Below are 288,358 nucleotides of genomic sequence, written 5' to 3'. Positions count from 1 at the left end.
TATTTCTGTAGGAGAGTGAGTCGAATCCAACTCTAATTCCATTGATAACCCGTCAGGATATTAAGATCTTTCTTTGGACACTATTCCTGGCCCAGAAAGGTACCAAGATCTTTTAGCTCTTCCTGGAGCCCGGATACCCAGTCTGGGCTCTCTGCCTGAGAAACCCGAACAACAGGAAATAGACTGGGTTATACACTGAGCATTTACCTGGAAACATACATCCTATATTCCCTCAGCAACCTGACTTCCATCTGAAGAGAATAGTTTTAGGTGCCTGAGTGGTTAGCCCAGAGACCAAGAACTTCCTTTACTGAGGACACACCCTGATTATCCCAGCGCACAGCGTTTCCATCTCAAAACCCCTGCAAAATGTACCAGCCCCAGTTGTGTCTTGGCCTTAGACCTTCATCCCATTCCTCACCCTTAGTGTGGAGAGGTTAGGAGGAGAATCAATTCACTGTAGAGTAGGGATGACCTATATATGGCACTGTTACCCCACTCCCATCCTTGCCCATGACAGACACTATTAATCAATCACTTGTCCTTTACTTCTGAGCCCATATGTGTCCTCAAAATCCTTCTGCATAGGGGTGTCTGGGTGGCTCAGTGGGTTAAGCCTCTGCCTTCGGCTCAGGTCATGATCTCAGGGTCCTGGGATCGAGCCCTACATCGGGCTCTCTGCTCAGCGGGGAGTCTGCTTCCGCCTTTCTCTCTCTGCCTGCCTCTATGCCTATTGTGATCTCTTCCTGTCAAATAAATAAATAAAATCTTAAAAAAAATCCTTATGCACAGTAATTGATAAGAGCTCAAATCTGAGATGAAGCACATTTTCCATCCTTGTTCTAGAAATTATGGTGTGCTGGGGCTCCTGGGGGAAGCTCAGTCAGTTGAGCACCTGACTCTTGGTTTTGGCTCAGGTCATGATCTCATGGGCTGTGGGATCCAGCCTGCATAGGGCTCTGTGCTCAGAAGGGAGTCTGCTTGAAGATTCTCTCCCTCTGCCCCTCCCCCATCCTTGCATGCACTTGCTCTCTCTCTCTAAAACAAATAAATAAATCTTTGGAGATTATAATGTTACTACAGTTCTGAGGAAGGAAAGGTTGCTTCGTTCATTCATTTAATTTATTGGATATTTATTGAGCATTTACTCTATGCCAGGCTCTGTGCTCTGCAGAGAGATTTCGAAAGTGCCACGAGAAGACAGACTAGGGGCAATCAAACTGACTCTGGGGTTGGGGGGGGTGTCAGAGGAGACCTCATAGGAATGGAAATTTTCAAGGAAGTAAAGAAACTGGATAAATTTGGAAGCAGGTTAGGCTAAAGCAGAACAGACAGTGAGAACAATTTAAGTCGAGACATAGATGTACAACAGCTACGGAGAAGTTTTGATGATTAAAGTAAAGCATATCAAATAGCAATGACAGGAAATGAATTTTTATGTGTATTTCTCAGAACCATGCAATGGAGACTGTGGTTTGTGGACCAGCGGCACCAACATCACCTGGGAGCTTGTTGAAAAACGCAGATTTTCAGGTCCCATCCCAGGCCCACCAAATCAGACACTCCAAGGAAGAAACCAAGGGATATAGGATTTAATAAACCTTCCAGGGGATTCTGATGCACACAGGAGATCCAGAAGCATGCTCCAAAATAATGATTGATGCTACTACTAATCATTGAGCTCACCTCTGTGTCCCATGGGGACAGTCACCATCCCAGTGGGGTCCAGCATTTCCCCCACAGCACTCAGCATCACTTCCTCCCACTCTATCTGACTCTGTGGATGCTAGTGCCACCTGGGGTTTCAGACTCTACACTTCAGTTTGACTTGGGTCCCCTCCCCCACACCATCTGACACATTCCATCTGCCCTCATGTCCTGGGAGCTTGGTAGTCTGAATAATAACCTGAATCCACTCAATATGGATAAAATGAGATGAGATGACAGTGGGCATTGTGAAGGAGGTCATGCCCATCTCTCCAACCAGATGGACCTTTTTTCCTCAACCCTCACTGGGCGAGGACAGAGAGCCCAGGCTCTAAGCTGGCCTGGCCAGGCTCACAGGCTGACTTCTCCTCTCTCTCACTGTGTGACTTTGACTGGGCTGTTTAAGATCTCTGTGCCTCAGTTCCCTCAGCTATAAAATAGAGACAATGATGGTATTTATCTCATAGGGTTGTTTTGGGGATAAATGAGTTTATACAGGTAAAGGACTTCCAACAGGGCCTGACTCCATTTTATAGTAATAATAGTTATTAAATTATTTAAAATTATAATAAATCAAATTGTTAAATCATTTAAAATTGAATTAAATCCTTATTAAAAGGAATAATGTGCTATGGTGAGTGCTGTGAAATGTGTGAACCTGGCAATTCACAGACCTGTACCCCTGGGGCTAATAATACATTATATGTTAATTAAAAAAATTTTTAAAAGAACAAAAACAGTAAATACATAGGTAAATGCACACTGACTAAATTAAAATACTAATAATGTATACTAGATTTATATGTAGAATTAAATGCATGGCAATGATAATTTATAAATTGAAGTGGGGTAAATGAAAGTGTGTTAAATTCCTTGCATTATTTGAGAAGAAAACAAAGTATTGGTCTTTTTAAAATCAACTTTATTATGAAATGTAGTGCACATATAGAAAATCCATAAAATATAAATGCATAGTTTAAAAGAAACAAAGGAATAATAAAAGTTAGTACAATTAAAGATTATTTAAAATATTATTTGAAATTAAAATCATTGAAATAATATTTTTAAATACTAAAAGTATTATTACTAGTAGTATAGACATTACATCATTCACCTATTGCCACAGTCTCCTGTCCTCCAGTCTCTCTTTCCTGAACTTGGTCTTATAACCTGGCCCACTGGACATTGTGAACATGGCAGCCTCGTGTTGAACAGGTCGTTCGCTTCCTCAAAAGTCTGCACAGACTCCTCCGCAATGACTTTGATACCTTCCCCTTTGATGGTAAAATAATGGAACCCTTTGCTTCTAATGGACTCTTACAGATAATAGCGGATCTGCTTTGACTAAAATCAGGGGTTTGGAATGCCCTTCCAGCTTCTCCCTTTGCCTTTCCTTGCCTACCAAGAGACATCCGCATGAAACTCTGGGATCTGAGGAGGGCAGCACAGAAACATTCGGCTTTTGAAATGCAGGCAGGAATCAGATGACCCATTTGCTTCAGGAGGACAATCTCCCTCCCAGGAAGGCAAGCCACCATGTCCAATCACACCTCACAGTTTACTGAGCCTGCATACCTGGTCCATCCACCGGGATGTGGGGCCTGAATTTCTCCCCCTAAGTCTGGCCTCACTCTGCTATGTATGTGTCTTCCCGGTCAGTCCCGTCCCCAAGGGACTGTTCCTTCCTCTTGACCCTGGTCTCCCTCTGCTTGTCAGACACCCTCCCGCAGGCAGGGAACAACAGACCCTGGGGAGCTCTGAGAACAGAGGCGCCTAGCAGAAGCTATTTCCAACCCAGAATGTTCTGGCCAGCTGCCCAGGCTTTGTTCCGATTTCTGATGTTCTTTAGAATCTTCTCATTACATCACTGAAAGAAGCACAATTAAGTATACTCTTTTCCTTACTTTTTAATAACTTCTATGGTGTTTTCTGATTATAAATGTAACATATGGCCAACATGATGGAAAAAATTTGTAAAATACAAAAAAAATTTTTTTAAGTAAAGAAAGATAAACTTGAATAAGTAGTTTTGAGAAACAGTGTTTTAAGAAGAATTACTGCATGTTGGGGAAAGGAGGGATGGTTGGTGGAATGATGACTCTGAGAAGATTCCATACCCTAATCCCTGGGGCTGTGAATATACTAAGATCCCACACCAGTGACTACATTACCCTACATGCCTGGCAAAAGGGATTTGGCAGATGTCATTGTAATTGTATTCACTTCCTAGGGCTGTGTAACAAAGTCCCACAAACTGGGCCACTTAGGACAATAGAAAAGACCTAAATCAAGGTGTTGGCAGGGCCATGCACTCCTTTCCTAGCTTCCGGTTGTTACCAGCAGTCCTTGGCATCCCTTGGCTCAGAGTTCCATCACTCCGGCCACCGCCTCTGTCAACACCTGGCCATCTTCCCTCTGTGTTCACACAGCCTTCTCCTCTCTGGGTTTCATTGTCTCTGGATCTATTTTTATTAAGACACCAGTTATATTGGATTAAAGGTCCACTTTACTCTTCATCTAACCTCATCTTGAGTATACCTGCCATGACCCTACTTCCAAATAAGGTCATATTCACAGGTACCTGGGGTTAGAGCTTCAAAACATCTTTTGGGGGAGACACAGTTCAACCCACAACAGTGTTACTGGTGAGTTGATCTTAAAATAAGGATATTTTTCTGGTTTATCAGGGTAGGCTCAATGCAATCACATGCACCCTTGCAGGCAGAGAACTTTCTCCTGCCAGAGTCAGTGAGATGTACCAGGGGAAGACAGAGAGATCCCAAGCTTGAGAAGGATTCCACATGCCATCGCTGGTTCCGGGATGTAAGGAGCCATGTGCAAGGAGCAAAGAGAAGCTTCCAGGAGCTGAGCATGGCGCCTGATTGACACCAGGGAAGAAATGGGGACCTCGTTCCTACAACCACGAGAAACTGGACTCAGGCAACACCGTAAGTGGGCTTGGAGGTATATGGTCCCGCAGAGCCTCCAGAAGGGAACACAGCCCTGCCAGCACCTTGATTTCAGTCTTGGGGGACCTGGAGCAGAGGAACTGGCTGGGCTCCACTGTGCTTAGTTTATGATCCATGGAAACTGAGAGATGATAAATGGGGTTAAGAAACATTTATGGTAATTTGTCAAACAACAATAAGAAAGGAGAATTTTAAAATAACTCTAGGCTTCTGTCTTAAGCACCTGGGTGGGTGCAGCAGTCTTTACCTTGGTGAGGAAAATCTGAGAGAAGCAGGTGATTTGGGGCAGAGCATCAAGTGTAGCTCACTCACGAGACCTAGGAGAAAGCTCTGTGAAGACAGCAGGTTCACAGCTGGACTCATGAGCCCAGGATTTAGCCCAGATTGGGTGTAGAGTTACAAAAGTAGGAGCCATGGCTTGGAGACTATATTCTCAGTGTTCACTGTGATCACTGGGAAGAAGGGAAGACAGAGATCCCAGACGGAGCCTGAGAAACGTCCCACCCTGGCTTAGGGGAGGGGCGAAGGGAAGAAGGGGAACCAATAAAGAAACTGGACAACATGGCATCACAGAAGGGAGAGGTCAGTGCGGTGCATGCTATGAAACATCTAGTAAAATGTGGCCTCAAAAAAACCCTTTTCAGTTTCTTATACAATAAATATACATTCACCATAATACTGAACAACCCCATTCTACCCAGAGAAATGAAAGCCTATGCTCACTGAGACACCTATATATAAATGCTTACAGAGGCTTTCTTTGTAATCATCCAAACCTGGAAACAACTCAAATGTCCTTCAATGGGCTAATGAACAAACCAAGGTCCATCCATACAATGGACCACTACTCAGTCCTTAAGAGGGAAGGGCTACAGATACACACAACAGCCTGGATCCAAAGGCCGTGAGCTGGATGATTCCATTTATGCAACATTCTCCAAAAGACAAACTCCAAAAGACAAACAGGTACAGAAAGCAGATCAGTTGTCACCAGGGACGGAGAGAAAGAATGATTACAAAGGGGTACCATGAAGGAATTTGGGGGTGATGGTGGAACCATCTTATATGTTGACTGTTGTGGTGATGGTTACAGGACTCTGTGCATGTGTCCAAACTGAGCTGTACACTCCGACATGTAAATTAATTTAACCTTAATTTTGGGGGTAAAGGGAAACATTAATTTAAAAAATACTATGAATCTAGCCATGCAGAAGTCAGTGGTGACTCTCAGAGGAGATGTTTGTGGGGACAACAGGCCTGGAAGGCAGCCAGAAGAGGCACATGAGGGACTAGGGGGTGAGGGGTTGAAGAAGTAGAGACAAAGAGCACAGACCCCTGGATGTCAAAGAGAGGAGGAGGAAGGGCAGAAGCTGGCAGGAGACCGCAGGCTGAGGAAGGGGCATTTCTCATCCTCAGGTGCTGAGGGTTGAGTTGACCGTAGCCTTTGGCTCACGACCCACTTTCATCTTCAGTTTGTGCCTGGCCCGTCTCTGTCATTTCCCTTTAGTCTCTGATGCCCACAGGCTCCCATGGTAATGTGTCTGATTCATGCTTGAATATGTATGTATGCATCTGTAATATATGAAATGTTCCCCTACTTGTATTTGTGCTTTTCATTTACATAACTGGCATTATGCAACTGGCCTCCTTCTGTTTCTCTTCTTTCACTCATCACACTTTAAAAAAATCTGTTCTTTCTCGTCATTCTATAGCACTGGCTCATTGTTCTGGAAGCTGAGTATTCCTCAATGAGTGTCCACTGCTCTGCACCCTCCATTCTTCCAGTGATGGGCTTGAGGTTGTCTCCAGATGCTCTGATGGACATCTCTGTGCATGTTCCCGCAGGGTTGTGGGACAATTTACTTGTCATATGTCCCCAAGAATGAGATGGCTGGGTCAGAGTGTACTAATCCTCGGTCCTAACTACCAGTCTCTTCCTCTGATGATTCCACCCATCTACACAGCCACCAACAAGACAAGGACCAGGTTTCCACATGGGTTCATGGGTAGATGGAATCATTTCTTCCTCCACTCTTCAAGTTCCTACAGAGAAAGGCAATTTCTACTCTTCTCCCCAGGAGAGAAATGCACTTAAGACTCCTTCTCCTCACTCCGCCTTTCATTCCCAGGAGGAGTGGCTTGTGGGGTTGATAGATATATGAGCAAACACAGCATCTCTGTGAGGTCTGCAACTCCTCAGTGTTTTCTCTCTTGGGCCCCCACCCAGGAGTTGGGTGTCTGGGACTCTTTTAAGTAAAAGAGCCAGCTCCGCCCCAGGCAGTGGGAGACATACAGCTCTGGAGGGAATGTAGTATTAGGAAACTCAGTGGGTCCAATTTTCATCCTCAAGTGTAACTGCAATAATTAAATTGATATTTTTATTTCTCTTTGTTTGAACCCTGTGGTCATCTCCAAATCAATATCAAACTCAGGGATATATGGGGGAAAGGGTATGATTTCCTATTACCTTAAATCCTTAACCCATTGGTGCGTGGGTCTGAACCTTGAGAAATGGGTGCAAGAGCAAACATTTGGGGTTTAAGTGATTGAGCCTCAAGCTCATCTTAAAACAAAATCTCACAATCCTTAGACTTTAGCAAACATATTAAAAAATATGTATCCCATAACTATGACATTCATTACTGACTCTGCTTCGCCCTTCCAATATGGGGGACTAGGAATCAATGCAAGTCTTAGATAAACCTGAGTCTGAAAAGGACAGGAGCAGGGGGAAAATTGAGGAAGAAGGCATTCATGTCTGCCAAACACTGCTCACTCTATATGTGGAGTAGAAGGACAGGGATCCAGTTAAGAAACATGTCAAAATGCTAAAACTTTCCCAAGACTGTCTGATAAAAGGTGGAGGGAGACGAATCCTGGAGAATCACATAACTGTTGCAGCACAGTGAAGAGCCAAGTGGCAGGAGAGAGATTTGTAGCTGCCACCCATGTGTCACACATTCAAGGCTCCAGGGAACATCAGACGACAGTGTTGGTCCCTACCAGGTCCCTGGAAGCTCAGGACTCAAAGTACCTCCTACAGCTCCAGGTCTGGAATCTCACAGGAAGCTATTCCAGCTGAAGCAAACATGGGGGAAAGGGGGCATCCATCCCTTGAGACGGATTTCATGGGCTTGAGAAATTTAATATGGCCACTCACGAGAGGTGGTGGAGGTTCTGTCTCTAAACAGAGTCTTTACTGAGTTCATCTTTAAATGTCAGGATTATAAAATTCAAAGGGGATGTAGAAATGAAGACATCCTCTACTTACAAGATGTTAAGAGGAATACCTTGAATGACACCAGTGACAAGCTATGTCCATTCCATATATTTAAAACTTTTGCTAAAAAATTTAAGCATCTGAAAAGCCACCCCATGATGGTGAAAGGAGTCTGTACAATGAAATGGACTTTTCCCCACTGGTCTGAGGCTGGGTGACCTAGAAGCAGAGCCTGAGGCAAGGATTTTGATGAAGGTACTTAATTTAGAAGATGATCCCAGGAAACACCAGGAAGAGATGAAAAAGTGGAAGTGGGGAAGGGAAGAAAATCAATAGAGGGGTGCTGCTAGGGGTACCTGAGACTCAATCCTGCTGGGAACCCTCTGAGGGACTGGTCGTGTCCACTCAGGCAGTGAGGAAGCTGGAGTGCTTACCCGTCAACCCCTACTGCCCATCATTTCATTAAGGGCACTACTTCTGGGGGTTCAGTTCACTAGCATTTCTGGACAGCCTTATATGAGGTCTGAGCACACTACCACAACCAGAGAAAGCCCTTGGCCAGAGAGTCTCAGGGGCTTGCAAGAGGAAGCCAGCCACATCCTTGTCACCATGAGTGGGAAGAGGATGCAGGAGGGGTACCAAATACATTTGGAAAATAGTGTGCTCTAGTTAGCCTCAAGAAGTTAGAAAATTTCTCCCAGCTGAGTGATAGTTCCACAACACCAGACAGTGTGTAGCCGGGGGCTGGCATCATGATGAAGCTGGAACCAACCAAGATTTTTTTTCCCTCTACCCTCCCTCAGATACTGCTGAATTGAGTTTCAGCAGGTGGCCATGTGTATTTGGATTCATGGAAATAATGGGCTCTCCTTGTGATAACTGCATTTGGGTCATTTCCCCCTCGTATTTCTGAATCTCATGAGTAGGAGTTCATGCTATGATGGTCCCTTGTGTCCTCTTAATTTCCTTTGCCATAAAATGTGAGCCCTAGACTTTGGGATCCATGAATCAGCTTGGATATCCTGAAGGAATTGCAGTGAAAGACATCCAAATGATGGCAGGAGAGGAACTTAGAAACTATCCAGGCACATGAGTGAGACCTTCCAGTTGAGGCTACAGAGTTGACATTGACAAGGGTGATCTGGGATTTTAATGTTTGTGAAGTTCTTCCCAGGTTTTATTTCTAATATCTTAGGTTTCTGTTTATAAGCAGGTGTTTGAGTAATGGAAAGTTTGAATTGAATCCTATTATTCAAGTTTAGGTGAGTCTTCTATCACCTCCATTATAGAAACAGAGCTTTTAAAATCTATCATTTGAGCTCATTTGCTGACCTCGCTGAGCCCTTGGTACACCGAGGCATCACCTGAACTAGGAACACAGAGGGAGAGGACTGTCAGCATGGGATGTAGGTCTTAGAGTTGATTTGGTTAATGTACTGTGCTGACGCATTTCAGAGCCTTTAGGGAAAGAGCTAAATTGCCCACCCTTGTGTTTTAGAAGATTTAAAGATTCTTTTGATGTCAGGACACAACACAATGACACTCAGAGGGATGAAAGGCAGAACTCTTTGTTGCTTACAGCTCTGAATAAAAGAAGGCTGCCAGGCAGAGCCACACACACACAGACACAGACACTTCCCTCAAGCCCAGGTAACAGCCAGCCTGAGGGGAGGGGGCAGCCTGTGCCCAGCAAGCAGTGTGGGGGTTAGCTCAGTCACTGGGGCTCTCAGTGGGTTGGCTAATTTGAATAATTTGCTGGGCTCCAGGGCATAGGCACTGTCCTTCCCGGTCTGGGACCTTGGGGTTCTGGGCACTTGGGGCACTTGGGGCTGATAACATCCTGCCTCGAGTGTGAAAGCCTGATGAAGGAAGAGGTTGGGAGTGTGGGCTTAATTGGGTGCTCAAAACAGGGGAACGGACCAGCCCCCAGCCAGGGCTTCAAGGCTGGTTCAGAACAGCATACACAAAGATACAAACAAACAACTTCCATTATTCCTGGTCTCAGGATGATGAAAAAATAGCGGCTGGTGCTGGGGAGTGGCCACAGGACTGTGGCCTCAAGGGCTCCCTGATTGGCCACCCAGTTCCTCCCCTGAGGAATGACCACACCCATAGGGGAATGATCGTAAGTTTAGACCCAGTGTCAGTGGACAAAACTTGGGTATGACAGAGAGCACCATCATCCCGCCGCTTTCCTGCCTTTGCACCAGGTTGTGTCCTCAAGTTTGTGAAGAGACCAGCCGGTTCTTGGGAAAGGTCAGAGGTAGGGTTACAGATAGGGTGGAGCCCTCATGATGGGAAGAGTGCCCTCGGAGAAAAAGAAAGGAAAGAGCTCTCTCTCTCTGTTTCTGTCTCTCTGTCTCTGTCTCTCATGGAGGGATACAACAAAAGCCAGCTATCAGCAAGCCAGAAAGTGGGCTCTCACCTGACACTGGATCCGATAGCACCTTGATCTTGGACTTCTCAGCCTCCAGAACTGGAAAAGTAAATGTCTGTTGTTTAAGACGCTCGGTCTCTGGCATTTTCATTATAGCAGGGCTAAAGCCCTGACGGATGGCACCCTGAGATTTCCCTTTGAATGCTCACTCCATCTCAACCACATCCCTTTCTTCAAAGTGTGGTCCATTCTCCAGCTCCCCGCACGTCCTCATCCTCACCACATCACTGGAAGCTCCCTCCTCCATGCTCTCTCTGCTAACTGCACTGTCTGTCCACCTCCATACCTCACAGATCTTCAGGGGGAGAATGTTGTCTGTATTCTGCTTGGATCTCCAGGGCCTGGCATTGTGTGCGACCCTTATTAGGTGGTCAGTAAATGAGGGAGTGGTTACTCTGCCTGCAACAGAAAGCAAAGGGCGAACTTGACTCACAGGTGTTGGAATAGATGCATTTACTTGGCGTGCCCAATGTAATTACAGGTCTCGGGTGATTTAAAGGCTGTTTCTGCAGGAGCCAATAAGTCTTTGATGAAGGCCTTGTCATCTGGCATAATCACCCAGCTTGTCTTTGGCTGTTTAAATGCACTAGGTTACACCATCTGAGACTCTGGGATTTCAACCAGTGATGCTGCACAACCAAGGAACACTAGGGCACGAAGCTAGAGGGGACAAGGCCCACTCTGGCGCCCTGGCAAAGGCTCTTATGGGAGCGAGGGTCTGCGGAACTATGGAAAACTCAGGGACCAGAGAGTGAAGAATGTGGCAATTTGCATTAATTGCCCCAATTCTTACCCTTCCTTGTATCCATGTCATTTGCCATGTGACTTAATGAGTGTATTTTCCCAGCTCTAGAATTTGGATTTGGCCAGGGTACCTTCCTTGGCCAAGAGAAAGATGAGTGAGTCAAGTCTAGTCCTCCAGCAGCCTTATCTGCTTCTTTTTGTTCTCTGGTACCTTTGCTGTCACCAAGAGAATGAGACTAGACCCCTGCTTCTGGGAAGAGGATGAGAGAGAGGCATGAGCAGTAAGCCCTTCCCGTGAAATGCCACTAAGATTTTATGATTTTCATTATCCAGCATCCTGGTGGCTCTGGCTTAGACCATTACCCAGAGCAATCAAAAACACAGCGGAGTCAGAGGGCAAAGGCAGAATGATGTCAAAGAGGGTTGACAAATGCCATCATCAAGAAGCCCAGTGCAGGGCGCCTGGGTGGCTCAGTGGGTTAAGCCACTGCCTTCAGCTCAGGTCATGATCTCAGGGTCCTGGGATCGAGTCCCGCATCGGGCGCTCTGCTCAGCAGGGAGCCTGCTTCCCTCTCTCTCTCTCTCTGCCTGCCTCTCCATCTACTTGTGATCTCTCTCTGTCAAATGAATAAATAAAATCTTCAAAAAAAAAAAAAAGAAGAAGAAGAAGAAGCCCAGTGCGCGCTCAGACCAGTGCACTAGGAGTGGAGAAGCTAGGGGAGAGGACAGGCTTCAGGGCAACACCCTCCAGGACAAGAGACCAGGAGTAGAAGCCTGAGGAATTTTTCCTTCAGCAGCTTGTGCTGTCTGTCTGGAGCTTGTTCTGTTCGGTGCCTGAAAGTAGAAGGCCAGGCATCACCCACCCACACTCCTATCACTCCACATTCAGGCTCTGCATAGCTGCTTGGTGGGGAGCAGGAGCTGGGTCCCAGCTGCAGATTTCCTGCAAGGTCTCTGGGTGCTCCAAGGCAGTCACTGCTCCTGTCCAAACTTCTGTGTCCACAAAACAACAAGCAAGACATTGCAAGAATGTCCATATCTCTCAGGATGGGCTAGGTTATGCAGAAATCACATCCCCCTCCACCCCGCCAAATTTCAATAGCTTTCAACACAAACCAAAAAAGTTTGAGGTTTATTGGTGATGTCCTCACTGAGGACCCAGGGTGAAGTCCTCACGAGAACCCAGGGCGACAGAGCAGTCAGTATCTAATTGTTGTCAGTCACCGAGGCAGAGGGAAAAGAACAGGCAAGACACACACAAGCTCTTGCTGCTTCTGCCTGGAAGGGACAAGATTCCACTCACTTTTCATGGGCCAAGGCATGTCCATGACCAGCTTAATTTCAAACGGGCAGGGAGATGCAATTTTATCCTGTGTCTGGAAGGAAAAGGACACGGAACATTTGCAAATAGCCTTGATGATGACTATGCTCTCCATCCAGCTGGATACTTTTAATGTCTTAAAATATTAAATATAGCCTTCTTCCAGCCACAATCATCATAACTGTCCCATTGTCTACTAATCCTATAATATGCTTCTCAGTTATGTGTGTGTAATCCAGACATTGACTGGGGTCACTTGTCTTTGAGATTTAAACTACATCTGGCGGGCACCTGGGTGGCTCAGTCAGTTAAGTCTCTGACTCTTGATTTTGGCTCAGGTCATGATGTCAGGGTCGTGGGATCAAGCCCGGCATCCAGCTCCATGCTAAGCAGGGAGACTGCTTGTCCCTCTCCCTCTCCCTCTCTCTGTTTGCTCTCTCTCTCTCCTTCTCTCTCACACACATTCTCAAGTAAATAAATGAATTAATAAATAAATTAAATATTTTAAAAATATATAAATGGCTAAATCTCCATCTTCCTGTGGGAAGTCCAATATTGTGCTGCAAGCACCCTGTGAATTCGCAGGGGTCATCACCAGGACCCCCTCCAGTAAGTTTTGTCCCCACGTCTCTGTTACCTGCAGTGGTTTTTTTCTCCTCCCTGCTCCATTCTGACATGAAGAAAAAAAAAATTTTAAAGCCCCCTTTTCCTTGATTTTTCCTGAATTCATTCACACCAAGCATCTCTGTACAGAACAGATTTTGCTGAAGGTTTGCACGGGGAGAAGGATTACATCAGAGAACATATATGACCTAAAACTGGGGATCAGGCATTCCTGTTCTCCTGAGTCTTTGGGTCACCCGGCTGCTGGGAAGTTCTCTCTGTGCTTTGCTTTGCAGGTGAAACTCTTTGCCATTGGGTATATCCCCTCTCTTGCTAGTTTCTACCCACTCTTTATTATGAACAGTAATGTAATTCTATTGGGCCTCTTTTTGGCCCCGGGGATATGTTACATAGAGACACTCAGTTGTCTGCTAAACAAAGCACATCTACTGTGGCTCAGAAGACCTGGCAGAGGCTCTGAAATTCCAGTCCCCACCAGCCCCTGGTCCCCTCCATAAGAAGGGAGCAGTATAGAGATTTATGTACCCACAGACACAGTCATCGCTGCCTTCCCCTTGCTACATCCCTTAAAAGGCAGAAGTTGCTTAAGTCCGTTTTGGTTTTAAATAACTCTCTCTCTCTCTCTCGTTCTTTCTCTCTCTCTTTCTGTTAAATCCAGACTCACTTGTATTTGTGAAGGGCTTATATGTGAATGCTAGGTCATGAGACCCGCCACCTGCCCACGGGGACGGTACTAGGCTTCTCTTCATTTTACACATGAGAAAACTGAGACCTGGGAAGACAAGCTGTTGCCTGAGTCTCCCACTCAGACCCCACGTGCAGCGCAACCTGGGCTATAGAACAAATCTCCCTTTCTGCTCGATCAAGGTGCATCTCTGACTTCACGCCCTTTACAAGAAAGGTCTCTGCTTAGAAGAATTCAAGAGAAGCTGTAAAAATTACCTGAAGGAGTGTTTCCTGCCATCGTTTGCCTTTTATCTTCATCTTGAAATACGTTTTTAAGCCAGCAAGGGGGATAGACGCCCCCACATCTGCACTTCGTGAGGGGGAGCAGAGAAATGGAGAAGGGCTTGTATCTGAGCCCACAGAGCGTAGGGCAATGCCCAGAGAAATAAGGCTTCCAGATGTCCATGGGACTGTGGAGCACCGCGGGGCCCCCTGAGGAGTGTCCGGGGAGAGGTGAGTGGGGCTGAGGCCAGGGGAAGGGGGTGCAGTGAACTCTTCAGAGTCCTTTCAAAGAGAGCTTACCAAGTTTTATCCATCCATATAGGGCAGTTCATAAATATTCCCTTACATTTTCCTTTCGTTCCCTAGAAACTTCTGCCCCATCTTACTGCAAAGTGTGATGGTTCCTCAGTTTGTGCATGCTAAGGGCAATTCGTTGGCCTGACTGTGGAGGGACGATTCCTTCCACTGGACTTTATTATATACATTGAAAAATGCTCAAATATCCCCATTTCACAGATGGGGAAACAGAATCCCCATGAAGTAAAGGACTCACCTCAGATCTCCCAATTCCTGGGTAACCATGGTGAGACTGGTCCCCACAACATCTGCCTTCCGGTCCTGAAATGCTCCGGGACCCCAAGCCTGCCAGGATGTGGCAACCAACAGCAACTCCAGTAGACATCACCGTCAGAACCAGGCACCTGGAGCCCCAATGTCTCTGGCAGAGTCTCATTAATGAGGGTAAGATTATGATTCCCTTAAGGGTATCTGGGACTGGCAACAACTTTACCACAAAATAACATTATTCCTTACTTATTTGAGAGAGCATAACATTTCCCATTGTGAACCAGTGGTGTTGTAGTTTCTGAAGGATTGTTTTGCAGATAATTTATATAGGGAAAATTCCTGGTCTGGAGATGTATCCACGCTACCAGGATGCCCTAATAAATTATACTGGATCTGAAAATACCATGTGTTTTCCTTACCACATTTACTTTCCAAGTTCTGCATTTTCTAAGAACATAAAAGAATGTACTTCAGAAAAAGCCGGATACTAAAGAAAGGGCAAAAGTTCCAAGATGATAACACCCTTGCAGTTTCAAAGGGGCTCGTGCTAGTGGTGACCATGGAGAAGTGGCTTTAAACACTCTCATTTTCAAAGTGTCTCCTTCCTGGTCAGCTCAGCCCTGGTCCAGCCTCCCTGCTGTGCAGGAAGCAGAAGGTTCAAGATTTCCAGCTGTGCTGTGAATGGGAGAGCAAATACACAGTGCTGGGGGGTGCAGCAACTCACTGTGGGGGTTCTGCTTCCCAGTCTTTGCTGGAGATCGCCACAGATCTCTGGCCAACCCTTCTTCCTCTTTGCTTTCCTTGCCTCCATTACCATCCTGAAGTGTAATGGGGAAAGCTCTGAAGATCTGGGTTCAAGTGTTGCCTCTCTCACCAACTGCTGAGGGATCTGGGGCACTTTGCTCCCTTTGAGACTCAACTTCCTCATGTGTACAGTGAAGACAATGGAACCAAAGCCAGGAATAGAGGAGAAAAATATGGGTTCATCTTCATAATGAGAGAACATTCCCAGTTTACTAATTATATATTAAGTCTATGATTTTTTTAAATTTTTAAATTTTTTATAAACATATATTTTTATCCCCAGGGGTACAGGTCTGTGAATCGCCAGGTTTACACACTTCACAGCACTCACCAAAGCACATACCCTCCCCAATGTCCATAACCCCACCCCCCTTCTCTCAACCCCCCTCCCCCCAGCAACCCTCAGTTTGTTTCGTGAGATTAAGAGTCACTTATGGTTTGTCTCCCTCCCAATCCCATCTTGTTTCATTGATTCTTCTCCTACCCACTTAAGCCCCCATGTTGCATCACCACTTCCTCATATCAGGGAGATCATATGATAGTTGTCTTTCTCTGCTGGACTTATTTCGCTAAGCATGATACGCTCTAGTTCCATCCATGTTGTCGCAAATGGCAAGATTTCGTTTCTTTTGATGGCTGCATAGTATTCCATTGTGTATATATACCACATCTTCTTTATCCATTCATCTGTTGATGGACATATAGGTTCTTTCCATAGTTTGGCTATTGTGGACATTGCTGCTATAAACATTCAGGTGCATGTGCCCCTTTGTATCACCACGTTTGTATCTTTAGGGTAAATACCCAGTAGTGCAATTGCTGGGTCATAGGGCAGTTCTATTTTCAACATTTTGAGGAACCTCCATGCTGTTTTCCAGAGTGGTTGCACCAGCTTGCATTCCCACCAACAGTGTAGGAGGGTTCCCCTTTTTCCACATCCTCGCCAGCATCTGTCATTTCCTGACTTATTAATTTTAGCCATTCTGACTGGTGTGAGGTGATATCTCATTGTGGTTTTGATTTGTATTTCCCTGATGCCGATATGGAGCACTTTTCCACGTGTCTGTTGTCCATCTAGATGTCTTCTTTGCAGAAATGTCTGTTCATGTCCTCTGCCCATTTCTTGATTGGATTATTTGTTCTTTGGGTGTTGAGTTTGCTAAGTTCTTTATAGATTTTGGACACTAGTCCTTTATCTGATATGTCGTTTGCAAATATCTTCTCCCATTCTGTCAGTTGTCTTTTGATTTTGTTAACTGTTTCCTTTACTGTGCAAAAGCTTTTGATCTTGATGAAATCCCAATAATTCATTTTTGCCCTTGCTTCCCTTGCCTTTGGCGATGTTCCTAGAAAGATGCTGCTGCGGCTGAGGTCGAAGAGGTTGCTGCCTGTGTTCTCCTCAAGGATTTTGATGGATTCCTTTCTCACATTGAGGTCATCCATTTTGAGTCTATTTTTGTGTGTGGTGTAAGGAAATGGTCCAATTTCATTTTTCTGCATGTGGCTGTCCAATTTTCCCAGCACCATTTATTGAAGAGGCTGTCTTTTTTCCATTGGACATTCTTTCCTGCTTTGTCGAAGATTAGTTGACCATAGAGTTGAGGGTCTATTAAGGCATTGGCCTCCTAAGTCTATGATTTTTGATACTGTACTGAAAATGTTATTTTTAATTCATCAAATCTTACCAGTTTTCCATTTCGGGTTTCTGAATGTGGCGACTGCTCAGAAAAGCTCTTTCCTACCCAAGGATTATTAAATGGTCAGCCATTTGTGTCTACACAATATTTTGTGTAATGATTCAAAATACCAACATTTATTATATACTAAATTCTGTGTCTGGATGTCCTAATCTATTTCATGTATCTACCTTTTTTGTCCTACCACTTTCTTATCGTTAACTTGGCTTTAAAATATCTTAATATCTAACAGGAAAAATCTCTTTATATCCATTTTCTCTTAAAAACTGAATGTTCTCGGGGTGCCTGAGTGGCTCAGTCTGTTAAGCATCTGACTCTTGATCTCAGCTCAGGTCTTGATCTCAGGGTTGTGAGTTCAAGCGTCACGTTGTGAGCATGGAGCCCAGTTAAAAAAAAAAAAAGTGGTTAGTCTCATACAGTGACTATTAGTAACAGTTTCTCAGAATAATATCTTACTAGTATTTTTTCCTTTTAAAAAACAGTATGTGTTTTTTAAGGTTTCAATAACAGTGAAAATATTCAGGGGATAACAGCTTGAGAAATTGTGCTGGCCTCACCTTCCTTTGAAAAATCTTTAGAAATGAGAAAAAAGATATTTTTGAAAGAATAAATCCATGGAAATACCAGGGAACAAGGAGTACTAGGTGGACAAGAAATTATGAGGCATACCTGAATGATATAAAAGACAGATGGAATTGGGTTGAAAGAGGAAACCACAGTCCGAAATGTGTTCAGAGAAACTTGCTTCAAAAGGTAGGAGTATCCTATAGATGATCCAAGCTAAGAGTCAACACATGAAATGAGCAGATCGAAGACACACCAAGAGGAAAATTCTATGGGGATCACCTCCATCTTCTTCATGTCCCTTTCCCTCTCCCTCTCCATGGTATAGTGGCACTGAGTGCCCAGTGCTTTGACTTACAAAGCTGGTGATTCCCAAAAGGAGCAGGGAGCCACCAAGCCCAGGAAATAGTCCATCACGATTGGTAATATATCCACCCCTTCTCCTACCAGAGGCAAGCTGCCAATGACACATGTACCCTTGACAAAGAGACTAACAGAAAAAAACAAATAAATATACAACAAGAGTAATCAAACATTTGAATCATATTTAACCAAATTCACCACCATTCACAAAAGGAACCCAGCTCAAAAAAGAAGAACACAGCACCTAGGGAAACTGAACTCATGTGGCAAGGAGAGGCATCAGAAACATCTATCCACCAAAAACATGCTCTCTGATAAAAAAAAAAAAAAATTAGGGATCTTGGAAATGAAAAATATATTAAGTAAAAAAAATAAATTGGAGAATAGGAAGGTCATAGCCAAAGAGCACATTAGTGACCTGGGAGAAAGAGCCAATGTGCCTTCTGGTAAAGATACCAAACTGACTACAGGCAAGAATCACCTGTACTACTTGAATACACGGACATGCTATGGACAAAGTGTGACGTTTAAACATTTATTGCTCATCTCAAAGGTTAAAATGAGAAAACTTCCAGGTATCAAAAATGAAGAGAGAACCTATGGTCACAGCAATGAGTGAAATTTGATGCACACTCTCCCTCTGAGAATCAAGAATCAAGGATAGGGAGTAAGATGGGGATTTATGATAAGGTGCATTTGGGATTTGAGTCACAGGTCCTGTGCATCACAAGGAGCCAGGAAAATAATTATCTATCCCATGAATGAGGACAGAAAGTCCTTGCCTACTTATCCTTCCCAAGCCATATGATGAAATAGAAATATTCTCTAGCGAGTGACCAGAACAGGGATTTGTGCCAAGCTTGGGCCTGATTCCCATGCTCCTGGCCATGGTGGGGGGCGGGCGGTGGATAATAAACATTCAATGTTTACCATTAAAAGACACGGTTCTAATGACTCATTCCTTGAAGAAAAATTCAATGCGAAAGTCATAAAATATTTAGGATGAATAAGTGTGAAAGAAGGCAAAATTTACGGAATTCATCATAAATGATATTGAAGGAGAGTGCATATATTCGACGGAGCTTCTAGACAGATTCTCTATGATATTTATCTGTTATCTTTATCAAAGAGTAAAAAGATAGGTCTTTTTTCCTTTCCGTTTGGGGACATATCTTTGACATTAAATTCCCGGCTCATTTATGTATTTATTTATTTTATTTTGCCAATTACCTATTTAATTTCCAAGAGATTCTTTCCAGTTCTCTGATTGTTCCATTTTATAGCAACCTATACTTCCCTTATGGATGCCATGTCTTGTTAGACACATCTGTTAATTGTAGGGAGGTTTTACATTTTGTTCACATTTTTTCATTTTGTTACATTTTTTCATTTTGTTCACTGTATTATTTGTTTCCTTGGGAGTCTGTTACCAATGCAAATACATTTTCTCAATCTCCTACAATTTGCCAGACACAGCTCGTACCCCTCTAGGGAAGAAAGCAAAGAGTCACCACTGCCCCTGGGGACAGCTTATGTTCTACTTGAGGGAGACAGAAAATAAACTTATAAACAAATAAATAAGATAATTCCAGGTATTGATAACTGTTAGAGGAAATAAACGCAAAAACTAGCTCAGAACCTATAACTCCAACAGGGCTTGGTCAAAAGGCATGGGGAGTAACCATCCAGGACAGAGCACAGAGAAATAAACAGATGGAGATAGATAAGAGAGGTTGGACATAAACATGATGGATTAAGAAGCTGCTACATATATCAATTAAGAGTTCCTTTACTTTTCCATACAAATGTTAGAATAATCTTGTCTGTGTATAGGGAAAAAAATCTTGCTGAAATTTTGATAGAGATTGTGTTAAACCGATCTATCAATTTTGAAAGAATTTACGTCTTGACTATGTTAATTCTCCTTATCCATGAACATGAAATATTTCTCCACTTACTTAGATTTTCTTTGACTTCCTTCATGTTTCGTGATTTTCAAAATCAGTCTTCTGTATGTTTTGTCAGATTTAAGCTTAATTTAATTGTTCTTTATTTTGAGCAATTGCAAATGGAATGACATTTAAAATTTTTGTTTTCCATATAGTCATTGTGAGGATACAGAAATGAAATTGATTTGGGGGTGTTGATCTTAAATCTTGCAATATTGCCAAATTTACTTATTAGTTGTTAGAGGTCTTTGGAGATTTGGGGGGGTTAGTATTTATTTAGGCCATCATGTCATCTGTAAAGAGAAGTAGTTGTATCTTTTTTTCTGATATTTATTCCCTTTATTTTCTGTCTTTATTGCAGTGGTTTAAAATTCCAGGACTATGTTAAATAGCAATAGTTGATGTCTTTTGCCAGATTGGGAGATTTTCAGCCATCATTTCTTTGGAAACTTTTCCAGCCCCACTCTGTGCCTCTTCCCTTCTGGGGCTGCTATGACACGACATCATATCTTTTATTAGAGTCCCACTTATCCTTGAGACTCTGTTCATTACTGTCAGTCTACTCTCTGTTGTTTATTTTGGGTAATTACTCTTGTTCTATCTTTAATTGCATTAATTCTTTCCACTGGTGTTTGGGTTCTTCTGTTATGCCTAACTACTAAGTTTTTTCATTTCAGTGATTGTAAATTTCAGTTGTAAAGTTTCCACTTTGTTTTTCTTCGTTTTCTATATCTTTGCTGAAAATTACTACTTTTTTTTTCATTTGTTTCAAGCATGTTCATGATTGCTCATGAAGCATTTTTATGATGACAAATATAAGGTAATTCTATCTAAGCATCAGTGCCATTTCAGTTGGTATCTGTTGATGGACTTTTCTCATTCAGTTTGAGATATTTTTAGTTCCTAGTATGATATATATTATTTAATGATTGATCCTGGACATTTTGGATACTATTTTTTGAGACTGGGTCTTATTTAAATCTCATGTTTTAGCAGATCTCTGATGAAACAGCTATGGTGGGTGAATGGGGTGCCATCTCCTTACTTGCAGTTTGGTTTAGAAATCCAGGCTTTCCAGTCAGCCTCCAATGACACCCAGGTGGGAAGATATACCTCATAAATACATGGTGAGGATGGTAGTCTGGGCTGTCCACATGGTCTCTGCAGACTTTGGTGGAGGGAGGGGGATCTTCATTAGCAACACCAGTCCTAAGCAGTGGTGAAAGTCCTGACTTCCTACTATGTCTCTCTTGACACCACACTAGAGGGGAGGGGCAGGAGTGCCCCAATATTGCCAGGTAGAGAGGGTCCCCATGTGATATCGATTGGCAATGTGGAGGGGAGAGGTTGCTAACCTAAAGTCTATGGTCCCCATTTGACCTTCTCCAAAACTACATGGTAATCACCTGACCAATAGTGACACCAAAACAACTGGAGCATCTTATAACAACCTTCCAAGGATACAATGGTAGGGACTTCTCTGGCAATGATGGAGGTGGGGATATAGCTTTTCCTGTGGGGTTTGGCAGAAGTAGGGTTGTCACTGTCTAAGTTCTCTGTCTTCTTAGACTGCCTCTTTAGCTAGAGAAAGCAAACTTTTCTTGGGGGCTTTATTGGTCCCTATTGGTGTTTCCAGGAGCCAGCTTCTCCATTATCCAGCCTGGGGTATAATTAGGCAAAATGAAAACATGAAGAACTCAACACCCAGTCATTCCCTGGGTCCTCTAGTCCCTACTTGGTCTGCCTTCTTATTCTTCTTATATTTGTTTTATACATGATGTCCAGGAATTTAATTGTACTTAGGGGTAGAGAATGGGGAAAAATATATCTGTTCCATCTTCCCAGAAGTACAAGATCCTAGTCTAAATTTTAGCAAGCAAAATCTTGTTATATGCTATCTAAAAGATATACCCAAAACAAAAAGGCACTTAAGAGTTAAGCTCAAAGAGATTTAGAAATCTATATCAAGCAAGTAGTAGCCAAAATAATCAATATCAAATAAAATACAATTTATAGTGGAAATTATTAAAAGATAGGGATAATATCACATAATGATAATAAAAGAAATTCCAGGGACACCTGGGAGGCTCAATGGTTGAAAGTCTGCCTTCAGCTTGGGTCATGATCCCAGGATCCTGGGATCCAGTTCCACATCCAGCAACCCCCTCAGCAAGGAGACTGCTTCTCCCTCTGCCTGCCGCACCCCCCGTTTGTACGCTTGCATACTCGCTCGCTCTCTCTCCCTCTCTCTTTCACTCTCTCTCTGGTAAATAAATAAATAAAATCTTTAAGGAAGTATAATAACAACTACCAATATCTAAGGATACTGACTTGAAAAACAGAAAAGTTGACAGAATTTCACAACAAAAACTGACAAATCCACATTCAGAGATGCCACTAATAAACGCTTTGCTTTAAAAAACTGATAGATTGAGCATACCAAAAAAAATTTAGAATAAGCAGTTGACACAATGAAAACACTTGGTTAATGCATATTTAGAACGCTGCATCCAAATTTAGTGCTTTTCCCTTCCTTTTAATCACACATGGAACATGTGCTTAAGAAGCAAGCATTGCCCACATGCCCAGGAATCTCAGCCAATTTTAAAGAGTGGGTAGCAGACATTATCAATTTATCTGATCAAAATACAATGAATATAGCAATCAGCAACCAACACACCCTTCAAAAAAAAAAAGAAAAGAAAAGAAAGAAAGGAAATTCTTTGTATTTAGACACTAGAAGACACAGTTTTAAATGGCTCATTGCTTGACAGAAAACCACCATGATAATCACACAATATTTAGGAGTAAATGACAGAAGGAGAAAGCAAATCTGTGGGGAGGAGCAATGAAACTCCTGGATTAATTCTCTGTGGTGTTTAATTGTCTTTTTTATCAGAGGGTGAAGCAATATGTCTTCTGTCTCTCTCTTCTGGGAAATTTCCAGACATGATCTTCTAGTTTCATGTTTGTTTGTTTGTACTTTACCAATCACAAATTGAACATCCAGAAATCCTTTTTTAGTTGTTGTTGTTGTCCCCTAATTTTTCCATTTAAATAGCAGCTTATTCTCATTTTATAGTTGCAACATCTTATTAAGTGTATCTATTAATATTAATTTAAGTGCTGGGGGGCATGGTGTTTTACATTGTTTCATTGGCTGAATTACTTTGTTCCCCAGGAGTCTCTTATGTTTGCTTTCCTAGGTTTCTGTTTTCATACAGTTAGCTTTCTTCATATGTGTCATAGCTTGGTTATTTCCAAAAGCAGATCTTGAGAGAAGGCTTGAGTGCAAGTAGTTCATCTGTTAACTGAGCTGATTCCAGTTTTTAGCTATTACAAATACAGCTGTGACAAACACGTGAATAGTGGATTTTGTAAGAACATAAATTTTCATTCTTAGGGATACATTCCTGAGTGCAACTGCTGAGTTCTATAGTAACTGTATGCATAATTCTATAAAGGAACTGTCACATGGTTTTGGAAGTAGCTAAAACACTTTGCATTCCCACCAGCAATGCATGAGTGATCGAATTTTTTGCATCCTGACCAGCGTTTGGTTTTGGTACTGGTTTTTTATTTTAGCCTCTCTGATAGATGTGTACATAGCAGTGGTGGTTTTAACTTGCATTTCCCTGACAGCTAAAGATGTTGGACATCTCTTCATGTGCTTGTTTGCCATCCAAACATCCTCTTTAGAGAATTTGTTTTTCACGTTTGTTGTTCATTTTCTAATTGAACGGTTTGATTTTTACTACTAAGTTTTGCTAGTTTTTTCCCTCCATATATTCTCCATACTATTCCTTTGTCAGATGGGTGGTGTGCAAATATTCTCTCCCAAACCCTTTTCATCCTCTTCACATGAGCTTTCACAGAACAAAAAATTTTGACAGCCTATGTTTTGTTTTTATCTTTCTAAAAGAATCAAATGTTATTTAATATTTTGGGAGTTAGCTTTTTCTGCTTAATATTTCTACAGTCATCAAACTATAGCCATATTACCTTTATGTTGACAGCTATATGATACATTATTGTGTGAATATGCCACAGTTTGTTTGTCCAGTCCCTAGGGATGGGCATTTGGATTGTTACCAGGCTTTGGTTGCATGAACAATGATGTTATGGACATCTGATATGTACTTTCTTCCGTATATATGAAAGAACTCCTATTGGCTTGTGCCTATGAATGGAATGGTTCATCTGTAGAAAGGATTCAACCTAGGGATGGGGCTCAGCAACCCTGTCATCTATGGCTGTGTGTACCTTACACCCAAGCCTTTTTCATCTTTCTTGTGCCTCTACTATTGACACCTTCGTCATCTCTGTTTTTTCAATATTTTTTTTATTTTCTTACTAGTGAAAACTGAAGACATTTGGGAGACTAACAGATGGTGATAAAATGTCTGTTATCTTCTGTTGCCATCATTTAATAAAAGAAACCAAGCATTAGGAAGGCTCTAACCTCAGAATGAAGGACAACTCTTTCCAAGAAAAGACAGTTGGTACCTACACTCATTTTTAAAAATGAAGATATTTTCATTATTTGAAAACAGAAAAAAATACATACATTTTTAATTTTAATTTTATACAATTAAAATTTTAATTTTATAATTTTATACTACCTAAGATACAATTTTTTCCTTGATGGAAGTGGGCCAGTGTATGGCAATATATTGAGCAATAGAAAACATACTAGTGATTGAATTTCCAACTTCTTTGGTTATATAGTTTTTAGCTCAATCATTGTCAAAATGGAGTTCCAAACAGAAAACAATGAAAAAGATGGAATCAATATTCAAAGTCACCTGTGATGGTTAATTTTATGTGTGAACTTGCCTGGGCCACCAGCTGCCTAGATACTCACTCAAGCATCAATTATTCTGGGTAAGTCTGTGAGGGTGTTATTGGATGAGTTTAACATTTGAATTGGTAGACTGAATAAAGTAGATTGCCCTCCCTCATATGGGTGGGCCTCACTTAACCAACTGAAGGCTCGAATGTAATAAAAATTCTGACCGCCCCCTCCCCTCCCGCCCTGAGTAACAGGACCTCCTCTTGCTTGATGGTTTGAGCTCAAACATCAGTCTTTTGCTGCCTTTGGGTTTGAACTGAAATATTAGCTCTTCCTGGGTCTTGACACTTAGCTGCCATAATTTTCTGATCTGATGCCTACAAATAAATACGTAAATGTGTACATATATAACTTGTATGTATATATAATGATGTATGTGTGTATATATATTTATTATGAAGAATAAATTTAATTTATTATCAAGAATCACATGATTATAGAGGCTGAGAGTTTCAAGATTGGCAGTCAGAGAACCAAGAGAGCTGATGGTGTAAATTCCAGTCTGAAATATAGAGAGATATGTAGATATCCTTTTGGTTCTGTTTCTCTGAAAAACCTTGGCTAATATACCATCTTAAGCATCTCACTCAATTTGAACATTTTAGGTGCTCTCAAGAAACAGGGAACACTAACCCTGTGGTCCTCCTGCCCTTCTTTCCCCAGCAGGCTTGGGAACTGAGAATGAGGGGACAAGGCTGATATTCCACTGAAGAGGCTACCAGGAAGATCTTTATGCCCCCCCACTCCCCACCAGTCCATGGGGTCTGTGAGGCTGGGGTCCTGTCTGCATGATGAAAAGTGCTCAGGAATAGCTCCAAGAGGGAGCTGGGGGCCTCTAAAAGCAGAAGGATATTTGGAACTCATTGCTCCATTTGCTGAAGCCTGCTAAGTGACTGCCTCCAAATCATTAGTAATAAGAACATAAGCTTCTGGGGTCCCTGGGTGGCTCAGTCGGTCAAGCACCCAACTCTTGATTTCAGCTCAGGTCATGATCTCAGGGTCGAGAGATGGAGCCCTGCATTGTCGGACTCTATGTGGAGCCTGCTTAGGATTCCTCACCCCCACTCATGCATCCACATGCGCATGCTCTCTTTCAAATAAATAAATGCATCTCTTTTTTAAAAAGCACATAAGCTTCCTTCCATTACGACTTGGTGTAAATACACAGCCATAAGTGGAGATATACCTCTGTCTACCTCCTCTTCCCACCTGGGTGGAGCTGAGACAGCCTCTGGCAAACCTCTAGCATCCTGCCTTTTACAGATTATTTTCCATATTATTTTTTTTAGAAACTGTTTTCTCAAATAACTCAAATCCTTTCGCCCCATAACAGTCTATAGCACCATTTAGACTAAGTTTTCAAACAGAGCGTTAAAATGGTCTCATAGCAACATTACAAAATTATCTCTCAGATTGCCTGATCATTGTCGTTTTAGTCCAAGGGAAACCAGGGACATCGCCCAGGGACACGGAGGGTGGGCGGCAAGAAGAGAATCTTCAAGGCCTAATTCTTGGCTCACAGTTCTGAATTTGAAATACCTAACCTGGCTGCATTATTTCGGACAAGCTTAGTTCACACTTTCTCAAGTGGTTTTTGCATCCCTTGGTTTAAAAAAAATACCACTAACATTTTTCAGAAGGAGCCCTTGAAACACAAAGCTTCTCAATTCTCCCTTGGTGGGCAGTAATTTTCCTATTCAGTTTGTGCTATGTGGGGAAAAATCATCACAAGTCTATAAATTACCATTTTTAAGTACCAGTACCATGCTGGGTATTAATTGGGGCCCTCTGGACAATGGCTACACCTGGATGCTGGTGGGCGAGGTAAGGACAGCTGTTCTCAGAGTCCCACTCTTGGGCCCCACTTTGCTGGAAGGAGCAGGGGCCAAGGAGCTTGGCACTAGGAAACTACGGGGAATGTGTTCCCAATCTCCATCACTTTTTAATGTTAAAACCATTAGGTACACAAGACTCTGCGTGCTCTCAAAACACTTAGAGAAACCTACATATAAATTAGTGGCTTTCCTCTTATTTCGTAGAAGATACAACAAGCTTCTAAAAGCTAATTTTCTCACTATTATGAAAATAGACTAACATGAATTGCAGAGTCATAGACTCCAGTGACCTTGGAGTCTAGAGAGATGCTAGAACAATGCAGCCAGATGTCAGTCCTTAGGTCCGTTGTCACCTATGGCCAGTACCTTGAGATTTGAACATCTTGAGCCTAAAGTAGCTTGCACTGCCATCATGGTTGCGAACCACGCCAGTTTCTAGAATCCCGGCCATTTGCGTGTGTCTGAACATTCTCTTCAAAAGCTTTTCCTTGAGGAGGGAACAGGGGAAACAAAAGGTAGGAGCAGATGGTGTGTTGAAAGGAGTAGGAATGGTGCATTTTCACAGAGATCAGATGGCAAGCCTGCACTTTTGCTCTAATGGAGGGGTTTTAGGCACGGGAAGTAGATGACTTCAGCACGGAAGGCATGGGGGAGGGGACCCTATTTAACTTCTCCCTAAATTCTCTGAATGAACACCAGTTGCCCACTCTACTTACGCTAGCTCCAAAATGTGGTTGGGAGGAAACAGGTTTTACAGTGTTTCTCAAACATAAGCATGCCCCCAAATCACTGGGAGGGCTTGTGAAAACATAGATTCCTGTAGGACTGGGGTGGGATCTATGATTTGAAGTTCTACAGGGCTCACTGATGCTGCTGGTCCAGGGACTGCCCTCTGAGGAGCCCCAGAATAGGGGGCTTGGACCATTGCTTACCACTAAATAACCGTGGGCTATCTCTGTAGTGGACTCACCATGCTCCCCTCTCTCTTTCTTCCTTCTGCCCTCCCCTGGCTAGAATCTCATATATTCGATTCCAAGCAATTGGAGAAGAAAGAGGAAGTGGGGCGGGGGAGGAGGGGCAGGAAGGCAGGGAGGAAGAAGACACCACCACACTCCTTTCTGGAATGCTGCATCTCATTAGCAGCTTTCACTTCTGGGAGGAGATGGCCGGCTGAGGCCTCTCTACAAAACAACCGAGGTCAGGGGTCATTTCTTCATGGGAAGCTTGTCACTACCAGTGGCTTCTTCCAGAAAGATTAGGTTCTTCACGTTCAAAAATATTTTAAGCCCTCCTAAAAAAAAAAAAAAAAAATCAGAACTGTTGGCAAGACAGAGAAAAGGCAGGATGTTGTCTTGTTTTTAAGAAGTCACCATGTTTTCATCTTAACTAGAGAGCTGGGAAAGAGGAAGCATCCTTCTAGGAAAGTCCTGCAAACAACCAAATAACAAATTGGAGTGTCCCAGGCCTGGGCGGTGAGGAGACTCAGCTCCTGCCCCAGAGAGTGGGGGCCAGTGAGGAGAGAGAATGACTGCCCAGTGAAGAGTGGGTGACTGCAAGGGGCACAGGGCCTGAGTCAGCCTCAAGGAGGTGCAACGGGGTTGGGACGTGTTGTCCAGAGCCACGCTTAAGGACTAAGGCACTTGCTTCCTCAGCTGCCAGGACTGTGACTCTCTCTCATCCCTAGGATTTGGACTCTGGTCCAAGGGGTTACCTCCCCAAAGGTTACATCCCTTCTCAGGGGGCAGCCATTTCTAGGAACTGACCAATGCGGGGCTTCAAAACCTGGATCCCTGTGGTGGTAAATTTTATTAGTTGACTTGGCTGGGTCGTGATGCCCAGATATTGGGTCAAACATTATTCTGAATGTTCCTATGAAGGTGAGGTTTGGGGATGGGTAGAGAGGGATGAGATTAACATTTAAATTGGTGGACTCCCAGTTAGAGGAAAGCACATTGCCCTCCACAATGTGGGTGGGCCTCATCTAATCAGTTGAAAGCTTAGTAGAACAATGACTGACTTTCCCCAAGCAGGAAGGAATTCTGCCAGCAGACTACCTTGGGACTTGAACTGCAACGATTCCCTGAGCCTCCAATCTGCTTGCCTACCCCATCAGATTTTGGACTTGCCAGCTTCCATAATGGGACAAGCCAATTCCTCAAAATCAATCTTTTTCTTTTTCTTTTTTTTCTATCCCCAGCCTGAGGGGCATATTCCACATCCTATTCCGGGATTCTGAAGTTATAGTTATGTCCAAGTGCTCACAGCCCTGGTAGGAGTCACTTCATGTTAAAGCTACATTCTTTCTTCCCGCAGGCAAAGAAAGCGCCAGGTGATCCTTCCAACCTCCTCACAGTGCATCTCAGAGATTGGAGAGACGCATTGTCTCTCACAACTCACATCACTAGCAAGGATCTCTGATTGGCTGGGTTATATGAGAAGTGTTCTGATTGGCCAGCTTCAGCATGGACTCCCACCCCTTGGCTGACATGGATCTTGAGAAGCAGCTGGCTTGGAGGAGGGGCGGTTTCCTGAAGAGAGGACCCAGAGGCAGATGGCATAAGACTATGTAAGCCTTTGTGACCAGAGAAACTGGCCCGTTTTGGAGCAACAGAGCAATTACTTTCTTCCTAATTAGCTCTGGAGTGTGGAATATGGAAGGCTACACTGGTCAGTCTCCCACAGTTGTCCTTTCTCTAGTGTTCTGGCCACAGGTCTGAAGCTGGCTGGGTGAGAGAGCTGAGGACTTTTCTGGCACAGGTCCCAAGGCCTAGATTTGGAGAAAGGAGTGGGAAGGTCTTACTTTGGCTTCAAATCTCATCCAGCTTCTCCAATCTGTTTGATACCAGAGAGTTCTGAATGTGGTGGACTGTCGTATTTCCCAGCCATTGACGATGCTTTGGTTTTCATGTGCGTCATGACCCTTTATCATCTGAACCCAAAACAGAAAGGGGGTGATTCCTGGGGCCCCACCCCCAAATGTTACTAGCTGTAATCATCTGTCTTTACCACCTCCTCCAGAACAGGGCCACCTGACTTGGCTCCCTCTCTGCCCCCAGCCTCTAGAACAGAGCGAGTGTTCAAGTTATGTACATTACCTAATGAACAAGTTTGGCCAGAAATGCATCCTTCGATTTTGTTTTCCTTCTTAATGGTGACACGTTGACAAACATTGGAAGCAGAGCGTTTGGCCCACTGGAAATAAAAGGCATACCTTGCTGCTGCCAGAAATTCTTTGCAAAGTTTCCCTTGCCAGAGAGCCCTGTGTGGGAGTTTTCTGCAAAGCAATAAATAATAACTTACACCCACCCTCCACAGGCACATTTCATTTTATTGGCTAAATATAAACGGGTAACTGCAGGCTTCTTCAGGGAGGCCCACGCTATATCTCTCCACCTTCCCTAGATGGGGTTGTGCCTTTAGGCCACCTGCCTCCTCCCTCCCCAGACGCCCCTGGGGGACCAACCCTCCCTCCGCAGGACTCCTGGGGCCAAAGGAGGTAGAGAACACCAGTCCTTAACACAGAAGAAGGGCTGCATCTCAGAAGATCCCTCAGGGGTGACTCAAATTCCAAGTCCCCAGAAATGAGGCAGAGTGGAAAAGATCATTTTCCATAGAGAAAGCCCTGCTCCTCCATGAAAGGAAAAGCCCTCTGGCTTTGGTGGATGTTCTTCTGTCACGTCCCAAAAAAGACCACTTTCATCTCTTGAGCTTCAACTTTCCAGATTTATTCTCAGGGAAGTTTCCCGTTACCCCCACCCCCCACCCTTTTCCTTCTGTGGAACAGCTCCTGAGTACCCCTAGGCTCATGACCTCAGCACATGATCCTTGGAATCGGTGGAATGTGTGATTCCCCCACCAGACTTGGAGAACATCATGAACAGAAGCCATGTCTTATTTATCTTTAAATCCCCAGAGCCTAATACATAGCAGACCCTCCATAAACATGCTCTAAATGAATCGTGGTTGGTACACACGTACGTGCATAAATGAATACTCTGCCTCCTGTTCTTTATATCCACTCCATTGTGGACTCATCATATCAAGTCTACAAATAGGAATGCTTGTCCCTGTTATAACCCCATGATTTAGAAGGAAGAATTGAGATCAAAGATCTTAAACCACCTGTGTAAGTTCACCCAGTGAGTGAATGACAGAATCAGGATTTGAACCTTGGGGAGTCTCATTCCAAAACCGATCCCTCTTCCCATCCCTCTAGACACCTTCCAGCCCATTGGAAGTTTCATGGCCCCAAACCCTACCCAGGGAACATAACCTTCTCGGAGTATTGTTTTTCTACGGGGTCACCTGAACATCTGCTGGCAAGACTTGAAAGAAGGGAGAAGGAAAAACGATGGGGAGGGGTAACGGATGGGTGACAAGCTGACAAAATCTTCTCAGTTCTCATCAGGCAGCTTTAAAATGCCGATCCTGAGTGAAGCTGAAGAGAGCTGATTATTGAACCACATGCTGCCAATATTACCAGTTATTTTGTTTCCTTCAGTGGTCAGCAGAGGCGCCAGTCTTCTGAAGAAATGAAAACACTCTGGTGGAGGAATGTGGGAATGAGAGAGATTCAAAACACTCTCTCTGATCCAATAAAGTGCATGTTGTAAGAAAAAGAGGATGGAGTAAGCAGCAAAGATGTCTGCATTTTAAAACCACTTAGCTTGGACCCTGCTCACTCTTTAGTCTACATCACTGCCACCTCCAGTTAAAAAAAAAAAAAAGTTTTTATTTGACATACAAGATTTTTTTTTTAAAGTATATTTTACTCTACTTGACAGATGAGCTGATCTTTTCAACATAAAATGAATCGTTTGGCCGTTCCTTTGCATTCTTTGCAAATTGAAATCTCAAGAGCAGGAGCCAAAATTTAGCAGGGTAACGAAAACTAAGGTAGAGGGAACAGGTTCTGACACTCCCTCCTGCACCCGCAGCAGATTTATCTCTAACTGATCGCAGCGCTGAACTCACATGAAGCCCCAGAACCAGGCTGCACACACCTTGCTGTAGGAAGACTCTAAAAATCTGTTAGAATATCGCACCAGACAATCATCCTGCCGTTCCTGGGAGTGAGACACATGTCTACTTAGGAACTAGGGTGCCCGTGTTCTAGCTGCAACTTTCATCTAACGGTTGTGTGACTAGAAGCGAGGACCTTATCTGGCATCGTTGTTTTCATACATAAAACGGAGTTCATAATAGCTGTGCTGAAATTGGTTCGGGGAAGTAGATGGCCCCAAACTTCAAGAATGACAGAAAAATATATACAGTGGGGGGATGAGTCTGTCACATCCCAGAAAAATGAGACTGGGGTCACTTGATTAAAAACATTGACTGGGGGGCGCCTGGGTGGCTCAGTGGGTTAAAGCCTCTGCCTTTAGCTCAGGTCTTGGTCCCAGGGTCCTGGGATCGAGCCCCGCATTGGGCTCTCTGCTCGGCAGGGAGCCTGCCTCCCGGTCTCTCTCTGCCTGCCTCTCTGCCTACTAGTGATCTCTGTCTGTCAAATAAATTAAAAAAAAAATACTAAAAAGATTGACTAGAAAGTTAATGGTAGCAAATCTGGGAAGGAAAGGAGATTGTAAGCAACATCAACCAAAAACACAGGCAGGGCATAAACTCCAGGGCAGTGGAAGTATTAGAGAATTCCAAGTGAAAAATTAATAGACTCAAGGAATGAGCTTGAGTTCTCAGGTGTTTATCAGTGTAATTATTTGGAGGAAGAGGGTGTTTGGGCTTTCTAGGGCTTCCGTAAGTACCACAAATTAGATGACTAAGCCATACAAACTTTGTTTTGCCTCCTGGATCTGGAGGCTAGAAGTTCAAGATCCAAGTATCAGCAAGGTTAATTCCTTCTGAGACCTGTGAGGCAGAATCTGTTCCATGTCTCTGCCCCTGCTTCTTGTAGCTGGGTGGCCATCTTGTCCATTGACTTGCAGAAACATCACCCTGCCTTCATCTTGATGTTCTCCATGTATGCACATGTCCAAACGTCCCCTTTTTAAAAGGACACTAGTCCTATTGGATTAGGGCCCACCCTAATGAACTCATTGTGACTAATTACATCTGCAATGACGCTATTTCCAAGTGAGATCCCATTCTGAGGTTTGAGCTCTAACATATGAATTCTGGATGGACACAATTCAACCCATAACAGGGAAGTGTTGTCAGAGCCACTCAGTAGCTGAGCCCTCCTTCCCTCTCCTGCCTCCAACATCTGGTCACCTATCTTGCACCAGAACAGGACATCACATGGGACAGCCAGAGGAAGCAGAGTCACAGGTGGTTGCTTGCCCCTCAGACAGATGGGGAGTCCCCCCTCCCAGGAAACAATCTTTCAGCAGAACCCACCCAGGAGTGAGTCCTGTCTTCCCTTTAACACAGTCACCAGTGGAAGCCTATTAATCACAAGAAGAATTTTAGAAAATAAAAACCAGCCGTCTAATTATAACAGTAATAATGGATGGACACAAGCAGGGTTTATTCCAAGCATGCAATGATGGTTCAACTATTTGAAATTTGCTAATACAATTACATAACATACGAGGCTGGGAGACAGAGTCTATTAATATCTCAATAAATGCATGTGATTGATTGCATTCCTCTTCCCAGTTTTCCATCCTTCTCTGTATCCACACTTTCTGCCATGTGACTTTGAGTTCCTTTCTCCAGAGGCGGAGTATACATCCCCCTCCCCCACCTTCACTGTTTTGGGGCTTTGCCATGTGACTTGTTTTCACCAATGAGAATGGAGTGGAAGTGGGAGGGTCCCAAGCCTAGCTCCTTTGTGGTATTCTTTGCTTCTGTTCATCCCCTCTTCTACTTCTGCCATCATCATAGAACATTCCCTGGTGGATCACTGGTCCAGGAAGGATTAGAGACATTTGAAACAGTCTGGGTTTAACCTGAAGCTTGTTGCCAAGCCAGTCAAGCTAGTTAGCCAAATCCTAGTCAACCCACAAGTGTGTGAGTACTAATTATTGTGCTAATCCACTGAATATGGGCTGATTGTGGCAATAGTGAACAGATACAATGCAGGAAAGAAAGACTGTTAGTAAAATTCGGCACTGGTCTCTGATCTAAAACAGAACTCCCCACACATAGGCACATAACTGCCTGCAAACTACATTCAACTAATAGCAGGTAAAAAGCTTCCTTAATCTGGAAAATTTAAAAAAAAATTTTTTTTCAAGAAACTTGAAATAAGCCAAATGGTAAAATATTAGAAATGGTCACATAAAAGTCAGGAATAAGACAGAGATGCCACCTTTCAAGGATGTTTTGCAATAATAGGTCTTAGACAAAAAATAAAACAAGAGAAAGATACTGGAAGAAAAGTGAGAAAAATGTTCTTGTTTACAACAATACAGCTGTTCATCTAACAGATATAAATCCAACAAAACCGTTTAGAAAAAACACCAAAGTTCAGTAAATGATCAGACACAAGATCAGTAGATGACATTCAAAAGTTTTCTTCTATATGAACAAAAACCAAGTAGAAAATTAGAAAATATAATGGTTAAAAAAAAAAAAGTATTACATAACAAAAAAAAAAAAGCAGTGATCACTTTTCTCCACAAGGCTCATAGATACATAGACTCAGTATCGATGGCAATGCCTTCCCAGACTGATCGCTACGTTCAGTTCGCTCCCACCCACAGCCCCAGGATTATATTTCCTTTTTAGAGTACCCGACAAGCCGCTTCCAAAACCATTGCAAAGAACAACATGTGTGCAAAATGCCAAAGTAATGAATATACTGGGGAAGGGGGGGAAGGAGTCATACATATCCTAAATCGTATTTAAGAAAAAATTTTTAAAGATTTATTTTATTTATTTTGGAGAGAGAGAGAGAACACAAGCAGGAGGGACAGAGGGAGAGAGAGGGAGACTCTCAAGCCGACTCTGGGCTAGCCCAGGGCCCAATGTAGGGCTCAATCTCACAACCTGAGCTGAATCCAAGTGTCAGATGCTTAACTGACTGCCACACCCAGGCAACGCTAAGAAAAATTTTAGTTCTTGGGGTGCCTGGGTGGCTCAGGGGGTTAAGCCTCTGCCTTCAGCTCAGGTCATGATCTCAGGGTCCTGGGATCGAGCCCCACACCCAGCTCTCTGCTCAGCAGGGAGCCTGCTTCCCCCTCTCCTCTCTCTGCCTGCCTCTCTGCCTACTTGTGATCTCTCTCTCTGTCAAATAAATAAATAAAATCTTAAAAAAAAGAAAGAAAGAAAGAAAGAAAGAAAAATTTTAGTTCTAATGCTACAGTAAAAAAAAAATGAAGATAAAATTAAAACATTTGGGTAAAAATAAGCTTAGCGCATGTATTATGCATAGGTCCATCTTAAAGGACAAGGACTTGCTTCCAATAGAAGGACTATGATCCCTGGAGGAAGGTCTGAGATGCAAGAAGGAATGGAGTAGGAGGAAAGCAAGAAAAATATGTGAGCAAATCTAAGAAGAAACTGATTCAGAAAACAACAATCATATCAATGCCTGAGTTGTATGCCATAGTACTAAATACAGAACTAAAATTCTGGATGTAAATCACAAGTAGAGAGCTAAGTGTCAAAATTAAAGCACTCAAATCTTACTGGAGGGCCCAGAAGGAGAGTGAAATTCTTGATTGGGAATTCGTTGAGTTAAATGTGCATTTAAAATTTCAGTTACAGGGGCGCCTGGGTGGCTCAGTGGGTTAAGCATCTGCCTTCAGCTCAGGTCATGAACTCGGGGTCCTGGGATCAAGCCCCACATCGGGCTCTCTGCTTAGCAGGGAGCCTGCTTCCCCCACCCTTCTCTCTGCCTGCCTCTCTGCTTACTTGTGATCTTTCTCTCTGTGCCAAATAAATAAATGAAATTTTTAAAAAATTTCAGTAACAGATATAAAATAATGGGATAAAGCATATAACTTCAAAACCGAGATGAAAAAACTTCAAGGAGAAGTAAAAACCTCTCCCAACCCAAAAGTTGACAAGAATGAGAAAAAGGAAAAAACAAACAAACAAACCAGAAAAAGTGGAATAAATAAAATGTCCAAAATAAAATGGTCAAAAAAATGCAGTTATACCAAGAATAACAATAAAAGAATATAAAGCAGAAAGTTCTTATTAAAAAATAAAGATGGAATCTTTTCCACTCCAACTACCTATTATTTACACTCCATGTGTAAGGCACAGAAAGACTGGAAGGAAAGGGATAGAAGCAGATACCAGATAAACAGCAACTAAAGAAAGTTAGTGTTGCTTTATTAATACCAAACTCAATAAAGTTCAATGCAGATAATCGTCTTGGAAATAGACAGACTTAGTGTGCATTAATGCAAGAAGAGAAGAATATTCTAAATTTGTATGCCTCTACACCAAAGCTTCAAACTGGGCGTCCTTGTGATGTATTTTTATGACATTAACCAAAAGAGCAACCTTAATAACACAACTCGGTGTGACTTTTCCTCCTTAACACACCCCCGCCTAACCAGGTCCCACTTCCCCGGGAATGTCTCCAAATAAACCACCTGCACCCCAGCGGAGTCGGGCTCTGCTTCAGGGATGCCGGGCAGGCAGAATCCACATTGGTGGGTGTTCCAGGAAATGGCTCCTGATGAGGTAGGACACAGCCCAGAGAAGTTTGCTAGGGACCTGGGAAGGGGAACGAAGGAGATCAGAGCTTGCACCAGAGCCTTGGCCCTGGGAACAGGCCTCAGGCAGCTGGGGAAACAGTCAGAGTTGGAGGATGTTTGGGGAAAAGGCGGGGGAAGGGGGTGCCCAGAAAAGGAGAAGGGCCACAGAGACTGCCCTTGGCATCCTCGCCTCCTGTCAACTCTGGTCTCCCTGAGGCCCTGGCAGAAATTCCACCCCGCTCTCTCTCTGGCTCCCACCCCACCTCGCATTCCAGCAAAAGTTCAGTCTGGTGCAGAAATACAACCCTCACTTTTGGGCCCAGGTATCACCAAATCAGAGGCCTCTTCTGAAAACCTGACGTTGTGTTTCAGTGTGTGGACAAAGACCACTGGAGTCCCTGGGCAGCCAACACAAACGAACAGCGAACTCTCCCAGGCAGAAGACCCAGCCCCCTGTCCCTGCCTTTCTCAAGCAGCCTCCATGTGAGGAAGGTCTTGGGCTCAGAGGAGGATGGCCTCCTGGCCTGGTGCCCTTGGGATCATCACTGACCCTCTCTTGGCCATGATTTCCCAGCTGTGTAGTGGGAATAAGAGGACTCAGTCCCCTCCCTATCCCACAGGGTTTGTTCCTGTGAAGGCACGTGATGGATGCTGGGGTTCGAAGTGAAAGCAAAATGCTCAGTTGGGAACCTCAATATATATCCTGAGGTTCCTTTTTCCCTTCAAAAAACACGGATGGATACTCTCTTGATGTCCCATCGTATGCTTGGCATGGTGGGAAATTCCAATGCCATGGCCACCCAACCAGGAACCTGTAGATGCCCGTCTTTTCACCTTAACAGTTGGCTGGATGCCTGCCTCCCTGATCTGTCCATCCTTTCCTCAAGCTCTCATGGACAACCTTGGCTCTACCATGTCCCTCCCCCAGGACACTGACTTACTTTCTTTCCTATCAGCATCTCTTGCTCTCCTGGCTCCTTCTTACCTCTTATCCCCTCTGTGCCCTCCTCTTTATTACCTGTTTTATGGTGGAAAGCATCATGGAAAAAAGGAAAAATAGAGCAGGAAAGGAGGGCCAGGAATCCTGGGGTAGGGTTGGGGGGAATGCTACAGTAGGAAGGCTAGTCAGGGTATCTACTGGAATTAAAATTGAATTAAATTAAAAAAAATTTTTTAAAGGTAGCCAGCATGGGTCTCCTCAGGAAGATTACATGGAGCAATTAATTGGCATGAGGAATTAACAATGTAGATAATTAAAGAAATGCATCCAGTACAGAGGGACAGTTGTTGCAAAGGCCCTGGGGTACAAGTAGGTTTGGCCTGTTGAGTGAGGAGCAGATTGGCCAGAGTGGAGTGGCCAGAAGAAAGGGGAGCTGAGAGAGATAATGCAGGGTCACATAAAAAGGGGTGGAAATGACCCCGAAGAGGAGGCTTTTGCAGGGTAAGAGGATGATGGCTTGGACCAGGATGATGGCAGTTGAAGAGGAGAGAAGAGGTTGAATCCTGGATAAATTCTCAAGGTAGAACCAGTAGGATTTCTTGGCAGGTAGGGTATGTGAAAGAAGAATCAAGGACTCCATGGTCATCCTTGCACTGAGATTAAATGGTAATATTAAAATATGTCAGGAACAGCAGAGTGAGGAGCCTGGCTAACTCTCTTCACAGAAAAACAATGATTTGAGTGGGGAAATTTTTTTTTTTTAATTTACAGTCTCTAGAATCATCTTAAGGGAATATAGCAAGTGAAGACACATTCATAGAAGAAACCTGCTTAGGGGCGCCTGGGTGGCTCAGTGGGTTAAGCCGCTGCCTTCGGCTCAGGTCGTGATCTCAGGGTCCTGGGATCGGGTCCCACATCGGGCTCTCTGCTCAGCAGGGAGCCTGCTTCCTCCTCTCTCTCTCTGCCTGCCTCTCTGCCTACTTGTGATCTCTCTCTGCCAAATAAATAAATAAAATCTTTAGAAACCTGATTAAATCTCAGGAAGGACAGCAAGAGTGTGTGGTATTTGAGCCATGACCTGCTTCCTCCTCCTTCCCCAGCTCTGTGGGATGGAAACTTCCCTGCAGGTGAGTATGCCCAAGAAGACAGGGACTCCCTTCTCCCTCAGTTCCCAGCCTCAGGCTACAGCTTCACTCCGAGAAGGTTAAGGCTTCCTCCAGCCCCGTGTTCTGCAATCTCTAATCTGGGTGGGTGTAGAGGAAGGAACAGAAGCCCTCTTTTCCCCTAGCAGTCTCTGTAGGGTGGAAGCTCTCCTCCAGGTATGGCAAGCGGAACATCCTGAGGCCCCAAATGTCCTGTCTCAGCTCGTTCACTAGATGGGGGTTCCATGCTTATCGAGGAAACATAAGACGATGAGAAGCTACCACCCCTCTGTGGTCTTCTTGCAGAGCAAGAGTGTGTCACTCCAGGAGAAGAGGGCCATTGTCTTCCTTGGGTAAGAGACAGGCCAGAAGAAGGAAGAGCTCCATGGTACTGCCAGGAGAGGACTGACTTTACTTGGAAGAGAATGTGGAGAATTCCCTGCTCACAGCTGTTGTTGAAAACCAGGAGATCTTGGTGAGAAGAGATTGAGAGTAGACCAGCAACTCCAGCATACAGGTAGCAGCCATTGAAGTGGCAGAGGTACAGAAAGTTGAACAAAATAAGCAGGGTAAAAGACAGCTAAGAAGAACACTCCTAGAGTCCCAGCTGACCCAGGGGGGGATAGGCAGGTGGTGTACCTGCGGGGGTCTGCATGTACTCGGGAGCGATGGAAGCTGGGCATGGGGTCAGACATGCAAACCAGCCCACATCACACACAGATTAATCAACAAAGGGCAGAAGCCTCCCAGCACAGGAGGTCCAGCACACCCTCTGATGAAACCCTGGCCAAAACAATGAGCTCCTTAAACCCTGGGGAACTCCCTGGAGGCCAGGAGTAAACACACACACACACACACACACACACACACACATCCCTTGAAAGTCTTGACAAATGTGTGCAAGGCAAGGCTGTACCCTCTTGGGAGTGATGGAGAAGGACTTCCGAGCTAGCCCCTGGCTTAAGGTGGGCCCACTACACAAAGTCGCTGAGCTGTGAGTGTAATGTCCAAGCTACACACACACACACACACACACACACACACAGTCTAACCAGTTAGAGAACCCTAAGCATAATCTTTGACCACTAAATAGCTTCTGTGGATTCCAAGGTGACCCCTAGGCAGCCAGAAGAACAAATCTGAGCAGGGACATGGATGGCTGCACACATCCAGGGAAATAGACTTCACAAAATTAGTTCAGCCAAGTCACTAAACAAACAAACATCAAGCAAACAACAGTAATAACTGCGAAGGAGGCGGGGTGAGGGGAGGTGGTCAGTAACCAGAGTTGCTACAATGTATTTTAAAATGTACAGAAGCTAGGGACACTAAACAGAAATTTAAATCCATACTGAAAAATAAAAAGCACCAGTAAAGATAATTGTGGAGATAAACCATAAAAGATGGCATGATGGTATATTTCTTCTCTTGTCTTTAGCTGATAGAAAGAGTGATTGTACAAAATAATGAGTTTATAATTGTATTATTGGACCTGTGAAGTATAGAAATGCGATACATTTAAGGGGCGCCTGGGTAGCTCAGTCTGTTAAGCATCTGCCTTCAGCTCTCATCATGATCCCAGGGTCCTGAGATCGGGAGTCCTGCATCCGGGTCCCTGTTCAACAGTCTGTTTTCCCTCTCCCTACTTTCCCTCTGCCCCCCCCCAACTCCTGCACGCTCTTTCTCTCTCTCTCTCAAATAAACAAAAAGTCCTTTTTTAAAAAAAGATTTTATTTATTTATTTGACAGATAGAGATCACAAGTAGGCAGAGAGGCAGGCAGAGAGAGAGAGAGAGAGAGGAGGAAGCACTCTCCCTGCTGAGCAGAGAGCCCCATGAGGGGTTTGATCCCAGGACCCAGGATCATGACCCGAGCCAAAGGCAGAGTCTTTAACCCACTGAGCCACCCAGGCACCCCGATAAACAAAAAGTCTTTAGAAAAAATAGGCATGTAATGTATTTGATAGTAATAGCAAAAAGAAGGCAGCTGGGAGAAAAGACACACTGAAGTAAAGAAATTAATTAAACTAGATGATAACTGGCACCCATAGGAATGAATAAAGAAAACTGGAAATGGAAAATAATAAATTCTGGATATATATTAATTTTCCTTTCTTCTCTTAGCTTCTATAAAAGGCATGCAGTTGCATAAATTAATAATTATAGCAATGTGTTTCTGGGTTTGTAACATATATAGATGTAATATTTTGGCAACAATAGAATAAAAGGAGGAAGGGTTTGGAGTTATACAGGAGAAAAGTTTTGGCATTCATTGGAATTATGCTAGTAAAATCTGAAGAAATCTGATAAGAAAGCTGCATATTGTTAGCCTTAGAGTCATCGCTGTGACAATAACTTCAAAAATAGAATATGAGGTGCCTGGGTGACTCAGTCAGTTAGGTGTCTGACTCTTGATTTCGGCTAGGTCATGAACCTAGGGTCATGAGATTGAGCCCTGTGACGGTCGGGCTCCATGCTGGGTGTGGAGCCTGCTTAAGATCCTCCCTCTCTCCCTCTCCTTCTGTCCCTCGCCACCCCCATCTCCTACCCCTAGGCTTGCAGGCTCTCTCTTTCTAAAAAAGAAAGGAAGGGAGGGAGGGAGAGGAGGAGGAAAGAAGGAAGGGAGGGAGCGAGGAAGAAATTAGAGTTAAACAGTCATTAAAAGAATTAAAATGCTATTCTAGAAAATATCCGCTTACTACAGAAGAAGACAGTAAAGGAAGAACAGAGGAGGACAAAAGAGAATGAGGCATAGCAAAATGCTCATTTGCCGTTGTAAATATAAGCGTGTCAGGAATAACACCAAATGTAAGTGATCCAATCAAAAGGCAGGGATTGTGGAAAAAAGCCAGATCCAAGTACGTACTGGCTCCGAGAGACACACTTTATTTTTTTAATTGCCTCTGTTTACATTTTATACACATAATAAAATGTCATTTTAATGACTTTTTGGTGTACAATTGAGTGGCATTAAATGTATTTACATTATTGGGCAACCATCCATCTCCAAAATATTCTCATCATTTCAAACACAAACTCTTAACCTATTAAATAATGACTCTCCATTCCTCTCTCTTCCCAGCCCCTGGCAACCACCATTCTACTTTCTGTCTCTGTGGATTTCACTACTCCGGGTCCTTCACATAAGGGGAATTACACAGTATTTGTCCTTTGGTCTGGCTTATTTCACTAAGCATAATATTTTCAAGGTTCATCCATGTTGGAGCGTATTATCAGAATTGCTCTCCATTTTATAGCTAAATAATATTCCGTTCCTTGGGGAGAGGGTGGTACTTAGCTATTGATTTACTTATTCCATTTTATTGAGGTATAATGGACAAATAAAATAGTGTATATTGAAAATGCACATGACAACTTGAATTATGTATACCTTATGAAATTATTACCACAGTCTTGTGAATTAACACAGCCATTACCCACTAAAACATAGTTAGGCTTTGTTTTGGTTTTTGTTTTGTTTATATGTTGGTGAGAATCCTTAAGGTCTTCTCTCAGCAAATTTCAAGCACACAGCACAGTATCATTAACTGTAGTCATCATTAACCCTAGTCATCATTAACGTAGTCATCACTAGATCCCCAGAGTTTATCCCTCTTATAACAGAAAGCTTATTCCTTTTAACCAGCATCTCCCCATCTTCCCCAGCCCCTCACCCCTGGTCACCACCTTTCTACTTTCTATTTCTGATTTCAACCTTTTTTTTTTTTTAGATTTTACATATAAATGAGATCCTACAGTATTTGTCTTTGTCACAGTAATTGCACAATGGGGAAAGAACAGTCTTTCTAACAAATAGTACTGAGATCACTGGACTCCACCTGGAGAAAAATGTATTACACAAAAATTAACTTGAATCAAGGTCATAGACCTAGATGAAAGAGCTCAAGTTGTAAAAGTCTTAGAAGAAATCATAACTGTAAACCTTGTGATCTTGGATTATGACTTCATAGGTAAGATGCCAAAACATAAGTAATGTCTGAAAAAAATACATAAATTGGACTACATCAACTCAGTGCTGCAAATAAATGCTGCGCCAACTAAGTGAAAAGATAATCATGGAATGGGAAAAAAATTAGCAAATCATATATTAAGAAAAAATGCCTCGAGAATATATTTTTTAAAACCTCAATACCAAAAACACAACCCAATAAACCATAAAAGATGGTATGATGGTATATTTCTTCTCTTGTCTTTGGCTGATAGAAAGAGTGATTGTATAAAATAATATGTTTATAATTATATTATTGGAACTGCGAAGTATAGAAATGTGATATATTTGAGGGGCGCCCTGGTGGCTCAGTCTGTTAAGCATCTGCCTTCGGCTCTCATCATGATTTGAAGATATATTTGAAGGGTGGAGGATTTGAAGATATATTTCTCCAAAGAAGATATACAAAAGGCCAGTAAGCCCTTGAAAAGATGCTCAACATCATTAGTTGTTAGAGAAATGTGGATCAAAACTATGAGACACCATTTCATACCCATCACCATGGCTACAATCAAAAAGACAGGTAATCACAAGTGTTGGCAAAGATGTGGAGAATTTGGAACCCTTGTGCCTCGCTGGCAGAAATGTTAAATCTTTCAGTCAGGTTGGAAACAGTTTGTCCCTCAAAATGTTGAACACAGGGTTACCATATCCCCCAATAATTCCACTCCAGGTTTATAATCAAGAGCAATGAAAACAAACACCCAACAAAAAATGGTATGTGAATGTTCACAGCAGCATTATTCATAAGAGTCAAAAAGTAGAAAGAACCCAACGACAGACGAATAGGTAAATAAAATATAGTTTAGCCAAACAATGGAATGTTACTCATCAGTAAAAAGAAATAAGTATGGTATATACCATAAAAAAGGATGAACTTTGAGAACACACTGAGTGAAAGAGCCAGTCACAAAATAACACGTTACATGATTCTGTTTATTTAAAATGTCCAGAATAGGAAAGTCTATAGAGCCAGAAAATAAATTAGTGGTTGCCTTGGGCTGGAAGGAGGGTGTGGGGAATTGGGGAGTGGCTGCTAGCAGGCATGGAATGTCTTTCTGAGGTGAGGAATACAATCTAAACTGACATTATATTCGTGGTTACACAGCCCTGTGAAGAAACTAAAATTCACTAAATTGTACACATTAAGTGGGTAATATCTCTAGTGCATGTATTAGATCTCATTAAATATGTTTTTAAATATTCATATGAAGACGCTCCAATAATTTAATGCACAGACACTCCAATAGTAAAATGCTAACCTACAGTGATGCTACAAATTTGAGATTTCTTCAAATATTCAGCCCTGCACCTTACCTGAATTCCAGCCCACAATTCCTCCTGCCTGCAGCTCCCCACCTGGATTCCCTGTCAGCCCCTCAGGCTCACGAATTTCCCTCAAATCTGATCCTCCTCCTAGGTGCCCCTCACTGATGACCGCATTGCCATTTCTGCAGGTTTCGAGACTGAAAATCTCAGTACCACCTCTGACTCCTACAGCTCCCTCATTGGTAAGTCCAGGTGATTTCACTGCTGCCCAGGTTAATCCATGGCTTGCTGCCCCTCCATGTCAGATGCCGCCGCCTGAGTTCAGACCCTCAGTCTTGCCCCTGCATTAAGGATGACCTCTAGATTCTCCCACCCACCTGCACCAATGCCAGGTTAATACCCCTTGGGAAGAACACCAGTCACACCAAAGCTCAGCAGCTCTCAGTGGCTCCCCGTGCTGAGTGAGTCAAGTCCAAACTCCTTCTTCTGGAAATTTGGGGCTTTCTAGGTGTTCTTTCCCCCCAAACTATCTTCATTTGTCCCTAACGATTCCCTTCACAAATATTCTTTATTAAAAATCTCTGCTGTCCTCTTTGAGTGGCATAAACACCCCCCACATCCTTGCCTTTGCCCATGCTGTTCCCCTCCACCTTACACTTCTCCTTGTCTCTGAATGTCCAGATGTCCGGTCAGGCTTCTTCAAGAAGTTCCTCCCTAGAATCCCCTTCTTTTAAACTTCCGTTACATTCTATCACATGCCAGTCATGCTGCAGGTAACGGTTCATCAGATCCTGTAACTCTCTAAGAGCTTTACCTCTTGCATTGCCATCTCTAACCTTCTTCTTAATCGCTTCTTGGCCTTTTGGCTAAGATCAAGTGGAACCTTGTTCTTTACCTCCCTTCTTCTTTCTTCAACATTGCAACAAGTCTTCGCGTGGCATTCTTAAGGGTCTTCTTAGCAGAGAACCAGGCACTAAGGAGGGACTCAGTAAGTATCCATGGACACAAAGCAGGGAGAAGACACAGATAGTGTACTTCCTGGCTTTATGGAACTTATGATCTCAAATGGAAGCTAGACATAAATTATTCCGATGCAAGACAGGATGAGGGAAGTATACGATCCATGTGTCCCCAGGAGCCGTGGAGCCCAAAGGTGATATTTAACGCAACTGAGAGGAACGAGAAGAGGCTAGTTACTGACTGGGGTAAGTGAGATTCTAGTAGGTAGATTTGGGATGGAAAGCAAGAAAGCATCAAACGCCTTTGCAAGAGGTGAACTGGGAAATAGGATTACAGAGAAGGGTGTATGCCCAGCTAAAAGGGGAAAGGGTGCTATATCTGGAGATGATCCTTGAAAATTACGCTGGAAACACATCGTAGAGAGTGATGGACTCGGGGCTAGGGAATTTGGACTTTATCCTGAGGACATTTCATTGAGCAATGAAAGAGCTTGGGGGCTACACGGGGCTGAAAGTCCACTTCATATTAAGCCAATTGAGTCTCCATGAATAATCAGTGGCTGATTCACCTGATTTGTAAATCTGACTATTTAGCTACAGATGCCTTCCAAAAATGGGGGCAGATGGTGATTAATTTTTTTAAAGATTTTATTTATTTATTTGACAGAGAGAGAGATCACAAGTAGACAGAGAGGCAGGCAGAGAGAGAGGGAAGCAGGCTCCCCGCTGAGCAGAGCCCGATTCGGGACTTGATCCCAGGACCCTGAGATCATGACCTGAGCCGAAGACAGTGGCTTAACCCACTGAGCCACCCAGGCACCCAGATGGTGATTAATTTTTAAAGGGACAACAAAGAGTTTAGCTCACTTTTTTCTTTAAAAAAATTGTTAAAAACCTTTATTTTCTTAAAGTATATGTAAGTTAACCAAAGACTCCAGGGTAAGTTTCTGCTTGGATAATGTTTATTTTGGTACCTTGAAAGCTTGGCAGTTGTTTAGAAATTCAATTACAACTCGCCTTTAAACAAAACCACCCCTGGGAATGGTGAGTTTGGGCTGATCTCAATATATTAAGTTGACATTATGAGGCAGTTATGCTGCAGGTTCAGAGGGTTGATTAAATCTCAAAATGAGCGCAGAACAGGCGCCGAGAGCACACACTTTGTTTAATTGGTTCTTTCAATAGGCAAGACAAAGCGGGGGGGGTGGTGCGAACAACAATATAAATGGAGGCAATATTTATTATTGTTTAAAAGGAGGTCTCCTCTGTGTCAGATGGGAAATCTAGCATCAGCTCCCATGGCTTTTCTTCAAGACTGTGGATACCCCCCAAAAAAGCACAAATTGACAGGCAGGGCTAGAAGGAAACTGAGACTCCAAGCCACATGCAAGCCACCGAGAAGATATATATATATCTATATATATATATATATAGATATTTCAACAGGTTTAACCCATGGCAGAGATATCTAGATATTTATTGTTCACCAGTAATAACCCAGTGCTTCTCCTCATTTCCCAACCTCCCTGTTAGTTAGGTGGAGACCAGGTGACGAGTTCTGGACAAGGCGCTGAGAGCGGAAATGGGCTCTGTCACTAGTGAGCTGAAGCATTTTGGAGGCAGGGTCCTCCCTCCAGGCCTTCTTTTCCCCAGTTACAGCTGCCCTGGGTTCTGGGTGAATCATCCGTGATGGCAGAGCATCTGTCAACCTAGACTCCTGAGCGAGAAGTAAAACTTAGTCATGTCAGGCCACCAAGGTATTAGGGTTTGTTTGGACCACAGCATAGCCTATTCTGAATAACCCATGCCCAGTATCCATCCGTTCTGTTATTGGGTCAGATCCCCTAATATTTTTAGCTGGACACGTGGCTACCTGAAACGAAGACTATATTCTCAACCTCCCTGGTGGCTGAGAGGAGCAATATGTTTAAAATGCAGCCAATGGAATGCAAGTGGACATATTGTCTCTTCCTTAGGAAGCAGCAGTAATGGGACGCCTGGAGGCTCAGTGGGTTAAAGCCTCTGCCTTGGGCTCAGGTCATGATCCCAAGGTGCTAGGATCAAGCCCCGCATCAGGCTCTCTGCTCAGCAGGGAGCCTGCTTCCCCACCTCTCTCTCTCTGCCTACTTGTCATCTCTGGCTGTCAAATAACTAAATTTAAAAAAATCTTTAAAAAAAAGCAGCAGCAGTAATATCCCCCTTTCTCTTCTTCTTTGCCTGTTCTTTCACCTGCTACCTGGAATGTAGATGTGGCCATCTTGGACAAGATGCTGCCTTCGAGGCTCCCAAGAGGGGCAGCAACAGTAGAGGAAGCCAGAGTCCCTGAGAGCATGCATCACACCGACTGTGGGCAGCCTGCCCACATTTTCATGTGAGTGAGAAATAAATTTATACATTCTTCAGGCCATTGTTGATTCTAGAAACTTCCATATATTAAGATGTTTGACTATATCACCAAATGATCTTTTTCACTTCTTCTGCAAATGTGTCAGAAATAAGTGGCAAAGAAGGCCAGAACCAGGACCAGGACTGCCCAATGCAGTGGATATTTTAGACAGATCACTTGGGTTGCCTAGGAGAGCTTGACAACTCTTCAAACAAAAAGATCCTGGAAGAACCAGAAGACTGTGACAACACACATATGGTTAGCAACAGAGTCTCTGATTTCCTTACCTAGGAGGTCGAGGCCATAACTGTTAATAACAACTTAGAATCCATTTCTCTTCTTCTTCTTGACCCTGAAGTAAACTCCTGCCAAGAAAAAGCCATTTCCTCTCTCTGATTTGATGTATTTTTATGTTTTTAGGTTTCTTACTTGGAAGATGGACTTCTCCTTCATTTTGATTGCTACTTAATTCCCAAGCTTTCACCCATTCCATACTTCTTCCCTTTGTGGTATGGTACCTTCCACATACTAAAGTCTCAGTGGGTGTGAACTTCCCTTATTCTACTTCCCTCCCATAATTCATGCCTTGATACTGAGAGCCCTGTTCTACTGTGGAATGAAATAACTCTTCTATCCAGTAAGTGTCCACTAGAAGGAAAGTTCCATGAAGGCAAGGATTTTTATCTGTGTATCTCTAGTACCTAGAAAAGTGCCCTGCATATAGTAGGAATTCTATAAATATTTGCTGGATTTAATATCTAATATCTACTCTATTTACCTCACTACCATGCCACTATTTACCTCTGAGTTACATCAGCATATATGTATTCAATGCACAAAAATATCCTGAGTGACCAACTGCCAGAGTCTAGAAAAATAAATAAATATCGAACTTAAATAAACCAACAGGCATCTTTTTTTTAGGGGAAACTTTGTATATAGTATTTAAAGCCATGGCTAAATTAAAATGGGAGTTTATTTTAAACCATAAAGCCTTGAGAATGCCTTTCTACATTTACTAGCTCTACCTAGAATCATGCTGCGATAAAAACCATCTCCCAAATTCAGTGGTGTACAGCATAAAGTATTGAATTCTCATTCCCCCACAGCTGCAAGTTGGCTGATCTAAGGCAGGCTCAGCTGGGCTTGGTTCCAAGCTCCAGGCCAGGTCCAGATTTGCTCTGTGTGTCTCCATATTTTCCATGTCCAGTGGTTACCCAGGGAATGTTCTTCCCATGAGGAAAGGCATTGAGCACAGAAGGAAAGTCCAACTGCTCAGGCACTCTTCTTTGTGCTCTATGTGCTAACATCCCATTGGCCAAAACAAGTCCCATGATCAAGTGGTCAGGGAGTAATTCTGACCCCCCTGAAGCCCTAGCAAGGGGGTGAATGGACAAAATGGGGACTGAAGAGTTGAGATTGATGTATCAAACTTACCACCACACTAAGTTTGATAAATATCTAACATGAAATCTGGTTATTTTTGATGTAAGTACAGCTCTGCTGAATACTATAAATTGTCACAAGAAAGGAAAGTGAAGCACGAAATCCCCAGAACTCAACAGTCCCTAAAGCTGGGAAACATTCCTCTGTTTCTGAATGAACAGCACATGCTGGGTAAAGGTGGTGAAGATGTACTTTGGGTTCACACTCTCTCCCAAGCTTACCATGTTCCAGATCTCTGTCCTAACTCCACCCTTGTCCAAACATTTTAACTCTTCCACCTGGGAAACCTTCCCAGTAGAAGAGTTCTCTAGGCCGGTAATAGTGGTAAATGGCAAGAGAAGTTGAATCAAGAAATTTTATATACTACCTTCATCCTCATTGGGATGATGGTTCCATGCCGCATTAAAAACAAAGTACCTTCAGTGCCAGAAAGAATGGTCATAGAGTTATGGAAGTAGAAGATATCAGAGAGTAGCCAGACTCCCTCTTATAGTATGGGTCCTTTGACATCTGACCCAACGAGTGTTCACCAGCCTTGCTGACTGCTGACTCCCAACTGTGGTCACTGTAGGGTTCCTTAATCTGGGCTCCTCAGACTGAATGTGGACAGAATTTTGGGGATCCCTGAACTTGGTTGGGAAGAAAGTTAACCGATGTTTAACTGAAGTAGGATTTAGTTAATATCATAATGACATTTAGCACTTCTTTCAATTTTGAATGTAAGCTCAAACCTACAGTAGTATTAGCAATAACTCTGCCTTTGTCACCAAATGACATGTTTTTTTTCTTATCACATGATGCTTGTACATATTTTTGTAGATATCTTTAAATAAAGATATTTATGTTTAGCACTACTTCAAAAATGCAGAATTAAATCCACTGCTAGATATGGTTCTTATTTTTTTTTAATTTTTAAAAGATTTTATTTATTTATCTGAGAGAGAGAGAGAGAGAGAGAGAGATCACAAGCAGGGAGGAAGGGTAGAGGGCGAAACAGACTTCCCACTGAGCAAGAAACCCAACCCAGGACTTGATCGCAGGACCCTGGGTCCATGAGCTGAGCCTAAAGGCAACTGTTCAACCACTAAGCCTCCCAGGCCCCCTAGATATGGTTCTTGAATATGTCATACTCCATCGCAAATTTGTTTTTCTTATATTTTGATGACTGTGTTTAAAATCTAAGTATTTTGTTTCATGAATCTAAAGACATTATACTGAAATAGGTATCTTAGCTTCATCAGACTACTACTGAACAAATAAGATTAAGAATTTCTCCCTAAGCGTTCCTTTCACAACTTATGTCTTTAGACCCTCAGGAGATACATCATGGGTTCACCAGGTGCTTATATGCAACAGCAGGAGCTGTGGCCCAAAATATCTTGGACGTATGTCTTCAGTTCAATCCCTTTTATCCATATTTCAAACCCTTCCCCTTTTGATCCCTATGACTGCCCTCTGCTGAAACTCTCCCAACCCTACTCCAGTTTCTTCTTATAGTTTCCAGAAAAACCTGTAAAAATCTCTTCTTCATCATTCTTTTATCTCATCTTTAGTCCCCAACCACAAGGCAAGGTCAAGGCGAGTTTAACTTAGCAATACCTCCGTATTTAATTTTTTAATTTTCCTCTGGATCATGTTACATCTCTTAAGCTGTTGCAGGGAAGTGAATTTCACCCCACTCCCTTGTCTACCAATTCTTACTTTAGAAACTATTGCCTGATACTGATACAAAGTCTTCCTTCCATTAAGGTTGGTCTGTCTTCTTCCCCAGATCCACTGTGAGACAGTTTCCATGACCCTTCCATAAAGTCTTTTCTCCTCTACACCAAGCAGCCATTGACTCCTCAGCCATGGCAAAGATCTGCTTGGTCTCCAGACCTCTCCTCACCCTTGTCCCCTCTACAGGCTGCTGTTGGTGGATGGGGCCCAGATGGCAGAGTGACCCATCAGGCATCTGCCACATGCCACCCAAGTCAAGACTTTGCTCATTTCACTGAGGATACGTCATGTGTGTCTGGGCAGTCAAAGATGGGATTGTTTTATAGATGCTTCATTGATGACCAGTAGGGATGATCCTACTGGTCAACTAACCATTTATTGATTCACTTCACATTTAAGATCTTGTCCAGAATGTCCCTATCTAGACATATTTTTATCACTACCTACTATGGTCTGGATGTTTATGATCTCTTTCCCCAAATTTTATATGTTAAATTCTTAACCCCATGGGGATGGTATTAGAGATGGGGCCCTTGGAAGGTGATTAGGTTCTAAAAGTAGAGTCCAAATGAATAGGATTAGTGCCCTTATAAGAGAGCCCCCAGAAAGATCCCCCACTCCCTTCCACCATGTGAGGACACAGTGGGATGTCAGCAGTCACAACCCATAAGTGGGTCTTCACCTGAACCTTACTGTGTTAACACCCAGATCATGGACTTCCAGACTTCAAAACCATGAGGAACACATTTCTGTTGTTTATAAGGCTTCTAGACTATGGTAATTTGTTAAAGAAGCCTGAACATGCAACCACTCTGGAAAACAGCATGGAGGTTCCTCAAAATGTTGAAAATAGAACTGCCCTATGACCCAGCAATTGCACTACTGGGTATTTACCCTAAAGATACAAACGTAGTGATCCAAAGGGGCACGTGCACCCGAATGTTTATAGCAGCAATGTCCACAATAGCCAAACTATGGAAAGAACCTAGATGTCCATCAACAGATGAATGGATCAAGAAGATGTGGTATATATACACAATGGAATACTATGCAGCCATCAAAAGAAACGAAATCTTGCCATTTGTGACAACATGGATGGAACTAGAACGTATCATGCTTAGCAAAATAAGTCAAGCGGAGAAAGACAACTATCATATGATCTCCCTGATATGAGGAAGTGGTGATGCAACATGGGGGCTTAAGTGGGTAGGAGAAGAATCCATGAAACAAGATGGGATAGGGAGGGAGACAAACCATAAGTGACTCTTAATCTCACGAAACAAACTGTGGGTTGCTGGGGGGAGGGGAGTTGGGAGAAGGGGGTAGGGTTATGGACATTGGGGAGGGTATGTGCTTTTGGGTAAATTGGAAGGGGAGGTGAACCATGAGAGACTATGGACTCTGAAAAACAATCTGAGGGGTTTGAAGTGGCGGGGGGTGGGGTGGGAGGTTGGGGTACTAGGTGGTGGGTATTATAGAGGGCACGGCTTGCATGGAGCACTGGGTGTGGTGAAAAATAATGAATACTGTTTTTCTGAAAAATAAATAAATTGGAAAAAACAAACAAACAAACAAACAGAGGAAAAAAAAAAAAAAAAAGAAGAAGCCTGAACAAACTAAGATACTACCTGTAATGGACCCAGTAGATTCCCCATCAGAACTCACTGTCCCAGCTGCTGAGAGCATTTCTGGCTGATTGCCCTGAACTGTTTTCTCTCCCTGGAAACCATCCTTAGCTGGGAGACAGCTACCTCACCCAAGAGGACAGTCACATGCAACGACTGGTCACTGGGAAGCAATAGAGGCTCAGAACGCTCCTTGTGACATTAGACAACTGTTAAGGACATTTCCAGCTTCAGAGCTCTGCATCGGTCAGCAGAGGCCTCTGTTGAGACTGTGTTGCAACTCAGCTTCTCCCAGTACCTGATCATGCTTCCTTCCTTTCCACAGAGTTTGATACCGGGAGCTCCGGTAGATCATATGCTAACACCTCATCTCGACTTCCGGGTGACCCCAACCTGCAGCACTCCTCCACCCCATTCTAGGGCCCTAACCCCACCAGACCTTAAATATACCACTTTGATCCCCTATTTATTGTCATACCCCCAGTACCTTCTTGGTCTTGGCACAGAGGAGGAATTTAATAAATGTTTAATCAATTAAATTTAATCTGCAAATTTGACCAGCCTGCCAGCAATACCCTCCTCCAAGTCTCTAGTAAGAATTTTGGCAGTCAATAGGCTAGCTGCCGGTGGACCAGACCAAACAACTTGTTACCTAAAGAGCCATCTAGCGATGCTCTCAGGCAGGTGTCTCAGGCCACACAGACAACCACCAGAAGGCCAATAGCAAGAGCCTACTTCCCTGAGGTCCCTGTCACCCCAGATCCCAGGACTCAGTGAGACCAGTTTAGACTAGACAACTGGGCACCGAGCCTAAAGCACCGCTCTTGTCCTGCACAGAGGGATTTCTCTCTGAGGCTGATTCTTAACCTCTGATCTCGTTTGCTTTATCATTAAATCTTCTGGGTTTTAACCATATTATTTTTGAGCCATGTGAATTTGTTATTGTTGTAGGTTTCACATGATCAAATATTGGGTATTTCATATACTCAACCTGAGTATTATCTCAGCTTAATTTTTTATTATAAACATTTATCCTTATTGAATCTAATTTGTCTTAAAATTTGTTTTTTTGTATATTAACTTCACCTTTTTTCATTTTTACAGCTTTATCACTTTGTTCTTTTATTTATTTTTTAATTTTGGCTCAAGTTGCCATTTTATTATTAGCGTATCCTTTTAAATTGGCTTCAGATTACAAGGCCATTTTCTGTCACCATCACAATCAAAGAGCTGAGTTCCTACACGATTTTCCTTAAAACCCTTGAGGACTGCTGGGAATGTGATAATCAGTCTCTCCATTAGGAAAAGACTATGTCTTCTTTCTGCCTGCCCGTGTGAAGTATTGCAATAAAGAAAAAATAAAATATTAATCCATGTGCTTCTGCTCTACTTTAAAGCACTGGTCCTCAACTTAGCTATCCATAAGAACCACTTGAACTTTTTTTTAAATTCCAGTATAGTTAACATACAGTGTTACATTTTTCAGGTGTACAACATAGTGATCCAGCAATTCCATACATCACTCGGTGTTCATCACAATAAGTGTACTTTTAATCCCTTTCACCTATTTTACCCATCCCCCTACTCACCTCCCCTCCGGTACCCACCAGTTTGTTTTCTATAGTTAACAGTCTATTTCTTGGTTTGTTTCTTTTCTCCCCTTTGTTCACTTGTTTTGTTCCTTAATTCCACATATAAGTGAAATCATATGGTATTTGTCTCTCTGACTGACTTATTTCGCTTAGCATTATACTCTCTAGATCCATACATATTGTTGCAAATGGCAAGATTTCATTTTGTCATGGCTGAATAATATCCCATTGGCTATAAATACCACATCTTCTTTGTCCATTTTCTATAAATGGATACTTGGGCTTCCATAATTTGGCTATTGTAAATAATGCTGCAGTAAACATAAGGGTGCCCGTATCCCTTTGAACTAGCGTTTTTGTATTCTTTAGGTAAATACCCAGTACTGCAATTACTAGATCATAAAGTAGTCCTATTTCTAATTTTTTGAGGAAGCTCCAGATCATTTACCATAGTGATTGCACCCATTTGCATTCCCACCAACAGTGCACAAGGGTTCTTTTTTCTCCGCATCCTCACCAATATTCTTTTCTTGTGTTTTTTATTTTAGCCATTCTTTTGGGTGTGAGGAGATATCTTATTGTGGTTTTGATTTGCATTTCCCTGATGATGAGTGATGTTGAACATCTTTTCATGTGTCTGTGGGCCATCTGGATGTCTTCTTTGGGGAAATGTCTATTCATGTCTTTGCCCATTTTTTAATTGGATTGTTTTTTGGGTGTTGAGTTGTATAAGTTCTTTATATATTTTTGGATACTAACCCTTTATCAGATTATGTTATTTGCAAATATCTGCTCCCATTTCAGTAAGTTGCCTTTTAATTTTGTTGATTGTTTCCTTAGCTGAGCAGAAGCTTCTTATTTTGATGCAGTCCCAATATTTTATCTTTGCTTTTGTTTCCTTTCCCTCAGGGGACTTTTCTAGAAAAAAAAAAGTTGTTACGGCTGATGTCAGAGAAGTTACTGCCTATGCTCTCTTCTAGGCTTGTTATGGTTTCAGTTCTCACATTTAAGTCTTTAATTCATTTTGAGTTTATTTTTGTGTACAGTGTAAGAAAGTGGTCCAGTTTCATTCTTGTGCATGAAGCTGTCCAGTTTTCCCAACACCATATGTTGAAGATGAAATTCTTTTTAATAACAACATTCAGCCACTCTCAATTACATGAGAATCTTCGAGTCGAGTCCAGGCAGTAATATTTTTTAAGCTCCCCCAGATAATTCCAATAGTGGTAACTTTGAAAACCACTGGTATATGACTGCTATTCAAAATGTGGTCCATGGACCTGCAGCACCACATCACCTAGAAGCTTATTAAAAATACAGAACCTTAGGCCCCACCGCAAACTTGCTGAACTGAAATGTGCATTATCAAGATCTGTAGGGGACCTGGGTGCATACTGAAGCTTGAGAAGCATTTGTTTAAAACACGCTTTGATGGGGTTTCCATCTTAACCCTTTGTTTTTTGAAAAAATAATCTTTGGTCTGGAGATTTGAGAATTCTGCATCTCAAATATTTGCAAGGTCAATCATCTATATTCTCATCTCGATTCATCCTATCCCAGAGGAGATAGTGATTTGGTTAACTGAAGTATTTCTTTACCAGTTGGACTAAAATATTTCTTTCCCAGTTGGACTAAATTGTTTCTAATTAAAGAGATGGAGAATGTTGAATTTGTCAGAAATTCTCTTGGGGAGAGCATCATGTTTCTTTGGAAGGTCTGCCTGGAGAAGCCTGTTGCAGTGGAACAGAGCAGCCCTGGGCAGGACCGTCAACAGGTGCCAAAACCTGAGTGGAGAAAGAAGAGCACTCGGCTACAATGAGGGGTCAGGGAGAAGGAGACACAGGCAGAGGAGAACTTTCAAGATCAGTGGAAGATGGTACATGATCCCTCAAACCTTCCATAAGGGTGATAAACTTATGGGTGTGGAGGCAATGTGGGGGAAGACTGTGAAAGGTTCTCAGTGTGCCCAGGTTGTAACAAGGAAACAGAGTATAGATTTGATGTTTAGATGCAGAAATTAGGACCAGAAGGACCATGAGGCAGGTGGCGTTCTAAGGTCAACAGAAATCACCCAGAGAATGCTTTGGGCCATCAGAGGCCATGACACTAGGTGGTTGGGTCCAGTTTATTTTGATCTATAGGAGTGGGAAGGCCTTAGCTGAGGAATGGGTTCAATATCTTACTTCCCCCCAGATCGCTGGAGACAGGATAGTTTCCCCCCACTGACAGAGGCTGCCTGGAAACTGTTTTGGAAAAGCAAGCAATTTCTGGCTTCGCACAGAAGCTCCTATCCCCAAAAGGTATTTCCAACCACATTTCTACTTCCAAGAGGGCCCTGAGGACAGCAAGAGCTCTTCCCCATATGACTCCAGGCTTTCTAAAAGTAGGTGCCCAGTTGGCTCTTAAAGTTTGGCTTAGGGGTGGGGGGAGACAGGGCTTCCATCTATGGATAGAATGGCTGTGCCATCCTAACTCCAGCTAGGAGGACCTGAGACTATTTCTTCTCATGGGGAGAAGTTTGGACCATCTCTGCACCATTGTACCCCCTCCAGTCTTTCTCACTCAACCAAACTGATTGCTCCCTTGCTGGTTTGGTAGGAGGAAGGAAGTTTTTCCCCTCCTCCCCTACTCAGTGGGACTCAGGACAAGCCTGGCCTTTATACCCAGCATGCTTGCCTTTAGACTGTTCATATACTGGCCAAAACATGTCCGCAGCAAGCACACTATCCTGGTGCCAAGGGGGTGTTTATAAAAATTGTCCAGATGCTTATTTCTCTCTTCCAGAAATTGCCTTCTGTCTGATCCAGCTTACAGATTTGTGCTAGAATACTGGGTCTTGAAAAACTGTAAAAAAAATTTATCAACGTCCTACCCAGAAGTTTTCCCCTACGACCATCCATTCTTCAAACCACTAAGTACGTTATTCTAAATCGTTGGAGGTGAGGATTTCAATACATAGATATTTCCTTTCTTTACTTTTCTTCTTTTCTTTTTTGCCTCTCTTAATTGTAGTAAAAATACGCCTAACATAAAATTTAGCATTTTTTAAGTGTATGATTCGGTGGCATTAACATTTTATTTCAATGTGGAGTCCATTTGGATGGTTGGCCATCTGCCAAGAATTGCCAGCTTTGAGGCCTCTGTTTAATTTCCAGCCTTATTTTCGCTTGTAGGACAACGACCAGAATGGTGCTCTCTGATGACAAGTTTGTCTTCTAATCTGGCTTGGGCTCCCTGCTATCATGTTGGTGTGTCCAGCCAGACAAGGCTGGCTGGCGGGCCCCCGGGGAAATCTGTGCATCTCAGTGAAGGACTCATTTGTCTTTGATGTGCTCTCTCTCCCTCTCCCTGTCTCCCCCCCTCCCACCTTCGTTTGGGTTCTGCCTTGACCTGTGACTCATAATAAGTGAAGACTTAGCGTGGGCTCCTGTGATTTCTGCTTCCACCTTGATAGGCCTCTGAAGGACATCGTGTTGCTTAAGTAGAGAAGGAAGGTAAGGTATCCCTTGTGGGATGTGGCAGAACACAGAGACAGTTAACTACAAATTCAATGCTCCGGATGCACTGACTGAAAGAGGACATAGAGCCCTGAAACGTAAATCTGAAGAGGGAAATTAGAGTAAAGATGAAGGTGCCAGGATAAGTGAAGTAAGTTTTGTCCTGAAGAAAACAGGGAGCCGTGAAAGGTGTAGGAGTAGTCTCAGTCAGTCTGGGTAGAGAAGAGCTTGTTTATAAGGACTGGCTACAGTCTGAGGTGCAGGCCTCCTGAGTCTAGATTGTACCATTAAAGCTGAAGAGGAGAGACCTAGGGAGTCGGTGGGTGAAACCCAGGAAGGACCAACCCAGAGAAGGTGACTGGTGACTGGGAGTGGGGGAGAAGAGTCTCTAAGGGAGCAAGACTGAGAGAATGGAGGAGCAAGTCACAGAAAGGGACAGCGTGCTGAAGAACGAGCTTGGGCGATGGAGCAGATATCTGTCAGTCCTTGCTCATCTCTCTTCCACAGTCACCTCTCCACAGGGAAGGGCGTGCCTCAGGAACACCTACCATTCACCAACTGTGGGCTTTTCTGACTGTGGGAGCCCACTCAGCCCACACACAGGAATGGTCTCACGGGCTCAGAAGTTAATTTACCGCAGCAGCAACCCTCTATCCATGATGGACAGGAGCGGGGGACAAACAGCCCAGCTCCCTCATCACTCAGGTGGGAAGACACCAAAGTGCACTGTCTCCCAGAATTCTCCAGGAGGACGGAGACCCCGTTGCCCACTTGGGAACTGAGTCAGTGACACACCCTTCATTGGCTGTTTTCCTTCTCCTGTCAGAGTTTCTTTCACCTCCCAAATAAATTATTCACACCCTAGTCCTTGACTCTGCCCTCTTACCAGGGGAGCCTAACCCAAGGGAAGCTACCCTCTGAGCATGTAACCAAAGACCCTAGATATCCTCAAGGTGTGCAACACTGAGCCCTCTCTCCCCTCCACCAGCCCTTTACTGTGGCCTTCCTGGTCTGGTTAACCCAGCTAGGGGAAGAAAGGGGCATGGGGGCTCCACAGTGGCAAAGTACCTGGACCTGTGGCCCACCTCCACAACCACTGCCATAGAGGAATGTAAAGCTGAGAAAGGGCCCTGGAGGCCTGGAGCCCCCTTCACCATTCTCCAGGGAAGACAATATGGATGTGGACATCGAGGGGCTCCCACTGGGGGCAGCCAGCAGATTTCTCTTACTAACCTGGCATGATGCTCAGATTGCTTTGGTTCTCTTCATCAGACTGGAGTCTTGGGGACTCCGCAAGTCACCTGTTCACCGCCTCAGCAGTGCTCCCCACTCCCAAGTCTCAGGCAGCGAAGAAAGAATTTGTTATTTTGATCAGAGAGGAAAAGCTGAGCAATACTGGGGCCTCCCCTGACAGCACTGGGGCTGCCCACTCTCCAGCTGGCCCTGGGGCCGTGAATGGCCAGGTTTAACCCGTTAACTTGCCTTGGTGCCGAGAAAAGAACTGACAGGCTCTCAGGCTGCTCTCCATATCCGCCATTACCGGGAACTGGCACTGACCGGAAAGGAGTGTGCTGAGGGGAGGTCATCTGGATGCAAGTAAGAGATGCCAGACCCGTGAGTGGGAAACAGCCGCTAAGCCCAATCTCAGTCCCTCCCAGGCTGAGTCAGGCCCTGCCACTGGGGGGCTGAGTGGCCATCTGAGCAGTCCTGGGGGCTGCAGACCCTTGGGAGACATTTACCCCTTCCCTCAACGTGGCCCCTGATATTGTGCTTCCCCTCCTCAGCTCCTAACCGGGATGATGTCAGGGAGTCCCCTTGTCCGCCATCATGGAGACGCCCTGGCTGGCACGTTGCCTCTCAGTCCCCTCCCTGCCACTCTCCAGGGGCCACTGGCATGTTCCTGGATCTCCTCCAAGCCCTCCAGGGGCCCGTGGGAGGCTGGAGCAGAGCCGGGCAGGGATATCTCAGGGCCTTTCAGCATAGCTGAGCCTCACCGTTATTTCAACTTTATCATGACCTCTCCCTGTGGTGCAGGCCACTCTCCAAGGAGAGTTCCACCCCCTCCCCCTCCCCCAGGGGGCAGCAACAAGCCCCCATCTTCTCTGGAGTTTCCAAACCTATCCTGTCAGGTCTATACAGCCCCACCCCCAGGATTTTGATCAAGGGGGAAACCAGGGAGTAGATCTGAACTCTTCAGTGTCCCTTCCCCCGCCCATAGCTCCTTTCCCGTTGCCCGTACCAACCCCACCATGGGATGTAACCCGTATGCCCCACACCATGACTTCGAGTGGGACACACTGAACCTTCCCAGTAATGTAAGGGAAACTTTGGGAAATTTAGAAAGCCCTTTCACGTCTCAACAAAGCCCAGCTCTGGCAAGCACAGAATCCTTATCTTCTGTAATTCTTGTACTGAAGAGGCTTCCCCCATGGCTCCTATTGAGTACGAAAGCTAAACACTGACTCCTTTGTCTTCCTCTGGGTTCTGCCTTCGCCTGTGAATCACCATGAGTAGAACTGTCAGCAACAAGGATTGTATCCTTGCATGTGAAGGGTTAACATCAGATGTGGGCCCGCTTAGGAGTGACCTCGACCTCCCTCTTCCCACAGCCTTGTTTCCTGGAACCTCAGAATAAATATGAAACTTTTCGTGTTGGCTTGCAGACCTTGGGCCTACCCGACTCACACGATATGAAAAGCTGATGAGAAGCCGAAGCTGCAGGTTCTGTGTCAAGGTGACCCCCAACCACCTTGGCTCCCACTGTGGCAGCCATACCTACCCCCATGTGACCCAGGAGACCAAAGGAGTTATGAATTTGGGGACGTGCTGGTCATCCTGATACAAAGATCTTAGGTATCCCGTGTCTCCATTTCTCAATCCTTCTATGAAAATAAGTGTATTGGTCAGGGTTTTCCAGAGAAACAGAACCAACAGGATATGTGTAATATAATAGAGATTATGTGTGTACATAATAGAGATTTATTTGAAGGAATTGGCTCATGTGAATGTGGAGGCATGATGCATCCAAAATCTGATGGGGGAAGCTGACAGGCTGGAGACTCCGGGAAGAGTTACAGTTCACTTCCAAAGGCAGCCTGCTGGCAGAATTCCTTCCTGCTCAGCCGAGGTTAGTCATTGTCCTATTAAGGCCTTCGAGTGATTGGATGAAGCTCACCCACATGAAAGGCAATGTGTTTTTCTCAGAAGCCACTGGTTTAAATGTTAATTTCATCCAAAAAAAAAACACCTTCACAGAAACATTCAGAATGTTTGACCAAATATCTGAACTCCAGGGTCCAGCCAAGTTGACACAAAAATTTGAACGTTGTACTCAGTAACCATAGTGACATAAGGCAATTGATTACATCCCATGAATTTGACTCAGTCAACCTCAATTACGACCGTAATCATAACCTATAACGACTAAGGGCCATCACTGTTGGTTTTCTGAGTGCTGGTCTGCTCCAGGGTCCTTGGGAGGCGCACTGACCCAAGAGGGGACTATTTTTTCCCCACCTGACCACTAGCATCTACAGTTGTGCCTGCAACTCTGCAAGCAGATTTTCCCCTACTCCTGCCCCGGCCCTCGTTTTCCTTGTAGACCCCACCTGAAGCCGAGCTTGGGGATGGGCGCCCACTATCGTGCTAACTGCCCAAAAGTCTCCCCTGGCTGACCGGGTTCTTGAAAGGCCCTAAATGAAGGTCCACAGCTCCCTGAGAAGACAAAAAAATCTTCCACTGTGGTTTTAAAATGGAAACCCCTCTCGCGACACACAGCACTTTACAGTTTGCAAAGCACTTCTGCATCTGGTATCAGTTTGAGCCTTCTGAAAGAAGGTGAGAAAAGTCTCAGTTCTGGTCTGAACTGCTGCCTGGGGCAGCCAAAGATGGACCCCACACTAACGCATAGCACTTGCTCACGCGGCCATGGCCATGTGCGAACTCGGGCTGAGGCTCAGAGATGGCAGCCGTGGAGGCCCCCTGTGGCACTCAGACATCCCCTAACCCCAAAGAGAGCCCAGTTTGCCAACGCCGCCCTGAGGACAGAGCAACCGCCCATGACCTGGCACTCATTCAGTCGTTGTGTCCCGAAAGATCAGGATGTCTGGTCTGGCTTACAGCCTTGAGAAATAAACTTAGCTCATGTCATCAAGAAATCTGGGCACAGGGCTGGAAGTTACAGCAGCTTTTCAACCCCCCAGCTGGCAAGACAGTGTCTGGGAGCCCTGGGTTCTCCATCTCTAAGCCCCATCTGAGCCAACTGGACAGAAAAAGGGGTAGCAGGACAAACCTGTGGTTGTGTGTTGTGTGTGTTTGTGTATGTGCAGCTGTGCACAAAAATATATGTATTCGTGAGTGTGAATAAGCATAAGCACATGGATATGTATGTGTATGTAGCAGGTGTGTGTGTGTGAGTGTGTGTGTGTATGTGTGCACATGCATGCCCCATGAGGTCACCTTCAGGCATACCTAAGACTTGAAAACCCAGCTGAAATTACTGCTAAAGAAAGTAGTGGGCGCAGCCCTTGGCAAGGCCCATAGGTCCCAGGGAAGCCTGTGGTCCCTACCTCTGGAGAGCATCTGCCCCATGCGGCAAGTGGATGCACACCAAATACTCAGATTCTAGGACACTGTGGGGACTGTTCTAGTTCAGAACCAGAGTCAAGGCTTCCACGGCCAAGACTATGCATGTGGCCCCAGAGCTGGAGGGATTGGGAGAGACTGTCCTGCCCTCCAGTGGCCTTGGACTACCACTGGGTCAACCCCTGAGACAGCAAACAGAACAGCAATCAGGGGCACCAAAGGGTCCCAACCAGGGGCTACATGAGAGTGGGAACCACCCTTGGAAGGGCTGGCCAGCAGCATCCATAGGCTCAGTGCCACAAGGGCTGCATGTCCAGGGCACAGAGAGCAGCTCACTAAGAGCCCAGCTTCTTGCCACCCCCCTCAGCTTCCCACAACATGGCAGGAAACACCATAAGCCCAGAGGCAGGTCTGTCCCCTGACATCTGTGGGGCGGTGAGATGAGAGGACAAATGGAGGCTTCTGATTGGAGCCCATGCCCTTCTCACACCAGCCCCACACCATGCACGGCTGTTCCTGGTCCTGTGTGGACAACTGAGGCTTTGAGGCCAAACTGTCCATAACCCCGCCTCCCCAGGGGAGCTCACCCACGACCCTGGCTAACCTTGGGAGGACAGACCCCAAGAAGATGCCCACACAGCAGCAGGAGGAGGCCATGTAAATAGGGAATTCCAAAGTCCTGCTTACCGTGAGTGTGACCCAGAAGTAAGGGAGGTGACAGGGTGTCAGGAACTCCTGGTGGGCAGTTGTTCTTGGTGCAGTGCAAGGGAGGAACAAGAAGGTGGCCCTCAAGAAGCACCAGAGGCTCCTGGGCTCACACAGAAGCTGAGTAAGCAGTGGAACAGGAGGCCTGGTCTCCCTATTAGATAGTCAGAGGCTTGCCCCTATCAGCCAATCCTCCTGAGGGAGGGCAGCTGGACCTTCCAGAAAAGGCACCAGGAAGAAAGGGCTTTCATGGTGCGGACTGCACAGACTGCGCAGGTGGCATCTATGCTTCACACAGGACCCCCAGGATGTGAGTCTCTGCAGAGCCACCTGCCCACTGGGCAGCCCTGGCCAAGGCACCTTCGCTCTCGGAGCCCGGTTCCTCATCCGCATAGTGATATGCCTACGAAACAGGATAAATCATAGCACGTGTTCAGCCCACCCAGCATCATGAGGTCTTAAGAAGCTGTGAACTCAGAACCAGCTTCTCCTGCTGTACTCACACCTAGGATGGAGGGACAGATGCTGGATCGGGGAACAGACATCAATAGGCCAGACCCCCCAACCCAATGCCCTCTACCTAGGAACCTGACTTCCAATGGCCCTCTGCCCTGCCAGTCTCCTGGATCCTTACAGTCACAGGGCTTGCCAGCAACTCTGCGGGGAACGAGACTCCCACCCAGGGTGGCCAGAGACCTGTCTCCTGTGAGCCCCCCAGAGAGGCAGGAGGGTTAGCAGGAATCTAGGAGTCCCCTACGGAGGTGGACATTCAATGTTTCCCATATGGTGAGCTTGGAGTTGGAGCAACCACAGTACTAGAAATATTACTCAGCCCTGACAAGGCCCCTTACCCAGAGATGGAGTGAAGGGGCAAGGCTGAACTGGTGAGAGCTGTAAACTTGAAGGTCAGAAGATCTGGGGTCCAGTTCTGACCACCTGGCTCTCAAGTTGTGTGACTTCAAGCTGTAGCAATGGAGGATTCATCTTGGTCAGGTTTCCAGGAAGCAGAGCCTGAGGCAGGGATACTGGTGTATACCAGTTACTGGGTGGAGGGAGGGGTTCTCAGATGAGTGGAAGTCAGGGACTCAGGGGAGGGCAGGGAAGGGAGCTGAGCTGGGCTGTGGTCTGGTCTCAGCTGGAATTTAGCTTCAGCCTGACCCCACAGGGATCTCTGGAGCATGAATAACGCCACAGAGTTGCCCCTCCCAGAGGCAAGGAGCCTGAGCTATTATTTCCCCAAATCAGTAAGTCATTGACCAAAGAATGCCCACCGGTGTGGTCACACTCTCTCACGCGTCTTTCACAGGGCGGCTCCCGTCAGCCAAGACTAGTCTCCCAGAGAATATTCCAGGGGTGAGCTCTCAGTAGCCAATGCCTGCAGCTCTTGGGGGTGGGTTCTGTGGCCTGGACCCCAGGAATATCCACTGTAGAGTTGTAGGAATTCATGAGATGCTTGATATGAGCACAGCAGTGCCCACACACACATGACCCTCAATAAATGTCAGTCACATGGTGTCACAAAATCAGAATCCTAAAATCGGCTGTGCAGTAGAGCTAATGTTCAATATTGCTGATATCAGCAAACACACTCTTCTGGTACCTTTGCTAAGTCCTTTCCCCAACCCACCCCCCTTGCCTAAAGCACCCTATAAGAGGGGCAGGACCTCATGGTTGTGCTCTAAGGTTCCTTCCAACCCTCAAGTTCAGAATTCAAGGTTCTACATGCTTCTGGGTTGAAGACCCTGTTTTAGGACCTCTTACTCTCCTAGATGTTAGCATAACAAGAAATACAATGCAAACTTTCTGATCATATGGGAGGTCTCCGAGAATGACACCCACCCCAACCTACTTGCCCCAAATTACCTACATCCTCACTGGCCACCCATGTTGTCTAATTTCCCAACATTCCAAAGAGTTTCACTCTTTCTGTAAGGCCTTCCCCCTCCATGTTTATTTATATTTCAAATGCCCTTGAGAGGGGCAGTATATTTAGTATGCGATGGCTCAGTGTTTTAAGAAGTAAGTTAGAAGGTGGGATCAGCAGATCCTCCACAACTGGAGGGTTCTGGGAACTAGCTGAGAGGGAATCAAAGAGGAATGGAAGGAACGCAGACAGTGGGGCCCAGGACGGGTGTCTGTGGCAGAATATAAAATGTGGAACATTCTCAGCCCAATTTCCACCACATACACCCAGACCACAGCAGTGCTGCTCTGCTGGACCCCGGACAATACCCTGGCCTCTGCTTCTTCCCTTCTCGCACACCAACACTTACTTCTCCCATGTCCCATCTCCCAGTCACGCAAGGGTCTTCGCTCTCTGCCAGGGACGGAAGGTGAATAAGCAGGTCTTTTAACCCAAGACGTTGCATGACCAGCAGCAAAGGGCAGTAACAGGACCTTGAGCACTGAACTGGGGGTCACGCTGGGACTCTATTCCCTTTCGGCACATGGCCTGGTGGGCCACTGTACTGTTTGTAACCAGGGTCGGTTGCAGAAATTAACGGAAATTTCTCCCCTCCCTGTACTTACACCCTTACAACGTGTGCTCCTCCCATCGAGAGGTGAGGTCTTCCTCCACTCCCAGTATCCAAGTTGACCATGTGACTTGCTCTGACTAATGAGACAAAGGTGATGCCAGCAGTGAGTTGAAAAGGGCTGGGAGGTGGCTTTGCTTCTCCTGCTGTTCTCAGGAAAACTACAGCCACCACCCTGTGAGCAAGCCTAGGCCAGCCTTCTCGAGGAGAAGAGACCAAGGGGTTCCGGCACCCCATCCTTATATCAGCCAGTGGCTAGCCATTCACCAGTCACGTGAGCGAGGCCACCAACCCTCACTGACTGCAGACTCACAAGTAAGTTAAGGGCAACAGAGTGGCCCAGCTGAGCCCAGCCAGAATTAGCAACTCCTAGAGATCATGAACTAGGTACATGGAGTTGTTTTAATCCACTCAATTTGGGGGCATTTTGTCACATGGCAGGAGCTAACTGACACCATAGTGAACTTGTGTGGCCAGAGAAGCAGAGAAACACAGGACTGAGTTCTTGGACCAGGTATACATCTCTTTCTTGGTTGTACCACAGTCTTGGTTGAGTCATCTCACACACACACACACACACACACACACACACAAACACACTCACACCCCAAACCTCAGTTTCCTTATCTTTAAAATGGAGACAGGGTAAATGATCCTCTTAGAGTTGTATTGCCTGTTCTTACATGGTCCCGGGTTACTGCCCATCCTCAACCTTCCGGGTTTCCTGTCCTCCTCACAGAAACTACCCCCCGCTGGCCCTCACCCCCACTGAACCCCAGGGGACTCCTAGAGAATGTGTGACTTCCACCACAGCCTCAGTGTCCACCCTTCATGGCCGATCTAAGAAGGGTCAGAGGGGCTTGGTATCTGGTGGGTGTGAGTGTGGGAACGGTTTCTAAAAATTTATGAAAAGCAAAACACAAGCTTCTCCCCTGGGAAAGTAACAAGGAAACACTCAACTCTGGTTGAAAGAGAAATTTTTGAAGAAGGAAAGTTTATTTAGAGAATAACCAAGCCCCTAAATCAACAAACTGTGGCCTTATCTCTGAGTATGTTGGTCATTCTGATTCTCTCTGCTCTGTTGACCACTCTTGGCCAGGCTGGACCTTGGGGCAGAGCCCTTGGGCCCAAGGTGGCTGAGGAGGCAGGGCCCTGGGGACTGAGCCTTGGGTCCTGCCATGTGCTGAGAGCCACGGGTGGGGAGGACGAGGTGCCAGCATGTGGGATGTTGTGGGCTGCTCTGCCGGCTTTTATTTTTAAATCTCCTTATCATTTCTCTGGAGATTTTTTTTTTTTAAACTGCCTGGGGCTGTGTGCTGAAGGAGGTCCAGGCTGTGTGCCCCTATCATCCTTCTGTGTCCCCAGGGACCTCATCCCACACAACACTGCTCTGTGAAGACGGAGAGATCCTAGGCACTGAGCCTCGTTTTAGTAGGTTTTTAGGACTGGCTGAATGCAGGCGGGACTCTTTTAAGCAAACTTTATCTTTGAAAAGTTCATAGGCTAAAACAGTAGATTCAAGGTAATTATTCCATTTTCTAAATAATCTGTAGTTTGACAAAAAGGACCAGATATTTATCCTCTTTCACGGGATGTAAACAAGAGCATCTTATTTGACACAAGAGACTTTACCAAAACTAAACTACTTTTTGGAGCCTACCTTGGAGTGGAAAACAAGGATCTCAGTGGGAGGCAACATGGAAGGATGGCACCTGCAAGGCACCTGGGGTCCAGCTGTGGCCCCCCTCCAAGGACAAGCGTAGTAAGCTCTGGCAAGGACCTCTGTCTCCAACCTTTTTGCCAATCTTCTCCCCAGTCTACCCTCTCCAAGGCCTGTAGTCTTTCCTGAGACTTGCCATCTTACTGACAGGGAAGAATTCCTCTCTCCTTTGGATCCCCTCAGATGCAAACCCTACGAAGAGGATTCTAGAGCGAGTACTTTACAGGAAAGTGACTCTGGCAAACCCTGTATGGTGAGTGGGGAAGTGACATGGGGAAAGGAAGAGAAAGCAGTCAATGCTGCTTATTATTATTTACACTGAATATGAATATGTCTATATACTATACAAATATTGAAAGCAACAGTCCAATCCCTTTCTATCCCACTTAGATTCATTCTAGAGCACAAGGCAGGAAAGGGTGAGGGGCAGTGAAGGTAGAAATGTCACTTTGGTGCAGGAGAAATATCACTAGACTAGGAGACAAGAGTCCTGGTTCCAGGCCCAGCTGTACCATTGGCTTGTTTTAATTTTCTTTTCGCACCTTGGTGTCCTCATCAGCAAAAAGAACTTATTACATGAGAACCATTTGATCTCTCAATATTCTGCAAACCAAGGGGCAGTTGCAGAGAATGGAAACTACTCGAACTGAATTAAGCAAAAGTGGATTTATTGCAAGAAACTAGATACTTAGAGAACTGTTGGGAGGGCTGAAAGAAACATGACAGTGAAGACAACATGTCTGCAGCTCAGGAGAGGAACACCTTCCCATGCCGCACGCAGAGGAACACAAGACCTCACCAAGGTCTGCCTCTCAATTCCCGTGAAATTAGGGACTCACCATTGGAATGCCCTGCCGAAAATCCCAGCATCTCCATGGACAAAGCCTGCTGGCCAGCAGAACCTATGGAAGCAGCAGAAAATTGGCCTCTGTTTCAATCTCATTCAGAACCCCAGCTTCATGGGAGTCTGGACTTTGATTTTCCAACCCTTCCGTATAAAAAGGGTTCTAGAAGGAAGTTGACGTGGACAGTGAGTCCAGTGCACTCTAACCCTCCCAGGAGCTTAGTGCCAGGCCCCCTGCAACACACCCGAGATTCAAAGAAGTAATGGACACAGTCCTGCCCCTGAAAAGCTTATCGTCCAACTCTGTAGCCTAGAAGTACAATACAATGGGGCTGTTTCCAGTTAGAAGTTGGCATTGAATGATGTGGGGGAAGAGAGGCAGGAAAGGGCCCAAGGCAGGGGGCTGGGCAGTTGCCTCCAGGATGACAAGAAATAGCTCAGAGAGGAAAAGTAGCTCATATCACTCTGGGAGGGTCAGTTAGGAAGAGGGACGATCTAAGGAGAGGTAGCAACAGAAGCAAGAGCACAATGGATGAGTAGGGATTGGAGAAACAGAGCCATGTGGTACGCAGGGCCAAGGCAGGAGGTGCACAGTCTGGGGGTTGGGGTACTAGCTTTGGAGGTGGAGAAAGGCAGACCAAGCAAGGTGTTACAAGCCATGGAGAAGATTTTAGAAAGCATGGGACGCAAGTCAAAGCCCTTCTTCTTTTTCTTCTTCTTCTTCTTCTTCTTTCTTTTCAAGATTTTATTTATTTGAGAGACACAGAGTGAGTGTGAGAGAGAGGCATAGAGAAGGAGCAGAAGGAAGAGCAGAGGGAGACGGAGAAATAGACTCCCCACTGAGCAGGGAGCCTGACACAGGGCTCCATCCAGGGACTCCAGGATCATGACATGAGCCAAAGGCAGATGCTTAACCAAGTGAGCCACCCAGGAGCCCCACCAGTGAAAGATTTTAAGCAGAAAAGAAATAGAGGCATAATAAGCCTGGTATCACGAGCCCTGTAAAGAGAAACCAGAATTCCAGAATTCCAAAAGACCAGACCAGGAGATTCCAGAGTTAGACATACTAAGAGAAGAGGGACAGGAATGAGGAGTGGGCAGCACCATGGGGGAACTGAGGCCATGCGGAACACCTCTGGTCCAAGGGTGGGGTCAGCAAGCATAGCTTGCTTAGCGCCTCATGTCCCTGGGTCAGGGTGAGAGGCCACAGGTCAAAGTCAGTGCCCAGTGCAGTTTCACTAAGCAAGAATACCCTCAGTGACATGTCCCTTCATGGAATCCCTGCCTCATCCAAAATGGATGGAAAGTTCTAGAGGTGAGGAGTGAATTGGGGAAGAGCCTTTCACTACCCAGGAACCTTTGTCCTTCCTTCCCCAAACACTTCTGTGAGGGCACAAGGAGAATGAGTGTTCTCATGGGAAGAGCATCTGAGATGGAGATCGGGTGCACACAATTTAGTGGAGGAGGGATCTCAGGAGAATGAGAATGAGAGAAGCAAATGCAGCAGATGACAGAGCTAAGCAAGGTCATGATCTCAGCTGGAATCCAGCAGGGACTTTGGGCATGAATGGTACCACTGAGCAGACGTACCCTCAGATAAGAGGGCCAAGTCTTTAGTACCAGTTGAAAGTTGCCCTTCCCCAGCAGGGGACATATAACCTCCAAGAGGAGGTAGTTCCCACTCAGTGGAGGGCAGTTCTTGGGAGAAGGAGACCTTGTGAGCCTCTGGCCACCAACACAACAGCTCCACGGCAATGGCAAAATCATTCTCCTTCCTGGCAAAGGAGTCTGGGCAGGACACCAATAGCATCCAGTGTAGGTGAAATGCTCATTTGGTCAAGGTCACTGCACTGGATCCTTTTATCCTCACCAAACATCTCACTTCCAGGAGATTCCCTGTAAAAGTCAAAAGAGCCCAACCTTGAGGCAAACAAGTGAAGAGTAGAACTGGTCCCATGGGCCTCTTTCACAGGGCTGTGTGTATGCCCTGAACCCAACCAGGTCTTCTGGAATACAACTCCTCCCATTTTTCACTTTCTGGCTGAGCCCCGGTCCCAGGAACCTGTGTCTCCCAGCACAGCAGCTGCTTCACAGAGGAGTTCACTCAAGTTGCTCTGTGGTCCCACAGATACTCAGCTTGGCTGCCCCAAGCACTGGGAGAGAAGTTCCTTCCCATTTTTGAGTGTTCTTTTAGATAGTTTTACAGGAACATGGATCTTCTGACTAAGCTACAAAGAAACCATGTGAGCTACTTCTCCAATTCAACATATGCTATAGAGCACTGACTTTCACATTGTCTTAATCATTCAGGTCCTATCAGTAGAAGTCTATTGTCTGTCTCAAGCAGGCTCCTCCTTGCAAATATTCTAAGGAACTTGGAGCCTGAGTCAATTTAAGAGTGTTCATTCTTGCTTCTAAATACCAGAGAGAACTGGGGTCCCACCAATTTGTGGGACTTAATTTCCTGTTATTTGTCAGTGTCCGAGATGGGGCCTTTCCATCCTTGTCCACAGCTGTGGACCTCGCTTGCCCAGATGCAGTAAAGGCCTCATGTTTGGGATCCAAGGCTGAGCCATCTTAGTTTCCAGCCCTGCTCACTCACCAGATGCCAGAGCTGATCACCATGACAGAGGGATCCCAGCTCCACAAACATTGGCCTGAACAAATCTTGCCTCACCAAACCCTTGGTCTTCACACTGAGTCCTTTCCTCAGCTTAGTGAATTTCAATTCTGAAAACGCATTGCTCTTCCCAGCCCCTGGGCTTGGTCCACCACAACAGATTTCCATAACTTTGAATCTCCAGGAACAGACATTGAAATCTTTGTCCTTTTTCTCATGAAAGATCCTGAGACCATTATGCAAATAAGTTCTTCTACCAACCTAGAGCTCTGCATACCAAGGGGAGGCCTTCCCTCAGTTCCGTAAAACAAAAGATTTAGGACAGGTACTCTGTAGTCCTTTCTGTGCTGTTCATCAAATGTTCTGGGTCTTCCCTCTTTCTGGTTCAAAACAGAATTGGATTTCTCTGCCCTCTTGTGATCCAGGTGCAACATGTGATCAGTTCTGGCCAATGAGGTGTAAATATAAGCAACTCATATCACGAGGGCTGGCTACAGAGTTTAGAGGGCCCAGTGCAAAATAAAAATGTAGGGCCCCGATTTTTAAATTACTAAGAATTTCAACATGGAAGGGCACCTGGGTGGCTCAATTGTTTAAGCAGCTGCCTTTGGCCCAGGTCATGATCCGAGGTCCTGGGATCGAGCCCCACATCAGGCTCCCTGCTCAGTGGAGAGTCTGTTTCTCCCTCTCCCTGTGCCTGCTGCTCCCCTACTTGTGCTCTCTCTCTCTCTCTCTCTCTGTCAAATAAATAAATAAATAAAATCTTAAAAAAAAAAAAGAATTTCAAAATGGCAACAGCAGAGCATTAAAACAAGCATGGAGGTTACCTGGGTCACTCAGTTTCTTAAGCATCTGACTCTTAATTTTAGCTCCAGTCATGATCTCAGGGTTGTGAGATCAAGCCCCACATCAGGCTCCACACTCAGCTCGAGGTCTGCTGGAGCTCCATCTCCCTCTGCCCCTCCTCCTCCATTTCTCTCTCTCTCTCTCTTCTCCTCTCTCTCTCTCTCAAAAAATAAATAAATAATAAAAACAAAGCAGGCCTGGAACCATTCTGAGCCCTGAGTCTTATACACAGTTTACACACCCATGAAGCTGGCTTCCCATGCTACTTGTGACTTGGAGCATTTAATTACCTATGTGAAACATTCCAGAGATCTTTCTTTTTCTCCGAAAGAGCAGCAACATTTAAGACTGAGGCTGCTCCAACGAGTTGGATTCCTGACAGCTGTGAGGAACAGAGCTCCCTCCTCCCCAAAACACAATGGACATGTAACATAGCAATCAATAAGCCTTTGCTGTTGGAGTGTTTGTTATGGCAACGTAAGTATCCCATCCTGACTGAGGAATGCCCTAACCCAAGTAGGCTTCTCCTTGCCATATATTTACCTCAGTTACACAGCCACTCATTTACCCTTTCTAAGACCAGAAACATAATTATCTGTCCCATCTTGTCAATCTAGTGAACAGCCAGTTCCTTCACTGAATACAAATCCATATCTGGTTATGGACTGACCACTTGTATCACTTCAGCAGGTAAGCCCTAAATAATTGAAATTCTAGACATTCTAAATACTTTAAAAATCTTTGGACTCTTGTTATACCCCACATTATAAATGCCAACACAAAGGGTCCTAAATAAAATGTTTGAACTCACATACCTGGAAGTACAGATATAGATTAAGTTCTGGCTCCTTTTTGTAGAGATACTCTCAGCTTTGTCCTCCTCTGTGGGCACTTTGTTCTCAGGCTAGCTTCCCAAGGTGGCAAAGTGGTGCCTGCAAGCCACAGGGCAGTGCACTTCTTTGTTCAAAGTAATGGAAAACACCAAGAACCTTTTGTATAACCTTAAAAGCCCTTCTCTTCAGCCTCATTTGACCGGGCTAGGTCATGTGTCTATTACTAGACTAAGAAAGATTGCTAGGGTAAGGTCAAGTGCTGATTGTTTCATTCATCAACATTTATTGAACATCTGTTGAGTGTAGGGCATTACTCTAAGTTCTGTGACTACAGAAGCTTAAATCCATCTTTTGGAAATATATATTAAGAGAGGATGGACTTCCATAAGTGGCTTAGAGCAGTAAGAACCATCCCATTCTCTTCCCATCTCCAGTGGGGCTGAGATGTGCTTTCTTTCTTTTCTTTTTTTTTTTTTAAGATTTTATTTATTTATTTGACAGAGAGAGATCACAAGTAGGCAGAGAGGCAGGCAGAGAGAGAGAGAGGAGGAAGCAGGCTCACCGCTGAGCAGAGAGCCCGACTTGGGGCTCGATCCCAGGACCCTGAGATCATGACCTGAGCCGAAGGCAGAGGCTTTAACCCACGGAGCCACCCAGGAGCCCCTGAGATGTGCTTTCTTGATTGACATGGACTGGGTGAATGGAAGTAGGGGGCAGGTCACCAGCACAATGCTAGGGTTCTGCCAGTGAATGGAGGTAGGAACGGATATTGGGTAGAATACCAACTGTGACTACTCCTTTTTCTGAAAAAGATTTATTTTGTCAAGCATGTTAAGACCTAACTTTGCAGTAAGATGGCCTTTGTGTAAACTGCAAACAGGAATGTCAATAGTGTGAACTCTTTTGCAACATTTTCACAATATGTAAGAAAAGCTATAAAAAATTTGTCTACATGATTTTATATCTAGTGATTCCAAATCCCCAAATTTGCTAAGCAGTTGCCATAACTCTCTCCCAAATCAAAGCCAAATTCCTCTCCTTAACAAGAAGTCACTCTTCACTGTTGAGCTCCCCTCATTTCTGCGAGCCAAGCCCTTAAAACTCTTCCACACTTCCTCCCTTCCTTTTTGCCTTGTCCCTAAATAATCTATTTCTTTCAAGGTTTGGCCATGACACCAACCACAAGACCCAGGGCTCTTGCCCTCCATTTCTAAAGGGACCACTTACTGATCTTATTTACTCCATTATGGAAATAATTCCCACTCATTATAGAAAATATGAAACAATAGAACAGCCAAATAAATAAATATAATCATCCACACCCAGCAAATATTTTGGTCTATATCCTTTCAGTCTTATTTCTGTGTATTTTTATGCAGTTGAAACCATGGTGCATAGGTAATGTTATGTCTTGACTTTTACTCTTATGTAATACTTATGCAATATAACATTCCCCATATTTTTACAGTATCTTTATAAAGATTTTATGGTTTAATGATAATCTGTCCTCAGATAGTCTGTAGTTCATTCAATCTTTCCCTTTCTGTTGAACATTTGATTTGTTTCCAGTTTGTTGCTCCTATAAAGATAATGAGCATTTCATGCAAGAGAGTTTTACCAAATTGTCTCTTTGAAATAGATTCCCAGATATGGAATGACTAAATCATTAGATATAAAATTTTTAGAGTTTTCCCCACATATTGTGAGAATGTTGCAAAAGAGGTCACACTGTTGATATTCCCATTTACAATTTACGTGAAAAGCTGTTTCACTGCATGCATTAGGTTCCTATTGCTGCGGTAACAAATTAGCACACATTTAGGGGCTTAAAGCAACCCAGATCTCTTCCTTTATAGTTCTGGAGGCCAGAAGGTACAAAATCAGGTTGGAAGTTCTTGGGGGAAATCTTTTTCTTTCCCTTTTCCAGCTTTGGGAGGCCGCTGACATTCCTAGGCATATGACCCATTCCTTGAATTACTCCAGTCCCTTGCCCTCCTGCGCACATCTCCTACTTCTCTTTTGTAGACAACTCTCTCTCTGCCTCCCTCTTATCAGGACACCTGTGATGACACTTAAGGTCAATCTGGATAATCCCGGATAATCTCAAAATCCTTAGTTTAATCACATTTACAACACCCACTTTGCCCTAGAAGATAACATTCAAAGATTCCAGGGCTTAGGACATGAATCTCTTTGGAGGTCATTACTCAGCTTAACCATACTACACTCTCACCAACATTGGGTATTCCTGTTTTTCCTTTATCTGGGACTAATTTGATAGGTGGGACATTAAAAGTACCAATGGTGAGTGAATTTGCATTTTATTAATTTAGCCATTTAAATTTCTTCTCTGACTTGTCTGCTCACTCATGTACCTATTGAGGTATTAATATTATGCTTACCAAATTCAAAATTATTTTTACGTATTAAGAATATTAGGGGCACCTCAGTGGCTCAGTTAGTTAAGCATCTGCCTCCAGCTCAAGTCATGGTCCCAGAGTCCTAGGATCAAGCCCCGTGTTGAGCTCCCTGCTTAACGGGGAGCCTGTTTCTCCCTCTCCCTCTGCTGCTCCCCCTTCTTGTGCTCTCACACTCTGTTAAATAAATAAATAAAATCTTTAAAAAAAAATAATCAGCCTTTGGCTTGGTGTGTGTATTGCCAATATTTTAATGTTTGTGTATTTTCAGCAGCTATTTTTATTTTCCTTTTATATCTCTTTTGCAGTTGGTGTGTTGATTTACATAGAGAAAGGTTTTCTCTGTTGGGGGTACAGTTCTCAGTTTCAACAAAGGCACAGAGTTAATTGAACTGCCCTCTCTCTTGATATTGGTGATGCGTATACTCTTCAGCTATTATCTTGATTTTTGTTTAATTATGATGGGGTGGGAACAGGGGGAAATACAGACAGAAAATTTTATGTTATGTAATAAAATTTTTAGCTTTTATCACTTCCTCCAACTTTTTTAACCTTATTAAGTATTCCCCATCTAGAAATACCTTCATGTTTTTATAGTCTTTTTTGTATTATATTTGGTCCTTTAATCCATTGAAATTTATTTTGGTGTATTGTAAGATGAGACTCTAAATTGATTTTTTTCGCCAAGTTGTAAAGCTTTTGTCCTAGCACCATTTATTGAATAATCCATTTCTTCCCTACTGTTTTATGAGTCCTCCCCAGGGAGACATTTAAAGGTACAATTTCAGGAGGCTAAATAAACTCTTACAGTTTTTTTTTTAATGGAATTTTCTTGTTCTAAAACACAAAAGAAACCTATGCTAAGTTAAAGAACATTTATTATTAATTTTTAACGTATCCTGGATTCCCATGCCAAAAATAAATTAAAAGTAGTTGGTTATTCTAAATCATCAGTTTTTCTTCAGCTTTATAGTGGAGTTAAGTGAAAAGTGACAAGTTTAGACAACAAAACTAGAGGTTACCTGAGGGGGTCTCATATAACTTCTGGGTAAAATTTGTAATTGGTGATGGATGGTGTGTGGGCATGCACGTGTGTGTGTGTGTGTGTGTGTGTGTGTTGTTTGCTTAAGCCCTTGGTCCTCAAACCATGATCCCCTAACAAGCAGCATCAGCCTCAACAGACAGCTCTTAGGAAGTTAGGATCTTGGACCCCACCCAAGCTTAACAAATGGGAATGGTAATTTTAACGAGATGCCCGGGTAACCCATGGGCATGGGAAAGTCTAAGAAGCACTGGCTTCAGCATGGCCTTCCTGCTTCAGCTGGCTAGGGCTTCCATTTTGTTATCACATTCTAGCTGCAAAGCAGGGTCTTTAAACCACAGCGAAGAAACAGAGACCCACCCAGGTAACTCCATTCAAGGGAACTGAGAAGCTCCGAGGCAACCCCAGGGACTGAGTTGCGTGGTGCTCCTCTCAACCCAAAGAGGTTCATCACTCTTGTATTCCGCCCACCCCCGCCGTGCGTCTTGCCCTGTCTTCTTTTTCCCCCTAATACATATTGGCAGGTTCTTTCCATAGATTCCTGGTAAAATTCCATAAAGAGATTATCTGATTGTCCTAATTATTCACTTTACTCTATTAAGCTGAACATTCATGCCAAGTTTTCTCATGGCCAGGCTGTGTATTGGGCCCCTTCCTTATCATCAAGGGTGATACAATTTCCTTTAGAAGGGCCCATGGGTGTGGAATGCCTAAGTGTTGTCACACACACTCTTCTCACACTTTAAAGAGGAGAGAGGAGAGCACTGTGGTCCACCACGGCCTGAGACCTGAGCTCTCTGCCCAGAGATGAGCTGAATTTGTTGATACATTCACAGCCTCTCCCAAAAGCACTTTTGTGTGTGATTGGTAGACTTAGCTGCCTCTAGAGTGAGAGGTTGCGGAGTACTCCGGAAACTCAGCAAATGTACTAGCCTACTGGTATTATTTTTGTATCCAAGTACAGCTGAAACGCAATGTTACATTAGTTTCAGGTGTTCAATGTAGTGACTCCACAAGTTTATACATTGTGCTATGTTCACCACCAGGTGTAACTACCACCTGTCTCAATACATTGCTGTTACAATATCATTGACTATATTCTTTGGGCTGTTTCTTTTCTTCCCATGACTTACTCATTCCGTAACTGGGAGACCATAGCTCCTACTGCCCTTGACCCATTTTGCCCAGCCCCCATCCTCTACCCCTCTGGTAATCACCATCTTATCTGTAAATCAAAATCACAGTCTTGTCCACAGCCCATGCATTACTTGATTACTAAAACCACCCAGATATAAACTTTTCATCTACCTCTTTTGCTCTGGTGTTTCTCTCCAGGCCCCAGGCCTTTGGTTCTTAAGCCTAGCCCCTGCACCATCTTGTCTTCTCTCCACATGTAAGTTAATGTCTCAGTTAACTTCCATATCAAGGACACAAAAGTGAGCTTTCCAGGTGGCTGGGGAGGGCAGAAGCTGCTACTTCCAAGGGTTCATCTCAGGCCTAGCCTCTGCTCTCTCCATGCCAGCATTCAGGAGTCCTTTTGGCCAAATAGGACACAATGGCTAGTGACCATTTACTGAGCATCTGCCAAGCTGAGGAAGAGACAGGAGGATATCTAGTCTCCACCTTTGGAGAGTTTACCATCTGCTATGAGGATAAACCAACCTACAGCAGAGAGAAAAGCAATTATAGACAAACAGCAGTTTTTACTTAAAAGTAGTTAGAGAGGAGAGACTGGGAAGTCTGGCCAGAGTGTTTACCCTACCATTACAGTGCACACAAGTGAACTGGCAAAGTCCAGCCCATCCACTAGCTCATTCATTTTGCCCGTTTAGTTCAGCAAACATGTGCTGAGCACTCCATGTCATTTAATCTTCATGATACTGAGAGGCAGATATGATTATTCCCATTCTACAGATAAGGAAACTGAAGCCTGAAGAGGCAAAATGACTTGCCCATGGCTGCACATTGTAACAAACCTCAGCCCAAGTCTCAGCAGGGTGACAACCAGCACAGGGACAGAGGAGCTGGAGGGCCACAGAAACCCCAGTGATCGTGCTGGGTCTCAGACTTAGGGCTGCAGCCTGGATCCCAAGTTTCCACTCTCAGCTCTTGTACCCTTGGCTCTCTATCCAGCTCTGAGACTCAAAATAGCAGGGAAAGAATGCACTCCTGGAAGGAGGTGGGTTAAGAAATCTTGCTGTTGGAAAAATAGAAAGATACTTTCTCTAAATTACTGACCCCTGTACAAGAATTAGAGATGTGATAGACAGGGGCTATTTGTAGAAATCTGAAGTCCAAGTAAAAATGGAGAGAACTTGCTTCTGAGTGCTACCAGCTTGGGGTGGGGGCCCACAAACTCCTTTAGGCTTCCTTGGGGTGGGGGTTGGGCAGAGAGGGACCTGGGGACCCAGCCCGCACAGGTGAGCTTTGGCAGGGATGAGGGTGTCCCCATGCTGAGTCCAGTCCCTTAGCCAAGGACAAAGGGTCTGATGAAAGGCAGAGGCAAGACTGAGCTGTCCTGTAACAAACCTCAGCCCAAGTGTCTTTGGGGGAAGAAATAAACAGGGGCAGAGGAGCCAGAGGGCCATAGAAAGACCTCATGCAGACCCAGAATCATCTTCTCCAGGATTACAAAGTTTCATGAGCTCCTTGCCCCTACACCTCAATCTATCTAAGGGAGAAGAGGTGGGGTGGCTGAGGGTAGAAGCAATTTTATCCCAAAGATCCCAGGCATTAGTTAAAGGAGCTGGCTAAAGTATTATATCATAGTAAGTTCTAGAATGGGAGTAGGGGAGAAATCAGCCCCTTCAATGACTGGTTGAGTGGGGGTTCATATGTGACAACAGCATAGCGATTACAAACAAACCACATCTTCCCAGGTAAGTGAGTTGCTGGGCAGTGTTTTATAAATCTGCCATACCCACAGTGGGATTACATCTAATGCAGAGGTTGGTCTCTAAAGTAAGGTGAAATTATACCCAGTGTTTGTAAATACTGCTAAAAGTCCCTTCAGAGGTCATCATGCTGGCAACCAGCTTAGTCAAACTCTGGACTGGGAAGTCAATTCTACAATTGAGCACTGGGATGAAAAATACACATCTTTAACCCATGCACTTGCTGTCAAGCAGCTGGACCCCAGGAGAGGTCGTGAGGATCTGAAGGTCATTGCAGGCCAACAGAGCAAGTGTTCCCATTGTGAAAGGGGAACGCTGTCATGGGAGACGGAGGAAGTGACATCACAGTCATGGGTGTGATATCCTCATAGAAGATGAGCCCAGAGGTTTCTGGAACTGACACAGCTTTCCCCAGTCTGAGAAGAAAGTATCCTTGCAAGAAAGTTTCTGTTCTTCAGATATTTATAAATAAGTTCAACAGCCATCTGCCTTGACTGCTTTGACCAACCTGCTGCCTGATCAAGAAGGTATGAAACAAGAGGTCCAGCCTACACTTCTCCCAACCCACACATCACAGCTAACTTCCACATCCCTGCTGCAGGGTCTGGGCTCCCTCCAATGCCCATCCCAGCAGTAGATATCGCCTACTCTTCTTCTCCTGGAACTAAGGTGCTGGAGCCCCACATTTGACACTGAAGGAGAAAGGAAAGTCAAAATGTGATTACCACTGTCCACAGATGGAAGAATCATGATCTTCCCCTTCATCAGAGTGTCTGTCTAACAAAGTCTTGCTTCAGGAAGAGTGAATTGTTGAGGGCATCAGGAAAAATGAATCTGATTCCTCAATTCTATCTGTAGGGATTCTAGAAGCAGAAGGGTTTCCATGAAACTATGTAAATATCATAGTGTAACTCAACCCAAAGAAAAATACTGGACTCCCATTAATCTGGGTAGCTAAAGATGAAGGTTTAATTTAAATACAAAAGAGACATGGTCTTGTGCTCTCAGACCAAGCAATGAGTCTTACCATCATCATCTCTGTTATATTATTGCATTATCTCTGTAATCAATTCTACAATTGAGCACTGGGTTCAATCAAAGTTCAGGAGCAACCCTGGAGCTCCACACTTTCTCAAGGTTGAAATTCATTCATTCATCAACAAATATTCTGTGTTTGGCACCAAGATTACAGTATTCAACAACAACAAATTCCTCTACCTCAAGAAGTTTATATACTGATAGAAACAAGAAAATAAATCAATAATTTTAAGTTTATATATAATTACTATATCAGGTGGATGAATAAAACAGAATAAGGCACTAGAGAGTGCCAATAGGGGGTGATATTTTATATGAATGGTCAAAGAAGGTCACTCTGAGTAAAGATTCCAAATAAATGAGGAATGACTCATGGTGAAATCTAATGAAAAACGTTCCAGGCTGAGGGAAGAGCAAATGCAAAAGGCTTGAGTTGTGACCTTCCTTGGCAGGTTCAGAAAACAGCAGGAGGGGAGTTTGGCTGGATCAGAGTGGGCAAAGAATACAATAGAAGTTCAGGTCAAAGTGGCGATGAAGGCCAACCCCTCCCTTGTGTATCATGGAAAGACTCCATATTTTACTCTGCATGAGATGAGGAGCCTTTGGTGGGTTTTGAGCTAAGAGTTTATATACTGATGTGATCTATAATTTCAGAAAGATATATCAGCTACTAGTAAGGAAAACGAGGTTGGCAATCATGAGACATGTGGAAAGGGTATTGGACCGATCAAGAAAAGAGAAAACAGTGGCTCAAGACAGGATGGTGGCAGTGGAGAAGGTAAGAGGTGCTCAGATTTTAGATGTATCATGGAAGTTAAGCCAATAAGTTTTGCCACCACATTGGATTTCAAGTATGAGAGAAAGAGGGGACTCAAAGATAACTTCAAGATCAAACTAGACTTCAGTTTTTTAGATATTCCAGTTTCCAAAGAGCCCTGGAGAAGGTTGGACAGCCCAGCAGACTTTCCACCAGGGAGGAAATAATCAGGACCAAGCTTGAGCCGATGACTTGGGGGCAGCATCCAATGAGAAGCGTCCTCTGGATGGAGGTAGTACTCAAGGAGATATGATCTCTACACAGGGGAGATAGCTGTAAGGTGAGAGACATGATTACTTTCATAATTTTCTGAATCTTCCCTAAAATTGCCAAACTGTTGTGTATGATCAGATTTCTGTGGCTAAGGGATTTGTGTCCAGACTATTGTTGGGAACTTGAAAAAATGGGTAGGAACTTTGGACTGGATTCTCAGGAACCATAAAATTGGGGATTTTTGTCAAATTTAGCCAGATGCCCCCAGAGCAAGGCCCCAAGCCTGCCAACATCAGAGTTCTGAGATATGTTTTTTCCAATGTTTTATCTGGGAGTCTTATCTTCTTACCAAACTGGTAGGTTTCTTGAAGGCAGAGATGACTTTACACTTATTTATACCCTCAGAGACTTACTCAAGCTCTATACAAAACCCTCAAACTGACCCAGATTGCATTAGATTAGCTTGGATTCCATAATGCTCATGGAAATTCTGGCTTAGAGTACAGTTCCTTTATTATCTTCGTTTTGAATCTTCCAAAAGCAGACTCTGAGACAAGGATTGCCATGCAACTGGTTTATTTAGGAGGTGATCTCGGGCAGCCCCAAGAGAAAAGTGGGAAAATTAGACCAGACAGGGAAGGCATCCCATGAAGTGGGCATCAGTGAGCCAGTCACTACAGTGAAAAGCTGAGAGTGAAAAGCTGAGAGCTCACTTCTGCTGGCAAATTTTTAGGGATTATATAGAATACATCTAGGTGTCCCACATAAGGGAGAGGATGCTAGAGTGTTTATTCACCAACTGTCACCTCTCATTAGTTCAGGATTACTCCCAAGACTCCTAAGCCCCAGCATTCCAGCTTGCCCTATACAATTAGATTCCAAAGACTAGGAAACATCCTCAGTCTCAAGCAACTTGTAGCAGAAAGCTTTGGGTGGGAAATGGAATAGTGAGTGGCAAAGGGATAACACGGGCAGGGCATCAGTAGCAATCACAAAACTAATTGTCTTCCTTTTAAGTGATAAAGAAAATGCTGGCTCACAGAAAAACTAAAAATAATTGCTGTATCTACTCTCTCTTTTCCCCCTCTCCCTCTCTCATTCTCTCTCTACATTCTCTTCTCTCCTTGGTGTTGGCTTCCCTCTGAGCATCTCTTCATGTCTTCATGGATCAATGGCAACAAGACCACAAGATCAACTTCAGCCCTAACATCATCTGACATCATCCTCACATCAAGAAATCCCAAAAGAAAGAGTTTTGCCTTCCCAAATCCTTCAACAGTGTCTCACTGGACCAGCCCGAGTCATACCCATGCCTGAGAGGGACCATGGAGATGAAATAAGCTCACTTGAAAGTCCACGATTGTGTGCTTGCCCCAAAGCCTTAGAGGTTGGAGTTAACTCCACAGTAAGAACAAAAATAATGTGAGGAATCAAAGGTCTATAGAGGGTTAGAGGTTTGCTCAAAAATCATACAGACACTGTGGGCAGTCAATATGAGAATGACGGACCACCCAACAGAAAAATGGGTAAAAGTTTTGAACAAGCTTGTTCTGAAAGGGCACTTTACTAGAGAGGATATCCAAATGGTCAATAAACATATAAGTATGAGGTGCCCGATTAGTCATAAGGAAAATGCAAATATAATGTGATATCATTACACATATGTGATATCCATATGTGATATTATTACACAACCATAATGTGATATCATTACACAACCACCAGGATGGTGAAGATGAAAAATGCAAAAAGTATCAAGTATCGGCAAGAATATAGAGCAATTTGAAACCTCATACATTGCTAGTGAAAGCAAGATTGCTGAAAGTATTTTGAAAAACTACTTTGTAATATCTACAATGCTAAGTAGATGCCTACTCTGTGATCCAGCAATCCCACTCCGTGGGGGATGTGCAATGGAAATGCAAACATATATTTATCAAGACACACACAAGAATGCCATAGCAGCTTTATTCATAATAACTAAAAACTGGAAACCATTCATCCATCCATCCAAAGCAGAATGAATAGACCATAGTTTGGTCACAAAATGAAATACTGTACAGCAATAAAAAAGAATGGTCTGTTCTTACACACAATGTAGCTAAATTTCAAATATGTAATGCTGAAAGGAAAAAGAGACACTAAAGAATATGCACTGAATAATTCTATTGCTCTGACGTTCAAGAACTGGCAAAATTATGTTATTAAAAGTCAGGGTAGTGTCTACCCTCGAGGAAGTAGTGGCTGGGAAGAGAGCACCAGGTGGGGATGTTGGAGGTGCTAATCATCTTCCATTTCTCTAACAAAGTGCCAGTTAGATGGGTGAATTCAGTTCATGAAAATTCATCAAGAAGCAGTACACTTTTATTCGCTTTTCAGAATAAATGAGAGTTCAGTTTTTAATTTTATGAAAGATGAAAAATTATCTATCCTGTTAATGAAAGAACTGGAATTAATAAAAACCAAGGCCTTTCTCTCCCAATCAGCAGGTTTTCTACCAAACTAATTCTTCAGCATACCTTCAGGGTCCTTTTTAAACAACCCCAACAAAACTAATTGCTTCTGTGTTGGACTTTATTGGAGAATGGAGTCTCTTGCCTCTCTCATCCTTATCCATGTATGAAGGTAGCTTCCCAGCCTGGCCTGGATCTTTCCTTTGGCAGCTTGTACTACCCTCCTTGATCTGGGTGGGAGGTGGCTGCCAGGATTCCAGCCTCCTTTTTCACCATCTCTCTCTCTCTCCTGGAATTTCCTTGAGCCAAATGTTCTTTGAGTCTTTGGCTGGTCTTGCTGAGCTCTTTCCAAGTCCTGTTTAATTCCTTCAATGGGTAAAAGTGTTCCAGATTCAGGATGAACAGATGGATGCATGAGAAATGAAATTCACATAGTCATGAAGGCCTTTGGCCCTCATTGCCAAGGTCACATTATAGAATATCCTAGAATTCAGGCCACAGGAGATCCCTACCCTGTAGGAGATCTGTGCCTTCAGAGCTCCAGCTTTTGGGGGGAGGGTGCAGCACTCAGGGACCCACTCTCTCTCTGCTGGTCTCCTTGAGCTGATAGCATCTGTTTCTGGAACAATATTTGAAATTGGACTCGTAAGTTAGTCTAATGACAGGGGTGGGAGAAATCAGTCTATGGCAAGTGTGAGGTGTTCTCTGAATCCAGGACTAGAGGGGAGTCTGAGATAGAGTCGGAGGGTCCATCTGTGATCCCAAAGTGTAGGTCATAACCACTAACTCAGGTTTCCCTCAGCGGGGAACAGATCAAGTACTGTGTCAGGACAAAAGTAAGCAGATTCCTTGGCAAAAGGTACCCAAGCAGCCACTCAGACTCAGAAGGAAGATGTGGGTTTCAGCTGGCCAAAATGGCACTTTCTCTCTGTAACCAAACTACTTGGTAGTAAACTTTCCATTCAGAGCACATCTTTTGATAATACTCAGGGTTTGCCAAGCCTCAGGGTCACTCCAACTTCATCAACCTCCCTCCTCTTTAGCAAAGAGCTTACACTTAGAAACCCTGCTTCCCATGCCCACCTGACCCTTCCCTTGACCTCAGACTTCCCTCCAAGTGCAACACCTCAGCTCTACCTGGCCCCGAAAACTCAGTGTCTCCCAGCCCTCATTATAGACACAGTGAACCCCAACAATCCCAGTATGCTTCAGGGACCCTACACCCACTGGTTCTCATGTTGAGGCCCCCCACGTGGTCTAGGTGACCCTGAATGCACAAATTAAGAATTCAAGGGCAAGTTTAATCCGGGGAGAGGTGACAGCTGGAAACACTCATGGGGGAGTTGAGAACTGAAAAAAGAAGAGAAGGCAACTCCAAAAAGGGAGTATGTTACCCAGCAAGTCACCACTGTGGGCTACTCCTGTGAGCAAGGCTGGGAACGAAGCTGGCTGTGTGTAGGTCCGACCTTGAGGGAGCATACAGCACACCCTTCAAAGTCATCTCACCTGGGGATGAGGAAGTTGCCAACTTGTGCTGTGTCCTTCCTGCTCTGTAGCTCATTGTGCATGTGTGTGTATATACATCGCCTCTTCTTGCCCTACACACAGACCATACAAGCTCCCCAGCCAAAAAAAGGAGTCCTGGGGTGGAATGGCAGTGTTCACTGTGCAGAAGGAATGCTGCAGGGATGTAGGCAGGGCACCAAGATCATCCACTACGGTCCCCTTAATCATGTCTCCAGCACCCATCACTCCAGTGTTCATGGAAGACTGCCCAAGGACTTGGCCCCATGCATGGCTGTGCCATGGGGATGGAGAAGAGACTCAAGCCCCATCCTTGGGCAGACAAAGCTCACACCTGACACAAGAGCCAACACTTAACCAGATGGCCAATAGCCACTGGCCTGATGAGTGACCCCCCCCCCCGAACATGCACTGTGAAGAGCAAAGGGAGGAAGAAGACCCGACGAGGACACAACCATAACTGGCCTTGAGTCATGCATAGGAGCTGGGCAGGCAGAAGGAGAGGAGTGGGCTGGCAGGCCCAGAAGGTTTGGAAGGGGGTGGGCAAGGCTGGGAATGAAGGTACAGCTAGCTGTGTATAGTGCTGGCAGGGCAGGCCCAAGACAATTTATTAAATCCATTAGCCAAATGTGCATTAGCTCCCACTGCACACATGGTGTGGAAAGCAGGAATGTAGGTTTGATTGATTATGCATTCTGTTATGGTTATAATTATGTATGGATTGGAGGGTAAAGAATTATCAGGGAGCGCTGGAATGGCAAGAATTCGGGAAGTTAGCTTGGATGGAGTAGTGACAGGGATCCTTGGAAACTGGTTGAGTAGGGAAGTGGCCTGATGAAAGAGTCATTCCCATTGGTGGCCATTCCCCCACTAGGAGGAAATCAAGCAGTTTTCAGTGCCTGTGTATGCCTGGGAGAGGGTCTCCTCCTGTCCTCCGTGAGCTCCCACTCTTGATCTCTTGCAGCTTGGGCCTACAGGTCTACCCGAGCTCACTATCTGGCTATGCAGGGTTCCTCTGAGCACAGAGCATGCAGGAACTGCAGCCTTCCCCCAGTGAAGGGGGGAGTTGGGGGTAGTGCCCCAGCTTCCTCACCTCTCGCCCCTCTCTCGAGGAATAGTCAAGCAAGGCTCTCCAGCAAGACAGAGTTTCCTGAGGGCCCTCACCAACCCATTAATGTGCCCTCCACTGGTGTTTCCTCCCTTCCCTGTCTCACCTCTCCACTCCTCTGAGTGACTCTTGGGACTACCTCCCAAATAACTCCCTTGGATCCAAATTGCTCCTAAGGTTACAACCCATGGCACCAGACAGAGAAAACATGCATGTGGTGCTTACATATGAAAATTGCCTGTGAGTAGAAATGTTTAATAATCTTTCTCCGGATCTGATAGGACTGGTGGGAAATTTAAGAGCGGGTGCATCAGGGTTGAAGGCAGAGAGCTGTGGGGGTTAGTTCAATATTTTCTTTTCTCTTCTTGATGAAGCAACAGTGGTAAAATCAACTCAGAGTTAATCATAAACACCAAATTAAGGGAAGAGCATCTTAAACAGAGCACTTTAATGGTCCAGAACACCAAACCAGACTGCTCATTGAGGCAGAGCGTAAATGCCAGAGGGCAATGCAGCACCTGTCCGGTTCTGTCTGTTCTCAGTCTCCCTTCCTAGCTCTCTAGCACCCATCTCCACTCATGCAGTCACTCAGTTCCCTGGCACAAGACCACGGAAAGAGACCTGGCTAGCGTCCTGTTGAAGGTACCGGCCCTGGCCACTGCCATATCCCATACCCAGCTGCGGGCACCCACCTGCTCTCTGGCCACTAGAGTCTGCTGTGTTGTCTGCACCACAAGGTGGGCATGCCAGATGCCCCAGGGTGGGCTCTCAGCCACAGTTGGAGTTGGTGGATAACTTTGCAGCATCCCCTTGGTTGGGGTAACCTTGAGGCATGTGTTCTACACTGTCTTCCAGGGGTTTCCCATGGAACCGAGCCCCTCTGCCCAAGGTGGAAACAAAACTGAAAATGCCTCCTGGATGGTCTGACTTCCCTTCTCTGTCTCATTTTCCCTCCCTGGCCAGTGTTTCCTGGGATCACCTCCGAAGTAAGGTACTTATACTCACATGCTCACCTGGTGACTACTTCTTGGGGAACCCCACTTAAGGTAAGAGTGGGCAGGTCATCTCTTCCCTCTGAGTCTCTAGTCCAGGGTATAATATCTTCTGTCGTCTCAAATGAGGGTGCATGGGAGAAGATGAGGTTCATTCAATGCTTGAACACAGTAGGAGAACCGTCAACATTCATTTGATGGTGATAAAAGCTAAAAACGTCATACCTATAACTTCTCCATTGCTTTGTACAAGTCAAGCATTTGTTCTTATCATTTGAACTGTATGGCCATCCAGTGAGGTGGGATTTATTATCTCAATTCACAGCTGAAGATGTTGAGGCTCAGAGAGTTTAAGGAACTTGCTCAAGGTCACAAAGGAAGTGATGATGCCAGGATTTAAATTCCACTTGACCCCGAACTCTGTTCTCATACCCCTATGCAAAATTCTCTCCAAATAAAAAAGTATCATCTTTATAGCTAATGTTGGTTGAATATTGAATTTGGGGGCATTACCTTCTTCTACCTTGGAAACTCCCATTCGCCTTCAACATTCAGCTCAGGCTTATTCATCATGGAACTGTTCTCTGTTGCTCTCCTCAGCAAGGCTGGGCTAAATGCTCAGGACCCCCTGGACTCTACCCACATGCCTCAAATCCTATTGTGATTCCCCATTTACTTCACCCCATTTATACTCACCTCCCTGCGCAGTTCTATAAGCTGAAAGCATAGCTTGAAACAGGACATGGTGTCTCCCTCTCGCAAAACGGTTTCAGGAAGGTTCCCAACCACCTGTGTCAAAGGTCTAGGGCTCCTCCAGGTACCACAAAGCATTACCAGTGATAACTCAACAAACAAAGAAATGACTATCATGAGGACACAATACCTCCCTTCACATCTCAGTCAGGAGAAAAAGAGAAAGTATCATTTAGTCAACATGTCCCTTAGCTTTTCTGGGGCTTTGTTTCCTCATCTGGTCTCAGTGACCTCCACAGCCTTTCACCTCTGACAAAGGGTGATTCTAGAGATGTTCTGGTGCCTAATGGGCATCTCAGGGGGAGATAAGGAGTCTAATATCCCCTCTACAGACTTATCCTAAATTCAGGAAGGCAAAGCTCTCAGACAGCCCAAATGACAATATGGGCCAGGTTCCTAACTGATTCAAACCGGGGGAAATTAGAAAAAGGAGTATGAGACAGAGATACCGTTTTGTCTTCCCCTGTGATGAGAATTCCTGTGAATGGTGGGGGAAGGGTGAGTACTGGTAGGGTCTGAGACAATGGGAGTAGGAATAGGACCAGGCCCAGGGTGTGAGATCAACCAAAGTGCCAGGAGGGTAACTTTGGATCAGTACTGTAGAAGGTTCCATCAGGGACAGGGGAGCTGGGGTATTGATAACCCCACAATTGTCAGTTATTAGTTAAGAGCTGCCCCAAGGTATAAATATCCAACTTACTCTTGCAAGGTGGGCTCCAGCACCAGGGAGCCTGGAACTACATTTCTCTGCAATCTAGAGCAGAGAAGGGAGAAGGACAAGAAATGAGTCTGTGAGAAAATGAATGACAGGCGTGCCTGAAGAGTTAGGAGACTCGGTCTTAAGAGTCACAATGCTTGAGATGTTGTTCCCAATTTGTTTCATGTTTTCAAAAGATAACTCAGAGTTACCCAGTAAGTTCTCAGAATTTTCTGAATTTAGAACCTGATTGCCTATGGTTATGAGATTCCAACATAAATGTCACCCTCTGCAACAGGACAGCTGGCTCAGCCAGGTGGTATGCACCCGGGAACATCCAGCCCCAAAATTTTCAGTTCTCTGAAGTCTCAAGGCCTGGCTTCTTGCCACTGGAAAGGGGACCAGGACAAGGTGTTTTGTGTAGAGACACAGCTAAAGAATGTGGCTGATTATTGGGGGGAGGGGCAAGTTAGACTACATTTGCAGTGACAAAAATGTAGGCCTTGCTAAAGCTTTTCTAAAAATTTTAAAAACCAAAGAAACGTCTGGGTTTCCACTGAGGGTTTTTTTTTTTTTTTTTTTTGAGCATCAATCTCCTCCGATGCAAAGCAACCTTGTGTCTCCACACTAAGAGCATGCTGAAAAGAAAAGCTATGGGTAGGAGCTAGGAAGCCAGAGGACCCTGAGCAAACCCTGGAGAGCTTAAAGTCCCTACAGGGAGCAAGGATGAGAGATCTTGCTCACCTGACATACTGGCTGCCCCTAGCAGGCCATGTCTGTCCTGAATCATGTCATGGGATTTGGCCCCACCTGCCAAAGCACCAGCTCTGGAAAGTGATAGCAGGGCACAGGTGAAAGGCAGGGACTCCAGTACTGGATCTCTGATCTTCCCCTCTGCAGGGCCTCCCAAATGATGCCTTCAAGCAAACAGAGACCTACTGCTTTCATTCACTTCTAAACCTTGCTCAACCCGAAGTCCCAAGCCAAATTTAGGGCATTTCCTCCACCTCCCATGATTGGTAGACCCCACTCTCAGTCTTCAGAGGTCCCATAGCTATCAACCCTTCTGCTACACATCCTCATCCAGTCCTGTTCATTGAGAAATGGCCCAGATTTTAAACAGTTCTTCCCTCCTCCCCACCATTAAAATGCAGTGGCCCAGGAGACAAGTGTCCTATAAACTCTGTAACTGGGATGTTTGAGAGTGATAACATCTTGATATGTTCCTCCTTGCCTGGAGAGGAAAGACCTAGGCCAAAGGAAATGATGTGGTAATGGCAAGACTTCAAGCATGTGACAGGCTAATGGGAGAGATTTGGGGGTGAGGAAGGCACTCTGGAATTATCAGTCACCACGGGCAGGGGTTCTAGAATGGAATAGTGTAGGAATTACAGCTCCATTTTTGATCTTCCACAAGCTCTCTAGACCCAGCCCAGATACTCCCTTGGCAACCAGGCATATGGAGCTATAGATGCTGAATCAGAGGGCTCTGCAAGGGAGAGGCGGGCTGGGGACCAGATGTCCAACATCATTGCCAGCTGATCAACTAGTCATTAGGGCAAAAATTCCCTTTCCTCAGTTCTTAGTAACTTTTTATTCAGACTAAAATCAAGTCAAGGCCAGTTGCAAGAATATCTATGACCCTGGAGCAGGCAAGTCCCTGTAAGTGATTAGCCAGAAAAAAAATTATTATCTTCATGTTCGGCTTATAAGCCAAGTGGATGTCAGGGTTCTGAATGCTTCTTCATTCAAGAAAAATAAGGCACAGATAAACTATACCTTGAATCACAAGCCATGATTGTGAGAGGACACCAGAAATCAGGCAATGAAGTTCTCTGGACTGGTTTTGGATGGAGCCTATCAGTGGCCAAATTATTACCCCAGAGGCACTAAGGTCAGGTGTCTCCTACAGCCCCATTACCTCCACTCATCCTGATGGAGTCTCCTTGTACATCATTATCACCTTGGTGAGCCTGACCATTTTTTCCCCTTTACAATGACCAACATCATCACCAATGACATCAGTTATCTCCCTTATTCCACTTAACACTGAAGTTCAACTCAAGGTCACCTCCTCAGGACAACTTTCCCAGCCATGCCTTCAGGCACAATTGGTTATTCCTTCTTCATTGCCCCCAAAATAGCATATTCCTGTTGTGTTGATCTGTGGGTCTGTCTTTCCTATCAGGCTGTGAGCTTTTCAAACCCTGAACTGATTTTCAATCTTTGTTTACCTAAGATCCAGCAAGTACCTGGAATACAGTAGGTTCAAAACATTCATGTATGCAGTAAAAGACTGAGAAGACATTTCAACAACATGGTGCAGAGTTCTGCTTCCAACTTCTACTTTCCCTGTCTACACAGCTCTAAGTGAATCCCCTCCTTCCTCCCTATAGCCCCTGCTAAAGCTGAGCACCTCAGACAAACCATTGTGCTCATCTGTCCTCACTTCTGTATCTTCCCACTCTTGGCAAGTGGTCAGTTCAAGGTATGGTCTGTGTGGGTTACTGGAGAAGAAAGGGCAGTGATAGGAGGTGTCTGAGAATAAAGAGCAACAAGGCTTGATAGAAGACTGGGTATAAAAAATGATGATGAGGGAGAAGCCAGGTGATCAAGAAGGTCACTGCTGCTGACTGACAGGAAAGTCAAAAGGAGAGCTGAGGACGGGCTTGGGGAAGGGGTGAATTCAGTTGAGTACAAGTTGACTTCAGGAGGTCAGCAGCATTCAGTGGGAGATTCTGACAAGTCAATGGAAACACAAGACACTAAGGGAAGTGATAGGGCATGAAGAGCTGAGCATGAAGAATTTGGAGTCCCCCACACGGAGATGAAAATTGAGGGCATACAAGATCATCCATTTGAGAGTTCCAAGGACAAGAGAGAACAAAGATCAAAGGAGAGGAAGAAGTCCAACCAAGACTGGGCTTTGAAAGCACCATCATGTATTGGGGACGGTCTTGGGGATGGGGACCCCATGAATAAGTTGACATAACGGTGCCATATTCAAGCCTAAAGCAAAAGGAAAAATCAGTGATGCTGATCCTGTAATTAATGTTTTAATATTTTATTCATCATAGATTTTGGTATTTTCATTTTTTAAAATATTTCATTAAACTGTTTGATAAGTAAGTAATGAAAAGGCCTTTGAAGCCTGAATCTAAGACAAAAGATGACTAGATGTCGAGCCCATTTACAGAATCCTCATCTGAATAACACCGGACTCAAAATGGGTTCATATATGTTAATCGAAAAAAAGAAGAAGGTTGGGGGAAATTGCTCTGTATCACACATTAATTAAGGCAGAATGATACTGCTGTGGGAAGAGGACAAAACCAACTACAGGAACTAAACAGAGATCCAAGAAAAGACTTGTTCTTAGATATACTTTGGTTTGTTTTTGTTATATTCCTGTCACTTAACTTATTTTACAACTGGAAGTTTGTACCTCTTAGTCCTCTTCCCCTATTTCAGTAACCACCAGGTCGTTCCCTCTATCTATGAGTCTGTTTCTATTTTTTTTTATTCATTTTTTCTGTTTTTAGATTGTGTATGTAAATGAAATAATACTATTTGTCCAAAAAAATGTTAGCTTGAGAGATAGGATCAAATGTAACAGTCCAGGAATATCCTTCTCAAGAAAAGGAGACCTGAGGCAGCTGAGGCCTGTGCCCAGAGCCCAGGCATTGGATCCCACCAGTCAGGATTCAAGTTCTGGCTCTGATGTCTCTTAGGTGTGTGATCTCAAGCAAGTCAATTCCCTTCCCTCAACTTGGCATCCTCACCTGAAAAATACCTTCCTAGCAATGCTATCACAGTGCCTGCCTTAATGGTGATTCCTAAAGAGTTGTCCCCATCCCCCTGGGCACTTAAGATGGTGAGGAGGGAAATGAATTGGCTGGATAGGGAAGGGATGGTAGGGGTGAGGAGTCTGGGGAGGACAAAGAGACAGTGCAGCCAGGAAACCAGGCTCCTCCTCCTCTACAGTCTGACAGATGGACAGAGCCATACAGAATTGGAACACTCCATCTACCATCCACATTTTATATGTTGCATTACACTCTTTTAATATCTGCGACTTCCTTCCATTTGTGTGGGGGTTGGAGAATCAAAACCTTCCCACAAGGCAGGAAAGACCCAATGCTCAGAGTGAGCTGGAGCCTGGCCACTGTCTGACCCAGTCCACTCTCCCACCCCTGTCCTCTGGAAGCATTGTCACAGACCCTTTGATCAGTACCCTCAAGGTGACAATGTACAGCCACTGCAGAGTGGTTCCCAGAGGACGGGGAAGAGGCTGGGCTGGGGAGGGGGCTCTGCCATCATTTCCTTCCCTACCCTCTTTTTTCAGCAGCCTATAACTCCCCGGCATATTTTCCCCTGGTGGAAAATGTCCATGTTTGGTGTCTGCCCAAAGGAGAATCTCTATGGAAAGTTTGAGAAAGATTCCCTCTGGCTGGGAATGTGAAAAAAAAGCCTGTGCTTTTCCCATTTGGAAAAAAAGGAAAGAACATACTTGAGATGTGGTTATTTTTGTCTCCAATTCAGAAGGAACTGACTTGGACAGTGCTCACTTGGCCTGCATTCCCAACACTTTGTTGGTAAAGGCAGATGGACCAAGCCACACGGAGGTGATGCCGACCCCAAAATACTCATGTCTCTTCTGAAGAATCTTTTTTGTTTTACTCTTTTATTAGATGTAGGCTACAGATAATAAAGTGCGCAAATCTTAAGAGTCTTACGTATCCAGCTTGATGAATTTTTATGTAGGTGTATAACCACGTAACCATCGCCCACGCCAAGAGCTCCAACATTTCCAGAAGGCTCCCTCCTGCCACTTTCCAGTCAATACTCACACCCTGAAGTTTACCAATTAGTTTTGCCTCTTCTTAAATCCCATAGAAATGGAATCATACTGTATGTTTGCTTAACATCTCATTTCATTCACTCAACGTAACATCTATGAGATGTGCTCATATGATCACCTATTTATTAGTTTCCTAGGGCAGCTGTAATGAAGTACCAAGGGTCGGGGGCCTTAAACAACAGAAATGTATTTTCTCACAGTTCTGAAGACTGGAAGTCCAAGAGTAAGGTGTTCGCAGGATCAGTTTCATCTGAGGCTTCTCTCCTTGGCTAGTAAACTCCGTTTTCTCCCCGTGTCTCCACATGACCTTCCCCCTGTGCATGTCTGTGTCCTAATTTCATCTTCTTATAAGGACACCAGTCATATTAGATGAAGGGCTGTCCTAATAACCTCACTGTAACTTAACTGCTTCTTTAAAGACCCTGTCTCCAAATAGAGCCACACAAATAAAGTCACACTCCATAGTACTGGAGTATAGGACTTCAATGTGTGGATTTGGGGAGGGGAACACAAGTCGGCCCATAATACATATAATACTGAATGTTTGGGGGAGTTTTCATGGCTGAATTGGATTCCACTGTGTGGCTCTACAACTTGTGTATTCATTGTTTTATCAATAGACATTTGAATTATTTCCAGTTTGGGACTACTGTCAACATTGCGGCCATCACTGTCTCTAGTATGCGTCTTTTAGTGAACATCGGTCCTCATTTCTGATGCGCTCATACCCAGGAGTCTAATTGATGCCTTATAAGGAATGGGGATGAGAAGCTTCCATAGACACCACCAGACGGTTTTCCAGTCCCATTGCACAAACACTCTATGCCTTTGTCAACTCTTATATTATCACACCCTTTTATTTTAGCCTCCTCAAAGAATCTTAAAAATGATCTCAGAGCAAGTTCATCTGCAAAATCTAGGCTCCTGGGAATTGTGGAGAGCACCGACCATATACGCGTATGGATAACTGCGATTTCTTTTGGGCCAAGAACTCTGGTCTTCTGCCTCCACTCCACTCCTGCTCAGGAGTCTTGAGGTTTTTAGTGGGTTGTGTCCCCAGTGGGACTGGCACAGCCTAGGATCTGGGGGAGGCCTAAGGCCAGTGAGTAACTGACCAGGGGAACAGAAGAATGAGAGAAAGTGAAGAGCAAAATGCAGTTGGAAGTATTGCTTCTGGCCACCTGGGGAATGAATGAAGGCTGTGTGTCTATCTCAGAGAGAGCTTCAAAGGAACCCTGTGAGATCATTGTTTCCTCACAGTTTCAGCCAGCTTTCTCTGAAGAGGAAACTCTCAGAGTCCCTCACACCCAGGCCCCACTAGGAGGCTTCTCGAAGCTGACCCTTCAAAACAGTCTTCACCCTGAAGGTCATGGATTCGGGACAGACCTTCTACTCCCCAATTTCCTCCCCCACCTCGCCTGCCCTAGTGCTGGAAATTCCCACAGAGTGCCATTCCCCTGCTTTGCAACGTTCTCTTTCCTGGTGTCTTCAAACCTCCGAAAACTGTCCAGTCAGAGAAAGACAAATGCCATATGACTTCACTCATCTGTGGAATTTAAGCAAAAAAACATATGAGCAAAGGGAAGAGAGAGTGAGAGACCATCAAGAAATGGACTCTCGGGGCACCTGTGTGGCTCAGTGGGTTAAGGCCTCTGCCTTCCGCTCAGGTCATGATCCCAGGGTCCTGGGATCGAGCCCCGCATCGGGCTCTCTGCTCGGCAGGGAGCCTGCTTCTTCCTCTCTCTCTGCCTACTTATGATCTCTGTCTGTCAAATAAATAAATAAAATCTTTTAAAAAAAATTTTTTAAAAAGAAAAAAAGAAACAGACTCTCAACGCTAGAGAGCAAACTAATGGGAGAGGGTGGGGAAGGGGTAAAACAAGTGGTGGGGATTAAGGAACACACTTGTGATGAGCACAGGATGGTGTGTGGAAGTGTTGCATCACTATATTGTACACCTGAAACTAATATAACACCATATGTTAACTAACAGGAATTAAGATTAAACAAACAAACAAAAAACCTCTGAAGACCTAAGACTGTCTAGATCTGAAGGGAACAGGAAGATAACTGTGACTTACCCAGGTCCTCACATGCAAGTCTGGCTCCTCAGAACTAGCAACACAGGGCCTGTTTGGAAAAACATAAAGCAAATCCTTATCTTACTCCTCAGAGCAAAGTAAAAATCCAGTTGAAGCAAATATTTAAGTGTAGAAAAGAAACCATACAAGTATTAAGAGGAAAAAAATTAGTAAATGTACTTATTATCCTAGAGGGCAAAGTCCTTTCTATTTAAGTAAGATAAAAACCCTGAAGCTATTAAGGAAATGATTGATACATATAACTACATAAAAATTAAAATTGCTTGAGGGCTGAAAAATGCCATTAAGAAACCCAAAAGATAAACAGCCAACAGGGGAGTGGGGATAAAACTAGCATCATATTTGTCAAAGGCTCATTTTCTGAAGTCACACAAAAACACTATTTGTATTAATTAGAAAGGGCCTCACAACCCCACAGGAAAAAAAAAATGGAGGAATGGGTGAAAAGAGGAGGTCACAAAGGAAGGAACCCAGATGTCCAGGATACATAAGAAAAAATGCTCCACCTGAATCATAAAGAAGATAATGCAGATTGAGACAGTAAGATGCCTTTTCAAAACTGATTGAGTCAGGAATGCAAACACTGAACAACAGGTATTTGGTGAGAGTTTGGGGAAACAGACGTGCATGGGCACTGTTAGTGGGTGTGTATGTCGATGGAGCCTTTCTGCAGGATGATTTAGAAATACCACCGAATTCCACAGCTCACATAGCATTTGATCCAGCAATTCCACTGTCAGCAATTTAACTTCTGGATACACTTGACAAAAGGGTCCAATATGTATGTTCAAGATGTTCATTACAGCTCTGCTCTGAAGAAGCGAAAACTGGAAACAATCTAGATTTCAACCAAGGGGCAATAAATTGTAGTATATTTATTGTGATGGAATATTATATGCTTGTAAAAAAGAAAACACTTAGGCAGACCTGCGTGTAGATTTAAATAAATCACCAGGCTCTAGTAAGTGAATAATGCAATTAACTGAATAATAAGTGAGGCTTTGTGTAAATAAAAATTCCGAGAGTGTAACAGGAATGTTTTTAGCTACAAATACTTGGCAACATGAGTAAAAGTGGCTTAAACAATAAAGACAGTTCATTATCTCACATAATATGAAATCTGAAGGTTGGGAGTCCAGGGTTGATAACAAAGTCATAAAAGACCAATCTTTCTGCTCCTCCATTCTCTGGCTATCTGATCTCTTGTTGCCACTTGCTTTTGCGAGATGACTGCCTCTGTAATACGTAACCTCCATATTTAAAGCAAGGAGGTAGAAGATTTAACGCTCTTCTCATGCGTGTCTCTTATACTCATTGGCCAGAACGGTGTCACGTGAGACCCCTCCCCAACCCAGTTGCAAGGGTTTCTGGGAAAGTGAGTATCTAGCCGAAAAGGACCCTGTTACCATGATTGCCTTAGCCGACCATGATTTGTCTTTAGAGACTGGGCACATTACCTCCCTAAATTAACTCCAGAGCAGGGATTATTTTGGTAATGCTATTTTATTATATTATATATATATATAACTTATATTTTATTATAATAATAATCAATTATCTTAAGCCTAATTACAAAAAAGTTTTCAATGAGTAGGTGACTACATCATCAAACAAGCTAGATATATGGCTATCTGGTTGGCTTTATTGAGAGCCAAAATAGATGGTAATACATACGTTAGTGACGTCAGATGGGGGCAATTTAGAGCATGGGCCATGACAGAGAATGGAACAATAATTCTCTAAATGGCACTGGGTCTGCTCTAAGCTCCAAGACCACTCCCAGAGGGCTACTGACAGAACCCAAGATATTTAGCAATACCCTGATTGTTTTTGAGATCATAAATTTGATTTCTCTTCCTTCCCGGAGACTGAGGACTCCACGCAGGACCCAGGGAAGATGTTTTGCCTAAGGTGCTGACAGACTGGTGAGTTCTACTTAACCCGAGGTGCTCACTAGCGCCCCTGCTGGAGAAAGAAGTGATCCCACAAAATGCCCTGAAACCCCGCAGGGTCTGGGTTCTTACAAAGCTGTCCCATTTTCTGCCATGTTTCTTCATTTTAATGGTATTCATTTTCCTCACTAGTGGGGGACAAGTGGACCCATAATCTCAAAGGCCCTTTCCAGGTCTTTAAGGCAGCAGTTCTAAACAAATCTTCTCCCTCCACCACAACCTCTATGGGTGTGATAATCAAAGATCCTGGAAGTCCAACAACAGGGACTCAAATCCCAGCTCCCCGCCTTACAAGCTCTGTAAGCCTTAAGCAAGTTATTTAACCCCTCTGAATTCATTTACTCATCTAAAAAAAAATTTTTAAGAAATACTTTGCAGGAAAGGGGTTCACTGGGTTTCTACTCCAGCTAAGCCAGCTGGGGTCCCTTCTAGGGTCCCAAGTGACCCCTATGTTGCCATACCCAATAGGCATTCTTTTGTCCTTATTTTTACTTTTTGCAGCATCTGGTAGTGTCCCTTCCACCCTCCACCCATCCTCCCATCCTTGAAGCTCCTCTATCCCCTTCTGTGAGCCCAGCTTCTCCTGCTTTTCTTCTTCCCCAGTCCATGCTTCTCATTCTCCCTTATGGGATTTTCTTCTCCTCTCAATGCCAATATTTTTAACATAGACAATGATCTACCTCACTCACAGCAAAAGGAATGCAAATTAAAACAATGAGAGATCATTTTTTGCCCATCAGATTAGCAAAACATAAAGAGTTTGGCAACAGTCTGTGGGCCATGATGTAGGGAAATAGGCACTCTTGCACATTGTAGAGATGCAATTGGGGGAAAAAAAACCCTTTGGAGGGCGATTTGGCATAATCAAAATTTTAAATGCATAGGAGGATTTCATCCAGCAATTCCATTTATAAGAATTTGTACTAGAGATAAAATTTACCAGACATCTACCCAGTGCCCATTCTCTCCTTCTTTATAGCAGAACCTGATTTTGTTGGCAGAGCAATGAACCAAACTAAGATATTTCCCAGCCTCCCTTGAGATAGGGATAGTTGCTTGACACAGGTCTGGCCAACGAGATGTAAGAAGAAAAAAAAAATGTTTGGAAGCCTCTAGAAAATTCCCTTAAAAGGATAACAGACTTAGCCAACAACACAACCAACTCCCCATTTGTTGTCTTCTTTCCCACCTCCTGCCTGGAAAGGGGATACAGTGGCAGGATCTGGAGCAGCCACCTTATAACCACAAAAATGAACATGGAGACTTTGCTGTGATACCATTGCACCACTAAACCAATGCCAGCATTTGCCCACCCCAGATTTCTCACAACTTAAGAAAAAAATAAGTCCTTGCATTGCTTAAATCTCTGTTGTTTGAGTTCACTCTTCATGCAGCCAGACTTAATCCCTAAATAATGTTTGTATGTTCCAGGATATTTTTGCTGTATTGTTTATAGAGCAACAGCCTGAAAATTCTCATTTAAAAGGTACTGGTTAATTAAATAATGGAACAGGTCCATGGTGGAATAGTATGCAGCTGTACAAAAGAATGAGATAGCTTTTTAGTACTGATAAGGAATAATTGCCAAGATATTTAGTTAAATTTTAAAAGGAAGATAGAAAGCAAATATGATGTGCATTACAGGCATTACAATTATAAAATTGCATTACAGGCTTAGAATATTTCCAGAATACATTAAGAAACTGGTGGGCCTCCAGAGGTGGGATTGTTAGGGATCCTAACTGGGTTGTTAAGGATCAAGAGGGGAACTCCCCATTCACTGTATACCCTCTTGAACTGTTTGAATGTTCATCATGTGCAGATTTTAATCTTCCCAAAAAGTTAATTAAAATTGTATTGCTTTATCAAACAGGAGAGAGAGAGGGAAGAGGAAAAGCCAATTATTTCCATGACTTATTCTTTTCTCTTCCTTCTTTTTATTGAATGACACACACACACACACACACACCCCAGTCCCTTGGGCTCAACTGCCACACATATGTGAATGGACTCCAACCTCAATTATTCAGCTATGGGCTCTCAGATGAATGCCGTACTTCCTTATTGGACCACCCTTTAGAAATCACCCCACGGAGGCCCCATAGGCACCCAAATTCAGCTTGTCCACACCCACAATGCTGCTCCTGTACCAGTGTTCTCAGTAAAGTGACCAGAGATACACATTCAGTGGCCCTGCCATCTGGGAAAGGAGGAATGTCTCCAAGTCCTGCTTTCCCTGTTCTGTCTCAAATCTATCCCCTCTCCCATCTGGCTTCATTGGTCTCCCTAGAGATGCTGCACTAGTCAGAACTTTCCAAGAGCATAGCCAGATGCCCAAACCCCCTTCTTTGCCCCTCTTTACATGAACCACTCTGTTTACTTCTTGTTCACTGTCTTCCTTCCTGGGCTGGCATTCCCATGAAAAGAGGGACCACGTCTGTGTCTTTCTCTAAAGAATTCCACATATGGATGGCAGGCTCTCACAGCAGTGACTGCATGAGCCAAAAGATGTGGCCAGCATCTCACCCTCCCCTTCCAATCCTGTCCCATCTGTCCATCTTCCCCAGCAGCCCCCAAACCACCCGCTTCTCTCCATCTCTGAAACCATCATCCTAATACCAGTTTTTCCACTGCTCACCACCCCCAGTCATGGCCACACCCTTCAATGGGACTCCCTATGTCCAGCATGACCCCACAGACAGAATTGAGTATATAAATGGCATTGTCATGTCGCCCACCAATAAATAATAATAATAAATAAGTATTGCAAAGCTTTTGTGTTCAGACCCTATTGTAGCTCCTGGACCTCCAAAAGGCCCTCCATCCCTGCATCACACCTCTGAGCCCATCTCCAAGCCTTAGCCTCAGTCACAGGGAACCATTTACACTTCCTTGAAAATGTTAGTGCTTCAAATCTCTGTGCCTGCACACACATTCCTACTTCCACATGGAATACCACCACCACTTCCCACCAACACTCTTTAATTTTTCTTTTAGTTAAGACCTTCAAACTCAAATCAAATGTTACCTCCTCCAGGAAGCCACCCTTGACTACCCAGCCTGATGGAAGGCCCATCCCATCTGGACTGTGAACTGTTGAGAGAGGGGCGGGACCTTGTTTCATTCGACTTTCATCTCCGGTGCCTAAAAAAGTATCTAATGTATGGAAAGCTCTCAATAAATGTTTGTTGGATGATTAAATAAATAAGTGAATGGATCAACGGGTTTTGCTGGAATGAAATGAAGCATGTGTGATTTACCTAATAACCATGCCAGGTACATAGCTGCCAAGCAAATGTAGTTTCCATTCCTTCCTTCCCCTCTCCTGTTGCTCAGTTTTCCCTGGTCTTCCCCAGCCCATGCCATGTACACCAATGGAGTCCCCTTGGCAGGGAGGCCATGCTTGGCCCCGCCTGCTCATGAAGGACACCCATTCGCACCTTGCCTGCTCCATGATTCTGACTACCTTCACTGCTTCACACCTGCCATGTGTGTCCTCCCTTGCCCCAATCCCACCTCCTGGACCCATGGAGTCAGTCTTCAGGGCTCCGTGCAGGCTGCTATGTCTCTGCTCCTTAGTGTCTACTCACAGCCCCTCACTCTACCAGGTTCAGCTGGTGGGAGGCCCTCTGACCACGCTGCCCTCTCCACCCTGCCTTCCCCATTCCCCGGAGTAGGTTCCTCCCTTTCACACTCACTGCGGGGCTCCCCTCGCCCCCGGCTCTCCCCAGCAGAGGCAGCCCCCCTTCTTCCCCTCCAGATTCCAGGGGCCCACTGGGGCCTCTCAGAGTTCACGCTTGCCTCTCGAACCGGGTCTCGCTGCTGGCCCAGACTGCACAGCTGGGAGCTGGATCCTGACAGCCACCAACAGGCCAGAATGGACATCGTTGATTCCCATCATTGCCTCTCTCTAAATCTGAACCGTGACCAAAAGGGAAAAAAAAAAAACAGGAGAGAGATGAAAAACCATAGGAACAGGACGTCCTTTTCAGTTGCCTCCCCAATTCTGTCAGGGGCTTAGTCCAACAGAGGCTTTAATTGGTCAAACTATGTGTTTTTTCACTGAAAGAAAATGCCGTAAATGAAATATGATTCACATTTGGCATGGGTGGCTGGGGGGGAGAGAGACCTCATCTTTGTCAGGCCCTTTTGAAGGAATTTGGGGTGGGGAGGGGTGGGGAGGGCCCAGAACCCCCCAAGGTCCCCAGGGGCAAGGACATGTCCCCAGGGACGCCCTGGAGTCTGTGTCCTCCGTCAGGCCATAGTGGGCCTCGCTTCCCGGCAGGGCGCCCAGCACTGACCTCACACTGGCTGCTGCCTGCACCCTGAGTGTGTGGGAGGGGAGGGGGCTGCAGCCTGAGAGCCTGTGGCCCATGAGCAAAGGAGGCCACAAGGGAGCTACAGGCCCCAAGCAAGTGAGGCACCCAGAGGCTCAGGCAGCGTGCACAGACAGGAACAGCAGCCTCTCCTCTGCCCACACCGCTTCCTTCTCCCCCTTCTCCTATGTCCACACGTGACAGCATCCCATTTACACAATCCCATGAAGACCCAGCAAGATACGGGAGTGGCTTCTCGCCACTGCAAGACAAGAATTCGACCTAAGATATGTGCAAATGACAGAAAAAGGAGTCACTTCAGTGCCAGTCACAAACTCGAGGCCCCCTCCCTCTAGTAAGTTTCAGGAGTCCCAAGGTAACCTCAGCACCTCACCCAAACCCTCCCCAACAGAGGCCTGGAGTTTCGTTAGAGCTCCCTTTGGCCACCTTGAGATTTGCAAAACCTCGAGGAAGGATATAGCAGTTCCCTGGAAGATATCAGTGAACTGATCACAAAGACACAGGAAATCCACCGTGTGTGATGACAGGGATGAAAGGAAGGGGAGAGAGAGGGCAGGGAAGGGGGAAGGAGGAAGGAGAGCTCCAAAGAAGTAGAAGGGTTTGGGGGGAGCTGGGCTGATCAACCCAGCTTCCCGGGTGTCAGTTGCCCAGGATCAGAGTGGAGGGGAGCAGCCAAGAAAGCCTTCCTGGAGCAGGCCAGGTTTACCCTTGACCCCTCACTCACAGCCAGTCTTAGGCCAGTGGGTTGTCTTCTGTTGGCAAGGTCACCTTCTCCAGCTGAGAAGCAACAGGAAGGTCCCCACATGAATTAGGAAGAAAGAAGGAGATGCCCTCAGCAAAGGGGCTGGTACCTCCAAAGGAAGGTCAGCTTCCGGGAAGCAGACATCCCCAAGCTGATTAGCTTGGACCAAGGCAAGAAGAGGGGAGTGCTGTCCCAAGAAGACTCCTGTAAAAACAAGTGCACTTCACCTGAGGAGAGAGAGGACCACACAGGTGTTCTCCCATAAGGAGTTTGTTATATCCGGAGCGAACAGAGCTGGAGCCTAGAAAGGGGGAGGTGGGGCAGGGAATTTCCCTGAGGTTGAGAAGGCTGGAAATAGTGGAGCAAGGGAAAGGAGAAGCCAGAAAATGAAGCCAGGGGAAGTAAGGGGGTGGAAAGAGGAGCAAAAATTGTGCGCGGAGGCCAATGGGAGTGCTATTAGAAAGGTTTACACGGTAGAGCTGGGAGCCCTGAAGGCCAAGTGTGCTCACCTCACAGCTGTGCCTGGCACCAACCCCAGGAGATGAACAGGCAAAGTGCCCTGTGGACTTGTTAACATACCCAGTGTCTTAGGTCCCCTGCAAGTCCTGGGACTCGCTCAGACCTCCTCAGGGCCTGCCCCAAGATGGTGTCCAGTGCCCGGATGTGTGTTTTCCTCCTTGGAATCTGATTCCCTGAGTCCTAACTAGCCCTACTCTCCAAGCAAACATTCTGAAGAGGCCTTGCCCAACCCCTTGCCATGTAGACCCCACCAGGCAGGTTTTTTTTTCTCTTTCTCTCTCTCTTTCTTCCCCCCAACATAGAAAGAGCCCCAGACAAGAGATCCAGGTCTGGTCAGGTCGGGGGGGGTAAGCTGGGCCCCACATCTGGGCCTCCATGTGCTCCATGAGGAAAATGGGAACCATACTCCCAGCCCTGCCTGTGTCCCAGGGCACTTCAGGATGGAACGAGGTAAAGGCACGGGAAAGCTCTTTGGAAATTTTCAAATGTTGTGAAGGTTTATTATGATTATTATTCATGTCTGATTTCACCGCCTCTGTGGAGCCCCGGCTCAAGTTTGTGCCTCCTCGATGCCAAAACAACCAGTCAAATCCATCAAAAAGTCACTCAATTGAGTGGGAAAAAATGCAGGCGTCTCTGGAGCGGGCTATCAAAAAATAAAGCCACCAGCACATCACTGGTGTTTGGGGGGACGTGCAGTGGGTTGTTCTAGGCACTGTTTTTGAGTTTTTCTAAGGCTCTCACCTTCTGTGAACCAAAAAAAAAAAAAAAAAATCAAGTCCCTCATTTGTTTCCCAGGAGTGAGGTTGGCTTCAAGGCGCCAGGCTCAGAGAAGGGGGAAGGCAGACATTTTCACAGGGATGGACATATGTCACCCGTCACCCTTGTCACCCTTAGTCCCAGCAGGTCTTATGCCAGTGGGTTGTCTTTGATTGGTGAGGCCACCTTCTCCAGCTGAGAAGCGACTTTGGAAGGTTCCCCACATGGGTTAGGAAGAACGAAGGAGGTACCTGGATGGTTAGCCAAACTAGCAAAGGCTGAAGGAGCCCTGGACCCAAGCACAGGGGCCGGCACCCAGGAGAAAGAGACCAAGAGTGGGAGTGGTTGGCATCTGGGGGTAGAGAAGATTCTGAGATAAGAGGGTGTTTTGAAATCAGGAATGTCAGCTTCAGAGTGGCACGTAACTCAAGCCGGTCTGTTTTGCTCCGTGTGAGCAGTTCCGCTAAGCATTTTACTGGGACAAAAAGATGGAATCCAGCTTGGCTGTCATCCGTGAGTTTTCTGTAAGGACCCCATTCTCATCAGAAGGTATCTTCTGCTTCTAAAATGGAGTTTCTAGGGGACGCCTGGGTCGCTCAGTTGGTTAAGCGTTAAGTGAGTTGGTTAAGCATGACTCAGGTCATGATCCTGGAGCCCGGGATCGAGCCCTGCATCGGGCTCCCTGATCATCGGGGAGTCTGCTTCTCCCTCTGACCCTCCCCTGCTTCTCATGCTCTTTCTCTCATTCTCTCTCTTTCTCTCTTGAATAAATCAATAAATAACCTTTAAAAAAATAAATAAAATGAAGTTTCTGGATGGAAGGGGAATCCATATGAGTTTAAGACCCAAGTCACATCCTGGAATTACTCCCATCAGTTAACAAGTCCTTCCCAAGCATCTGTGCATTCCCACTCCCTTGCTACAGGCCGGGGGTGGGGGGCGGAGGAGGGGAACAAGAGGAGGGTGTCATGGAGGATGAGATCCACAAGAAAGAAGGGCCATACCGTGGGGTGGTAGGAGTCCAGAGGCAAGTATAAGCTGGAGCTGTCCCCACAAAAGTAGGTCTTGAGATAATATTCAGGAAGGAGATTTGGGGAAATATTTCCAAATATGTATTTCGATCATTTTTAGCATAGTGCCTGAAATGGAACTTGGAAGATGACTAACATAGTAGATGCTGTTGGAGCTCCACCTGCATCCCGTTGGAAACATCCATTTCCAGAACTTCACCTGCCAGCAACTGCAACTCTCTTCCCAGGGGCTCCCATGGGCTGCTGGGAGCATGAGTAGGGGGCAGGCTACAAATGATAGCAAATTAACCCCCAAACCCCGCAGCCACACTGACTGATGGGAACAGGTGTGTAGATACCCCACCTCCCTCACCCCACAGATGGGATAAGCTGAGGTTCTTGTTCTTCACAGTGTCCCAGAGCTCCCAGAGGGATTGAGCCCCAGGTCCCTACAGTGGTGACTGACTTGAGAACTCATCTTTATGGGATGCTTTCCCTTCTCTGTCCCACTTCCCTCTTCCTCAACAAGTGCTTCCCAGGATCACCTCCCTGATAAATTATTTGTACATGAATCCTTACCTCAGAGTCTACTTTTGGGGGAACTCTAATTGAAATTATGCATATATTATTATCACCCTATCAAGTTAAATTTCATAAGTTTTATCCTATTTAATCCTAAGAAAATGGAATTACTCTTTAGATGATGGATTAAGATCCTGAAAGTTAACATAGCCAGCTGAAGATTACATAATGAGTAACTGACACACCTTGGGCTAGGTTTAATATCTGATATGCTGACTCCTGGCCTGGTACGTTCTCCATTACACCCCACCACCATGGTCATTCCCATCTCTAAGTGAACTCTGCACAGTAATGTAGCCCAAGTTCAGGTTGGCAGTGTCCTTACAGGAGAGGGGTGTGGAATGATACATTTTCTAAGACTTTGCATATCTCAGCTGTAAATAATATATTCCTGATACCTCTACATAGGAACAACAACCTAGTGGAGCTAAGAATTTTTGGATCACAATCCTAGAGCCCTGCTGATAAATAATTCCCAAAGTACTGTAGTGGGAATTATCTATGGATATTAGCAGGGGCATAACATTTGTTTTTTATTTAAAGACCCTATTTATTTATTTATTTGAGAGAGAGAGAATGTGCGTGTGAGAGCAGGAGCAGGGCCAGCAGGTAGAGACAGAGAGAGAGGGAGAAGCAGGGTCCCTGCTGAACAAGGAGCCTGATGCGGGAGCTTGATCCCAAGACCCTGAGATCAGGACCTGAGTCGAAGGCAGATGCTTAACCTGAGGCACCCAGGCGCCCCAAGGCATAACATTTGCTATTGGGAAATACAGGTAAACAAAGATAAACCCTTTTTTTTTTTTACTAAATTAGTGGGCTTTGTAAATATATATATATATATATATATATTCCATAGTATTCCCTAAGCATGTGTCTTTCAGAGCATACCCATCACAGTCTCCCACAACAGTGATGGATATAACATCTGCTTAAGAAATGGTTCCCTAGAGGCACCTGGGTGGCACAGCCAGTTAAGCCTCCATATCTTGGTTTTGGCTCAGGTCCTGATCTCAGAATCATGAGATCAAGCCCTGCATCGGGCTCTGCGCTCATCGTGGAATCTGCTTGAGATTCTCACTCCTTCTCCCTCTGCCCCTCCTGCTCTCTCTTACTCTCTAAAATAAGCAAATAAATCTTTAAAATAAAAAAAAGAAAAAATGATTTTCTGACATTTACCCCACTGTCTTTATCAGGGAGAAATCTGAGTCCACACTGAATTACGTTTCTTAATATCCCAAAATATGAAATCTTCACCAGGATACACTGAAATACCAGGTTCTTTATTATTATTCTTTTATTGAAATACATTCAGTTCTTCTTTTTCACTGCAGTTCTCTCACTTTATTTAAATTTTTATAGAAACTGTTTTCCAAAACTACGAGTCACTAAGAAAATTATTCAATAATTAGAAAATTTGATTTATATCGCACGGTCTCTGGCCCCCAAGATTCTCCAACTTTCTTATCTTTTTTTTTTCTCAGAAAGGTACATATTATTTTATTGTATGAAAACACCTACAAATATTTGACACCTTTGAAATTGTCTGTTGGGTTAAAAGAAAAGATACATCTATATTCAGTCTAGTTATATTTTATTGGGCTTTGTGATATTGTCTAATCACAATTCTTTTTTTTTAAGATTTATTTATTTATTTATTTATTTGACAGAGAGAGAGATCACAAGTAGACAGAGAGGCAGGCAGAGAGAGAGAGGGAAGCAGGCTCCCCACCGAGCAGAGAGCCTGATGTGGGGCTCGATCGCAGGACCCTGAGACCATGACCAGAGCTGAAGGCAGCGGCTCTATTATTATTCTTAATAATAGAGAAAGAAATGAGGAGATAGATGACCTCTAATAACAAAATTCTTACTCTTTTTCCTACCACTATGTGAAAACTATTTTCTCTTGCACATTATTATTTAAGGGTGTGCAGTTCGGTTTTTTTGATCTTCATCATTTCTGATCTCAGAAAAGCATCCTATTTGCCTCTAATTCTTTCTTCTGTTCCATTTCTGTGGTGGGCTCTATGCTTTCTCTTCAGAGTTGTCATCTTCTCTCTCATCAAGTTCATCTCTTGACCTATTGCATGGCATTCTAGATTGTCTTTAGTTTGCTGATTCATCACTAATTTTATTTTCTACGATGTCATTTAGGTTCTTTGCCACTTTCAATGCATATTTTGTGCTATTGAGTTCTTGCCTTACTTGAATGAATAATGCATGTATAAGATGCAAAATAGAAAAAGGAAAAGGCAAACCGTGAAAAGTATCTCCCTTCCAACCTTTCCCCTGAGGCATTTCTCTCCACAAAGGTAAACACTGCTACCAATTTCACAGAATCCTTTGAGAAATAATCTACACACACACACACACACACACACACACACCTATCAACATATCTATTTCTTAACATGTTTTTAGTGACCAATCCCTATATTGTTGGGAATAGTAATATGTCTTGACAAATAAGTACATTTCCCAACCTCTTCACACCACGTGTTAACATTTTGACATTTATGGGTGAAAAAAAAAAAGAAGAAGAAGATAAAAAGATACATAGCCCAACTCAAAGTAGCCTATGAGGAAACTGATAGTTTCCTCATAAGTTCAAGGCACGAAACTAAGAGTTTCCAATGACAGCATGGCAACTTCCAGGCTGGTTGATTCAGCAGCTCATATAGTCATCAAAAACCCAGATTCCTGGGGCGCCTGGGTGGCTCGGTGGGTTAAGCCTCTGCCTTCAGCTCAGGTCATGATCTCGGGGACTTGGAATCGAGCCCCACATCGGGCTGTCTGCTCAGTGGGGAGCCTGCTTCCCCCCTCCCTCTCTGCCTACCTCTCTGCCTACTTGGGATCTCTGTCTGTCAAATAAATAAATAAGATCTTTAAAAAAAAAAAAAAAAGAACCCAGATTCCTTCCATCATTTTGTTGTGCCAGCCCCAGCATATCACCTTGCTAATCTGTGTCTTCGTGGTCCCAGGATGGCTGCGGGATTTCCAAACACTGTACCAGAAACAATAACTTCTAGAAGCAGAAGAGTGGTTATCTTTTCCTTGTGTCTTTTATGAAGAACTAGAAAATAATTCCCAGAAGATTCTGGAAGACATCCTCTTGCTCCCATTTAACAGAATTTCATCCCTTGCCAATGCCTAAACCAAACACTGGGTCTAAGAACAGGATTTCCGGGATGGCTTTAACCAATTAGGACCCATTTCCTAAGACTAGGGAAGGAACACGCACAAGGCTTGAAGATAGATAGCTAAACCACCACAAAGCTCTATCAGGAAGAAAGAATGGCAGGGAGGCACAATGAAGGATGGATGTTGGGTGAGCAGTCAACTATATCTACACTGCACATTCTTTTTTATTTTAATATTTTTTATTTATTTAACAGACAGATATCACAAGTAGGCGGAGAGGCAGGCAGAGAGAGAGGGGGAAGCAGGTTCTCTGCTCAGCAGGGAGCCCAATGTGGGGCTCGATCCCAGGACCCTGAGACCATGACCTGAGCTGAAGGCAGAGGCTTAACCCACTGAGCCACCCAGGCGCCCCTACACCACACATTCTTGATCATCTCAGTTAGCGTCTGTCTTCCACCAGCTCCCACATCCCCAGTTCAACAACTTCCTGGGTCTCCTTTTTGGTGATGCAAATAACCACCTCTCCCTGCCCTTCCAAACACACCCAGTGTGTCCTCCCACTCCATAAGAAGCACTCCTGCACTGTGAAACTCCTCTCGGGGCATTCCACTCCCTCCTGCTTAATAAATCTAGCATCCCCTAGAACACTCTTTCCCCAAGGCCCTCTCTAGTAGTTCCCTGTTTCATCTCTAACACCTCCAGCATCTCAGGATTGGGTAATCGCTATGGACTGAAGATGCGTGTTGGCCCACCCCCAAATTCCTATGTTTGAATCCTAATTCTCAATGAGGTGGTATTAGGAGGTGGTAATTAGGTGAGGAAGGTAGAGCCCTCATGAATGGGATTAGCACCCTTAAGAGAAAAAACAAGAGGGAGCTTCCTTCTCCCCCTCTCCTTCCTCTCTAGTAGGAGGATACAACAAGAAGATAACCATCTGCAGACCAGGAAGGGGTCTCTCGGCAGACGCCAGATAGGTCAGCACCTTGACGTTGGGCTTCACAGCCTCCAGAAGTGTGATAAATAAATATTTGTTGTTTCAGCCACCCAGTCTATGGTAATTTGTTATTGTAGCCCAAACTGACAAAGACAGCTATCCTTCTCCTAGTGTTTCCTGACTCTGCTCTCCCCACTAGCTAGCTGAAACTACAGATCCTTTGAGACTCTGGGTCCAATGGTTTTGTCACCCCTCGCTGCTCCCCACTGCTGCCATCCATCTACCTCCTAGTCATTCCTCTCATTTGCTAATAATCATAACACCTATTGACAGCATTCCTTTCATGTATTTCTTGTGAATTTAGCATCCGCATGTCTATCCCCACTCAAAACCCTACTCTTCGTGGTGACACTTCCTCTCCCTTCCTCTTCTTCAACCAACTATTTCTAAGGTCACACTCTGGACCTGGGCATCACACAGGTAATTCTGGACAGCTATCTATTTTTTTAAAAAAAGCTCCTTCCCTGACAATACCCAGGAAAATTCACATATGTGTTAACTTCTTTGTTGGAGCTATCTCACTGCTAGGAATCTATCCCCATAGAGCAAAAATATAACAAAATGTTATACAGCTAGCAAAAATATAACAAGATGTAGGAATAAAGCTAGTCATAAAGCAGCATTATTTGTAACGGTGAAAGACCAGAAATAAGCTAAATATACAATAGGGGCATGGCTAAATGAATTACAGTCTATCTGTACAATGGGGTGCTATGTCCCTATAAAAAGCAACAAGGAAGACCTGTATCTCCAATAAAAAAATGATCTTTGAAATATTTTATGTTTAAAAAAAGAAGAAGAAGAAGAAGGAAGGTACAAGATAATGTGTATTGTTTGCTGTGTGTGTGTAAGAAAGGAAAGAAAGTGTCACTGGTAGTAGTTTGTGTGTGTGTGTGTGTGTGTGTGTGCATGTGTGTGTGTTTATCTGAAAAGAAGGTATCTTAGTTCAGGCTCTTCTAACAAAATCATCCACTGGATGGCTTAAGCAACAAGCATCTATTCTTCACAGTTCTGGAGGCTGGAAAAGTCCAAAGTCAAGGTGCTAGTAGATCCAGCCTGTAGTGAGAACTACTTTCTGGCTTGTAGACAGCTCCCATCTTGCTATGTCCTCACATGGACGGGAGAAGGAGGAAGCAAGATCTCTCCTATCTCTTGTTATGAGGGCACTAATCTCATCATTAGGCCCCTACCTCATGACCTAATTACCTCCAAAAGGCCCGTCTTCAATTATCATCCCATTGCATTCATGTTAACCTATGAATTTTGGAGTAACCAAACATTCCATTCATCACAGAAGGTAAGTCAAAAACTAATCTTTAAAATGGTTAGCAATAAGGGGAAAGAAAGAATTTGAAAGATGGAATGCAATTTTGGAATCATGTAAATGTTTTATATAATTTTTTAAAGATTTTTTATTTATTCATTTGACAGAGAGAGATCACAAGTATGCAGAGAGGCAGGCAGAGAGAGAGGAAGGGAAGCAGGCTCCCTGCCGAGCAGAGAGCCCGATGCGGGACTCGATCCCAGGACCCCGAGATCATGACCTGAGCCGAAGGCAGCGGCCTAACCCACTGAGCCACCCAGGCGCCCTTTTTTTTTTTTTTTAATTCCTCAGAAGTGCTTCTTTTTTTTTTTTTTAAGAGTTTATTTATTTATTTGACAGAGAGAGGTCACAAGTAGGCAGAGAGGCAGGCAGAGAGAGAGGAGGAAGCAGGCTCCCTGCTGAGCAGAGAGCCGGATGCGGGACTCGATCCCAGGACCCTGAGATCATGACCTGAGCCGAAGGCAGCAGCTCAACCCACTGAGCCACCCAGGCGCCCCTTATATAATTTTTTTAAAAGGGGGGCGCCTGAGTAGCTCAGTCAATTAAGCCTCTAACTCTTGATTTCAGCTCAGGTCATTTCAGGGTCATGTGATTTAGCTACCTGTCAGGCTCTGTGCTCAGCAGGGAGTCTGTCTGAGTTTCTTTCTCTCCCTCTGCCACTTCCCCTGCTTGCTCGCTCTCTCTCTCTCTTTCTCTCAAATGAAAGATTAAAAAAAAAAACTTAAAAAAAGAAGTTAATTCAAAAAGAAAGAAAAGCATCTTTAAATGTAAAAAAGAAGCTTCAACAAATGACCTTATTGTATATGAGGTTGGAAGAACAACCATACAGAAAATAAATATTTCCAATGACTTAGAAACCTAGTATTTTGACCATGTGACCCTAGTGAGTGATATTCTAAAGGCAAAATGGACAACAAAGAAATCTTAAACTGCACACAGTAGTCTCGTTGTTGACAATAAAGTTGGAGTATTGGTTTCTTATTGCTCGAGGTAACAAATGACCACAAATTTAGTAGTCTAATACAATACAAATTTCTCACCTTGTAATTGTACCTCTGGACACAATTCCTCTCCTCAATCTGTGAACCTATGAAACCCAAGCAGCAAGTTGTCTGTTCCTAAAGTATAATGCAAAGATAGGCATAAGATAACAATTAGACATTTGGTTCAAAGAAGATGAAAATGGAAGAGGAAAAAAAAAAGAGTCACATGTCCCAAACAATCTCAAAATCCAGCCAAAAAAACTCCATTTGGTTCCATGGTCTGGGAATAATCCTCTCTTGTTTGTGGCCCCACCCTTTGGAGTCATCTTTTATTTATTTTAAGAAAAATAGCACATGTTTGCAGTCTAGTAGTTTTATCAACTTGTTTCTCGCCTGTAGAATTTGGGGGATGGGGGGGTTGGTGCCCAACAGTCTTCTTTCATTTTGTCCTTTCTCTGTACCTTTCAGTCCAAGTTGGCTGTATTTCTGCTGAAATACATTGCAAGAGGCTTGTGGATCTCCTGGGTCTATCTCAGGGATTTGCTCCATTACACAAGACACTCCCCTACCGAAATTTCCTGGATAATCCCATCTCTATTCCCAGCTTCTGCTGAGGCCAGCTGAGGGGTGCATGAGTCACACACCTTCACGGAGCCCCCCGTATGATTGGGGAGTCTGAACAATGGCTCCTCCAAGGCACTCACAACAGGTTGTCCGTCCACACCCTTCAATTTCTTCCCAGACTATGTTTCCTGATGGTGACTCTCCTAATTTTAGCTTCTTTTGCAATCTGGGTAAGCTGAAAATTGCCCAAACTATCAAGCTCTGGTTCCTTTTTGCTTAATCCTTTCTCAACCTAGCTCTTTCCTCTTACATCTCACTATAAGAAGCAAGAAGAAACCATGCCACATATTGAACCCCCTGCTTGGAAATCTTAGCTAAGTATCTAAATGCCCGGGATGCCTGGGCGGCTCAGTTGGTTAAGTTACTGCCTTTGGCTCAGGTCATGATCTCAGGGTCCTGGGATTGAGCCCCACATCAGCTTCCCTGCTCAGCTTGGACCCCGCTTCTCCTTCTTCCTCTGCTGCTCCCCCTGCTTGTACTCTCTGGCTCTCTCTATCCTTCTGCTAAATAAATAAACAAAATCTTTTTTTTTTTAAGGTAAATATCTAAATTCATCACTTACAAGTTTCGCTTTCCACATAACTGCACAACCCAATTCAGTGCTTTCAGCTGATTCCCTTTCCACTAGCTACCAAGAACACGTCTCTCATTTCCATCCGAGCCTTGCCGACAGCTCTTTTAATATCCATGTTTCTATCGGCGGTCTGCTCAGGACGGTTCAGGTACCCTCTGAGATAATTACCCTGCTTCTCACTTCCTTCTGAGTCAGCACTAACAGAGTCAATCACATCCATATTTCTATTAACAACTTATTCAGGGAAATTTACTTTTTTTTCTTTTCTTATCATGCTCTAAAAATTTTCCCAGCTGCCAGCCTTCTTCATCCACATTTTTAGGTATTCGTTTCAGTAGCACTTTGCGTCCAGGCACCAAAATCTGTATGAGCTTCCTAGCACTGCTATAATAAATTATCATGGCCCCAAACGGCAAATTTATTGGCTTACCATTCTAGAGTTTAGAAGTATGACAGGGCTGCTTTCCCTTCTGGAGGTTCTAGCAAAAACCTATTGCCTTGCATTTATTTTCCAGCTTCTAGATGCTTCCCCCATTCCTTGCCTCATGATGCACTTCTGTCTTCAGTGCTAGCAATGGCGAGTCTAATCTTTCTCCTGATTCTACAGTTTGGATTCTTCTGCCTCCCTCCTCATCATTTAAGGACTCTTGGGACTCCCTTGGGCTCACCTGCAAAACCCAAAGTACTCTGCTTGTTTTAAGGTCACCTGACTAGTAAACAAGTCTATCTGCAACCTTAATTTTCTCTTGCCATAAAACATAACACATTCAGTTTCTAGGGATTGGGACATAGACATCTTTGGGGAGTGAGGGATGGATTATTCTGCCTCTCAAAGTCAGTATTGTTATTTTGAAATAGACACACATCTACAGATATAAACACCTACATGTACACACAAAGATAAAACAAATAAGTACTTCTGATAAAGTTATAAGGAATCAAACTGATTTTCAGCATATGATAAAAGAGGTACAAATATAAAGTCTAAGTAAAAACCCTGTGTGGCCAATAAGCATATGAAAAAAAAATGATCAACATCAACATCAGAGAAATGCCAATCAAAACCACAATGAGGTAATCACATTACACCTATTAGGATGGCTACTATTTAAAAGAATGAAAATAGGGGCTCCTGGGTGGCTCAGTCAGTTAAGCGTCTGCCTTCAGCTAAGGTCATGATCTCAGGCTGCTGGGATTGAGGCTCACATCAGGTTCCCTACTCAATGAGCTTCTCCCTCTGCCTCTCTACCCCCGTCATGTGTTCTTGCATTTTCTCTCTCAAATAAATAAATAAAATCTTTTTTAAAAATTTTTAAAAAGAAGGAAATCCTGTCACATGCTAGAACATGGGTGAATCTTGAGAACATGTTAAGTGAAATGAGGACATTATATTAAGTGAAATGAAGCAGTCATTAAAGGACAAATACAGAATGATTCCTCTTATATGCGGTATCTGAAGTAGTCAACTCATAAAAAGTAGAATGGTGGTTACCAGGGTCTGGGGGAAAGGTGAATGGGTAGCTGTGGTCTAATGGTTACAGAGTTTCAAATTTGCAAAGTAAAAAAAGCTCCAGATCTCTGTTTCACAACAACATAAATGTACTTATCACTCCTGAACTATACACTTAAATGGGTAAGATGATCAATTTCATGTTAGGTTCAATAAAGTTTATGTTATCTGTAAATTCTATCACCATAAAAAGAAAGAAAGCAAAAGAATCGAGTTTCTATTCTTTTTCCTTGCAAAGTGTATTTCAGAATAACCCAATAATTGATGGAAGTTCTTTATAGAGGAATCACAGCTCATAAATGCAGAAGGAATGACAGATTTCAAAAAAATCACAATTTCACAACCCCAGAAGAAATAACGAGTGGAGGCCACAAATGACTACATAAATCTTCAAGTGATGTTTGTGGGGAAACTGTAACCAACAGACCAAGCTGACGACTCCTGAATCCATAGTTTATTTTTAACATCCGAAGAATGTGACAACCGGCTATGACACAGTCCCCACTGTGACGCAGTAGGAAGTATACAACACAACCTGTGAAGTACCTAACACAACCTATAATGTACACTTGCTAAAGAAAAAAAGAGAAAAGCACAGAAAACAGAAATGCAGAAAAAGAACATCGAAAAATGCCTAGATGAGTACAGTACAGAGTCGTACAAGGATGGACCACCAGCAAAAATGGCAGAGTAAGGAGCTCTGAAAATTCTCTCCTCTATAAAAGCAGAATCCTCAGAATCAACATTTTTCAGAACTCTGCAAATTCACCTGAGTTTATTATTAACAGAGCATGTATTCAAAGAAAGCCAGCCGAATCTCATTAGGAACAGTGAGCTGTGTGGCCAGGTGACTTGCCCTCGTCCTATCCACCACTCTCCGGCTCCAAATAGTCTTTAAAAAATAACAGTCCGCACTTGCTGTGGAAAGTAGCAGCCTGGCAGACCCCGGAAAGAAAGACCAGGGCTGGAGCCCTTTCAAAGCCACAGTCCTAAAGAATTATCATTATCTGACCTGTCTGGTTAATTTTGGAAGATCCCACTTACCAAGCTATCTCTCTTTGACCTGACTCTGTGCTTTTCCAGGGGAAAGAAAAAGTGAAAAGCTTTTTTTCCCCTGGGGGCACATTGAAAACTATTAAAAGCAAATGTTTAACTTCCACACTACCTAGGGTGATGGATAGCAGTTGGAGCAGTATTAGGTTAACCAAAAAAACATAAAGTGAGACGTTGGGAATGAGATACCCATAGGTACCTGGAAAATCTCTGACATATTCCTGAGGGTCTGGAAGATTCCCTGGGTGTATAAGGCTGGGCAAGAGTTCAGGAAAGTCCTGAGAAGGCCCTAAGCTCTCACCTTTGACTCACTCTAAGGATCTACACACCCAAGTGAAAGCTAAGGAAGGGGTGTCAACGGTCTGGTTGAGTGTTGGAAATGGGCCCCAAGATGTACCCAGAGTCCCCTGGCAAAGACTGTAAGATTCAATATCTCCAGACCAACACTCATCGTCTCCAGACATTTAAAACGCTCTGTCCAATCACTGGTTGACCACTTACCCTAACCACACGGAGACTCCAGTGGCCACACACAATCAAGAATACAGACTTTCCCCAATTTGTTCAGAAAGGTCATTAAGCAAACAACAGCATCTAGGACAAACAGCAACAAAAACCGACATGGGGGATGGGGACAGAATTCAATTTCCAGACCTGCCATATTGTATTATTTTAAAAGTACAGCTTTCAACAAAAACACTATGAGAGGCACAAAGAAATGAGAAAGTTGGACCCATCCATAGGAAAAAAGGTAATCAATAGCAACTACCTTAGAGGAACCCCAGCTAATGAACTTACCAGAAAAGACTTCAAATCCGTGTCTTTAAACAGTGAAATGCTGTTCAGCCATATAAGGAGTGAAGTACTGAAACACACCAAAACACAGATGGACCTTTAAAGTACTATGTGAAGTGAAAGAAGCCAATCCATAATGCCATTTTAATGAAATGTTCAGAATAGGCAAAATCTATAGAGATAAGAAGTAGATGGTGGACACCTCAGTTAGTTATGCATCTGACTCGTCATTTCTGCCCAGGTCATGATCTCAGGGTCCTGGGGACTGAGCCCTGTAGCAGGCTCTGTGTTCAGCAGGGAGTCTGCTTGAGGGTTCTCTCCCTCTGCTCCTCTCCTCTATGTCAAATAAATAAATAAATCTTTAAAAAAGAAAGAAAGAAAAGGGAAGTAAATGAGTGATTGCCCAGGCTGGGGGAGGGTGGGTGCAGGGGAATGGGAGTGACTCTCTATGAGTAGGGGGGTTTTCAAGTCAAAAGAGTGGCCTCTACCTTGGATGGTCAGTGGGTCAGTCATGACAAATGATCCAAGCCCAGAGTGGGGATCCAAGGGTAAACAGAACAGATATGCCCCTGCCCTTAGGCAGCCTCAAGTCTAGTGAAAGAAGCAACCATGAACCGTGTCATCAGCCCGGGGTCGGGTGGGAGCAGTGACAATCCCGCAGGAGCTCCTGACCAAGAGGCCACACAAGGACCAGGCAGTTGGGAGGTCCAGATGCCCAATGGCAGTCTCCCATGGGACAGGAGTAGGGGGTCCCACTATTTCCTCATATGGGTGATGGTTACACAGTGTGTTCACTTCATGAAAATTCAGCAATTACCCACAGTAAGTTCTCTCCCCATACATCATGCTTTAGTAAAAAGTTTCCTGGAAAATTCTCCATTGATTCAAATATTCTGCTGGAATTAAATGTAGACACCTTTCTGCCTCTCTCTGTGTCCCCCCCACTTCCTCTGTGGCTGTCGCTCGTGTCCTCAGTCCTCATTTTCTGTGCTCTAAGCTCACTAGCCTTCATTTGGTGGCAGAAATGCTGTAATTGTCCCAGCCTGAGAATTTTCTACGTGGTTTTCCTTTGCCTGAGGTGCATTCGTCTGTTCCTCACAAACTCAGTATTTCTAAAAATCCAGTCTCAGTCGAAATGGCATCCTCTCAGAGGCACTTGACCTCATTGCTCCATCTAGGTGGCCCAGTGCCCTGCACCGTCCTGACACAGTGCCCTGTGCGTGTTCCTCATTGCACTAGACTCATTGTACTTCCATGTCTTACCACCTGTCTCCCATGGTAGACTACAGTATCCAGGGAAATCCAGGCTGTATCTTACGCAACATTTTACCCCCCTGCCCAGCAAAGGGCCTGATGTATAGTGCACCCTTGTAATAAATATTTGTGAATGAATGAATGGGGAAATGGGAGGCAATGATCAACCCAAGAGTGGAGCCAGGATGTGGCCTTTCAGGCAATGTAGCAAGCCATTCAGTGAGGTTTTGTTGACAAAAGAATTCTTGTGTTTAGTGGCCCCCCATTCAGTCACCCTAGATTAGCAATAACTGGACATCAGGAATTAGAAGTACTCCTAGAGCCAATCTTCCAAGGGGAAGGAAATGCATTAAATTGCCCAATGAAAGGAACAAGGCCCCTGTAATTCCTGCCATCTCTGCACCCCTACCCACCTGGGAAATCTGTGATGTCACAGCGTCTTGATTCTTAACACAATGGCACAGGGGCCGCTCTGGCTTGTCAGAGGATGTGACTGTCATAGCGTCTTTGTGTGTAGGTGTGACAATGCTTTCCCCACACAGCGGGGAGAAACTGCAGGCTGTAATTGCGCCCTGGCCCCCTATTATCAAAACCATACCACTTCCTCCCCAACCTTAGAATATACTCCCCTAAAGGTACCAGGTGCAGCTGGGGAAGATCTCTCAATGCCAAAGGAGATGTGTAAAAAGTAGGAAAAGCTTAAATCAGGGCTGGTCAGAGATAAGGCCAGCATCTCTGGGTCAGCCCCACACTGGTAACCTGCTCTCGGAAGGAAGCCATTGGCCAACCCCATCAGTCTGCCCTGACCGGCCACCTGCCCATAGCCTGCCTAGCCTCAGAGGGACCCTCTGATTCCAGACACATACAGTCTTGCCCTTCAAAGTACATCTGATTTCGTTACCCATACTGTGAACTTGCTGGGGTAAGACACCAATATCTCTTGAGAACCTGAATATACAAATGGACGATGGCCAGACCATAAATGACAATAGAACTCTTACCCACTGTCTGTAACAACCAGTTCAGGAAGCCAAATGCTCAAAGCAGTTCAGGAATTGTTCTCATGACTTCCAGCTTCTTGATTTCATGTACCTGTTTCCCACCCAGGGCCCATCAAATAAAGGCAAATGGGCTCCCCCAGCAATCACACAAGATGCCTGGCTTCTAGTCAGGCTCCCTCCAGGGTCCCCATGCCAACAGCCTCCAATCATGGCACACCTGAAGCCTTCCTTCCTCTCTGTGCTAGAACATCTTCCACTCCCTGCCTGCCTTTAAGTCCCTAACAAAGTAATGGTGGCTGACTCCCTTGCTGTAATAGGGCTTTGAATAAACAGCCTCTGTTTGTTCTCATCTAGGAAGTCTTCGCTTCTGTCCACAGTTCTCCTGGCGGGCCCAAGAAGACACAGCCCAACAAGACACAGTCTGCACTGCACATCCCGCTGCCCCAGCCTTTGGCCAGGGGCATTATTTGCAGACAACATATGAGCCCTCTGTGCCTTGCCACTCATGACTTGTCAAATCCACCCCAGGGTGGTGAGTCAACACTTAGTCTGAGTTACCCCCCGCATGATATTGAGTCCTTAGCTATGTCTTACCAGTTTAGTGCCCAGGTTTTTTGACTGGTTCTCCTTTGTTTGCATTCTTGGTGGAATTGAGCCTTTCCTCTCTTTTGTGCTTCCATTTGGTGCTGTTCTGTCAAAACTCTTTGTCACCAGATGGAGAATCACAGGGCAGAACACAGACAGAGGCCCCCTGTAGGTTGTAGGTCAAGCCAGCCTCATAGACTGGTGAGTCTGTGGTTCTCACTGCACCAGAATCCATTCAGACAAACTGCTGTGGGTGACCAGTAAAGCTGAATGGGGGTCTCCTTCCATCTCAATACCTTGTCCAGAGAGAGTCTGCTCTCTGGTTTTCCACAGGGAGTGCAAACTGTCAGGTCTGCATTTGGAGACAGCCAGCTCTCAGGCTGAGGTCCTACAGACACAAGGTGTCAAAGCATCACATTTCTATAGACCACGGCCAGCTCCCATGGGGTCTCCAAGTCCTCTCCTTCTCAAGGAAAAACTCCTGTCTCTGACTGATTATTCTCATTAGAATCCAAATCCTTGTGCCTGTTTTCCAAACGGCCTAACTTTGCCAAGGATCGTTTGGACTTTCAGTGGCCACTCCAGGGAATGCTTGACTTGCACAAAATTGTTCATTTGAGAGACACCTTTAGAAAACAAAAGGAACAAGAGAGATATTTTTATCAGTGTGCAGAGGTCTCCAAAGTAAATTCTGATTTAAAAATTGCTTCACTGTAAGATTCTTTGGCCAAAGCTAAAGAGCAATTTGAAAACTCAAGTAACAGCCAACTAGACTTGTTGCCCTTAATCTTTCTCCTCCTTGTCCTGCGCTTACTTCCCCAGATGCAGCCCTGCCTCTCCCCCCTTACTCTTCCACGGCCTCCCTCCACAGCCCCAGGGACCTCTCCTCCTCCTCCCCTGTCCAGCCCCTATGCTTTCCCCAAAAGCTCCTAAGATCCTTAAATTCCAGTCACCTCTAAAGATTCATGCCTGCCATGAGCCAGGTATGGAGATAACTGTAGAATTAACTAATTAACCAGAACTGAATGGGTAACTATAATTAAAGATTTCCCTAAACCCAGAGAAAACTAGCAACTATTGGTAGAAGAATGAGAATTCGTTTGGATACATGGGAACCTGGGTCATCTGAGCTGTCACCAATTTCAACCACAAGGGTCAGACCCTCAGGGCTGAACCCTGGTTGACAGGAGCTAATTAAACTGACGTGGTTCTCTCGAACCACAATAAACCTGAGGGTCAAAAACAGGGTCCAAAATAGAGCAAGATCCCCTAAAAACCATCCCTGAAACTTTTCTAATAAAAACCCCCCTGGGTCACAATTCGGTTGTTCAAAGGAAGAAAAGCAAGGCTCTGGGTCCCTGTGGTTTGTGGGGCTGTTTGTGTCTCTGACACTCATCCAGATGTGTGAGTGAAGGTGCTCTGTAGATGTAAAGAACATCAACAATCAGTTGGCTTGAAACAGAGGAGATTACCCGTGATAGGGTGGGTGGGCTTCACCCCATCAGGGGAAGGCCTAAAGAGCACAAACCAGGGTTTCCCAAAGAAGAAAACATTCTGCCTCAAGACTAACATCGAAACCCTCCCTGGGATTCCAGCCTGTGGCCGCCTGCCTACAGATTTCAGACTGAGGCCTGCAACTTCAACCCTTACCTGAATTTGTAGCTTGTGCTACAGATTTGGATTTTCCATCCCCCCTCCCCCACGACCTAGTGGGGAAGATGTCGGCAGGGCCACACTCCTGCCCAAGTCTGGGGGGAGAAGCCATCTTCACCTCTTCCTGTTTCCGGAAGCTGGTAATCTACAGAAGCTGCCTCTGTCTTCACGTCGCTTTCTCCTCTGTGTATGCATGTCCCATCTCCCTCTGGCTCATCCTGATAAGGACATTTATCATTGGGTTTAGGGTCCACCTGGGTAATCCAGAAAGAACTCCTGATCTCAAAGTCCTTACCTTGGTTACATCTGCACAGACTTTTTTTTCTGAAGATGGTGACATTCACAGGTTCCAGGGATTAAGATGTGGACATATCCTTTGGGGATTCATTCAACCCGTCTTGGTGGGACCAGATGATTTCAAATGGGTATTGGCTGAACAAGTCATCGATGTTCCTCTGCAATGTAGGTACCAACCCAGAGCGGCCTTCTGCTGCGATCAGAGAAGTCACTGGGTCCTGCAGTGTCCAGTGACCACCTTCCTTCAAAGGCCTGAAGCCCTAGACAAGAACCCAAACTAAAAACTACAGGAACATGTCGGACACATTCCAACCCTGGGCCCTTTCTAGTCCCTTTTGGAAGCAGGGGCAATACCACTGTAATCCAGCTCCTCCTGGTGCCTCCCAGAAACCCTCTTCCTGGGAGAAAGGTGCCCACTCCTGCCATAAACAGACCAGGCTCCCAGAATGTGTGAAGGTCCTCCTTGTCGCCTCTTGCTAAAGGATGGCACCCATCAGTGCCTCTCAGTGACACTCGGTGTATTCCATCCTTCCTGTCTTCACCTGTTGATACACACGTTCATCCACCAACTGAACGAACCCACTGAGCAAATTCCAGAGCCCAGGCACTCACGGCTGGGCACAAAGACACAAATATGTCACAGTTACTGAAAATCCCAAGAAGGCCGCGATTTCCCGACACTACAGGTAAACAACGAAATTACAAGGCACTGCAGAGGAATAAATCAAAGACAATGCGGGAGCCCAACGAGGGAGGGGAGCGGGATTTTTGTAGGCACTTAATCCCCACGTGGGACAGTGATTACCACCATTTTACATTCATGAGGAAATGGAGGGTCCGAGAATCAATCACTAGCCTACAGAAGAGAGAGAAGGGGAGAATTGGTAGGAACTGGAGGGATAAGACATGAAGAAGACCAAAGTGTCGAAGGCCAGCCTTGCATCCTAATATTTTTCCTGGGACACTTGGGATTTGTTTGTTTGTTTGTTTGTTTCCTCCACCTTCTATTCTCCAGGGAATCATTATCAAGGGAAATCCTCCTTTCTTCACTGCCTTCTCCAGAGAATCTTGGCCCAGGAGAAAGGAAATGGAAAATGGCTTTGGGCCATCTTATTTGTGAGCTGGAAGGTTGACATCCCAGCAGGAGTTGTCTCTGCCTCCCTAAGTGGGATTGGAGTCATGCAACCCTGCCTGGCCTCTCAAGCTGATTATAGGCCACTTCCTCTGAGTTGACTGGCCTATTTTAATTCTGTGTTAGGAAATCTCCCTCATTAGCATTTGCGGCTCTGTTTGAGGGTCAGAGAATTTGTCAGGCTTGCAAAGTTTATCCCTGGAACTTTCTCATCTTCCTTTTCATTCCCACGGAATATCCCTATGGATCGACTTCCTCACTCCTCGCATTACCCAATCTCAGGGGCGGAAGGAGGTAGTAAGCTTGTATGTCTCTTGTACTAGGAGGTACAAAGAAAATGTGATGGAATGAGAAATCGTGATTCTTGGAGTTCGGAGACCCAGATTATAGGAGTAGACTTCTAGGCAAGGAAGGGGAGAGATTCTCACTGGCACTGGGTGGATTCCACTAGAAAGGGATTGCTAATTCTCCTCGAAGGTTAAAGCAATGCTAGCTAGCTGAGTCTCCACTGCCCACTTCAATCTCCTTGTGCATCACCAGAGCTGGAAGAGTTGGGATTGTCACCATCACCAGCTCATCCCCAAATGGTATTTCCAACTCTCATGGGTTTTTTTTAGCAAGCTGTTCTGGAAGCATGGTGCATGGTGCGCCTGGTCAGAAAAGAGTGGCCACATGAACAGCAATCCCTGGGCCTGGGTGGAGTGTTGGCTGGGGTTCAGCCAATCTACCTGCTCTTTTCACAATCCGTCCATGAGACATTGCCTGACTAATGTCCAAATCAAGTCTTGCCAGGGCTCTTCTGTTCTGCAGCATGGACAGGCTGGATGGTCATCAAGTCTGTTCCCTTTTCCTGGGCACTTGGCTGAACCACATCTCCCCCTTGCTTCTAAGTGGACTCGGACAGAGGTGTTGGGTGTGGCTCCTCAAATGTTCACATAATCCCCCACACTCCCTCTCTGTTCATTGGGCAACAGGATGTTGACAATTTAGAAGACGTCTCCAGGATCCTGGAGAATTCCCAGGCTCTGGGGGAAAAGGGGAGCCATGCATTGGAAGGAGCAGGTATCCCGAGTTGCCTCATGATCTTTCCATGAACTCTGACAACCAGGGACATCCACACTGGACGCTGAGTAGAAGAGATTTAAAGTTTCATTGCGCTAAGCTGCTGGCATTGCTTATCACAGCTTTTAACCTACCACAACTAATCTCTGCCCCACTCGGGGAGTTTTCCACGCTAGTGTGTCTTCCGATTTTGTCCAATATCCTGCTTCCCAGCTTATTTCCGCTCCGAAAGAACATAAAAAGAAACAAAAGTCGCTCTCTTAGGAGCAGAAGCAAACACAGCTGCAAAGCTAACAGCCATTCCAAGGGTCTGCAGAGCTGCTCGCCAGTCTCTGAGTGGGATATTGTTCTATTGGCGCCCATCCCCAACCTCTACCATCTCCACTGTGATGGGAGATAAAATCACTAGCCTCCAACTCCATTAATTTTAAGCAAAAACTAGCATAAATTGCCAAATCATAACTGGCTTCAAGTCCCCAGCAGGCCCAGTTGATCAGGCTGGGAGGAAAGATTACCCAGTATCTCCTTACAAATGACATCCTTTCCCCCACATACTCCCTGACCTAGGATCACTGAGAGGCACCATTCCTAAACACCAAGCTCTGCTGTCTTGCGGATGAGAGATGGTAGCCCCAAGCCTTGACCACAGGAAGTAACTCGACTAAATGATACAAGTAGGGGTATCAGGAAGGCTTAGATTGCTTTAATAGTCATTAGCAAGTTCTAGCTCTCTTCCTAATGCTTAGAGACCCTTTCTGCCATTTGAATGTGAGCTCCAGGAGGGACTTTGCTTTATTCAACATCATATATGTGGTTCCAGTGCCCGGAACTGTTACAAGCATATAGCTGTTGTTTAATTTGTGTTGAACAGACAAATAAAGGTTGGTGGGGTGGGAGGGAACTGAGGGCTCTGGTCCCCCCCAAACAGGATACCCATCAGGAACACCTTCTCTGTCCACATTCTGTCCCATTCAGCATTCTATCTTGGCAAGTGACAACCTCCTGCACCATCTTCAGAAGAGGGGAGGAGGTTCCAGATCTCCTCCAACCCCTCATGACTTCTCGAGGGAGCTAAAGTCCAGATTTATCAGCCTAGGAGTTAACTTCTCTGTTGGAGGATGACCTCCTCCTTCTTCTCTATGCTCGCTCTAAAGGGGTCTCATAAAGGAGGGGAGAGAAATGCTAGGGATCCATCTTAAATCAAGACTTGCCACTGGATCGCGAAGAACCTAAAGACCAGCAGGGTCACCAGGGCTCCCCTGCTGTTCATGCCTACTCTCCTGTAGTCAATTCTCAAAGACCCAAGTAAAAGATGGAAGATGGAATGGGGAAACTGAGGGCCTTGGAAGAGCTGTTTCTAAGCTTGGACTCTAAGAGCTTTAGCTTCCGGGCTGGGGAGGCCAGTATAAGGTATTACCCATCTCTCAACATCTGCACCATTTTCCGCTTTTTCTCCAAAGAACATTCCCACCTAGGTCTCTCCAACCTCCTGCCTCGGTCGTCCATGGCCAGTGGGTGCCAAGGCTCTGAGTTCTCCACCTCTTCCCAGACAGCTCTCCAAATGAACCCTCACCTCCCTGGCACAACTCAAGCCTTCCTCATCTAGCATCTACATGGTTCTATTATCTTCCCTGCAATTCCCTTCCCCCTGCTACCCAACATGCCCAACATGGTGCCCTGGTGAGTAATTTTACAGCAAATGAGTGATCTCTTTCTGTCTCTTCCTACCCAGTCCCGCTAGTTAGCAAAAGGGTCCTCAATATTGTTCTATTGGCGCCCATCAAAGCCAACCCTCCACCTGTGTCCCCCATTCAAACCAGCTCCACACACCCCCTGCTCTCTGTCCTCCCTGTCCAAATCCTGGCCTGCCAAGTCCCACGCAGCCAACAAACCCAGTCACTGCTCTCGGGTCTTAACAATGTACTAATTTAATGTTCACATCATTAAATAGACAATACTCTTATCTATTCTTATCCTCCTTTTACAAATGAAGAACTGAGACATGAAGAAGTCAAAGAGCTCCTAGGGTACATAGCCCAGATGTGGAGCCAGACATTCTGCCAACCCCCCACTCTGTAACCATCAGGCCAAGCGCCCTTTCCCACCCTCCAGCACTTCCTCCTTCCCCAGAAGGCTACTTATTTGTGTAACAAGGAAGTTTTATTCCGATATCTGATATGGAGTCAAGTAACAATGCTGAAGTTGGTAGACGTAAACCAGTGGGTGGTGGGCAGGGTCCGAGAGCCATAACCAAATGGATTCTTGTTCCTTTTCCCAACACAGACCAGCAGTGGCACCTGATCCCTCCCCGGGCTCTCCCCACTCCACCGCACTGGACAGAGGTGTTTGAGACCCTCGCCTGGCCTGTGGCCAGAGAGGAGTAAGGAGGTGCAGCAGATCCCCCCAGGCAGTCCCAAGAGGCGACCGCCGCCGTACTGCGCGCTCTGGTCCGCAGTCCGCAGATCCCGGGTGCTTGCTGCTCTCTGGCGGCCGGAGCCGGGAGCCCGGGAGCCCCGGGACCCGAGAATCGCGCCGTCTCCGCTCCGCGCGCCCAAGGGCACCAGCGAGTGACCGAGAGGCTGGGGAAAAGGGCGGGAGGAAGGGGGATGCGGCGGAGGGGAAAGGGAAGAGGCCCGCAAGGGGCGCGGGAAGGGGCGAGTTGCTGACGGCGAGAAGAGAGGGCGGTCGTGGATACCCGCGGCAGGGCAGGGGTGGCTGCCGCGGGGTGGGAGCGGGCGCCAGCGCCGCGACCCCTCCGGACCCCGGAATTGCTGCTTGCCTGACTTGCGCTGCCCTTTCTCCCAGCGCGTGGGGCGCCCCCTCCCTCCGCGCCGGCCGCCCCCTCCTCCTTCCCCGCGCTGCCCCTCCTCCGTCCCGCCCCCCGCGCCCGGTCGAGAGCGCCGCAGTGGCTTTGCCTGCACTGCCCGGCCCCTGAGCCGCCGCTCTGCCCGCTCGCCTGGGCACGCTCAGAGAGCAGCGTGCGTCTCCGGCCCCGGCTCTCCGGTCCGACTCCGCCGCCAGCCTCGGGAGCCCCGGCCGCTGCCCCGGCCGGCCCCGCTCCGCTCGCGGACAGCGGCGCTCGGCGCTACAGGAACTCGGGCAGGACCCCGACGGGACCCGCGCGCCGGGCTGCAGCCGGAGCCCCGCGGCTATGCCCGGGGCCCCTCTCCTGGCCAGCCGCCTGTCCTGCGCCCGGGCCCGGCCCCCGACGGCCGCGCGCTGAGATGACTTTCCGCGACCTCCTGAGCGTCAGTTTCGAGGGACCCCGCCCTGACAGCAGCGCTGGGGGCTCCAGCACGGGCGGCGGCGGGGGCGGCGCGGGCAGCGCGGCAGCCTCGGAGGGCCCAGCGGTGGGCAGCGTGCCGGGAGCCGCGGCGGGCGGCGGCGGCGGCGTGGTGGGAGCGGGCGGCGGCGAGGACAACCAGAGCTCCGCCGGGGAGCCTGGGGGCGCGGGCGCCGGCGGCGAGGTGAACGGCACAGCGGCCGTCGGGGGGCTGGTGGTGAGCGCACAGGGCGTGGGCGTGGGAGTCTTCCTGGCCGCCTTCATCCTCACGGCTGTGGCGGGCAACCTGCTGGTCATCCTCTCGGTGGCTTGCAACCGCCACTTGCAGACAGTCACCAACTATTTTATCGTGAACCTGGCCGTGGCCGACCTGCTGCTGAGCGCCACGGTGCTGCCCTTTTCAGCCACCATGGAGGTCCTGGGCTTCTGGGCCTTCGGCCGGGCCTTCTGCGACGTGTGGGCCGCCGTGGACGTGCTGTGCTGCACCGCCTCCATCCTCAGCCTCTGCACCATCTCAGTGGACCGCTACGTGGGCGTGCGCCACTCGCTCAAATACCCCGCGATCATGACCGAGCGCAAGGCGGCCGCCATCCTGGCCCTGCTCTGGGCCGTGGCCCTCGTGGTGTCCGTGGGGCCCCTGCTGGGCTGGAAAGAGCCCGTGCCCCCTGACGAGCGCTTCTGCGGCATCACGGAGGAGGCAGGCTACGCCGTCTTCTCCTCTGTGTGCTCCTTCTACCTGCCTATGGCCGTCATCGTGGTCATGTACTGCCGCGTGTACGTGGTAGCGCGAAGCACCACGCGCAGCCTCGAGGCGGGCGTCAAGCGAGAGCGCGGCAAGGCCTCTGAGGTGGTGCTGCGCATCCACTGCCGCGGAGCCAGCACGGGGGCTGCTGACGGGACGCACGGCCCGCGCAGCACCAAGGGCCACACCTTCCGCAGCTCCCTATCCGTGCGCCTGCTCAAGTTCTCCCGCGAGAAGAAGGCGGCCAAGACGCTGGCCATCGTCGTGGGCGTCTTCGTGCTCTGCTGGTTCCCCTTCTTCTTCGTCCTACCGCTTGGTGAGTGACCCGTCTCCCACCAGCCCCTTCCTTTGCTCCTTGAGCTTGCAGCTGTGCCTTCCCAGCACCCAGACGGGGATGGCCTTCCCAGGCGGAAGGTGACTCTCCACCTGGGCACACAAGGTTGACTTAGCAACCTCCCTGGTGTCTTGGGCAGGTGTGCTTTGCAAGCTTTGAACTTCTGTCCTTCCCCTCTCAATGGCCATGACAAGCCCAGGGTTTGTTTTCACACTCCCAAACCCCTAAATATAAGAGATCTGTGGCATGTGTGTGGATGTCTGCTCCATAGGATGTGGTCAACAGTGTACATGTTCCTCTAAATACCCCACCCAACACACACACACACACACACACATACACACACCCCACACATTCACAGACACAAATGCCAGCACCCAGTGGTGGGGTCAGAGTGCATGCTGGTGTCCCAAGCCCGTACCTCAGCAGGGACTCGAAGCCACCTGCTTTCTCCAGGAACTCATTCAGTTCCTGGCCAGGAGACCCTCCCTTTCTGGTGTCTGTGAATGCTCTGGGCTCTCACTTCTGAAATCTCTTCTTGTAGGTAGGGAGGGGGCTGTGTGGGATCAGAAGGAAGGGGATAGGGACAAATTATCAAATGCAAAGTTAATATCGTTCATCATTGCTTCTGACATTGACTGAGTCCTTTAGCTCTCTTGAGAACTTTCCTGTTTCTCTCAGCAGCTTCCCTGCAGTCCTGGGAGGTGGGCGGCTGTTCTCAGGGGCTTCGTCCCACCCCCTGAAGGTCCCTCCTGGAAACCTCGGGGCCGGGTCAGCATAGGGAGGAGAAGGGGAGCATCGTCTCTGGGGACATATTTGCCCTGAGTCATTTTTCCCATGGCTGCAACCTCGGCCGGCTCAACCTGGGCCTCCCCTGTCTTGCCCAGGCCTCGCTCCTTCCACACTGTGCAGCGGAGTCAGGAAGGGGACAACGGCTTCCCTCCTCCTCCCCTGCAGGCCCTCTCCACACAGCGACCATGGTGAACTTATATTATAAATTAGAGTGTTACTCTCCGCTAAAACCCCTCCATGCTTTCCAGCTGCCCTGGGAACAAAATCCAGACTCTCCACCATGGCCTGTGAGAGGGTGACCTTCAAATTTATTATTGTCCAAACCAAAACGAGACGTTATGAATATTTATGCTGGGATCCCAGGCACAAACCGGGACAGTGGGGCCAAACCCGAACATGTGCTTCCCCTCCTGGAAGGAGGGCCCCGGGTGATGGCCTCATGGCTTTGCTTCCCTGCCCCTTGCTTGTTGCATGCTTTGGCTTCTCTGACCTCCTTCCGGTTCCTTACCTACATCGAGCTCCTGCTCCTGCACTTCCCTCCATATCACCTGCCCTCCACAACCCCTCCTGGCTAACTTTAGGTCTCCGTTTAAATGTCCCCTCTTCAGAGAGGTCTTCCCTGATGCCTCAGCCTCCTTGTGTCCTTCTCTGGTCTCACTCCCTTGGGGCCCAAGTTTCTCTTTCTTTACTGTCTCCTGCGTGCTGCTTGTTTGGTGTCCCGCCCCTGCACTGGACCCAAAGCTCTTCAAGGACAGGGCCTGGGGTCATTTTCAAATCCACAGTGCTGGCACAGCGCCTGGCATATGAGGAGCAATGTGGCACAACAAGGACCACAGGCTCTGGCACCAGATAGCCTGGGTTCAAATTCCAGCTTTGCTCCGACTGGCTCTGGAATTTTGGGCAAGTTCCCGAACCTCTCTGTGCCTCTGCGTCCTCGTCTAGAAAATCAAGGTCACGGTGATGGTAGCAGGGCCCACCTGGGGACCCACCATGAGAATTCAGGAAGCTGCTGTGTGTAAATCTAACCATTGCTTGTCACGGGCTCCCTGCGAGCTAATGCTTTTGTAGTAGTCACTCTGAGTACATCGCTGACTTGAAAATCAGCCAGCCAGAGGCTGCTGTGAGGGTGTAGGGAGGCATGGACACTAAGCAACACACTTGGGGGCCAAGTAGGCAGGCAAGAGAAAGTCAGTGTGTCCCCACTCCTTTAGAAACCTGCCCCAGATTTAGTACCCTCCCCACAAAGCTCCCCACTCAGGATCCTTTCTCCCACCAACCAACCCCTGCCTTATCCATGCCCACCCATACCCCACCCTGGGTGCCCTCATTCCCCCCTGCCCCCCACTTCACACTGCCCCCCCGTAGGGAATGATGGAGCTGTGTACAGAAGGCCACCTCCCATAATGTTCTTTTTACTTCTTTTAAAATTTCCAGTTACAGAATGAAGCACAGATAACGAGAAAATGCTAGGCCGAGGGTCCCTGTACCCGTAATCACCCATACAGAACAGCTGTTCACATGTTCCCATATTTGCCTCAGATCCCTTTCTCTGTTTCTCTTTACAAAGACATAGAACACAGACAAAAGTAAGTTCCCTCCTGCGGTCCCTTCCTCCTCTGCTCCCTCCCTCCCCAGAGGTAAATTTGGATTCTGTCACCCCATTCATCTCTTTATACTCTTACCGCAAATATCTGTATCCATAGTAATGTATAGTATTGTCTTGTCTGCCTTTAGGATGTGTAGAATTGGCAGTATGCCATGCACACCGTTCTTCAGTTTGCCTTTCTCATGCAACATTACCTCGCTGAGATTTACCTGGGCTGGTTCACTGTAGCAGCAGTACAGTATTCCATTCAAGAATATTCCATGGGGTGTTACGCAGTCTTGTGCTGAGCATTTGATTTTTCATAGTTTTCACTGTTCTGGTCAACACTGCAAAGGGCTCCTACTGTTTTTATTTTTTGTTTTTGGGTTTTTTTGTTGGTGGTGGTGGGGGGGGTGTTTTGAGGTTTAGAGCATGCTCCTCTTCCAGGAAGTCATCCCTAAATTTCCATGGCCTTTGGCTCTTTTTCAATCCCTCCATCTCCGCTGCTCCTCACACTTGGCGTGCCCCCCTCCCCAGCGTATCCTTGTCTCTTCCTTCCTACCAGTCTGGTTTGTGCCCAGCCTCCTGAGCCCCAGAGCAGAGCCCAGGACCACGGGTGGCGCCGAATTGAGTGGAATCTGGCAACAGTGAGCAACCAGGACAGAGGCCAAGCAGGGAGACAGAATATTCCGATCTTGCCTCTGCCATGGTGTGGCTGGGAGGGCGGTGCCTGCAGTGGGGGTGGCAGTGGCTTGAGGGCTGTGCAGAAAGGAGAACCAGCCAGGAGGTCCTGAGACACCCCCAGCACTGGGCACAGGTCTGGGAGAAGGGAAGTTCCTTTGAAGGAGCAGGGACAATTCAGAGCACCAACTCTGGGGAGGAATGTGGAATCCAAGGGGCTGGCATATGCTGGTATGGGAGTGCCAAGATATGCAGGGTGGAGGAGGTTGAAACCTTAGATAAAGGGGACCAAGAAGGGGGTGGTTGCCGAAGCAGGAGCACGGGGACAGAAAGAGGATGAAGGGACAAAGAGAAGAGCGGGGCTAGGGGTAGAGCTTTGGGGAGCACCCACTTTGAAGGAACCAGAAAGAGGTCGAGAAGGGGGCCACCAGAAAGAGTGGCATCTCCCTCCTCCTGGACCCTTGTTCCCAGGCCAGGTGTGATGAGCACCAGAGGTGGAGAGCTTGAGAAAGAGCAGTGTGTGCCAGCCAGGGCTATAGCCCATGGAAATGAAGGCACCTAGTAGGGCCACAACCCAAGGGTTGTCCAACAGACCCAGGGTGCCCCTCCCCGCTTGTCCACACTCAAAACCAAGAAGAAGCATGAGCCACAGCAACAGTCTGTCACCTGTCTGACCCTGAGGCGCCAGTCAACAAGGCCAGGAAGGAAGGTATTGGCTCCTTCCCGGGCACCCAGGGAGCTGTGTGTGGATGCAAGAGGCGTCACTTGCCCTCATGAGGGGGTCCCCACCTGCCTGAGCCATTCACTCCATCAGCGTGCCCACGCCCCCTGGTGTGCCCAGGACAGCCCGGTTATGCCTGCCGAATGGTATGATTACTAGCAATGCTTCCCTTTCACCCTCAAAGGTGTTCCAGGCTGAATGACAGAATATAGGGTCACCAATCCTTGGGGCCTTTGGAGGAGGGGCTCTGGGCAGCCCTTCCCAAGACAGACAGGCAGCCCCTGCTCTCACCTCAGCAAGCTGACGTGGAACTGGGTGCCTTAGAAAATCACAGGATGTCGTGTAAAAGTCCCTTCTGACACCTAGAGGAACCCAATCTTACAGAATGCACATATGGAGAGGGGCAGCAGTTCTGGCCTGCAGACTTCCCTGGGGAAAGGGAGTTTGGTAGGGGTGCGGCAGGTGGGAAGCGCCCCTGATGAAAGCCTCTGCACTTCGTGCGGGAGGTCTCTCACCCCCAGAGGTCTGGGCCAGCCTTTGGGGGCAGAAATCCCTGTGAGCAAGAGGGGAACAGAGAAACTGGGGAGAAACCTTGCCCCAGCAAGTGCTCATCTGCACAAGAGCTCCCTTCCTCTCCCAGGCACCTCCAGACGCATCTTCTCTTGCGGCTGTCATGGCAGTGACACTTCACTGCATCAGGCTCAGGTGCTCCCTTAGCCATCCCCAGAGGTGGACCTGTCCCCTGGAGCACACACACACACAGACATGACAGCCCCCCCCTCATTTATTCCTGGCCTGCACTCCAAGCTCCCTTCCATTGGGCAGGTCACTGAGCCTGATTGGCCTCTGAATGTGCTCGCTCGTGCAAAGTAGCCTCAGAGGCTCACAGCCCATGGCGCCCTCCCAAACATGCCTCAAGGTGGGCAAGCTGTCTGGAGGCTGATGTCAGAAGTCCCGGGACAGCCCAGCTGCTATCCCAGACCCCACATCTAGCCATCTGTGAGCCATACCTGGACATTCTTCCCGGCCGGTCAGGCTCGGCCCTGTGATATCGCCACCCTGCCCACCCCTGGATTTAGTTAGGGGCTCCTTCCTACTCCCCAAATATTCTGTACATGCTTTGATCACAGGACATTGTAATTGCTAGTATTCTTACACATATCACAAAGCGGCAGGACAGAGGAAACTATACACATACGGACTTAGAAAAGTAGGGGGGCCTGTCGCCTGGGAGGCATGAAGTGGAGAGTCCATGGCAAGAGGAGTCCCGAGATGAGACAGGATGCCATTAACAGGTGGAGTAAATAAATTGTGCTGTGTTGTTAAATTTGCTGTACCACTATACAGCTAGGAAAAATAACGCAATGTGGATGGATTTCAGGGACACTATGCTGGACCAGCTGAGCCAGATCTGAAATTAAAAGCACACAATCTACACTATTCTCTGGATACGAAGTTCAGAAACCAGCAAAACTAGTTGATGGTTAAAGTCAGGCTGGTGGGTATACGTATTGGCTGGAAGAGGGAGCAAAGAAACCTTCCGAAGGGTTGAGAATGTTCTAGATCTTGGTCTGGGCAGGGACTACATTAGCATGTGCATATATAAGTCATCAAGCTATACTCTTAAAACTTTATAACTTGACTGTCATAATCCGATGCCTGAATTAGAAAGAGAGAAGGCGGGAGGAGGCAGAAGACAGGCTTTAGCCACGCCGAGGAGTCGGTGTCCAGACTGGCAAACACGCGTGGGCAGCCGGCTAGAGGGGGTCGATTCCTCATGCGTATCTGAGCGTTGGCCAAATGCCAAAGGACTCCTCTGCAAATGTTCCCTGAGGTCACGTGGGGGTCTACAGTCACAGGGGGACTGGTAAGGGATGCTTGGTGGCAGGTCCTCAGCAATGCCATTAAATATCTCCTGGCTCGAAAGCCTGAAAAAAGGGCTGGCATCACATCTCCTAACTGTGCCTTTGTGACACCTGGCACATAGTAGGTGCTCAGTAAACATGTGTAGAAGGCAGAAGTGGTGGATCCCACAGCCTCTTCACATCCCCCCATGCCAAGGGTCTGAGTGGTAAAGCACAGTACGCTCTTTCTTTTTGGTTTTCTTTTATTCGGATAAGAACACTTAACCTGAGTGCTCGCTTCGGCAGCACATATACTAAGAACACTTAACCTGAGATCTACCCTCTTAACAAGTTTTGACATGTACAATGGTACAATGCACTGTGTTAGCTGTAGACACAGTGTTGAATAGTAGAGCTCTGGAATGTATTCATCTTAAGTGAAAGTTCATTTATTTTTTTTTATTTTTTTAAAGATATTATTTATTTATTTGACAGAGGTCACAAATAGGCACAGAGGCAGGCAGAGAGCGAGAGGGAGAAGCAGGCTCCCCGCTGAGCAGAGAAGCCCGGTACGGGGCTCGATTCCAGGACCCTGGAATCATGACCTGAGCCGAAGGCAGAGGCTTTAACCCAGAGCCACCCAGGTGCCCCTGAAACTTCATTTATGCTGATGGATCAGAAGCTCCCTAGTCCCCCTCCCTCCAGCCCCTGCCATTGCTCTCTCTGATTCCAAGGACCCAGCTTCCATAATGTCAACCCAAGCCCAGCCTTGGTGCATCCCAACCTCCACCCACCATCCCAGCACTGAGGATTATTCTGTTTTGTCTTATTTTGTTTTTGAGGGTTATTTTGAAGAACATCCAGAAGCCTTTTCAGTTCATCTATAAATTCTTCAATATACATTTCTAGAACACAAGACGTTTTTTCGAAAAAATAACCACAACCCATTATAACACATAGAAATAGTTGTTTAAGGGCAAATATGGTCTTCGTAGTGTTCAGATGTTGCCAGTCACGTCATAAATGTATCATTTGTTTGACTCAGGATCTGAGAAAGGTGCCTGTGTTGCATGTGGTTGATTTGCTCACTTGGTCTCTTTAATTGGTAAGATTCCCCTCCTCCCACCTTTTCCTTGCAATTTACTTAGTGAAGAAACCAGATCATGTGTCCCGAACAGGTGCCCACAGTCTAGAGTCTGTGTCCCCGTGGGGCCATTCAGTGTGTCCCTCTGGTCCATGTACTTCCTGTGAACCGGCTCGATCAGAGCAAGCTTCAGTGTTTGGGCCAAGAATTCTTCCCTTTTGTGCTGTTACGAGTGGTCAGCGGCCCTGGTACCTGATAAGACGTCTCAGGTTCTGCTCATACTTCTCTTCCCCCAGACCCTACAAGCAGCCATTTCTTCAAAGAGCCTCGGTCCCTTTTAGTGGCAAATGATCATTTAGAGATCACCGTCTGAGCTCTCAGCTGCTCAGTGAGACTGAGTTGGCCCCTGAATTAGCAGACAGAGCTAGTACATTTTATTTTTTTGTAGTAAAAAAAAAAAAAAAAAAAAATACACCACTGACGGGATGTACCTAGGAGCCGCCCCTCCGCCCACATCCCCCCAACAGCAGAAGGACATCCAGGGCCAGACAAATAGTTCTCTGCAAGCCCCACAGAGTTCATGAGTCCTAAGGCAAACACGGGGGCACAGGATTTCTGATCTATTCCCAGTCCATCTTGAGCCAGAGTATCCGTTGATTACCTCTCACCGTGGAAAACTGGCACTGCAAGGAATTCAAGAGAATTGGCTTGACACAGCTGGCCCCATGGTGCCCTCACATCACCCCTTCATGCTCTCACAATCCATCAGAGACCAGGCCCCTAGGGCGGTCACCTCTTCCTGACAGCCTTCCATGATTGTGCCCACTTCAAAATGACCTTATCTCCTACCACTCTCCCCTTCCCCTTCTCTGTTCCAGTGATCCCAACTTCTTGGTTGTCCTCCAACATCTCAGGTTCCCTGTTGCTTCAGGGCCTTTGCACATGCCCTTCCACTGTCTGGCATTCTTTTTCCTCACGTTGATGTGTGGCTCAGTCCCCCCTCGGGGTCTTTAGGTCTCAGCTCAAGTGTGCTTGATTAGAGAGGTTTATTTGACCCTTGACAGTATAGCAAAGAGGTTTGCCGGCAGCAGATGTCCCAGGCTCTCTTGGCAGAGGAACTACTGAGCTTCAGAGTCAGAGCCACTGAGCAAGCAGTTGAGAGAAGGGGAGAGAGAAAGGCAGCATGGGGTGGGGAATTCCTTCTCTCCCAGCCCTACTGGTGAGAAGACACCTGACTATCCAGGAGAATGTGGTATTTCTAACTGCACTCTATCTCTCCGGCCAGAGAGAAAGGCTGCCTGTGAATAGAAAAGTCCCCAGTGATGGAATGGGTGGGAAAGGGGCAGGCTGGGGTGCAGCCTGATATTTCATGGTCGGCTGCAAGTTATGAGCAAGCCTGGCTGTGAATTCTGACATTCTGCCAAGAACAAGTTCCCTTCTGGTGGTGCCAGAAGAAAGCTGTTAATCACACAGCCCGCCCCATGGCTTCACAACTGTCATTCCCCAGCGAGGCTCGGCCAGCTTGGCCGCCTCTAGCCTAACCAGCATCTCAGTAGCATCTCCATCTCCTAGACCTGGACATCTCTGGTCCTTAGGCGTAGAGACTGGCTTGGGGATCATCAAGGCTGCAAACATAAGTCTCACGGGCTGCCTCAGTTTCCCCAACAATGTGTGGGCCTGGTTGGCCCAGACACCATGCCACAGAATGAGCCTACCTGTTGACATAGGAGAGAGGCTCTGCCTTTTGTGGCTAGTGGCTACCCAGCCCCCCTTAACATTAGGTTAGACTCCTGACCGAGGCGCCCCAATGTAGGAAATGGGGGAAAGCAGATGGGAGCAAGACTGATAGGACACTCGCATGAGAGCAAGGCCGAGAAGAGAGAAGCAAGCAGGAGTTGGGTCTGTGCTCATCCCCCACCTGTGTTCTTACTACTCCTCACAGGTGCCTAGAGGTGATCCCTCAGCCTCCGCTGAGGGTCAGGCACCTGTGTTAGAGGCTGGGATGAAAACAGCCATCAGTTTCATTGCTGCCTTCAAGAAACTGATCATCTAGGAGGGTAGATGGAGCAGTAACAAATTTTATTAAAATGCGGGCTTGCATAAAAGAGCAGGTAACCCAGGCTTGATGGGGAGGACGCCAGCCCCAAGGCTCGAGGGCTGGGAAGGACGAAACAGTTGGGGCCAAGCAGAAAGGCAGAAGGAGCCCAGCCCACTGTGGGAGGACCTGCTCGAAGCTTCATCCCTCAGCTTGTGTCCAAATCTGGAGGGGAGCGCAGACAGCACTGGGTTCTAAAAAGCCTTGACTGCAGGGGCACCTGGGTGTCTCAGTGGGCTAAGCCTCTGCCTTTGGCTCAGGTCGTGATCTCAGGGTCCTGGGATCAAGCCCCGCATCGGGCTCTCTGGTCAGCAGGGAGCCTGCTTCCTCCTCTCCCTCTGCCTGTCTCTCTGCCTACTTGTGGTCTCTCTCTCTCTCTCTCTGTCAAATGAATAAATAAAATCTTAAAAAAAAAAAAAACTTGACTGCAACTGCAACACAAGAAAGCTTGGGGTTAGTCCTCAGACCCGCTGGAAGCCACTTGCAGTTTTCAGAGGTTTAAGGAGAGAAACCAATTTTAGAAAAAACCTCCAGCAGCTGTGTGCGGGAGTGGAGAGGCCACAGGACCCTTGGGGGCCATCGCAGCCATGCAAACAAAATGAGATGCCAGGCTAAGCAAAAGCCTCAGGAATGAGGTGAAGGGAAGGACCCTGCTAGAGACAAAATCGAAGGCACCTGGCATTATGGCCAGTTGTACACGGAGAGTAGAGAAGAGGGACTCACTGAGCAAACTCGGCAAGTGTCCAGCACCTACTGTGTGTTCAGTGTGCTCAGGAGGGCTTCAGGGCCATAGGAGTGTAGTGCCAAGCAAAACAGGCACAAGTGCTGCCCTAGGGACTTGGCCGCAGACAGAGATGCTGGACAAAATGAAAACTCAAACAGTATGGGAGGAGGCGGGTAGGTGCCACGGAGAGCAATAGCCCCAGTTGAGGGGGATGGGAAGTGCTGGGGTGGGGGAGGGCAATTCGATTTTACGTGAGAAGCCAGGGAGACCTCACTGCAAAGGTGAGCACACGAGCCTTGTGGATATCTGGGCAAAGAAGATGATGAGGAAAAGCAAGTGCAAAGGCCCTGTGGTGGGAGTATGTCTGGCATATCCAAGAAGTAAAATGGAGGGCAGTATGGCTGGAATAGAGTCAGGGGGTTAGGAAGGGAGGATGGCAGAGGGGTTGGGGGGCCACATGTTGAGCTGTGTAGGTTGTAGGCTTTTACTGGGAGGGGGAAGGGTAGCTCTTAGGGGGTTTTGGAACCTAAGGAGTGACTTGATCCATTTTTTTTAAGATTTTATATATTTATTTTACAGAGAGAGATTACAAGAGGGCAGAGAGGCAGGCAGAGAGAGCCTTTGACCTGAGCCAAAGGCAGAGACTTCAACCCACTGAGCCACCCAGGCGCCCCATCCATTTATATTTTTAAAGAATTGCTCTAGCTGCTGGGTTGAGGATAAAAAGCAGGGTGTACACACGGGGAGGAGGGTAACTATTGAGTTCTGACCTTGCGTCCTTCCTCTCTGTCCTCAGTGACTCCTTTCTGTAACCACTACCCTCATCATTGTTCTGCAAACATGCCAGGGCCACGGCAGGGCCTTTGCACTGGCTATTCTCACTGCCTGAAAAGTTTTTCCCCCCAATGTGTCCACATGCTCTATTCAGCCCTTTCCTCAAATGTGATATCCTCAGCAGGATGTCCTGCTTTCCTGGCCACCTTATCCAAAATCTATCCCACCCCACACAGACACACAAATACACACCTCCTATCTTCTTTCCCTGCTTTACTTCTCCTTATCATATTTAATTATCTGATATGTTTGCATTTTCCTTGTTTATCCCATGTCTTGCCAGCCTTGCCTAGTGAAATGTAAGCTTCATGAGGTCAGGGTAAGTGTGACATGGCAGTAGACACCCAAGTGGAGAGGTCCAGGAGGCAGTTAGACCTGAGTCTGGGGAGAACCGTCCGAGCTGGAGATAGAACTTATGGGCATTATCATCTGAAGTTGGTATTTAAACCCATGAGCTGGGATGAAATCACCAGGAGAATGTGAAGGGAAGAGATTCCAGACTTCAGAGAAGGGCACTCTTCCATTTAGCAGTGGGGATGTGCAGAAGCAGCAGCAGAGGGCATGGCTACAGAGTAGAAAATCCAAGAGTGTAGCACCTTGGGAGATGCGATGGCACCGGGTGAGACGAGAGGAGTCGGTGGGGGAGGGGGTGGATGAGAGCTGTGTTCGCAGGACAGGAGGAGCAGGGCTCTACAGCAGAGCAGCGAAAAGCAGGTGGGGAAGGGAAGTAGGCAGGTGTGGGCAGAAAAGAGAGAGGGGATGAGGTTGTAGCCCGAGACCCAGGGGAGAGGGTACAGCTGGGACAGGGGCACGCTTGAAGGGGACCGATGGATGGAGCGTACCACCACACAAGGAGGCATGCTGACCTTGGGCAGGAGAAACCTCCTTCTTACCAAGGAGGCGAGGTGAGGAAAGCTTGAGCAAGTGCGCAACTTCTTGGCTGCTCTTTCCTCTGTGAAATGGGAAGTGATCGGCGGCTCCGGAAGAGGTGAAAGGGTGGAATAAAGGCTCAAGGAGATGGTGCTGGACTTGGGGAAAGCAGGCTGAGGGTGAGGAGCAAGGTCCCTGGAAGCCCCAGACAGAGCTGAGTTCGGGAACCCTAACATATTCAGGGAGTGGGTAAATCACTCCAGAGTTCAAGTCTGGGTGAATACGTACAGCCCAAATCCAGAAGGATGTGGACATGGGAGGGTTGAAAAGGGAACGTGGGGGGAGTGGTGAGTGACTAGGAGACTCAGCTAAGCAGGGATGATAGGAGAAATCCAAGGGCTGGCAGAAGGTCCAAGTGCAGATAAGAAAGAGAGGACGAGAAGCTGCAGTTGCAGTGGAAAACGGGTTTTAAGTGAAGAAAGGAAATGCTCAGGTTTATCTTTCAAGAGCCGCCCCCCCAGGGGCGTCTGGGTGGCTTAGTTCGTTGGGCATCTGACTCTTGGTTTGGCTCAGGTCATGGTCTCACGGGTGGTGGGATCGTCCCACATCAGCTCCAAGCTCGGCTGCTTGGAGACTTTCTCCCTCTGCCCCCTCTCCCCTCTCTTTCTCTCTCCAAGATAGAGGAGTAAATCTTTAAAAATAAAAATAATAAAAGGATTGTTTTTATAATCCTATAATTAGACCAGGGGGTGGCATAAAGGGGGGAGGGTCCAGGACCAATAGGAGTTGGTGATGGATGGGATGCCGGGTGTGACAGAGAGAGGGGTTGGAATGTATGAAGCGCCAATGATGAGCCAAGTACATGTGGAGAGCTTACCATTTAGAGATGAGATAGGCATGCGGTGCCTGACTGGCTTATCTGGGAGGACCATTTGACTCTTGATCTCAGGGTCATGAGTTCAAGCCCTACATTGGGTATACAGATTACTTAAATAAATAAACATTTTTTTCTTTTAAAAATAAAGTAGACAGGAAAATGATAGTCGCCTGCTATGTTCTTGGCACTTAGATGCGAGAAGATGTGCTATAGGGAAAGTACCCCTAACTGTGGGGTTGGGAAGGGTGGTGTGCAGAGGGCTTCCAGGTGGAGGTGTCGCTGGAGCTAGTGCTAACAGGTGGAAGGAGGCAGTACAATCCGGGAAGAGCAGGAGCAAAAGCATCCAGGCAAGCCTGGGGAGGCCACTGTGGTCAGAGGGCGGCGAGAAGTCAGCGCAGCCATTCAGCTGATGCACAGGAAGATGAAAGACTGCTGAGGGAAGTAGGAGCCATAAGAGAAAGGGGAGCGAGGGTGTGAAGCCCGGAGCCAGAGGAGCGGTGGGAGGCTAAGGGAGGCTGCCCCACACAGGCCTCTGTTTCCAGTGACAGCTGCCAAGTTGAGTTAGCGGGGCTGGGCTTTCTGCTGGCAGGGAAGGCTGTGGGAGAGGGAGCCAGGTCAGGGCAGGAAAGGGGGCTGCCAGGCACTGAGAGACAGAGGCCTTGTCTCAGAGCCCCCAACTGCTCATTGGGGCTTTCCTGTAGCTGGGCTCAGAGGCTGGCACAGGTGGGTGCCAGGCCGCTGGAGAGAGAGGAGAAGGCATATAGGCAAGGTTGGCCTAAGTAACCACAAGTCAGAGGGGTTGGGGGAGCAGAAAGCTGGGAGTGGCCAAAAAGGGGCTTGTCCACTGATGACCCCACGGCTGGGTGGCATTGCAGGGACAATGCCCATGCGCCAAGGGCCCATCCTCAGGGGTCTCGGGGCAGCTCCCCATTTCATCTATGCGTGCCAAGGGCAGGGATGGGTTCACAGCCCTCTTGGAGCCCAGAGGTCTTGGCCAGAGGTTCAAGCTAAGCACATGGAACACCAGATGCTGTCAGTGTCCCCTCCATGCCATCCCCTGGACCTTCAGGCCACATCAGCCAATTTCCATCCAAAAACCTGCCCGCCTCCACCCACACAAACTCTCATCATCCACGCACACAGCAGGCAGGAAGCGTGGGAAATGAACACCTCAGGGAGCAGCACAACCCGTGCCTGATGAATGAGGATGTAGACACCCTGCCTCCCTCACCCACCCTGGTGGGACCACTCTGAGGTTCCTGGACTTCCTGGTGTCCCAGAGCTCCCAGTGGCATTGCACCCCAGTTGCTCACAATGAGCAACTTGCCCTTGAATCCTTGTCTTGGGGTCTGCTTCCAAAGCCCAAAGTAAGGCAAGAAGCTCAGCAGGACAAGGAAGAAAATCTGGGGGCAGGAAGTCTGAGTGTGGATCCCAGGTCTGCAGCAAGCTTCTGCACAGGTTGCTTGAGCATAAAATAGAACAGTGTTTATTATGGCTGAGGGCATCCTCACAATATGCTGTGTCGCCCACAAATCTGAGCAAAAACCACGCCGATAACAGCACTGTTCGGCCGGCTCCGGGCTTGCAGCTGAACGCATAGTCCACTGATTTGTCATCCTGGGCTAAATATAAAAGAACCGTGGCCTGAGTCAGAGTTATTTTCAGCACTGTGTCTTACTTTGCGGCCACCGAGGGATGCTATTCAGAGGGCCACCTTCCTGGGGGCTGAAGTCAACACTGGTGGCCCCCAGGGCCAGGGACAACTGTCTAACTCCGCTCCCAGGGGGAAGTTGCCTCCTCAGCATATGCTGACAGATGCCCCCACCTCCTCCAAACCCACCAGGTCTTGGCTTCTGTTTTTGGCTACTCTCCAGATCCGGGAACTGGTCTCTTCCTGGGGCGGAGCTGTCCTCCCTCAAAAGCCACCCAAGAGGGAGAGGGGAAGTAAAGCAACACTAGTGTTTATTAAGAGCCTGCGAAGTTTCTGCGCCCTGAAATGCGTGAATCTTCACAACGTCCCTTCCAGAGAACTGTTACTGGATTTCGCAGAAAGCGTGAGACTTGCTCAGGGCTGCGTGACTGCGGTCTCAATGGCCTGTGCCTCGTGACGCTGGGCAACTCTCCTTCTGCCACTGCCACCGCCACCGTGGGTCTTGGCACCAAGAATTCTCTATTTGGTAGGAGGTGGGTGATGGGCAAGTGCTCCCAGGTCAGAGAGAGGGTCATGGTGCCTCTGCCCCCTCAATAGGGGACCTGCTTTCATTTCTCTGGGGGCCAAGGGAGGAGAGAGCATGGCCCAAGATTTGTCAAGGCCCCCTGGCCCTGGCCCACTCAGTCTCACGGGCACCTGCAACTTTTGCCCCTGGTGGGATGTCCCTGTCACCGTCCCCTCCCCCGCGGCTGCTGAGGATGTGAGAACGAGAGTGGCTTTGGCTTTCTGCGTCATGCATGCCCTTGCGTTTTGTCGGGTGCCTTTTGAAGACATGACCCCCTCAGGTCAGTGATAGGGATGACAGGGGAGAAGTGGGCAGGGAGGAGGATCTTTCTGACAGAGCTCAGGTCCTAGTGTACGCACCCCTACCTGCCTGGCACTCAGTTCCCTCAAAGCTATCCCTAGAAGCCCTCCCTGACCACATCCCCTGGGATGGCCCCACTGACCTCCGTTCCAACAGCCATGGGCATTGTGTTTACTGAGGCTTAATTCTAGGCTCTTGTCTCTCACCTGCTTGAAAACATCCATGGCTCCCAACTACCCACAAATACATGTGGAAATTCCCAGCACTTCAGGCCCTTTACCATCTATCCCAAATGATGTTGTTCTTGGTGTATCCCACAGGACATTCCCAGGCCCCCAACTTGTATTCCTCTTGCCCACCTGTCCCCTCCTCTGCTGTCTCCCTCTGTCCCTCCTCAACTCACCACACTCCTGTCCATCCTCTGAGAACCCTGGAAGTCCCCCAGGCCTCCATGCTGAGGACTACCATCACCTTATCTTCATTTCCTTGATAGTTTATGCACATGGGTGCTCAGGGAATGCGGCCATGCTTGATGTGAGCCCAGCACAGTGCCTGACATGGGGCACGCCTTGGTCAACATTTAATTCAAAGGCGCTTACCTTTTAGTGCCACAGACAGCCCTGCGCATCTGGCAAAGCTTGGCAGGGGGCCCTTCTCAGGGTTATGCTTTCAAATGCATAAACTAAAATACAAGAAATTGCAAAGAAAACTGATTTGGTCGAACACGTCACAATATTTGTGAATGAAATCTGTGAGTTAGTAAGTCACTTGCTTCTAGGTTAGGGCAGTAAAAGGATCTAGGGGTGCGTTCGGATGTCTGTCATTTCCAAATAGTGAGCAGCGTGGACAGCGTTTCAAAGCATCTGCAACAACTGAATGTGACAGGAAAATATCTGGCAGGAACTGCTCATAGCAGGTCGAATCCTAGGAAACTGCCAATCTTGCACCCGTTTTGAGCTCCAAGAACCGTGATTGCATATGGCTCGGTCTCCTCCTGCACAGGTTTGTTGCCGACACTCGTCTTGAGGGAAATGAACAGTATCGGGTAGAAGTGAGTAAAATGGAAAATGATTTTTCCTCATCCAAGTTCATGGACCCCTCGAATTATATCAGGGACCCCTTGGGAAGAAAGACCTTGAGAGACCCGAGTTCACGACGCCTTAGCGTCAAGGGACTACCTAGGCTTCCCTCTCCCCAAGCCTCTGTCTAACAGGCGTGACTCTGCCCTCCCCTTCCTCAGGCTCCCTGTTCCCGCAGCTGAAGCCGTCAGAGGGCGTCTTCAAGGTCATCTTCTGGCTCGGCTATTTCAACAGCTGTGTGAACCCGCTCATCTACCCTTGCTCCAGCCGCGAGTTCAAGCGCGCCTTCCTCCGCCTGCTGCGCTGCCAGTGCCGGCGTCGCCGGCGCCGCCGTCCCCTCTGGCGCGTCTACGGCCACCACTGGCGGGGCTCGACCGCGGGCCCGCGCCCTGACTTTGCTCCCGGCCCCGACGCCGCGCCCCCTGGGGCCCCGCTGGCCCTCACCGCGCCCTCGGCCCCCGGCTCTCCCGACACGCCGGAGGCGCAGGCTCCCGTCGCCGGTCGTCGAAAGCCGTCCTGCGCCTTCCTCGAGTGGCGGCTGCTCGGGCCGTTCCGGAGACCGACCACCCAGCTGCGTGCCAAGGTCTCCAGCCTGTCGCACAAGATCCGCGCCGGGAGCGCGCGCTCAGAGGCCGCCAGCACCCTGCGGGCGGAGGTGGAGGCGGTGTCCCTGGGAGTCCCCCACGACGTGGCCGAGGGCGCCACCTGCCAGGCCTACGAACTGGCGGACTACAGCAACCTCCGGGAGACTGATATTTAAGGACCCTGAGCGAGGCCGAGGAGTGTGCTGGGGGAGGAGAAAAGGGGCTGCGGGCGGGGGAACGGGTGTAGGGGGCGGTGAGGGAGGCTGGCTTTGTTCAAGAGGCCCCCGGCCGGATCAGGGACCGGACACTGATCAGGGTGGCTGCTCTGGGGCCTCCCCGAGGAACTGAGGCGGGGAAAACGTGAAAAGTTGTGGCACCCTCCTGGACACGGGTGCCTGGAGCTCCTCCTTTTGGAGGAAGGGGCCGCGGGTTCCGGGGGGGCCCTTTGCTCCCAGTCGTTTGAGAAACACTGCCCCATCCATGCCCTGAACCCTGGACAGACAGCCTCAAGTGTGGCAAGGCAGGCCCACCCCTCCTCTTGGGGGAGAAGGGGCGCAAAGGCCCTGCCTGGTTGTCCCCAGTCCTCCCCTAGGGAAAAAGTCAGTGGGACCAGGGCTTCTCAAAGGACATAATTTCTCCTTCCTGCCTGGAGGAATTCAGTGGACCTGATGCCACCATCAATTTCATGGCAGATTGGATGACTGTCCTACAAGCCTGTTGTATTTACCCATGGACCCACTCCCCCTACAGAGGCTCCTCCACTCATACCCCATCACCTGGCCCTGCCCCTCATTATCTCCCAAGGGCCTTACTGTTTACACTCTGTACATAGTGCCTGTGCCCATCACTTCTTGCCGGGATCTGGAGCCATCCAATGGGGAGAGTTTTATTTGTCATTTTGAGACATATTTATTGGTAAGAGTACTTCTATTTTGTCCAAACTGTGCAAACAGTCCCTCTTTAGCTTGTAAACCCATAAAGAACCACCCTTTTTTTTTTTTTTTTTCCTGAACTCCTTCAAATTCTAAAGCCCCACAAGAGGATAGATTGGGTCTGCATTCACCTTTCTAATTTCAACTTAACTCTCTCTTTAACTGATGGCTGCTATCCTCTGGGACTTTCAGCATGACCAAAGGACTCAGGGGTTTTGTTGGCTTTTAAAATTTACATGATTCGTCTTGGGAACCAAATAGTAATCGTAAGCATAAGTTTTTGTTTTTGTCAGTCTCCCCAGATGAAACTGTGATGCCCTGAGGGCCTCCGTGAGGAAGGTGGCCATCAGTTAAATGGGTGGAACGTGAAAAAATATACAAGCCCAAGTAGACAAGTATACATGGTGAGCGAGAGAACACCTACCTAAACCATGCTTGTTGGTTTTGAGTGAAATGTCCAACACTTGCTGCATTCTCAAGAGATTGCAGGTAATTCAGTCTTCAGCTGGATAACATCAACCACATACATACAGTCAGAGTGGGGTTGGTGACTGTGATCCAGTGGAAAGCTGGTTAGGTGATACCCCAGGGTGTCTGGAGTAGGAAGGTTCTAAAACTGGAAGAGCCAGTTGCTGGGGCCAACATGGACCAATATTTTGAACCAGAAGTTTCCATCCTGTACTGAGGAAGTCATCCGTTTGGAAGGTCACCACAATTTTTAGACCTCTCATCCAATTTTATAAGGTAAAAAGATAGCCAAGAGCAGACATTTCCTACTGTGAGTCTGCAGCAGGTTCTAGACTTTCAGGACTTGCATCCCCCCAAGGCACAGGAAGGACAGTTTAAGGCAGATGCTGGGAATATAATGCACACCCCAAAAAAGGGCCCACTTTATAGCACATTGACCACCCTAAAGCTGGGGACACTGAGGGACAATCTTTGCTATCTTCTCACAGAGGTGGGAGCCATCCCTCAAATCAGGGGTCAGCAAAGAGGCTCACCCCCTTGTCGGAGAACTGAACATTGGGCTACTGGGCAGGGGTTCCAGTAGCAGGGGAGGGTCTCTGAGCAGGCGACCGTGGGCTCCTACATGCCAGGGCAGTTGAGCCCACAGGAGGTCAACAGTGCAGACAAGGGAGCAGGTTGGGGAGGGAACATTCATAAGGGGAATTTTAGGGGGTCCTCCTTGCCCTGGATAACCCATAGGTGTGCAGGCAGGTGGGGCCAGCAGCTTGCCCAGTACATCCAGTTGGCACAAGGATTAATCTGCAAAATGTATCTGATGTTCAAGACTCAGCCCCCAACTCCTAGACACAGGGGCCCTCTGCACACAGCTGTCTCCTCCTGTATCCCCACACCAAGCCTCCAGGAGATCAGAGAAAGCTACAGAGCCCCAGAGAGGTGTGCCATGGGGACCCTCGAGGGACCCGGTTATAATCATCAATAAAGCACTGAGTTGGTGACCTTGGTGTCAGGACACGCCAAAGTGTCGTAGAGTGGCCCAGAGCAAAGGAGGGAAAGCAAGAGCCCTTCTGGAGGAGGAATCCTCTTACAAGTGATTTGGGGACATCTGGAAGAAGTACATTCTCCACACTATTTCCTGAGTCCTCGGGCACCCCAGTCCACACATCTGATTAGGGATACTGCCTCCGAGGTACACACAGAAAATGAAGTTGTTGTCTCCAGGAAGTCCTATGAAATGTCAGGCTGACTTGGGAGAGTGGGAAGACTCTCTCAGCGCCCATCAAAATGGGAATAATTGTTCCTTTACAATCTTCAAGGAATGGGGTGAGGCCTTGAGGGAGTTTGTGAGTGGGAAGGGGATGGCCCTGTGAGATGGGACAGGGACAGAATGAGCCTCCAACTACACTGGCATTTGCCTAAGCCCTTTGCCCCTCACCATCCTTAGAAAGCCTCCTTCCTGCTTCCAGCTCCAGGCCCCAGCCCATTCTGCCCACCCTTGTCTTGAGCTGGGCTCTTGCCACCCATCTTGCCTTGCTTCCCACACTCTTTCAGGGACCTCTGTCCCCAGCAGCCCCCAGAGCTGCTTTTGCAAGTCACCTGGGACATCTCATTTCCTCGATCTCCTCCCCTCCGTCTCTGCCACAGTCCATGCTGGTGGCTGCAATGTTCTCCCTGCCCGAGCCACGCCCCTGGGATCTCTTCTGGTCCCCAACCACTCTCTCTTTCTCTCTCTCTGCCCTTATATGTCCCCCAAGGTTTTCCTCTCCCTTTCCTCAACTGTCCACACAATCTTATCCACTCCAAATCATCTCAATGACCACTTGTACATAAATGCCTCCCTAGGGTTTGTCTGTAACTCCAGATGTGCGTTCACCCTCCCCTTGGATGCTTCCCAAGCATCCCAAATTCAAGCCCACTCGCCTCCTGCGAGGCCGTCTTCTCGACTCCATGTGGGCAGGACAAGGCCACTGGTGCTGAGGCCGTAAGCTCCTGGAAGCCCTGAGCCTGCCACCTTCTCCCTTCCTTCATCTTCCCAAGATCTCCCCAGATCCCCTACTCAAAAACAAGCCCCAAGTGTCCCTTGGCCTCACTAGTAGCTCACACAAGATCATCCGGGTCTAGAGGCCACTGATAGAATTCCTACCTCTGTATGGGGAGAGGGATCCCTGTCCCCAGAGCTGCTCAGGGCTGGGTGTGAGTGTTCATTAAATCCTGGATTGATGGAGTTGGCCCACTGACCCTTCCCTGGGACACTGCCCGACTGCCCACCCAATGCTCAACATCACTATCTTTGCAAGACCCTTACCCCCAATGGTGCCACCAGCCCTCACAAGGTTAGAGCCTGTGCCCTCCGCCAGCCAGAGAGCCAGCTGTGCCCAGGACTTCTACGGAACACCTGCTCTTTGTGCCTTCCAGCCCACCCTACCCTCCACCTGGAGCCCCAGCCCAACCCTTAGTCCCTCCTGCTCCAGGCACTGACAGGTCCCGGCAAAAGTTTTGAGACCTCAGTCGCCCTCCCCTCGGTGACCTGTCAGAGCCCCTGCTCCTCCATGCCCTCCTGACCCTGTTTCTATTTCCATCCTGTTACAGCCCCAGGGACTTACATGTTCACCGGCCACTTGGAAAGAATTTCCTTTTTTTTTTTTTTTTCTACTTCTTGTGGCTCTAGAGAAGCACAAAACCAGATGCTCGTCAAGGCTAAACCGGTCCCGCAGGCTCTGCTCAGAGTCGCTCTCTGGGGAGCCCTGCCGACCCAGGTGGTGCCTTCAGGCAGGGGGACTACCCTGGACTCTCCCACCATTTGGAGCTGGCTCTCTGCCCTTCCCCCAGCTACCCCTTAGCAAGAGCAGGGAAACAAAAGGCATGCTGCATTCTCAAATTACTCTGGTCAGGAAGAACGAAGCAAGAATCGCAGGAGGCATTTAGAATCAAGGAGAAATCCAGGAACTGGGGCCACAGCAGCCTGAGCTCGCAGAGCGCGGGGGCCAGAGGGAGGGATATGCTGGAGGCAGCCGGAAGGACCTCCCCCCCCCCCCCCCGACTTCTGCGATGTTCCCTCTAGGGCCCCACCATTCACTGGACTCCGCCATTCCGTGTGTGTTTAGCTCTTTCTGTCCTGCCCAGAACTGAAGAAGGGGTCTCCATTCCCACTCCTGAGAGTGACCCAGACTGGCCCCACTTATCTCTTGAGCCAAGCCACATGGGTCACTGGTCAGCCTATGGACTGGCTAATTAGGAGGCCAAGCCCAATCAGCTTGGGCAGGCAGATGGAGGTGGGTCAGATCACATGGTACAAAACACACCAGCCTGGGGACCAGTGTCCACAGCTGGGAGTGATGCTCCCAGATCGGGCAGGGGCAGACAGCCATGGACAACTCCAGCAAGGGTTGTTCTAGAAGGGTTCAGAATGCAACTACAAGGAATACGGACGTTGATGGACCGCTGCTTAAACCCGGTCATTACTCTTCTCACCTGGTAAGTTACAAGGCGGGAGGTTGCTCGCATTTTCCCTTCCAGGCCTTTGCATTCTAATCTCTGGTGTGTTGACCTGTATACTCTTTGTTGCCTAATGCATGATCAATGTTTCCATAGTCCACATTCTTATTCAAAATGATGAGGGGGAGGGGTGAAGGAGAAAGGTCTGCTTTCATCAAGGTAAGAAAAGCTTTCCCAGAACCCCTCCCTCAGCACACCTCCGCTGGGTCTTGTGGGCCAGACCTACTAGGGACACGGCTAACCTCCAAGGCCAGGCGTTCAACCCACCACCTGATTTTGTACAACCCACAAACTTAAGAATGAATTTTACATTTTTAAATGGTTGGGGTAGGTTCAGGGTGGGCGGGGAGGAAATCCAAAGAATGTCACGATGGGAAAATTACATGGAGGTTTCCTCTTGGTTCACAAAGCCCAAATTTTACTGTCTTGCCCTCTACAGGAAAACTTTGTCAATCCTTGCTTTAGGGCAACAAGGATCACTGCCTTGCATTGGGCACACTGCTATCCTGAACAAAATCAGGATTCTGGCAGTAGGAAGAAAGAAGGAAAGGCTATGGAGCGGGCAGCTCGCAGTGCCTACTCCCTATGCCAGGCAACACATTTTCAGCCTGTATCCTGTTACCTAATCAGCAGCAGCAGAAATGAAGAGTTCCGCCTCTAACTAGGAACCCGACACAAAGGGCTTTTTCTGGAAGCCCTCAGCCCTGAGGACATCTTCCGAGACTGACCAAATGTGTAGGATTTTGAAAGAGACCTGTGAAAAGGAAATGGGGGTAGCAGGAAATATCACCACCGGCTGTGTCTCAGAAGGCTCAAGGAGGTATTATTTGCTCTATGAACTTGTGCCCAGCCAAGGTGTGCAGTCCTTGATAGTACAAGTCTAGAAAATGGGTCTGGTCAGGATTCCAGAGTGACCAGTCTCCTATAAGCAAAGTCAGCCTAACTCACTAGGATGTCAGGCGCAGAAGCCCATGACCAATGTACTAATTTATTTTATTTTATTTATTTATTTGACAGACAGAGATCACAAGTAGACAGACAGGCAGACAGAGAAGGGGGGGGAAGCAGGCTCCTCGCTGAGCAGAAAGCCCGATGCGGGGCTTGATCCCAGGACCCTGGGATGATGACCTGAGCTGAAGGCAGAGGCTTTAACCCACTGAGCCACCCAGGCACCCCAATGTACTAATTTTTAATGGAAATACAGCCTAACTATATATACAAGCCAATATCTTCATGATGACAAATGAACTTGATGGAAAGCCAAACTGCGGTCTGAAAGTCCCTTAGTGAGTTCAGAGGCTGAGCAGAGACATTAATAGGAAGAGGTGTTGATTGAGACCACCGGCATAGGGCTCCATCCCTAGTCCTCATCTTCACCTCCTTGCACATCCTACCTCTGTTCCCATGATATGTCCACTCATCCAAATGACTCCAGCCCCAGTCTTCTGTCATTCTCTACACCTTCAAGTTCACTTTACCTGCCTCCAGTCTCATCTGTCATGGACCCATTTCAGACTGGAATCCTTAGAAACCAATCTTGAGAGCTTTTATGTCTCAGCTCTCAGGGAACAACTTAGAGTCATCCTAAGGCAAGCCTACAAGCATCAAATGCCTGGACCTCTTGCAGATTAGGCAGCTGGTATTCCTCCAACCCCAGAGGTGAACTGCACAGGTGGGGCTCCGGAACCCTCTGATGCCTTTCAACCAGCTAGTCCCTACCAGCCAATAACAAATAATGGTCGCTGAGCAGTGCATGTGTTTGATAATATTTACTGAGCATCTACTTATGTGCCCGGCAGATGGGGAGGCATCAGTGTACAAAAGAATAAAATCTCTACCTCCACAGCGTCCTCATTTCAGAAGAGACAGGAGTGATGGGTGGTAAATGACATTAAAAAAAAAAAAAAAAAAAGACAGTAGATGGTGGCAAGCCAAGGAAACATAACAGGGAAAGGGAACAGAAGTGTTGGGGGTGGGGAGGAGAATGCACTTTGAGGTCAAGTACCCAGGGAGGTCCTCAGGGAGAAGGTGATGTAGGACAAAGGCCTGAAGATGGTAAAGGGGTGAGCCCTGCAGATCTCTGGGAGGCAGAGGGAGGAGCAGCTGCCAAAGTCCCAACTGAGGAGGAGACCTGGTGTGTTTGAAGGTTAGCAAGGAGGACCGAGTAGACAGAGCCTATCAGGCAAAGGAGGGGAGTAGGCACTGAAGATGCGAGCCACAGGAGGTGATGGGGGCCCAAGTACCCAGGGCCATGTAAATCACAGCAGGAACCCGGCTTTCCAGGTGGGACAAAGGGAGTCAGGTGGGGCCTTGAGCAGGCTTGAGCAAAGAAGAGACAGGATCAGACTCAGGGTGAACAGGGTCACTCTGGCTGTGTGTTGGGCTAATAAAGAGAAAGAGGGACTAGAGCAGAAGCAGGAGGCTAGTTAGAGAAGAGAGGTGACTGCAACAGTCCAGGCAAGAGATGGTGGCTTTTGGGCCACTGGCCACGGGGATGGAGAGGAATGGTGAGAAGAGGTAGATAGAGTCCAGGAGATTCTGCAGATGGCGTTTCCACGTGCCATCCCCACACTCAGCATTCCCAGGCTACCATCCAGACCTGCCTGCCTTGTTAGGAGCCCCTAACAACTCAGGAAAGCTTTTTCTTTTTCCTGTCCCTCTTCCGTCACCCCTTATACACAGACATGTCCTAAAGTTCTATTCTTGGTTTTTTTTTTTCTTTTTCTTGTTGCCATCCATGGGAATGCCCATATCCCAAAGCCACATTTCCAACCCCAGCACTACCTCCATACACAAATTCTGTGGTCATCCATACACAAATTTTCTCCTCACTTTACTACTGAAACTCATACACACAGTTGGTGTAACAAAGAATTTTTAAATCAAGAACAGAGACTTCTGACTTAAAACGCCATCCTGTTCAAGCCCTTTATAAGACCCCCTTCCCCCTTAAAACACCACCAAAGACCTAAAAAGAGGACATAAATTCAAAACAGGTCTGAAAAGTAAGGGTATCAGCCAACCACTTTGAAACAGTGGAAATTCCGGGGCTGAGGAAATTCAGCGGAGGAAAAGAGACTCCGGGGCCCTTGCCAGAGATTTCCCTTCTGCAACAGAGGCACCACTGGCTGGTAAGAAAAAACTCTACCTTCTTCACTGCGTATCTCCGTGCTCCCCACTCGTAACCCCAGGAAGAGCCCACCCAATTAGTCCCTGCTCCATGGCCCAAAGACTGCTCTCTGAGTAGCTGAGGACACAGTAACGATGCCCCATCCTCCTGATTCCTGCAGGAACTTTCTACCCTCAGCAAAGACTTCCTGCTCACTGGACTGTCCGGGCTTATGGATCTGGGATCAGAAGACACCGAGAGCAGAACAGGATGGTATAGCTTCTCAGATGTTCCCTTTGATGGAAGAAGGGTGGCCCGTAGCTCTGAATTTTTAGAACAAAGTTCTTCCTCTTTAGCTGAGAACTGGGGAGTTGGGGGTAGATCTTTCCTCAGACTGGTAAAACAGAACTAAAAGAATGCCCATTGGCTCCTGTCGTCATGCCATGTAATATCTCCTCCAGGGAACTGAAATCCTTGGCCCATTCCTGCCAGGCCCCTTGGCAGGACTGAGCCTCCCTTGTACCCTGGGTGGCTTCCCCATCTATGGCCCTATTGCTCGTCCTATCGCCGGTGCCTAGAAATATCCCTCTTGTGGGCTGAGTGACTCCCCCAAAGAGAGACGTTATCAATCAGCTATTGCCACAATAAGGTTGCAAAACAAGCCAGCCCTAAATTCACAGGTTATGAGAGCAAGTGTTTGTTTTTCTTGCTTGTGTGTCTGTCCACAGGGCCTGGGTTTGGTTCCAGACTTCCATGGGCTCCTCCATAACCTCCAGGAAACATCAGCTATCCGGGGCGTGTTCTTCTCATGACAAAGACAAGTACACGAGAAGCAAAACACAGCTGTACAAGAATATTTCAAACTCCTGTTCATATCACATCGGGTCTGTTCACATTCCATTGGCCGAAACAAGTCAGAGGGCCAAGCCTCACATGATTGGGGCAGGAAACGAAACTGCTCCCTGAGGGAAAGGAGAGTGACCGAATATTTGCTGATTAGTCTTCCAATCCATCGCACGTAGCTGGGTTAGGACATCAACCTATGAATGTGTGGGGGACCCAATCTAGCCCACAGTAACCTATTCTGTGGCAGGAGATGCAAGGCCATCTAGAAAAGCCTCGGGTCACGGGGAGAAGGGAAGAACCGAGGTCAGGTCACTTTCATCATCATCTACCACAAGTGGCAACACCAATCTGGTTCTTGCCCTGAGCCAGAACAAAGGCTGGTCCAGACTGGAACACCCCCTCCTCTGGCCTAGAACAGGGACCCCACCTCACCATCCCTAGCCCTGGGTGTCCTGGTCTCTCACTGGGGCCCAGCTCACAGTTTTTGGTGAACTGCAAATGATACCCTGTTGTACACGGGCTTTGAAGAACAGAGAGAGTGATAAAGAGAGACCATGATTTTCTAACCTAAATAGAGTATCATTCAGGCCTAAACACAAGAGGCAGATACTTTCAAGCTTCTTTTAAAACAGTACCTTTTGAAAAAGCCCAGTCAACGTAAACACAATGAAAAAGAACACATCTGAAACAAAGTGGGGGTTGGGGGGGCTATGACTAAAGTCACATAGAAAACTGTGAACAGTTTTTAAGCAGTAAATGTTTAAACCATCATGAAAAGGCCAATTTTCTAGGAAACTATAAATTGCCAAAATTGCATCTCCCCTCAAAAAGTAGAAAATGTTCACAGAAAGTCGACCATAAAAGAAATCAAAACATCCATCAAAAATCTACGTTAAAAAAAAAAAACCATATCCAACTAGTTTTGCAAGTAAGCTCTTTAAAACACCAAGAAACAGGTAATTAACATTCTATACAGACTTCTGCAATGGATATAGTAAAAAGATGCAAAGCTACCCAAATTATTTTAAAAGCCCAAGAGAGGAAGAAGGGAAAAAAAAACCCGGGAAAGCCCAAGACAAAAACCTCTTAGGTCACTTGTGAACATAGATACAAAAGCCTACATAAATATCTGCACGTGAAATCCAGCAACAAATTAAAGTAATACTATATCATGACCAGTGCAATAGATTGTATTATAATTATGAAAACATCTGCTGCCCCAACTTGCTGGGCACTTTTCCACAGGATTATATACCTAGTCACTGACATCAAGCTTAGTCACTGATGGACTCGGACCAAGGAAAAGTGAATAGAAGTAATATATGTCACTCTTGAGTAGAAATGTTAAGATGCTCCAGTATCTGTCTTTTCCGTCTACCATGAGATGCTCCATCAACGTGGGTCCTAGAATTAAGAAGACATGAAATCAATCCTTAGTACCCACATGACATGAGCAATAAATAAACCTCTGCTGTAATTCACTAAGATTTAGGGATTGCTTGTTACCAGAGCAGAATTTAGCTTAAGCTGACTGGTACAACAACGTAAAGACTGTTCCCCACGATACAAGGAAAATATCAGAATGTTAATGTTATTAACACATGAACTGGTAAAAGGAGAAAAACCCTATAATACTCTCCAATAGATACAGAAAAAGCATTTGATAAAATTCAATTTTCATTTATAATAAGACCGTGACGAACTAGATAAAGAAGGGCATTTCTTTGACTTGATGAAAGGTACCCACCAGAAAACAAAAGCAAATAGCATACTTATTAGAAACTTCAGAAGCATTCCCATTAAAGTCAGAAACAAGGCTAGGATCCTCCTATCGTTCCTTTACTCAACATTATATCGGTAGCTCTACTAATGCAGTAAGAAAAGAGAAAAAGAAACAAGTACATTGACAGTAAAGAAATAGGACTATCTAATTTTGCAAGTAATATGATCTTCTACCCACAACATCCAAGCAAAGTAACTGATCAATAATTGAAACGAATAAAAGAGTATGCAGTGTAGCCATGCATCAACCAATATTCAAAAACAAATAGCCCTCCTATTCCCCAACAATAATCATTTGATGACATTTCACATCAGTGGGGAAAGGGTAACTCGTGCAACAGGTGGTTTGGGGATAAGCAGCCGACAATGAGAAACCAGCACAAAGCCACATCCCTGCCTCATACCACAAGTCCATTGAAGATCTAAAGATATAAAAGCTTAAGAATTATTTTTAAAAACACAGAATAGGGGCACCTGGGTGGCTCAGTGGGTTAAGCCACTGCCTTCGGCTTGGGTCATGATCTCAGGGTCCTGGGATCGAGTCCTGCATCGGGCTCTCTGCTCAGCAGGGAGCCTGCTTCCCTTCCTCTCTCTCTGCCTGCCTCTCTGCCTACTTGTGATCTCTCTCTGTCAAATAAATAAATAAAATCTTTAAAAAAATAAAAATAAAAATAAAAACACAGAATACTAGCTTTATGGCTTGGGATAGAAATGCATATTCTTAAAAAGGTTATAAAAAGCACAAAATCGACGGGTCACATGGGTGGCTCAGTCAGTTAAGCATCCGACTCTTGGTTTCAGCTCAGGTCATGATGTCACAGTCATGGGATAGAGCTCCGGGTCAGGCTCTGTGCGGAGTTGTGGAGCCTGCTTGAGATTCTCTCTCTCTCCTCTCCCTCTGCCCCTCCCCTTCTCACTCGCACTCTTTCTGTCTCTCTAAAAACAAAACAAAAAAAGATTGATAAGTTCATTCTTTTGGGAATGTAAAGCTTCTGTATGTGAAAAGACCCCATAAACAATACAGCTGACTAGAAGAAAATATTTGCAATCCATATCATGGACAGAAAGACTATTATCCTAAATATATTTTTATATAAACTCCTATAAATCACTAAGAAAAAGACAATACTAGAAATGTGGGCTAAAGGACAAGACAGACAACACACGGGGGTAGAAAACCTCAAATGTCTAATAATCATAAGAAAAAATATCACTAGTTGGGAAATACAATTAAAGAAAAAAATAAGACACCTGGTTTTACCTAGCTGATGACAAAAAAATAAAAAACATGGGTTTTTCAGTACACTAAATGATGGCAAAATGGCATAAATACAAATGTTCTCATACTCTATTTGTGGGAGTGTAAAATTGGTAAACCTCTTCTCAGGATCATTTGGCAGTGTCTTCCAAAACTGAAAATACTATGCCCTATGACCCAGGGACTTTTACACATGTGCACACAGGGGCATTGTCTCTTGTTATTGCAACATTGTTCATAATAACGAACAACTAGAAACAACAAAATGTCCATCCTTGACAAAGTGAAGTATGGAGTATGGTCATACAATGAAAGGCTATCTATCAGCTAAAAGGAATACATGAGATACATAATTTAAGCAGAGAGTTCTTTTGTTGTGTGAACAAAAGAGCAAATTGAAAGAGAGTATGTACAGGGCAACTCCATTTATCTAAAAATACATGGATATACAAAATATAATTTACATTCACATATTATGGATGTAGAAACAGATTCTTGTATTTTGGTAGGACGAACACCAAATCCTTAAGGGGGCAGGGGGCTCAGAATTAAGGAAATGATCACAGGCAACTCTAGCTTTTTCTATAAAGTTCCTTTACTTTTTAGGAGAATATCTTCACAACTATTTATAATCACTAAAAATTAATTTTTAAAAGCCAGAGGATTTTACACTAATTCTATTATTACCTTCACCAGTCAATAAACTTTTTTTTGCACCCTTATTAAATACTTGGATGCTAATACTTAAATACTTGAGGAATACAAGGATGTAATAATCTCTGTGAACCACCTAAGACACATGGTCACATTATTAGCAAACAAGACAAGTACAGTGAAGAAGCACAGTAAAGACGCAAACTGCAGTGCTGGGGGAATTCAGAAGACAGAAATTGACCAGAAGGGGCAGGAGTTATAGACAAGACAGTAACATCACCAGAAAGCTCCATTAAAGGGGATTACCTGGATACTGAGTCTGAAGGCTTTGGCAACTTGGGAGAAAATCTTGAGAGAAGCAAGAGAGAAATGATACCTTCTTCTAGGGGAACACAGTTCTAAAGACAGAAGATTACTCATCAGAATCACAGAAGCCAGACGAAAAGTGCAGCATTTAAGGGCTCTAAAAACAGAGCTGCCCATCAGAACCCTCCATCCAGTGAAAATACCCTTCGGGAATGAAGGGGATGGGAGGCAGCTAGAATGATGCCTGTGGTGAGGAAGGGATCCCTAAGAATCCATACTTAATAGAGACACAAACAGTTACGTATTAAAATACCCATAGATATATATATGCACATGGTTAGTGTATACATAGCTGTCAGCTGAGAGTGCCTAGAAGCAGAGACATCTCCATGGCAACAAGCACACTGAATACCCAAACCTTGGTTTCTAACACCATCCTCTATCAAAAGGAGCTAGGGTTCCTTGGAGAAGTGGCTGTTTCTATGACTGGGGCAGGGACATAGGCCAGCTGAGCCTGGAATATCATGTAAAGCTAAAAAGTAAATAAGTGTTCAAAAGATGAAACACACACACACATTGATAGGGGTACATCAAAGAGACAGAGGAGCCAACTGAAAGAGGTCCCGATGGTCAAAGCTGGAACAACTTAATAACAAAATTAAGTAGTATTGGATAATCCCAAGCATAAAATAAATCTCCGTGAGTCCACTCTGATACATAGAAATGACTTACTGAATGAATTAATAGGAGGCTGGGGGAGTTCTTCTGTGCAGAAGAACTCCAACAGATTAGGGTAGACACTCTAAAGGAGAGGAACGTAACTCCTTACCTGTGGCTGCCCATAGTGACTTCCTTCCAAAGACTGGAGCATGGGAAGTGAAGGAAAGAATAACTTCACAGTGCAGAAACCTGACCAATAGTCAAGCGAACAAGCTCAGGTGAGAAAGGTCACTATCAACAGTCATAGATCACGTTGGTGGTGGGTACCCTTGATATAATGAGATGCAACAGCCCTTGACTTCTGTGATCTTCCTCCCCAAAGCATATAACCTCCGTCTGGCCATGAGAAAAACATCAGACAAATTCCAGTAGAGGACATCCTACCTACCCACACTCAAGATGGGTAACACCGTCCAAAACAGGGAGAGTCTGAGAAACTGTCACAACCAAGAGGAACCTAAGGAAACACGACAGCTAAATGGAACTTGGTATCCTGGGTGGAATTCTGGGACAGATAAAAGACATTAGGTAAAAACTAAAAAAAAAAAAAAAAAAAAAAAAAAAATCTGAATCAACTACAGACTTTGGCGAACAATGATGCACCATCGTTGGTTCTATTAGTTGTAACAAACATACAATAACGATGTAAGATATTAATAATAGGGAAAATGGTTGGAGGCAAGGGACTCTATATATATACCTTTTCTTAAGTCTAAAACTGTTCTAAATAGTCTATTGACACTACAAAAAAACCTGCTAGAACTGAAAGGATAAGTAAATCCATAACCATAGTTAGATACTTCAACACTATTCTCTCAACCATTGCTAGAACTAGACAGAAAATCTGCAAGGATATAGAAGAAACCAATAATACCATCCACCAACAGGATCTAATCAACATCCATAGAACTTCCACCCAACAATAGCAGAATACACATCCTTCGCAAGCCCCATAGATCATGTACCAAGATAGACCATATCCTGGACCATAAAGCAAACTCAACAAATTTAAAAGAATTAAAATCATACAACCCAACTTTTGTTTGTTTGGAAAACAAATGGGCTCAATGTTTAATCTATTTATTTTTTTGTGAATGTATTTATTAAAGCGTAATTAATTCTTTTTGAGGCTGACATGCAAAAGGAAAGCGCTGAAGGTCTGGTAGAGAAAGGGAAAGAGGGAGGAAGGAATGAAAGGAGGAAGGGAGGGAGGAGGGAAGGAAAGAAAGAGAAGGAAAGAGAGAAAATGTTACCTTGGGGCCACCAAGGTCTCTTTTTACTGTTAAGAATGAAAAATAGGGTGCCTGGGTGGCTCAGTGGGTTAAAGCCTCTGCCTTCGGCTCAGGTCATGATCTTATGATCCTGGGATCGAGCCCCGCATCGGGCTCTCTGCTCAGCAGGGAGCCTGCTTCCTCCTCTCTCTCTGCCTGCCTCTCTGCCTACTTGTGATCTCTCTCTGTCAAATAAAGAAATAAAATCTTTTTTAAAAAAAAATGAAAAATAAATGCTACTCTAGAATAAGTTACAATTACAATCTTATTTTATTCACTTGTTCTATGTAAATTGAAAATACTTATTTGTTGGGTGGTGGTCTTGGTGTTGAATTCAGAAAAGCCCCCAGAGAAGAATCCAGCACAGACCTGTTCTCCCTGCCGCAAGAGGGCTGTATTCCCATATGACCACCAGATGGCGCCAGAGGACCGTTTCAGACCACGACTTTGCCCTTATTTCCAGATACCCTGGAATCAGCCGCACATCCTCCCCACCTCTCCCAACCTTGGTGAGAAGGGGAGGCAGCATGGCCCTTCCTGTGCCTCTCTCTGCAACCTAAGGAACCCCACCGACAACCGCTAGAGTAAGGATAGTGAGATGCAGAGAGACCAAGTGTAGAAAATGCTAGCATGAAGCTTGGCTGAAAGGAAGGCAAAGGAAGGTGGTAGAAAGAGGATGGGGTGATGGGAAAGACAAGGACGTCTTGAAATGTGGACAGAAAAGATGGAGTGGAGTGAAGGGGGAGAGCGAAGAATGGGGGAAGGTCCCTGAGTTTGGGCAGGAGACGCACAGGAGTCACGGATTTCCTTGTGTCGGGAGGAATGGGAGTGGACCCTATCAGGATGGGTGTGAAGATGAGCTCTTCATAGATTTGGCAAGGAAGTTGCCTCCAGTGGCTTCTCTGGAGACTATGAAGCAGGAGACATTGTTGTCGGTTGACAGTGAGGAGACAGGGGCTTCAGAGGATGAAGGGAGAGAGCTGACAGGGGAAACCCCGGGGTGGGGGCGAGTTGTCTTAAAATTGCTCAAATACTGAGCTTACTGAAATAAAAGATGTCTGGCATTTTGCGTCTTCTAACAGAAAGCCAGGTTTTGAAAATCAGTGCCTATAAAAAAATCAGTGTTCAACAACCACTTCCAGACTCATGAAAGGCAAGACCAGCTTTTGTATCCACAACTCCAGTTAGTATGAAGCAGGTCTTGTGACCAGCCCCTTCCCTTCTTCTATCACGTGCCCTCCATGAGCCTAGATGTCCCGGAGGCCACCTTAGTAAGGCCACAGTGCCTCCCATCCGTTGAGATTTGATTACCCTACACAAATCAGGAGTAGCCCCAACAAACAGCCCAGCCAGTCATTATAAGACAGCACGGCCTCCTGTAACTCTACCATTATGTTTGGCAGACCATTAATTAAGCAGGCGGTTTTCTAGAACTGAACCAGCAGCCCACCTCGCTCTGTACCTTGGGGTTACCCTCGGGCTCATCTCAACAGGCCCAAGTAAATGTAGGGTGACTCAAACCAGAAATGCTTCTCTCCCACATTTGTTTGTGGGCAGCACAGACATTCCAGTGGCTCCCATGAAGCAGGAGCTAACTGCTAACCCGTCCCATACCAGCCAAGGTGGGAATACACAGTACCTGCCAAGTACCCCCTGGGCCCCTGAAAGGAACATTTCTGAGGCTTCCACAAGACCACAACTGAACACCTGGCCCACAGCCTCACCGATGCCCCCAGCACAAGATAGCACCGCAACCATCCTACTAGAATCTTGGGCCAGAGACCTCTCCTCTCAAGTGCTTTCTGTGGGGGATAGGAATTGTTGAGCAGGCGTTGACGTGGGTGGTGGCCTGTGCATGCCACATTTGCCACCCCTGAGAGAGGCCTCTGAGTGTCCCTCAGTGCCAAGGCTGCCTCAGAGACCTAGTCACAGCAAGGAACTCAGCCTCTGTTCCCGGTGCGTCTAGTCTGTCTTGTTTCTGAATGGCCCTTGCTTTTATCTGCTTCACATCTGTGTGTGGAGCTGCAAACCATAAATGCTCTCCACATTACGTGATTGTTCGATGCGGAGGTGGCGCCCCGGAAGGCTGTGGCCCACTCTCCAGGGCCACCCCTCCCGCACCTGTCCCCACCTTCCTCCCAGGGTGGCTCACTCCCCCTCAGATGGCATGGGCTCCAAGCTGCGTGGCCTTGAACAGTCCCAAACTGTTCTGAGAACCCGGATCTCCTCTGCTGTGAGACAATCCCTGCCTCCCTCACCCAGCTGTCGATACCCAGATGAGGGGAGCTAAGCCAGGGGTCTGATAAAGGGTGACATGCTAGTAAGCACAAGGCCAGTCCTTATCAGCAGGCAGCCAGGGAGACATAAGTAGGTCCTTCCTCCCTTTATCTGCTCTCGGCATGTGTCCTCCCCGCTGCAAGGTCGAAATTCACTGGGTCAACACAAACGTGTATTTTGGGATGGGACGGTGGGGGGATGGGCATCCTCAGACTCTTCTTTAAACTTCTTAAATTGAGTTATATCATACACACAGAAAGATGTCTAGTCTTCAGCGTATAGCCCAGTGCATTTTTACGAATGTATGTACCCCCTCCACCGCCATCCAGGTCAAGATATAGAACATCTCTGCAACCCAGAAAGCACCCCTACCCATACTTCTTCCCAGGCACTACCCGTCCTCTCATATCTTACATTATAGTTAGTTTTGTTGGTTCTTGAACCTCATATTTAAAAAATCATACAGTATATATAGGCTTGTGTCTGGCCTCTTTCACTCAACCTCACGTTTTAGAGATGAACTGATGTTGAAAATAACGGCTTGGTTTTTTTCTATTGGCACATGGTATTAATTGTATGGATGTACCACAGCTGGTTCCATTGACAGAATATGACACACAGTTTCCCAGTACAGCATAACCCAGAGCCAATCTCTCCAGCAATGGCCTCAGATTCCCCCCCACCGACCCCCACCCCTGCCAGCACCAGCCTCTTCTTTTCAGTGCAGTAAATAGGAAGAGCCTGCAATGGGAGTCAGACCTCAGTGAACTTGGGGGCCGTTACTTAACTCTTACAGGCTTTGTCTCCCCATGGGGATAAGTCCCCCTCCCCAGCCTGAGCTGGCCTCCGTATCAAATTAAGAGGCCCGTGTGCCCAGCACTCACAAAGGATGCCCGGCCTGGCAGATGGCTGGCTCTAAGTGAATGTTCCCTCCCTCCCCCTTGCCCACACCTGAAGCTGCCCAACATGCAATCACGGAATAAACACTTAGGACACTTTCACCTCACGGAGCCCTTTAAAGTTCCTCTGCTGATGATCCGGGGTATCTACTTATTACTTTCTTCCCCCATCCTTATGTTCCAGGCCACTTCTATCCACCCCGCCTTAGCCAGTGGGGAAAACCGAAGACACAGGAGGGTGCACATTGGGTCAGGGCCTCCCGAGGTGAAGTCCACAGACGGCGCTTCCTACAAAGTGACTGTGGGCCGGGAAGGAGACACCTCCCCGTGGACCACAGCAAAGTCCAAATTTACATTGTCTGCATAAAAGCACCGCTATGAAAGATCTCCAAGATATATTACATTAACGAAAACAAGCAAAATGTGGGACGGGATGAATACTTGGGTCACTTTTGTGTAAAAAGGGAGCAAGAAGGGCCCCTATTTACATGGACACTGGAAATGGAGCCTCTAAGAACATGGGCGGTGCAGAGCAGCCAGACCCCTGGGGATAGATGTGGGAGGGGACGTTCCTAGGCGCCCTTTTATGACCTTTGAGCTTGCACCACGTCAATGGAACCTCTTCTCAAAAAATGTGTCTACGCTTACAGTTTTCTAAGTTACGTGCCAGGTGATGACGAGTCCCCGACGTGAGCTCCAAGAGAACCCACCTGGGCAAAGCAAGGGTGCCTGTGAGCGAGTGCAGGTGCTGGGGGGCAGGGGGGGTGCAGGGGTGTGTGTGTCCCAAACACAGGCAGGCCACGGTGTAGGTGTGCCCACGGCAGGAACAGCTCCATCATCACTGGAGGCAACAGGGGAGGGGACGTGGGGTCACAGCAGGAGCCGGGCCCTCCGCTTCTGAGAAGGGGACCCAACCTAAATTCACAGAGTTCAACCACGCGGGCCCAGCTGGAGGTTCACAACGTCCTCCCCCACCCAAATCCCTTACTTCTAGACGATTCGAACTCTGTCATTAGCAGTCTGAAGGAAGAACATGACTAAATGTTCTTTAAGGCTCTTTGCATGTGCATGTACATGAGGTTGTGTGTTGGTGAAAGGGTGCAGGCTAGTGTATCGTGTGGGAGTGTGTGTAGATGTGCATCTGTGCTCGCACACAGATGTGCATGCATGTGTGCACACACACACAGGTGAGTGTGTCTGTATGTGTGCGCATGCATGCCAGTGGGAGGGATGTGTGTGTGTGTGTGTGTGTGTGTGTGTGTGTGTACGCGCGCGGGGGGGGGTTCATTCAGCAAAAAAAGCCGAAAAGACCAACACCCCCAGTAAGTGATAGGCCCTTGGAATACAGCAGGTGGGCCACAATTCAGAACATTCCCCCCAAAATGGCCAGATTCTCCTCCTTCCCAGAAGTCAACAGCAGCCACCCCAAAGGCCAGACCTAGGGCCCCAAGGCCGAGTGACACTCACTACTAATTAATACCCCTGAGCTGGCATGGAGCCACAGCAGATGTCCACTCCCATGAACTCACCTTCACTCCATGTGGCCATGCCACCCAGTAGGGCTCTGAGAGGTCCAGCAAAGGGCCAGTGGGCAGACACAGGACCATCCCGAAGGAGCTGAGCTGAGTAGTGAGGAGCCCTGAGCCCTGAGGGGTCTCATCAGCAGGAAGGCAAACAACCACAAACAGACTGAGGTAAGGGGAAACTCCTTCCAGTAAAGGCAGATACTTTACCTTCTGGGGGCACAGCCAGGTCACAGCCCTCCCACCATCCCCTCACTCAAAAAGGATGGGCTAAAAAACAAAACAAAACAACAACCAAAAAAAAAAAAACAAAACAACTAGAGACACACATACACATGAAGAGGCTGAGGTAAATGGAAGAGAGAAGCTGAGGAGCACGGGAAGGGCAAGCCTCTTTTATTATCCCAAAATGCAAAGTGTTGAAGGCACTTACAATAACAAGGCAGGGGGGAGGGGAGGGGAGGTCAGAGCACAGAGGTAAGTCAGCGGGCCCCACCCTGGTCCCCAACTGGCATGGAGAAAAGGAAGAGCTACAGGACCAGATCTGAAGCCAGTCAGGGTGTCTACCTCTACCAAAGATACAAATCCAGTCTACAGCGGATTAGAAAATGAGGAGCACACAGCAGCGAGGGGCAGGGCTGGCAGTCACGAGTTAGTGGCTCTGTAAGGAACACGCTGGGCAGTGAAGAGGGCCCTCAGGTCCCCTGCTGGAAGAGGTCCCGGTACATCTCGATGAGACGGGCGGCCTCGCGCTGGCCAGAGAGCAGAGCACCATGGGTAGTGGAGTAGTACTTGCGGTGAGTGGCCTCACCCGAGAACAGCACCTGCATGGGCTGGGCCGGGGGACGGGGAAGTGAGCGTGGAGGAGCAAGAAAGGCCGGCAGGCTACCTGTCTGCCCCAGGAACCCCCCCATCCACACCACAGGTCAGACAGCCGCACCTGAGATGCAGGTACTGCTGTTTCCACGGGATGAGGAACTGCCCATCCCACCTGGCCACCTTCCCCTGCTTCTTCCCCAGACATCCAGGCCTCAGTTCTTTCCACTGGGGCCCTATTAGGAGTCCTGGTTCTGCAGGCTCAAAGGCTCACTGTGCCTCTTGCTAATGAACTCAGGGCAAGGGGTTTAACCTCCCTAAGCCTTGGTTTTTGTCACCTGCCACTTGGGTTCAGACAACCTGCTTCTGAGGGTGGGTGTAAGGATTAACAGAAATAATGTATCTAAAGCACTTAGAACCTAGAAGAACATAAGCACTTGATAAAGTTAGGCGGTAATTTAACAAACCTTTATGGAGCCCCTATTAGGGTCCAGGGACTGTTCTGAGCACTTGGAAGATAAAAGGTGACCGGGCTGCTGCTTTGAGGAGTTTCCTTGCTGGTGGGGAAGCCAGACACGAAACCCAATTACTAAACGGCGTCACGTGTGATATGATGGGTGTTTGGACAAGGTGCTGAGAGCCCAGAAAAGAGGCCCACTGTAAGGGTGACCGCACAAAGCTTCCCAGAGGACAGGATCTTTGGGCTGCTTCTCAGAAGATGTTAGGTAAACAAACAGGCAAAGGACATTTCAGGAATAAGGGGGAAATGGGAGCAAAAATGCACTACAGCAAGGGACAGTGAGAACTTTGGTAGGGGTGGGGCTCAACCTTGAGAAAGCAGAAGCTGTCTAGGTGGGGTCCAGGTAAAGAATGAGTGCTTGCCTTCCAAGCTTGAGTTGGGACTTTTTCCCACTGTGTCTCAATCTGAATGTGCAAAGGCACCCACAGGGGACCCTGGTACCCTGTTGTTGCTTATTCAGCAGGTCCAGGGGGTTGAGAGCCTGCATTTCTAAGACTCTCCCCCATGATGCTGGTGCTGCTGGTCCACGGACCACTCACTTTGAGTAGGGAAGCGTTAACCCACCAACAAGGAGGAGCCTGCAGAGACAGTTAGGCTGGAGGTCCTCATTCTCCTCCATCACAAAGCCCTGATCTTTAACTGGGTGCATTGCCATCCAGAATAAAAAACGATCAATCCCAACCCCTTTTGCAGCTGCTCTAGGCAGGTGACTTAGTTCTAGCCAATCAGCTTCAAGTGCACTGTCTTCTTAGGGGAACAGACTAAGCCCCAAGGGGACTCTGCCTGTCCCAGATCTGAGTGGCAGCCTTGCAGCCCTCTAGAACCACAAAGTGGCCTTGAAGATGGTGCCGGGTGACAGTGACACTGGGTCCTGATACCTACCTCTGGGTTTCCCCTTATATGACAGAAGGAGACTCTGTCCAGGGTAAGCCCCAGTTATTTTCATGTTGCTTTGTGCTGTAGGCGCTAGTCCTAACTGATGCAGGTGACAAGAGAAGGTCTGGTTTTCGGGAGGGGAGGCTGTGGCCGCAGCAAGGGCCTGCTGTTCCTCTCCCGCTGAGCCCAACCAGGGCATGCACAATACACGCTGGGAGTCTTTTTCATCCTTCACATGAAAGAATTGTTCCCAGTGTAATTCTGCTGGGGTTGTAACATGTATTTAACAAGTGTATACTTATTGGGGGAAACTCGAAATCCACTTTATAAGACCAGAAATATATACAATTGTATATACAAATATATATAATACATATATACAATTAGATATACAAATATAATATAAAATAATTATATATGTAAAGAAAAATAATTATATATACAAGTATATATAATTGTTTCTCTCAGATTTATTCTTTTTCTCTATGATTTATTATATAGTTGATATAATTTGGGGGAGGGTCAGTATTCTCAAATTTCTTTTCTGAAAAATATTAGGGAAAAGAAGTAAATAAAACATATTGGAGAAACTTACTTCTATGCAATCAGTGTTGTCCGAGAGAACTTTCCGTGGCAATAGAAATGCCCCATTAGCTACACAATCCAACACCGCAGCCACTAGGCATGCTTAACTATCAAACTTCAAAAGTGGCCAGTGCAACCAAGGAACTAAATATTTAATACATAGATTTCAATTTTAATTAATTTCAATGAAATGTGGCCAATGGCTACCATATGGGACGGCAGAGCGTGAAATGGCTCAGCTTTTACCACCTCAATAAAGTGTTTAACATCTCAATGTTGATCCCATCTTTTCTTCCAGATATTAAGTGCACGTGTCCTTGTTTCCTCCTTCAACACCAGAGCTACTCCTTGTGTCTCCCCCTGGCACCCCTCAGTGAGCACGGCCCGCCCTCTCCCCGCTAACCAAACCTGCATCCAAAGTGCCTGCCCCCAGCCCCCCCAGCTCCCAGCCCCACTCCGGCCCTCCTCCCCTGCACCCACGCTCACCGCCGTCTTGGAGCTCTCCGTGTAAGGCAGGGGCTTGGCCAGCTTCTCCACGTCTGCGCCACTAGAGCCCACCTGCGTGTACGAATAGGAGCCTCGAAAGTAGGGATTGCTGCCCCAGGCCGAGCGCAGGATTCGCCGAGGTTTTGGAATGTTGGGGTTCCCTGTTGGAGAATTGGAAGAGCCAAGGGGAAGGAAGATAAGAAATGGCTGCACACAGAAGATGCCCCTGAACAAGCAACTGACAGTCCTCCGGCAGGGCTGCAAGAAGTCCAGACCCCCGCAGGGAAGCATGGAAGACCCAGGAGGAGGTAGCTGGGCTGGGGGCTCCAGCCAGTTACCCTCCCCACCCCCACCCCGCAGCGCCTCCTTGTGGCCACTCCCAGCAAAACAGCTCACGGGGGAGGGGGGCTAATTTTCCTGTACGAAAAAATATTCCAGATCATCACGTATCCCCTTCCCACTTCAGGGGTAGTGGACGAAAAAATGTTCAACTAAAAGAATCAGACAGTGAAACGCAAATCCATCTCTGAGCAGGGCAGTATGGGTAGGAAATGGACAATCTGAGGTTTGCGGGTGATACCTGAGTTTTTTACCATCAGCCCTTAGAAGAAACACAGCGTCCAAGGTTCTGAGTGTTTCAAGTTCCAAAGGGGGGATGTGGGGAGGAGCCCGCCGTCTGGGAGCCCAGGCACCCTGCGGCAGCTCTCCCATTGGACACAGCGATCCAGGGCTGCGGAGAGCTACAGCAGGTGCAGGAGAGGGAGAGGGCCGAGTAGAGGGTTGCGGGGGGTTGGGGGGGGGCAGGGAGGTCAGAGGCGAGGGTACATACCTGTGAACTGCCGCAGCATCTCCGTGCAGATCTCGGCCACCGCCTCGTCGTCACACTTCTCCATGACGAGGGCCTCCTCTCCGCAGATCCAGCCGCTCAGCACGTGGCCGTAGCGCTCAGGCGGGTAGAGAACATCGAAGCCGCAGATTTTGCGGTACCAGAGCTCAGGCAGGTAGGTAAGGGTGCGGCTCTCCGCCTCGTCCTCCCACACAAACTGTAGGCTGTTGCACTCGGGGCCCCAGAAAGGCTCCTCGAATTCCAGAAAGATCTTGTCGGTGGTGCCGATGCCCAGGCGGTGGATGGCTGCCACCTTCTCGGCGGGCAGGCCTGGCCGGAAGAAGCTGGTGTACTGCCTCTTGAGCACGCCCAGCGACACGGTCACGATCACGTGGTCCGCCGGGATCACCTCGCAGTCCTCACACTCCACCAGCACCGGCCACTGCTTGTCCTCACCCCGCCCATCCCCCCGGGGCTGCTCTCCCCCCTGGCCGCCCTCCCCGGCGTCATGGTTGTGGTCACCTTCGCCCCGAGGCTCAATCTCCGGGCCCCGGGGGCGGGCCGAGGCCTGGTCCCAGTGCACACAACGGACAGGTTTCCCCAGTTGGATGACGTGGGCGGGGATGCCCTCGGCCAGCAGCTCCACAACCCGCATGAAGCCTGAGGGGATGATGTGGTGGGCCCCGGGGATCTCCGTCCACTCCCCGAAGGCGCTCAGAGACACCTCGTCCATGCTGTGGGAGCCACTCTCACAGCTCTCCACCTGTGGGAAGAGCCAGAGAGGAGCCAGGTGACCACCAGGGCAGGGCAGAGGTGGGAAGAGGACCTCAAATCAGCGCCACCCTTCTTGGACCCAGACTCCTCAGAATGGGTCTTCTTCCCACCACCCTGTATTCAATAAAGCTCTGGGCAGACAAGGATACCTTCAGGTACTGCTGGATCATGGCAAGCTTCAGGCGCTTGGTGGCCTCCGGGTCCTCAGGGTCATCCCTGATGCGGTTGCGTACCTCCTCCCGGGTGAACACCCCTACGCTGTTCTGACTCTCAGCATTGACTGGTTTACCGTGCCGGAAGAACTCCTGGGTCAAGTTATAGACCTGCCAGAGAGACCCCCAGGACGCTGAAAACACACTCCCTCCTTCCAACCTCCGTCTCAGACCAAAGAACCCCAACTCAGAAGTCCCCACCTTCTAGGTATTTCTGGACATGCTGAGCCCACAGCGCCTCTTCCTTGGTGAATCTGTGTAGCCCTGGGTGCCACACTTGGGCTGCACCAATAGGGCCAAGATTCAGGCTGACAAGTTGCCCTGGGCAGCCCGCCTCCTTGCTTCCAGACTGCCCTCTAAGACCCGCTGGGTCTGTTGGGAGCAGGAGGGAGCCCTGGAGGCTCTCTTGCTGGGCCTTTGCTGAAAATAAAGCAAAATGTTTGCTGGCTGGTGGGAAAGGAACCGCCCCCTCCCACCAAGGACAATCTGTGGCCAAGCCGACCAACCACTGGACAACCCAGGTCTGCACGCATTTCCTTTTTTCCCAGAACCAAATGCCCAAACCCTTTCCCCACGACTCCTGGCCAAGTGTATCTGCTTCCCCCTCTCCCAGGAGGGCAGTCTGAACTGGCCTGTCTGGTGTTCTCGGGGGAGAGGGAGCAGAAGGAGCCCTGAAATCTGACCTCCCAGGAGACGCTCCCTAGCACTTCCCTGGTCCACACGAAGTGTTTTTTACTGTGGAACCCAGATTTGTTTAAGCAAGATGGCCATGTTGGAGCAAGACATGGTGGTGGGGAGGGAGGCCCCAGGGTGCCGAGGAATGAAAATACACTTCACAGGCATATTTTGGCAAGAACTCCAACCCACACCTTATCAACAGAAAGCAACAAACGGTCCCTTGGAGCATGGTCCTATTGCCTCCCCTCCCTGCCTGGCACATAATTCCCACCAAACACTGGACTCATCTCCCTGGCAAAAAGGAAGCTAGCCCTGGGTCAGGCATGGCATCCCCAGCAGGCAAGGTCTGAGACCCAGCATTCACTCAATGAACAGTTACTGGGCTGTGCCAAACACAGAACATAATCATGAGCAAGAAGAACGTTCCCCTGCCCTAGCTCGGAGTGGGGAGATATCATAACTGGGCTGTTTCTACATGAGGCATTTTAACAGGGAACAACCCAGGGGTTGTGGGATCGACCCCGATGACCTCGGACAGCTGGCAGTGAGAAAGAGAGGAAAGGATGAGGAAGGTAAGAGGCCATGAGAGAACGTAAGTAGCTCAGTCTTGCCCCAGTAGGCAGCGAGGAAAGAGAAAGTTACAAGAGATGACTTTGAAAAGGCAGGCAGGGGCAGGGCACGAGGGACTAAGAGTCACGTCAAGGTCTCTGGACCCTGGTGTCACTGAAGGGTGGCCCACTCTCCCTCCTAGGACACCGGCAACTGTGGGCTCCTTGGTCAAACATCTGGGGCTGGCGTCAATTAGTCGTGTGTTCCCCATCCTAAAGTGAGTTTGAATTTGGTCAACACGCGTTCATGGGAATGGGTGTTTGCCCTGTAACCCAGCCCCGGGACAGGGCCCTGTGGCTGAACCCTAGCAGAAGGAAGGTGACGTTGCCCATTGCCCACCATCCCACTCAAGGGAAAAGCCTCCCCATGAGCTAGAAATATGAATTAAACATGTCTCTGAAGTATACAGTATGAAGAAGAAAATGAGCTAAATTGTTTGCTTTTCTTCCCTCCAGTCACAAGATACTGGACATTTGGCCTTAACTGGAATCCTCAGCAAATTCCTCACCCAGCACCACTGCCAAGGAGTCAGGCTTTCGGCTGGCCTCCTCCTCCCTGGCTTTTTTTTTTTTTCCTTGAGGCAATAAACAACATGGTAGCCAGTCCTTAGCTTATGTTGACTAAAGGCTGAAATGTGCAGCTGGGAGTGATAAATTTAGTACATCTACATGATTCTTTCTGTCAACCACCAACTGGACAGCCTTCACTGAACATGGGTTTGGCATAGGGGTACAGTCGCCTGTCCTGGATTAAATGACATCTTCCCAATGTGACCTAGGGAAATGGCACTGTACCAGCTGATAATCCTCGCCCTGAGTAAGCACTTTTCCTCAGTAAGCACTTTTCATCAGGATCTCATTTAATCCTCATGACCCTCTGAAGTAGGTTTAACTGTGTCCCTTTTATAGATGAGGAAAGTAAGAGTCAGAGAGCCTCAACAGCTTGCTCAAGATCATATAGCTCATAAATGGCAGAACTAATATTTGAATGAAGGTAGTCTTTCTCCAGGGACTAAGTTCTATACGATACTAGAGCATGAACTCATTTATTTGTTAACAAGCAGAATAGATTCAAATGAGCGGCCCTTCAAAGTCGTCATCACCTTTGGAGGAAGGTTACATATTTCTTATGAAGCCACCCTCAGGCAGGGCTTCCCAGGCTTAGAGCAAGTCTCTTCAGAATGGCCTCCAGCTCCGGTTAAGAGCCACACAAGGAAATCTCTCTTTCCTCATGCTTAACATCTCTTCCTTCTGACCCAAATTTTGACTCCAACTGATAACCCACCTTCAACATCCTGCTCTCCTTAGCTCACACTCGTAGCTTTAAAAAATCAAACCCACAAGCAGAAGCTGACGATGATCTACTTTTAAACATATTTAAGAGAACAAGCAGGTCATAGACCCTGAAAGTCCTTCTCAAGAGGCAGCCATGTTTAAAGCACTTACTACAACCTGGAAATCAGGATGTGACTAATTCCCAGTAGACCAGAAAGTCTACTTTGGAGAATACTGGTTCTTCTCTTCTCATTAACAATTCAGTCTCTTTGTACATGAGTGAAAACACACAATATACCTTGTGGGTGCACACAGAGAAGTCACGGTGTGCCTACCTTCAATTCAGCAAGAACTATCCCCAAAGCGAGAGTTGTTTGTCCTCCCCCACACCCAAGAGACAGAAAATGTGCAATAGGTGCTTGTTGGCCAACTTGCTGACCTGCAGTGAAGGTTCATTACACTATAAATGAGAAGCTATCAGAAGGCAAGTCCCCCATGCTACCTTGGTTGTTAATTGCAATTCACAGCAACACTGAAAAATACTAAAAACATGAACACTTTTTTAAAAACCTGAATTAGACAAGGATGTGTGCCATTGCCACTTCTACCCAACACTATACTGGAGACACTAGCCAGTGCAATATGGCAAGAAAAGAAATAAGTTGTCTCAGGCTGTGCTGTCCGATACAATAGCCACCAAACACCTGTGGCAATTTAAAATTAATTAAATTAAATATTTAGTTCCTCAGTGTTACTAGATACACTTCAAGAGCTCTAGAGCCACATGTAGCTAGTGATTACCCTACTGGATAATGCAGGTCTAAAACATCTCCATTGTTGTAGAAAGTTCTACTGCATAATGCAGGTCTGAGGATTAGAAAGAAGGAAAAAAGTTGCCATTTTTTGGTATAGTATGTACATAAAATTCCAAGGCATTATTAGAATATAAATTAAGGTTAATGGATATAATATTAGCATTAAAATAATACTTTACCAAAGTAGCTAGATCAATATGTAATAATCAGTTATAGATCTACACACTGGAAAAAAGTAGAAAGTAAACTTTTAAAAAATTAGCACTTACAAGAGTATCCAAAAGCAGTAACAACAATCACCACCCAAGCACCTACTAAAAAAGTCTAATAGAAGATTTTTTTAAGATTTATTTATTTATTTGAGAGAGAGAAAGAGAGCAGGGGTTGGGGCAGAGGGAGAGAAATCTTCAAGCAGTCTTCCTGCTGAGTGCAGGGCCCCATGCAGCTGATCCCAGGACCCTGAGATCATAACCTGAGCCAAAATTAAGAGTCAGACACTAAACCAAATGAGCTACCCAGATGCCCCCTAATAAAAGATGTTTGAGGTCTTTCTGAAGAAATATTTAATCATCTGTATCGATGGTCTCTTACCTAGCACTTCCCCACTCATCATCTTCATTCTGTCCTCAAATTGTCCTGATTTTCCAAATACAGGGCCCAGAGAGGATGCAAAAACATGACCAGAATCACAGAAGACCCCACAGGTCACCCAACTCCTCCCCCCATATTACCAGGCTGCTCCCTGCCTCCCACACCCATGTGCCCAACTGCCCTGCTAACACCTCACCTCGTTGTATAAATCGCTGAATTCCTCAACCACGTCCTTGGGGATCCTGCGGCCACAGTTGGTGAGGTAGCAGGCCACGCCATTCTTGGAGTAGAGACTGATACGGCCCACACTGCGTTCCCCATCAGTTGTCTCTTCCAGGAGGCCATTGGCTTCTGCTAGATGATAGATGGGATTCCCATGGGAGCCATGGATCCAGGTGGCTCCCAACTCAAAGGTGGCGTGTCCTGATGGTGACAACAACAGACCCTTAGAAGGGCAGAGGCTTCTTCGGAGAGGGCCAGAACACTGCCTCACCCTTCTTCCTTCAAGAGCCTCCTTCCATGCCCACAACAAGGCAGAAAGGGAGTTGGGTCCCATGTGGCAACCAAAGTCTTCAGTGAAAAGTTCCCAGTGGAAACTACATGTGGCATGAAATGGATTCTACCATTCAGCTGAGATAATGGCCACCCTAAATGACTCTGTGATATGCCCCAGGGTCACTTCACTGGATAGTTGGAAGGCTCTCCTTTTGCATCTCACCTTTGTCTAACACAACAACAGATACTGGCCCCTCCATCCTCATTGGTGACTCTCCCTCAGGAGACATTCTGTGGGCACCTGAGGGTACGATGGTCCCAGTGAGGGAAGGGAGGTCATCCATCATACCCGATAAGAAGACCCAGGGGTAGGGCCTTTGACTCAAGGTCCTCACCTGACTCCAGTTCCTCCACATCTCCAGTGGTCTAAACCCTTGTCCCAGATGGAAAGTGGCCCCCCTCCCAACTCAGTCTGGAGCAGAGGAGAACAAACATTACAGTCTGGAAGACTCCTCCCCAAGGCAGTCTAAAATAGACTTCCAGAGAAAACTAAGTTCTCTCATCCTAAGGCAGAAGAACAGAAGGGGGGCAGGACCCTGGGAGTCTGACTAGGGAAGGGGAAACTCCAGGACCCAAGCTGAGGCAGGACCAGGCCCGGGGCTGGCTCCACCACCCCACCCACAGCCCCGGTACCAGATACTCTGAGGCATCTGTGCCTGGGCCCAAGTTTCCTCTTCTGATGCTTCAGGGACTGTGGCACATTGCCTCCTTCTTTGCCTAGCTCCCAAGGATGTTGAAACAATGGAAGAAGACAGAGGAACATTTTTTGTGTGTTGTGTTTTGTTTTGGAGGACTGATTCAAGATATCATGTGCAGCTAAATTTTTTGCCAAGATAATCACAACAATTCCTCCTATCCTTGTACACATGGCCTTTTATATGACCTTGCCAATCCTCCTATCAAGAGGTGGGGTCTGTCTCCCCACCTCCTTGAATCTGGGCTGACCTCGTGACTTGCTTTGATTAAGGGAATGCAGTGAAAGTGATATCCGTGGCTTCGGAGCCAAGGCCTCAAGAGATCTCATGGCTTCCACATTCACCCTCTTCGAATCTGACCACCCTGAAGAGGCCTATCCTGCCAGAGATATGTGGCCCAGCCAAAAAGCCAGTGCCAACCAGCAGACAGACAAATGGGTAAGGCTGTCTTAGACATACCAGTCCCCGTCAAGCTACCAGATGACTGCAGCTGAGTGGGAGATCTCAGGCAAGACCAGCAAAAGAACCACCTAGCTGAGTCCAGCCCAAATTCCCGACCCACAGAATTTAAGCAAATAAAGCAGTGCTGCCTTCAGCTGCTACATTTGGGGGTGATTTGTTAGGCAGCAATCGCTCTCTGAATATGTCGTAACAGACAACAGTATCACCCCTCACCCCACGAACTGGACATTCTTTTTTTGCATACCCTCCTTCTCTTGGGTTGTTTCTAATTAAACCACCAGTTACTAACAATAGCCCTGTATATACTATGTACCAAACACAGAGCAAGAGAAAAAGCATCCCACAGCCCATGGCCTCGTGCCACAACCTCATGCCATAGCCAGTGAGACAGAATTTCCTTGTGTCTGCGGAGGAGGAGGCAGGAATGTGTATGTCCTTTTGTCCAGGAAAAATGGACAGACAGGGAGGTACAAAAAAAAAAAAAAAAAAAAACAGTGCCTGCCTCCAGGCTTGGGGTTCCCCAAGGTGTCTTGCCTAGTTTGAGCTCCCAAGAGAAGAAGGGGGCCAGCACCTCGGGGAGGGGCCTGGGCCCTCCTCTGGGCATGCCAGGGAGCTCCAAATCCCACTGCCACTGGGTAGGGACATCCAGGCACGGGCCACCCTTCCTGGCTCAACACATGGCAAAAGTGGGGTTGAGATCAGCCTGAGGTCAGCCGCAAGGTTGGCATCCCACCCCTACTGGTCAGGCTCTGCAAGGAGCCTCTGACCCTCAACACCTTCTCAATGTCACTGAGACTCACAGCTAGCGTCTCACACTGAAGCAGGTCCAACTGCAGCCTGGGTGTCCCACCCTGCAAGTCTGCACACATGACAGGGGCAAGTTTGCCCTTCCCTAGGTGTGCTGTCCGCTCTCCTGGCAGGGTCTGCCTCGATCTTCTTCGCATATATCACTCCAGGCATATGGCTCCCTCCTACTTCTCCTTCCCCTCACCTCCGCCCAGCACCAAGCTCCCCCAGCTCAGAAAGACTTCTGCCACCAACAGATGGCTAGAGGGTGGGTCCCCTCAGCTTCCTACAGCCCCAGGCTTCCGCCTCGCTGCCTGTACCATGCATGGTGTGTCTCCGTGGTCAGCAACCCATGAGACGGGGCCACGGGTCCTCTCCTCTTCTGCTTCTGTGTGGCACATGGAATGCCTTATCAAGACTCAAGAATCCTGACAGGAACTGCCCCTTTCCAAAGAGTCCCAGGGCTTCCCTGCTGGCCGTCCCCAGGTTTACGAGCACCTTAGACGGCACTTTCATCCTCACTGCCAACATACACTCCTGTGTGTGCCAGCTGGAGATGGACGCAACCTTATATATGCCTTCCAGGAAATGCTCTAGAAGACTCTCAATACATCAAAGTTTCTGAAAGAGGAAAGGGCCCCATGTGCGTCCTCAGCCTCTGTTCATTCTAAGCCTGACCACCTCCGTCTCTGAGCCAGGCTCCGCGTCCATCAAATGTGGGCATCCTAACTGCGTGGCCCTGTTGCCCCGAGTAGGAATGGACCCAGATACAAAATCCTCTGGAGGGTCAACGTAGCACATGCCTTAGGATTTCAGGAGTGGTCCCTGCCCATTTGGCCTCTCACTGATAGATCCCCTGGCTGGGAAGCGCTGACTTCCAGCTGCCATTTCAGGCAAGCTCCCCACCCATTAGGACCCCTGGAAAAATCTGCCCACCCCTGGGGTAAGTCTCTTTCCTGGCTCCTTTCTCTAGGGTCTTCATTACTCTGCGACCCAGACAGATCCTCTTCCCAGATGATCCTAAGATCTGCCCGTCACCCACAAATCCCATCCACCTCTACTTCCCTGAGCTCCTTCCTACTGAGTACTTCCTACTACTTCCCTAGCCCCAGGACTAGCTCTCGGTCATGATATATTAATTCACACTCAAGAGTTAATGACTCATAAAGACTTACAGAATTCCTCTTCTTGAGAAGTAGAAACTGGTCCACCCACTGCCAAGATAGTTTGGTCTGCATGTCCTTTCCTTCCTAAACACTGTGCACTCCAGGTCATATGCCAAAAGCGAAAGCCAGGACCCTTCGGGTTGCTCAAAGGGCAAAGGAAGCTTCTGCCAAATGCCCAGGCAGCATGCATGATGGAACATTTACCATGGGCGGGAAAACCAAAATAATAAGATTCCAGGCAGGGCCAGAGCACTGAAGGACAAAAGATGACCTTGGCCTAGGAGTCAGGGGGAGTGGGCCCACTCACCGAGTTTCACGCTCTGCACGCGGCCTCCAATGCAGCTGGAAGCCTCAAGCACAGTGACATCCGTGAAGCCTTGCTCCAAAAGTGCTTTGGCTGCAGCCAGGCCAGCCAGGCCAGCGCCGATCACCACCACACGAGGCTGTCCCCTTCTCCGTAGGCCACGACTGAGAGGGTCATCCGCACTGTCGCCACTGGATTCACAACTTTGCATACCGTCCGCACTGGCCTCCTAGGAACCTGCGGGGAGAGGGAGACAGGGGTGTCATGGCTTACCTGCTCTGCCTTCACTTCCCACCTGCCTTAAGGGACACTTTTGAGCTCTGTTCTCAGGGGGGTAACCTCAAGTCCTTGTGCTCCTCCTGAGCCATGGACAAAAGGAACCATCTCCTAAGGACATGGGAGGGAGAAGGACAGACAGAGGGAAGGAGAAAGGTGGAGCAGAGGAACCTTTGGGCCCTGCAAGGAAGCAGGGCTGCCGGGAGCCTGCCCCAAGCCCCTGAAACCCATCAATCCCATCCCAAACCTGCTCAGCAAACCTGAGACAAGAACCAGCCAGGAAGGGGATAAGCAAAAAGGCCAAAGTCAGGAGAAGCTGTTGACCCTGCTGACCCTGAACCAGCTTGCCCCAGCCCAGCTGCTGTGGTCCAGCTCACACCAAAACCGGATGCTCATACAGACCTTAGGATGCTCACATGGACTCCGGGATGCTCACAAGGACCCCCAAGATGCTCACACAGACCTCAGGACTCTTGCACACACAGTGCTGGAGCCTCTACTTTCCCTCCCTTGCGTGGTTCTCCCCTGGCACTCTTTCTCCTTTACCCCTTCTCTTGTCCTCTTGCTTTCTGTTAGTCTTTCACAGGCTGAACGAAGTGGCAATTTGGTGGGCAGGACATAGTCCCGCCCCCCCCCCCAGAAAGTGCCACGAGGCCGGTATCAGACAAGCCTCTGCTATTCCGGGTAGGTCTCTGGTTGTTTTCCTCAGCCACTCAGCCCCTCAGTCACCGCAAAGCAGCAAGGAGCCCAGGAAACGGTGGACTGTGAGGACCCATGGCACCAGAGGCCAGACATCAAATTGACAGTTACAGTAAGCCAGCTTGTTCAGAGACGCCAGGCTAAGGAGCTGATGGCGGGGCGCGTGGGGGGTGGGGGGTGGTCCCTGAATCGCCCCAGTGCTGGGAGAAGCTACCCTTCTATTCCTATAGTGACCACGAGGGTTTGAAATTGTCTGGGGGCCATCCCAAGGGGCCACTCATCTCTAATCCCGTCCCTGTTCCCTCCCTGACCCAAGCAACTTCTATTTCAATTATCTTTGCTGAAGTTTCAGCGGCAGAAGCTCAGACTCTAATAGTACCCGGGACCTAACAACAGAGGAGGAAGGGTGGGCAGAAGGTGGCTACTGGGCAGTGGAGTGGGCAGGGGACACAAAAAATAAAAAAACTGTCTCCCACACCTAATAAAGCACAGCATAACCCTTCCAGTGACAAAGCAGCCGCACCCCCCCAAGAATAAGCCCAAGAGAAGCAGGGCACATTCCACCAAATAGACGTGCCAAACAATGCTCATAGCAGCTTTATTTACAAAAGCCAAAAAACAGAAGCAGCCCAAAGGCCCAGCCATGGGAAAATGGGTAAATAAATCGTGCTATGTGTAGCATTTTCGTACGAGGGAATATTCTTCAGCAATAACAGAATCAAAGTACTGATACCCTCAAACATTACACTGAACAAAAGAAGCTAGAGACCAAAGAGTACGTGCTGTATGACTCCACTTACGTGAAGTTCATGAGGAGGTAAAATGAATCTGTGAGGAGAGAAGAGAGACTGGGAGGAAGGGAATGACTGAAAACCTCAGGAGGGAACTCTCTGGGGCAGAAGGGATATGTACCTTGATCTGAATGGTGGCTACACAGTGTATATATAAAGATCGACTGACTTGGGGAATTCAGGATTTGTGCCATTTGTTGTATGTATATGCATGCGCCTCAGTAACTACTCGCATATCCATCCCTGCCCAGGAAGGTGGGGGATGGCTGGGATGGGGTGGCTTGGGGGGCAGAGGGGCGGAGGGGCGGGGGGTGGGGGAAGCTTCGCACTTGCTTCCTTCTCGCATCTCCTGGTCTGACCACTGAGGCTTCGGTCCCAGCTTGCACCTCGCCCTCCAACATCTCTTTATGATAGGATTAGCAAAGGGATCTTTTTCTAAATACGCTGAGGCTGCGAAGCTGTTCCTCACGCCCCCACCATTCCGCCTGCCGAGGCCACTCCTGGGCACCCGGCCTAGGACGGCCGCATCCTCCGACTCCCACCCACAAACTCCCCTCAAGCCCCCCAGACCCAGGCCGGCCGCCTCGGCGACCCGCAGTTCGCTTGCAGGCCGGAAGGTGGCGCCCGCGGGCCCCTCCGAGGCCGAGTCTCGGCCGGAGGCCGGGGCTCCCCGCCCCCTTCCAGGAGAGCCGGGTCTGGCACAGCCTTTCCTTCCTCCTCCGGTCCTCGCGGGCTCCCTGCAGCGAGGTGCTGTTGGCCTCTGGGAGCACGGGGTCGGGTGGGCCACGTCCTCCCCTCCCACCCTGCCCTCGCCCAGGTTCTCCTTCCGGTGGACTCAATTTAGAGGCGAGGGTGCGGCTGCCTGCACGCGGGGCCCGGGCGGCCGGGGTAGGAAGGGTCGGCGAGGCGACACAGGCTGGCGTCAGGTTGGTAAACACACAGGATGCTCAGAGCAGCCGCTGACGCCACCTGCCCCCAACCCCGCGATGCGACCTGGAGCTGCCGCCCGCCCCGCCCGCATGCCTCAGTCCCCAGAACTGGGGGGTGGGAGTGGGGGCGGGGAGGCCTCCCTCCTGCTCTCCGGGCTCCATCTGCAGCCCACCCCCCACCTACCGCCAGGGGGCACCCTCCAAAACCGCCCCGCTCCTACAATAAAGGAGGGGATTGCCGCAGGGGTCTCACACCTGACTGGTGACGACCCCTTTTTGAAAAGTTCCTGTGGGGCCCCGTGTGTGACTGGGATGAAATGGTGGTGGTGAGGAGGTCCCCACTCCCCTCTGAAATCTCTTCACAGAACCCCAATCTCTGTGGGCCACCGCGTCTAAAAACCCGGCGTCTAGTTAGGCTGGAAGCTGATACAGGGAAAGCATACTTGGGGCACAGCGCCTGCCCAGCCAGCTACATGAACTTCCCGGCTAGCCTCAGACAGGGCCGTCTTGTCCCCACTACATTGCTATAGTCAAATAAGACCCTGTGTGGATGTCACAGATTGACAATACTCGTAAGACCCTCAAGTGTGACAATCACCTGTAAGTTTCTGTAACTAAATTATAAGCAGAGGGCCTTTGGGGGAGGGTTCAGAAATGCACGGCGGGAAGTGGCAGGTGGGCAGTTTGCCTTTAAGAGGAACACAGAAAGAACCGTGAGTTCCCAATGTATCAGGGACCTTAAATTCAAGCAGCACAGGGGTGGAAATAGGCAAGCAAGGGCCAGCCGCACCTCTGATCTTCACAAGGAATCCCACAGTCCAATTCCTTCCGGAAGAAGCCAGAGAAGCCCTACACACAGAGAAGGGAGGAGTCCCCCTGTGGCCCTGCACATCAGCCCATGGAGCCAGTACAACACAGGGTCCAAAAGGAAAGGGAGAGAAAACCTCAGGCAGGAACACCTACTGTGTGCCAGGCCCTCAGCTAAACCCTGAACTGGACCTTCCAGTGCTCTGTGATCTCTGGCCAGGGTAGAGGAGGGGGTGAGAAGCCACTTATTTTCTGTTGGCTTGTGGCATCTCTTCCTTTCAGGTGTTTTTTTTGTTTTTTTGTTTTGTTTTGTTTTTTTAATTTTATGAGAAAATGGCTTATTGAGGAAGAAGACTCACACTTAATTTCCACCCCCCACCCATTGCCTGCCTGTTCTTCTCTTGCCTTTGGGAAATAAATAAATAAATAATATCCGCTCCTTGATCTGTATGCACAGGAGAAACAGAACACCCTGTACTTCTCATGCAGATAAAGGAGAGAAGAAAAAGTGCTGGCTCAGCCAGGCAGGGAGGAGGAGGAGGGGTGGGGGAGGAGGGAGGCCCAGGGCAACAGACACTTGTCTTCTTGATCCTACTTCCATGGCAAAATGAGGGTGGGAGCCTGTAGCTCCCATGTCCCCAGACAGGCCAAGCCTGGTAGCTTTGAGAAATCAGGTCCAGGCATGGTGTGAGCATCCCATCTCATTCTGAATGCCCCACTGCCTGACCCCTGCTCTGGCCTGCCAGCCAACGCCTCCCCCTGCGGCCCAAAGCCAACACTGTCCTGACTGAACCCGCCCAAGAAGCCAGTCTGGAAAGAAGGCAGCAGCAGGGAAAGAAGAGAGGAACAGGGGGAAGAAAGGCCCTGTTCCTGTGGCAGACTCCCCAAGAAAGAAGGATGAAGACGAGGAGGCCAGTGTGTGTCCACTTTCCCTCCCCACCATACCTTCTCTCAGCATGCCCGCCAGTTTCTTTGCATCCCCCTCCAATTTACCCTCCAAGAAGTGCCTCCTAATCTCCAAATACCAGAAACATGCTTTAGTCCTGGGCTCCTCCAGAGCCCCTCTTGCAAACGTCCCGGACTGAGCTGGGGGCAGCTCCATATCTCCCTGTGCTTCTGCATCATGGTTAACACCGCTGGACCGCTCCCCCGTCCCCAGGCTCAACGCTGAATGTGTCCCTAAGGGAAGACTGCCCTTCTCCATCAGGTCAAGCCATGTCCAGCCCGCAGTCAGAATCACTGTGGCCTCTACCCTCTGTTTCCCGACGTACTTCCTTGCCTCCTCCCTCTGAACTGTACCCCTAGAGAATTGCGGGGCCTGCCTCAAGGATTGCAGGTCCAGGCCTCCCACTGACCAGGAACATAACCCTGAAACATAACATAACAATATTCACTGAGCACTAACCATGTACCAAGAATGGGTAAGGCCTCAACATGTCAGCCCTTTACCTGCTGAACCCAGCTGACCTTTCTAGCTTTAGTTCTCACTCAGAGGCCACCAAACATACATACACACCCCAGCTTCGCTGAGGTCCTGGGATCCCCCGTGCTGCCCTGCTGAAGTCCTAGAGGAGACACCCGGCCCACACACATGTCAGAGAAGCTGGCTCCATCTTCTCTTAACATGCACACCCTCGTGCAGGGCACTGGGGCTGGGGGGTTCCGTGCCTGGCTGAACCCACCCACAAGGCCTGCTCTACTGATGTTTCCTGAAGCAACAGACACCCTGGAAATGGGAGTTCCTGGCACTAGTTGGGCTATGCGATCACCCCCCTCACCCCACCCCCATCGTTCTTCTGTTCCCAAAGCATGGATATCTCACCTCAGCAAAAACTATGCTATGATTTGGTAATGAGGCTGCAGCCCCCGACCACTGAGCAGGGTGTGGCTCCAGGTTATGCAGGAGACCCCCTCCCCAAGCCGCAGGGGTGAACAACAGTAAGGAGGGTCAGTGGCCCAGCTCCGTGCAGGGCACCCCTTCCTCCTCGGGACTGGAGTCCACTTCTGCTCACCTAGCAATCAGCAGGTCACTTCCCTCCCCCACAGTGGCCACTGCCACCGAGGGCCAGCATCCCAGGTGCCCCCACGCCCTTCCAAAGTCTCCCCTCACGAGAAACAAAAAAAACCTTACTCTCCTTGGCTCCCCTCTGAACACAGGCTACTCCCAAATGTGTCTGCCTCACTTTCCTTTTCTCAAGGTCACCTCATTATGAATGACCCATTTCCCAGAGGAGAAGAGAATGGCCAAGGCAGTTAGCGCACCTGGCTCACCTGACCTCACCATTAAGAGTCCAGACACCACCAGCGGAAGCACTGCCAAGTGGGCCCACCGCTTCCAATCAGTTGCCTTCTCCATTCCTATATGGCCCATGTTTGTTCCTGCAGGGCTCTGGGGGGCCCCTGGACCCTCCCCTAACCAACCCTGGGGACTTGCGAGTCTCTCCTCCTAACAGATACTCAGGGGTGGCAGCCCTACCTCAGTTTCCCTGGAGGGACCGACCCCTCTTTGCTTCAGGTTTCTAACAGAAGGGAGGGAAGGGGAGGGAAGCTGGGGGGCTGGTCCAGGGGAATCTCTTCAGACTGCCTGACAGGTCTGGGAGGGATTTGGATTCTCCTGGGCCCCCCAGACAATGCAATTATTCTTCAAATGTAAAAAACGCCCAGAAATCCCAGACCAGCTGCTTTGCACAGCGACCCAGACAAAGGGGCTCTGTCTGCAAGCGAGGCCCCTCCCACCCCTCAACCCCAGGGAGGGGCTGGGCCCAAACTCCTCCCAGCCAGACCCTCCCCAGCCCTCCTCACCCAGGCCAGGCAGCCAGGAAGTGAAAGAGGCAGGGTCAGGCCAGGCCAGCCACAGGGGCGTGAGGGTGGGCAGTGAGACAGAGGAAGCATGGGGACAGGGCAGAGGCAGCCTGGGAGCCCAGTCTTTCCCTTATCAGGTGACCCTAGACTAGAGTCATCCCTTCTCCAGGTCCCACCTGGCCAATACCTCTGAACTTACCCCAGGGACACAGCATCTGTACCCCACCTCCTGGACATATTGGTTTAAGCCCCATCACTTGCTTAACTGCCTCGTTTAGTTTTCCAGCTTTCCCATCTGTAAAATGGGCATCAGTACCTCTGTGTGGTGGGACAGCTGGGAGGATTAAATGAGACAGCACAGGCAAAAGACGAGGCCCCCTGCCAGGGCCATCTCTGAGAGAGCACAGAGGGAGGAAGACCCCTGAAGAGCCCAGGACAGAAATGGGAGACCCGGGAGCTTCTCCTGGGGCCCAGGGCTCCATCTCACTTATGGAAGAACCCCAGTCAGTGTCTGAGCTCAGACCCAAACCTCAACCTTGGCCCCAGCCCTATTATCAGAAGAGACCTTGACCCTGATATCAATCAGAGTACACCACAGTCTGTGTTTCACTGACCCCCACCACCTCTGAGTCAGCTTACATTCTACCCAGTTCTGGAGGGTCGGGCATCAGAGACAATGGTCACCAGCTAACCCCAGGTTCATAAAAGGGGCAAGGGGTGGGAGTCTCTTTCCACAGAGCCCACCCACCAGCAGTGTCCTCTGGCTCTCACAGGCCAACATGAGTCAAGAGCTCCGGAGGCCCTATCTTCCTTCCTGGCCCTTAGACTTCTCTCCCAACACAATGCCTTTGTTACCCATCTCTCTTCCTCACGGCCAGATGTGTAAAGTCCCTGAAAGCACAGCTTTAAAAGTATTTGTAATCCTTTTCAGGGGAAGCAGGGAGCCTATACTGCGTGGAGAAAGGCAGTCGCAGACCTGGTGTATAGGGGGACAAAGCCAATAGTGTGGCCCACACAGGTGATGGTGGGCAGGAGGGGGAGGCATTCCTAGAGAGGTAAGCACTATGGTCTGTTCTCCACTTCCCTGGAGGCTCTCCAAGACAGGACAGACCCAAGAGGATCATTCCAGGACCCCAGCTTATAGCTGCTTACAGAGACAGACTGTGGAGATGACCCAGCCCAGGCTCAAAGTCTAGTTGGAGGTGGAGGAGGGGAAGCAAGGCTGGAAAGAAGCCAGAGAACGGGGAGAGTCCGTCTGATGGGCCTGAAGTTCAGCTGGTAGCCTCAGTGACCGTGCAGCCAGAGAGAAACAGAGGTAGAGATGAGGCAGGGCAGAACCCAGGACAGCCTTCCGTCCCCCACAGCCACACTCAAACAGCTCTGGCCCACATTCCACCCTGGACATCCCACCCAAAGCAAAAGTAAGTGGGTCACACTCTGACTGGAGAGCAGATCAGGGGCTGGTCAGGGCTGGCTTCTGAACCATCAGTGATGGGCCTTTCCAACTCCAGGCCAGCCTGCTTCAATCTCCTACCCACGCTCCCCAGAGCCTGTGCCTTGGGTTCCCATCTCTGTGCCTGACTGCACCACACAGCCTCTCTGGCCTGGCAGGCTGCCACCTTTTTGCAAGCAGGGCCCATGTTCTTGCCCTCAGATCCCAGAGCTTCCAGATGCAAGCAAACCCCAGGCCCCCTCGGCCCAAAGACAGGTCAGGGGGCTGAGATGATGACTGCCACTCCTGGATGCTCCTGGAGAAGATGAAATTCCCCCAGACAGCAACCTCTGCCCCAACCAGGGTGGCCCTGGGAGAGACTGTGAGCCCCTGAGCCTCAGCTTCCCCATCTGTAAAATGGAATAAGAAAATGGCAATAATCCCTATGAGCCAGCCTCCAGTGTCCCCCAGCAAAGTCCTAAGGGCACAGGTCTCACTGTGGCTCCCTCAGCAGCCCTTAGGAGATGATCCAATGGCCTGGATTTCCTCCCTCTGAGCAGGACCCCACACCTAAACTCTGAATCCTCCTCCAGGAAGTCATCAACCATAGAAGTGTAAGAGACCACAGAACCAATCACTGGCCTAGTGACCACACTGCTGTGGGACTGCTCTTGGTGACAGCAGACCAGACTGTGGGCACAAGAGAGCTGAAGGAGATGGCGCTTGCGGTGACTCACTCCTCTGGGAGGAAGTTCTCCTGAAAGGGTGAGCTTGAGAGAAAATTAGCCTCAAGCCCATGTTGCCAGCCCTGTTTTGAGGCAGCCAAGTCAGTGGCCCTTGGGAAACCCCAGAAAGAGACACTTATATCCCTCCCTCCTCTCCTCTCCCCCCGCCTCTCTCTCTCTCTCTCTCTCTCTCTCTCTCTCTCTCACACACACACACACACACACACACATACACACATATACAATCACAAAAATATACTTCCTTATGGTTCACTTGATGATCTAGCTTGATAAAGAGTCCCCTCCTTTGAGGACATGTTAAAGCACCACGGCTTTCATACAGGCCCTCCCTGGGATCAGATCACTTGTTTTTTAACAGCAGTGGTTTGAATCTTCACCACGAATGAGATGAGTGACCTAAGCCTCAGTACCTCCTCAATAGAGTGGGGCAGAAAGAATGCCTGCCTCACGGGGCTGAGTGCGACAATGCAAAATAATTAGCCCAGACCCAGGCATGTAGCAGCAATAGTTCTTATGTTTGTTTTCCTACGGGCCCAAGTGCATGCTAGTCAGGGTTGCGGGAGGCGGGGGACAGGGCAGGGGGATGGCCTGGGCCAGGAGACCATGTAGTGGGGATGGGGGGTGGCTACACCAGTAGAGAAGTCACAGACCTTCCTGCAAGATAACTGTAGAGGCAAGACCTCCAGAGACGACCACCCCACCCCACAGAGATACCACCCCAGCCGACGACAGGGGAGGAACAGAGGAGAGAAGGGCCACCCCACTTACTGGGGAGAGAAGGGCCACCCCACTTACTGGGGAAGCTTGGGCCTCCCAGGCTGGGAGGCCAAAAGCGCAACAAAAGGGCAATCCATGTGGTCACCGGCCTCCAAGATGGCCCTCAGTGACCTTTGTCTCCTAGTACTTGTGCCCTAATGCAGTCTCCTCCCATGCTGACATGTATGACTAAGAGGATGTCCTAGAGATGACAGAGCATGACCTCTGAAACTGGGTCAGAAAACACACTGTGGCTTCAACCTCACTCTCTCGGGCTGCTTACCAGAGGAGAAGCCGGTCACCACCTTGAGAGGCCACTCCAGAAATCCTACCGAGAAGCTCGTGTTGCAACAGCCTGAGTCCTACCAATAGTCAACCCATCTTGCCAAGCTGTGAGTGAACCACCAGGAAGCAGATCCCCCAGTTCTGGTCAAGCCTTCTGGTGTGTGCAGCCCCAGCTGACATCTTGACTCAACCTGCCCAGAGACCCCAGCCAGGAACACCCACGGAGACTGCTCCCAAATGCCTGACCCACAGAAACTCTGAGGACAATACACAGCTGCTTTAAGCTACTGTAGTGTGGTGCCATTCGTTACACAGCAATCGGTAACTAACACAGTCAGCAATTCTGTTGCCCCAGTCACCCCCAAGGTAAAGAGCCCCCCCAGGCAGACTCCCCATTCTCCTCAGGATCCCAGCTCCTTTTTTTTTCCCCCCTGAAATTCAGGGCTGTGTTGGAACGAAAGACAGTCTGACCCAGGCCCTACAACCTACAAGCCCAGGAGACACAAACAGTCAGTAGGCTCACCTGGAGATTTTTAGAAATGACCGACACACACCCCCCATGCTGGGTCATTTAAATCAAACTCTTTGGGGTGGGACTGAACATCATAAGGGCCCTATATAAGGTTCACTTGGAGCCGAGACAGAGAATCACCGCTCTGGGGCAGACTCCCAGTGTAGACTCCAGGCCAGCCTGGAACATCCAGGATCCGCCCATGCAGGACAAGGAGGCAGAAAGAACGGCAAGGCCAACCAAGGCCTGAGATCCTCTCCCTCCCCCAGCTTGGGCTGAGGGTCTCCCTTTCCCTCCCCTCCCCTGCTTCCCTGCTATGCGGGGCCCCAGGGCTCTTCTGCACCTCCCGCCAGACAAGTCCAACCTCTGCCCAGGAGGACTGCTCTCTTCAAGAAGATCCCACGTGCAAGACAGGGTTTAGCTCTCAGGGATCCTCAGTGATCTCTATTTCCTCGCCTATCAGTAGTGATTGCTATCGTATCTGCTCTGATCTTTCACAGGTCCAAAGCTCCCCCTCAGATGTCTTCAGAGAGATCTATATGTTTTGCCTCTCCTGAGACACAGCTATGGGTTCAAGAGAGAAGGTAGGATAGGGCTGTGATAACAGCTGTGATGGTGACGGCGGGAGAAGATGGGACAGGCACCTAATGGGAGCAGGGAGAGGAGTCAGAGATTTCCAGGAGTCCTGAAAAAGGAGCTCCAGTGGGGGAAGGGCAAAGGCTCCAGTGGCACCGCTTCCAAAATAACTCTCAATAGCACTCTTCCCCCACTCTAGGATTCATCCGCCCAGCTCCAGGCCAGGGAGCCCCTGGCCCCACGTGGCTGCCCTCACATGACCTTCCTCTGCTGCCGCAGCGGCCCCCACCTGAGCTGCTCTGCACCCCTCAGCTTCCCCAGGTGACTTAGCCGCATACATAAGCTTGCCTCCCCTCCCCCCCCCCGCCCCACCACCAAGGGCACCCAGGAGAAGGGGCAGGATGGCCCTGGCTCCCCAGAGGGCTGCAACTTCTCTCAGACAGCACCCCAGCCCTCCAGAGAAAGGGGCAGGATGGTCACACTGTCCCTCAGCAACAACACAGGCACTGCAGACTCTGAGTAGAGCAGGGTGAAGAGTGGGGAGAAGTCTGGGTGAGCACAAGACCTGGCGGGGAGGGGTGGAGTGAGGAGGGCAGGATGTCTCAGCTGCCTCTTGAGGCCTGGCGGCATGTTCCAGGCCAAGGGTGTCGCCAGTGGAGAAGCCACAGAGATGAACACCAACAAGATAAGAGAGAAAATGAGGCCTGAGGGGAGAGGGGCAAAAATGGGGGCAGGAGGAAGCAGGGGACAGATTTTCACTCGTTCACGCAAAAATATTTTGTCCTTACACCCATTAGGATGGCTACTACAAGGCTGAGTGAGGATGTGAAGAAAGGGGAGCCCTTGTGCACTGTTGGTAAAAATGTAAAATGGCAGAGTTGTCATGGGAGGCAGGGTGGAGGGGCTTTTTAAAAATTAAATACAGGGGCACCTGGATGGCTCCACCAGTTGAGTGGCCGACCGTCGGTGTTGGTCCTGAGACGGAGCCTGGCATCAGGCTCCGAGCTCAGTGCGCAGAGTCTGCTTGGGATCCTCTCCCTCTCTCTCTGTCCCTCCCCCTCCCAATAAGTAAATAAATAAATGTAAGATCTAAATCTGAAGTTCCCGTATGATCCAGCAATTCCACTCCTGGGTGTGTGTGTGAAAGAATTGAAAGCAGGGTCTTAAAGACATAGGTAGACATCCACATGCGTAGAAGCATTATTCAAAATAGCCAGAAGCTGGGAGCCAGCTAAGTGTCCGTCGGCGGATGGAGCAATAGGATGCAGTCGGCATACCCAATGGAATATTATTCAGCCTTAAAAAGGATGGACATTCTGGCACCGCTCCAACGTCATGCACCTTGAGGACATCACGCAAAGTGAAATAAGCCAGTCACAAAGGGACAATTACTGTGTGATCCCACTGCTATGAGGGACCAAGAGTGATGGAATCCACAGATACAGAAAGTAGAGTGGTTCGTCAGTTCTGAGACGAGGGGGAGATGGGGAAGCTCGTGTTTAATGGGAATAGTTCCAGTTTTGAAAGATGAAGGAAAGTTCTAGAGATTGATGGTGAGGAGGGAGCACAGAAGTGAATGTCCTTAATACCACTGAACTGTATACTTAAAAATGGGTGAGATGGTAAATTTAATGTAATGTATCTTTTACCACAATAGAAAGTAAGAACAAGTACAGAAACAAAAATGTTCCGTGAGTGCTACTCTGTGGCAGGTAGCCAGGATCCAGCGACAGCCAGAAGCCTCCCCCACGAACGCCCCAGAGGGTCCAACGGGTCCAGGGTGACAAGTGCCACCACACAAAAGCAGGGTGAGGGGAGAGGCTGCTGCTCTGTGTGGGGAGGTCAGGGAAGTCTGGCTGACACGGTGACACTGGAACAGAGGAAGTGACAGGCAGGAGGGAAGCAGAGGATGAGAGTGCTGTGGTGACCCTCTGGGGACCGGCTGGATGACAGGATGTGGGGGTGGGGGTGAGGGCAGGATCAGGATGACTTGGGTGACCAGACATGACACTGGCAAACCCTGACAAGTTCTGTGTGAACAGGCCATCCCCCCACCCTTCACCACAAGCGTGTGAGGAGGAGGAAGAGAACTGAGGCCAGAGAACTTGGTGCAGGATCCTTGAGCAGGAGGGCCCCCCCCCCAAGAGGGGGCTATCCCAGCTCCCTGCAGCCTCTGACCCGGGTGAGCCACCAGCACCCAGAGATCCACCCATTCTGTGGATGGCGTCCTCGAAGCCTGGGAGGCGGAGCTGGTGGACGAGGAGGAGGTGGCTGCTTCCCTGCGGGGCTTCTCCCCTCTCCCTGCCAGGAGCCGCAGCAGCCTCAGTTCTGGGGTGAAGGAGGACAGCCCAGTCAGCACTTTCCACTGACTCTTTCAAAACCACTGACAAGAACCGAGGCTGGGAGACAAATTCAGCCTGGGCACGGTTCCCCCCACTCCACCCCCCTACTCCCCCACTCCCGCCGCCGCCAGCAGGCCCCTCGTGACTGCACAAAGCCCGTCTGTGCTTGGCCTCCAAGCCCCAGGAGGAGGGAGGTCTCCTGCAAGCCCATCCTCTCTCCTGAGCCACAGGGTCCCCGTGCTGCCTGGATGGGGACACCCTGCCCCCAAAGAGACACCCCCCCAAGGGCAGAGCTGGGCTGCCCACAATGTTTGTGGGGACCTGAAAGGCCTAGCAGGACTCTGTCCCCCTTCCTGCAGTAAACTCTTTCTGGGCAAAGCTCCTTCTCCTATGCCCCCACTCACCAGAGTTTATCACAGGACAAAGGTGGCATGCAGCGTCCCAAAATGAAGAAAAGAAAAGGAAAACAGCCTCAAAACACACAGCCACCAGAAACACTCCATAGCAAATTTGTATATAGGGAGCCCTTTGTGTGCCAGATCCCATGCTGGGGGCTCGCCTCTCCGGTCACTGAATCTTTTAATACAACATCCTGCTGCCCATTTTACAGATGAACAAAACGGGCTCAGAAAGGTCCCCAGATGGTAGGGAGGCTACCCGGATAGAGTGAGGGGCAGAGCAGGGCTTGACAACCCTGAGCTCATCTCTCTCTGCCCCCATGCTCACTGGGTTCTCAGGTTCCCACTCAGCCTCCCCAGGCAGCAGGCCTGAGGACTGCCCTCTGCTTGGCACATCTCCTGTCTTACCCTCCCCACAGACTGACACTGAACACATTGTGCCAGGCACTCGGGGGCTGGTAGGAGGCATCCCCCCGGCCTGGCTGCTCAGCCCAGCTGCACTGCCAAAACCTGGGGCTGCCACTGGGAGGCCACCTGCCTCCCAGCCAAGGCCCTGGAGGGGTGGGCTGCACACCCCCCAGCTACCCTACCCCATGAGGGCTGGCTTAGGGTTTGCCAGGCACGAAGCTGGGCTGGGCCACAGCCCTTTGCCCTCAGTTTTGTCCTCTATAACCAAGAACAGAAACGGAGGTCTGATCGCTTTGCCTACACAAAAGAAAATTCTAAGAGCAACTCACTCTAACTTCCCTCTAAAGAGTCACCTCCTTTCTCACTGGCCCAAGACATTCCCCCTCCTGGTAACTTCAGAGCAGTTTAGCTGTGCTGTCCTAACGAGTCCTAACACTGGATCACCCAATAAAATGCTTTCCATAAAGTTCAACCCTGAAGCAGAAACCCCCCACCCCCACCCCCAGGAAGAGCTGGAACTAGGTCTGGAAAGCCAATGGTATTCATTTCAAAATGCATATGTGGGCCCTGAGCCCATGATTTAATCCATAAAACACCTACAGAGTTAAGACGCTGGGCTTGGACAATAAACATATTCTTTAAGTCCTTTTGTTGAGTTCAAAGACAGACTTAATAACTCACCAGCTTTTGAAATCAAGAAACGTCTGTTCTTATAAATTCTGTTATTATCGTTAGGACTACTTTTGCTGAGCGCATGTGAGGTACGGAGCCCAGCGTTGAGCATTTCCTGAAGAATATACCAGCTGATGCTCGCATCAATATCCCCATTCCACAGAAGGGGAAAACTGAGGCTCGGAGAGCTTCCATAATCCGCCATCTGGCATAATGCACTCCAGAATTCACTTAGTAAGATCTTAACGCTCCAGCTCTACTCTTTTGTAAGACCAAGGAATGAGTCAAGTTCATTGTCTTTTCTTGAGCTACCTTTTCAGATTTACTCAAAAGTTAACTGCACACATTGTGTATGTTTTTTTAATTTCCTAAAATAAAAGCGAGAGAGAGAGTAAAAGGGATCTCTGTGTTTAACATTTAAAAGCCTCGTTTAAAAATCTTTCCTAAGGATGTCTGCGCATTGTTGATCCTGAGTGTCTCCTGCTTGAATCACCTTAAAATCTAGCGGACTTAAGGTCTCATTTTTTTGGCCAGTCCAAAAGAAGGACCTGCCAGCCCCTCCCTCCCTGGGGTCTAGACTTTGGGCTGGCTTGGGTAGGAAGTCTGGTTATGGGTAAGGAGGCATGGTTGCAGGTTTGGGGACAGGCTCTGGGGGGACTATGCGGGAAAGAAGGCGCATCAGACCAGATGTCCAAGAATCTGGCTGTGAGACCCAGTCGTGCCATTTGCTGGCACTGCCTGTGTCTCCAACTGTGAAATGGGGTAACAGCTCATGCCAGGTGGGGCCGTGTGGCCAGGACAGGCACTATGGGTCTGCCAGGGCCTGGCACCAAGTTGACAGAGGGTGGATAGGTTCTTTCTTCTTTTTCCTAATAAATTACACATCATTTCCAAGTGCTTCTCCCCCTGGTCTTAAATCATACCTTCCTTAACATTCTCCCCCCAAGAAGCAGCTAGAGGATAAAGGAATCTGGACAGAGCAGACAGGGTCCTCCACTCCCCCCAGAGCCGGGCCACGCCACTCTGGCCGAACCTAAAAGCTTTTCTTCATCTTTCGTCCTCTCAGTCTCTGAGGCAGAGAGAGCAGGACGGGCCCTGGTGCCCGCCTGTTTGAGGAGGAAGGAGCCAGGGCAGAGGAGGACAGGAGCCTGGCGCTGGGCTGGGTGAAGACGCTCACCGGGCATCCTCTGCCAGGGCCTCCGGAGCGCCTTCATCACTGTCCACAGGTCCGCCCCCGTGCACCATTCCAGCAACTTCTCCTGGGTCACTGCTGGAGCCGCCACACCCCACCTCCTCCACCTGAGCTGCCGAACAAAGAGCCCTCACACCTCAGAGGAAATGAGGTGTGGCAAGGGGTGAAGCAGGGTGGCCTCCCTGACCGTCCCACCCAGCCACAGGGCAGCAGAAAGGGAGAGGCAGGGAGCAGGAGCCCTGGGACTCTCCCCCTCCCCCTCCCGCACTGGCAACACCCTTTCCTGGAAGGCGACAAGGGGAGATTCTTAACCTTTTGGGAAAATGACTCAGAGCTCTGAGACTCTGAGCAGAAGGGTCATATAAGCAACCTGCTCCCTCCCCGTGCTCAGGGACACAGCTCTTCTGTGTGGAAGCCCAATGTGTGTACTTGAAGGGCCTGCCCGCCATCCCACCATCCCTGCACACCCGTGCCATGCTTCGCACAAAAGCATTGCTCTGATCAACCCACTACCTTGCTCAAAGATCTCTGATGGCTCCCCAAGGCAGGCCCCTGCCACCTTCCACCTGCACTTGGCACCCCATCTCCTAAGTGTACTCAGGGAACCTTCTGACTCCTACACCCAGGCTAAGCTTGTGACATCTCAATCTGTCAGAATCTCCCCACCCTGCGGGCCACTCCTCTAAGCAGCAGGTCCAGGCTACCCTCGCCGTCCTTCTTCCTTCCCCTCTACAGAAGATGACTCCTTGGGTCTAACCAGGACCCCACTTTAAGCCTCACCGTGCTCTCTGCTGGCCTTTGTACCTCTTCATGTCCCTGACAACTGTCCCCTTCCCTGGGTCCCCACCAGAGACACTGCCTACAGCCATGTCAATCACACGGAGAGCAGCCAACCAGTGTCACAATGGCCCTACAAGGGAAGTCACATCATCCACACAGTCCAAATGAAGAAACTGAGGCACACAGCAGTTTCACTTCTTGGCCAGAGATCACAACCCCACCCTCTGAGATGAACGGCTGGGAGACCCTGTAGAACAAGGAGATGGCAGAGGAAGGGTGGGGAGCATCGGGCTCCTTGCTCAGCAGGGAGCCTGCTTCTCCCTCTGTCTCTGCCTGCCTCTCTGTCTGCCTGTGCTCGCTCTCTCTCCCTCTCTCTCTGACAAATAAATAAATAAAATCTTAAAAAAAAAGAAAAAGAAAATAACAAAACGTTTCTTTTTCTGCAGGACTTATCAGAACCTTTAATTCCCTTAAATGCATTCTGAATCTCCCACAGGCTGGAGGAACGAATTTCCCAGCTTCTACCCTTACCTGTCCCAGAACCCCTGGGGTTTCTCAGAACAGTCTTTAAGAAATGCTGCCCCCCCCAACCCCTAAAGAACAGCCTGGCACAGCAGAGGGCAGATAGGCAGGGATCACAGGTGGGTATCCTTTTAGGACATATATGGGACATTTGACGAACTCAGCCCGAGAGTCCCTCTCGGTGCTGCCCTCAGTTTTTGTCCTTTCCACCTTCCTCTGGGTGAAGTGATTGCCTCCCCTCCTGCCAGTGTCTGGAAGGGACCTCATCTGACTGGGGCCCTCAGATACCACCCTCCTCCCACAGCACCAGGCCATGTAGGGCCCAGACAGCAAGCGGCCTGGGAAATCTCCAGAGCAAGCTGGACACTGCTTTTGGAAAAAACTGCTTATTTCTACTCCATCATTAGCCTTGAATTTTAATATTAAACCAAAATTAAAACATATGAAGCTGCTATTCTGAGATGCCATGCCCCACCCAGCAAACCCTGTAACCCTCTCCCCCCACCCTGCCCTACTTCCCAGGGAGGGAATGGACTCCTTCAATTTACAGAAAACTAGGGCCTCAGAGGGGAGCAGACACTTGCCTGTGGCAGCCCGGTCAGGGGCAGGGCAGAGAGAAGCATCCAGGCCTCCTCACTTCCAGGTACGGAGGTGGAGGGGAGGTCACCAGGTGGGATAAGACCCCAACAGTGGCTCAGGTAACCATCAGTGCCAGCTGCCAGGACTCACACAGGCCAGAGTGAGGTACAATGCACACCCTGGGGGTGACAGCTCAGAGGTTGGGATGACTTTGGGGACTTTTAGGATAGGATGGCATGTCTGGGGCTGTTTTCCCAATCTTCTTGGCCCCACCCTGGCTGGAGGAAGAGTGCTCACCCCAGATTGGCTACCCACAGGGCCAGGCTCAGCTGTCAGCAAAGATAAGGTCCCCTTTACACTGGCCCTGTGTCACCCTGCCTTGGGGAAGTCGCCTGAGACACCCTCTCGTGGTCTTGAGAGTTCCTCACAGTCAGGTAACTGGGAAAATCAGGCCTATATTAACCATCTGAGACCCAGACTCCGAGCACCCCCTCCCAGCAGAGTGGTCCACGCATCCCACACCCTCTATGTACTCCCCTCCCTCAGCGCGCCCCCCCCGCCGCCCCCACACACGTAGCTCCTATGCCTCCTACCACACAGTCCATGGGAGCCATGATGGGCCCCTTTACCTGTTCTTGGTCCCACCTGAGCTGCACCTGTCGCTGTACCTGCCTGCCTGAGCCCTGAGTCCCCAGTCTCAACCCTCCCCACACAAACACGGCTTGGATCAGCAGGTTTTCACCATCTGGGAGCATGTGCGAGATACAGAGGCTCAGGCCCCAGCCTAGACCCACTGAATCAGAGCCTATATTTTAACAAGATGCCCAGGTGATCTACATGTTAGAGTTTGAGAAGCACTTTTATAGATCACTGGTCTGATCAAGTCATCGCACCTGAGGCCTATAACCTTCGATGGCTCCCCAGGGCCTAGGGAATCAAGTCTAGACTCAGCACCCAGTGAAGACCTTCCCTGACCTGGCGTCAACCCAGTTCTCCAAGCTTGACTCCCCATTCACCTTGGGAATGCCATCTCCTCCTCTGTTGGCTAACGCTGCTCAGAACTTCAGGGCCCTCTACGGCATCACCTCCTCCAGGAAGCAGGCTGAACTACAACTCCTTATATCACATCTGGCATGGCTCACTCATTTCCTGCAGAGTAGAGCTCTCATGTTCCCAATGGCTCTGAGCACCAGACAGGAGCATAGGTGCTGACCACAGGTAACAAGGTCCAGCTGAGGAGACGTCCGCCCTTAACTCCAGCCTGCCAGCCTCAGGCTCTGCCACTGTCTTCACCTCAACCCAGCAAACAAGGACTCAGTATGGACAAGAGTTCCTGCCCAAGAAGGGGCACTCCCAAGAACCATGGGCCTGGTGAGCTTCTGCCCATGACGTGTTTACTCTGTGCCTCAGTTTCCCAAAATGAAAAGAATGCCACCAACTCTTCCTCCCTCTTTTCCTGGGGATCTGGCAGGGTTTGCAGAGATAGAGGAGCAGATCTCTGAATCCGGGGCTCAGAATTTGGAGCAGAGACTCCATACCTATATGGTCAGCATCCCTTGTTCGGCTAGCCAGCCAGGCCCTGGGGAAGCCAAGTCACCTGCCCAGAGGCATCCTCATGACCAAACAGGAAAGCCTCGAAGGACAGGGCTGCCACACCCTCTACCCGCCTCCCTCCTTCCTAGCCCAGTTCCTGGGGCTGGCACCTCATGGGAAGTTCTTACTCCCTTGTGCTGGGTCTGCAAGAAGGCACTGAAGCATGTAACCTCGAGGAGTTCCCAGCTTCCACAACCTCTGGAGGGCAAGGATAAAGTTTCTCCCATTCCATTTTACAGACAGACAGACAAAAAGAGGTAAGAACAGGATGAGTAGTGATATGGATTAAGCTCTATTCAAGTATCATTTCTCTGTGCCCCCAGCTCTGCTCAAACCCAAGGCCAAGTCTGAAGCTCCACCTGGCAACATTCTAGAAGTAATCCAATCCCTGCAATAATCTGCAGGTTATCTGCAGAGCCCCTACCTGACCTCCTGAGTTCTCCAAAGGCAGATGATGAGGCCAATGGGCAATGCTAAACCCAGAGAGGTGACATTCTTTTTTTTTTTTTAATTATTTTTATTAACACATAATGTATTATTTGCCCCAGGGGTACAGGTCTGTGAGTCATCAGGCTTACACATTTCACAACACTCATCATAGCACATACCCTGCCCAGTGTCCATAACCCAGCCACCCTCTCCCTACCCCCCAACCCCCAACAACCCTCAGTTTGTGAGATTAAGAGAAAGAGGTGACATTCTAATGGCATCCCAAGCAGGGAGCTGGTTTTTGTTTTGTTTTGTTTTTAGGGAGCTGTTTTTGCACTTGACCTCCCCAGCACCCCAAAATCACAGTCTCCGTGACACCCAAATACTTGGCCTGGGCCTGGAGCCCCTCCTGGAAAAAATGGGGCATGAAGCAGAGAATCTCAGCTGCCCACTCTGAGTGAGGACCACTTCTACCTTAGAATGTATGACTACTTTTCTACCTCCCCCACCTCAAGGCCAGGAACCTTTGGGAGTCAGAAAAAGCCCTTGTTTGTTAAGAAGCCTTCAGCTGGTGCGGATCTGAGAGGCATGAAAGAAGTGGCAGAGTGGAGTGGCTTAAGGCATGGATTCTGGAGCCAGGTTCCCTGAGTTCAAATCCTCATTCTATCTCTACTGAGTTATAGGACTGTGCCTCGGTCTTCCCATCTATAAAATGGGAGTAAGACCCACCTCATAGAGCTGTTAAGAGGATGAAAGGGGTTAATATTTGCAAAGTCTTTAGACGATTGCCTGGCACCCAATGAGTATACCAGGGCCCTGGGCCAGCCTCCTGTGCTCTGCTTGATTTCTCCCAATAGTATACTCCCCTTGTTCCAGCTTCTTCCTAGACATATCAGCCCGACCCTAGGTCTGAACCCCCAGCCCCTAGTTCCAGCGCTGCCCTCACACCATCCCACTGGTCCATCACCAGTCCCTCTATCCAGGGCCCTCCCAGAGCTCAGGTTCCCTGGTTCTCAGCTCTCCATTCTGAGAGCACCAGTCACACAATTTGATTCTTAGCCGGCTCCTTTGTACAAAGAGGAGAGCAAGCCGGCTCTGCTTGATTTTGCAGAGACAAGGGCCTATAGAAAGACCCCAAGCCCCAGCCTCTTCTTCCCCTTCAACTCCCTGCCCCCAGGGTTGGGCACCCAGCAGGTACCCAAGGGATAGGCCTGAAATAAATCTCTGTCTGCCCAGACAGCCCCCATCTCCTGAGTTAGATCACACACACACACAGAGCTCTCTGCTGACCCAGCCTGGATTTCCACCAAAGAGAGCAATTGAAATCATTGATGCCCCACCCACCACAATCCACATCAACCCCATATGCCCCAAACCTACCCAATCCCCCTCTAGGCATACAGGCCTGGCTTTTGAGCTTGCCTGAACCTTTCCCACTTCCTGTTTCACATCCTACTAGCTGTCCGATTTTATAGCAATTTGTACAACTTCTTTTGTGGACAGAAAATAAAAATCCTCAGGGGCACTTAAGGTTTAAAGAGGGGGCTCGTCCACTGACTGCAATACCCATGTCTTTCTGCCTAACCCAGCCCTGACCTTCCCACCTGGCTCAAGATTTCCCAGGAGTCAGCTACATGCCAGGAACTCTGCTAGATGCTCCAGGTACAGTCATAGGCCATTCAGTCAAGGTCCAGCCCTTGAGAAGCTGGACAAAGTAAACAGACGACTGCAACTGTTTGGACTGTGATAAATATAATGAAGAAAGGAAGCAAGGTGCTATGATGCATTACAGGGGAGTGAGGAGGGGACCTCTATGAAGACTGGGAAGGCACCTTTTTTTTATTTTTTAAAAAGATTTTATTTATTTATTTGACAGAGAGATCACAAGTAGGCAGAGAGGCAGGCAGAGAGAGAGAGAGAGAGAAGAGGAAGCAGGCTCCCTGCCGAGCAGAGAGCCCAATGAGGGACTTGATCTCAGAACCCTGAGATCATGACCTGAGCTGAAGGCAGAGGCTTAACCCACTGAGCCACCCAGGCGCCCCTGGGAAGGCACCTTTAAGTTGAGAGCCAGCCCAGTAGAAAACCCTAGAAGAACATTCCAGGCAGAGAAAATGGCACAAGCAAAGGCCCAGGGCAGGAAAGAGCTGGTGTTCAGGGGGCAGAAGTGATTCAGACCTGGTTATCAGGAAGAATACAAATGGGACGTGGTCAGGATAAGGCAGGAGGAAGTCAATAGTGTCCAGATCATGGAGGGTCTGATCAGTAAGCTTTAAAATTTTATTCCTAGTGCAATAGGGAACTATCAACGGTTTTAGAGGAATGTGATTATCCAATCACTATTTTTCTAAATCATTCTTGCTGCTCAATTACAATAGATTAGAGGTGGGCAAGTGGGAATTTGGAGAAAGCAGAGAGCAGCTACTACAGCACGGGTAAAGACATAAAAGGTAGTTTGGCCTGGGGTAGTAGCCTGGGGCCACAGCAGTGGAGTCAGAGCATGAAGAACAGGCCTGAGATAGATCTTGCAGAAAAAGCCAAAAGGACGTGATGTTGGGCTAGATGTGGGAATGGAGGCAAAGGGGGGAGCTGGTGCCACCTGTTCCTGTCTTTAAAGGTGGGTGGGTTATGGGCTGTTTAGAGAAATGGGAAGGCCCACAGAGGGTCACCTTTGGAGAGTACACTCAGGGTTTTGTGTCATCCATATGAAGTTTTCATACCTATGAGACATCCAGGACACCCCAAATCAACAGACGGGCAGCTAGATAGAGAAGCTGGAGCCGGTGACAAAATTTGCTACTTAAAATCCTGAGAAGGAAAATGATGTACACTTAAGACCAGTGTGTTTGTAAACTACTGCTTGATTTTTAAAATCCTAAGAAAGAATGAGAGCTAGGAAGTTAGGTAAATAGTAGGGAGTCAGGACAGAGGAGGGACTGAGGACAAAGCCCTGGGATCTTCCAACATTTAGAGCTGAGTGAAGGAGTTGTCCCCAAAGATCCTTAAAGAAGGCATAGTCAGGGAAGGAGAAGGAAAACCAGAAGTCAAGAGAGGATATTGATTCTAAAGGAGAAAAGATCAATAAAACCAAGGGGGGGTCAAGGAAGACCTGCTTGTGGGGAAATCCCTGGAAACCTTGACTGGGGCAGTTTCAGTGAAGTGCTAGGACAGAAGCAAAGGAATGTGCTCCAGCAGGTGCAGACAGCTCTTCAGAGAAGTTCTGCTGTGAAGAGAGGTGGAGAAGTAGGGAGGAAAAATGAAGGATGAAGGGGGGAAAAAAAGGAAGGGCTATAACTGGGGGAAGGAGGGTGTCAAGAAGTGTTCTTATGCAGGAAAAAAGAAGACACTTCAAACACTGGAGAGAAGGGAAGTAATCCAGGAGTGAGGGACAGGGAGCAGACCACCTTGGAGCCCAAGTGGCAGCCTGGGTCTGTGGTAGGAACTGAGATGCTTCCTCCCCCCACCCAAGAAGGAAGGGGGGCAGAAGTGCCAGATTACAAACACAGGGCCTTCCCCGCACACACTTTCAGACGCATGCCTACCTAACCCTCTATTCATGTCCACTCCAGCGACCCCTGGGGCACCTGCTGAACATCAGGCTGCGCGTCCCACAGACGGCAGGTCATGTGTCACCACCAGCAGGTTCGGCAAACTACCTGTGGGTACCTCTCACCATTGGTGCCTGCCACTGCACTTACCTCATCGGGGCTGTGCCTCTTCCTAGTGCTAGCTCTGAGAGGGTACACGCGCCCCTTACCTCCCTTACCAGAGCCCCAGCCCCCAGCCCCAAGGCAGCCGCCTCTCTCAGCCCCTCCCCCCAAAGTGAGCGCTCAGTACAGCCTACCCCTTTTCCAGCCTGGCTCCCTAGTTGGCCCTTCGGAGAGAGCTGCTCCCCACCCTACCCGCCGCCCGCCCCCCGCGAGACCACCCGGACAGCCGGAGGGAGGGCGCCCCAGCCTCTCCCAGTGTCCCGGCCGTCGCCCCGGCGTCTACTCTTCTCTCCCCAGCGCCCACCCCCTGGACCGCCCGAGTCGTCGCGGGGCGCCGGCGCCCGGCTTTGTCTGCGCCCACCGAGCGCGCCCGCCGGGCGCCCCGGGCGCTCCCCTGGCGCACGCAGCTCCGGGGGTCCGGCCTGCCCTCCACCGCCGTACGCTGGCCTGGCCAGCGCAGCCCCCCGCCCGGGGATCACCGCACCCCGCCGGACCACCGCTTCCCCGGACGCGAGCGAGGGGGGCGCGGCGCCCACCGCTCTCCGCGAGACTCCTGCCGGCTGCCGCACACCCCAGCCCTCCCGCCCGATCGCCGCGCTGGCCGCCTCAACCCCCGGCCGCCGGAGCCCTCGGGGCCGCTCGGGGCCCTTCACCCTCCCGTGGCGGCCGCAGCCCCTGCCGGCGCGAGCGAAAGCTGGGGGGCTCGGGGCCGAGGGGCCAGGGACCGGGAGCGGGCGCGCGGTACCTTTCCCTGCTGAGCCGGGGAAGTGAGTCTGCGGCAAGCGGCGCTCCAGCCTCGGCCTCCTCCGCCTCCCCTCCTCCTCCAGCCGCCTGGCTTCCTCCTCCAGCCGCCGCCGGGACCGTAGGGGCCGGAGCCAGCCGCTGCGGCCTGTGTGGAGCCCCGCTCCGCCTCGCGTCCCCGGCCCACCCCGCCGGGTCCGCCCGCGCCCGGCCCCCCCACTCCGCGCTCCGCCTCGGGGCGGGGACGCGCCGAGCTCCTCCCCGGCCGGGCCCGCCGGGGGCGGGGAAGCTGGGGCAGCCGGAGGCGAAGACCCGCCGGCCCCTGCCTCCGAAGCGTCCAACCCAGCGCTCCGCACCTGGGCCCGACACCCCCTTCTCTAGCCGGGCGCCAAACGTCCCCACTCAGGCCCAAAAGAACAGCAGCCAGCCCAGCGCGCCCTGTCCTGGGCGTAACTCGGGCCGAGGCTGCCTGCGAGACGACCCGCAGAGCCAGAGCTCGGGCCTCGGTTTACCCGCGGAGTTCAGAACCCTGCTTTTGGAGGGAAGAGGCGTCCATCTCTCCTGCTGGAGCTGCCTTCACTCGCGCAGACCCGACACTGGATCTCAGTTGGGAACAGAGGGCTCGTCCCCAGGGGCTGCCACCAATTTCATTTTCTCCCCCCACACCGGGGCCTCCACCGCTCCAGCCGCCTGCCACCACGCCTCTGAGACCTCCGTGCCTCAGTCTCCAACTCTAGACAGCGGGGGCTGGGAGGTGTGGGGCAGGTGGCAGGGGGTGCTCACATCGCCATGGCCCATCCCTTTGCAGCCTGCGGAGCAGAACTGGCCTTTCAGAAAACAGCCTTCAGTAGTACCCACTGCCTCATCCTCGATTTAATAAAAACCAAAGCAAATAAGTGTGAGGGTCACTTTTTTTCTTTTAAAAATCATAGTTATTTGGAAATTACTTATTCCCTATTTGAGATCCTGCAAGCACTGTTCTGATCCCTTGTGCAGTTTTTCCTCTGTGCTCTTTTTTTTTTTAAGATTTATTTATTTATTTATTTATTTATTTGACAGAGATCACAAGTAGGCAGAGAGGCAGGCAGAGAGAAAGAGAGAGAGAGGAGGAAGCAGGCTCCCCTCTGAGCAGAGAGCCCAATGCAGGGCTCGATCCCAGGACCCTGGGATCATGACCTGAGCTGAAGGCAGAGGCCTTAACCCACTGAGCCACCCAGGCGCCCCTCTCTGTGCTCTTTTAAGGGGCAAGGTCACTTGGTCTAGTACCATTTCATTCTGTTTAACCCTGTGAGCATCTCCAGGGCCTCCTGGAGCCCATAGAGACCAAGTCCAAGGGGTGGAAGTGTTGGGGGGAAGCCAGGCCCTTGCCCTGAACTGTCTTTCAGGCTGAGGAGGGTGCCTCATCTAACCTAGACCCTACAGGGGACCTGCCAGGCCCCACTGCAGAGCATAAGTCCACAGGGGTGGAGGCCTGGAGAACAGAGGTGTCTCTACAGAAGTGGGGTTTGGGGGCATCTGGGTGGCTCAGTGGGTTAAAGCCTCTACTTTCGGCTCAGGTCATGGTCCCAGGGTCCTGGGATCGAGCCCCGCATCGGGTTCTCTGCTCGGCAGGGAGCTTGCTTCCCTTCCTCTCTCTGCCTGCCTCTCTGCCTACTTGTGATCTATCTGTAAAATAAATAAATAAAATCTTTAAAAAAAAAAAAAAAAAGAAGTGGGGTTTCATGTTCCTGGGCAGGAGGAACCCATGTGAAGATAGGCTTCAAGGCAGGGAGATGGTGAATTTTAGGTGAAGTTTCTTCTCAGCAGAAAAGACCTGGTCAGTGCCGAGGCTAGTCCCTTCACCTAGAAAACATTTCCGCTCCCTCCCTACCAATCCCTGTGTCCCCTTAGAGTTAAAGATCAGGTTAAATGTCACACCTTCCTCTGTGAATCCTTCCCTGTCGCTGTGGAAGAGGAAGGTTTCTGAGTGGCGCTCAAAATTAATTTCCTGGGTTTGAATTTGGCCTCTATGTGGCCTCCCTGTGCTTCAGTTTCCTCACCTGTAAGATGGGATTAATAAATAATACCTACTCCAAAGAGTCATTGTATTAAATAAAAACATTAATGCAGATCTGACGAATGATGAAAAACTACTCAGATTGGTTTGGTGTAAGCAAGTAGGACATACGTATGCTCACATAACAGAAGATGCCCATGGTCTGCCTGATCTGGGTACCAAGAGGCTTTAAAAATACCGTCAAGACTTAGTCTTCCCTTCCCCATCTCTCTTCTCTGTTCCTTGCTGTGGCAAAATGGCTACCAGGGCCTCTAAGTCCACCTTCACAGCTCAAATCCTCATTTCTTTCAACTGTCCTAGCAAAAAGCCAAGGTTACACCAAGTTGGCTCCACCTGGATCACATATCATTGTTTGGGCCTGAATCACGTGCCCAGCCCTGGAGTTGGTCCATTCCAAACCACAGGGATGCAGAGTGAGGAAGGGTGATGTCAGGGCACTGTTTACAGTTAGAAGGTGAATGGGTCCAGAGCTGTGTGCCAAGCACACAGAGAGTTCACAAAAATATATATATATACTTGGCCCTTGTGGAGAGCCTTCGTCATTTCAGGGGTCCCCAGTAGCTTTTGAACATCCTTCTGAGTTTGGGGAATTTTCCATGTCACGAATCCTGCACCTCCTCCTCCAAAGCCAAAATGCTCTTTCCTGCTCTCCTGTGCAGCAGGGGTGCTGGCTTCACCGGGACCCTGCAACCAGATGCACCACTGAAGAGTTTTCTGAGGAAGTGAGCAAACAGGCGGCACCCAGAATCCACTGGGGAGGACGGTAGCAAGGATGGCACCCGAGGCTTCTCACTGTAGGGACTACTGTGGCAGGGATGCTAGAAGACTTGCCAAAGTTCGTTTCAGTTGCTTTTCACTGCATAACCAACCACCCTCAAAACTTAGTGGCTTAAAACAATAATTTCTGATTTCTCGACTCTTTGGGTTCACTGGGCTCAGCTAGACAGTTCTTCTGCTGTGTGCGCTGTTGGTTAGGGACATCAGCTGGAAGCCTGGCTGGGTCTGGAACAATCCAAATGGTTTCCCTCTCAATGGGACCTCTCCTGTAGAATGGCCTTAAGACATGGTAGGCTGGTTTCTCTCCGGGGGGAGATGAAAGCAGCCAGGCCTCTTAAAGACCTCGACCCAGAAGTACCATTTCATTATTTCTACCTCATTCTGTTGGCTAAAGAAAGTCACACAGACAGCCCAGATTCAAGGGGGTGGTAAATGGACTCCACCTCTTGATAGGAAGAGAGCAGTGTTGTATTAGTTTACTAGAACTGCTGCAACAAAGTCCCACAAAGTCCCACAAAGTTGATGGCTTAATCAACAGAAATTCATGCTCACGGTTCTGGAGGATGGAAGTTCAAGATCAAGGTGTCAGCAGGGCTGTTTCCCGATGTCTTCTGGTTTCCGGTTTTAGCTGGCAATCTGGTGGTCATTGGCTTATAGATCATCACCCTGAGCTCTGTTCTCATCCCCTCATCTTCACACAAGTTCCCCTCTGTGCCTGTCCCTATTCTGTGTCCAAATTTCACCTCCTTACAAGGGCACCAGTAAATCAGGACTCATCCTAATAGCTTCATTTTTACCAGATTACCTCTGTAAAGACAAGATCTCCAAATAAGGTTATGTTTGGGGGTACTGGGAATTAGAACTCCAATACACCTGATGTATCTATGGGGGAGACATAATCCAACCCGTAACAAATGAGCATACATGAATGGGAGGATTCCTTGGTAGCCATCATAAAGATAATCTACATGAAGCAGAAACCCCATACCTTACCTTTAAGAATGGATTTCTTGAGTACATGGTTTTGATTAGGGCCTGGAATTTTAAATGCCCCTTACAAATCATTCCACCACCAGCAGCAGCCTTGGGTACAACCTATTTCTCTATCCCCCCACCCACCAAGGGGTCTTTGGAGCCTGATTGGTGCAAAGTGGACTGGAGCTAAGAGTTTCCTCATTGTTTCCTCCCAGAACAATGAGGGGAAGGAGGTCGGGTGTAGGAACCTGACCAACTGTGAGGCCTTGTGCAAGTTTGACAATCTCCCTTTTGTCATCCTTAAAATGGGGGTAATGTTAGGCCCCTGTCACTCAGGGTTGTGGTGAGGATTAAAAAGAATAAAGGATATAAAAATTGATGTCCAAGCCATCAGTTCCCCTCCAGATGTCACTGGTTATTAGCATCAGTCTCTGTCACCTCCGTACAGCCAATCTAGACTCAGCTTTGTGTTGAAACATTAGTAAATCATTGATCACAGTCAGACTTCACATGTGTGGAGCACTTTCTAGTTTACCAAGTACTTCCACACCCACCACCACAGGGAGATACCAGAGTAATGAAGTAGAGCTTTAAGAAATGTATCAGTTGTAAATAATGCTGGCTTCTATAAGAAATAGATCCAAGAATACAGCAGTTCAAACATAATAGAAATTCATATTTTACCTATGCAATAAAGAGGTATTCCCATTTCTTAATGGCTTTCCTCCACGTTGTGATTCAGGGATCTAGGCTCATTCCAACACATGCCTCCAGCAACCATTAGGGTCTTGCAGTCATCTGCACAAAGCCAGCAGCAGAAGAGAGCCTTCGCTTGAAAACTGACATCACTTCTACTCACACACCATTGGACAAAACCAGTCTCATGGTCACACCTAACTACATGGGAGCCTGGGAATCACATTCAAGATGGGAATCCAGGAAGGGTAGGAAAGTGATTTTTGGTGAACAGCCAGCAGTCCCCACAATGAGGGAGCTTTTTAAAGTTCTGGAATGGATGGGTCATATATCCCCAAGGAAACATCATTCCAGGTTGGAAGATACAGTGGGCTGACCTACTGGCCACAATTCTTCACTTCCTTGTGTAGTATTTTACCTCCATATTCTTGTCACAACTCATGTGGAGTATATTTTCCCACCCACCAATGTCAGGCTTGAGTGAAATCAAGTAGAAGTGGTAATAGGTCTGTTTGGAGCCTCCACTTGAAGAGTTCCTGCATGGTTCCACCTCCACCTTCGTTAGAAACATTCCCCTGCATAGCCACTGCCCTTCAGCCCAGGACTGCAGAATGAACACTCAAGCAGCAGACCAGCACTCAGACTCTCCCAGACCATATCTCGAAGCACCTATCTGATCCAAGCCTAGATCAGCAAATTCCCCAGCCAACTTGTAGACGCAGGACCTCAGCAGAGTCATCCCAGGCAACACACATACCCATGAGAAATAAATACTAATTGTTGTATGCCACTGAGGTCTCGTGGTTGTTACACAGCACTGTTGCGACAATAGCCAACAGATAGAGACAAAGAAGAATCTCGCCTACCCAGGTTTTTTGAAAGTTACATCAATTCCAACTGACTGAAGAATGAATTAAACAACAAGAGACTACATGGCTCAAAACCAGACCTACATAACCTTGCAGTACGTGAATACTGCGTCTGAAGTCAAGGCCACACTGTATGCTTCTGCCTGTCCTCTCCACAGATCCTGGCCGGCGTCCTTAGGTTTCTCTGCCAGGATAGGAGTCCCTGTTCTTCAGCCAAAAAATTTGGCTACCATACAGTTGTCCCAATGGAACAAGGATGTATCGATGAAAAGACATGAACAGACCCAGGCACAGAAGACAAGTTCCATTGGTGTGGGTAAGCCTACAACTGTAGACACCCAGGAGCAGGAGACCGTGCAGTGGGCTCTGATGGACAGACTAGCACCAGTGGCCCTCAGGTCCCCCTGAAGAAAGCCAGCTGCTGTTGTCACCACCCCCATCAAGCTGAGGTTCCCAACAGGTGTGCTCCAGCACGTCTTCTCAGATGGCCAAGCCCCTGGAGACCTCATGAAAATGCAGGTTCTGATTCAGCAGATCTGGGGTAGGGCTTGAGATTTAGCTGGAACTGCTGCCCCCGGTCCTCAGACCTGACTTTGAGTGTCAGATCTCCAGAGAAATGGTAGGAGTCTCAACACACACTAGGATATCTTGGGAAGCTTTTGAAAGCACTGATGCCCAGGTCCTCCCCCACCCCCACCCCCCACCCCCCAACTGAAAGGCTCTGAAGTAAGGGGTCTGGGGAAAACCTGGGCACCCTAGCCATCCCAGTGTGTAGCCACTGCTCTAAAAGCACCCCTCACTGTTCTCAGGGGGCATGTACTGTCCTGCCTCCTCTCCACATTTCTAGAGGCTCTGGCTTTCTGCTTGCCCACTCTTTATCCTACCATGTAAGGGAATCAAATGTTTTTAACTAAAGTGATTCCCATGTTGTGAAAAACATCTTGAAAAGGCAGCATAGGGAGGCAAAAAATGGAGTTCTTTAAATTGGACAAATCCGGGACGCCTGGGTGGCGCAGTTGGTTAAACGACTGCCTCTGGCTCAGGGCGTGATCCTGGAGTCCCGGGATCGAGTCCCACATCAGGCTCCCAGCTCCATGGGGAGTCTGCTTCGCTCTCTGACCTTCTCCTCGCTCATTCTCTCTCTCACTGTCTCTCTCTCTCAAATAAATAAAAAAAAAGAAAAGAAAAAAGAAAAACATTTAAAAAAAATAAAAAAAAATAAATTGGACAAATCCCCTTTTGAAAATCTCACTCTCCTGCCCTTCTTTTCCTCACTCACCATTGCCGAGGGCAGACGGTCCCCAGTGTTCCTTCCGTCCACTGGAAAGCCGACTGACAGGCTGAGCAGGACCTTAACTAACCCAAAATCCAGCGTGAGTACATGGGAGAGGTTTGCTTTTTAACTAGGATAATTTAATAGCCGTTTTAGAGCAAAACAAGGGTAGAAACAGACAGGTGGGCTTAAACTTTACGTGAATTTTTGAGGTGAAATCCCAGACTTCAGAATATTGCAGAGTTTGCTACTGATGGCCTCTAGGTAGGAGTTGAGGGTGGGGACCAACGTTTGGAGGGCTTAGAAGGGTTGGCAGATTTAGCAAAGAAAAATACAGGGCACTCAGTTCAGTCTGAATCTCAGACAAACAAGGAATCATTTGTTCCCAGAAGCATGGGCTCCAGTCACACGCCCTGAGAGTGAGTGGCACTGCTGAGCCCCCCGCCCTCCCCTAAGCCCAGGTCTGTCTAGTAGGTGTACAGTGTATAGTCAGGCCATGAGGCAGACCCTGGTGAGCTCCAGATGACCTCAGGAATTCCGAGAATCCTCTGGAAGCATCAAAGGGCATCCGCCTAGACTCTTGGCTTATGTGGATTTTGTTTGTTCCTTGGCTTTTTGTTTGACAATCTTTGCATGCTTGGGCCCTATGCTCAGAGTTTAGAAGTCAGGTCCTGGGCCAGCACCTTGAAAACAGGCGGCATCATCTTCTTAGCCTTGGGTCCTCCAGACCTCGATTTAAATGCCCATCACCACCACCCCCTGTCTCCCCACAGGTCTGGCCTGACCCCTGCTGCTCTCCCCACTCACACCACAAACCCCAGGAAACCTCGTCAATCTCCAGTCTAACCCTGACCAGTGCCACTGCACTGGATTTGGGGAAACCAAGAAAAACAAACTTAAGTGTGGGTCTCAAGTCACATGAATTAGGAAGGAGGGGCCCAAGCAGGAGAGGGGAGCAGAAGGAATGCGGTAAATGGTGACCCAATCCACAATTCCTTTACCTTCTCTGCTCCTAATTCCTTCATGTAGAAATGGGCACGCTAAGTAAGCTGCCTTCTGACATTATTTCTCTGGGCACTGTCCTTCTCGCTTCTAAGACCCCTAACACCCCACAAAACCCTTGAGGGACTGTGCTTTGGGCACTCATTTGCAGTCAGGAGATCGTTCCTGAGCCCTGAGTTTGGGCCAAGCATGCTGGCCATGGAGCTCAGCAGCGGGGGGAGATGACCTTGGCCCAGCTGACTGCCCACAGCATCCCAGACATCGGAGCAGAACAGACCAGGACCTCCTGGTTCTGGTGAAGCCAATTGACCTGGTCATGGCTGAATGTGTGTGCCTCTGTGTGTGTGTGTGTATGTGTCAACATCCTGGTCCCCACCCCACCCTGGGGGGCTGTGGACAGCCTCACTGACCACAACGCACTGTGTCAGCGACAAGTAAACAGGATGGATTGATTGCTGACTCCATAAACAGATAGATGCCAGTCACCATCTAAACAGGAAAGAAAACACAGAACCCGTGGGAAGAGGAGGCTTCACTATTCTCTGTGACGTAGGAGAGAAGGGGAAGGAGACAGAGAGAGAGAGACACTGATGGACACAGGGGTGAAGGAGAAGAGTCACAGACCCAGCAACATGGGCACCACCGAACCCACAGTTTGGGGATTGCTGTTTCTATCAGCTGCTTCGTGCCCCCCAAGGTGCCCCTACTTGCCAAGCTCCCCTGCCTTGGACCAGTCACCCCACCTCTGACCTCCCGTCCTCCTCCCATGGAGGCCTCCGCACCCTCCTACAGGCCCTGCTCAGATGGTAGCTTGTCCTAAGACATCCTCAAGGATAAACCATCCCCAGGGCTCCCTCTTTTGCACAGAAAAGTTCCAAAGTATGTCTCCAGTCAGATATATTCCAAGAGGCTCATCTTCTCTCTTTTTGGGCCACTACCAAGTCCCACATCGTAGGATGTACAATTTTTCCCATTTTCAAGTAGAAACACTGAGCCCTTGGAGCGCTTGGGTGGCTCAGTGGGTTAAGCCTCTGCCTTCGGCTCAGGTCATGATCTCAAGGTCCTGGAATCAAGCCCCGCATCAGGCTCTCTGCTCAGCAGGGAGTCTGCTTCCCCCTCTCTCTCTCTCTGCCTGCTGTTCTGCCTACTTGTGATCTCTGTCTCTGTCAAATAACAAATAAAATCTTTAAAAAAAAAAAAAGAAAAGAAAAGAAACAATGAGCCCTTTATGGATCCATCCAAGGTCACCCCCAAATGAGAAACAAATTTAGCCTCCTGCATCGTAGCCTTTCAGCTCCCACCCTCTTTCCTGGTCCACTTATGGCTGACCTTTCTTGGCCTGCCCCAACCCCCACCGGGTCTCACTAGTAATGTGTCTTGATGGAAGCCCTGGGGGGAGGGGGGGTGACTGAGGTAGGGGGTGGCTAGGGCTGCCAACTTCCTGGGAGGAGCACTTACCCACGAAACAGACCATCCTCTGAGTCACTGGGACGACTGGAGATCCTGGAGGTTGGGAGAGGCTGACTCATCCTTGTCTCTATTTCGTCAGGAAAGGAAGAGGCCTCACACATAGGGGAATGGCTGTTGTTTTCCCCACGGAACTGAAAACTGCAATGGAGCCATGTGGAAAGATGGAGCAGGCCCCAAGAAGGTTCTGGAGAGAGAGAGAGAGTCCGGGGTCCTTTCAAACCACCGTGGACAGGAAACTCAATATTCAAATATAGACTCCAAAAAAAGTACACTTGAAAGATGTTTGTCTTGCGAAATAATCACCCATTAGAAAGCCCAGAGTTCCTTTAAAGGGCCTTCCAGTCCTGTCAGTCTCCAGGGCTTGCTTCCAGATCCATCAGGGAGCTCACAGCACTAGAAACGTTTGCCCGCCTTCACCTCCAAGTGGTAGGTCATCCCCAGGTCCCCTTGGCTCCTTTACGCTAGTTCTGAGATTCTCAAACTCTCAGAATCACCTGGAAAGCTTGTGAAAAAAACAGGTGGGTACAAAGGTGGGTAGGGCCCCACCCCCATGTGTCTGACTCAGTGGGGTTGGGGTGGTCATTTGCATTTGGGGGTGGGTCAGGTCATTTGCATTTTAACAGGTTCCCAGGTGATGCTCCTACTGCTGGTCCAGGAGTGTGTGAGGCCCACCTGCCTGAGCTCCCTGCCAGGGAAAGTCACTCCACACCTCCTTGTCACTGGTTTCCACTGATGTCTGGGCCTCAGGGCTCCACAGGGCACTCTGCCTTGCCGGGTAGACCCATGGCACTTCCTGAGGGAGGGTGTTGCCTTTCCCACCTCTGCCACGACTTGTTCACAAGTTCTCTGTGCCCAGACTTCTAGCAGCCCTGCGTGGGCCCAGCTCAGCTCAGAAAGCTGACCCCATCGCCTTCCCACCACCAAACCTCAGCCCCACCGCCCACTCTCTCACCCATGCTCCTCAGGAATGGAGTGTCTGCTCCCACCTCCGGCCATTCATGCCGCCCGTGTCCCTCCTCCTTCAGTTGTCTATCCTCTCCTATGCCTTTCCTTGCCCCCTCTAATGGGAAGAGTGGATCATTCCCATAAGCATACAAACATTTTCTGGAATCTCTCATCTATTAAAAACGGGGGCTTGGGGTGGTGGGTGAGGGGCACTTGGGTGGCTCAGTGGGTTGAACGTCCAACTCTTGGTTTCGGCTCTGGTCGTGATCTGGATGTCATGAGATCAAGCCCTGTGTCAGGCTCCACACTTAGCAGAGTCAGCTTGAGGTTCTCTCCCTCTCCTTCTGCCCCTCCCCCTTATCTCTCTCTCTCTCTCTCTCTCTCTCCAAAATAAATACAATTTTTTTTTAAACAGGGGGTGAGCTACCCTAGGCCACCTCATCTGCCTCTAGCTATTCCCCATCTTCCTCCCCTAATATTCACAGCAAAATTTCTTCAAAATATTGGGGATAGTTCCCATCGCCACTTTCTCCTTCCTGACCCACTTGAGTCTCTCCCCCTTACTTAGTACTTAATACTTAGTACTTAGTACTCCACTGGAACCCAGCACTCCCACATTGCCAAATCCCAGGCCTCACCTCAGTCAGTCTCTCAGAAACCTTTGAGACCACTGACTGCTGCCTCTTACTGGGAAGACCTTCTGCTCATGGCTTCTTTGGCCCCACTTCTCAGAGGGTTGGAGGGCCCTGGTCTCCCCTCCCCTTTCTCTAGCCTTGTGGCTTCAACATGCTGTCTGCTGAGTCTGTGTCTACAGCTCATGATCACTCCCTCCCCTGAGCTTGGATTTTATCCAACTACCTTTAGCATCTCAAACCCAACATGCCCAAACAAAACTCTTGTTTTCCCCTACCCAGGTTGGGGGAGGGGGTATATAGCAGAAAATTCATCATCTTTAGTGTACCATTTGGTGGTTTTAAGTATGTTCCCAGTGTTGTGCAACCATCACCACTATTCATTTCCAGAACTTTTCCATCATTCCAAACTGCAACTCTGTACCCATTAAATAATATTATTTAATATTATTCCCCCACCACACTCAGCCAGTGGTAACCACTATTCTTCTTTCTGTCTCTATGAATTTGACTATGGTACGTACCTCATATAAGTGGAATATTTGTCTTTTGGTGTCTGCCTGCTGACAATTTCTTCCCTCCGTTTCTGCCATCCCCCAATGCCCCAAGAAAACTCCCCAACAAATAAATTGGCAGTTGGCCAGCTCTGAGAAGGTTTCTGAGGTGTTCTTTGATTTTTTTTTCAGCGATTTGTTTTGCTGTATAAAATTTTTAAATATATAAAATAAAATAGCTGAAAAAGACGTAAGGCCATGCTCCTAGTTCTCAGATTTATCTTTGTTAACATTTCATGTCAGTTGCTTTGTCATTTTCAAATACAAGAAATAAAGCACTAGAATTCAAATTGTAATCTCCTTTTAACACCCACCATCAGAGGCAACAATAGCTAAATTAAATATACATCATCTAGCCAATTTTTATAGTGCTCACTTAATCTATATCTCGTCTAACCTGAGACACCATCCATTGTAAGACGCACTATTATTTTAAGCCCCACTTAAAAAGAAAAACACTGACACTTAGACTATGATGCAACACTTTCTAATCTTAGATTTTTATTTCTCTTAATCTGTTTTTATTTTTTTTAATTATTCATCACTTACATATAACACCCATTGCTCATAACAAGTACCCTCCTTAATACCCATTGCAGATATAGCCCATCACCCACCCACCTCCCTCCATCAACCCTCAGTTTGCTCTCTGATCTCTTATAGGGGCACCAGGGTGGCTCAGTTCATTAAGCATTGGACTCTTGAGTTTGGCTCAGTTGTGATCTCGGGGTCGTGGGTTTCAGCCCCATGTCAGACCCCGAGCTGAAAGTGGAGTCTGCTAAGATTCTCTCTCTCCCTCTCCTTCTCCCTCTGGCCCTCCCCCGCGCACGCGCTCTCCCTCTCTCTAATGGCTTGTTTCCCTCTTTTTTTTTTTCCCCTTCCCCTATATTCATCTGTTTTGTTTCCTAAATTCCACACACAAGTGAAATCATATAATATTTGTCTTTCTCCGACTGACTTATTTCACTTAGCATCATACACTCTAGCTCATCCATATCATTGCAAATGGCAAGATTTTTGGATGGCTGAGTAACGTAGATATAGATCACATCTTCTTTATCCATTCATCAGTCAATAGACACTGGGGATCTTTCCATAACTTGGCTATTATTGATAAGGCTGCTATATATACGGTACATATATGACTTCCAATCTGTATTTTCGTATCCTTTGGGTGAATGCCTAGTAGTGCAATTGCTAGATAGTAGGACAGCTCTATTTTTAACTTTTTGAGGAACCTCTATACTATTCTCCAGAGTGGCTGCACCAGTTTGCATTCTCACCAATGGTGTAAGAGAGTTCCTCTTTCTCCACATCCTCACCAACATCTGTTGTTTCCTGTGTTTATTTTAGCCATTCTGACAGGTATGAGGTGGTATCCTATCGTGGTTTTGACTTGTATTTCCCGAGACGTTGAGCATTAGATTTTTATTTAATACTTATTAAAAGGCCTCCTTCAGATCTCTTTAGATGTATATTTTGTCATACCATATTTCCTGGAATTTAAAATATAATCAATTTTAAGATGCAACCTGATTCAGAGACTTTTTAAAACTATCTTGGGGTCAAAGGATTATGGCTTATGATTCTTGTGCATAAATAAGAAGGACATATCAAGGAACGTAAAATTGGTTAAGTATTCCTAAATTTTCACATCTAAAGTTCACTGTCCTGCATCACTTTTTAAAAAATTAGTGGAGGGGCGCCTGGGTGGCTCAGGGGGTTAAAGCCTCTGCCTTTGGCTCAGGTCATTATCCCAGGGTCCTGGAATCAAGCCCCACATCGGGCTCTCTGCTCGGCAGGGAGCCTGCTTCCTCCTCTCTATCTGCCTGCCTCTCTGCCTACTTGTGAGCTCAGTCTGTCAAATAAATGAATAAATAAATCTTTAAAAAATATAAATAAAATAAAAATAAAAAATTAGTGGACTTTTTTAACAGTTTTAGATTTAAAGGAAAAATTGAGCAAAACATACAGTTTCCATATATCCTTTCACCCTTCCTCCCAATTTTTCCCAAAATTGTCCCAATTTTGAACATTTTGCATTATTGTGGTACATTTGTTTTCATTGTCTTCAATGTGGTACATTCGTTTTCATTGATGAGCCAATATTGATGCATTACTATTAACTAAATCTATAGTTTACATTAAGATTCACTCTTGGTGTTGTACATTTTATGGTTTGACAAATGTATAATGACACGTATCCACCATTGTGGCATCATACAAAATAACAGTCTCACTGTCCTAAAAATTCCCTATGCTCCAACTTCTTCCCCTCTCTTTCCCCACAAGCCCCTGGCAACCACTGATCTTTTTACTGTCTCTATAGTTTTGCCTTTTTTAGAATGTCATATAGTGGGAATCATACAGCATATAGATCATATTAGTATACAATTAGTATACAATAGTATAGTATTAAGATTGGCTTCTTTCACTCAACCTAAATGGTTAATTGGTCTTCAAACCATCTCAAAACAAAAAGGGGTGTCAGTGTCTCGTCATACCACCAAATCACTATACTCTTTGGTGAGCTTATTCTATTTTTTTGGTAAGTTTATTCTATCTATCTACCTTTCTTTCTTTCTTTTTTTAGTAGGCTCCATGCCCAACATGGAGCCTAGTGCAGGGCTTGAACTCATGACTCTGAGATCATGACCAGAGCTGAGATCAAAAGTCTGATGCTTAACCAACTGAGACACATTGGTGCTCCTGTACTTTTTAATAATTTGAAAATTACTTTCCATACTAGAATGCAAAAGCCCTGAGATGTTTAGAGGCTGTTTGTTTCATCATATGAATAAGGAGAGAACATTTGAGGAGGAGGAGAGAAAGGTCACATGTATTCACCTAATCCAGTCCTTCTTGGTAAAGTAGGTGGAAAACTCATCTGCCAAAGAGGAGAGAGAAGGCTGGGGAAATGGTTCTGGAAATTTGACATGACAACAACGAATGTTTTTGGTGTGTGTGGGGGGTGGGGGATTGCACACAAGTGTGTAATGAGCATATCTACTTCCATGTCAAAGTAAATGAGATTGTCAAATACCCTGAGGATGTCTCAATTTTTTCTTTTGGCTTTTTTTAAGGTATAAAATACATCCAGGAATGCTTACCCTTGTTAGATACAGTTCTGCAAGTTTTGAGAAACATGTAAGTTATGTTATTGGCACCACAGTTGATATATAAAACAGTTCTATCACCCCAAAATATTCCCTCATGTCCCTTGATAGTTAATCCCTCCCCCTTCTCCAGCCTCTGAAAACCATTTGTTTGTTTTCTGTCCCCACAATTTTGCCTCTTCTGGAATAAATGGAATCACACAATATGTAGCTTTTTGAGTCTGGCTTCTTTCACTTAGCCTAATCCCTCTGAAATTCATCTATGTTGTGTATATTAGTACTTCATTCCTTTTCGTTGCTGAGTAGTATTCCATTATATGGATATACCAGATTTTATTGTTCACTAGTTGAAGGACATATGGGTTATTATTTATTGGGAGACTATGAATAAAACTGTTATAAACATTTGCATATAGATTTATATGTGGACATAAGTTTTTATTTCATTTGCATAAATACTTAGAAGTTGGATCACTGGATCATATGACTATAGCGTCATAACATCTCAATAATAGTTTTAATCTACTTTTCCACAATGGCTAATGATGTTGAGCATCTTGTCATGTGCTTTTTTATCACCTGTATATCTTCTTTTGTGAAGCGTCTGTTCAAATCCTTGCCCGTTTTTTATTGGGTTGTTTGTTTTATCATTGAATTGAGACTTCTCTTTATATTCCACTTTTTTATCAGGAGAAGAGCCTTGAAATGACCCATTCATGTGTTTCCTTTAAGCTGTATTTTTCTCTCATGGCTTCCATCACATATTTCAAAATAAAGGTTGTCATGGTCTTTCTAATGGTACCAAATACTCTGGCATTGAAATTACTTTTTCTCAACCTCCTAAAGCATTTGGTAGCAGGGTTTTATTTTCTACTCATAAGCTCTTGAGAATTGGGCAAATGGTGGAGCCAGGAAAAGGGAATGTGTCTGGTGTTGGAAAGTGAATATAGTGGAAAAATACATAAACTTGTTTACTTTTCTTTCTTTCTTTCTTTCTTTATTTATTTCATTTTTTTCTTTCTTTTGCTCTTTGCCTATTTTTTACTTCTCAGCCCTTTCATCTGAGTTCATTTTCCTTCTACCTAAAGCACTTACTGAACAATTGTTAATAAGTTTGGCTGGGGATAAACTCAGAATTTAGACTTTACATTTAATGCAAATGCCTTTATTTCAACTTTCTTAAAAGATGTTTTAGCTGGGTATAGAATTACATGGATTTTTTTTCCCCCAACACAGTGAAAATACCGTTTCACTTTCCTCTCATTTCCATTACCAGCTAACTAAAATTTATGTCCTTTTCTGCCCTCTTTGGCTGCTCTTTAGATTTTTCTCTGTATCTTTGGTCCTCTGTAGCTAAGTGTAGATTTCTTTTTATGTAAAGTCTAAAATTTACCTTCTTAAATCTGTGGGTTGGTATCTTTCAATTGTTTCAGAAATTTTTCAGCTATTATCTCTTCAAGCATTGCCTCTGTCCTTGTCTCTCTTGCTCTTCAACTTCTGAAACTTTGATTAAATATATATTAGAACTTCTCACTGTGTACTCTCACTTTCTGGCCCTCTCTTTGTGTTTTCCCTCTTTTTGTCTCTTGAGCTTATTACCTCACTCACTGTTCACTATCTGAACTCACTGTTCAAATAAATGCCCAAAACATGTATCAAGAGTAATGCATTGGGGCACCCGGGTGGCTCAGTCATTAAGCATCTGCCTTCAGCTCGGGTCATGATCCCAGTGTCCTGGGGTTGAGTCTCACATCAGGCTGCTCAGTGGGTAGCCTCCTTCTCCTTCTCTTTCTGTTTGTGTTCCCACTCACACTGTGTCTCTCTCTGTCAAATAAATAAATAAAATCTTTTTTAAAAATTACTTTTTAAAAAAAAGAGTATTGTACTGCGTAGACTGGTTGCCAATGGCTCCTGAGGTCCATTCTAAATGCCTACTAGGTAATCCTCCATTGGTTCAGCCAGAATCCATCCATTATGGTATGCAGCCACAATAACATCTCTGGGGAAAATACCACTCTTAGAAATTGCTTTATAATTTAAAATCAGGGTGACCCAATTTACTTGGGAAGTCTCTGTTATCCTTATCCCCTCCATATCCACACCCCCTCTTTTACTCTTATAAGTATTCTGGTTTGAAAATTAAAATATGAACACCTTATTCCCATTAAATATTATGGCCTCTTTGGGGTTAGTGGCAGCCACATATATCATCAAGTGATTACCTTATTTTGGAAATCTGTGCTTATGATATTAATTTCTTTAGTGCTTTTAGAATGGACAGTATGATTTTGAGGCTGCTAAAGAATGTGTGATATTGTCATCATTCCCTACTTGCCTAAAATCACTGTTTCATTTTTCCCTGATTGAATCACATCACTAGAAATTAAACTGCTTCTGTTCAAAATCAGCAAAAAGCTTCGGGGAAACTGATTTTCAGAGCTTCAGCAATAGCTCCCACATAATCCACCCATCACACCAGCCTCTTGTTTTTGAAATGTCTTTTGTTCAATTTGAGGGGTTTGGGATTTTCTCCTGCTTTGAGTTGCATTGCATGGTGAGTGACAGGCAAGCTTTTGGGCCATGACACGGCTTTACCTACTTATGGGTATCTTTATTTTATTTCATGAAGTCTCTTCTTGTTGATTTGTGAGAAAAAATAAAATTACAGAAATTCCTCCAACATTATGTACAGGCAGACTTCGTTTAATTACACTTCATAGATATTGTGTCTTTTAAAAATTGAAGGTTTGTGACACCCCTCCACTGGACAGGTCTATCAGCACCATTTTCCCAACATTTGCTTACTTCATGTCTCTGTGTCACATTTTGGTAATTCCTGCAATATCTCACTTTTTAATTATCATATGTATAATGTAATACAATATGATATGATATGATCAGTTCTCTTTGATGTTAACTATTGTAACTGTTTAGGAACACCACAAACCATGCCCCATATAAGACAACAAGCTTAATAAATGTTGTGTGTTCTGACTGCTCCACCCACCAGTCATTCCCCTATCTCTCTTCCTCTCCTCAGGCCTCCCTATTCCCTGAAACACAACAATATTGAAAGTAGGCCAATTACTAACTCTGAAATGGCCTCCAAGTGCTCAAATGAAAGGAAGAATAGCACATCTCTCATTTTAAATCAAAAACCAGAAATGATTAAGCTCAGTGAGGAAGGTAGGTCAAGAGCCAAGATAGGCTGGAAGCTGGGTCACTTGTGCCAAAGAGTTAGCCAAGTCATGAGCACAAAAGAAAAGTTCCCAAAGGAAATTAAAAGTGCTACCTCCAGTGACACACAAATGATCAGAAAGGGAAACAGCCTTGGTGCTGTTATTAAGAACATTTGAGTGGTCCATATGGAAAATCAAAACAGCTGCAACATTCCCTGAAGCCGAAGCCTACCCCAGGGCAAGGTCCTGACTCTCTTCAATTCTGTGAAGGCTGAGAGAGGTAAGAAAGCTGCAGAAGAAAAGAATGAAACTATCAGAGGTTGGTTCATGAGGTTTAAGAAAAAAGCACCCCGACAACATCGAAGTACAAGGTGATGTGTCAAGTGCAGATGTAGAAGCTGTAGCAAGTTATCCAGAAGACCTTGCTGAGAATGAAGGTGGTTACACTAAACAGCAGACTTTCAATGTAGATGAAACAGCCTTCTACTGGAAGAAGATGCCATCTAGGACTTTCATAGCTGAAGAAGAGAAGGCGATGCCTGGCTTCCAAGTTTCAAAGGACAGGCTGACTCTCTTGTTACAGGCTGATGCATCAGGTGGCTTGAAGTTAAAGCCAATAGTCATGAACATCCCCAAAATCCTAGGGCCCTTAAGAATTACACTAAATCTACCCTGCCTATGCTCTATAAATGGAATATCAAAGCCTAGATGACAGCAAATCGGTTTACAACATGGTATACTGGATATTTTAAGCCAACTGTTGAGAACCACTGTTAAGGGGAAAAAAGAAAATATATATATTTTTTTCTTTTTTGAAAGATATATATCTTCAAAATATTACTGCTCATTGAAAATGCACCTGGTCACCCAAGAATTCTGATGGAGATACTCAAGATTTATGTTGTTTTCATGCCTGCTAACACAGCATCCTTCTGCAGCCCATAGATTGGGGAGTAATTTTGACTTCTAAGTCTTAGATTTAAGAGATACATTTTGGGGGCGCCTGGGTAGCTCGGTTCATTAAGCATCTGACTCTTGATTTTGGCTAAGGTCATAATCTTAGGATTGTGAGATCAAGCCCCACATTGGTCTCTGAGCTCAGCGTGGAGTCTTCTTAAGACTCTCTCACTCTTGGGGCGCCTGGATGACGCAGTGGTTTAAAGCCTCTGCCTTCAGTTCAGGTCATGATCCCAGGGTCCTGGGATCGAGCCCCACATCAGGCTCTCTGCTCAGTGGGGAGCTGTTTCCTCCTCTCTCTCTCTGCCTGCCTCTCTGCCTGCTTGTGATCTCTGTCTGTCAAATAAATAAGAAAACCTTTAAAATAAATAAATAAATAGTCCCTCTGCCCTCTTCTCTCTCTCAACTCTTTAAAAAAAAATTCTCTCACTCTCCCCCTGCCCCCTGCCACTTTCTCTCTCTTTTTCTCTAAAAAAAGAAAAAAAGAAATACATTTTGTAAGACCATAACCACCATAGATAATGATCGATCTGATGGGTCCAGACAAAGTAAACTGAAAACATTCTGGGAAGGATTTACCATTCAAGATACCATTAAGAACATTCATGATTCATAGAAAGAGGTCAAAATATCAATGTTAATGGAAGTTAGGAAGAAGTTGATTCCAACCATTATGGACAACTTTGAGGGACTCAAGACTTCAGTAGAGAAAGTAGCTGCAGAGGTAGTAAAATTAGCTAGCGAACTAGAATTAGAGTGAAACCTGGAGATGTGACTGAATTGTTGCCATCTCATGATAAAACTTTAATGGATGAAGAGTTGCTTCTTACGGATGAGCAAAGAAAGTGGTTTCACGAGAGGGAATCTACTCCTGGTGAAGATGCTGTGAAGATTGTTGAAATGACGGCAAAGAGTTTACAGTATTACATAAGCTTAGTTGATAAAGCAGCATCTGGGTTTGAGAGATTGACTCCAATTTTGAAAGAAGTTCTACTGTGTGTGAATTGTATCAAAAAACATAGCTCATGACGTTCATGAAAGGAAGAGTCAATCAAGTAGCAAACTTCAATGTTGTCTTATTTTAAGAAATTGCCTACACTTATTACGGTGAGCATAGAGTAATGTATAAAATGTCAAATCACTATGTTGTACACCTGAAACAAATACAACATTGTATGTCAACTTTACTTCAATAAAAATAGAAAGAAATTGCCACACCCACCCCAAACGTCAGCAACCACCATCCTCATCAGTCAGTAGCCATTTACTGAGGCAAGACCCTCTACCAGCAAAGATTATGACTCACTGAAAGCTCAGATGATGGTTAGCATCTTTAGCAATAAACTGTTTTTTAATTAAGGTATGTATGTTTTTTAGACATAATGCTTTTTCACACTTAATGGTAAATGTGCCTGTCAGCAGCTTATGGCTGCCCCTTCTACAGAGAATTGCCCTCAGTTGATGGGAGTCATCTCACGTGGAAGATTTGCCCTCCCTCCCACTCCTAACAGCAGTCTTAGTCAATTATTGGTTGGGTAAGAGTATAAAAGTTCAGCCCACTTGCCTCAAAGTGGGACCAATTCTGTATCCATTCATGCAACAGAGCTCCCCATGGATCAGGCCTGGATGGGTTCCAGCTGAGATCATATTCTTGCTTAGCTCCTCCCTCTACCATAGCCAGCTTCCCTCAGCTCCCTTATTCTGAAAGCCCTCTCCCCTCTCAATAAATCATACATGCAAGAATCCCCTTCTCAGGCTCTACTTCTAGGAAACATGACATGTGATTGGCATATAACAATAAAGGATAATATTAGAAAAGAAGAAAGGCTGAAAATTATTGAGCTTATCAGTCAACAGTAAACATGAGGGGAAAAATAATAGAATAAATCTGGAAAAACAGAAGGAACGAAATAATAAAATTTGGGAATTAAGTACACATATATATGAGATACGTAAATAAAATATATTTATATGTATAAAATATATATATGATAGTCTTCTTATGATATATATCAACTATATTATAAGAATATATTATATATCACAAGAATATTTTTAACATATAAGAAGGTACAACCTAAAAATATTAAAAATTTAAAAAGACGCATAATAATAGAAAATATAAATATTTAAACTGTAAATAGCTATAAACTGTGAAGTTTTTTGCTACTAAACTTAAAAGTTTAGATGAAATGCATAACTCCCTAGAAAATACATGTGTCCAAAACTGACTCAAGGAGAAATAGAAAAGATAAATAATTCCATAAACACTTGAAAAATTTAATCAAATGTTTGAAAACCTATCCCCTTAAAAAGGGGCTCTGATGGTTTTATAGGCAGTTTCTTCAAAGCATTCAAGGAATAGATCATTCCAATCACATGCAAACTCTTCCAGAAAAGAAAAAAGAACAAGTCCCAAATCGTTTTATGAAGTCAGAAAAACCTTTTTGGGTTTGATACCCAAACCAAACAAGAACAAAATGAGAAAGAAATATCACAGACCAGTATCACTTATAAGCATAGATATATAAGAGTTCAAAACAAAATTCTACAAACTATGTATAAGAATGTATTTAAGACAACAACACATTATACCCTCATTAGATTTACCTCCAGAATTCAGAAACAGTTCAACATTAATATATATTGTTCACCTCAATATTAAATTTCAAAAATACACAAGATGATCTCAAATGGAAAAGTAATTTTTTAAATCATGTCCATTAAAAATTAAAATTCTTAAATGTCTAGAAACAGAATGGAACTTCCTAAACCTGATAAATTATGTCCACCAACATCCTTTTTAAAAAACATACTTAGGGACACCTGGGTGGCTCAGTCAGTTAAGTGCCTGCCTTCCGCTCAGATCATGATCCCAGGGTCCTGGGATCGAGTCCTGCATTGGGCTCCTTGCTCAGCGAGAGCCTGCCTCTCCCTCTGCCCCTCCCTCTGCTCATGCTCATGCATTCTCTCTCTCTCTCTCTCTCACAAATAAATTAAATATTTTTAAAAAATTAAATTAAATTTAAAAAATAGAATAAAGAACATACTTATACACAACTCATGAATCATTGAACACTGCATCAAAAACTAATGATGTACTATATGTTGGCTAATTGAATTTAAATTTGAAAAAAGAAAAAATACTAAAGAGAGAAGTGTTACATTTTTACTCTAAAAATTCTATAATAAGACAAGGAAACCCACTGTCATTTGCTCTTATTTGTACTGGAAGTCCTGGCTAACCTTCTTCTAAAAGTTCAGGAAAACTAACTTGACATAGAAATAACCAATAGAAAAATATCAAGGCCAAATCCCATATGATGTTATTATAAGACAGAAGGAGATAAGGAGCAAAATTAACGTCTTCATAGACAATGAACATGGGCCAGAAAGCTGTGCCCACAAAACAAATTTTAAAATGTAATCTTCTAGGGGCGCCTGGGTGGCTCAGTGGGCTAAAGCCTCTGCCTTCGGCTCAGGTCATGATCCCAGAGTCCTGGGATCAAGCCCCGCATAGAGCTCTCTGCTCAGCAGGGAGCCTGCTTCCTCCTCTCTCTCTGCCTGCTTCTCTGTGATCTCTGCCTGTCAAATAAATAAATTTAAAAATAAAATAAAATAAAATGTAATCTTCTACACCAAAATGAGCTAAAAGATAATGAAATTTTATAAGATATGAAATAGCTACATAAATCAGAATAGAAAAAATTAGAAATAAGGTGCAGCACTTAGAGAATTTTGAGTAAAAATAAAAAGTCATTTCAGAAATGAAGACTAAGCAAATGTCCTTTTAAGAGTACGACCAGGGAATTGTATATATCACTTCCATTTGTATTTCATAGGCTTGGCTACATAGCTACATCCAGCTACAGAGGAATCTGGGAAATGGGGTCCTGGCCAGTAACCAAGTACCTAGCAAAACCTTCCACTGCCATAAAATAAAAGGAAAATAGAGAAGATGGGATATATCTAGTAATCTTTTTAACAGTCCACCACTTTTGCCATGCAAACCCTTGTACCCACACATAGAAAATCTCTTGCCCTACCCCAAGGGAGGTGACCCCCAAACCCTATCCAATGAATGACTCCAGCTCAAAAGTCAGGAACCCTACAAGATGTCCTGCTCTTTCCATCAGGCCTTGATACACTTCTCTGTGTTCAGTGGCTGATAAAACAAAATGTTATCTGTTCCCCCAACACACATGGGGCTATAGACAATACTGGAGTGGAAACAGGGTAATGATGACAAAAGCTCTTCTTTGAAAAATGGGAGAGTGGGGAACCTGCCCAGTAGTCAATGATTCAAGCTATGATCAAGCCTCACAGAGTGGGGAGCTGAAGGGGAAGAGTCATGAGACTCACTGCCCTGACAATGACGTGAGATCCTTGGTTGGCCTATTTGGTTCTGGTCTATTTCCTCCTTGGTCCTGACATTGCCCACTTGGAGATAAGTTCTTTTCAGTTAAAAAGTGGACTTTCAAGCATTTGCACGAAAACCAGGGCTCTACACAGCTTTCAAAGCTGGCTTCAGGTTTTTTGGTTTTTTTGGTTTTTTTTGTTTTTTTTTTTTCACAAACCTAGTTCAGGTTGATTTAAGGATTTTAAGACTTTTCAAACCCCGAGAAGGCTTCAGCTGTATTTACCCACAGTCATTTTGATGCTCAAGTAACCTTACCTAAAGAACATATATTTTTTAAAGATTTTATTTATTTGAGAGAGAGCACAAACAGGGGGAGCAGCAGAGGGAAAGGGAGAACTAGGCTTCCCAGTGAGCCAGGAGCCCAACATGAGGCTCCATCCCAGGACCCTGAGATCATGACCTGAGCCAAAGGCAGATGCTTAATCAACTGAGCCACCCAGGTGCCCCCATCTTTTTTTGTTATGTTTTGTTTTTGTTTTTGTTCTTGTTTTGTTTTTACATTTGAAAACTCGTAACTTTTTATTCAACTTGATGGTAACTACCTTAAGGGCAAATGAAATAATAGACTTAGATGTTCCAATGTGTGTGTTTTTCCCAACACTACCAATGAATTCTCCAATTCTTAGAGGACGCTGACCAGGTGTCCCACAATTCAACTCGATTCTGACACTATCTACCTGGAAATAGCATCAGATCCCACATGTTAAGGGCTCAACTCCCACAAGACTGACCTTCCTACCCCATCCCACTGGCCACTTCAGATACCAATGCCAACTAAGAGTCCAGGTTGTCCTCTCTATGGGGCACCTGGTGGCTCAGTCCGGTAAGTGTCTGCCTTCAGCTCAGGTCATAATCCCAGTGTCCTGGGATGGAGCCCCATGTTGGGCTCCCTGTTCAGCAAAGAGCCTGCTTCTCCCTCTCCCTCTACTGCTCCCCCTGCTTGTGCTCTCTTGCTCTCTCTTCCAGGCTGTCCTCTGTGTGCCTTTTTTATTTTATTTTTATTTTTTTTTTGGAAGAGAAAGAGAATGTCTTGGGAGAGGGGCCGAGAGGAGGGAGAGAAAGAATCCTAAGCAGGCTCTACACTTAGCATGGAGTCCAGCGCCCTGAGATCATGACCTGAGCCAAAAATCAAGAGTTGGGGCACTTAACTGACTGAGTCACCCAAGTGCCCCTTCTGTGCTTCTAACCACAGCTATAGATTGGGGTTCTATGGCCCCCTCCTTGGGTGTGATTAGTCTGCTAGGACAACTCACAGAACTCAGAGAAACATTTTACTCACTATATTACCAGCTTATTAGAAAAGGATATACTCAGGAACAATCAGATGGAAGAGAGGCATGCATAGGATAAGGTATGGAGGAAAGTGTGAAGCTTCCAAGCCCTCTTCAAGCACGAATTCTCCCAGCCCCTCCGTGTGTTCATCAACCCAGAAATCCTCCCACCCCTGTCCTTTTGGAGTTTTATGGAGGCTTTGTTACATAGACCTGATTGAATAAATCATTGGCCATTGGTGATTGAACTCCATCTGCAGTCCCTCTCCCCTCCCTGGAAATACTTGGTGGGTGGGGTGTGGTGGGGAGCAGGAACTGAAAGTTCCTGTCCTCTAATCTCATGGTAGGTTCCCTGGCAACCAGCTCCCACCCTTGGGCCTTTCCAAACCTCATTTAATTAACATAAACCCAGGTGAGATTGAAAGAGCTTTATTAAGAATATCAAGATGCCTGTATTACTCTTATCACTTAAGAAATCCCAAGGATTTCAGGAGCTTTGTGCCAGAAACCAGGAACAAAGACTAAATATATATTTCCTAAGATAAATTACAATATCACAGATAGGAAAGCAACAGCTGTATTCTGATCTTCACTGTTGGACAGATGCCCATTGGACAGCCAACACCCTTCCCATATATGCTTGAGAAAGCCTTGGATCCTGGCCTATCTCTTCCTTAGGATGCCTTTTAAAAACCACCTCTCAAGGATACATCTCTTATAAACCCTTTTTTTTTTTAAAAGATTTTATTTATTTATTTGACAGACAGAGATCACAAGTAGGCAGAGAGGCAGGCAGAGAGAGAGAGGAGGAAGCAGGCTCCCCACTGAGCAGAGAGCCTGATTTGGGGCTCGATCCCAGGACCCTGGGATCATGACCTGAGCCGAAGGCAGAGGCTTTAACCCACTGAGCCACCCAGGCACCCCCATCTTATAAACCCTTTTAATAGGTGTCCGGGATGGCCCACCTCCAGGGTCCTCATGCTGGTGTCACCCCTCATGCCAGGTGACCCCTTGGGGAGGGATCCAAACAATCCTCTTTGCTTCCTTTAACCCACCTAACTCCTTTAACCCACCACCCCTGGGGCTACAGCTACTCCCCATACAAGCACATTCCCATTTAGATCACAGATAATCAGTTCTAGGCACAGTCCTTTTACCAATCAAATCTCTTGGGTGGTGCGAAGGCCAGTCTACCGTGTCCTCCAAGTTCCAAGAGCATATATTAAGCTCTCTGAGTAGTATCATTCAGGCCCCTGTCATTTGACCCTAGATAAAGGGAAACACCACTCTCCCTCATCCCAAGGGAGATAGAACCCCTAGCATGAGCGCCTGCAAAGAAATTCTAATCTTCTACCCTCTCTCTCTCTCTGCCTCACCAACCCTTTTCGATGGGCCAGCATGGGGAGGGTCATCTAAGGTTCCCAAAGCTGGTGTTTGACACCTCTCCCCACATCCTGTGTGGGTGGTCTCACAGGACTTCCCCTTGGCACTGACGTTGGGATGGTGCCACCTATTCTCTCCGCTGAAATCGAGACACAAAGAGACCGATCCTGCCATAGGCATTAACATCCTGCCATATTCAGGGTGACAAACAAGCCAGCAGACGTCTCCAGACCTCAAGGATATTTTTCAACTGGGAACATGAAGCTAAATTAAGCGCTTCCTCTGTGGGAGGGAATGTTTGGGGGTGGGGGGTGTCACTTAATTCCAACTCTTTTTCATGAATGAAAAAATAAATAAATAAAAAGCATTCACCGGGAATATCCTCACAGCTCGGAAATTCCACGGTCAACTCGGCTCCCAGCACCACTTCCTGCTTCAGGAGGAAGATGGGTTCCGTTCCAGATATTCTGGGCCCAGCCTTGGCTGGCTTCCCTGGATGGTGTGTTTATTTGGCAATTGCCACATCCTCCCCCCTCCATGTCCCATCAGAGCTTCCCTCCTCCCCAGCCACTTACTAAGGGACAGTGGAGAACAGAAGACCCCTTTCAAGGAATCTCTAGCCCTTCCTCTCTATGCATCCAGCCCCACTCTCAACTCCTCCCTATCACTCAAGGAGCAAACCCGACATTTCCCTGCCTTAATTAAGGCATCTCCCTGCCTTAATTGTCCTTAGCCCTCCAGCCCCTAGAGCTCTTACTTCTGCCCCTATTGCTTGGTGGAAACTATTCTTCATTGATAACATCCTCAGAGGACCTTCGCACATCCTCGTCTGACTTACCCTTTCAGGATCATCCGACCCACTAGCCACTTCCTCCTTCCTTGGCAGCCCTCTTGGGTTCCTTGGCAGCAGGGTCTGGCTTTCCTCTTTACCTTTCTGGCCACTCCTTTTCAGTCCCTTTCTTCTAACTCTTAAATGTGGCAGTTCCTCTGAGTGCAGGGCTCAGCCCACTTCTCTGCAGACGCCCTTTCTTCCTAGGCATGCTTCACTAGCCATGCATTTGCTGGAGCCCCACAAATCTGTACCCGCCGTCTAGATGAGTCCCCTGACCTTTCATATAAACTCCCGACTATCAGATGTCTCCGCTTGGATGAGCCTCAGGAACTTCAAACAAAACACACGCGAAAGGAAGCTCATTTCCCCACCCACCCAGCCATAAAATCCTATTTCTTTTTTTAAATTACCTGACTCATCAAAGGCATAATATCGGTGCAGCTGCTCAAGCCAGAAGTGTGGATGCTTTATCCAGTTTGACTTCTCTCCCTGCTCACCCTCCCACATCTGCTCAAACCCAGCCCTTGCTGCGTGGACCTCTCCAACACCCTCATATCCATCTACTCAGGTCCACTCTTCTACAAACCCCTGGATGACTGTAATACTTCCGGTTCTGTCCTCCTCCAACCCATTCTGTCTTCTGTGGCTCATGTATTCAAACAGTATTTTTGACTAGGTGGGCAGAGAAATTTTTCTAATGTGAGCATCTAACCAAGACGACTTCTGCCCATCCTGACCTGTCCCTGGCTCCCCATCCTCCCCATGGATCTTTCAGAGCTCAGCTTGGATGCCCTCCATCTCTCTGAAATACCCTCTCTGACCACTCCCAGCCTCTGGGAGGCTCCCCTCCCTGGACTCCTCCCCCAGCACCAAGTCCTAGAGCGTCCCACAGCACCCACTGCCTAATTGCCTGTTACCTGCCCTTCGCTTGGGACCGCAGGCTCCCAGAGAACAGGACTGGATCTCGGGCTGAACTGTTCTACTCGTGAAATGTTGGACGAAGAGCTCAATAACCAAACAGGGTCTATTTGGTAACACCAGGGAAGGCTTTGTGGAGGAGGTGGGGCTTCCAATAGACCCTGAATCTGCAGCCGATCTGGACAGGGGAAGCAGTCCAGAGAAACATCCTGTGGAGCCAAATGGGCTGAGGAGGGAGGGTGACGGTCGCTGAACCAGATTGTGGGACATTCCACATGAAACTGGCGCCTAGAGTCTTTGGAATCTTGAAATGTAGATGATGTATTCAGATGTGTTCAGAGTTGAAGGACATCACAATTTACTTACAAATGTTTCAGAAAAACGTATCTACGTACAAATAAAGCAAAGATTTTAAAAATTAGCACTTTTGAACTTAGGTGGAGGGGTATATTGCACACTGGATGGGTGTTTGCTATACTAATCTTCCCATTTCTTTGTGTGTGTGGAGAGGTTTGCGTAAGACCAAGTTGAGGAAGTAAAAGCTTTCCTCTGATAATGGGGGGGTAGGAAAGGAAGCTGGCACTCAAGGAAGGGAGGTGGGGGTGTTTGTCATTACTTTGTGGTTTCATTTTTAATTGTACACATAATTCATCCTGGTTTTAGAAAGTCTAAATGCAAATAAAAGCAAAGCCATGACTAGACAGCACCCAGAAGCCCCGATCCCAGGGAAAAAGAGACTCTAAATGTTTTCCTATATTTCTGTCTGGTCTTTTTTATTTTTGTTCAACTAAATTCCTTTTCTCTGTCACCCCCAGGCCTCTGGATATGTTTAGGGTGAAAATGACCCAGGTTTTGCTGGTTTTACTCCCAACTCAGGATGTTAGACCCCTGCTGTCCCAAAGCAGAGAGGTGCTGGAGCCCAGACAGGTCCCCGCACTGTCCTGTCCAGCAACAGCTGCCATGCTCCCAGGGGGCTCCTACAGGGTAGCAGGTGAGAGCAGAAGCAGGCAGCAGTCGGGAGGCCCTGGGCAGAAACAACACGACACGGAGGGCATGACTGACACCTCTGGGGGTTTAGTAGAGTGGGTGATGGGCCGTGATGGGACTTCTGTACTATCGATCTGTAATAGAACCCGAGCCCCAGGCTCAAGCATGTAAATGCACCTCTAAGTACACACCTGCAAACACATCCCTGCACACACACACATACACACACACCTCTGCATGCACACTCGCACACATGCACGCACGCCTTCTGCTCTGATACCCACTGGGGAAGCTAATTCATGCCCTGCCTTTGGTTTGGTTTGGTTTGGTTTGGTTTAGTTTTCCCTCATTGAAGACAGCAAGTAAACATTTTCTTCTCTCTCCTCTCAGGAAGGGCAGTTGGGGAAGAGAATAATCGCCATTTTTGTTGTTGTTGTGGTGGTGGTGGTGGTGGTTTTTAATTTCCCTGGGAAATATGTCCCTGTGATGTCTTGACCAAGGACAGATTCTTTGCGATCAAGCTGTCTTTGAGACCAGGAGGAAAATGGCCCCCTCCCCGCAGTGGTGATCAGCAGCACTTGAGATGTGGGTAGGGGGGTGGGGGAGGGCAGCTCCTAGGACTGCAGAAGGCCCTCCTGACTGACTTGGAACCAGCTTGCAGGGGACAGGAACCCAGCATAGTCATCTTGGTAGGCAAGGGCTTGGAGCCAAGTTTATTTTTATTTTTCCAAAGCAAGTCAACAGACATTTTCTTTCTACATCAGAGTGTCACGGGGTCACTCATACCTGTTGCACCAATGACAGCTCTAGGCATTTGGGATAAGTAGCAACTTGGTGCGATTAAAGTCTAACCATTAAAGCCTTGACCCAATTCACAGAGGGGATGTGGAGAGTAATTCCCACCGGTATGTCCCACCTTGAGATAAAGGGTCAGGCTGTGACATCTCAACCATCAGTCCTTGGCTGCGGCCCACTGGTGGGGGGCAGGGGAGGCAAATGTGTACAGAATCTCACAGGCCTTTCTGGACATAGAAATTCAGCACCAGGCAGCGCTCAAGCGAAGGTTCAGCTGGAAGCTGTTAGCAGCCAGCACTCACTTCCAGGAGTGGGGGGGGGGGTGATGGGTTATCTGCACATCCCAGAGATCTAAGCAGGTACCAGATCCTCCCCTCCTACCCCTTGGGGACCAGCAATGGCTGCATGCTGTTTTTACTGCAGCTCCAAGAGCTTCTCACACTTGAGCAAGCATTCCCGGGGCGAGGGGGGGGCAGGGGGGTCTCCCGCAAACACACATTGCTGCCTCCCACCCAGGTCTGGTGTGGGGCCTGAGAATGTGCATTTTAACAAGTTCCCTTCCAGTCTGAAGTCCATTCTTTGAGAAGCACAGCTCTAAGCATTCGGGACAAGCAATCCTAAGCGCTTAAAGGCTGAGTTGTGAGAACAGATGGGCTTTCCTGATAAAATGGCATTAACATGTGCTCAGCTCCCTGTGCTACACCAGTTCGGGGCAGGGTTTGAGGGAAGCACAAAGAGAAGGCGGGAGAGGTCCGCAGTGGAGAAGGCTTAGCTGCCACGGCAGGAGGCTCTTACCCTGGCTGGGAGCCTGAGCTTTCTGAATGAAGAATAGGGACAGGGAGCCCTGGCTTCTCTCCTGGAGGCCACAAGGACTCGGGCTCTGAGAGCCACTTCCAGGCCTTCACATCCCACCAATGACCCCCAGGGAATGGTGCTCTCCTTCAGCGGCAAAGCCGGCCAAGAAGTTCTTCCCACAGCTACCCATGAGAAGCCAGGACCTGAGAGCAGAAGGGACATGTCCATGGACCCAGCTCGCAAGAAGGAAACTCAGGTTTGATCCCAGGCCTCCCGAGTGACTCTCACAAGCAAAGAGAGGCCTGTTGTGTGGGCGGTTCTCTCCAGATCCCTCTCACACTCAATGGCAGACCAGTGGAGCAAAGCATCTGTGGCTCCCCGACCCCAGCCAGTGCTCTTAGCCTTTGCAGGGTCTGGGAAGCCCTCTGGACATTCTCACACAAAACACTTCACAAACTAGATGCATGGGGTTGCCCCCATGGCAATGCAATTAATTTCTCCAGTGGCCTCCAACTGGGTTGTCCTAAAATTTAACTCCATTCTGATCCTATCTACCTGGGGGTAGCCTCAGACCCCACAGGTAAAAACTAGCACCCAATTCACAATGTTAATTATTAAAATTTCATTTTTATCAATACAAAATTAATAATTTATTAATTTATTATTTTATCATTTTATATTTATAATTTTAATTTATAAATTAAATCGTATTTTATTTATATTTAATTATAAATAATTCTACTTAATTATTTATAAATAACTTTTATTTCTAAATATATTTATACATGATATATATAAATATTCATAATAATTATATTTAATTATTTATAAATAATTTTGATATATAAATTAAATTAATAAAACATATTTAATTAATAAAAATATTAAAAGGGAACTATCACCTGATCCAGCAAGGCCACTTCTGGTGAAGTATCCAAACAAAAAGCAAATAGGATCTCCAAGAGATTATCTGCACCCTGACTTCACTATGATTCACAATAGCCAAGATATGGAAACAACAGGAGTGTCTGTTAACAGGTGAATGGATAAGGAAGATGTGGGATGTGTGAGTGAGTGTGTGTGTGTGTGTGTGTGTGTGTGTAAAATGGAATACTGCTCAGCTCATGAGAAAGAAGGAAATGCTGCCATTTGCAACAATTTGGATGAAACTTGAGGACATCATGCTAAGTGAAATAAGCCCTACAAAAGCAAATACTGTATGATCTCACTTATGGAGCTAAGAAAGTAAACCTTAAAAGTCCTGATCACACACACACACACAAAAAAGGTAATTCTGTAGCAAGATGGCAGTGGAAACCAACTAGGGTGATAATCATTTTGCTGTATATAAGTGTATCAAATGAACACAATGTATACCACTTAAACAATGTTATATGTCAATTACATCCCAATAAAGCTAGGGGCAAATAGACTGCTCCTCACCTCAAGGGCCAATCACAAGTCCAGGCCACCCCTACTTCAGACTGACCAGCTGTAAATCAGGGATCCCCACACCCCCTCCTCAGCTCCAGTAATTTGCTAGGGTGCCTCACAGATTCAGGGAAATATTTATTTATACTTTCATTACCAGGTTAATAGAAGAAATACAGATTAGCAACCAGATGAAGAAACTCCTAGGAGTTTGGGAAGCCCATCCAGAGGCTATATAGGGACCAGCCCCCCAAATCACCTCATTAGCATACACACAAGTATGATCAGTAGGACTCATTACAAATAACAAAAGACCCTCCTATCACCTAAGAAATTCGAAGGGTTTCGAGATACTCTGTGCCAAGAATGGAGACAAACACGAAATACATGTATTTCTTATTACACTCCACATAAACTGACTTTAAGCAAAAAGGGAATCCTCTTTGTTCATATAATTGAAAGTTTCTAGGGTAACCAGCTTCAGGAATGGGGCTCAATATCTGCTTTTCAGCCCTGTTGTCTTCCTGGTTGGCCTCTGTCCTGGATTTAAGGTCAGGAGGTCCAGACCTCATTAGCCCTCAGCAGGTCCAGCAAGAAAGAACCTCTTCTTGGTAAGAAAGGTCCTGGGATCAGCTTTGATTAAGGCTGATTGGCTGATTGGTTTAGGTCAATGGTAAGCTAGGGGACTAACAGGAAGAGGAGCAGATGGGACGAGAATACTAGAAAAGGAAGAGCTCTTCAGCAAGTGCTGTTCACAGGTCTATCTGCCTTGCTGTCTGCTCACCTGGTTGCCTAGTTATCTGATTCTCTGCTTATCTGATTACCTAGTCACCTGATCAAAGGTGATCTCTCTGGGGCTGAGGTGCTGACTGAGGAAACCAGCTTGCCTCCATCAGGCTCTGAAGCTGAAAGGAAAAGACACAACATCTAGGTCCCTGTTTCCCAGTTAGCTGTAAACGGAGGCTCCAGTGGACATCTTTGGGAAAACATGAGGGAGGGTCCGACTTCTGCAAGAAGCCAGAGAGTGGACCCTGACTGGAGTTCCTGGATACTTACCTCCTGACCTAGTTGTCCCAAGGGACTGAGAGCTACAAAGTCAGATTTGGGAGTACAACAGAGAACAAAGATTCTTATACCAGTCAGGATCCCAAAAGGAAATAGATGCAAATTCAATTCAGGAAAATCCTGGGAGAGTTTGATAAAGGGAGTATTTACAGAGAGCCTTGGGCGGGGTATCAGGACATCTGGGGGTGGGGGAGGCAGAATGTGGGAGGTAACAGTAGTGACAACTGGACTCTATGATGAGCCTAGGGGCTGGCCCGCCAAGAGCAGAGGGCTATCAGCTAGGAGAGTCAGACCCTAAAGGCAGGGATGGCTCTGTGGAGGAAGCTGTCTCACTAGAAGCTGGGACCTGGGACAGGGACCTAGCCAGGATAGGAGGTTCTGGAAGGGAGCTGGTGGAATAAGTGCCCCACCCCTCTCATTACCCCTTCCCTTCAATCTCCTGCTACTGCTCCCATTGGTTCCACTCCAAGGGGAAGCCAGAATGCCTGCAGCCCACTGGGGCAATCACGCAGCCCAGGGTCCTGGGGCACAGAGCTAGGAGGAGAAGCTGGGAGGGTGGGCCCAGAGAGAGCTGGGAGCACCCCTGAGTGCAAGGAATACGTCTGGAGGCTCTCCAGGGGCTGCTGAAACCTAAACCCAAGGGTCTGATGATTGCCCACGGAAAAGGAAAGGAGCCTCAACGGATCCTCCCCATACCCCAGAGCAGACACAACCTACATAGCAGCCCCTGTAGGCAGGGCTGGGACCCACTGGGTGGGAGGCAGAAACTGTCCCTCAGGCTGTCAGAACTCCAGGACTCTGAAGCAGGGGCAGGGCACCAGTGAGAAAAGCCACCTGCGCAGAGAACACTGGCTCCAAGTATCTCTTGGCTACTTGGATATCGGGACAACAGATGTTCTGAGCTGGGGAAGGGGTACATTTTGACTCCATGTTCTTGTATCCTCTCTGAGCAGCTCCAGGGCCACACCTTAGTGCAAGGGAAGTTCTGACCAACTTGAGCGTGCTGACAGAAGGATCACAGTCAGAGCCGGGTTGTAGGCAAGTGCCACCGGGGCATCCACGCAGGGCCCTACACGTGACTTACTTCTCCCTTGTCATTGTCTGGCAAGTCTGTATAATTTCATAACCTGCATTTCCTAACCCTTATAACCTGCATTTTCGTGTTGCACAGAGTGCCCCAGATTGCGTAGCTGGTCCTAGCTACAGTTTGCTAACTTTTGCAAAGCCTACCTGGAAGAGGGCGATGAGCCCCGCCCCAGACCTCCTGCAGAGACAGCACGATTGCCAGGGTGGGGGAGAGAGTTCAGCTGTGGGGTGAGGAGCGTGACTTTGGAGTCCCTTACATCCAGCCACACAGAGGAAAGTCTACTGCTTCCGGGGACAGGAGCAGCCCCCCACAGAACGGGGAGATCAAGGGCAAACCATCCCCAGGAGACAGCCATAGAGGACTGTGGAGTTCTGGTGACACTGACTATCAGACAAGGCCTGTGCCCCCAGCCCTGGCAGGCTGCAGGCGGAAGGGCCACATCACTTCCAGGTCCCCAGCCCAAGACAGTCCAGGTTCTGAGAGCATCAGCTGCCCTGGCCAAGGTGCCAGGGTCATCTGGCAGTCCATGGTGCCTGGTGTCCTCTTACACCCTATGACATCAACAGGGGCATCTTAGATGTCTGGGGCGGGGTGGGGGGGTGGGATGGGAGGAGGAGCCTGAACCAGCCCGTGTGGCCCAAGGGAAGGAGGTCAGGAGTGGTGGGGCAGGAAGCCACCAGAGCTCCAAGCCCCTTTGGGTCTCCTCTATCCCTCATCCTCGGATATTCTGACAAGGCCATTCCTGTGGGTACGGGGAGTCACAGAGATGGGCTAGAGAAGGGCGAGTGCTAGGTCTACACCCTGACGGCAGAAATCTGAGGACCCCCCTCTCCATAGGGCAATAACCAGGCCCTTCCAGAAGTGCCATAAGATAGACACAAGTATTATCCTCATCGCACAGAGTTTGACGCACACAGGGTAGCAGCAGTCAGAGGAAGCCCCTGGCAAAGAGAGGGAGGAGCCGACTGCTGGAAGTCATGACCTTGGGGAATGGGTGGAGCTCAACAGCACCCTCTTTCCTGGCAAGGGTGTGGGCCTCGGCACCCTGACTGCAGTGCAGAAAGGGAAGCGGGGTTGCTGGGCACAGAGTACACGGTCTGCGAGACCCTGGGCTAAAAGCCCTTTATCAACCAGCTCTCTCTTCTAATAACCCATGAGAAAAGCTCTTACTAATTGCCTCCACTTCAGGGACAAGGAAACCAAAGCTCAGAATGATGTTGTGCTGCCCAGATCACACCCAAAATGGCAGAGCTGAAATTCAAACCCAGGTCAGTTTGAGTCCAGGGAACGTACAAAGAGCACAGGGCAACATGGAAGATGCAGGAGGGAGGAGACAGACTTTCTTGCCCTAGGGAGCCGCTGAAGATTTCTGAACCAGTAACACAGTCGGGTTAGGGGCTCTCAAGAGGTTCCTCCAGGGCTGTGGGAAGAGCAGAGGGATTTGGGGCCAGACTGGAGGCAGAAAAGGCCATGAAAGTTTTTTGCATTTGTGGGCACTTGGCCTAGCCCATGCTTACCAGTGGTCCTGTGCTGCCCCCAGGCGGTAGTCCCACAGAATTGCTTCCTTTGCCTTCTAGCAAGTTCCCCGGTGATGCTCATGGTCTAGAGACCACACTTTGAGAACCACAGGCTTCGCTATTTTCAAGGCACCCTCTGGTCAAGCTGTCCTGTGAGGAGAAGGGGATTAAAGAGATCCTGACCTTTAAGAACCGTGACCTTGGAACGCCTGGGTGGCTCAGTAGTTAAGTGTCTGCCTTCGGCTCAGGTCATGATCCTCGGGCCCTAGGATCAAGTCCCGCATAGGGCTCCCTGCTCAGCGGGGAGCCTGCTTCTCCCTCTGCCTGACACTCCCCCTGCTTATGCCTTCTTTCTCTGTCAATGGAGAAATAAAATCTTAAAAAAAAAAAAAAAGAACTGTTGACCTTGGGGGCGCCTGGGTGGCTCAATTGGTTGAGCGTTTGCCTTTGGCTCAGGTCATGATCTCAGGGTCCTGGGATAGAGCCCTGCCTAGGGCTCCCTGCTCAGTGGGGAGTTTGCTTCTTCCTTTCCCTCTGACCCTCCTCCATGCTTGTGGGGTGTGTGTGTGTGTGTGTGTGTAATAAATAAATAAAATTTTTAAAAAGAAGAAAGAAAAACTGTGACCTCAGATGTCTCAGATGGGAGACACCGGAAGCAGGTGAAGAGGGCTTCTGAGAGTACTGGGCTCAGAGAACAGCTAGGATTCAAAAGATCCCACTCCTGGAGGAGGCAGGAGTTTGGAGACTGTGAAATGGCTGCCTCGTTTTCCTATATCCTCTTTAATGACAGAAAAATATTTTTTATCGCTGTTCTAAGCATTTTACACATCCTAATTCAATTAATCCTCACAAATCTGTGAAGTAAATTCTCTCCTTAGCCTCCTGTATGAGCAGAGTTGCAGCCTACCTCCCCTCCAGAATTGATATTTGGTGTCCTAACTGCCAAAACCTCAGAGTGTGGCTGCATTTGGAAATATGTCTTTAAAGACGTAACTAAGTTCAAACGAGGTCATTTGGGTGGGCCTGAAGCCAATATAACCACTGTCTTTATAAGAGGAGGAAATTAGAAGAGTCGCAGGTAGAGGGAGGACCATCTAGCAGCAGAGGCCTGGGAAGAAATCAGACCTGCCAAAACCTTGATCTTGGACCCAGAACTGTGAGAAAACAAATTTCTGTTGTCCAAGCCAACCAGCTTGTGATAGTGAGTTATGGCGGTCCTTGCAGACTAATGCATTTTCATTGTACAGATAGAGAAACTGAGGCACGCCAAGGTTAATGAATGTGCCAACAGCTACCTGAGCCCTCCCAGCCATGTCCTTTTCTTTCCAAGCCACTAGGCACTCTGCTTACCTGCCCTCATGCCCTCCCCCAACTACAGAGTGAACATTTTTGCAACTCTCATTGGACTGCTAATACGGTCATCTAAAACACATCTTGCCACGCTCCTCCCACTTCCAACCCTTCTTCCCCACTGCAGCATACCATCCCTCTTCACCCCAGGGATTTTTCTCTGACCCAAATCAATGTTGTCCCTATTCTGTCTAAAGCCCTCAATGGCTCCCCACTGAAAAGGATGCAGCTTTTCAAAGCCAGTTGTGGCCATCGTGACACACCACCCCGCAACAGTTCGACACATGTTGTCTCTCCAGAGAGGCAGGATGGACCCCAACAACGGGCATGCCAAGTGGGTATTTAGGTGATGACCACAACCACTGGAGGTCTCTCTTCTCTTGCTTTGGCTTATTAACTGGTTCTGCTCGTGCTTGTGTTATGAGCTGTGCTGGTTTGTGCTGCCTATGCTGAGTCCTACTGAAGCATCAGTAATAGATCATCAATAATAGATTTTTCCAGCCAACACTGGAATTTTCCATAGTTGGCATTTAGGAACAGGAGTATGGGATTAAGGCCCTCCTTAATGTGGCCTTGGGTCATGTACCTTGGCCTGGACCTACCTGTATGTCTCATTGCACTGTATGTCAATTTCAGCATAAGCCATGACCGATGCCAGGCTCAGAGGAATGACCCTTACTGTGACCATTGGGTATGTGACTGATGCCCTCATATGGCAGAGAGCAGTCATCCTGTGGCCTGCTGAGGTTCACATTTCTAAGAAGCAGATGGCTCCACTGAAGCCTATGAGCCTTAAAAGAAAAAGACGCCATGGTCCCAAAATGGCACAGACCCAAGGCTATTCCTTCAAAACACATGCTTCACCTCCTTCTTCACCTAATGTAGCCCTGCCACCTTGGAACCCAGTTACCATGACCTTCTTAATATGACTTCTTTCATAATTATTTTGAGTTTCATCTATGTTGTTGCAGGTATCAATAGTTTACTTTTATTCCTGGGCAGTGTTTCCTTATATGCCATGATTTGTTTACCCAATCATCTGTTGATGAACATTTGGGTTGTTCACAAACAAACAAAGTTGCTATGAACATTCACATACAGGTCTTTGTATGAACATTTTCTTTCTCTTGGGTAAATACACAGGAAGGAAATGGCTTGGTCGTATCATAGGTGTATGTCTAACTTTTTAAGGAATACCAAGCTCTTTTTCAAAGTGGTTGTACCACTTTCATTCCCAACAGCCCTGAGTGAGAGTTCCAGTTGACCTTCACCCTCAATGACACTTGTTGTGGTCTTTCTCTTTATTTCAGTTATTCTTGTAGGTGTGTAGTAAGATTTTTATTGTGGTTTAATTTACATCTCCCTAATGACTAGCTAGGCTGAATGCTGAACATCTTTTTGTGCATTTATTTGCTATCTGTATCTCTTCTTTGGTGAAGTATCAGTTCAAATCTTTCCCCATATTTTGTTGTTGGTTTTCTTACTGTTGAGTTTTAAGAGTTCTCTATATATTCTGAATACAAATAATATATCTTGATGGTCTACACCTACATTAGCCAATATGGTAGACCTTAGCCATAGGCAGCTATTGGACACTTGAAATGTGGCTGGTCTGAATTGAGATTTGTTATAAGTATAAAATGCACAGCAGATTTTGAATTATAAAATTCTCCAATTTATAAAGTATCTCCTTATTAATTTGTACATTGATCTTAGGTCACAGTAAAAGGTTTGAACAGCTTGGGTTAAATAAAATATATAACCACAAGTGATTTCATCTTTGTTTTTAACGTGGCTACTAGAAGAATTGGAATTACACAAATGACTCACATTATATTTCTGTTGTACAGCACTTTGAACCAATCATAACAATATTCTGTATTAGGGTTCTCCATGGAAATAAATCAATAGAATTGATTGATTGATCGATTGATTGATTTTAAGGAATTGGCTTATGTGATTATGGAAGAAGGCAAGTTGCAACTGCTACAGGGTGAGTCAGCAAGGTGGAGACCCAAAAGAGCTGGCAGTTTCGTTCCAGTCTAAGTCCAAAGGCCTGATAACCAGGATTGTGTTGGTGTGATTCCCATCCAAAGGCTGGCAGGCTCCAGACCCAAGAAGACCTGATGTCCTGGTTCAAACCTCAAAGCAGGGAAAAAGTCAATGTCCCAGTTTGAAAGAAGTCAGCTAGGAAGAATGCTGTCTTACTTGGGAGAGAGTCAGCCTTTCTATTCTATTCATATCTGCAACAGAGTGAAACCTACATTAGGGAGGGCAATGTGCTCCACTGGGTCAACCAATTTAATGTCAATCTCATCCAAAAATACCCTCACAGAAGCACCTAGAATAATACTTGACCAAAATATCTGGGCACCCTGTGGCCCAGTCAAGTTGACACATAAAATTAAGCATCATATGATCCATTTTCCAGCCTCCCTCAAAGCCAGAACCAACGACCCATTTATGGGTAATGAGATGTGAAGGGAAATCTGCTCAGGGAGTCCTAGGAAAACTTTCGCCCCCATAGAAGGAGACATGATTAGCACCTTCTTCGTGTCTCCCCAGCTTACATGTGGATGTGACACCTATATCTGGAGTAACTATATCTTATAACAAATGAGGGAAGAAACATCAACATGCTAAAGATAATGAAGGAGAAATATGGAAAGAGCCTGGGGGCCCAGTGGTATTTTGGGTCACTAAAACAAAAACAGCAATCGGCTTGCCTTTGGATTTCTTCCTAGGTGGTTAAAATAAACCCTTATTAAGTTCACTGTCACATGTTGTTGTTGTTACTTGCAGCCAAACATATTCCTAACTGATATTAGAAGAAAAGGGGGCACTATTTGAGGCATTAGGGATTACAATGACCTTGGGATGGGAAGACTCATTTTATTTGTTTATTTTTAAAGATTTTGTTTCTTTGACACAGAGAGAGAGAGAGCTAGAGGAGAGTGTGAGCAGGGAGAGGGGCAAAGGGAAAAGCAGACTCCCTGCTGATCCCAGACCCTAAGATCATGACCCGAGCCAAAGGCAGACACTTAACCAACTGAGCCACCGGGGCAGCCCGGGAAGACTCATTTTAAGGGGGTGGGGGGGTGGTGGTATAACATGTAAACAAGATAATGTAAGACTGTGGTAATTACTATGAAGGAAAATAAATAGAGGGAACTGGGTACAGCTGCTTTGTGATATGATCGTTAAACTAAGCTGTAAAGAATTGATAAGAAGCTGGACACACACACACACACACACACACACGAGAAAAGGATTTTCCAGGCAGAGGGAACAGCAAGTGAAAGCATTCTGGGATGGAAAAGAGCTGGTGACAGGACTGAAGGAAGGCGTGGGACCAGAGGAAGCAATGAAGAGTGTGTAAGGGTGAGGCTGGGGAAAGAGGCAAGCTCCAGATCATGAAGGGTTTGAGGGGGCCACAGGATGTAACTGGGTGTTTAGGTGCAACAGGGAAGTCTTGAAGGGTTTTGTGTCATACCCACATGGTGTCAAGTAAGAGAATTCTAGTTGCCGTGTGCAATGTGGACACTGGAAGACCAGCAGGAAGAGGTTGCATTATGCGGTAGAAATAAAATAGATAATCACACATAAAGTTGCATAGCTAAGATGGAACATATGATGGAAATTCACAGCAACAAGATCGGTAGATCTTGAGACACCAAAGCTCTCAAATCTGTAATTACATTGGGACGCCTGCGTGGCTCAGTCTGTAAAGTTCAGACTCTTGGTTTTGGCTCAGGTCATGATCTCAGGGTGGTGAGATCCAGCTCCAGGAGCTCCGCACTCGGGGGGCGGGGGGGCGGGGAGATGGGGGGGGTGTCTGCCTGAGGATTATCTCCTGCCCCTCCCCCCCACTCATTTATATTCTTTCTTTCTCTCTAAAATAAATCTTTTTTTTTTTTTTTATTTAATCTGCAAGTACACCAAATCCACCAACGACCTCAGATTACAGGATTTGGTCTGATTCTTTCCACTTGTCATAAGATGAATTTGTGATCCAAAGAGGGGATATTTGGCTCAAGGCCACAAAAATCACTCAAGGAATCAACCAGCTCCTTACCCTACCTTCCGTGCCCGGTCCTCACGAACCTCAAGGCTTTCTGAGCCAAATTACCATGCGTTTCCCCACAATAAACCCACCATGGCCTTTGCTGGGAAAACTACCCTCAACTTTGCCAGCTACAAGTGTTTACCTGACCCCAATCCCAGCTCTCCTCAGTCCCAGCGTTCCACTTCTGGAAAAACAAGTAGGCTGGGGCTGGGGCTGGGGGCGGGGTGGGGTTTGGTGGCGGCAAACGATCTGGGAGTCACCATAGTTCTCACCAGATCCACGAGGGGGCAAAAGAGAGCCAACGGACCGGCTGCCATCCTTTCTCTGGCTCCCAACCCGGGGAGGAAGTGGAATTGAGAGAGAAGAGGAGGCCCAGCTTTGGGCTGGGATGGGGAAGCAGGGGCCGAGGGAAAGGGAAACCTCAGGAGCACTTCAACTGCTCCCTTTGCCATCATAACCAAGGTGTTAGGCACAGCGCGGTTTGACCTGAGACTCACCGGGGGAGGGGGCGGGGCTTTTACATCTCAGTCAGCCATTGGCTGCGGGCTGCTGGGGGTGGGGACACCTAGCCTAACCAAGCTCCGAGTACAGTTTGAGATCATTCTCAGGGGAAAAAAGCCTATATAGGTGACCCAGCCGCAGGCACTAAGCACCCCAGCTGCGGGGTGGTGCCCCAGCCTGTAAAGGGATCCGGGAGAGTTACCAACAAGCAGCCATTTAAGTCTCCTCTCCTGTTTATTCCTGCCCCCTTCCAGTCTCTCTCGCTCTTTCCAGGGTGGGAACAGGGGAGCCTATCCTAAGACGGACCCCGGACCCCGACACTCGGAGAGAGTTTTCAGAGCATCTGGACAAAGTCTGTGAGTCTAATGGGTCCTGAGGCCCGGCCTCCCGCCCTGGATCCTCTTGCCAAGCCCAGGGGAATCTCTCTTGCACAACATTTGCCTGTCTCCTATTTCCTGCCTGACTTAAGAAGGATTAGGTCATACTTTTAGCGTTTGACCTATTTCTTTTTCTCCAGAGGACTAGGCTAACTTTTTCCACTTTATGCCTGGGAGGAGGGGGCGGTGGGGGGGATCCCCATTCTCAGCACTCTATCACTTAAACCAAAGGGGGTTTGTGACTCTGAACCAAAAAAAAAAAAAAAAAAAGCTTATTGCAGCAGGAATACCCCATACCAGCTAAGATACTCACCCACCTAGCCTCTGTTGCCTTCTGGAGTCCACTAAGCACCATAAAGTTGGAGAAAAGGAAAGTCCAGCATCTGAATCTCCTTCCTGTGACTGAGGATATCCCTACTGACTGGTCCGCACAGAAATTACATGAGATGTTTTTCACTTTCATTTCCAAAACTGGGGGCGTTAGCCAATAAGGTGTTTCCACTCAGGTCTTTGAGTTCTGCAGCAAATGATGCAAGGAAGGGGGAACTATAGAGGATTCCTCCTGGTAGTGGTGGTGGCTGTGGAGTGCCCCCTCACCCTGCCCATGCTCCAGCAGTGTGGTTTTGACCATGGTGCTGACTACCCAACCCCCACCCTTTGTGCCTGTGTGATCTCTGGGTCTAGTTGTCCAGTGGTCCTGTGAGCTCATCAATACCCTTTGATGAGGTTTCTTTTCTGCTCTAGTCACAGGCTGTATCTGCTGCTTGCCACTCGGACCCGATGAATGCAGGGTCTTTGGAAGGTTGGGGCAAGGAGAGTTGATAGGATCTTGATTGGATCTGACTTGCACTTTAAAGAAATCCAACCACAGTGAGGACAAAATGTGAGTAAACCAGTTAGACCGACAGTTAGGGCTCCTCGGGCTGGGGTGATGACGGTGGGAGAAGTTGAACGGAGCTTTAGAGGCGAAATCAATTTGCCTGGGTGATATAGTGGATGTTGGAGAAAAGGAGCCATCACAATGTCACACAGGTTTCTTTCTTTTGTAAATGGGCAATGTGGTAGACTGATGGCAAAAATGGTCCCATTTCTCTTCCCTCCCATTAAAGTGACTTTGTAGCTCCTCCCGTGAAGGGGCAGAGCCTATTTCCAAACCCCTTCAAGCAGGGCTTAGCCTTGAGACTTGTTTGGCCAAAAGAGGGTGGTGGAAGTGACAGTGTGTTAGTTCCAAGTCATGACTCCATGAGGCCTTGCATATTTTCACTTGCTTTCCCAAACCCCTGCAATTGTTATGTGAACAAGCCTGGACTGGTCTGCTGGAGGGCCATTCCACACCAGCCAACTCCCAGCCAGTCAACAACTGATCACAAAAGCATGAGTGTGCCCAGCCAAGACTAGCTGAGCCCAGCCAACCTATAGATGCATGAGAAATAATAGTTAATGCTTTAAGCCACTTTATTTGGGGATGGTTTGTTCCACAACAAGAGCTAACTGATATATAGAAAGAGAGAGAGAGAGAGAGAGAGGATAGAGATAGATAGAAATTGAGATCGAGATCAAGATAGATCCATTCTGACTGAGCTCACTACTGTGTGGTCTTTCAAGTACTCCCAGTTACCTGGACTTGCTGGTGATCTCCTCTACCTACCAGTTTGGACTTCCCTGTCCCAGGTCTGTCTTCGGTACACTGGAACTTGCTCTGATTTTTTTAATGCTCTTTCTTGGGCATCCCATCTGCCCCTCAGGCCAGCCCCTGGTCTTCTTGTGCCCCAGAAGTCTTCTTTATCCCAGAGTCCCCTCACCCAGCTTCAGTACCTACTGCTGGCCTTTGAGATTTGCCTTGCTTGAGTCCTACAAGTAGATGAGGCTCCCACACTTCTCTCTGAGCCTGGGTTCTCAGTCTCAGAAGTGATTCAAACCCCTAGAGCCCCATTCGGAAACACTAAGCCCCAGGACAGAGCATCTGGGGAAATGCATACTCCTTTGTGCCCACTCTCATGGCCTCACCTGTGCCCTTGTAGAACATCTGTGACTCAATGATCTTCCCACTACCTCTCTGATAGGCTGCCCTCTGCTCTTCTCCACTCAATACTCAATACTGGGCCCCTGGGAGGTGCCAGGCTCTGTGTAAGGCTCAACCTGTGTGGGTCCCCAGAAACTATTTCATTCCACCAACTCAAAGACCCCCAGGAAGCTGGTGGACATGGGGAGCTGGGAACTGACCTGGGACCTCTGTTTGCCTCCTGTGAATAAAGATAGCCCGGAATGCAGTAAAAAGGATGATTTGTTAGATAAAACCCCAACAACTGACATAATTTTCACATCTTCGTTTTATGCGTTTGCTTGTTAGAGGCATCCAGGTCTGGTGGAGACATAGTTTCCCCTTTCTATTGTGAACTCTTCTAATGGGAAGGAGGAGAAGACTCTTCCCCAGACCTAGGGAGAACCTGCTCTGTGTCTTCTTACCAGGACATTAGGGAGAGGCTATAGATAAAGTAGATGGGCCTGAAGGCATGAAGACCCCACACTTCAGCCCAGTTATCTGGGATGCCTGACCTTTCTGGCATAAGAAGAGCTATCTCCCCACCCCCAACCACCACACCTACTGCAGGTGCCCCCACTGCAGACACAGCTCATTCTGGGCTTTCTGTCAAACAAGATCAGAGCATGTTGGGGGCTGGATAAATCCATCATTGGTCCAGAACCAATGGACCATGGGGACTCATGACCTCTCCGTCTTCTCTAGCTGCCAGTGAGTATGGGCTGGCACTGGCTACAGATTCAGGGAGGGAATGTCTGTAGGGCTGTTCTGGGGAAGACTGCTGAGGGGCACAGAGCCTTGAGGAGAGGGGAAGTACTGGGGGGCTCATGCCAGCCCCAACCTGTTCAAAGTATGTGTTCATCTGATTCTGAAGGCCCTGGGCTTGCAGTTCCAGGCACTTGCAGAAGCAGGGGACTTCTGGGCCTCCCTCATTGATAGAATCTACAATCTGGCAAAGAACATGCCAAGAGGAGGAGGCAAGAGAGGGAGGATCAGCCCAAATGAAGAGAGAGCTGAGGGAAGTCCTTCCATGACTTGATATTCTTGGAATCTGTCCTTATCATGCTAAAGTGGCCTTGGAGAGCAGTAAGGGCTGGGACGCTGGCAGTATTGTCATGAATGCTGAAGGGAGACATGGCCCAAGTCTTTCCCTGAGGTCTTCCCTGATGAAGATGCAGCAGAAAGGAGGGGAAAGTAGGAGGGCTGGTGAGCCCTCATTCTTGTTTCCTTATATCTGGGAACTAGAGGGCCCATCCCTGGGATGTGCAGTTGCTGCCTGAGACTGGGAGGACACCACGTAGGGTTGGGGGAAGAGGGATAAGGCAGAGGCTGGCCACCAGGGGGCAGCTGTCAGCCCCACAGCCTTGCCAACAGGCAGAGCTCCTCACCGGACAGAAAGCCGGGCCCTGGCTGGCTGAGATTTTGCATTAAAAATCCCTGGGGCGGGGCGCCTGGGTGGCTCAAAAAAAAAAAAAAAAAAATCCCTGGGGCGCCTGGGTGGCTCAGTGGGTTAAGCCTCTGCCTTCAACTCAGGTCATGATCTAAGGGTCTTGGGATTGAGCCCCACATTGGGTTCTCTGCACAGAGGGGAACCTGCTCCCCCCCACCCCGCCTTCCTGCCTGCCTCTCTGCCTACTTGTGATCTCTGTCTGTCAAATAAATAAAATCGTTTCAAAATAAATAAATATAAAATAAAAATCCCTGCCGGGGGGGGGGGCAATTGGGTAACTCAGTCTGTTAAGCCTCTGCCTTTGGCTCAGGTCATGATCCCAGCATCCTGGAATTGAGTCCTGCATGAGGCATCATGGGGCTTCATGGGGCTTCCTGGCTTCCTGCTCAGTGGGGAGTCTGCTTCTCCCTCTACCTCTCCCCCCCCCATTTGTGCTTCCTCTCTGGCTTTCTTCCTCTAAATAAATAATGTTAAAAAAAAAAAAATCCCAGCCAGTAGCTGCTTACTGACCCAATGAGGGATCCTCAGGTGGGGAGGGGTGAGATGCCCTTCAAGAAACCTTCGTCCCAACAGGCAGACCCCCTAACTAACCCAGCTAGGTTTCAAGACCAAAAATGGGATCCAACGCTATAATAACCTGGCCTCAGTGGGACTTCCAACCTTGGCCTCAGACTTCATTTATTCACTAGCCCTTCTGCAAAGATGGTGACAAAAGCTCCCCTCCCAAAGCCAAAACCAAAGCAAAGCCTTTGAAGGTCAAGAAAGTAGCCCTGAAGAGCTTCCCCAGCTATGGCAGAAAAAAAAATCCACATATCACCTACCTTCTGATAGCCTAAGATAGTCTCTGAAGTCGGCCTAAATATTCTACAAAGAGCTCCCCAGGAGAAACAAGCTTGACCACTATGCCATCACCAAGTTCCCCCAATCACTGAGTCAGCCATGAAGAAAGTGGAAGACAATAACACATTTGTGTACACTGTGGATGTCAAGGTCAGCAAGCACCAGATCAAACAGGCTGCGAAGAAGCTCTGTGACATTGATGTGTCCAAGGTCAACACCCTGATCAGGCCTGAAAGGGAGAAGAAGGCATATGTTCAACTGGCTCCTGACTATGGTGCTTTGGATCTTGCCAACAAAATTGGGACCATCTAAAATGAGTCCAGCTGCCTAAATCTACATATAAATTGTTTTCACCATAAAAAAATAAGTAAAAATAAAATCACACCAGTTGTGTTCTTTGACCAGCAATACTGCTGGGAGGGAATTTGTAGTACTAAATGCTTACATTAGAAAAGAGAAATGAGAAAAAGAAGAGCAAAAAAAACACAAACAAATCCAGGAGAAAGAAGGAAATAATAAAGATAAGAGCAGATATCAATAAAACTGAAAACAAGAAAATTATAGATAAAAGCAATAGACGGGGCACCTGGGTGGCTCAGTCAATTAAGTGACTGCCTTTGGCTCATGTCATGGTCTTGGGATCCTGGAATTGAGCCCCATGTTGGACTCCCTGCTCACTATGGAGTCTGCTTCTTCCTCTCCCTCTGCCTCCCCAAGCTTGTGCTCTCTCTCTCCCCTTCTCTCTTTCAAATAAATAAATAAAATCTTCTTTTAAGCAATAAAACAAAAAGTTTTTCCTTAAAAAAAATTAATAAGATAGAGAAACCTCCAACAAGACAGACAAAAGAAGAAAGAGGGAAAACAGAAATTACCAATATTAGGAAAGAAAAAGGTGGTCTCATTATAGACTCTGCAGACATTGAAATGATAATAAGGAAACACGATGAACTCTACACACAGAAATTTAACTGAAATGAAATGAGCCACATCCTCTAAAACCACAAGCTATCACAAATCCCACCCCAATATGAAACAGATAATTTAAGCAGAACTTTAACTAGCAAGGACGTTGAATTCATAATTTTAAGACTCTCAAAAAAAATATCTAGACCCAGATTATTTCACTGGAGAATTCTATCCAATGTTTAAAGAAGAATTAACATCAATTCTATACACTCTCTTCCAGAAAATAGAAGAGGAAGGAACATTTCCCAATTCATTTTCTGGATCTAGTAGTACCCTAATATCAAAAACAGGCAAAGACAGGACAAAAAAAGAAAACTATAGACCAATATCCCTCATGAATATAGATGCTAATGTCCTTAACTAAATATTAACAAATAGGATTATATATATATAAAGATATGTAGGTAACGATTTTTTTTGCTTGCTTGTTTTCTTTATTTTTTTTTAAAGATTTTATTTATTTGACAGATAGATCACAAGTAGGCAGAGAGGCAGGCAGAGAGAGAGGGAGAAACAGGATTCCTGCTGAGCAGAGAGCTGGATGCAGGGCTCTATCCCAGGACCCTGGGATCATGACCTGAGCCGAAGGCAGAAGCTTAACCCACTGAGCCATCCAGACACCCCTCAAAATATATTTTAAAAGACATATCTATGTGTATCAAAAACAAGTGGGGCTTAATCCAGATAGGAAAGCCTGCTTCTGTATCAGAAAACCAATGTAATCCACCACATTACCAAGAAGAAAAATTATATCAGATGCCATGGTGACACAGCTGGTTGAGTATCAGACTCTTGGTTTTGGCTCAGGTAGCAATCTCATGGTCAAGGGATTGGGCCCCACATCAGGCTCTACACTCAGCAAAGAGTCTGCTTGAGAATCTCTCCCTCTGCCTCTCCCACTCATGCTCGCACACACTCTCTCTCTGAAATAAATAAATATTTCTTAAAAACCATTTTTTAAAAATGATATCAGTTGATGCAGAAAGGCATTTGACTAAACCCAACATCTGTTCATAATAAAAACTCTCAGGGGTGCCTGGATGGTTCAGCCAGTTAAACATCCAACTCTTGATTTGGCTCAGGTCATGATCTCAGGGTCATGGAATCAAGCCCCACGGGGAGTCTGCTTGAGATTCTCTCTCTCCCTCTCCCCTTGCCCCTCCCCCTGCTCGTGCTCATTCTCTCCTTCTCAAAAAAAAAAAAAATAATAATTAATTAATCTTAAAAAAAAAACCTCTCAGAAAACTCAGAATAAAGAGAAATTTACCCAACCTGATAAAGCATATCTACAGAAAGCTATAGACAACTAACATCACATCTGATGGTGAAAGACTGAATGCTTTTCCACTATGAAGAAGAATACAGCAAGGATGTCCACTCTCAACAGTGCCATTCAACACAGTGCTCTAACCCATGCAAAAAGGCCAGGAAAGGAAATAAACATACAGATTAAAAAGAAAGTAAAACTCCTCTGTTTGCAGATTACATGATCGCCTATCTAGAAAATACCTAGTGATTTACAAAACAAAAAACAAACAAACAAACAAACAAAAATAAAACCTTCTGGAAGTAATAAGTGAGCTCAGCAAAGCCACAACATAAAAAATCAACATATAAAAATCAGTTGTATTTTTTTTCTATCTCCATGCACTCAGAGAACGTATTGGAAAAACAACACACCAGCAGGGGTCTGGTTGGAGTCCCCATGAGAGAATATGCACAGGCTGGCAAAGAACATGCATAGTGGAAGAAGCAAAAGAATGAAGGTTAGGGCAGACCAGGAGGGCCTAAGGAAGGTAATTCCATGACCTGATATTCCTGAAACCTATTGTGAACGGAAGAAAATGTCCTTAGAGAGCAAGGGAGCTGGAGAGCTGGATTTTATGGGTATGACACAGGCAACAAAGCAAAAATAAACAGTGGGACTACATAAAACTAAAAAACGTCTACACACCAAAAGAACCAATCAACAGAATGAAAAGACAACCTACCCAATGGGAGAGAGTAGTCACAAATCATATATCTGATATATCCAAATATTGGATAATATCCAAAATATATAAGGAATGCATGCAACTCAATGGCAAAAAAAAAAAAAAAACAAAAACAAATGACCTGATTTTAAAAACAGACAAAAGACCTGAAGAATGAAGGGACATTATTCCAAAGAAGTCATGCAAATGACCTATGAAAAGATGCTCAACCTCACTAATTATCAGGGAAATATGTATCTCATTGTATATCAAAATCACAATTCGAGATCACCTCACTTCTATTAAGATGGTTGTTATCAAAAGACCTGAAAATAACTAGTGTTGGCCAGCGTAGAGAAAAGGGAACCTTTATGCACTGTCAATAGAAATGTAAATTAGGACAGCCACTATGGAAAATAGTATGAAGTTTCTTCAAAAAGTTAAATATAAAACCACTGTAGGACATGCCAATATCACTTCTGCGTATGTATCCAAAAGAAGTGAAATCAGTATCTCAAGGAGATATGTGCCCTACTGTGCTCATTGTAGCCTTGTTTACAATAGTCAAGATATGGAAACAACCTGTCAATCTACAGATGAATGGATACAGAAAATGTGTATAGGAACACCTAGAGGCTCAGACCTTTAAGTCTCTGACTCTTGATTTCAACTGAGGTCAGGATCTCCGGCTCCTGGGACCAAGCCCTGCATTTGGCTCCACACTGAGTGGGGAGTTTGCTTGAGGATTCTCTTGCTCTCCCTCTCCCTCTGCCCCTCCCCTGGTCACACTCTCTCTCTTTCTTTTTTTCTCTCTCTCTCAAATGAATCTTTTTTTAATGTGGTATTTATTCATTCGCAGCCTGGATAAACCTAGAGGACTTTATGCTAAGTGGAAAAAGCCATACACAGAAAGACAAATACTGTTCAATCTTAACTTACATGTGGAGTCTAAAAAAATCTAACTCATGGAACCAGAAAGTAGAACAGTGTTTGCCAAGGACTGGGGAAAGGGGACAGAGACAATATGGGGAGATATTGGCCAAAGGCTACAAACTTTCAATTATAAGATGAATAAGTTCTGGAGATCTAATTTATAGCATGGTGATTATAGTACTATATTGTATACTTGAAATACTATATATACTGTATACTTGAAATACTTGAAATCTATATTGTACACTTGAAATCTGTTAAAATTCAAGGGAGATCATAAGTGTTCTAACACACATAAAAACACTAACCATGTGACGTAATGGATGTATTCATTAACTTGACTGTGGTCATCATTTCATAAGGTATACATATTAAAACATCATGTTGCACACCTTTAAAAGGTATTGTACAATCTAAACATATACAAATTTATAGGTAATCATAAGCACACACTTCAATAAAACTGGAAAAAATGCAATACCATTTATAGTTGGTATAACTTATTTATTTATAAATAAATGATATATTTACGTATAAATTTAACAAAACATGTATAGAACTTGTATACTGAAAACTACAAAACATAAAGACATTTTTTTTTAGATTTTATTTTTAAGTGACCTCTATCCTCAATGTGGGGCTTGAACTTACAGCCCCCAGATCAAGACTCACATGCCCTCCTGACTAAGCCAGTCACATGCCCCAGAAATTTAAAAAATCTAATTAAATGAAGAGAGATAATGTGTTCATGGATTGTGTTCACTATAGTAAAGAAGTCAATTCTTCTCAAACTGATATAGAAGTTTAATACAATTCCTATCAAAATCCCAGAAAATTTTTATATAGATAAGATTACTCTCCAATTTGTACAGAAAGGAACTAAGAATTTGAGAAAGGATAATAAGGTGGAAAGAGTTCATTCTATTCAATGTTAAGGTCTAATATATAGCAATAATCATCAAGACAGTATGTTATCAGAAGAGAGATAGACAAACAGATTAATGGAATGGACTAGAGAATGCAGAAATATCCCTACACAGACACAGTCAACTGACCATTTTTTCTTTTAAAACTTTAGATTTTATTTATTTATTTCAGAGATAGAGATTGAACAGAGGAGCAGAGGAAGAGAGACAAAGCAGACTCCATGCTGAGCTCAGAGCCCTACATGGAACTCAGTCTCCCCACCATGAGATCATGATCTGACCTGAAATCAAGAGTTAGACACTTAACTGACTGAGCCACCCAGGTGCCCCTGGCCAACTGACATTTGATTAAAGTAGAAAAGCGATCCAGTAGAGAAATTTTTAGCAAATGGCATTAGAGCAATTGGATATCCATGGGCAAAAATATGAAACTAGTCCTAAACCTCACACCTTATACAAAAGAGTCCCTCAAAATGGATCACAGATTTAGACATGGAACTATAAAAATTTTAGAGAAGAAAATCATCTGAGCAGATGACCTAAGAGTTCTTAGATATGACACCAAAATCTTAATTCATAAAATCAATAAACTGGGCATTGTCAAATTTAACAACTTTTGCTCTGCAAAAGATACTGTTAAAAGGATGACAATACAAGCTACAGAACACCTGGGTGGCTCAGTTCATTGGGTGACTGCCTTCGGCTCAGGTCATGATCCCAGAGTCCCGTTATCGAGGCCCACATCAGGTTCCCTGCTCAGTAGGGAGTCTGCTTCTCCCTCTGACCCTCTCTCTTCTTATGCTCCCTCTCTCTCTCTCTCAAATAAATGAATAAAATCTTTTTAAAAAGAAGAAGAAAATACAAGCTACACTATAAAAAGAATATTTGCAGACCATGTATGTGACAGAGAATGCATATCAGAATATATAAGGAACTCTCAAAATTTAACATTTAAAAAAACAAAATAATCCAATTAGAAAATGGGCAGAGGGAGCACCTGAGTGGCTCAGTTGGTTAAACAACTGACTTTTGGTTTTGGCTCGGGTCATGATCTTGGGTCATGAGATCCAGTTCCCATGGGGCCTCACACTCAGTACAAAGTCTGCTCAAGATTCTCTCTCTCTCCCCCTCTCCCTCCCTTTCTGCCCCTCCCCCCATTCACGTACACTTGCTCTCTCGCTCTCTTGCTCTCTCTCTCAAGTAAATAGGTAAAATCTTTTCTTAAAAATGAGCTAAAGACATGAAGAGATGTTTCACCAAAGAAGATGTACATTACGGTAAATAAGCCCATGGAAAGATGCTTAACATCATTGGCCCTTAGGGAAGTACAAATTAAGACTATATATAATATCATCACATACCTGTTAAAACAGCTAAAATTAAAAAACAAATAGTGACAATACCAAATACTTGAAAGGATGCAGAGAATCAGGATCTCTCATACATTGCTGGGGGGAATGGAAAATTGTAAAGTCACTCAGAAAATAGCTTGGCAAGTTCTTTTAAAAAACAAAGGATACTCTTACCATACAACCCAGCAATGGTTCCCCTGGACATTTGTCCCAGAGAAATAAAGAGTTATACCCACACAAAAGCCTGTCAAAAACTGTTCATCACAGTTTCGATTATAGTAACAAAAACTAGAAACAAACAAAACATCCTACAAGTGAATGGTTACACAAACTGGTACAGTCACAGCAAATGGTATATTCAACAACCTGGGTGGATCTCTGGGACTTGGCGGGGGGAATGCAAAAGATCACATACTGTATACTTCCACTTGCGTAACATTTTCAAAATGACAAAAATATAGAGATAGAGGACACATCCATGGTTGCCAGGGATGAGGGATGGTAGAGAGAGGAGCAAACATGACTACAAAGGAGTAGTGGGAGGGAGATCTTTGCAGTGATGCCATAGCTCTGCATCTCGACAACAGTGGTGGTTATGCAAACCCATAAAAGTAACAAAATAACTCAGAACTATGCATACATCGTATAGATGTCAATTTTCCAGTTTTGATAGTCAAGTCAGCTGTAACCATTGGGGGGAGCAGGATGAGGGGTATGGGGCACCTGAGACCTTTCTCTACTGCCTTTGTAACTCTCTGTGAATCTATAATAATTTTAAAATAAAAAGGGGTTTTCAGATCAATATATGATAGTGCGCAGGATGGCAACCTGGCTTAGACTGTGTTGGCTTTGAAGTTGTAGAATGGGAGAGAAGCAAGCCCGTATTTTTGGCATGTGGGAGAGGGGGAGAGGAACAGAAGAGACACATGAGTTTCAGCTGTGGTTACACTTCTTCCATCTTGGTGGCAAAATGTGGCAGGCAGGCTGTAAAGACCTAGAAAGCAAAGGCTCTGAGGACTGCTTACATGGCAGTTCCTGGACCCATGGGGGTCCTTCACCTCACCATGGGGCACCCTCTATCCAGAAAGCAGCCCACATCTCAGAGCCATGACATCTCAGAAACTGGTCTGTTCTGGTCCTTGGCAAGCTTCTATGACCAATGGGGAGCTAAGGCTCAGAGAAGTGTAGCAACTTTCCAAGTATCACACAAATAGATTCTTGAATCAGAGTGGGGACAAGAATAATTCTGACATCTGAGTGAAGATTGAAAGAGTCTGGTAGTAAGGTAGGAGGGTAGTAAGAGAGGGTGTGGAGAGACCAGCTAAGAGCCATCGAAATGGTATAGGTATCAGACAAGAGGACTCAGGACTTAGAGACTTCATGGCAGAGGGGAGGAGAAAGACATGAGAGTAAGAAAGGTATCCCAGCTGACCTCAGCCTTCTGGCTTGTACACTAGTTGGATGGGGCTGCCATTTTACCGGGACATGGAGTGAGCTGTCAAATATTCCCAAGAACTGGATTTTGGAGGACTCTGAGTGCTATCTCAAATCTGCACAGCTTGGGGTCCCTGGGATACAAGCATCCAGAGAGAGTTGTTTAGGAAACACTGTGCTGCTTGAGTCCAGAGCTCCAGGAAGGAGTCTGCATAGGTCACTGGAACAACCTTAGCACCAGGCAAGTACATGAAAAGAATGTTGAATTCCATCAGTCATGAAAAGAATGGCTGAATCCAGGTGGTAAAGGAACATGGAGGAGTGGTTTACAAAATTCCAAAATAGACCATCAAGTTGGAAAGAGGTAGCCCAAGAACTGGGTACAGGAGTTATTTAAGTGGCATTGATCCCTGCAGTCACATTGACAGATTAGAGACAGAAACTGAGAATTAGAGCCACCCTCTAATAAATGTATAAACAGTTGTTTTTTGTTTTTTGTTTTTTTAAAGTAAGTGGCTCCCAGGTCAGTTCAATGACTCTCTGGCCTCCCACCTCCCCAGCCAGATTGCGCTCCCTACCCCACTGCCTCCTTTATAGAAATTCTGGAGCTGTAGTTCTTCTTTTCACATCCAGCAGGGAACCACAATTCAGGGCTGGGCTAACTGGCACGGGCACCCTTTGGTTCATCCAAGTCCACTACCCTGTGTCCCAAGTCTTCTTTTGCAGACCATTTGCATGTTAATTTGCACTTCTCTGCAAACCCTGGATTTCTCTTTAAAGGGCTAGTGCCTTTCTTTCCCATTCCATTCTCATCACTTCACCCATACTCCTAGGTCATGTGGGCTTTGGTGACAAAAAAGAAGAAGTCGACCTGTTTGTGGGGTCCCTAAGTTTCTGTATTCATTCAAAATCCATTATTGAGACTCCAAAATCCATTATGGGAACATAGGTTCTCCTCAAGAAGGAGGCCATGTCTTGATCTCCTACCTCCATCTTCTAACACAGCCCATATGATGGGCATCAACTCACCTTACCCCCAGGCTCCCAGATGGGAAACTGAGCTGATAGGGTTTGTGGAGAAGGATTGGGCACTGAGGATCTTACATTCTGTCAAGGACTCAACTCCTGGGGAAGAGCCCACCAATCAGAGCTCCCTGCAATTCAGTTGAAGTGAACTATTCATAAAGCACAAGGCCAGGTAATAAAGATCTTTAAGGTTAAGTCCTATTTCCTATCTTGGAAAGCAGGAGAGGTATCATGGGACCATAGTCTTGAGACTGCTCTTCCTTGGCTTCATGGCACAGAGAAGACCCCTCACACACTCCCTGCCCTGCCCTGCCATGGAGACTCCAGGATGAGGAAAAGTTAAGCCCTTGGGCTTGGAATTCCCTCCTCATGGAAGTGCTTTTATAGCCACTTTGCTTGAACTTGACACACTAGCTGAGAGGTTATCTTAGGGGTCCTGCACCCTTGTTTCAGGGTCTATAAAAGTAGAGACCAGGTTGACTCCTCCAGTCCCTCCCATTGGGCCTAACTAACCCACACCAAGCCACACTGAACACCATGGCTGGCTCATGGGTCAAGGTTTTGTTCACTCAAGAACTCACACACTCCAGCCAGGCCATGGGACATTTGCACAGCCTCTTGCCGAGAACTGCAGTCTTCTTCTCTCCTTCTCCTTCACTTCCTCCTCCTCCTCCTCCTCCTTCCGCTCTTACAGCTCCACTGGGAATGAATGATACTCAAGACTCAACGCATTCATCTCAAGATGCCACAGGTGTGCATGTGTTGCTCTATGCAGAACAGAGGAGGTGTGACTGCATTAAACTCTGAGGTCACCAGCCTCCAAAATGGCCCCCAATGATCCTCCCTTCCTACCCTTCATGAGCTCATGCAGATCCCTGCAACACTGAATAGAGCAGACAAGTAGATGGTAGGATATACAGAAGTGTCAGCATGTGTGTTTCAAAGCTAGGTCATGAAAGGCTTGCATCATGGCCTCACTTTCTAGGATCCTTTGTTCTGGGGGAAGCAAGCCACCATGTCATAAGGAAACTCAAGCAGCTCTATAGGGAGGTCCACGTGGAGAAGAACTGAAGCCTCTCACTGACAGCACTAACTTGCCCGGTGTATGAGTGAGCCCTATCTTAGGAACAGATCTTCCAACTCCATTAAACCTTCCTGTTGGCTGGCCACCAAATTGGCTATAACTTTATGAAAGACCTCCAGCCAGAACCACCCAGCCAAGCTGCTCCTGGATTCCCGATCTACAGACACTGGGAAGATAATAAGTGTTTTTTGTTCTGTTAAGCTTCTAAGATGGGACATGATTTAGAACACAGCAGCAAATAAACTACAGTGTACGTTTTCATTTCTCCTGGGTAGATACAAGTAGAATTGCTAGGTCCTATGGTATATGTTTAACTTCACAAAAAGCTGCCAGTCTTCCAAAGTTGCTCTCCCATTTTACATTCCAGCCTACACCACACACCAATCCAGCTGTTTTTCTCTAAGACCCATCTCACCAAAGGCAAAGAACATTGCATTTGATCACAGGACATGGCAAGATGCAGGACCACAGTTGCACCAAAACACCACACCTTCCTCTCTAGCTCCTCTTCTTTAGGAACCAACCAATGCACCGCTGCCAGAATTGGAGTGAATCTTCAGTCCTTTCACAGGGTTGGAAACCATTTACCACCTCATGATATGCATGACCTTGGAAATCATCCTCTACTTCATAGTTGCCGAAGCCCTTTCCCGTATGTGCCTCAAGTTCCTACAAGTCTGATCAATACATGGACACAAATTAGGTTGCATTAACAGGAAAAATACACATCTTGTGGGCTTTTACCCCCCCATCTGCAGACCATGGAGGCTTCAGAGTCCCTCAACTTGCCCAGTTATTTCTGAAAGTCCCACCCATTTCCAATGAACTTAGCACAGTGATCCCTCCTAGAAAACCAAGTCCTTAGAAGCCACTGGAGGGGCAATACCTCACCACTTGCCCTGCAGAATGCCCTAAAGATCAGCACTCTGGTCCCTCCTAAATTCCATCCATTCATCCCTTTGCACTCCCCAAGTTGCCAATGCCATGCCATGATAAGTTTGAATATCATGGAGAAATGTGGGGAGGATCCTTGTAGTACATTCTGTTGGTGCCCTGAGCAGATCCCCTTTCCCAGGCCACTGTACTCATCCACCAGCAGCTACAAGGCTTCCCCCTTCTCCTGAGAATTGCCTTTGGCTGATAGATAACCCTGGAAAATGATACTTCCCACCATCCTCCCAACAAATGATTGACAAAAGCCTGCCCTCCTTACTTCAAGGGAGGACAACTCTCTGGTCTGTTCACACCCCAGAGCTCCCTGTGGGATCAGAGAGAGGCAAGATGCCAGCTGAGACCCCATCCTTACTAAGCATCTTCCCCTGCACTGTCCTGCTGCCCTCCCTCTTTTTTATGCTTCTCAGAGCAGGCCCTCAATATATCACTTGCTCAAGAATCCCCATTTCAACCTCTTATGCCAGAGAAGAAACTTTTGCATCCAGAAACCTGCTATAACCTTACTTAGGTCCCAGGACCTCCACAAGACCCTCATGAAATGAGCACCTGCATCTACCTGAATTCCCTCCTACAAACCTCAGGGCAGTCTGTGGGCCAGGTTGTAGTAGAAATTCCACACAATTCCTCTCACTCCACTCCTCCTCCTCCCTGCCCAGATCTCCTCTCGCTAGCCCACCCACCAGCTGCCACATGGGCCCTTTCCCCCATGCACAGCTGGTCTTCCTGCCAGACCCCACCCACTAGGATACCCACAATAATATGCATAGATGATCTATGAATCTGTAGTGTATTCGTTTGACCTTCAAAACAATCCTGTTCAATGGCTATTATTAACTTTCCTATTTTAGTAGTGTGAAGCCAGAAGCAATTTACTGCAAAGCTCGTGAAGCTTAAGATCGCTTGCCTGGGCACCTTCCTACAACTTTATCAACATAGTCTTATATCCTTCTGCTTAAAGCAGGCTCCCAACTGCCATCAGCTTTGGGCCCCCCAAAACCTAACTCTCCCCTTGGAGAACCTGAGGCTCTGAAAGGTAAGGCAGCTTGTCCCAGGACACACACTTGCCAAGCAACAAAAAGAGAACTTGGCCCAGGTTTGGCTCCAGGCCTTTTCCTGTGCTCGATCCTATGATGCATCCTCGAAACTCCTCACAGTCTACAGGGCCGAGACCAGCCCTTGGTCTCCCTCAACCCCCAACATGAACTTTCTTGGCTGCCAGCTGCCAGTTACCACCCCTCCCTCTGCTCTGGCATATTATTGTGGGGGCCTGCCAGGCCAGAGTGGGCTTGGGCAGAGCTATATTTAAATATCAGGGTGGAAGAATGTCTGCATGCATGCCCCCAACGAATATAGACACCCACAGAGCCTCATTATAACCTGAAACAGGCCCTCTGTTTGCCTGTGTCTTCTCCATCAGCCAAGATGGCAGGCTGATAGGGTACCACAGAAGTTGGACTGTGTATCAGTTAGTTTTGCTGTGTAACAAACCACTCCAAAAACTAAGTAGGAAAACAAGTCTTTATTTAGTTCATAGTTCTGTGGGTCAGCAGTTTGGTCTGGGCTCTGCTGGGCAATTTTATCTTGGTTGGACTCCCTTGTACATACACTGTACAGATTGAGTGAGACCTGGCATCAATAGACACAAATCATCTCTGTTCCAGATGGTCTCTCATCTGCCAAGGGTCAGCCTGACTGTTCACATGGTGACTGGGCAGAATTCCAAGACAGTGAGTGGAACTGAGCAAGGCCTCTTAAGAACTAGGCTTGGGACTCAGACACCATCACTTTTACCACATTCTATGGCCCAAATTAAGTGACTGGTCAACCCTGGTGGTTAATTTTAGATTAATTATCTAATTTGAGATATTTCTATCTAGATCTAGATTAACTAATCAATAAATTGATAAATCCTGTTGGTTCTGTTTCTCTAAAGAACCCTAATACACCAGTCCAAATTCAAGGGATAAAGAAGAGATTCCTGATGGGATAAGTGACAAAGTCACACTGCAAAGGGTGAGTGCATAAGGAGAGAAAGGGTACACCATCTTTGATAATCATTGGTCATAGGCTAGGTTTGGGAATAGGATGGGATTTCATGCAGGTTCTGTTGGGCCACTCAGGTGGAGCTTCCAGTCACTCCTATCCCCTGTTGGGTATCAAAGACTTCAGGAACAAAACTATTTCTAAGCCTCCCTGAGCAAGGAGCAACTCCACACCTGGATTTGAAAGTTTGTCTCCCTCTCGGACTAAGGGCTTCCTGAGGGCTGTGCTGTCTTCCACCATTCAACTCAGGACTCAATACGGAATGGAAAATTCAGGTGAAAGAAAGCTGATCTACTCCCCCTACAGGATACAACAGGATCTAAGAACAGCCAATAGCCTGATTCCTCTAAGTTTTCCCCAAGTGGTTAGCACATGACTGGGATACCTGAGCCCCTAAAACTGATCCTTGAATGAACATATGACCAAGTGGTTGGCTCATGCTCAATTCTGAACACACACAGACTTCAGTGTTGACGTCTGGGACCTCTGCTCCCTGTTCTGCAAAGTGTCCCAGTCCCAAGTAACCAGGACAAGGGGTAAGGAGTTCAGACTTGCCCAGCCCCCTTCATAGTCCCCTTGAGAGACCTCCACACTAACTCCATCCCATTCTATCTCTGCCTCTGCTCAGCACACCCTGCCCCCACAGCTTCACCAGTTGGCCACCTCCCAACTCCTGGCCCCATTCTGTCTTCTGCTTACCCTCCTCCTAGTCTCTGGACGCCCCATATAGATACTTGGTAAGGAAGCCAAGCCTTGCCACATATACATGTCCTGCAACTCCCCCTTCCCCTAGATATGGCTCTGGGCTCTGGGTAGACTAAGGAAGTGGGGAATATTCAGGGCAGAGAATATAGCAGGCGGGCGGATGGGATAACTAAAGTCAACCTATAAGACACAAAGGGCAGGCCCTTTCATGCCCCAGAGACCCATGACAGCAGGGGCTGAACTCACAGGCTCTGAGCTCTGGCCCCTCAATTGTCATAAAGCTGCTGTGTGATTTGAGCTGTCACTTTGCTTCTCAGTTTCCCCAACCATCAAAATCAAAGGATAATTATCTGTAGTGTATTTCTACAGGCCTCCTGCTCATCTCCTTGGGGCTTTACTGCATCAGAAAGCTCCAGCTATCTTCCTACTGCATGTCTACACTTGAGGGTTCTCTTTCCTGAGCTGCAGAAAGCCAAGGAGTGGACTTCAAATGCCAGGGAATAAGCATGCCTTGGAGAGCCCTCTATCTGTCCCTCACAGGAAATGATGGAGAAATACCCTGGCTGCCTTGCCCCTCTGATAGGACCATGTTCTACTCTGAGTCCAGAGTTCTCCAGGAGGACTAAGTGCCAGCTGCCCACAGTGGAGCTACCTCCATAATATGTCCCATATGGACTACTGCCCTCCTGTCTCACTTCCCCACTCCCCCATTGTGCATTGAACTACTTATGCTCGAATCTTTGTCTCTCCCTTCTGGGGACCCCAAACTAAGACATCCTTCCAGCCCTATCTATGGCACAATTATCCTGTGGCATATTTGTTCACACCTAGAAGGGGCTACCAGCAGGTGTCTGGACCCACAGCTGGGCAAGGGGCCTCCCAGTTCTTACCCATGGTCATCTTGGAATGGCCACCAAGCCCTGAAACTGAGGACAACAGATGCTCAGCACCAATATTCTAGAATGAGCAGTCAGTGAGTCACCATCAGTTGGGCAGCCCTGAATCCCGACTTACTTAGAGGCAGCACAGCTCATTCCTCTTAAACAGAGGACTGGGGAGGAGTTGGGGGTGGGGTAGGGAAGCACACTGCTAGGATGACAGGTGTCCCTCTAGCTCCTTGAAGCAAGGAAGCCAGGAGTTCTGAGCCAAGCAATGTGTCAGTTTGAAATCCCCTCCAAGCCTGGCCCAGAATTTCATTCTACATCCTGTCCATTCTGAATCTCTACCTCATCCCTTCTCTCCACCATGATGGCCCCCTAGGTGAACGGCTACCATCTCCTGCCTGGCCATCTTTCCCACCTCTCTGTCTGCTCTCAGCCTCCTATCCACCCCTATCCATCCTTCTAAAGTAGATTTTTCTAAAACAGGCTAGCCAACAACCATGGGCGAAAAGCTATCTGTGGCCTGTGAGCTAAGAATGGTTTTTATGTATTTACATTTTGTTTTTAAACAAAACAAGGAAAACTATGCGACACAGATGTTTGCCAAACCCTGTTCTAAATCATAAATCTCAGCCTGCTTAAGGGAGTGGCCTCCCTGCTGACCTCTTCCCACACACTCACCCCTACACACCCTAGCTAGACCTGCTCTCTGTGCCTGAAATACCCATCCTTCCTCTCTCCTGTGCTGGGTCAATTACCTACACTTCAAGTCTCATTCTAAGTATCTCTATGACCGGGCATTGTCCTATTGGTCTCAGGCCATGCCTTGACTTCCCCTGCTCAGCTCAGAGGGTGGCTGGCCCCTGTAGTCTCCTGTGTAGGCTGGATCACAGCTAGGTTTGGCCAATGGATGGGAGAAGGGAGGGCAAGAAAAAGAAAGAAGCCAGGATATTCCAGGGTCTCCAACCACAGCTGGACCTCGTCTATGGTTCCCGCTCCCAGTGGGTATACCTACCATGGTTCCCACTCCCACCGGGTAATCTGAGCTCAGCAACACCTCCTCCCCCCTCCTCCTTCTCCTCCCCAGGGTGGTAGCAGCTTCCTGCTGTTGCTAATCTCTGGGCTGCCCCTGGATGACTTCTCAGCTCTTCCATTACCTATGTAACCAATTCCCAGCATTTAATTACCTCTATTAAACACTGGTTTCGGTTTTCCTGGTAGAACTCTGACTAATAAGCCATTCCTCCAGAACCACTGACCCCTGGACAAGCTCAGGTCCCTGCAACTGCTCCAATAGCACCCTTTACTCATCAGGGCAACAAGCAGGCCTGGGATGTTTCTGATGTTCTAGGGCAAGGGGCAACCAACGTCAGCCTGCTGGCCAAACCCAGCCCACTGCTTATTTTGTAAATAGATTTTTACTGGGACACAGCCACACCCACTTATGCCTGTGTTGTCCAAGGCTGCTTTCAAAGACGAAGTTTAAGAGCTGCAATGGACCCCATGTGGCCCACAAGGCTGAAAAGATTTACTATCTCGTCCTTTACAGAAACAGTTTGCCAACCTCGTTTCAGGTAGGCCCTTGCTACTAACATGTCACCTGGGGCCCAACAGCCCAGCTTCACCTAGGAGCTTGTTAGAACTCTAGAATCCTGGCCTCCACGCCAGACCTGCTGAGTAATAATTTGCCTTTAAATCAGATCTTCTGGTTGAGGCAACAGTCACCGATGAAGTTTGAGAAGCGCTGTCTGGAGAATTCACCCCCTTCTCACAGCACTCTCTGTGCTCATCAGGAATTTTTGACTATCTACTGGCTTGTCTTCCTCTACCAGTTTTCTGCTGGGTCATTGGCCCAGAAATAATCAAAGCAGTGACTCACCGATAAATAAATAGTTGAAGAGAGCCATGGACGCTAAAGAAGGAGAGAGTTTTTCTTTCTTTCTTTCTTTCTTTCTTCTTTCTTTTGATTTTATTATTTTTTTTTTTTAAGTAAATCTCTACACCCAGCCTGGGGCTCAAACTTACCACCCTGAGATCAAGAGTCAAACACTCAGTCTACTGAACCAGACAGGCGATCCCAGGAGGAGAGTTTCAAAAAGTACAGTTACCATGTTTCCCATCTCCAGTTGGCAGAGATGAGGAATTTGTTCACACCTGGCATTGGGAGAATAAGGGCAATAGGCCCTCTCTCCCTTGTCAGCACAACCTCCCTGGGGAGGTCGATTTGACAATATTTATCAAAATTACAAAAGCATGTAGACTTTGACCTTGCATTTCCACTTGCAGGCCTCTGTCTGCCTGATAGACTTGCACCTGCAGGAAGTGACAGACTCCAAGGTATCCATTGCACTCCTGTATGCAAGGACGGAAGACTGGACACGACCAAGTGTCCATCGGAAAGTCCATGATTGGCTCATTAATTTATGGTATCTAACGGAAGTGTGCAACTTCAAAAGAGAAATAAAGAACTGGAGCTACTTCCAAGGCATGTTGTTAAGTGAAAAAGGCAAAATACAAAACAGCACCATCGCAGATGCTCGGACAGGACACGGAGGGAGAAGTTATTTGTATATTCATAAAATATCCCAGGAGAGATGTACACGAACGTCAACAGCACTCGTTGGCCATGGGAAGGGATCATGGCCTTGCAGGGGTCAGGGTTAGGAGATTTTCCACCGTCTTTGGTACTTTTTTAATTAAAGGGAAGAAGGAAGGAAGGAAAGGAGGGAGGGAAGGAAGGAAGAAAGGGAGTGAGGAGGGAGGGAAGGAAGGAAAGAAAGGAAAAGAAAAGAGAAAAGGAAGAAAAAAGAAAGAAGGAGGAAGGGATTAAGTAGGGAAGGAAGGGAGGGGAGAAAGAAAGTGAAAGGAAGGAAGGAAGCACAGAAGAAAGAAAGAAAAAAGAGAAAAGAAAAGAAAAGAAAAAGAAGAGTCGAGGAAAGCCTGCAGGAAAAAATAGAGAAGTGTCAAAAAATATTGACATGTTTTAGATGTCTGGTCCAGTGCCTTGCTACTCAAAATGTGGCCCACAGACCAGCAAGCATCAGAATCACCTAAGGGCGAGTTAGAACTAAGAGATTCCAAGCCCCATCCCAGATGGACTGAGTCAGAACCTGCATTTGCACTGAGCCCTGGGGACTTCGCGCATGGGGCTCTTGGATACAGGCTTGTCCAGGCAACAAGAGAACTCGCTCCCCACAGCACCACCTGGTTTGCACAGCCTGTCACTAATAAAACAGCTGCCTTTCCCCCCTAACTGGGGCTCCGTCCCAGTGAGACACAAGGGGCCAGGCTGTTCCCATTAAGGGGGAGGTTTTCAGCAGCTTCTCTCAGGCCTTGGCTGGCCCAGAGCCCAGTGCCCTGGCAGGTCCCCAGCCAAGGAGACAGCTCACTTCCTCCTCCTGGAGCCACTGGGACTGCTCAGAACGGAAATATCTGAGAGTTCTCCACTCCCCCAGTTATAAGCTCTTTCCAACATGAATAAAGATGCATCTGTCTGGCTCAGGTTTATTCCTAACTGGTATTTATTTATCCATCCACCCGTGCCTCTAGGTCCCTGGTACCCTGACCCAGTGGTGAAAGGAAGGCAGGGGAGGGAGTGCACTGGGCAGGCCCCGTTGGAGAAGGAGGGGGGAGGAAAAGCCAGGAGCTGGGTGGCTGCCTCTGCTTCCCTGATCCGCCTGACCCGCTCCAAGCCACATCTGGACACCACATCTGGAAGCAGTGACGCCACTGGACTTTCAGAGCAGCAGGGAGGAGGATGAAGAGAGGAGGGGGGAGTTGTGTTGACGTAGGTCCAGACCACCCAGGAGTCTGCCATTGGAAGGCAGGGAGGCTAACCTCTCCCACCCCACTCCCACCACCACCCCCAACTCCAACTCTCTGAACCCAGCAGCTGAGGGAGTGCAGAGCTGCTGTGAGCAGAAGTCCTCTGCAGCAACTGTCCCAAGCCTTCCCCTCCCCAAGCTGGGGGGGGCGGGTTACTCCAGAAGGCCAAGTGATCTCTCTTTCTGGATCCTTCTACTCCTCCCACCTCCTAGGCAAACACTTCCCCTCAAACAGAACGCTAAGTCCTCCTCATCTTCTCCCTTCATGTGCCTCCCTAGATTCTTCCTAGATCCCTCATGGCCACCATCCCCAAGGGGCTAGTGTCTCTCAAATGAAAAACAAAAAGCAAGCCTTAAAACCACTCAGAAGTGGGGCGCCTGGGTGGCTCAGTGGGTTGAAGCCTCTGCCTTCGGCTCGGGTCATGATCCCGGGGTCCTGGGATCGAGCCCCACGTCAGGCTCCTGCTCCGCGGGGAGCCTGCTTCCTCCTCTCTCTCTCTCTGCCTGCCTCTCTGCCTGCTTGTGATCTCTGTCTGTCAAATAAATAAATAAAATCTTAAAAAAAAAAAAAGTCTTAAAAAAAAAAAAACACTCAGAAGTGAACAGCCCAGCCGAGTTTATAAAATGCTTCCACACACTGGGGCCTTGGTTTGTGGCACAGAACCCAGGAAATGTCAGAGGACTGGAAAAGGTCTCCCGGCCTGGAGCCCAGCAGGGACCCCAGGGCTCAAATCCACAGGCACACTGCAGTCTCCCAGGCCTCCAGGGCCTTCCCCGAGCAGGACTCCAAGCCACACAGGTCTTTCTCCAGCAGTTACCCGCCGGCACCCTCAACTCCATGAGTGGCTATGCTGAGTTTGGTGCTGAATTAGCAATGTCAGCTGTGGTTGTAATCAGAGCAAAACTGAGCAGGGAGACCCCTCTTGGAGGAGGCTAGGGTGTGAGGAAGCTAGGGTGTGCGCACACACACTCACACCCTTGTGGGCTCCAAGGCCCATTTCACATCGTGGGTTTTGTCTCCTTCTCTCTCTCTCTTTTTTAAAAATTTATTTATTTATTTATTTGACAGAGAGATACACAGCAAGAGAGGGAACACAAGCTGGGGGAGTGGGAGAGGGAGAAGCAGGTTTCCCACCTAGCAGGGAGCCCAATGCGGGGCCCAATCCCAGAATCCTGGGTTCATGACCTGAGCCTAAGGCAGACGCTTAATGACTGAGCCACCCAGGCACACCTTGGTCTCCTTCTCTTGCTGAGGCCCAGGCTCTGTTTCATGCTGGGAGACATTCCACAGGCAGGAATGTGGGCCCCTCCTTCCTTGAAAGCTGTTTCTGCCTAATGTTCAGGCTAGATTATAAGGGTTAGGTCCGGCCCCTAAGTCCAGCAAGACTGGTAGGCCACAGTCTGCACGTTCAGAGATGAAACTAGGCTCCCTGGCTGGGCTGGCTTGCCCTGCAGCTGCCCTCTGCAGCTCTCCCCGCCCTCGCAGGGGGCTCTCCCTGCCCTCTGGCTTTCCCTCGTGGATTGGGCTGGTCATGGGATAAGCTCCCTCTGGCTGTCTGATCACCAGTGTGGCAGGACCTGATGAACCAGAGTGACTTAGGACACCGTCCAGGTCTCTCTGACTCAGCCCTGGGCTCTTTCCACACAGCACTGACCAGGCAGGGCGCTTGGTCTCAAACCACAAAAATGGCTCGGAGTGGCCCAAGCAGAAGAGGGATTTATTAGAAGATTACAGGGTGACTTACAGGATTGATCAGAAGAACTGATCACTGGAGGAATGTGGCCGGGCGTTGGCACCTCTGACCGTGGCCGTGTTCTTGGCGCTGTCTGCTTTCTGTGGCCTCATCTCAGACTCAGCGCTCTGGGAAGCCTTCCAGAGAGGCTGAGCTCGGTTCTGGACCTGCACTCTCGTGGCTGGAGAAAGCAAGTCCACAGTGTTGGGTGCCCCAAGTGTAGGGGGGATTGATATTGTGCAACTGAAAGAAGGTGATAAATTCCCTCACACCACTCTATCCTTTTACACTCTGTTAATAAGGACCTGAGTATTCCAAATAGACCCTCATTTCAAAGGTCATTTGCTTTTTTGATTGTGCCATTTTTAAAAATTGAAGTTTAATTTACACACAGTAAAATGCATACATCTTAAGGATTCCACTCAGTGGATTTAAAAAACCTGTCTATATATTGTGAGACCACCACCCAAATAAAAATAGAGAACATTTCTATCACCCCAGAAAGGTCTCGTGTGCTGCTCCTCATCAATCCCAACATCCTCCCCAGGGGGAATGACTGTTCTGATTTTAGCTTCGTTTAGCCTGTTCTTGAACTTCATATAGAAAGAATCATACAGGGGCACCTGGGTGGCTCAGTCAGTTAAGCATCTGACTCTTGATTTCAGCTGAGGTCATGATCTCAGGGTCCTGGCATCAAGCCCTGAGTTGGGCTTCCTGTTCAGTGGGGAGTCAGCTTGGGAATTCTCTTTCTCTCTCCCTCTGCTCCTCCTCCCACTCACATGAAATTTCCTCTCTCTATCTCCCTCTCGTTCTCAAATAAATAAATAAATAAATCTTAAAAAAAAAAAAAAAAGAATCATACATCCTTCAACCAAGCCATGAGCTGTCCCATCATTGTGCCTTTAAAACACCTGACTGCTTCCCTCCACGGCTACCAGGGGTCTGGACCACCATCACCTGTTAACAGGCTCTCTGCAGAAACCCTCTCCTTGGCTTCCTCCTTGTTTCTCTCTCCCTCCAGGACTCCCCAGCCCGGGGTGATTCTCACCACAGAGTAACCCCGCAGAGGCTAAGCAGGACCCTGTTCTGTCTTTGCTGGAAACTCTCCCATGGCTCCCACCCCACTCTAAACAAAAGAAACAGTCCTTATAATGTCTGCGAAGCCCTATGTGATCCCCTCCTTTCAACTACTCTCCGATCATTCCCCCTTCCCTTCCTTCTCTTCCGTCACACTGTACGTGGTCCTTTCATAAGCTAAGGATGCTCCTGCCTCTGGACTTTAGCAGTGGCTGGTCCCCTGAGAGCAAAGCTCTTCCTCTAGTGCCCACTCCTTCCTTTACTTTCCTTCAGCCCTATAGACTTTACCACCTCTGTTTTTCTCTAGAGACTTCCCACTGTCTGACACAGTCTGTTTACTGATTGATGTGTTTGTTGTCTGTCTGTCTGTCTGTCTGTCATCAGTCAACATGTCAGCTCCGTAAGGGTAGGGCTTTGGTAATTTGCACACGTTCCCAGTGCCCCACAGCATCAGCCTTGTCCTAGGCACCAAACAGGAAACACGGAAGGGCCTACGGTGCTATAGGCATAGGGTACATGAAAATGAGAATCAAGTCTGGTGTCTTCTCCCTTGAACTCATTATTTGGGTGTTGGAGTCTGGAAAAGACTACTAAGAGCATTGTTTGGGCTCCCTCTGCTCCCCACCCCAGAGATCTAGCTCACTTTGGCCCAAGCCCCCAGTCTCACAGCCTGTGGGAGTCCAACACAGGCTCCGGGATTTGACGAGGCTTTGGGAAATGGCGAGGTGAGGTGCAGCCTGGTGGGTGGGTGAAGTTTGGCCAGGCAGAGAGGACAGCATGGGCTCTCATGGGATAGTGTCACTTAGGGGAGATACGAATGAGGGGGGGTTGGATTTCAACAGATGAATTTTGGAGGAAAACAAACATTCAGTCTATAAGTCAGTTAAGCATCCGACTCTTCATTCTGGCCCAGGTCATGACCTCAGGTTTGTGAGATCAAGCTCCTTGTTGGGCTTCACATTGAGCTCTGCACTGGGTATGGAGCCTGCTTGGGAGTCCCTCTGCCTCTCCCTACTCCCTCTCTAAAAAATAAAATTGAATTAAAAAGTGATCGCACCTGTTTCACAGGGTTGTCATGAAAATGACAACCTCAATAAGAATGAGGTCATTCTTATAAAGTAATTACCAGAACACCTGGTCTATGGTAAACACAAAATAAATATTTGCTATTTTAATCATTAGGGTTCTGGCCATTTAGTCCAGGGACAGTGCATTCTATACCCTAGAAGTGGAACAAAGTGGGGCAGGGTGAGGCTGGCATTTTAAAGAGAACTATGTGCTAGAAAAAGGTTAGGCTGATCTGATTTTCAATGCGCAGACTCGCTTGAGCTCCTCGGGATCTGGGGACCACATGAATAACAGATAACTTTTGACTCTTACCACTTCTGGCTGCCAGTACCTGTGATTTTTTTTTTATTTTTCTTTATTTCTTTTTTTTTTTTTTTTTTTTTTTACCTGAGAACTTTCTCTGATTGCTTGACCCCATCGTGTTCATCTGTAACCAGGGACTTAACATCCTACTCCAGCAGCCCTCAACTAATGACTGGTGGGAGTTGGCTATACAAATACCCACCAGCTCCTTCACCCCTTGATACCATAGCACCAATGTGTGCTCTGCACTATCTCCCAGCCTTTGCTCTGCAGGATTCAGCTCTAGACACCGACAATGACAACCTACTTCAAAATCCAACTTGCACTGGCTTCTTTCTCTGCTCCCTCCACCCCATCTCACTTCTTGAATCTCCCATGGGTGGTCCTGGGATCATATTGCAAATAAGCTACTTGCATTCTTGTACTGTTTGCGTAATCCTTGTCTCAGGGCCTGCTGCTGAGGGTGGTGCGGCTTAAGAGTCCATTTTTGGGAGCGCCTGGGTGGCTCAGCGGGATAAAGCCTCTGCCTTTGGCTCAGGTCATGACTCAGGGTCCTGGGATCGAGCCCCACATCGGGCTCTCTGCTCAGCGGGGAGCCTGCTTCCCCCTCTCTCTCTGCCAGCCTCTCTGCCTGCTTGTAATCTCTGTCTGTCAAATAAATAAATAAAAATAAAATCTTAAAAAAAATAGAGTCCATCTTTGATGAGACCAGGGCTGCCAAGCTAGTGGTCATCTGGAAGGTCCACACCATGCCTGATCTCTGCCACATAACTCAAGCTGCCAGAAAATAACAGACCCTTTGGGTCACTCAGTCAGAGCCATCTCCATACCCAGGCATTCCAGCTAGAAGATACCTTAAAGACCAATTTTCTCTCCTTTAAATTCCTTCTTACATACTCACGTAGACTCCTAGTGATGGCTATCAAGCTATCTTGACTCTAGAGCGAGGATGACACATAGGTTCTATCCCAAGTGCCATGACTGATCCAACAAGAGAAGCTACCCAGAGGCTCTCTCCAGGGTTACACTTCACAGACACACCTAGTGATGTCTGCCTCGAGCACTGGACTGGGGTGAGTGGGGGCCATGTCTACCACCCTGGCTCGGGAAGCAAATTGTCTCCTTCATAGTAAAGTTGGATGAATTTTTCCCTAGCATTCGTAGTCCATCTCGGCTATCTGTGCCTCTTAACAGTCTACTTCCTTCCTCTGACTTGCCCCATCCCAGACAATGAGCCTGTCTGCTGACCATGGCCACCCATTTACTGGATGAGGAAACTGAGGCTCTGAAACATTAAGTGACCCTCCCAGCATCACAGAAGTTATAAGGCTAAAACAGAGCTTTTAATTTGGGTCTCCCTAATACCAAAGCCCCCATGCTGTATTCTTTCATAAAGGAGGCAGTAATAAAGGTCTTTAACCAAAGAGAACAGCCCAACAATGTCTCTTTTCATTAAGAGAAGCCTTCCACCAGGGGCATCTGGGTGGCTCAGTCGGTTAAGCGGTGAAGCAATGATGTGTCCAATTCTTGATTTTGGCTCAGGATAGAATCTCTGGATGGTGAGATCAAGCCCCACACTAGGCTCTGCAATCAGTGGAGTCTTCCTGGGATCTCTCCCTCTTCCAAACTCTCCATGTGCACACACCCTTTCTCTTAAGAAAGAAAAAGAGAGAGAAGTCTTCCAGTAATGGGCACCCCATCCTTTGTTGTCTTCTCCAGCCAGGCAGAATAGAAGGCTCTTTGGGGGCCAGTGAGGAACCCTTCCCCAACTGGATAGCCCCCCTCATTAATTTCTCTGCCAGGCTCTGGCTCCCTACCTTCCTGGGTCCAGACTCTCTCATCTCCACCTGGGACAGCTTGTTCTCACTTATTTGCTGTCCTTGAGCAGCTGACTCTCAGACAGGGCTGGAAGCCTCCTGGGAAATCTGAAGGCAACATTCTAACTGGAACAGGCATGACTGGAGCACGTCCAAACCTCTAAGTTATGGAAAAATCCAGCCGAGACCTTCCCAGGGTGGTGACTCAGCACTCCCACAGGCAGGGGGCTGCAAACGGGTCCTCCGACCACAGCCGAGGCCTGGAGCCTGCTGACTAGGCAGCCTGCCCACCCGGGTCTGGCTCGCACCCTCTCCCAAGTTACAGCTCAGGACTTCCAGTACGTTCCTATTACTGCGCATCTGATCTCCTGCTATTGAAAGCTGTGACTCTCTGCTCTGAGAAGCCTTAGGCATGAGACTTATGGACCCCTGGTCTCTTTGCTCACAAGCCCAGCTTTCAACCTGCCCCTCCCTGACCTTGTGGCGGTACCTAATTGACCAGCTTGTTGCTGGTGCTGTGCTTTGTGGAATAAGAGACAAGAAAGTGAGGAAGAGGGTGTAACACAGTCACTAAGACCTTCCTCAAGGCTAGGACTCTTCTTCTCTTTGCAGCTGAGACCAGGGTCCCTCAAGGATGCATTCACACCTGCCAGCCTACTATCCCCAGCTATAAACAACACAGGGGTTCAGTGGCCTTCAACTTTGATGTCAAGTACAACTAGCTTTAAATTCCTTATTAACAGGGGTCTTCGATCCCACTCTCCAGAGTCAGAATCTGAGATGGGTATTCTTGGGCACATGATTTACTGAGGAGGTGATCTCAAGAGAAAAGGAGGGAGAAAGGGAAGCAGGACAAAGTAGGAGAAGATACTCAGCAAGAATGGGGTCTCAGTTGGTGCCTAACCTCTTCCTGATCCCACAGAGAGCTCTGGGGAATAAATGGTCTGGCGCTCTCCCCCTTGAGGTTAGCAGGCCACGCCTTTGTACCCCTGTGTCAATCAGTCATTGTCCATCCCTGGAGGATGAGGGAAGTGGTAACGGGAGAGGAAGGTATAAGCTCCCAGAAAGTTCTAGAAAAAAGCAAGCCCAGCAGCCACAGGCCATCCTCCAGAGGGAGTCTCAGATGTAAGCTTTTAACCACCTCCCTGGGAGAGTGGTTGTTGGTGGGGAAAAGAGATCAAAACGGGTCATCAACATTGGCTATAACACTGGGCTAGATTCAGTTGACTCCTCTGTGAAAGGAACATAAAACTGTTTTTTCAAGCTGCCCAGTTTGTGGCCCCGTGTTATGGTGGTCCTAGGAACCTGACACAGTGAGTCTAGTTGCTGAAGTGTCAACCTCTAAATTTCTGAGGGAAGCCTGAGGATTAGATTCCAGAAATTGGTGGCCACATCCAGGTACGGCCCTCCTTAGGGATCTGTCAGAGCAGCCAGCTGCACTCGCCCAGGCCAACTTTCTAACTCGGAACCATCATTGACCTCATGTGGAAATAGAGGCTCAGAGAGGGTTAGCTATTCACCCAAAATCACACAGCTGGCAAGGGGTGAGGCTGAGACTTTAATCCAGACCGATACTAAAGCCTAGGTTTTGGTGACATGAGCCCCAGAGAGTATCCCCACCTGACACCGTCTAGGCAGCTCCATCCCTGTTGGCTCATCTCACAGGTGTTTCTTGTGCCTTGAGTCAGAGCCGCTGGAGACTTTATGAGCCCTCTAATGGGCTAACTACCTGATAACTTGATTATGCAAAAAGCCACATGTGAGACTCCCGCCCTCATAACCACATCATTTATAAGGAAATGAGTCTACCTTTTCCTAAGGCCTTTGGCTGCCTGCCCTTTATGAAGGCTCCGTGAGCTTTTCAAGCTCAAAGGAGCGACAAAGAGGGGCTCCATTCCACCTTTCGCTCAGCTCCCAATCCCAGAGAGCCTCAGCTGCCCCAGGCCTCCTTCTAGTCTGGGTCTCTTTGCCGGGGGGACCACAGGGGGCAGGAAGCTGAAGAGGAGACATACTGGGGGTGGTTGAAGGAAGCAAAGGGGAAGAGGGAGAGAAGCGGGGTGGCGGAATAAAGAGATGGACGGACAGACAGAAGGGAATGGGGCCTTCCAGCTCTTGCGGCTCAGAAGCTGGGGCTGAGACAAAGCCTACCAAATGAAACAGAATTCTGCCTTCTCTGAAGAACGCCAGACCCACACAGCAAGGCCGGGTCCAGAGCGGGACAGTGGCCGATGGGAGCTGCCCGTCCCCTTCAACCATCTACTCCTCCAGCGTTCAGGGACAGGGCTCCTCATTTTTCTCTGATTCCCTCTGACCTCTGTGTCCTTCACAGCTTCTTCCTCTCCCTCCCCATGCAGCTTGGGAGTGTTTATAGCACATGCCAGTCATGATGCCGGGACACTGAGATGAGCAAGACCGCATAGCCTCTGCCTCTCAGAGTCTACCACTGAGTCTCCTGTCCACGTCTTTTTCCTCCTTTTGTCCAGACCCCATGCTCTCTGAGGTAGCTCTGCTCCCCCAACCCCTTTTCTCTCACTACAACTCCATCCACTCCCCAGAGGTCACATGTCCATCAGTGCGAATGTCTGCCCCTAACCAACACAGCCCTCTGGGACTAGTCAATTCCCACCTAGCTCAAAAGCTATCTACTGAAAACAAATATTTTTCCTCATTCTCTTTTAGTTTATGATCTTAAAAAAAAATAATAAAATCGGCGGGGGGGATTCAACAGAGCTAAAGCCCCTTTTTTCTCCCAGAGTTCATCATTCTCCTGATTAATAAGAATAAAGGACCTACTAATATGCCAGGCCCTGCCCTAAGGCCTGTACATACATTAGCTTGTTTAACTTTCCAAATAACCCACAGGAGGTAGGCACTATTGTGCTATTATTGGCTGATAGTTACTTCTTCCCCTGTCCTTGCTCTGGTTCTCTGTGAGTGGGGCATGCTTCCTCGACTCCACTAATTTCACCCTGGTGACTTGCTTTGGCCAGTGGAATGTGGATGGAAGCAACATGCTGTTCTGAGCCAAAGATTTAGGAAGGCATCATGTGTTTCCACTTCCCTCTCTTACACTTGTGACCTCTGCAGTGAAAAGAACACACCTTGGATAGTTGCTGATAAAGACACGTGGAACAAACCTTAACCCAACCCACAGTCTGGAGCCAAGCCCAGCAGAACCACAGACAACTCACAGACATGAATGAAAAACAAATGCTTCTGGTTGTAAGCCACAGAACTTCAGGGTTGTTTGTTACACAGCATTAGTGCAGCAACCGTGGACTAACACAATCATCATTTCCCATCTTACATATAAGGAAAGTAAAGCCTGAAGAGGTTAATTAAATTTTCCGAGTTACAGAACTAGTAAGAGATAGAACTGGAACGCAAACCCAAGCAATCAGGTTGCAAGTCCTGTTACTCTATTCTGACTCTCACATTGAGTATTAGGATTCCTGAGCACATTTACATCACACACACACACACACACACACAAATATTTGCATGATTTTAAACTATAAATTGTGACATTATGCAAATTGTTAGGCAGTGTGCTTCTTTCACTGATGATACTTGTAACTCTTGTTCATTTCACCTGCTGCATTCCATTGTGTGAATGTATCCAATTTCATAGGAGATGAACATTTTATTTATTTCCAATTTTTGCTATTTCAGACTATGCAGCAACAAACGTTCTTGTATTCATTTTCTCCTACATATGCAAACATTTCTTTCGGGTATGTGGCTGAGAGTGGAATTGCTGGGTCATAGGACACATGAGTCTCCTACTCTACATTACCAAATGGCTCTCCAAAGTCCTATAGCAATTTGTACTCCCTTGAGCAGGGTGTGAGACCATCTGTTACTCCACACCCTCATGTTTGTGGATGCTGTTGGTGCCTCACACAGATCCCCTTTGCTGGCTGGTACACCTCTGGTCCAGCTGCTGTGCATGTTCTTGCTAATGGCTCCCAGATGCCTCCTTGCTGGAGCATTGCCCTTGGCCATGGGAGTCTCCCATCTTGTATATTCCAGGCCCAGAGTAAGCCTCTATTCATTTTTGTTTTTTGAATTGGGTCCAAAGATTAGGAATTAAAAATGGAAGCAAGAGAAGGAAGCCACGGTCACTGTCCCTCCTAAGCTCTAGACAAAGAAAGGCACAGAGAGAGGAGGAAGAAAAAAGGGAAAGTCTCCAAGGAAGAAGAAAGCTGCTTCCTCAAAGCTGCTTCCCACATGAGGAGGGATGGAGGGTAGAAGCTGGACAAGCTTCCCTCCACAGGTGACAAGGATCCTGAAAACTACATCTCATCCCCTATTTGACCTCTGTCACCCACTCCCATTCCCTCCTCCATACCCGTCTTTCTCTTTCTTTCACCCTGATTTCCTGACCCACTCACTCACTCTCCTCATTTGCTCACTGAATCCCCATTGCAGGGGGCCTGGCAGCCGGTCAGTGTTTATTACATGAATTCACAGATGAATCTCATTTGACATGCGCAGAGGACTTTTAACAGGGGACAAAATGCTTTATAAAAGTTGCAAATTTATCATTCTTCCCCAACCAGTCACCAAATTCTATACTTAAACTCATCACACACAGGCACTTCCAAATATGAAACCACAGTCCTATTTCTCATAACAAAACTGGTTTCTCTTTCTTTTTCCCCTCTCTGGTCCCAGAGCCCAGCTTCCTCCCTCTCTGCAGTGAGAAGGTTCTGCCCACCCTCCACTCAGCCTGGCACTCAAGACCACACTCCCTTCCTCTGTTTTCACTCATGTGTGCATTCTTGGCAGCCTTGAAAACTTCTCTCTGTAAAGTCCATGGGCTTCACCCTCAGCCGGTCTGTCTGCTGCCCCACCTAAGACAGGGCCACTTCCTCAGTAGATCCACCCTGCCTGTCTCATCCTTACTGTTCCTCCTGCTCCTAGCAGGCTCCTGTCATTGTTATGTTCATTCTGCTTCCTCCAGCTCCCTCCTCCCCATAATCACATGTGCATATGCGTGTGTGTGCAAAATATATACTGTATATAAAGCCATTGAAATGTCTTCTTTTCTGTCTCCATTTTATGTAAGAGCCTCTTTTTCCACCTTCCCCTCCCTTACAGTGCTGACTTCCTCTGAGGAGGTATTGCCAACTCAGTCCCTTTATTCTAGACCCTTGATCATGGGCACTGTGGTGGGCAGAATAATGGCCCTCCAAGATGTTCCTGTCCTACTCCTCAGAACCTGTGAATGTGTTACCGTCTATGGCATAAGGGTCTTTGTGGTGTGATTAAATAAAGGATCTTGAGATGGAGAGATTATCCTGGGGAGATGGGGAGATTATTCTGGATTACCCAGGTTGGTCCAATGTAATCACAAGGGTCCTTATAAAGGAAAGAGGGAGACAGGCGAGTCAGAGATGTGATGATAGAAAGAGAACAAAAAAAGAAAGAAAAGAAAGAGGGGCACTTGGGTGGCTCCATCAGCTGAGGGTCAGACTCTTGGTTTCGGCTCAGGTTGTGATCTCAGTGTCATGAAATCTAGCCCCACATTGGGCTCCACGCTCAGCACAGTCTGCTTGAGATTCTCTCCCTCCCTCTCCCTCTCTACTCCCATGAGCTCTCTCTCAAAATAAATAATCTTTAGAAAAGAAAAAAACAGAGGAAAGAAAGAGAAACTTTAAGCTATTACACTGCTGACTTTGAAAATGGAGGAGGGGGGGGCCACAGTCAAGGAAAGCAGGAAGCCTCAAGAAGTTGAAAAAGGCAAGGAAACAGATACGTTCCTAGACAGAATCTCCAGAGCGAACACAGAGCTGTCCAAATCTTGATTGGAGTGCAGTGAAACCCATTTTGGACTTCTGACCTCCCGTACTACAAGATAACAAATGTGTGTCATTTTAAGCTACTTTATTACACAGCAATAGGAAACTAATACAGGCACCAATTTGTAAAGCTCTGGGTAGTTGTATCCTGCACTGCCTGAGTAGCTGTTCATAGTAGCTTTGTTTGGTGCTGTCCCTGCATGATGCCTTTGCTGGCTGCAATCTGTATGTGACTAAGAGATAATGGCACCCATCAGCGGATGCCTTCATTTAGGTTCCTCCAGAAGCCGACTCTCAGACAAGGAACTGGATGCAAGTAGTTTGAGAGGTGATGCTAAGAAACATTTGTAGCAGAGTGGGGAAGTGAGACGGGATGGTGGGGCGTGGGGGAGGTGGAGGCGGCCAGTAAATGTACCTTATCAATAAATTGCCAGTACAAACAACTAGAGTTCAATGCCATGGAGGAATTCTGGGAGCCAAGGGAAAACACGCCCCAGGGTTACCTCCTCCCAAGCCCCAGATGAGAAAGGGAGCTGGAGTGCTTATGCACATGCTCCCATCAGTTGCTGGCTGAAGGCTAAACAGGAGTGATGGGGGAGTTTTTTAATCTCTGGATGACACACACGGAACCACTTTCATGCTTTGAAGAAAGTGCTCCAGCAGAGAGATGTGGATTTTAGCCGCAGAACACACGCAGTGAGGTAGGCAACCATCCAGCCAGCAGGACAGCCTCCCTCAGAAAGGAGGCACCCCCATATCCTTGGCTTCCACATCTTTCTTGACTAAAGTGGAAAGAGTAGGAGCTCCGGTTTCTAATCCAGGCACCTCTGTGGGATTCTGTAGACTGTCTTTCCCTTTGGGTTTGTCACGATTAGATTGAGGCAAGAAGCAATACTGTGTCCTTCCTAGTTCATCATGTCAAGGTTATGTAATGTCAATATGGCTATTACTAGTAATCTTGACCTTGATCTCTTGGTTATACAGGTGTCTGCAGGGTTTCTGCACTCCAGTATTTTCCCTTTATAATTAATAGGTAAGCTGAGGAGATACTTCAAGATTTTGTTACCTATCAAATTTTCACCTACTAAAATTTGCAACCATCAATGGAACTTGCCTGAAACTGTTATTACTGTAGGGTTTGGCTTGTGGAGATTTTTGATCTCCTGCATTTTTAGACTTAGTTTTAAATTCTTCTGCACCTTAGTTTCCTCATCTGTAAATAGGGATTATACTTTTTCCTGCTAGACACAAAGAGCAACGTGACATAAAAATATAAAGATTCATCCACTAGGAAAGCACAAGGATCCTAAATGTGTACACGCTACAAAGACCTTCAAAATATATGATGCAGAAACTAGTAGTGTTGTAAGAAGAAATAGACAAGTCCACAATGCCAAGCGGAGACTTTAACCCCATTCTCAGCAAGTGGTAAAACTGTTAGGAAATCACTAAAGATAGAGAAAAACTCAACACTACCAGGTAGCAGGATATTGCTGGCATCTTAGGAATCCAGGGATAACAGAACACATGTTCTTTTCAAGAATTCATATGATATTCACCAAGATAAACCATATCCGGGACCATAAAACAAACCTCAACTAATTTAAAATAATTGAAAACTCTTTGGTGAGTGCTGTGAAGTGTGTAAACCTGGTGATTCACAGACCTGTACCCCTGGGGATAAAAATATGTGTTTATAAAAAATAAAAAATTAAAATAATTGAAAACATACATACAAAGTAGGCTCTCTGACCATAATGCGATCAAAGTGAAAAAAAAAATCAATAATGGAATGACAACATGAAGAGCTCCAAACTTTAGAAGATGAACCCTCATCTAAATAATCTATGGGTCAAAAAGATCTCAAGGGACATTGTTTTAAAAGTGGAACTAAATTAAAGTGAAAACACAAAGTCTCAAAATTTGTGGGATCCAACTAAAGCAGTGCTAAATGGGACATTTAAAGCCCTAAAGTCTTATATTAAAAAAGAGAAGAAGCTTTAAATCATAAATCAATAATCTAAGCTCCTACTTGGAAAAAATGGAAAAGAGGACAGCAGAATAAACCCAAACCAGGCTGAATAAATAAAATAATAAACAGCAAAAATCAATGAAATTGAAAAGAAGAAAACAATAGAGAGAATTACTTTAAAAAGCTAGTTCTTTGAAAATTTTAATAAAGTTTAAAAACTTTAAGCAAAACTGATGAAGATAAAAAGAGAGAAGATAAATATAACCAATATCAGGAACAAACCAGGATATCACTTCATTCTTTAATCCATTAAGAGGATAATGAGGGGAATGCTAGTAAAAGATTTATGTTCATGAATTCAACAATTTAAAAGAAATAGACCGTGGGTGCCTGGGTGGCTCAGTGGGTTAAAGCCTCTGCCTTCGATTCAGGTCATGACCCCAGGGTCCTGGGATCAAGCCTCACATCAGGATCTCTGCTCAGCAAGAAGCCTGCTTCCCTTCCTCTCTCTCTTCCTGCCTCTCTGCCTACTTGTGATCTTTGTCAAATAACTAAATAAAAGTCTTTTTAAAAAATATTATATAAAAAAAGAAATAGACCAATTTCAACCTACCTACCAAATTTCAACCAAGATGAAGTAGATAATCAGAGTAATCCTATAACCATTAGATAAATTGAATCCATAATCTAAAAACTCCTGCAAAAGAAATCTCCAGGTCCATATGGGAATTCTAACATTTAAAGAAGAATTAATACCAATTTATACAATCTCTTCCAGAAAACAGACATGGGAACATTTTCCAACTTTTATGAGGCCAGTGTTATCCTGATACCCAAACCAGACAAAAACTGGAAAAAGAAAAAGAAGGAGAGGGCAAGGAGGAGAAGGAATAGAAAGTGAGAGTTATGAGATGACTAAGTTCTGGGGACCTAATATATAGCATGGTGACTGTAGTTAACAATACTGTATTATATACTTAGAAGCTTCTAAGACAGTGGATTTTAAAAGTTCTCACCACGCATACAAAATATTATAGGAGCACCTGGATGGCTCAGTCAGTTAAGCTCCCAAGATTTCTACTCAGGTCATGATCTCAGTGTTCTAAGATTGAGCCCCACATCATGCTTGATATATATATATATATATATTTTAACTTGACAGACAGAGATCACAAGCAAGCAGAGAGGCAGGCAGAGAGAGAGGAGGAAGCAGGCTCCCCACTGAGCAGAGAGCCCGATGCGGAGCTCCATCCGAGGACCCTGGGATCATGACCTGAGCCGAAGGCAGAGGCTTTAACCCACTGAGCCACGCAGGCGCCCCCCGCGTCATGCTTGAGATCAGCACAGATTCTGCCCAAGATTCTCTCTCCCTCTCTCTCCCCTCCCCCACCCCTGCCCCTGCATGCACTCTCTTTCACTCTAAAATAAATTTTAAAAATCTTTACAAAAAGTATTATAACTGGGAGGCTGGGTGGCTCAGTTGGCTAAGCAATTGCCTTCAGCTCAGGTCATGATCCCGAACTCTCAGGATCGAGTCCCAAATCAGGCTCCCTGCTTGCAGGGGAGTCAGCTTCTCCCTCTGACCCTCCCCCCTCTCATACTCTCTCTCTCTTTCTCTCAAGTAAATAAATAAAATCTTTTTTAAAAAGTATTACAACTATGTGAGGCTATGGATGTGTTAACTAATCTTCCTGCAGTAATCATTTTGCACTGTATACATATATGAAATCACTATGTTTACACCTTAAACTTACACAGTGTTATATGTCAATTATATCTCAGTGAACCTAAGCAAAAATAAAGTGTATATGGAAAGGGATAGGCCATAGAATAGATAAAACAAGTACAGAAAAGAAGAAAAATAAAGAGGAATCAGTCTACCCAAATTAGAGAGTTAACAGTAATCAAGACTTTGTAGTATTGGGATAGGGATAGATATATAGATCAAAGGAACAGAATACAGAACCAGAAATAGATCCACACAAATACGCCCAAATGATTTTTTACAAAGGTACAAAAACAATTCAACAGAGGAAGGATAGCCTTTCAAGAAGTGGTGCTAAAACAATTCAACATCCAAAAGCAAGCAATAACAACAGTAACAAAACACTTCAACGTAAACATCACACCTTAAACAAAAATTAACTCAAAATGAATCAGAGACTTAAATGTAAAATGTAAAATTTTGGGAAAAAACTTGGGAGAGAATCTTTACAATCTAAGGCCAGGTAAAGTGTTCACAACCTGGGGCACCTGGGTGGCTCAGTTGGTTAAGCATCTGCTTTCAGCTCAGATCATGATCCCAGCATCCTGGAATCCAGTCCTGCATCAGGCTCCTTGCTCTGCAGGGAATCTGCTTCTACCTCTGCCCCACCCCTGTTCGTGTGCTCTTTCTCTTTTCTCTCTCTCTCAAATAAGTAAATAAAATCATTTTTAAAAAAAATTTTTAAAGAGTTCATAATTTGACATGGAAAGCAAAATCCATGAAAGGAATACTTGGTAAATCGGGTTTCATCAGAATTAAAAATTTTGGCTCTGTGAAGGACCTTTAAGGGGATGAAAATAAAAGCCACAGACTGGGAGAAAATATTTTAAAATCACATATCCAGCGAAAGACTAGTACCTAGAATATGTAAAGAACTCTGAAAAGTCAACAGTAAAAAAGCAAAACCAAACAAAACTGCACAAACAATCCAGTTAGAAAATGAGCAAAAGATTAACCAAACATTTTACCAAGAAGTTCTACAGATGGTTAATAAGCACATGAAAAAAAAATAATCAACATCATTAGCCACCAGGGAAATGTGTTCGATATCATTAGCCACTGGGGAAATGGAGAGGAAAAAAAAGTTCAAAAATCTCATTAGCCACAATGAGATATCACTACACATCTATCAGAATGGCTAGATTAAAAGGCCGTGACACACAAAATGCTGGTGAGAATGCAGAGAATTTGGATCACTTATACAGTGCTGGTGGGAATATCAAAGGGTACAGCCACTCCAGAAAACAATGTGGTAGTTTCTTACAAAATTAAACACATAGTTCCATATGACTCAGCAATGGCACTCCTGGGCATTTATCCAGAGAAGTTATGTTCATACAAAAGCCTGTACATGAATGTTCATCACTATTGTATTGTCTTGACTGTTTGTAATAGTCCGAATTAGAAATAATCGAGATATCTTTCAATGAGGGAATGGTTAAAGAAACTGTGGAATACTGCTCAACAATAAAAAGGAATGAGCTACTGATACACACAATTTGGATAATCTCCAGGGACTTATGATGTATAAATAAAACCAATCCCCAATGGGACGCCTGGGTGGCTCAGTGGGTTAAAGCCTCTGCCTTCAGCTCAATTCATGATCCCAGGGTCCCGAGATTGAACCTCGCATCAGGCTTTCTGCTCAGCGGGGAGCCTGCTCCCCTTCTTTCTCTGCCTGCCTCTCTGCCTACTTGTGATCTCTGGTGTCAAATAAATAAATAAAATCTTTAAAAAACAAAACCAATCCCCAAAGGCTACATGCTGTATAATGTCATTTATATAACATTCTTGAGAAAACAAAATTATATAGATGGATAATTATTAGTAGTTGTCAGGATTTGGGGACAGCATGGGGTGGAGTTCAGTGGCAAGAATATGGCTATGATTTAAAAAGGGCAGCAGCACAAGGGATCCTTGTGGTGGTTAAACTGTTCTGTATCTCAACTGTGGTGATAATTACATGAATCTACATTTGTGATAAATTTCATAAAATGAAATACATACATATTCCTGTCTGTAGAACTGGAGAAAACAGAGCAAGATTGGTATATTGTATCAATGTCAATTTCCAAGCTCTGCTCTTGTGCTACAGGTATACAAGATGTTACCATTGGAGGAAACTGAATGAGGGGTACAAGGATCTTTCTGGGTTATTAATCACAATTTCATGTGAATCTACAATTAGTTAATTTAAAAGGTATCCTACTAGAAACCTAGAGGAATGTATATGCAAATTGTATAACATGTTTGAGAAAATGCATTTGATTTGAAAGAAATTACATATCCACATCTCCATTAGAATAAATCCCCAAACTGGGTGCTAAAGAGATAGTAGATACCTGAAAAAGGAAGCTCTACATCTCGCTTTTTTTTTTCCTCAATGAAACCCATATCAGTTTGGAAAACCCAAGTGCAGAGAGAACCCTGGGTAGAGCTCAGGGCAGCCATAAGACTTTCCCAAAGAAATGACTGTGTGAATGCGTTACATTATATACAGTCAGGACTCCCAAGAGTCAGGAAAGTGTAGAAATAACAGAATGAGTTGTGCACATCTGTGAATAACCCAGAGAATCCAAAGAGTCCTGAATAACCTACCAAGTTCCCTTGGCCCATCTCAGAACTTTAGAATACCCCATGAATCAAGAAAGGCATAGGAATTGGCTGAGAGACAGCAGGCCTCCAAGGAATCAAGGAGGATACGATGGGGTGGGGCCAGCAAGGACTTAGGTGAACTGACCACCAAAGACAACGTCAAAAGAGGGCATCTCGTGTGATGCTGATGTGGACAACGATAACGCAGACCAGATGCCACCTGCCAGTGCTTTGGATTTCTGAAAGCCTCCTGGAAACAGGCAACAACTGACTGAGATTAAGGTGACACAACACAGAAGGAAGCTCACAGTAAAAAAGGAGTTCAGGGGATGGATGGGTGGCTCAGTTAATGAAGCATCTGCCTTTGGCTCAGGTCATGATCTCAGCGTCCTGGGACTGAATCCTGCATCATGCTCCTTGCTCAGTGGGGAGACTGCTTCTCCCTCTACCTGCTGCTCCCCCTGCTTGTACTCTCTCTCTCTCTCTCTCTCTCACAAATAAATAAAAATCTTTTTAAAAAGAAAGAAAGAGGGGCACCTGGGTGGCCCAGTGGGTTAAAGCCTCTACTTTCGGCTCAGGTCATGATCCCAGGGTCCTGGGATCGAGCCCCGCAACGAGCTCTCGGCTCAGCAGGGAGCCTGGTTCCCTCTCTCTCTGCCTGCCTCTCCGCCTACTTGTGACCTCTCTCTCTCTCTGTCAAATAAATAAAAAAATCTTAAAAAAAAAAAAAAAGAAAGACAGAAAGAAACTGTGTTCAGTTTAGGTTGTGAAAATTGAAAGGTATTTCTTGCACACCAACATTTTTCTGCTGAGAGGCACATCTACTGAACCAATAATTTGCTAAGAGAGCTGAGGGTTCTAAGCAAGTAACACAAGCTTGTTTTACCAACTGTGTAGAGAAAAAGCTCTACTGTTCACATCAGGGGGTTGATTCTCACGGAGGAGGGTAGAAGGTGCAAGGGTGGGATTCAGGGGTGGGGACATAGACTTGTTTTGGGGTGGTCCCCATCAGTCCTCAGGTAAGGCAGTCTTATCTCTCAGAGGTCCCCTCCTATTCTCAAGGTGAAAAGTCTCCATCCTTAGAATTCTTCCAGTGGGACCCCGGGTTCATTGTACTGGCTTTCTTCTCAGGCCCTAACCACAGATGCCCTCAAGGTTCTTCTCTGCAGCTGTTTGGTGGTATATGAGGATTTCATCCTCTCACTTGGAGGGGCAGGATGTAGCCGATGCTGTCAAGGCCTCACACGTCTCTCTTGGCACTCACCACTGCACACCAAAAGCTGCTTACTGTGAACACCTGTAACTTTCTGCCCGAGGGCTTTTTTCTTCCCCTTGGTGGCAGAAACATGTTTGGTCCACATACCAGGCAAGCCAGAAGTGCTTGCAGCCCTCAATCAATGAGGAACAGGAAGTTGGTGGATAAATATCCCAGCTTCTTCACCTATTAGGCTGGACTGCTCTGAGGTGGGGGTTCTGCAGTGGATCCCAGAGTCCCCAGAGGGTGGAGCCTTGTACCCACAGTGATACCCTACTTGAAAAAGAAGATACCTTCTATTGGCTTCCTTCCCTTCCCTATCTCACTTCTACATTCCCTTAACTAGCACTTCCTCCCACTTCAACTACTTGCATTTGAATTCGTGCCTCAGAATCTGCTCTGAGGAAGAACTGAAAACAAGATTAGTGGTAATTGCTGGCTAGGGTGTCAAACAAAATGCATTGTGTTCGATGAAAGAAGCCCGATTCAAAATGCTTTTTATTGTATGATTCCATGTATATATTATAGGAAACGTAAGGATGGAGAACAGATTGGTGGTTTCCAAGAGTTGAGGGGAGGAGAGAGGGGTTGACTACAAAGGAGTAGCATGAGAGCATTTTTTTTAGGTGATGACTGCGGAGGTGGTTACATAACTATGCATTTTTCAAAACTCATAGAATTGTGTGTCATGAAGAATGAATTTCACAGAGGCACAGAGAGCCTTAAAGACACATGGACTTCTTGTCCATTCAAGACACATGCCCATTCTTGACATTGAACAGAGGATGATTTAGAAGTCTAGGAAAGGAAGGAGACTTTCTCAGCACAGCTATCTCAAAACAAAGCCAGGACTGAATACCAAGTCTCAAGAGTATTACTGAGAGCTCTTTCCAACAATAAGTGGGGTCTCTGTCATCTAGCCGATTTACCTCAGACATCTGTATCTTGAAGAAAAACTGGTTATGAAGTGGTACAATGTCAGTGGTCATCCTGCTCATAACAATCCTTTACATATTTGTGTCTTGAGTCTCTCGGCTCTAATCCTTCTAGGTTCACACTTTATCAGCCTTCCAGGGATTCCCATACCCCACATTGTATTAGATCTCCTTCTTTCTGTATTCTGTGTCATTCTGTTTGGTTTACTCCCTCATTTTGGTAGAGAACATCCTTCAGTTACTTCCAAGTAGAGGATGCATAAGATTGTACACATCTGAAAGTCTCTATTCTACTTAGTTCTTGATTAATGGGTTGGCTGGGTATAGAATTCTAGATTGGAAACAAACTTCCTTTAGAATTATAAGGATATTACCCTAGTATTCTACCTTTCAGTGTTTCTGGAACAGTTCCAGCAAAGGAAGTCTGAAGCTATTCTGATTCTTGAGATTTGGTTGGTATATGACTCTTTTCTCTTATTCAAGCTTGTGGAATCTTCTTTGTCCCCAGGGTTCTGAAATCTCACAAGTATGTGTACTGGTTGGACCACTTTTACCCATTGACCTAGGCATATGATGGGCCCTTTCAACCTGGAAATTTGTTTTTTCAGTTTGGGAAATTTTTCTTGAATTACCTCATTAATGATTTCCTCCCCTCTCTTCCTGTAATGACTGTTATTCAGATGTTAAAACTTCTGGGCTATTTATTCCTCCTGCATTCCTCTTTTCTTTCCTATTTTTCATTGTTTTGTCTTTTGGGTCTATTTCTGGGAAATACTGAGTTTTTCATTTCTCCTATCATGTTTGTTTGTTTGTTTTAAAAGCTTATTTTTGTTTCCTGCCTTCTAAAATAACATCTTAGGGGCCCCTGGGTGGCTCAGTGGTTAAGCCTCTGCCTTCGGCTCAGGTCATGATCCCAGTCTTGGGATCAAGCCCTATATTGGGGAGACTGCTTCTCCCTCTCCAGCTCCCCTGTGCTTGTGTTCATTTTCTTATTATCTCTCTCTGTCATACATAAATAAATACAATCTTTTAAAAAATTAAAAAAAATCTTATTCTTGTTTCATGGGAGCAATATCATCTCTTATTCTTCAGAGTAAGTCTTAGGTTCTTCCAAGTGGCTTTTCTAAATGTTTATTTTGGTTATTAGTTTGCTTTATTTGTTTTTGTTATTACTTCTTCTCTTGCCAATAGCAGTTTTCCTCAGCTATCTGGTAACCTGTAGCAGATGTTATTGGTGTCCTACCCATACCCCAGCTGATGTGGGTGCTGGTTATTAATGGATCAGAGCTACCCCTTTCTCTAGAGAATTGACTGCAGTCAAGAGCTGCCTTGCCTGGGAGAGTACAGCCTCCTCTCTGGCAGCCCACAATCAATGACTGATTAATGTGTGGGCATAAAACAGCCCGCTTACTTCCAGGTGAAATCAATCCTGTGGTGTAATTCACACTCCAGGACTCCCTGGGGGATCAGACTGAAGCTAGACTCCAGCCAAGACCACACCCTTGCCCAGCTCTTTCCCCAGCTGCTTCTTGGGGGAGATGAGAGAGGTGTGGGGAAGGCTTCTCCTGAGAGCCTACCCTCAATAAATCATGTGCACCTAAAAGCATCTGCTTTTAGGGAACCAAAGACATGATCTTTGGCTGTCTGCTCTTGATTAAGACTAAAGGCCTGAAAAGCTAATTGAAAATGTGGGAGTCAGACTTGTCAACTCAGAGATTCACAGTAGGGAGACAAGGGTTGTCATTTATTGGAAATTCTAATGTCAGCATCTTTAGTTCTTTCCTTTGGGGCTGGTCAGAATTCCAGAGAGGAGGGGTAGAGTGTGGCTGTCAGGGATCTGGTAAAGAAGCAGAAAAGAGAGCTGAGGATCTATGTGCAATGAGTAAATATTCACTTAATGCCCCTGTTCTTCACATGAAACCTTTGTTCACAGCCATCCCTGGTGCACCCAATTGAGACACCTTCTGTTTTACCCCCTTCTAGAAGCTACCTCTCCAGCCATATGCCTGTCGGGAGATGGGACTCTGCAGCATGGAGGGTGATAGAAGGGAGACTTTAACTGCTTCCAGTTCTCCTGATTGTGGCTTGCTCAGTTCCAGAGTCAAGCTAGGACTGCCGATTCCTTTTTTGTTTGTTTGTTGGAGTTTTTGTTTTTGTTTTGATTTTAGGATTTTGCCAATAAAAGAGGGCTGTTCTTAGCTTTAGCTGGGTTTTTCGCTTTCTTGAGTCTGCTAAGTCAATCAGTATTCATCCATCTTTTTTCCAGCTTACAAAATTATTTTTGCCATTGTCTCCCTTTCTATTCTCTCTGTCCTTGGGAGTTTGTTTCTTTTTAAAAAAACAATCCTTTTAGGGCACCTGGGTGGCTCAGTGGGTTAAGCCACTGCCTTCAGCTCAGGTCATGATCTCAGGGTCCTGGGATGGAGTCCCGCATCAGGCTTTCTGCTCAGCAGGGAGCCTGCTTCCTCCTCTCTCTCTCTCTGCCTGCCTCTCTGCCTACTTGTGATCTCTCTCTGTCAAATAAATAAATAAAATCTTTAAAAAAAATTAAAAAACAATCCCTTTAGAATGTCTTAGCGGTTTTCAGGAAGGAGCAAAAGTAGATGTGTGGGTTCATTTCACCATTTTAACCTGGGGCGGGGGTGGGGGGGAGTGGAGGGAGGAGAGCGGGGGAGGAGGGTAGAAGACTCTGGTGGTATTAGAAACATATTACCTCCCAGCGTTGCCTTCCTGGTGCACTCCTTCGGATGACAGGCGAGTGAGAGCTTTAGTATGTGAGCCAGAGGCCCGTGATGGAAGTTGTGTGTCATGGTGGAGGACACGCCCCACTACAGAGTTCAAGATTCTTCCCCAGTCACAGTCTTTGCCTGCCTCAGAGTCTTCAGAGGGCATGAAGGACTGAGTCCCAATTAGGATCATGTGGGTGAGAAGGGTGGCAAGCCAAGATAAATCAGAGATACCTACTTAGAGGAGGTGTCAAAATAGTAGAAGAATCAAAAGATATTGAGGCTCATTTTTCTTTTTTTTAAATTAATTATTTTTATTAACATATAATGTATTATTTGCCCCAGGAGTACAGTTCTGTGAATCATCAGGATTACACACTTCACAGCGCTCAGTATTTCACATACCTTCCCCAATGTCCATAACCCAACCACTTTCTCCCCACTCCCCCCACCCCCTAGCAACCCTCAGTTTGTTTTGTGAGATTGAGTCTCTTATGTTTTGTCTCCCTCCTGATCCCATCTTGTTTCATTTTTTCCTCCCCTACCCTCCAAATCCCCCACCCTGCCTCTCAAATTCCTCATATTAGGGAGATCATATGATAATTGTCTTTCTCTGATTGACTTATTTTGCTCAGCATAATATCCTCTAGCACCATCCACATCATTGCAAATGGCAAGATTTCATTTCCTTTGATGGCTGCATAGTATTGCATTGTGTGTGTGTGTGTGTGTGTGTGTGTGTGTGTATCACATCTTCTTTATCCATTCATCTGTTGATGGACACCTAGGTTCTTTCCATAGTTTGGCTATTGTGGACATTGCTGCTATAAACATTTGGGTACACATGCACCTTTGGATCATTACATTTGTATCTTTAGGGTAAATACCCAATAGTGCAATTGCTGGGTCATAAGGTAGCTCTATTTTCAACTTTTTGAGGAACCTCCATGCTATTTTCCAGAGTGGCTGCACTAGCTTGCATACCCACTAACAGTGTAGGAGAGTTGTCCTTTCTTCACATCCTTGCCAACATCTGTCATTTCCTGAGTTGTTAATTTTAGCCATCTGACTGATATGAGATGGTGTCTCACTGTGGTTTTGATTTGGAGTTCCCTGATGCTGAGTGATGTGGAGCACTTTTTCATGTGTCCATTGGCCATCTGGACATCTTTGCAGAAATGTCTGTTCATGTCTTCTGCCCATTTCTTGATTGGATTATTTGTTCTTTGGATGTTGAGTTTGATAAGTTCTTTATAGATTTTGGATACTAGCCCTTTATCTGATATGTCATTTGCGAATATCTTCTCCCATTCTGTCAGTTGTCTTTTGGTTTTGTTGACTGTTTCCATTGCTGTTCAAAAGCTTTTGATCTTGATGAAGTCCCAATAGCTCATTTTTGCCCTTGCTTCCCTTGTCTTTGGTGATGTTTCTAGGAAGAAGTTGCTGTGGCTGAGGTCAAAGAGGTTGCTGCCTGTATTTTCCTCAAGGATTTTGATGGAGTCCTGTCTCACAGTGAGGTCTTTCATCCGTTTGGAGTCTATTTTTGTGTGTGGTATAAGGAAATGATCCAGTTTCATTCTTCTGCATGTGGCTGTCCAATTTTCCCAACACCATTTGTTGAAGAGACTGTCTTATTTCCATTGGACATTCTTTCCTGCTTTGTTGAAGATTAATTGACCATAGAGCTGAGGGTCTATTTCTGGGCTCTCCATTTTGTTCCATTGATCTATGTGTCTGTTTTTGTGCCAGTACCATACTGTCTTGATGATGACAGCTTTGTAATAGAGCTTGAAGTCTGGAACTGTGATGCCACCAACTTCGGCGCTTTTTCCCCCCCAGCATTCCTCTGGCTATTTGGGGTCTTTTCTGTTTCCATATAAATTTTAGGATTATTTGTTCCAGTTCTTTGAAAAAAATTGATGGTATTTTGATAGGGATTGCCTTAAATGTGTAGATTGCTTTAGGTAGCATAGACATTTTCACAATATTTGTTCTTCCAATCCATGAGCATGGAAAGTTTCTTTGTGTCTTCCTCAGTTTCTTTCATGAATACTTTATAGTTTTCTGAGTACAGATTCTTTGCCTCTTTGGTTTGGTTTGCTCCTAGGTATCTCATGGTTTTG

At 46.9% G+C, this 288,358-nt stretch overlaps 3 protein-coding genes and 1 long non-coding RNA gene across 6 annotated transcripts; 1 reads left to right on the top strand and 3 right to left on the bottom strand.

Annotated features, from left to right (window-relative positions):
* Positions 1–110,856: 110,856 nt before the first annotated feature.
* LOC122915629 lies at positions 110,857–118,171 on the bottom strand. Its single transcript, XR_006386071.1, has 3 exons — positions 118,138–118,171; positions 115,292–115,358; positions 110,857–110,867 (listed from the first exon to the last, which is right to left on the bottom strand). It is a non-coding gene; the product is annotated as an uncharacterized LOC122915629 (long non-coding RNA).
* Positions 118,172–125,496: 7,325 nt separating this feature from the next.
* Positions 125,497–143,147, top strand: ADRA1D (adrenoceptor alpha 1D). The gene is made up of 2 exons (XM_044263396.1): positions 125,497–126,613; positions 142,495–143,147. Exons 1-2 carry the CDS (start codon positions 125,497–125,499, stop codon positions 143,091–143,093), a joined length of 1,716 nt encoding a protein of 571 aa, XP_044119331.1. The 3' UTR covers positions 143,094–143,147.
* An 8,095-nt stretch (positions 143,148–151,242) lies between these two features.
* Positions 151,243–199,555, bottom strand: SMOX (spermine oxidase). Of its 3 annotated transcripts, XM_044263393.1 has the most exons (8): positions 199,462–199,555; positions 175,488–175,721; positions 171,713–171,939; positions 167,487–167,660; positions 166,567–167,326; positions 165,738–165,898; positions 163,738–163,827; positions 162,830–163,287 (listed from the first exon to the last, which is right to left on the bottom strand). In XM_044263393.1, the coding sequence occupies exons 2-8, from the start codon at positions 175,693–175,695 to the stop codon at positions 163,150–163,152; spliced, it is 1,758 nt and encodes a 585-aa protein (XP_044119328.1). In that variant the 5' UTR covers positions 175,696–175,721; positions 199,462–199,555; the 3' UTR covers positions 162,830–163,149. The 3 variants fall into 3 exon arrangements, with proteins under 3 accessions (XP_044119330.1, XP_044119328.1, XP_044119329.1); XM_044263395.1 differs by lacking the exons at positions 162,830–163,287; positions 163,738–163,827 and adding an exon at positions 151,243–153,168; XM_044263394.1 differs by lacking the exon at positions 163,738–163,827.
* On the bottom strand, positions 191,088–241,384 carry LOC122915392 (translation initiation factor IF-2-like). Its single transcript, XM_044262207.1, has 3 exons — positions 241,351–241,384; positions 199,078–199,746; positions 191,088–191,218 (listed from the first exon to the last, which is right to left on the bottom strand). The coding sequence occupies exons 1-3, from the start codon at positions 241,382–241,384 to the stop codon at positions 191,088–191,090; spliced, it is 834 nt and encodes a 277-aa protein (XP_044118142.1).
* Positions 241,385–288,358: the final 46,974 nt, after the last annotated feature.

This window comes from Neovison vison, chromosome 8, assembly GCF_020171115.1.
Source record: "Neovison vison isolate M4711 chromosome 8, ASM_NN_V1, whole genome shotgun sequence".
Classification (NCBI taxonomy): Eukaryota; Metazoa; Chordata; class Mammalia; order Carnivora; family Mustelidae; genus Neogale; species Neogale vison.
This window is presented reverse-complemented; position numbering and strand designations above follow the sequence as displayed.

Excerpts from the sequence above, each read along its gene's own strand:
- ADRA1D (XM_044263396.1), top strand. The coding sequence starts at position 125,497 with ATGACTTTCCGCGACCTCCTGAGCGTCAGTTTCGAGGGACCCCGCCCT. Across the intron at positions 126,614-142,494 it reads CTTCTTCGTCCTACCGCTTG|GCTCCCTGTTCCCGCAGCTG; the intron begins GTGAGTGACCCG and ends CCCCTTCCTCAG.
- SMOX (XM_044263393.1), bottom strand. The coding sequence starts at position 175,695 with ATGCAAAGTTGTGAATCCAGTGGCGACAGTGCGGATGACCCTCTCAGT. Across the intron at positions 163,828-165,737 it reads CGGAGAGCTCCAAGACGGCG|CAAGGAAACTCCTCAAAGCA; the intron begins GTGAGCGTGGGT and ends CTTCCCCACCAG. Across the intron at positions 163,288-163,737 it reads CTAATAGGGGCTCCATAAAG|CCCATGCAGGTGCTGTTCTC; the intron begins GTTTGTTAAATT and ends CCCCCGGCCCAG.
- LOC122915392 (XM_044262207.1), bottom strand. The coding sequence starts at position 241,384 with ATGGTCAAAACCACACTGCTGGAGCATGGGCAGG. Across the intron at positions 199,747-241,350 it reads ACTGCTGGAGCATGGGCAGG|CTTCCCCGCCCCCGGCGGGC; the intron begins GTGAGGGGGCAC and ends CGGCTGCCCCAG. Across the intron at positions 191,219-199,077 it reads GCGCCCGGCGGGCGCGCTCG|CTCAGGTGGAGGAGGTGGGG; the intron begins GTGGGCGCAGAC and ends TTTGTTCGGCAG.